The sequence below is a fragment of the Mustela erminea genome, chromosome 7 (assembly GCF_009829155.1).
Source record: "Mustela erminea isolate mMusErm1 chromosome 7, mMusErm1.Pri, whole genome shotgun sequence".
Classification (NCBI taxonomy): domain Eukaryota; kingdom Metazoa; phylum Chordata; class Mammalia; order Carnivora; family Mustelidae; genus Mustela; species Mustela erminea.
The window spans coordinates 92,469,956-92,758,313 of record NC_045620.1 but is presented as its reverse complement, the minus strand read 5'-3'; the positions used below and the strand labels follow the sequence as shown (position 1 = coordinate 92,758,313).

Here is a 288,358-nt window from a genome sequence, read left to right as displayed (position 1 = left end):
TCTGGGCCCTGACACAGGGCTCCTGAAACCCTTATAAATTCCTAAGTGATAGGATCACTATAAGCATCTTTGTTCTAATGAGGTGACTCTGGGTGGGCTCCTGGATGTCTCCTGGATGGAACTGATCACCAGAAAAACAAAGCCAGGTTTAGAAGTTTGGAATTTTCAGCTATAAGCTTATCCCACCATCTTCCTTCTGGGGAGGCTGGAAATAGAGTTAATAATCGATCAGGTCTACATGGGGAAGCCTCCATAAAGTCCCAATAGCATGGGGTTTGGAGAGCTTCCAGGTGGGAATACATCCCCGTACAGGAGGGTGACACACCCCCAACTGCCCGAGTATGGAGCTCCTGCACTTGAGACCGTCCCTGATCTTGTTCTATCTTGTTCTTCTTCTCCATCTGGCTGTTGATCTGGATCCTCTTTCAGATCCTTTAAATGATAAATATAGTGGTAAATATAATGGTAAATAAACTGGTAAATACACATGTTTCCCTGAGTTCTGTGAGCTGCTCTAGCAAATTTATCAGACCCAAGGAGAGGGTCATTGGAATCCCTGATTTGTAGTCAAACTGGACACAAGTTGTGGGTAACACTGTGGCAGGGCACCTACTACTTGTAACTGGCATCTGAACTGGGTGCACTCTTGTGGGCCTGAGTCCATAACCCATGTGATCTGATGCTATCTCCAGGTAGATGGTGTCATCTATTGAGTCATGTATTGAGTTAAAGCATAGAACTCCCAGCTGGTATTGGAGAATTGCTTGATGAGGGAAATCCTCCCCACATCTGGTGGCAGAAGTACAGGGTGTGTGGTACTGTGTGAGTGAAGGAGATGCATTAGAGGAGGACTGAGATTTCCCATTTTGGCTAACTTTTGTCCCAATTCTTCCTTCCTTTTATTCATCTCCTTCTGTCCCAATTCTACTCAGTTTAAAAAGCTTAGATCCCATTCTTGGAGTGCCTTCTCACTTCTGGGTCATGGTTTAGTTCCCCACACCTCTAGCAAGCAGTTGGACTCGTTAACCCAATGGCCTACTTGCTGCTTCCTGAAGCACTCTGTGGCAGGTAGATGGGAGGGAGAAACAAGAGGGGAAGAAAAAGAAACTTTGAACACAAGTCTCTTGTGTCTCTGAGGAGGTCTATGATGCAAGAGACTGGGGTATTTGGGAGATGAGGGTAAGGGTTTCATTAATGATTTATTATTATGATGTTTTATTTATTTAATTAAGCTTTTTCTGCCCTCATTATGTTATATCAGTTGCCTATAAGGATGGGACGGGAGCAGAGACTTCCTGCAAAGGTCCATCAAAGAGAGTTTCTGGTGTCTCTGTGATTGGGCAGCAGTTAAGTACAAACCTCTAAAATGTTAAGACCCCGATATATCTCTGGCCAAAGATTACAGACTGCAACTGCCCCTTGGAACAATGTGTTACTTAAACTATAACCCCTGGAGGATTTTACTAGTTACCAAGCACATTTAGATATGGCCTTATGAAAAACATATACTGGCAACAGGTCTTTGGGGAGAAGGACGATATGCCACCATGAAGCTGGGCAGCTGGGGATGCCCTGCTCGCTCAGGGCAGAACGCCACCTGCTTCCAGGAAGCAGAGCAGCTGGGAACGCCCCCTCAGCTCAGGGCGGAACAAGATACCGCCTGCTTCCCTTTTCCGTTATGGCTCCTTTCTCTTCCCAGAAGCTCCCGTTGTTCGTTAGATGAGTCCTTTGAATGTGCTTGGTTAACTGTAAACTTTATCCTCCTTCTTGTTTGTCCACAAGACATGGGACTAATGTTTGACCTTCATCGGTTCCGAGGTTGGCTATTGTTTTTATCTAATAGAAGTGAGACTGTGGAGTTGTTCCACAGTCTTTTTGACTGTTGTCCCCTGTTCCAATCTCCTGCAGCTGACTTGTTTGTGCCTAATTCTTCTCCAATTCGTGGAATGGAAGGGGCAACAGACTTCTTGTCTGCCATCTTCAGACGCAGTCATAGACTATCGCGTGCATGTTTGTTATACTGCAAGCATGTTTCTAAGCATGTCTGTGCACCTTTTGAATTTTTGAGACCCCATTTTTAAAAAGTGCTGATTCATTGTGGAACTTTATTTTTAGATTTTGATTACTCTTTCATATAGGAAATAACATTCAAGATAAAGCTGTTGTCTTCATTTTCCTGTAACTTCCAGCTGCTTGGTATTTGTGCTATTTTTTATGGAGGTTTGCAAGCATTTTCAGTAGACTAATTTTTCAACCTTAAGAAGAGCCACCAATAGTAATAAAGCTTGATACTTAGACTTTCCTCAGGAATTTAAAAATGGATTCCAAATTTGTGCTTTGGTTCTTTGCTCTCAGTTGTCCAGATGGGACCAATTATTCCCTCTAGCCATGGAGAGAAGCAAATTTTCTTTTATTCCCCAAACACTTCTCATTTAAGTTAGGTTTGAAATTGCCGATTCTGCCAGCTGCTCTAACTTCCAGGCCACTTTTCCACTGACACAGGAAAATATAGGAAGTAGAAATCACATAAAAAGCAACCTAAATCCATGTGTCCATTTGTTCAGTATAAAGGATTAGCTCAAAACAAAATGGTTATTTGTGTTTGTATTTGTGGTCCTTTCCAATCACTTGCCTCTTTCCTAGAAATCTACTACTTGGTGATGTCCTCAGGCCACTTCTGTTCAGGCTAAGGATCCTGCCCAAATCTGCTTCTTCAGCCAGCTCTCCATGTGTTGATCCCAGTTCTCCTACTCTTTGTGGGGAGAAAAATATTCCTAAAAGAAAGTTATCTGATATAGTGATTGTTTTTAAAAACTGATGCCTGAAGTCTCCCAGCAGATTTCAATTTTAACAAAAGTATGCTTATCCCAGAGGAGTTTAAGGCCATTTGAGGAAATACTCTTTTCAGGGAGTGGGGGGACCCTTTATGATACCTTCCAATAATTTCCCACAATTACAAGTGCATTCTACCTAACCAATTCCTTGGTCAGTGCCCTTTCATCTAGAGTAGATATAAACCCTCCCTGTACATCCCAGGCTTCCTACTCTAACCCTCTCTACCTGCAACCCATGGGGCCACTCCTCCAGTCCAGAGGTGGCCCTGTTTCATGCTCACCAACTCATACGCTCATTCCCATGTCCTGAGCACCCACCTAGTGTTGGGACCATGTAAGACACTAGGAATGGAATATCATAAGAATAGTTCCTGTTCCCAAGGAGCTCACCATCTTGTGAATGAAGCAAGTGTGCAGATGAAGAAACATTGTCATGTATTGGACAGGACTTCATTCTGCTAAGAGAGGTCAGAGAAATGTTCCCTGAGGAACCTTCACTGCCTGCTTCCTCATTGTTGGTTTTTATGTCAGTGTTGTCTTCCCAAGTATATTATAGGCTGTCCTTTTGTCCCTCATAGTCCCTAGCACAACACTTTGTATGCGTTAGGCACCCAGTAAGTTTTTGTCAACTTACTGAATAACCATAAATAAATATAACTTTGCCCAACTTTCATTAACCATCTCATGAGGATCAGGTACCGCAATGGGGGCATCATTCAGTGGGCAGTCTAGCTATTACTTTCAGCCCAGCCTTTACTTGTTTAATGCCTTGATATTGTCAACTCTGCAAACTGTCCCCCATATGCCAGCCATGCTACCTACCATACACATCCACAGACAATGTACATACATTGTTCTGACATGCTGGAATTTTGAACAATCTGAATATGAGGAAATTGCATCTCAATACTAAACAGAAAAGGCTCTCATCAGCTCATCTGCCCCCCTGCAATTCCCCCAGGGGGTGGCTCTCCAGCATTTGTCATAAACAGAATGGAGGTCATTAAAGCCTAGCAAAACCCAACAACATATCTAATTAGAGGACTGAAATCATACAGCCAAGCAGAAATGACAGGGCATGCTGAGTTTAGTTACTTCTGAACATACTTTATTGCTTTCCCTGGGTAAATCATTCCCCATACTTAAAAAGAAGTGAAGATTTATAGCATCATCTCCAAAGGGGCAGTCAGTAGGGCAGCATCCTCAGGCAGAAATAAAGAGTTTTTTAAATTTTCTAAATGGACTTTTTCACACAATTGAATGGAAAGTATAACTCTTAGCAGCAGGCAAAACGAACCTTTAGGTCATCTGGAAAGCATATTTGATGACTTACATTTATCTCCTAAATATGTCCCTCTCAAGTTCTTACTAGCCATGAGAGAGTTGCCAATATTTCTTTTAATTGCAGGCGGAAACTAGATAATTTGGTCAACACAATAGAAAATGAACAAAATCATGGTTGTGGTTTGTTTATACTTTGCTTCTGGGAAAAAACTTACATAATATATGTGTGTACACATATGCATATATATTATGTATTTTTTTCTAAGCCTTTTAAAGTAGTTCAGAAATAATATGCATATATATAAACATAATGTTTTGTTCTATGCCTCTTTTTATTTTAAAGATTTTTATTTATTTATTTTAGAGATAGTGTGCGCATGTGAGTGGAGGGAGGAGCAGAGAAAGAGGGAGAGAGAGAATCTCAAGCAGACTCTCTACTGTGTGCAGAGCCCAATATGGGGGTTCTATCTCAGGACCCATGAGATCATGACCTGAGCCAAAATCACAGGTCTGTCACTTAACTGACTGAGCCACCCAGATGCCCCTGTTCTATGCCTTTTAAAAGTAGTAGGAATACAATGTATATACATTTCTATATGTGTGTATACATGTATATATTTTGTATCTACATTTTGTGCTATCCTTTTTAAAGTAATCCACAATATGAAAATCTTATAACAATGCTTATGTTTCTGTTATGCAATATAAAATATGAAGGTTTAAGCATATTTTCAAGACTTACTGATTGGCATTTTTTATTAATAAAATAAGAACATGTCACTTAAAGCAATCATACTGATATAAATATAAAAATAAAAAATATATAAAATATATAAAAATATAAATATAAAAATAAAAAAATAAAAAATACAAAAATGTCTAATAAGTTTTTTGTATCATAATAGGATTGGATGATCTTTCCTATAGTGCATATAGGTTATTGGTAATTTTTTAAAGAATATATATATATTTTTTTTAATTTATTTTTTATTTTTTATTTTTTAACAGTATTCATTATTTTTTAAAGATTTTATTAACCATCTTGACAGAGAGAGCGATCACAAGTAGGCAGAGAGGCAGGCAGAAAGAGAGGGGGGAAGCAGACTCCCTGCTGAGCAGAGAGCCCGATGCAGGGCTTGATCCCAGGACCCTGAGATCATGACCTGAGCTGAACGCAGAGGCTTAACCCACTGAGCCACCCAGGCGTCCCTTAAAGAATATTTTTAAATACATGAATAAAAATAATTATTTTCAAAAAGATTTTTATTACTTTGTAAAGCAAATCATTGTATTAGTCTTCTTTTTAAAATGTTATTGGATAGTCTTGCCCTTTTATTCCTCCAGAAAAATCTAAGTATGTATGTCCAATTCCTGAAATTTCCCTTTAGAATTTTGACTGAAAAATATTAGAGGGATGTTAATTTGGGAGACATTGTCAACCTTATAAAATCAAATCTTTTTTATCTACTTCTCTGCTGCACTGTTAATTCCAAGTCCTTTTGCACTTTTATTTCTAGTTTTATTCATATAGGGTCTGCACAACCCTATGTTTATTTCTCAGCATTGTGACTATATTTGAATTACTCTTTTATCTTAATAAACAATCTACTGTATTGTTTATTGGTATTATACTGTTAGCATTGCTTAGGAAAAACATTAATCATGGTGAATGAATCTTGCTGCCCCTCACACTTCATCACTGTATAAGATAACAAGTAAGAAGCAGTTTGAGCACAAATTAGGGACTGCAGTTTGGAGAGTTTTCCCTATATGTTCTGATAAAGAGTATTTATTTTAAACCACCATTTGATTGTTTCCGTGTGTGTGTGTGTGTGTGTGTGCGCGCGCGCACTTTGCTCCTCTTTCCCTGTCACTTTATTATCCATATATTTTTCTCCTCCTTGACATTCACATATGCCTCCCATGCCTCTCTTTGGGCAGAAAGTACTGCCCATCTCTTCAAGAGGCCTCCTGGGAAACCCAAACAAAAGTTTATGCCTCTCAGCCTGTTCAAACCAGGCCTCCCAAACATAGCTTACCAATTTGTGGAAATCCATCCATCCATCCATCCGTCCATCCATTTTCATGAGATACAATCATAAGATACTACATTTATATGGTTTATTTAATATATATTCATAAGCCAGATTTGTTCCTGATTTTCTTTTTCACAGCCTATCGATTTTGTTCTTGGATAATACTTGTTTCTTTTTTTTTTTTTTTAAGATTTTTTTTATATATTTGACAGACAGAGATCGTAAGTAGGCAGAGAGGCAGGCAGAGAGAGGGGGAAGCAGGCTCCCTTCTGAGCAGAGAGCCCAATGCGGGACTCCATCCCAAGACCCTGGGATCATGACCCGAGCCGAAGGCAGCGGCTTAACCACTGAGCCACCCAGGCGCCCCGGATAATACTTGTTTCTTAATATCAACTGCACATATTGCTATCATTTTCTGAACTGTGAAATAATTTCCATAGTGTGGCCAAAATTAAGTCTTTGCGAGTTTGAAATGATGCTTATGAAATGTGCTTTGACACCTGTTCCAAGTCTTCTCTTTCCATTCATTCAATTTATTGAATGTCTATTCTTTGCCAAAAACTGTATTAGGTATATTTGGGTTTCTACTTACTCTTGATTCAACTTGGAGTAATTATTTTGTCCTGGAGATTCATCCATTTCATTGAATTATTTAAATTAGTTGAATGGCATCATGTACTTTTATCATTTTTTAATCTTCTTTAACTTCAATTTTATAATTGTGTTTTCTTTCTTTTCGTTTTGATTAAACTTGTCACATTTGTGTCCTCAATTGTTTATATTTAAAGAATTCATTCTGAATATCTCAATTCTGCTTTTCCCCTTACTTTTAAATATATTAGCTTCTGATCTCATTATTTAAATTTTTATAACTTTAGACTTTTCTTTTTAAAACTTATTAATCCATATTAGTTCTTATCTTTAATAATAGAAGTACAGTGATGAATTTATCTTTGATAATGGCTCTGGATGCCTTCCCATACATTTTTATATGTATTATTTTCTGTTTTCTGTATATATACTATTTTGTATATACTATGTTCATTTTTAAAAAAGATTTTATTTATTTATTTGACAGACAGAGATAACAAGTAGTCAGGGAGGGAAGCAGGGGCGGGGGGAAGCAGGCTCTCTGCTGAGCAGAGAGCCCGATGTGGGCTCAATCCAAGGACCCTGGGATCATGATCTGAGCCGAAGGTAGAGGCTTAACCCACTGAGCCACCCAGGTGCCCCTACTTACTCATTTTTTTAAATGAAAATGAGAATAAACTAATTTGTTGCTTATAAATATTTTATACTCCACATTTATTTTTAGAATAAAGAATTTTCTACATGTCATTTTTTCAAACCATGCAATTCCTAGGTGAAACATATTAGGCCAGTTAAGAGTTTAGTTTAAAAAGAAGAAGAATTTAGCTAATACAACCTATCACCTTTGTCAGGTAACTAGCCATTTGTTATGCATCACTTAGTTTCAGAATGGTAGCTCACCTGACTTCTAGCTTTGCTGGTCTCAGAGTTCACGGTCCAGCCTTGGGTTGCTCCATGCAATGTGCATACCTGTGTTATAGAAATAGATAAGGAAAAAAAGAGAGAGAGAGAGAGAGAGAGAGAGAGAGAGAGAAGATGCTGCTGAGGAATGCTTTTCCAAGGCTTTCCATAAAGGTTGATGAAGAGAAATTCCAATTTATATTTCACTACTTGGGAAAATTAATTAGTACCATTATTCAGGTTTGCATCAGTGATTTTTTTAAAAAGATATTATCTGTCAAAGTACTACTTAAGTGAAACAACCACTTTGGCCAAAATATCAATTTTAATCAAGTGTTTTACCAAAAAATATTAGTCTCATTAAGCCTTTCAAGTCTTACAGTCCCTTTTGCTTGACTCTGATTCTGAAATAGTAGAAATCTTCATCTATATTTTTCCATTTTGTTTTATTTTACTTCTTTTCAGTGTTCCAGCATTCACTGTTTATGCACCACACCCAGTGCTCCGTGCAATACGTGCCCTCCATCATACCCACCACCAGGCTCACCCAACACCCACCCTTCTCCCCTCCAAAACCCTCAATTTGTTTCTCAGAGTCCACAGTCGCTCATGGTTTGTCTCCCCCTCCAATTTCCCCCATAAGGAATAACATGGAGGACATTGGGAGATGGAGAGGAGGAGTTGGGGGAATCTTCAGCAATTTTAACGTCCTTTGTAGAAAGATTTTGTTAAAATATTTAAGAATTTCTCTACTCTTCCTTTCTGATTTCCCAACAACTTCCCAATCCTGACCCAAATGTGAGTCCAGGGATTCGAAATAAAGCTTTTTTCCTTTACCCAACAAAGAATTAGAAACTGCTGATTCTGCATCTATTTTAAATTAAAATTAAGATACAAACAATTTGGCTACCTCAATGAGTGCTGAAGAGACTAGTCATTTTCCAATCCCATACTTTCTGCTATAAACATTGCCTAACTACTGGGATTTCTTAATTAAAGAGGACAAAAGGGAAAGAAAAGAGAGATTGTGCTCATCATTGAAAAGTAGACTATGAATGGATCTTGTTGCCATCTTTGTTTTCTGGTGACATATTGAGCAAGATTGAGGTCCACTATGAAAATGATCAACTAGGGGCACCTGGGTGGCTCAGTGGGTTAAAGCCTCTGCCTTTGTCTCAGGTCATGATCCCAGGGTCCTGGGATGGAGCCCTGCATGGGGCTCTCTGCTCAGCAGGGAGCCTGCTTCCACCTCTCTTCCTGTCTGCCTCTTTGCCTACTTGTGATCTCTCTCTGTCAAATAAATAAATAAAATCTTAAAAAATTTTTTAAAAAAGAAGATGATCAACTATGGATGGAGATGGGGTTGGGTGTGGTTGATGTGGTCCTATTCTTGGTGTGTATTTGTTTGGGGGAACATACTGATGCTCCCAGCAAGAACTGGATCCTGTGCTAACATTTTGTTTACAAGTAATGCTATAATGCCAAGGTTGCAAACTTGGCTTGGGTCTGTGTCCTGCCCATCAGACTTATTTGTTTGATCTTCACAATCTTAAAAAAAAAAAAAAAAAAAAAAAAATGGAGCCAACTTTTAATGATCAGGTGATTTCACATAAACACTCTCAGTTCCGGCTTTCTTGAAAAATCAGAATAAGATAAAATCAGGTGATACAACAAGCGTTTCCCACAAGCTCCAATTACCTAGAACTGATTAGCAGCTGTCCACCACCTCTCCCCCCACCCCCCCCCCGCCTATCCATCATTTACAGCTCTCTCCTTGACACTGAGTTTCATTTGCCATTTAGCATCATGCTGGAGCTGTTTTTCTTAATAATAGCGAAATATTATATCTTGAAAGTAAAAAAAATGAAAGGCAAGCTGAGAACGTTCTTCTCCCAAGATAAAATGACAGACCACATTTATTTATGTAAGTGAAAAAATCCGTATGTTTAATAAGCAAACAAGTTGGGTCTGTGTCACAAGAACACAACTCAAGGCATCCAGCCATCCTACTATTTGATGTTACCCTCACGGCCCATGTAGGTGTTGAAATTTACAGTCTCAAATTATTACATTCTCTGAATCAGTGATTCTCAACAAAACAGTATAGAGGAATATCAGAAACATCAAATGGTTTTTTTCAAAGTACACTTCCTTCCACATGGACATTTTTGGGATACATGCCCCTCTGGAGTCTTTATCTGATTGTGGAAGCTGTCTAGGAGATTCCGATATAATTAACTGCTGGAGAATTCTATACCCAATCGTTAAGTGAGACCTATTGAAAGGCATCCTGATGTCGTTTTTCCAATTTTTCTCCCCTGTCCCATCCCAAAATAAAATGGCCAACAGCCCAAGAACTCAGGCATCAGGCCCACCACCCATAATGGAGCTACAGTTAGGTGTCTAGATGGTGAGAAGCTGCCAACAAGCCCCTTCTGACTGAAGTTCTTGCTTAAGATGGTGTTTGGGGGTCAGAGTTGGGATAAAATCTACCTGACACCTTTGAAAATGTGTTAAGACAGTTGGCTGGAAATCAGGATGTCTCCAGACGGGTGGTTCACAAATTTGAGAAGCTGGAGCATTTATTAAAATATCAATATCCAGGGGCGCCTGAGTGATTCACTGGGTTAGGCTTCTGCCTTCGGCTCAGGTCATGATCTCAGGGTCCTGGGATCGAGCCCCACATCGGGCTCTCTGCTTAGCAGGGAGCCTCCTTCCCCCTCTCTCTCTGCCTCTCTGCCTACCTGTGGTCTCTGTCTGTCAAATAAATGAATAAAATCTTAAAATAAATAAATAAAATAAAATACCAATGACCAGGCCATGCCATTGCTCGATTTAGTAATTCTGCTGTAGGTATTGAAAGACTCAAACCAACAAACTGAACATGGCCAGAGTGTGTGTGTGTGTATATAAATATATATATATATATATGAATAGAACTCTGACCACAGCCACTGCAGAAACAGTCCGTGGAGCCAAACCACAGCCTCCATAGCAATCAGCCCCAAACACTCATGATCTGATTAATTAACTGCCAGCTTCCCTAATTTTTGTCCCTGCTCCCAATTTAGCACTAACCAGAGAAATCTAAATGTGTTCTCCTAACCAACCACATATGACGCCCCACTTCAAGTTAGTTTCTCCTGCTTTCCCATGCCAACACTGCCAATCAAGGCATACCATAATCCTTCCCTTTTTCACTGTCACCTTTTACACTGCCCTGCCCACCTCTGAGTTTCTGCCAAATGCCAGTGATTGCGGCTGACTCACTTGTAATAGCAAGTTCTGAATAAATAGGCTTTGCTTGTTCTCATTTGGGTGGTCTTTATTTGTTTTCACAAATAACTTTATTTCACAAAAAAACTTTGTTTTCACAGGTTCCAGGAAACAATATTTTCAGCAGGCTCTCCAGATAATTTTGCAGCATACTAACATTTAAGAGCCATTGCTAGAAACCACTCGTATGTTCCCCCAATTTTGCAAGAATCACTTGTGTGCATATGTGTATAGGGCAAGGACACAGATGCTCATGCACCACCCCAAACCCCAACTGAAACACAGTGTCTGGGAAATGGGTTTGGATTTTTTTTTTTAATAAGCCTCTTCCTCCAGGTGATGCTTATTGTCCATCAAAGGCATTTGGGAGCCACTGGACTATGCTACTATTCACAGGCTTGTGCCAGGTTGGCAGAATACAAAGTGCCTAGAAAGCTTATTATAAATCAAGATTTCCAGGCTCCAGCCCTGGAGATTCTGATGTGGTTAGTCAGGCTCTCCCAGTGATTCTGATGGGTAGCATGTTTTGGGAAGCAGTGCTCTACCTATATGATTCTCAAACAGCCACATGCATACAAAGTCCCCAGAGATCTTCTGAAAGTGCTAGTTCTGAGTCAGTGGCCTGGAGCAGGTCTGAGATTCTGCATATCTAACAAGCTCCCATATGATGTTTCTGTGGCTGGTCTGCTAACAATGCTTGGAGCAGTCAGTTAAAACCAAATAGGAAAACAGCCTCAGGGGTGAGACTCGGGCACCAGGAGATCACATCACACAGCCAAGTTCAGTCTTCATCTGCCTACTGCTTAGCCCCATGATGGGAGCAGTGTTTTTACAGGAATGGTACACAAGCCTGCTCAGGGATTGGCCCTGACATGTCACTTACTCCTCAACATGGCTTTGTGGCTTTTGCTCTTTCCCGTGGGCCTGAGAATGCCCGGAGGCACACCGAATGCACTGAAGACAGCGTGTTCCGTGGAATTCCTGTTGAACCACCTGTTGCCAGCTTTCAGGGGCTTCCCGCTGAAGGAGAGAGGTAATGATAACCCAGAATCCCCTGTGCCCAACAGTTGGGCAAGTGAATGTGGAGAGAAAATAGTCTTCAATGACTGAGAGAATTTCCATAAGGTAAATTTGTTTTTAACTCAGAGGTGAATGTGATCGGATTCTACCAGCTAAGGGGGAAAAAAAAGAAAAAGACACCCAAACCCCCTTGGTGGCCAGATTTACTTATTTTTCATCTTTCTTTGCTAGGGTTTCATGACTGATTATAAGGGTAAGGGAGATGATAGTGTCACTGATGAGAAGGCAGATTTGGATGGGTTATAATTACAATTTACCCTTCACCAGATGGCTTCATCCTGTTGCCAGGCATTTGATGAGCTATTTTGTGAGGACTGTGTGAGGATGGGTTAAAGCCTGAAAGCCTGTGGATTTGAATGGACCAATGTGAAGGTGCTTTACAGATCCTCAGATGATTGACTCGCTTTTGCTTAGTGGATAAATAACCTTGTGCAAAATAAAATCTAAGAGAGCTATTCCAGAAGAAAATTACCTCATACTCAAGAACTATGTGGGCTGCAGGCAAGCAAGGATGATAGCAGAATTGAGCAAATTTGTAATACAGGCCTAGAACCATTTTTGTCATGAGGTCATGGACACAAGTTTTTAAAAGCCATCTATCCAAAATGCATCATAATAAATCAGTCATAAAATTCTCCTGGCTGATAAACATTTCATTCTGCCTATGCTCTGTAATTATCCATAGCAAAACATCCTCTGTATTATGAATGGCTGTTGTTTTCAACCATGTCTTAATATATGAACAAAAGGTATTTCTAAGAAATATTCATACATCTAAAGCTTGGGTCATGTTAACAGCAGAGGCTCTATGGTGAGACGGAGCCTCCTTGTAATTGCCATGACACATGGCCTTAATGCCTGGATAGAGGTTTTCAGGTTAGCAGAGAGAGGCAGCAGAATGCCCACAGGAAAAAAAAAATTCTTCATCATCTACAGATGAATGCACATCTGGTTTCAGAGGAACAAGATAGCTCTCAATAATTCTGATAGGCAGTGGTGGGCCTAATGGACATGCATCACAAACACATATACACACACACATACACACATGTATCTTTGTAAAATTATAATGTCATATAATATTATATAATATATATAATTTATACATTTGTAACATATATATAATATACCATGCACCTTTACTTAAACAACAAATTTGATGTGAGTTCAAAAGTTTTTGAACAGAGGTCTAAAAATAAAATGGATAACCGAGCAGCTAAACTTTATTTTTTTATTTTTTTAAAAGATTTTATTTATTTATTCAACAGAGAGAGATCACAAGTAAGCAGAGAGGTAGGCAGCTGAGCAGACAGCCCAATACGGGGCTCGATCCCAGGACCTAAGCTGAAGGCAGAGGCTTTAACCCACTGAGCCACCCAGGTGCGCCTCAAGTGGCTAAACTTTAAATAAATGTTTAGCAGATGGTGATAGAGACAGCCTAGACTAACCAAAGAAAACAAATGTTAAATGAAGGTCTTACATTATCACATAATGTCTTGTCTCACCTTATATTATAATACCCTAGGAGATATTGAATAAGGGAAAAACCTAGCAAAGACACTGAATGAAGAGATAAAAAAAACCAGTCTGGGGAATTTCCAATAACTACTTTATCAGTGGGTATTAGATAAAGAAACACAATACTGGACTGCACACACCTTGTCCTACCTCATTCCCACCATCTGCCTCTATGGGCAGATACCCCAGGAAACCAACACCGACCTCATGATGTAAAATTCTTTTTGAGTGGTACCCACCACACAGCAGCATGTCTCTTTCCATTCATACCCAACTTTGAGAAAAGGCACAGCTGTGAGGGAGAACTGGCTGGGCCACACTGTGTTCAGGGATATGTGGGCACCCTTGAAAAAGCCTGGGAACTGTGAAGGCTCGGGTTCCACATATATAAACACGAGAGCTGCAGATTAGAGTTGACTCCCTTTTACCCTCAGAGAATAGATGAGAAGTCTCATCTCAATCCAGCAACTTCTTCAGATTTCTGGCCATGCCAAAGAACTTGGGGCAGAAGCAGTCAGAAATGCTTTTAAGCTCAAGTTGGAAGAGGGGAGCTGGCTATGTACTCCCTAAGTGATACCTCTTAAAATTCTGTGCATAGATATCAGGCCCGGATAGCTCTTCTCTAAAGTATCAGTTAAAATAATAACAATAAATAATAAAAATAATAATATAATAAAATTCACAAAGGCCCTAAGGAAAAATTCAAGTAAAAGAAATTATTTGAAGACTCAGAAAGAGTATATATTTGCAAATTAGTTGCTATAGGAAATAGAATTAAAAAAATAAACGACACCTGTTAGAGTGTTCACTGATAAACCAAAAGCTCTCAGGCGTCAGAACACTGTGCTCCCTCCCTTAACATCACATCGATTTAACACTCTGAGTACCCAGAGGCCCCTGCTGAGCTCCTGTGAGTGGACCTGTCTACTCCAGAGACCGGTAGACAGAAGGCAGCAGCCAGCAGAGAAATCAGATGCAGCTGTGGGAAGCCAGAACAGTAAAAGCAGAGGGAGAGAGCCCGAGATGTTAATCCAGGAAGCAATTTTTTTTCTTATCTCCTCTCACTTGTCATACTCTTTGTCACATTTCTATTGACCTTGGACCACATAGGATATTAAGCTTCCTGAATTTATTTTTTAATGGTTTCGTATCTGGAGATTCCTTATTCTATTACATTGGTATGTAGTGTAGCATTTCCTCAATCCTTTTCTCGGGCATAGATTTTATAATAAATTAAATGTGTTAGTAAATTAATAAAGTAGCAACTCATTTCTGACATTGAGGGTGAAACAATAGTATTACTGTTTCTTTATGATTTAAGCATTGCACTGCCTTTTAAAAATAAGGATTCCCTTATAAGTCTCACAACAACCCACAAGTAGGTTGGAAATTCCTGCTTTGTGGCTTGGGCAACTGACTCTCAGGAGGCTTATGTACTTTGCTCAAAGTCACATGGAGAAGTCAGGATTTGAACTCTCGTCTACTTTACTCCAAAGCCCTTTCTGCCATAACCATGCTCTCTTGAAACAACACACTGCCAGGAGCTGATGGTTTTTCTCTACAGCTTCCCTATCTTCTGGTTAAATTGGTCTGTTAGGCAGAATTACAGTTCTCAGTTATTTCCCCTAATGACTCTCTTCTCTAACTCCCCTGGGTCAGTTTGCTGTGCCTATTTGAGCCTGGACTCTGAAATTTACTTTTCCCTTGGCACACATTCTCTCTCATTCTTTCTTTTGAGCAAGTAACAATTGGCTGACGATTGTCAGCCAATTATTAGCTAATTACTGCCTAGCAATTCACTAGGTAAGGATAGGAAGAAACTTAGGTAATATTAAGGAGAGAATAATTTGCCCCTACTTTTCCGTCTGTGTCACAAAAGAAACTTAAAAAAAAAGAAAAAAAGAAAAAAAAAAGAAATCATTACCCAAACCAGTAATACCCACCTTGATAAGTCACCTCCTTCACTAGATGTGATTTCAAATGATTTTCTGAGAAAATCAAATCTACTTTCAAAGGGCAAAAATTTGGCATAATTCAGATATTCAAAAGAATGAGCTGTGGTTTCTGAAGGCAATTCAGAGTTAGTCCAAAAATAAAGTTTGAGATGGTTGAAAGAAATATAAAGTTTTTCAGAGTGAACACTTTGAAAGTGAACATTCTTTTGCATACAGATTTTCTATATGTTATTAAACACCGAGAGTCATTTTCTTTCCAATGAATACTGTTTTATGCCTAAGTTGGACAGAGTTGACTTATGTTACTTACAATCACAAATACTAATTAATACAAAATTTCAAACCTAAAGTGAGGTGTTCAAATAATAGAACTTGAAATATGATCTTAAATATAAACCTTGGTTTACTCAAGGTATGGAAGGAAGCCTGTACGGTGGTTCATTCCATCCTGGCTCAGACCCATTTAAAGCATTACAGGAGGGGTGCCTGGGTGGCTCAGTGTGTTAAAGCCTCTGCCTTCGGCTCAGGTCATGATCCTCAGGTCATGATCCCAGAGTTCTGGGATCCCAGAGTTCTGCATCAGGCTCTTTGCTCAGCAGGGAACCTGCTTGCCTGTCTCTCTACCTACTTGTGATCTCTGTCTGCCAAATAAATAAATAAAGTTTTTTTTTTTTTTTTAAAAAGCATTATAGGGAAAAAAAAGTTAAACTGTTAACTGTTTATTGGGATTGAGATTATATGCCTCAAATGGATCTTCAGGGAACTTAGAAAATGTCATATTATTCAAGGATATTGGTTATTTCTTGAGGCTGTCGGCAAGGGTGATGCTCAAAATATGGCTAACAACTGGTACATCCCCGGGTCCCCCCAATAAGAATGGATGCCAGGTGTGGAGCTGGGCCCTGAGACTCTGCTAGGCCCCATGCTGAACCTTTAGTTAGTTGTTGGTTGTGATGTCCTCTACGATGCCCTGGGGAGGAGCCAGCGCACCAGGGAAGGGAGGAGGGTAGTGAAGGGACTGGAAAGAGGTATGAGGTGGTCGCTCTTGCAGTTCTGGTCTTACAGTGAACTGGTTAAATATCACTCTGGCTTTCAGGAAGATCCTCCAAAAATGAGCTCTTGTCCAAGTTGACTCATGTGATAGAAGCAGAAAGGGAGTCGAGTCCAGGACCGTAATCCAAGACCCGTAATGCAGGACCTTGAATTCTCAGTGTGAGTAAAAGCAGGATGATGATGGAAACAGAGTGAGCATGAAGGAGAGCCTAGGACTGTCCTCACAAATGGGTAGAATCTGCTCCCTGGCCCTTTTCCCACCACATAGGGCTCCTCTGTGCCTTTCCTGTTTGCTACCTCTTATAAGACTAGAATCTGGCTGCTCTGCAGAAAAGAGCGAGCTTAACTCCAGTGCCTTAAGCGTGTCCTGCTGTGTATGTTGTGCCTATCAGAGGTAATAATTTTCCCACTGTTAAACACTCGCCAGTGGCTTACAGGCTGGGATGGGGAAGAGATGGCTCTGCCTCCCTGCCTGGTCTATTGCTTTAGGCTGTGCCATGCCAGTGCAGGATGAAGTCTGGTCAGGTGGGCAGAGCCCCCAGGCCTCTTGCAAAGAGATGGAAATGCAAGGGAATGAGGTATGCCCCAGAGTTAAGGATCATGATTTTTTTTTTCAAAGATTTTATTTATTTATTTGACAGACAGAGATCACAAGTAGGCAGAGACACAGGCAGAGAGAGAGGAGGAAGCAGGCTTCCTGCTGAGCAGAGAGCCCGATGTGGGACTCGATCCCAGGACCCTGAGATCATGACCTGAGCCGAAGGCAGCGGCTTAACCCACTGAGCCACCCAGGTGCCCCAAGAATCATGATTTTTAAATTTGTTGCTTTGGCTATAAATTTCCCCAGATTGAACAGACTGGCAACTTACTAGGGTTTGAAGGAAGTTAAACTAACAAAGAAAATCCAGCTTAGCAAAAAACCTATGATACTGAACTTCTAAAACAATTCCCAGGCTCCAAAATCACCAGGAAGGGGGAAAGAGGAGTCATCCTTGCATGTTTCTTAGCCATGGTCCTGGAGGTCAAACAGATACAGGGAATCTCACCAGGAGGAGACTTAGGAAGCCAACCAGGCGCAGAAGCAGAGGACATGCTAGGGACCAGGATGGTGAGTATCCTGCATTTTCAGCTTCTCCCTTTATAGATGGGCGTTCCTATTGTGGTTTTCCTCTACTACCGATTATTCAGCATGTTGGGGGTGCTTAAATTTATCAATTAGCTATAAAGTGACAGACTAAAAGAAGCCATAACCAGATTATACCCATCATCCAGGGGTTGAGGCTAGATTGGATATGACTTGGGGTGATCTTTCTTTCAGAGGATGGAGGTGATTTCACACGGGATGATTGTCTTACACTAGGAATTCTGGAATTATAACTATCGGGATACAGGTTAGTGTAATCCCTGGGCAGCCACAGGGTGGAATGTAATAGACTGTGGTAGTTATATTTATCAGCCCAGGAAACTTTCCCTCCCCCTTTTTTTGTATTAAGAGCTTCTGCTCTGCTAGCTAACAAAATGACCAGTGAAACATCTGTCCTTGATGGTCCCCAGTCCAGTGTGGCTGTGCTATCCTGTGCTACCACTCCTGCTCCAGGCCTGGCCAATCATAAGCTCCCTTGCCCTGTGAAGTGATTTGTTCTAGTGTGGTCACATGACCCAAGCAAACACAGAGAGAAATATGCTTTCCCTGCTAATGGTGGTTTGCTGACCATGGTCCCCACTACATGGAGAAGAGATAAAAACTGGATAATGACAATATTAGTGCTACTGAGTACCCAGTTTCAGATCCTTAGTTCTTGGTTCTTAGTCTTCATAACTTTTCCAAATGTTTTGTGAGCTATCTCTGTATCTTCATATATATATATATATATTCTATGTATTTGAATATCCATAATTATACAACTTTTATACATATAATTCTCTATATAACAATATAATATTGATGAGGTTAGTTTCCTTCATTTTGCAACCAAATGGTACCATGTAATATAAACTTGAATTCTGTAACTAGCAATAAAATGATCAAAACGACCCCCCAAATGTGCAACCCTCCTGTAACATGTGTTAGTTAAACAAATCTGCCATTATGTTCAGAAAAGCTATACACAAAATGCCATGAGAGAGTGAAAGCTGCCATAATGCATGTGACATTTCTACATGTCAAAAGCAGGAAAATATTTTCGAATTGATTTAGCAATTTTTTCCAACCACTTTCACACCTCAATTAATTTTCATGAAAAAAGGAACATAATACAAGTCAGCTAGTGGTAATAATAGCAATTATTTATTAAGCACTTACTAAATGGTAGCTGTTACTAGACACTGCGCTGTAAGCATTGGTGTCCTGGTTTACAAATGGGGAACTGAGGTTCAGAGAGTTTCAGTAATGTTACCAGTTCACAGTCAGTGGGTGGCAGGGCGAGGTCTGAAGTCTACATTGGATGCTTCTAAAATCCGTGTGCTTTACCCCACACCGCATGGCATTTCCTCTCTACATACTGGGATCCCATCTTTCCAATAAGAAGCAAGAGTGACAACTTGGCTTAGACAACCGTTACCTTAGAAATGGAGAGGTGTGGAAAGAGAGGGCGGCTGAGACAGAATGCAGGACAGTAGAAAGTATCGCTTGTTGTCAGGTCAAGTTCATTGATCCCTATAGTAGTGCAGCTTTTCAGTTGACAAAGCTTTTCTCTGCTGCTTCAGTACAAAGCCTTCGGAGAAAATAGGTTGTGAACAGCAAAGAGAGCTTTCTCTAGAAATCGGGAAAAAGGAAAACTAAAGAGTGGTGAGGGCCAGGAAGGGGGCAGAGCATCATCACAAGTGTGCCCTGTCTATGAGCAGCTGCTTCCCGGGGCAGGAGTGGCAGGACAGGACACACGGCTACCCTGGACCAGGACGATCAAGGACAGATGCCTCCCGTCGTTAGCGGGAGCACTGCCCTGATTGGTGCTACCAAAAGCTCACCGGGCCTGGAGGACCACCCGCGAGGCCTGCTGGCTGCTACTGATTATCTGCTGAGTGGTTTTCCCTGCCGCAGAGCAAAGGAAGGCCGCAGGGAGGCTGAGAGAGGAAGGCAGCTTTCCCCTTCCACTCACGGCAGGCACAGCAGTTTAACCAGAAATGCAAATGCTTTAGACTAAGGGGAGCTGCAAATTCTTTGCTAATTTCCTTACTGGCACTGCTCTGCTCTCTGTTCCTGCTCAAAACTATTCTGAAAAGTAGCATATACTTTTATTTACATATTTACCAGCCTGATCATACCCCAAAGGCTGGAGACATCAAGGCCCCCCAAATAAAAAGGCTTCCTCCTTTCTTCTGGATTATATCCAGAGTGTTATTAAGAAACTTGGCATCTCTGCCAAATCTTGCTTTTAGAAACAAGATGCACTTCGGCTAATTAGTTTTATCTAATGAAAAATGTCTGCTTGAACTGGACTCATTTCCCCCAGGGGTTCTGGTCTTTCTAGGAAATAAAGGAAAACCTGACATTTTTTTTTTTCCTTTCACAGGCTGGAGACATATATATTTTGCAGTTGACACAAAAGGATCCTTTGTGATATCCTTGCCTGAGGGCACATATCCAGCTCTAACCGTGTGATTAGCCATACCCTTTGGAAAATTAAAAGCACATAGCTAGGAAGGGAATAAAAACACTGATTCAATAAGTTGAGCTCAGGAAACATGACCGAGTCAGAAATAAGAAGGAATGTGCAATGTCAGGCTTTGGACAAGATTAGGTGAGAAACTGGTAAGCCAGAGGGAACTCACACTCTGTCAGATCCAGCCAACTATCTCATGTCCCTTTTGTAGCCTCTGAGGTCAGCACTGAGCCCCAAGAAATGAGTGGCTTTGATGAGTAGTGGTGAATCAGTTCAGTTAAAGAATCCAGTGGCCTAGACTTCTCGTTCAAAATGGCAGTCAACAGCAGTTTATGACTCTTTCAAACTTTGCATTAAAAGACCCAAGAAAGAAACATAGAGAAATACACAACACCAGAAAATTCAAAGCAACAAGCAAATTAGTACCAGAGTCTTAGAGGAATTTTTACAAATAACAAGGCAAATTACAGTAAGTTAGTTTTGAAAACAAAGCAAAAACAAGGACTTCATTTCATCATACAGACACATCCTGAATATAGGTAAGCAGATGCTCTGTACCACACCCGTTCTCAATCTCTTGTCTCAGAACAAGAGTTTGTAACCCATGGATGTGGATTTTGAGGTAGCTTGAGCACTCTTGTCCTTTCCACCCTTCAGCCTCCCATCATGATACTCAACTTTCCATAATCAGCAACTTGTTGTCTCCCCAGTCTCTAAACATCGAAGTGCCCCAGGCTTCAGTGCTCTGTTTCCTACTTACACTCACTCCCTAGGTGATCTCATTCAGACCCATGGCTTAAGTGCCATTTATACAACAGTGATTCTCAAATTTTTACCTCTCTTCTTTATAATCATACCTCTTACGCCCAACTACTTTCTTGACCTCTTCACTTTGATATCTAATAGACATCTCAAAATATGTCCCAAACTGAACTTCTTTTTCCAGTTTTATTAGGGGCATGGGACTCTGGTGCAGTTGAAATTCCATACATGACTTTTGACTCCTCCAAAACTTAACTACTAATGGCTTACTGTTGACTGGAAGTCTCAACAATAACATAAACAATTAACACATAATTTGTATATTATATGTATTATATACTGTATCCTTACAAGAAAGTAAGCTAGAGAGAAAAAATGTTATTGAGAAAAATCATAAGGAAGAGAAAATAGACTTATAGTACTGTACCATACTTAAATCCACATATAAGTGGACCTGCACAGTTCAAACCCATGTTGATCAAGGGTCAACCATAGATACAAAGAGAGAGGGAGAAAGAGAGAGAGAGAGACGGGGGAGAAGGAAAAGAAAAAATTTTTTTTCCTTGTGAGGAGAGCTCTTAGGATTTACTCTCTTAACTTTTATATGCACATTCAGCAGCGTTGACAATAGTCACCATGTTGTAAATTACAACTCTAGTAATTATTTCTCTTACAATTGGAAGTTTTTGCCTTTGACCATCTTCCTCCAACTGAACTCCTGATATCCTTGCCCCAAGTCTCCCACTCCTTGAGTTTTCCCTACCTCAGTAAATAAATGGAACTCCATTTTAAGAATTTTTCAGGACAAAATCTTGGAGTTATCCTTAACTCAGCTCTGTGTCTCATGCAGATACCCAGTGCATTGGTAAATCCAGTTGGCTCTTCCTTCATGACATACCCAGAATAAGACCATTTCTCGCTACCTGTATGTGGTGGCTCAAGCTGACATTATTTTTTAGATTATTGCAGTAATCTCCTGACAGGTCTCCTTGCTTCCACCCTGCCTTCTTCTCAATCAATTTTCCACATAACAGCTAGAGGGATTAATTTTAAAACAAAGTCTGATGAAATCATTCCTCTGCCCCAAACCCACCAGCGGCTTCTCATCTCACTGAGAGTAAAATCCAGAGTCCTTGCCAGGCCCCCTGCAGCCCAGACTCTGGTCACATGTACGAATTCCTTCCTGCAGCCTCACTGGTTTCCTTCCCATGCCTCACGCAACCAACCAGACTCCTATCGAGGGCATTCACACTTGTTGTTCCACCTGTTTGGGAAGTTCTTCTATTATATCCCTCCTGGGTGACTTTTTCATTCCTTTACATAGCTTCATGTTCAGTTCTGGTGGAAGGGTTTTCTCAAACCCTTTGTGTGAAGTAGCACCCTCTCCAGGTCATCTTGCGCTCTCTCCTTTCTCTGCCTTATTTTCCTGCATACCACCTCACCCCAAGATGTTTTACTTTACTTGGATATTGTCTCTCGCTGAGGGACTTCACAAGAGCAGGGACTTTGTTGTGTCACTCCTACATTTTCAGCACTATACTCATAGAAAGCTTCCAGTAAATATTTGTTGAATGAATGAGGATCTACAACCAGTTCTGTGCTCCGGCCCTCATCCTACAATGAGGAAGGCAGGCTCCTGGGTCAATTTGGGATATCCGGAGCAGCTGGCCCCATATCTGGCCCTCTCCAACTTCCTTCCTTTATTCAAATACACCCTACCTGCTAGTTCTCAGTGTTTCTCACTAAAGAGAACCCTACTATGCAATTTGAGAGTTTATCCCTCCTTTTATTTTTGTCCTTCTCCTTGGGAAAATGTTGGGAGTGGTGAGGTTGAGATATCTCTAGACACAGGGGTGAGGAGGGAAATTCTGCTTTACAAGCCATCATCTCTCCTTGCTGACCCATGCTCATTTCTACACATTCTGACCTTGGCCTCAGGCCACAGGTACAGTGCACGCTGCACCTTCCTCAGCCTGAGCACAGATCCCTTTGGAATGCAGCTGTCTCGGAATTTCCGCAGACTCTTTGGGGGCTCAAGAACACTAGGCTGGAAAAAGATGTATCCTGATTTTATGGGGCCTACACTTTATGTAATTTTGGAGGGGTGGCTTGTAAGAAAAAAACATACAAAATTGGAAACAAGTGACTTTTTACTTAGAATGGATAATCACAATTTGTACATTTAGAAAGCAGATGTACCATAGCCATCAAAATCTAGAAAAATATTTTTAATTAGTTACTGTCAGTTCGGCAATAACTTTATTTTTTGGCATATTCTTCAATTGCCTCTTACATGACAACAATTTTAGAATATTGTTTATTTGAGTATAATAGTAGGATAATTCAGCCTTTCCTTTCATGTGGTAGATAAAACATGTGGCTTCACACATAGACTGTTGGTAGTATCATTACAAGCTCGTGCCTTACCAACAAAGAAATTCTTTTTAGAAAAGTATTTTATTTATTTGTTTGAGAGAGAGACAGAGAGCACACGCAGGAACAGGGGGAGGGGGCAGACAGAGAGAGAGGAGCAGGCTCCCCACTGAGCAGGGAGCCTGACACGGCACTCAATCCCAGGACCCTGGCATCATGACCTGAGCCAAAGGCAGATGCTTAGCTGACTAAGCCACACATGCGCCCCACCAACAGAGAAATTCTGATAAACTATATTTTGTATGATTCCCATTTAAAGACAAACAAACAAGCTGAGTTTGTTTCCAACAGTCGGGATCTTCCATGTTGACAAAATGACAATGAGAACTAAATCCTCAGTTTACAATTTTACTGATCTGTTGGTTGGCAGAATTTCCCACAGATGAGTTTCTGGTGCCATACATTTCAGATGTGGTTTCCTTTCCACTACCTGCATTTTTCCAATAGTTCTGGGCACCAGAGGGCTTATTCATCCTACAATAAATAGAGATTCTGCATCTTCCTATCATGATGCCAGATGAGATAGTATAGTTTGAAGGAATAGGTGTATTCCTGGAAATTATTCCTATACAAGAATGAGTATATAAGAAGGTGCTTGCAAACCACAAAAGTATATCCTGACATAAGCAGCTGGAATGTACCCTTAATACACTTTTCTTTTACACAGATCTTGGTCTGTGGTCATCCCGTATGAGGGAATAATGATGGAGGGGCATGTGGAGAAGACAGAGACAGTGGTCTTAACTGATTGCAGCTAAGATATCCTACTTGTGAACATATTGCTGAGCTTGTCCCAGGCTTTGTGAATGGGAGGGCCCTGAACCTGAGCTTCCTTTGCTTTATGGTAAATACCCTCTGCTGGGAAATTCTGATTGTGTGAGGCTGTCCATAGGCAGACACATCTATCCCAATCCCTCCCTGAAATACTGTCTTTCTGCAGGAGCAATATGGGATGAAGTTTGCATCTCCTGGGCTAGACTTACAAGTGTTCCCAAGTGTTCCCAAGGGAGCATATTCTGCTCTCATACTGGTCCTAACTGTACATCTTAGTTTCCCATCACATGTGCAGTATCTGAAACTTGAGACAAGGTCCCGAGCCCATTCTTAGGGATCCTGACAACATCCAGGTTCTCATCAAATCCCCTCTAGCTTTCCCTTCCTGCTGACTGGTTGAACTCTCGCTTCATTTAGAGAAGAAAAATCTTATTACATCTTACTTTTTTTTTTCAAATTCTGTATTTTATAGTATAAAGTCTATATCTTTGGTTCTCCAGGCATATTCCTTTTGAACCAAGCCTTTTTTTTTAAAAATTCAAAATAAATACTATTTTTCTCTCAGGTACCCAGTCCTTATAAATCAATAATTCATTGGCTTTTAAGACTATGCTCTTAACCAAGATTTGCAAGTCTGTTTAAGACACCGAAAGTCAAAAAAGTGACTCTTCTTTGTGTATATGTTTGCTTCCTCTGAGTGTTGTCTGAGAAAAAGGCTCCCTTTGAAGCCTGAAGCAGGTATGGTGGAGTATGGAACAGGAAAAGGCAACCCATTAATATCTCAACATGTTTCTGTTCTAGGAACTATTGGTTTGGGCATCTAAGCATCAGAAAGATTATCCAGAAAAACTGGTCAAACAAAAGGGCTGTGATATCAGTGAGGGTCCCACTGTACATACATAGAAAAGAATGTACTAGAAGAACTAAGGTGCTTCTAAGTTTTTGGAAAAGTCAAAACAGCAGGCTCTAGGGTAGGTCTTTAGGAATGGCTTTCTGAGCAGTATTGATCAAAAGAACTGCTACTCATGCTATAATTAGATAGTTGGTGGTTCATGAAGCCACTTTACCCTGATGCCAGCTCCAGGATCACATAGCATTCTGTTTTCTACCTGGGGATCCAAAGGCTGCCAGCAGGTTTATATGCTGTTTGTATCTAGAGCTACACCAGCAATATGAATGCTTCATATGCTGCCACCTCCCTCCCAAAGAGCTCAGCTCCAAATTCAGGTCTCACATGAGTACACCTGACCATCCTAGCTCATGGAAATTTGGGAGATAGTTTTAGCTTCTCAGCCTCTGTGACAGAGGAAGGCCTAGCAGGAGGACATTGGAAGAGTTGCGAGTGCCCCAATCTGCTCTCCATCCATTGGAGCTTGTACAATAACCCCACCTCTGGGAACCCAAGACCAGCCGCTTAGGACTAGGAGCTCCTTAGGACGAGCTCCCAGGACTGGCTCTCAGATCAGCTCCTGTTCCAGCAAGATGCTGGCCACACATGAAAGAAAAATCCACCACAGCGCAGTGTCTGTGAATTTAGATCCTGAGCTACCTGACTCAACCATGAAATCCTACAGAAGACACTTCTTAAAGACACAACAGGAGAGATTCAGTCCTATTGGTGATGCACGCTGAGACTCACTTTTCTCAATAAATATGCATCTTGGCTACAAAATATTGTGTGGGGTCATGACCCCATTAATTTCTGTAAACAAATTTAAATTTGATGTATTATAATATACTAAATGATGTCAGACCAATATTAAATAACCCTGTGGAAGCAATCTTTCTTCAATCATGGAGAAACTGAAAGCTGCATTATATTCATGACTGAGCATAAATAACACGTTAGACTTCATTGTTCAGTAAAAATTGAAGCATAAATGAGCTCTTCCCTAATTTTAGTTTCACTTGTCATGCCATTTTAATTCCTCTTAATTTACTCATTCATAGAGTCAGTACAGAAAGGTATGAAAAACATTAATCTTCATCTCCTTATAATTTTAGCAAAGGTCTCTCTGCATTCACATCTCTAGGTGGTATTTTCCTTTCTTCTATTGTGACATAAATTAAACTCAGTATGTTGGTTAGACATGTGGTGGATGAAATAGACAAAGGTCATTCCAATGCACGTGGTTACCTGGGATCCTCCAACAGTGTCATTAAGTGTCCTTTTTGGAACATGATCTTGTTTCTGCCACTCTTCACCATCTGGCTCCGGTACTCTGGGAGAGGGCCACACTTACATGAACACATTCCACAACCCCCTTCTGACCTCCACATTGACCACACAGGGAACGCTTGCAGCTGTGCCTAGCTATTGCATGCTGCTGCCTCCTGCTTCTGCCTAGATCAATCTGCCACCAGCTCCCTTACTCTTGAGAGTGTCCTTGCACAGGGTGCACCTGAGAAACTGTAGCAGTGTTCCTTAGAACGAGAGCACTTTACTTGGTATAGATCAGGACTCTTGCCCACTTCTGTCCCCTCCGGCAGAGTGTCCAAATCCTCACTGTGTCTTTCTCTCTTTATTGTCCATGTCCACATGTCCCTTGTGTGTTCACAAGGACATGGAGCCAAGGTGTTAAAGGGCAAGGAAATGCTAAACAGATCTGTCTCCCATACCAGGAGTAAAGACTAGCAATCAAACATTCATCCACTTATTTACTTAGGAGTCTGTGCTCTTCTGAACCCTCACCAGCCTTCTAATATGCACACACACACACACAGCCTGTGCAATGGCTGGAAATTCACAGAAGGATACATATAAGCTCTGGGAGCAAATAGTTTTGTGATCTTGTATACCACCAACCCCAGGGCAGAAGTGTTGTGTGACAGTGGGAGGTGCTGCCTCTGCCATTGGGGCACAGATAGCTTCAAATCTGCTATTTTAAAACAGTCTATTCCCTGCTTCCAGTGAACCCATGCTGATATTTATGGATGGCCCACCATTGCTCTCTTGCTACCTTACTTTTGTATAGTTTTGTTTTGAAGTTGTGTTTTTGTTTCACATGAAAGATAATTCTTAAAAACACACAAAAAGAAATATGTCCACATTTCTCATTTCTATCTCTGGAGCCCAAGATGTCATAGCCCTTACAAGGCTTATCTCTTTAGGCCAGCAGAGTAACAGATGTCTTTTAACAAATATAGTATGGGATATTCCAGACACATAGAGAGGTATAAAGAATGATATAACAAACAGATAAGTACCTGCCATCTATCTGACTTCAGAGTAAAATATTATCAACACATTTGCAGACCCCTGTATCCTTCCTGATTCAATTTTCCTCTCTCCCAAAGGTAACTACTATTCTGATTTTAGCGATGCATGTTTCTTAACTTTCCTTATACTCCTTGAGCTACTTACTTCCAGATAAACTCAGTTAAAGCTGGGATTGTTCCCTGGGCCTCCTTTTTGCTGTGGTACCTGGTTTTAATGTAGATCTGTATAATGTCAGGGAATGAGGTGTATGACTGATTTACAATGAAACACCTGGCTTCAAGGTGCCTTACCTGATGCTCACACCTGGCCACCTCCGTGATGGATCTCCTTGAGATGTCCATATCCTCTACCAGCCCCAGGCAGGTTTTGGTGTGCCCTCTGCTGGCCATGAGTCTCTGCAGGCCCCGGGGCTTCCCACCATTCCTCACTGAAAACAAGACCTTCTCTTGGGGATGAACAAGACTCTGCTGGGAGGCTGCTACTCCAATTCAACCAGAGTTTCGCAAGCTGTGCTTTGCAATTTCATATGGATACAAATATGACAAAGATACTGATTTATTTAACTTAACCCCCATTCTTGGACATGTATATACTTCAGTGGCCATCTCTGTACATACAACTTGGTTCACAGTATAAATTCCTACTTATAAAACTTCAAGATTAAAGAAGATACATATTCCAAGGATGCCTGGGTGGCTCAGCCAGTTGAGCCACTGCCTCCGGCTCAGGTCGTGGTATCTGGGTGCTGGGATCGAGACCCGACTGGGCTTCTTGCTCAGCAGGGAACCTGCTTCTCTCTCCACCTCTGCCTGCACTCTGCCTGCTTGTGTGCTCTCTCTCCCTGACAAATAAATAAATAAATTTATTTTAAAGAAGATACACATTCCAAAGAATTTTGGTATGTATTATCAAAATGCTTCCTGGAAAAATTGTATTTATACCTATAATCAATGTTTAAGGGCATCCAATTTTTTTTTTTTTTTTTTAGATTATACACTTCGCTATGCATCTATTAACTTCAACTTATTGGTCACATTATTAAAATTCCCTAACACTAAGTTTTGTCTATTTGGTTTACTAGATTAATTGGTGGTATGTTAAAATATCTCACTATTGTCTTTCACCTTATGTTTATCTTACTAACAGTGTATGCTCTTTGCATAGAAAGTATAACGATTATCACAACTTCATTTGGCCTATATGCGTTATTCATTTTAAATGTCTTTAAATTATGTATTTCATTAAATGTGTTTGGACTTGAATTCTTGTCGTATATATGTAATATGTATACACACACATAAATTCAGTAAATGTTGTTGAGGAAATTAATAAACAGTGACTAGCTGAACTCCTGGCATCAGACACATTAAAATAAATCCTGCCTGTCTTTCAGGAAGCTCTTTCTATCATGAGACTGGGTTGTTTCCTTTCATAATTGGCTCTTTGAAAGAAATCACCCTCGTTTCATATGTGATTTCCTAATCTTCAAATGCATGATTCCTCTTCCCTCATATTCTTTTATTCTAGTCATGGGTCCCTTTTACCTGATCAGAGGGCGAGACAAGGCTGATCTCCCCCTGCTTTCCTAGCTTAAAATCTGAGCACTTGGTGGCTGCAGAGAAAGCAGGAAGAAAGGCCCTGGGACGGTGGGTTTTAGAATTTACTGTGCCTAAGAATGGCCCGAGGAGCTTGTTAGAGCTCAGAATCGTGGGCCTCTCAGCTGTAGAATCTATAGGGTAGGTTGAGAGTTGGGCTCTGAAATCTGTATTTTAAAAGACCTCCAGGTGATTTTGATACCTGTGGTCTTCAGAAGACACATCCTGAAGCACTGTCTGTAGGCCCCAGTGTCTCCCACTATTTGGGGATTTGGAGGCTGCCTGGCGTGGTAGTGCAGGGTAACTTTCCCTGCACTGGTATTTCAGAAAGCTTATATTTATGAATTTATAGGGGCAATCTTAATCTGTAAAAAAAAAAAATTAATTTCTGAAGTGTTAATTAGGAGTACCTAGCTAATTCTGAGATGCTAATTCGGAGTCCTGTGTCAGACACCAATAGCCATAGGGGTCTGCTCTTCCCCAGCAGCCGGCTCTGGCCCAGGATGTTTCCCTTCAGTGTGTCTGCATGGAATATGGGTTTCAAAGGCCACAAGGAGCCCAGGGAATTTGACTCTGTTGCAGACATTTCTAAAAATTCAAGATACTGAAAACCAACTCCAAAGTTGGGGCTTTCTAGTTGCTCTAAAGCCATGTGCACCTAAGAGAGGGGTGGTCATTTGAACATTCAAACCTGGTTGGGGGAGTGGGGAAATGGGGGGGGGCAAAGAAAGACATCGGGGAAGTCTCCTCATTGCCTGTGTCTGGGTGGAGGGAGGGGTTACCTGCACATCTGGAGAAGAGAGAGAGAAAGAGATCTGTAATTACAGAGCAGTTAAGGCTGACGGGTGAATGCTGTGGAAGTTCTCTGATGCCTTCCAGGCGTCCTCCGTACGTACCACACGGTGAACGTTTAATTACTGTCACAGAGACATATGTCTTACTTTTATAGAGATCAGACATCATACCTCCTCACAAACATGAGTTCTGAAAGATCACAGTGTTTACACGTTTTTGGAATTAGTTGTCCACATTGAAAGGTTGAGATATCACAAAAAAAATTTTTTTCACAGGTTTCTGGCTTTCTCTGAAAAACAGGAAGATCTGACCACATTGAGTCTTAATCTTCCCCTGGCAACCTCAAAGGGGCTAAGGAAGCTAAGGGAAGCAAGAGAGGCTTGCCAGGGTGCCAGGTCCCCACCACTCCATGTGGATTCCCAGAACCACTGCTTTACCAACAAGTCCCCCACGGCTTTTGGCCTTACACATGCTACTTAAAAGCTGCCCCTTGCTTATCTTGATTTCTTCCTCACAAGTCATCTGAGGGGATATGATTTTGCATTCTCTTATGATGAGGTTCCTGTCTTCTAGCCACCATCCCTGTGGAAAAGGCCAGGGGACTAAGGGTATTCCCAGGTCAGCCCTTGCCATCTGTGCCCTCCCTCATTGTTCCAGTAATGATTTACAGCGAGACCTCCAGCAAGGGTGACCAACTCATCCTGGTTAGCATAAGACATTCCCCATTTTTGCATTGAAAGTACTGTTTACTGAAAAACTCCTCAGTCCTGGACAAACTGGAATAGGTGGCCAACTTATCTCCAGCAGACCAAAGGGACTTTGGAATTTGGGTCTGTAGGCACCAGCGCACGCCCTTGGGATCCTCTTGCACTAACTTTGGAAATCTCAAAGAGCTGTTAGAGAAGAAGTAAGAAGTCTATCATAAGAACTCATGTATGCTGGCAAGAGAGGAGCAGTTTAGGATGTACTGTGTCTTTCTCTAGAAGGAAAATTAGACAAATCAGACCACTTCCTATCCCTTCTCCATATATTTAATGCAGCTGGACAAGGCATTAATGGCTGGGATGACCAACCATTTAACTTGGCCTGGGAATGTCTGTGCCTGCCTCCTGCCTAGCTGGACAATTGCTTACTACCCAGCCTCCTGGACCCAAGGGAGGTAGCTTCTCTGTAATTATAGGGTGGTAAAGGGAGATTTTTAAATAGTTTAAATTTTCTGGGATCAAGACTTTCTTTTTCACACACATCTGCCTTTGAAAGGGTTTCGAAGTCTATAGTTTATGAAAGTGGAGAACAGCCTGTCCCAGCTTATATGATCCAGACATGGAGCTAGGCATAATACAAACCCAGCCTGTGCCCATCTATGGCTTTTATTTTATTCATGTTCTTATATTTTTTGTCTGTCAATAACTAATATTCTTTTCATGGAAAGTATGAAATATCCAGACAAGTATAATGAGAAAAATAATCCATTATTCCCCAATAGATAAACTCATTTTTACTGATTTTATAGACATATAATTTATATTGTTCTTCTTTCATTTAATGGCACTTGATAAGCAAGGATGACATTAAAAAGTATTTAACAACTGAAAGGACATAGGCACAGACCCAGTGCAGGTGATGCCAATGCTTAGCTGGCTGTGGGCTGGAAGTTGTGTCCTGAAGCTCCCTGCTCTGCCATGCCTTTGCCCTTAGTTGATTCACTGTAGGGATGTCCGGGGGATTTGGGGAGGTTCCAGAGTAGGCAGGAGAATAAAGGTGCACTTGGGCTCTGGAGAGCAACTATTAACAAATATGTAAGTATTTCTTGTGTGCACAGGCTATTTATTGACCATGACCAATACCTTTAAAAATCTTTACCAGCATCAAATATACATAGAAATATATTACCACAGATATAGATGTGTGTGTGCATGTAATCCATGTAGATAGTTTTAAATTAAAAATTAAATGCTACTAAAGGACTTCTAGAAGCTATCACTCAACTGTTAGTTCTTTTTCCTCCAAGTATTTCTCTATATATATATTTCAGTTTCTTTAATGAGTGTTCTGTAGTTCCTCGAGTACAGATCCTTTACCTCTTTGGTTAGGTTTATTCCCAGGTATCTTACGGTTTTTGGTGCTATAGTAAATGGAATTGATTCTCTAATTTCCCTTTCTGTATTTTCATTGTTAGTGTATAAGAAAGCCACTGATTTCTGTACATTGACTTTGTATCCTGCCATGTTACTGAATTGCTGTATGAGTTCTAGTAGTTTGGGGGTGGAGTCTTTCGGGTTTTCCATTTAAAGAATCATGTCATCTGAGAAGAGAGAGAGTTTGACTTCTTCGTTATCAATCTGGATACCTTTTATTTCTCTTTGTTGTCTGATTGCTGTTGCTAGGACTTCTAATACTATGTTGAACAAGAGTGGTGAGGGTGGGCATCCTTGTCGTGTTCCTGATCTCAACAGGAAGGCTGCGAGCTTTTTTCCCATTGAGGATGACATTTGCTGTGGGTCTTTCACAGATTTTATGAAGTTCAGGAATGTTCCCTCTATCCCTATACTTTGAAGCATTTTAATCAGGAATGGATGCTGGATTTTGTCAAATGCTTTTTCTGCATCAATTGAGAGGACCATGTGGTTCTCTTCTCTTATTGATTTGTTCTATCACATTGATTGATTTGCAAATGCTGAACCATCCTTATAACCCAAGGATGAATCCCACCTGGTCATGGTGGATAATCTTTTCAATGTGCTTGGATCCTGTTTGCTAGGATCTTGTTGAGAATCTTAGCATCCATATTCATCAGTGATATTGGCCTGAAATTCTCCTTTTTGGTGGGGTCTTTGCCTGGTTTGGAGATCAGGGTAATGCTGGCTTCATAAAAAGAGTCTGGAAGTTTTCCTTCTGCTTCAATTTTCTGAAACAGCTTCAGGAGAATAGGTGTTATTTCTTCTTTGAAGGTTTGATAGAATTCCCCAGGGAATCCATCAGGTCCTGGGCTCTTGTTTTTTGGGAGGTTTTTGATCACTGCTTCAATCTCGTTACTAGATATCGGGCTATTCCGGTTGTCAGTTTCTTCCTGGTTCAATTTTGGGAGTTTATAGTTTTCCAGGAATGCATCCATTTCATCTAGGTTGCTTAACTTATTGGCATATAACTGTTGATAATAACTTCTGATGATTGTTTCTACTTCCTTGGTGTTAGTTGTGATCTCTCCGTTTTCATTCATAATTTTATTAATTTGAGCTTTCTCTCTTTTCTTTTGGATTAGTGTGGCCAATGGTTTATTGATCTTATTGATTCTTTCAAAAAACCAGTTTCTAGTTTCATTGATACATTCTACTGTATCTCTAGTTTCTACCTCATTGATCTCTGCTCTAATCTCAATTATTTCCCTTCTTATGTGTGGAGTTGGTTTGATTTGTTGTTGATTCTCCAGTTCTTTAAGGTGTAGAGATAGATGGTGTATTCTGGATTTTTCCATTTTTTTGAGGGAGGCTTGGATGGCTATGTATTTCCCCCCTAGGACCGCCTTTGCTGTATCCCATAGGTTTTAGACCGAAGTGTCTTCATTCTTATTGGTTTCCATGAATTGTTTAAGTTCTTCTTTGATCTCCTGGTTGATCCAAGCATTCTTAAGCAAGGTGGTCTTTTCTATATATATTTCAAACACACACACATCTATATATATAGATATATATGTGATATATATATATAGGTAGATAGATATACGCATATATATGTGTATATATATGTACATATATACAGACACATATATACATACATACACACATCTATATATAGATATGTGTGTGTGTGTAGAAATTAATGACTTTATTGTTGCAGGTGAAGTTATTCGTTATCCTTTGGTTATTTGTACATTCCTTTTTATTCTCACTCTTCCATCCTGTCCTCTCAATACAGTTATATGACAGTTCTGGGGTCAACCTACATTCTGTGGCTTTATCATATCAACTATGTATATATTGTTCACTGTTGAGCCAAATGAAATGCTGTGATTTCACTTCTTTTCTTAGAGAGGTAGGTTAGAGCCTGGCAGGAAGAGTTTGAACCCCACTCTGACACCATAAACAAATCACTGCTCTATTTCCCACTCAGTTTACAATGGAAATATTAATGGTACCAACTTGCTACGGTGCTTGTAAAAATTAAAGGAGTTAACATGTGTAAAAGGGCTCAGAATATTAAGTGACATATCAGGAGTACTCAATAAAGTTCAGCTATAATTATTGCTCAACTTTTTCTTTAAGTCAGAGTTAATATTGTCTCATTAAAAATTTTGCTTAATTTTCTTTGATTCTCAGTTTTTTCAAACATTCAATAGTTCTATAAATCACTTTTTAATAAATTTTCACACATTCTACCCCATCAGGGTAGAATGGGCTGGGGGATTTATGAGGAGTGGTGGAGATTAAGGTAAACTGAAGGAGATATCCATCAACTGCTCCTCTGTCCACCTGCTTTTGTTAAGACGGACTTCTTTTTAGACTTCCTGCACAGTTGTCTCCAGAGCTTTCCTTGAGCTTTTCTATCTTGGGTTTCTCTTGCTTCCTTCTTCTTTGAGATGCTTGCTTAGTGAGCTTTATTCTTTCCTCTTTCTCGCTGTAACTTCTCACTTTGGTAGAAAACATACTCCTTCAGTTTCTTAAAATTTGAGCAAGGCTATATGTGGGCATATTTTTTGAGATTTTTTTTTAAAGATTTTTATTTATTTATTTGACAGAGATCACAAGCAGGCAGAGAGAGAGGAGGAAGCAGGCTCTCTGCTGAGCATAGAGCCCAATGCAGGGCTCAATCCCAGGATCCCGGGATCATGACCTGAGCTGAAGGTCAAGGCTTTAACCCACTGAGCCACCCAGGCGCCCCACTTTTTTAGATTTTTTGATTGCCAAAACATGCCCTTAGTTTATTCCTTTACTTGATTGATAGTTGGCTTGATATGGAACTCTTAAGTTGAAAATAATTTTCTTTAGATTTTTAAAGGCATTTTGTTTTCTAGCTTCCACTGCTGCTCTTGAGAGTCTGCTGCCATTCCCCTTTCAGTCCTTTGTCTGAGACCTGAGTCCCTTTCTGGAAGCATTATAACTTACTTTTGATCTACAGAGTGTTCTAGAATTTCATGATATATTGATGTGTTTTTCTCCATGTTCATCGTTCTGGACACTTATTGGACTGTGCACTCTAGAATCAAATGTCTTTCAGTTCTGGAAATGTCCCTGCATTTCTTTTTCTCCTGATCATCTCCTTTTCCACTAATTTACTTACTTATTCTCCCTTTTGGAAACACCTGTTAGTTGGAAGTTGGCCTTCCCAAACAGACTCTCTGATCTTATCATTCTCATTTTTGTCTTTTCTTCTGCTTTCCAAGAAATAGCCTCATTTTGTCTTCTGAAGCTTTTATTGAATTTTTTTTCTATAGCTATCAGTTTTAATACCCAGGATGATAGCACCACTCATTAGCAGCATGATATTTCACCTTATGAACAGAACATAATTTACTTAAATGTTCTGATATTGGACACTTATGTTGTTTACAAATTTTTTTTTATTGATAATGATGTAATAAATATACCTGTACCGCCATCTATAACCACATCTCTACTGGAGTCAATATAATTTTCCAAGAGTGGACTTACTATAACAAATAATAAGAATATTTTAAAGTTCCTAATATATAGGATATTACCAAATTGCTTTCCAGCTGATAGCAGTATTATCATTTAATATTCTCTAGTATGACAGATAAAATTTAAACACTGATGTTTTATTTCAATTCATTTTATTGCTGGTGAAATTAAACTGTTTCTTGGGTTTATTGTGTGTTTTTGTCCTTTTGTTTATTGCATTTTTAGATTTTTTTCAATGGATTCTTTTAGCTGTCAAATGTTAAGCATATTAATATTTTGTTGGAAATATTTTTTAGGTAATGCATTTAATTTTTAAATTGTTATAACACGCCAAAAATTTAATTTTATACAATCAAATTTATCAACATTTTTCTCAGCTATATAAAAACAGTAAATAAAACCAAAGAACAAAGACAATGAGGAAAGATTGGTTACCATAAGAATGTACTAAATATTAAAAAGGAATACTCTTAATGTCTTGAAAGCATGTTCAAAGAAATGAGGGAAATTTTGCAACACTAGTGGAAAATCAAGTAGAATATAAGAAATCCCAACTTACAGGAAAGACAAGTAGTTAATAAGCATCTCAAATACATGTTCAACCTCATTAGTCATCTAAGAAGAGCAAATTAAAACACAATAGTAATTTTTGCATGAAATTAGGAAAGATTAAAAAAACAACAATATTGGCTGAAAGTGAGCTGAGATTGGCATTCTTATGCTAATGGATATGTAAACGAGTTTAACCTTCCTGAAATTAATTTTGTAATATGCACCAAAAATCTTAAAAATTCCCATAGCTTCCTGCATGTAATTACACTGTCAGAACTCTATCCTAAGTAAATAGTCAGATACAAGCACACATAGCACAAAGATACTCACCACAGAATCATTTATGACCAAAAAGAAAAAGAGAAAAAGGAAATACCCGTAGCTTCCAGTATCAGAGGAATGGTTCAAAAGTCATGGCACATCCATATAATAAGATATTGTCTCACTAGTAAAAAGGCATATAAAGCTATATTACAATTAAGATCTTAACCCTTTAATATGTAAATAGGATTAGTGCTGTGTGTGTGTGTGTGTGTGTGTGTGTGTGTGTGTGTGTAAGGACATAAAGGGATACATAATACCTAGAGAAAGGGGATATAACAAGTTATTAAGGGCAATTTCTCCTTCTTTTTTTTTTCACCCTATCTTTCCCATTTTCTGGAATGTGCACATAAAATGCCTTTAAAGAACTGAATGCATAACTTTCTATTCGTCTTAATGATTCTAGTAACAAGAGAACTTGCTAATGTCAGGACAATTTGTCCTTCTCAAAAAGCTGTTAATTTTTTTTTATTTTAATTTTTTTTAAGGTTTCCTTATGCTCCTAATCATTATAACTTCTGCTCCTGTGGGTCATTCAGAATGTGTTTTATATCTCTTCTAGATGACGGTTGTCAGCTATTACTCCTTTCTGGAGTCACATCCTCTTAGGATTTAGGATTTATTTCCTACTCTACCTCCAGAGCCTATGACAGTGCCTGATACATACTAATTATAGGGTAAATCTGTGTTGAATAAATGAAACATAACCCAGGTCTTCCATTTCTTAAATGTGCTTTTTTTAGTCTCTCTCATGGTTAAACTCTTTTCATTATGTTTTTCAATATCCATTAAGTTGTGGCTTCTAAGAGACCAAATGTGGTCTAATATCTCTTTCTGGATAATATATCATGAATACCCTTGCAATTGCATTAATTTCTTTGGCAGTCACATCACACTGAGGGCTAGTATTGATTTTACTGCATGCTAAAACCTCAATGTCTTTTTATAAATGTGTCTGCCCATTCCTTACTCTCCACACAGCTTTTGTTCACTTGTTCTTTTTGGACCCATGTGTAAGATGTTACATGAACCTTCAATATATGGACCTTGTTAGATATAGATGCAAATGGTTTTGGATCCTGATTCTGTCTTTTATGTATTCAGGTCTCTCTGCAGCTTTATGTTGTACACAAGTTCAATCAGCAAACCCTGTATTTCTTTATCTTAGCTATGGGCAGATTATTATGGTTATTAAGAAACAGCACTCCAAGCTGAAGTTGAGCCATTTGACATTAGGGCCAAATTCTCTCAATAAATTACAAATCCTTTTATTATCTACCCCATACTTTTCCATTTAATCAATAGTTATCACAGGAGATCATGTTATATGCCTTGCTAAGGCTTAAATATACAATTGCTGTAGAGCTATGGAGGATGTAATCCAATTTATCCCCGTAGTCAGTCTCCCCCTCTCCATGAATAACATATAATAGGAAAATCACACTCTAATTCCATACTGAAAAAGAGGACTATTTTCCTAATTGCTCCACAATCTGCCTAGTGGCCATGGTCTTCAGGCCTGTCTTCAGAGGAGATGGCATTCTGCCGTATTATCTCCTTTTGGCATTGTTTGCCTAATTATCTCTCAAAAAGCTAGGGTTTTCTAGAAGGCTTTCCACAAGCTTGATACCTTTTTCTTCTTCACATCCCAAATCCACTATAGAAGTAAGCCTCATCAAGATAGTTTTCCAAAATACATCACGAATATGACTATTACTCCTGCTCTGCTATGACTTTGGTCCAAACCATCTCTTCTCCCATCTGTCATGTTCTTGTAATCCCTGATAATAGGTACTTACATTTTGGGGAAAAGCTCCCACTGTAACTTTCAAACTTGGATTCTATGTGGAATTTTAAAATTATTAAACATAAATTATATTTATGGTATTAAACATAAAACTTTATACAATGAAGCCAGCCTGTTCCCATTGGAGGAAGCACTGATCATAGCTTGATCTACCATCTATAAAATCCTGTTAGCAGCTTGAGTCCCACTCAAATAAATCATGGCACCTTGAAGCCAAACCCATTAGGACTGTGAACAGACATACTGGACTGTTCTGAGATGTACCTGGCATCTGCCCTCCTTTATCATTTTTAGTCCAGGTTAGCCCTAGGCAAATGTTCAGTGGCCCAGCTATGCATGGGGAGATTACTGGTTGGTTTGGAGCTATGTCACCTTCTAACCATTTGTTCTGTTTGGGGGGCCATCTTTTCCAACCCCACATCAACAACATTGTTATCTGATATATATTTTAAGCACCAGATGTCCTCTCTGGGGTATTTTTCTTATCTGGCATACTCTGATGCCTGGCTAAAATTCTTGTCACCAATTGCAGTGTGATTTTGTGTATTGTGGGGAGCAGGGGTTCCTCACACCAATAAGAAATTCTCTGATACATGTTCTACAATTCAACTCAGTTTGGATAATGTCTCCCTGGAGACAGCATCAGATCCCCCAGGTTAAGGGCTCAGTCCTACATGATGGGCCTCTTTCTTCAGATGCCAATGGCAAGTCCAGATTATTACCTGTGCTTCTTATCTATCGGCTGTAGATCAGAGGTCCCAACAACCACCTCTTTGGTTTCAATGAATTTGTTGGGTGGCTCACAAAACTCAAAGTAAGATTTTACTTACTAGATCACCAGTTTATTTTAAATGGGTATAACTTAGGAAGACCCAGATGGAAGAGATGTATAGGACAAGGTGTGTGGGAAGGGGCATGGAGCTTCTGGGCCCTCCCCAAGCTCACCATTCTCCCCGAATCTCCACATGTTTACCAACCTAGAAGTTCTCTGAACCCTGTCATTCTGGAGTTTTTGTGGAAGCTTCACTGCATTCACAGAACTGATGGACTCACTGGCCTTTGGTGATCCATTCAAACTCCCCCAGGCTGAGGGGTGGGACTGAAAGTCCTAACCCTCCAATCACTGAGTTGTTTCCCTTGGCAACCAGCCCCTTTACATGGGTAACCTAGGGGCCTGCCAGAAGGCACTTGATTAAGATAACAAAAGACACTTTCACCACACCTTCAGAACAAATTCCAAAGACTATGGCCTACAAGGTTTTCCAGTGTATGTTTTCAGCCTCCCTCCTATGGAACTTTCTGCTGGACTTCAAACATGTCAGGTTGTTCTCTGCCTTTGTTTTTATCCACATACCTCATGATATTACTAAGGTATATTACTAGTCACAAGTAACTAATGATAGTTACTAAGGCTAGTCACAAATATTCTGACTCCCACTCTCCGGGAATATGGAAAAATGACTTTCCTGCCCACTTGTAAGCAGGGACACATGACTTGTATTATCTGGTGAAAGTTGAGTGGAGGTGCCACATCACTTTCAGAGCCAGTTTGTTTTGGTGGGTTTACTTTTCTTGCCTGCAGGTCAACAAGCCACTTTGGAGCCTGATTCCTGGACGACTACCATGAGCAGTGTGCTTACCAACACATAATCAGCACACAGTATGAACAAGAACTAGACTTTGCCATTCTAAGCTATTAATGTCTGTTGGTTGTTTATTACAGAAACAGCTCTTGTGTCCCGTTATTCCTGCTATGTTTAGGAAAGTTCTATTTTCTCCAGCATTCATTGACCAGGTAGTGACCCCTCTATGAAACCTTTTCTGACTTCACTTTGTAAGCAGGCACTTTCTTTTCTGAACACCTATAGCTGTTTGTCTTTCCAAGATCAATTAATATACCTAGATAGTTGATGGTTTAGGTCCGTTTGAGTGTTCCAAAAGAAAGTAAAAATAGCTGTTGCTTTTTTTCTATTTACTCTAGAGTCAGAAAATGCTTTCTACCTTTGTTTTTACCTCACGTAAGAGAATGAAGTGGCAGCTTCTTAGACAATTTCTCTTCACTGTATAGGAAAACAAAGTTTGCTGAGATGCTGAGGGTTGTCTGAAGTCCTGTTTTCAACTCAAAAAACTAGCTTACTGCTTTCTGTCACAATACTAGGTTGCCTGAATGTCTTCCTAAAAATGTCATAAGAGAAGGCAACACAGCAATAAGGAGTAACAACATTAGGAGAAAGAAAACTTTGCCCCCATCATCATCTGAGACCCCCCCCTGGCACCCAGCAGAGTCTAGGGCAGGGAATCAGAACCACCATGGATAAAACTGCTATGAAAAAGAGGTGGGTTCTGGTGCGGATTACTGCATCCGACTCCCCTCAGTGGGAGATGCACTTTCTCAATACATCAAAATACATCTCCTTACCAGTATGAATTGGTGAATGGAAACAAGTATTGTCAAGAAAGAAGAAATAGAGATAGAAAAAGAGGCAGTTTCATGACCAATTTAGTGGTCAAGCAATAGTATCATTATTCATTTATAGATATGGTATGAGTTTTAGGGGCATTTAGAGGTTTTCCCTGTCCCCGTTGCCTTTGTAGTGCCTCAAATCCTACGCCCAAAGAGTTATTTTCTTTGAATTATAAAGCCTTTCTGAATTTTAGCGTCCTCTATTATCATGGAACTTCTCTGGGAGGAGGTAAAATTTCCTCCACCAACTACATGACAGTACTGAAAACAAGCAGAAATCAAGTCTCCGTGGGGAGGGACAAGGTTTGCCATCTGTTGGGAGGGTAAGAACACGACCCATGTTCTACTTTAAAATTTAGCTTCTAGAATATTTAGATTCAACTTTCAGCCTCCAGAACTAGGATCAAAGTGTGTTATTGAGCCAGATTCAGGCAGGTTGAAGGGAAGAGCTAACCTAGGAAGAAAGAAGCAACAACTAGATATGTAAAATAGTTGATCAGAAATTAATTAGCCACTAACTCAAATTAAGGTGCATTAATTTCTTCGGAGGCTGGCAAGATGTTTTATCTAGGTGGGGTGAGCTAAATGAAGCTGTTCTGTAATTCATCACTGAAGACATTGCCTATCACTTTCATTTCTCATGTGGGTTTAGCTGTAAGTAAGCAGATTATGCTACTTTCTACCCGGAGGGTTGAGGTGTGCTTGTTTTATTTCTATTTAAATGCAGAGCTGAATCCAAGTCTTGTGGTGATATGATTGTCAGGGTCCTCAGTGGGAGATTTAATTCCTCAATACACTGGAATACATCCAAATTGTCCTAGTGGTGCTGAGCATAGATGGATGTGAATGGCATGACTAATTAAGGAAATCATCTATCAACTAATCAATTAATAAGCACTAATTGAATAGCTATAGTACTTTGTGTTAGCATTATGGGGAATATAAGCGTGCCTAAGAACTGGACCCTGTCCTTAAATTATGTAGGAAATACTGAACTGCGATTTTCAGTTCACCTCACTACCAGTATTTACCGCCATCTATAGCTTCATTCCAGGTCCATGATGGGCATAGTAGGCACTCTTTTTCCTGAGAGTGCTTTGGGAATTATATGTTACAGCCAGACTACCATGAGTGATAGCTGCATGAGATTAAATTGGCATTACACAACCTTCCCTTTTACCATTGCTTGTGGACAATTCATCCAATTGGTCTTCTGCCCTAGTTCCTAGGTTTTTGTTTTGTTTGTTTCTTCCTGTTTATATTATTAATGGATCCCAGCCCTGAACCCCCCTGAGTGCAGTTAGTGAGAGACCTGATGCCCTTAGCCCCTTTCTCCCTTGACACTATCAACATTTAAAACAGCATAATTCTTTTTTTGTGGGTGGCTCCCTGTGCATTGCAGGATGCTTTAGCAGGATCCCGGCCTCTATTCACCAGACCCCATTAGAATCCACCCACTCCCCTCCCAGTGATAACAACCAAAATCATCTCCTCTAGCATTACCAGATGTCCCTGGAGGACAAAAATCACCCTTAGCTGAGAACCTCTGCTCTAGAACCTCCCTTATTTCTCTCCATTAACTCAGAAAGACTTCCTTGAGATTTAAGTTCATGACTGTAATCATTAACTTCTGACCCTTTACTTTTCTTTCTCCCATCAGTAAAATAGGCATGCAACATTTGCTATCGGAGTGCCTGAAAATGCAATCCTTGAGTCAAGAACCCCTGGTGATAGGTGCTGGCTGGAATCAGACTCAGATTGGTAACATCTATTAGAGTTAATCATTTGAATAGCTAAGCTGGTCATGCCTGTTCCTTTGGTTGGCCATTCCATCCTAACTTTTCTACCCCAACCCCATAGGACAGACTTGTGTGCCCCCTCCTGACAACTGAGAACTCTCAGTAAGCCTTGAGATAGGGGCATGCTGTTAATGACAGAAATAAAATCACGGGAAGGTTTCTAACATTATATGTCAATATGTAATAAATTCGGACTGAAAGATGACTGCCATTAACTGGGATAATTGTGGAGCATTTGAAACTTGAACTGGGTTTTAAAGAAAGGGGTGATTTGAAGAAGTAAAAGTGGGAGAGAGAGAGGGAGCTGTTAATTCCAAATGTTTAATGTGGGAAAAATAATACAAGCAGTGCAGAAAGTTGAAGGAAAAAACATGGAGGGCCAATTTTTTAAAAATATCTTTTTAAAAAATTTTTATTTTTTATTAACATATAATGTATTATTAGCCCCAGGGGTACAGGTCTGTGAATCACCAGGTTTACACACTTTATTCACCATAGCACATACTTTCTGGAGGGCTAATGTTATAAGGAAATGACCCAAACAGGAAGAAACCATGAAGACACACAGGTATGAAAATACACGAAGCATTTTCCAACAGCAGTTTGAAGATCTGCCTATATGGAGTGACTGTTATGTAAAAAAATTTAAGTGTCTCTTAGAAGATGTGTCTCCTTTGCCAGAGAGAACCTGGGAAAAGGGTGTACTTGATCAGGCACATTTCTGGTTTGACAAAAATACATGGGCAAAATTAATCTAGGTTCACAGAGAGAAATGAACAGACAAGAATACCTATGAAGTTTTTGACAAAAGATGAATGAGGGGCATGTCTCCAATGTCAGGAGTGAATGTCTGGAATCTGAGAGCCACATAATAGTTTTGTGACCTACAGCAAATTCCTAAAATAAGAAAAACAGTCATCCTTTGCATGCTTGCCGTGAGGGTTAGGGACTGCATGGTGGAACCTCACCAAACAGGAACTATTTTTTTCATACACCAAATATTTTAAAATTTGCTTACAGTTACAATGTATATCACAGTCTACTCTTGGCACATGGATGTAGAGATAGATAATAGGACATAAATGAAAACCCACAAATAAACAATAATATTTTTATATATAACTGAACGGGACTAAGTGGGTGTAAACAGAATGGTCGTGTGTGTTTTTCTTGTTGCCTGTGGAAAACTGGCTCTCTCTGATCTTCCTTCTATTACGCTGGATGGAATCTCAGGCAAATTGCAGAACTTTTCTATGTATTCAGAGGTCCAAAACTTTAATATCAAATACTGAAACTTCAATTTTTTTTATCTAATCTAAAACTTCCCTTCTTTCTAAGCAGTCTGAATCAGTTTCTGACATTGGCCATAGGGAAAGGGATTGTGGAGTCTCCTTCATTATTATGCTCTATCTTGGTTTTCTGTCCATCTTCCCGATGGACTCTGAATTTGGTTCCTCCATAGTTACAAATCCCCCAATTAGTCCGCTCCTACTGCAGTTCCCTGTTAGGCACAATGCCTCCTCCATAGGCCACTTGTGACTCCCCCATGAACTGCTGGCTTCTAGGAAAACTCAGCGTCCCCATCTGTACCCCAGAAAACACACACTCTTATCCAGTGGGAGTCAGGAGGATTCTCTCCCTTCTCTGTGCTGTCAGAGCACTTGGACAGCTTCTTATCTTTGGACTTTGTGCAGAGCTCTCATCTTCCTCTGTGGGTGGCGGATAGCCTAGTACACTGACTCCCTCTCCACCTTTTGGTGAATTCTTGGTTTGCCCTTAGATAGCCTGGAGGTGACAGGTGCCAATGACGGCAAAATTAGTTTTGTGTCTTCCTAGTGCAAGTCCTGTAGAGATATTTGAGCAACAGGCTTTCTAATGAGGGGGTAAATAATATCTATTTTTCCCAGCCTTTAGAGTTAAAACTCTAAAATAAGGAAAAGTCTCATTTTAACATCCTATTACATGTAGAGTTAATGACAGTTGAGACAAAAATGAAAACATAATGATGTGGTGACATTTATTGATAGATTATTTCTTGCCAGTCACTGTGCAAAGAATAAGACAGTATTAACTCACTAAATCTCCACAACAGCCCTGTAAGAAAGAACAGTTATGAGGGAACTCTGACTCAGAGAGGTTATATAATTTGGTTTGGTTACGATCACACAGCTGGTAGTCAGGAAAAGAAACAAAGATTTACAAAATGGGGCAAATGATTATTTCTATAGGAAAAAAGGAATTTCAGGTCCTTGTCATCCACTGAACTTCAGAGTAAACTTCAGATTTTTAAAGTACTCCTATGTCAATGAATAAAAAAGAAAGGCAAAAATGAAATAGAAATGAATTGTATTGCATCTCTAAATGGAGAGGATTATTAGCATAATATTTGATATAGAAAAAAGAACAAAAGAAAAAAAATGAAAATACAACAAGTTTAAAATTTCTATGTCATTATACATAAAATTAAAAGACAAAACACAACTAAACAAAACATTTTCAAAATACATACCAGAGGGGTGCCTGGGTGGCTCAATCAGTTAAGTACCCTCAGGGTCATGAGATTGAGCCCCAGGTTGGGCTTTAAGCTGGGCATGGAGTCTGCTTAGGATTCTCTTCTCCCTCTTTCTGCCCCTCCCCCACCTCTCTCTCTCTAAACAAAACAAACTCTCTCCTTCTCTCCTTCTCTAAAGAAAACAAAACAAAACAAACAACAAAATATTTAACAGAGACACATCAGGTTAAATACAGTGGCTTGACCACATGCATTTATCCTTCCTCCTCTTGGAAACCCATTTTTGAGCAGCACTTTAGAAGCACATGCATGTTTTATAAAGCCACGAAGACAAAGCAAACAGGAGAGGAAACAATGTAATTTCAACATAATTTTAAAAGAAAGTAGATAGATGTACAATAGTGTGAATATATTTCATATCAAAGACATGCACACTTAAAAATAGGTAAAATTGTAAATTTTGTGTTATGTATATTTTGCCATAATAAAAAAAATAGTAAAAGTTAAATAATTTTGAAAAAACCCACAAGGCAATATTGAGGTCTAATTTTCACCCAAAAGATACACAAAGAGTAAAAAAGACTCCAGCAATTCCACTTTTGGACATACACCTCAAAGAATTGAAAACAGAGATTCAAACAGATATTTGCACACCATTTTCATTGCAGCACTGTTCACAAATACCAGAATGTGGAAACAACCCAAATGTCCATGAAGAGATGAATGGATAAACAATGTGTGGGATACACATACAATGAAATCCTATTCTGCCTTTAAAAGGAAGGAAACTCTGACACATGCTATCACATGGACGAAACTTAAAGACAGAGAGCTAAGTGAAATAAGTCAGTCACACAGGGACAAATACTGCATGATTCCACTTATATAAGGGACCTGCAACAGTCAAAATTATAGACAGAAAATGAAAAGGTGGCTGCCAGGCGAGGGTGTACCAGAACAAGGGGAGTTATTGCTTAAAGGGGACAGAGTTTCAGATGGGAATGATGTGAAAAAGTTCTGGTTATGGCCCACAGGTGTTGGTGATTGTTGCACAACAATGTGAATATACTTAATGCCACCAAACAGTACACTTAAAAATGATTAAAGTGGTAAACAATATGGTATATATATACACTACAAATTCAAAAATTAGTAAGAAAAAGTAGTTGGAAGAGTGGCCAGAAAATGTGAATGCCGGGAGAAGGAGAGCCCAGAGCAGCAGGCTGCTTATCTCACAGGGCTCTGAAAGGCCCAGACACAACAATCAGAAGTGAAGCTTGGGGCTGAAAACAGAAGGAATGGATTAAAGTCAAGGTCATAGCACCCTAGACCACTAGTGGCCCATGCTTTGGATTTTGCAGATGGCTTTTCCTAATAGAGTGACATTCCTCTCTGCCTGAGACTGAGGGCATGGGACTTCAGCATTAAACCAGGGACCTGGGACTTTTCAGCATTAAGCCAGGGACAACTGGCCATATGAAATTTAATGTGCTCCCCTGTTCTGTATATTTCCTTTAAAATGAGAGTTGGATTTACGGTTGATCAGATTCAGGTCTGTTTTTATGCCAAGATGATTTCATAGGAGGTATTAGGTTCTTTCATCAGGAGAAATACTGTGTGTGTGTTTTTTTGAATGATGTGAGCAGTCACTGATATTCAATTCCTAAATTCATTAATTTTATAATAGTGCTATATTGTAATTCTATTATTCTGTATTTATTAAGTAAAATACTTCTATAAAGAGAAACTTCCCCCATCAATTGGTTGATGATGTTTTATTTATCACTTTTCGAAATAATAAGTCGATTCCCCACTATTCTCTAATGTTGACCAATGAGATTTCTTTTATATGCTTATGAGCATGTGATTTTAAAAGTATTTAATGTGTTTTAATCCATTGCAGTTATTTTCCATTTGAGGCTCAATTTACCCTATCTTTAGCTATAAGGACCTTTTAAAGTGGACTCTTGAGTCCTTTTGACATGATACCATTAGTCATTCATAATTTTCCTTGCTGTCTGTTTAACAATTTGTTCCAGCCAGGACTGAGCTATTTCTCTAAGTAACTCTGGGAATGGGAAATGATATTACAAGACTATAATGTGACTGCTAGGGATACTTATTGCTACTGGGTTGGTCATTATTTCTGGATCTTTACAGTAGACAGGGCTATGCTTAAAAAAATAATAAAATACATGATGAATTTAAAAAACGATATTTTCAGTTCAAACTCAGACAGAGCTTTTACTAAATATTTTCTTTCTTGTGCTTTATCCCATGCTGATAATCCTGATTTCAATAGTACTGAGGATGATAGAATTTCACATAATTAATCATTTGCTTTATATTTATTCTTTTTAAAACAAAAATATCAATTTCTACAAACAATATGATACCTGAAAACAGTTCAAACATATTTCATATTATGTTTTTGTCTTCAGACTATAACCCATTAGAGTTGTATAGTCAAATTATTGTATTTAAAAGTCATTTGGAATAGTTGTCTCCTAATTAGGTTTTTCAATACTTATTCTTAAATAAGAAGGGATAACATAAGATCATCAGTTATTTAAAAAAATTAAAAAAGCTTTCAAAATGGGGGCAGCTGGGTGAATCAGTCAGTTAAGCATCCAACTCTTGCTCTGGTCTTCATCTCAGGGTTGTGAGATCAAGCCCCATGCTGGACTCCACACCAGGCATGGAGCCTTCTTGAAAACAACAACAACAACAAAACCCCAAACTTTCAAAATGAAAAAAAAAAAAACCAAAAACCCACAAAAACCCACAGACAGCCATATTTGTGAAAAGCAATAAAAGAGTTTGAAGATAAAATTGAGAAAGTGTCTCAGAATGTGAACAACAACAAAAAAAACCTCAAAAGATATAAGAGAGGAGTAAAAAGAAAGGAAAGAAGGTCAATTCAGGAGACTCAATTAGTAGGAATTCTGGAGATCAGAGAAAATTATTAAAGAACTTTCCAGAACCAAAGGGCATCTCTCTCTCTAGGTTGAGAGGTCTCATTAAAATGCCCAGAAGAAAGAATGAAAAAAAGAAATCCTACATCAAGATACATCATGGTAAAATTTTATTACTTCTGAGATAAAGAGAAGACTCTAGAAACTTGAAGAGAAGACAAACAGGTCCATAAGAATATGTAATCACAATATATCAGACTATTTAATGATTACAGTAGAAGCTAGAGGACTATAGAATAATGCCTTCTAAATCCTGAGGAAAAATTACTTCCAACAATTATTCTATATCTTTAAAATTATAAATAAGTGTAAGAGTAGAATAAGGATGTTATTAGACATAACTCAAATACTTATCCTTTATCTACTCCTTCTTAGAAAACTATTGAAAAATGTGTTTTAGAAAAATGAAGGAATAAACTAAGAATAAGTAAAACAGGAAATTCAACATAGGGAAGAGAAAGAGGAAAATCCTAGATCCATCAAACTAGATTAGAGAAGTAGGATGATGGATTTAGGAAGGGAGATACCCAGGGAAAAACACATTTAACTGTTAGATTATCAGATGTATTTGAGCAGTTAGATAATAATATTGATAGACATTTGTCATATTTGTTAAGCAGGCTTACTGGATAATTTGGAAAACAGAGGATTTGAAAAATAGTTATATATGCAAATTTAAAATGAGAAAAGTATTAACTCCAGAAAAAAATTTAAATGTTGTATTCCAAAGGAAACATAATCATGGCATACTATTTCGTTCCATAGCAAATATTTGTATATAATAATGTAAGCACTGACTTTCTTTTTGAAACTTTAAAGACTATTTTTAAGAGAAATTTTAGTTTTACAACAAAATTAAGAAGATATAAAGTTTTCCTGTAAATCCCCTGCCAATACACATGCATAGCTCTCCCCATTATCAATATCACTCACCAGAATGATAAGTTTTTTATGAGACTGACGTGCTTCCTACTGCGCTAAGAGGGCGGCTTAGAATGATAAGTTTTTTAACAAGGATTAACTTACATTGACATATCATTATCACACAAAATCTAAAGTTTACCTTAAGATTCACTCTGTGTTGTACATTCTGAGTTTTGACAAAAGTATAATGACATACCCATCATTATAATATATGAAGTATTTTCATTGTCCTAAAAATTCTCTGTTCTCTGCTTATTCATTTTCCCCCTTCACAACCCCATTCTTTATAACTACTGACCTTTTATCTCCATAGTTTTGCCTTCTCACAATGTGTTATAGTTGGAATCATACAGTATGTAGCCTTTCCAGTTTTGTTTCTTTTACTTAATCATATGTACTTAAGCTCTGTGTTTTTATACCTCATTTCTTTTTTTAGCATTGAGTAATATTCCACTGTCTGGAAGTACCACCATTTATTTATCCATTCACATACTGGAGGACATCTTGGTTGCATTTCAAGTTTGGGCAGTTATAAGTGAAAATGCTATCAACAACTGTGTTCAGGTTTTTGTGTGGACAACTCTTTTGGGGTAAATACCAAGGAGAACAATAGTTGGATCATGTAATGAGAGCATGTTCAGTTTTATAACACACCACCGAACTGTGCCTGAACCATTTTGCATTCCCACCAGCACTGAAAGAGACTTCCCACTGCTCCATTTGGGCCATTCTAAGTGGTGTGTCATGTATCTTGTTGCTTTAATTTAATAAACATTTTACTTTGGAATAATTTTAGATTTACAGAAAAGTTGCAAAGTTGAAAAGTACAGAGATCTTATGTACCTTTTACCCTACCTCCTTCAGGTTAACACTTGATATAACCATGGGACTTCATCACTATGTTAAAGTACACACCTCATTTGCATTTTGCTAGTTTGTCCACTGATGTCTTCCCCCCCCCCCCCCCCGTTCTGGGATCTGACACAGGATTCCACATTGCACTCAGAAATACTGATTTTTGATTTAAATAATTTCTGATTTAAGTAAAAATTGCACTTTAATTACATCAAGGGGATGGAAGAGGAAGGAGTGGGAAATTTTTATGTAAGGAGAGTAAAACCTTTGTTTTCCATATCAAATCCTGTCTAAAACTCAGACATCAAAAAATGGCCAGATAAGAATAATATTTTTAAAAACAGAAGTAAGTACAGAAGAAACACCTAAAAACATTTGAAAGTGGTTGCCTCTAACACCTGAAACTAGAGCCTGAGGAGGAACTGGGGAAAGGGACCACTGTTCTTTTGTGATAAAGCTTTTAGTACCCAGATGTTTCTAGCTATATGCAGGTGTTATTTTATAAATATGAATTCAAATACATAACAGGCAAAAAGGTCTAATATTCTTAAAACCAGCTAATTAGAAAATATTTAATTTCAGTAGATTAAAGATTATGAACCAACCATTTTCTCAAGAAAATAAGAATACCTAATAAATGTCCGAAAATAAATTAAACCATAATAATCCAAAAGGCAAACTTAGAAAGAGTAGGATAAAATTTTGCCAATCAAGTTATGAAAGAATGGTAAAATAATAATATTCAACATTAATTTTACATGATGAGACAGGCACTCACATCGTTAGAAATGGGGGAAGTGTGCCATGGTACTACTTTTTTATAAGGTACTGTATAAATGTGTATCAAGAACCTGAAAAATGTGCTCTTTGACCCAGTTAAAATTATTTTTTGGATATTACCTCTGGGAAGGTATCTTAAGGAAATAACCCATAATACAGATGGACTCTGAAAAACAATCTGAGGGGTTTGAAGTGGCGGGGGGGGGGGGTGGGAGGTTGGGGTACCAGGTGGTGGGTATTATAGAGGGCACAGATTGCATGGAGCACTAGGTGTGGTGAAAAAATAATGAATACTGTTAAGCTGAAAATAAATTAAAAAAAAATTTTTAAAAACCCTTCTCCATTAAAAAAAAGTGATATTTAGGAAATACCTGCACCAACATTAGAAAATGCTAATATAATAATGTTAAGATTTTGAAAAAAAAATGTTGTGTATATGGCATGATTTCAACTGTGTAAAAGAAACATTGTGGGTGAAACTTCAAGGAAATTCACCAATATTAAAGTTAATGGCTATTATCAAAAATGAGGCAAGATTATGAGTGGCTTGGATTTTATTCTTTATATATACTGAACTTTCTACATTATTTTATAGTAAGAATGCATTTGCTACCTGGAAGAGTCTTAAGTATTATTTATAGATTGTGGGGTGCTTGCAGGTGATACATGGCAGGAATAGTCAGGCTGCAAACATTGATTTTGATTCCACATCTCCTACGGTGCTCCTGTCCCCAACTTGTTCCCTTTCTAGCACTCTGTCTCTAGTCTGTGGGGCCTGATTTCAGATTGTTTCTCTTATTTTTTCATTCATCAAATAGTTATTGAATTTCTACTTGTTCCAATTCCTATACAGTGTTATATACTAGTCACGTTGATCTAGAGTAGAAGAAAGTATGGTTTCCTCAATCAAAGAGCTTTGAGCCTCATAGGGAAACACAGATATATAAATAATTATAGTACAAGGTAACAAGTACTATTAAGCTGAACCGTGTGAAACTGCTCCTTTTGTGGGTCAGAAAAAGTCAACAAATGGCAATTTCATAAGTTATAAATGCCAGGAGAACAGAGGAAGAGGTAGGATTAAAGACTTTGGATATAATATACTTTCCAGTGGTATTATTTTTGTAAGAGGAAGCTTCTTTTGATGGATTTTCAAGCATTGGAATAGTTGCTAGGTGACATGAAATGATAAGATGCTAGTAAGAACAGCCTGATTCTCTGGGTTGTTATTTGCGAGGAACAAATCACTGAGTTACATTACTGGAAATTATAGTGAGCTTTCTTACAGCCAGAGATGTAAGTTGAATGAGAGTCATCTGCAGAGAGATGGTAATGGAAACTATGAGAGTGGGTGGGCTTGGGAAGGGAGATGCCAAGCAAGAGAAGCAAATGGACTGTGTTGTGGGGGGGAAGGGCTGGGTAGAGGAGTGGCAGAAAAAGTGACAGCACAGGACCTGCAGAATCAAAAGTGAAAAGAGTCTCAAGGATGCAGCTTGCAATAGTGTTAGGGTAGGTAGAAATGCTGACAATTGACAAAGGCTATTGGATCTGTCCATAGGAGGGTGTCGATTAACCAGAGAAGAGCTCAGGCTAAGGGTGGAAGGAGGAGTAAAGCAGCATGCACAATGGTTAACAGCCATGGGCCCTGGAATTAGAGTGCAATATTTACTTCCTGGTTCTACTGCTAACTAGCTAGGTGTGGTACTTAGCATCTCTGTTTCTGTATCCTAATTTATAAAATGAGTAGAATGACAATAGCCATCGCTGTGACAGCTTGCTCTCATGGACCCAATTCTTCCCCCTCCTGGTATCCAAACCACCCTTTACCAGGTAACCCTGTAGTACCTTCCCACTCTGCTTCTGGGCTCAGCCTTTTTTGCTTTCTTTGGCCAACAGAATGAGGTAGAAGTGATAATGGGCCAGTTTTGACGTCAAGAGAACTTGCATGTTTCTTTCTGCTTATTTTCTTGCCCCTCTGTCAACACCTGGAGAATATACTCAGAAAAGTCTGCTGGAAGAAGAAAGGTGAGTTGGCGAGAAGCTGAATCTCCCTGGTAGTCCCAGCTGAGGCCAGCCTTGACCAGCTTGCATGTGAGTGAACCAGTCACCATCAGCAGAGCCATATGGTCACCACCATACACATCCCCTGCCACCCAGCTGACCCCAGACAAGTGGGCAATATATACTTACTGTTGAATGCACTGAGATTTGGTTGTTGCTTGTTGGGTTGCATTATTGTGAAAAAAAGTAACTGATATGCTTACCTGATGGGGTTGTTGCAAGATTAAATGAGATAATGCATATAGACCACTTTGAAATGGAGCACTGTGGCATCTCATGTCAATGTCTTGCTTTACAGTTGTAAGAGATTTTCTAGCTGTAATATGAGGTGTAAAAACATGCTCTGTCAAACCAAAGGCCAAGAAGCATTTAAAATCCAGCCCCACTTCTATACCTGCCTTTTCCTCCATGATTAATTGAAACAAAGTACAATGAGGCTATTAACTGTTCCTTGAGCAATGAATGTTAAATGCAAGCAACAAATTACAGTTCAGGAGTTTATATGTCAACAGAGTCAGGCTAATTATCCAGCAAACTTCCCTCCCGTTCAAGTGTCCTTACAAGGATGAGGGCCCTACTGGCAAGGTTCCTGGAAGTTGCAGCTCATTGCAGTTGTCCCAGTTTCGGGAGTGGAGAGTCTCTTCAATAAGTCTCTCACCCTGTTTCCCTGGGCTTGAATCCCAGGTCTGCCACATGTTAGCTTTGTGACTTTGGGCAAGTTGCTTACCCTACTATGTGTGTTTTCTCATCAATAAAATGAGAATGTTCATGATGTTCTGTGAAGATTCAATTCCATAATTTGCATAAAGTGGTTAATACAGTACCACTCATATAGTCAGAACTCATTTATTTAGTAAACAAATACTTATTGAGCCTCCTGTGTACCAGGCACTATTCTAGATATTCAACAAAACACAGCAAGAAGGACACGAATCTTATATACTAATGAGAGAAACAGACAATTAACTATGAAGAGACCGAGGGGGTAAGTGTTAGAGTGTGTTAGACAATGACAGCTGGTATGGAACAAAAAGTAAAAGTAAAGCAGGGTGAGGTAATGAGAGGACTGAGCAGGAAGTAGGGAAAGTTGCAGTACTGAGGCACTATTGAGTAGGAATCAAGAAGCCTCACCAAGATGGAATTGGAACAAAGACTCAAAGGAGGTGAAACAGTGAACTGAATGGAAAGCCAGGAAGAGAGAGCACTCCAACCTCAAGCCAAGGCCTAATGGTAAGGAGCTAGCATGATCAGAAAGAGCCAGGGGAGAGGGGCAGGAGATGAGGACAAACCAATAAGAGGCTCTGATCACTTGGAGCCATGAAGGTCAGTCTCAGTGTTGACCTTCTCTGAGCTACATCCTACAGGATTCTGAGAGAAGGAGTGGCATGATCTGACTTGTATTTTAAAGGACTCAACTCTGGTCTTTGCTAAGAATAGGTTGTAAGAGAGAAAAGTAAAGTCAGGGAGACCTGTTGCTACTGCTGTATTTCAAGTGAGAGGTGGTAGAGGCTCAGGCTAGGGCTTGGGGTGCAGAGTGGGGGAGGGAAGACAAGAGGGGGCTAGCCAGGGAGGTGGTAGGAAGTGATTGGATTTGGGATATAATTGAAAGGCAAAGCTCACTGCCTTCCCAAAGAAATTAGATATGGAGTATGAGAGAAATAGTCAAGGCATCCAATATGAGCATCTGGAAAGATGTCACCTATTGGAATGTGGAAGGCTGTTGGGTGGGTGGGGGGAAGAGGCCAGCTCAGTTCAGTCTTGTTGCTCAAGAAACCTTCACTACTTTTGTTAGTATCACATGCTGCTCTGTACTGTTGCAAATGCATGTGCTGTTTTATCTCTTTCCCCAGATGGCAAACTGCTTTATGCTAGGGACCATATCATGTTCCTGTTTGAAACTGACCACAGTGCTTGGCTAAATGCCAAGTCTGCAGCACACACTAGCTATACTTCTGGTACTTGCCAAGTAAGCAAACCATCTATTTTTTAAAGTTCTATCAGAGAAAGAAAGAAAGAAAGAAAGAAAGAAAGAAAGAAAGAGGAAGGAAGGAAGGAAGATTGGTAGGTATGTAGGTGGAGAATGACCTAAATGTGTAGAGGACATTCCTTCCCACATACATAAATACCGCCCCTGGTTTACCTAAGGTACTGGGAAGCCACGTCCCTGAATTGCAGTACACTGGCACCCTTTAAATATTTCTACTAACAGTATTTTAAAATGTTGCCTTTGGCTGATTTAAGAAACAACCTTTTATTATTTTATTTTATTTTGTTTTAATCCCAGTTAGTTAACATACAGTATAATACTAGTTTCAGGTTTACAATATAATGATTCAACATTTCCATACAAAATGCAGTGCTCATCATGACAAGTACACTCCCTAATCTCCATCATCTATTAACCCGTCCCCCCCTTTCCCCCCCGCACCACCCCCCCCGTTTCCCCCCCACACCCCCCCCCCCCCCCCCCCCCGGCTCTGGTAGCCATCAGTTTGTTCTCAATAGTTAAGTTTTTTACTTGGCTTGTATTCCTCTCTCTCTGTCTTTTTTATCATTGTTTGTTTGTTTTGTTTCTTAATTCCACATATGAGTGAAATAATATAGAATTTGTCTTTCTTTTTTTTTTTTTTTTTTTTTTTTAAAGATTTTATTTTATTTATTTGTCAGAGAGAGAGCGAGCGAGAGCGAGCACAGGCAGACAGAGTGGAAGGCAGAGTCAGAGGGAGAAGCAGGCTCCCTGCGGAGCAAGGAGCCCGATGCGGGACTCGATCCCAGGACGCTGGGATCATGACCTGAGCCGAAGGCAGCTGCTTAACCAACTGAGCCACCCAGGCGTCCCTAGAATTTGTCTTTCTGACTGACTTAATTCACTTCGCTTTATACTCTCTGGCTCCACCCATTCATTGCAAATGGCAAGATTTCATTCTTTTTTATGGCTGAGTAATATTCAATGGTATATATAGACCAATTCTTCTTTATCTATTCATCTATCAATGGACTCATGGGCTGCTTCCATAATTTTGCTATTGTAAATAATTCTTCTATAAACATAGAGCTGCATGTATCCATTTGAATTAATGTTCTTGTATTTTTTTGGTAAATGGTATCATAATTACTGGACTGTAGGGTAGTTCTATTTTAAAATTTTTTAAGGAAGCTCCATACTGTTTTCCACAGTGGCTGCACCAGTTTGCATTCCCACCAACAGTATAAGAGGGTTCCTTTTTCTCCACATCCTCACCAACACTTGTTTCCTGTATACTTGATTTTAGCCATTCTGACAGGTGTGAAGTGACATCTCATTGTAGTTTTGATTTGTAGTTCCCTGATGATGGGTGATGCTGAGCATCTTTTCATGTGTCTGTTGACCATCTGCATGTCCTCTATGGAGAAATGTCTGTTCATGTCTTCTGTCCATTTTTTAATTTGGATTATTTATTTTGGGGTTGTTGGTTTATATAAGTTCTTTATATATTTTGGATACTATCATTTGCAAATATCTTCTCCCATTCAGCAGGTTGTCTTGTAGTTTTGTTGTTGTTTCTTTTGCAGTGCAGAAGCTTTTTTTTTTGATGTAGTCCCAGTAATTTAATTTTGCTTTTATTTCCTTTGTCTCAGGAGACATATCTAGGAAATACTGCTACAGCTGATGTCAGAGACATTACTGCCTATACTCTTTTCTAGAATTTTTATAGTTTCAGGTCTCACATTTAGGTCTTTAATCCACTTTGAATTTATTTTTGTGTATGGTGTAAAAAGGTCCAGCTCCATTCTTTTGCATGTAGCTGGCCAGTTTTCCCACCATTTGTTTAAGAGACTGTCCTTTTCCCATTTGACTTTTTTTCCTGCTGTGTAGATTAATTGACCATTTAATTATAGGTTTATTTCTGGGTTTCCATTCTGTTCTATTGATCTATGTGTCTATTTTTGTGCCTATACCATAATGTTTTGATTACTACAGCTTTGTAATATAACTTGAACTCTGGAGTTGTGGTACCTCCAGCTTTACTTTTCTTTTTCAATACTGTTATGGCAATTTGGAGTCTTTTGTGGTTCCACATAAATTTTAGGATTTTTGCTCTAGTTCTATGAAAAATGCTGTTGGTACTTTGATAGGGATTGCATTAAATCCATAGATTTCTTTGTGTAGTATAGACATTTTAAAAATATTTATTCTTCCCATAGATGAGCATAAATGTCTTTCCATTTCTTTGTGTCATCTTCAATTACTTTCATAAGTGTTTTATAGTTTTCAGAGTAGTTGTCTTTCACTTCTTTGGTTAAGTTTATTCCTAGGTATCCTGTTATTTTTGGTGGAATTGTAAATTGGACTGCTTTCTTAATTTCTCTTTCTGTTGCTTCATTATTAGTGTATGAAATGCAACATATTTCTACATATTGTTTTTATATCCTGTGGCATTACTGAATTCATTTATTAGTACTAGTAGTTTTTGTTGGCATCTTTAGGGTTTTCTATATACAGTATTATGTCATCTGCAAATAGTGAAAGTCTTACTTCCTAATTTGGATGCCTTTTATTTCTTCTTCTTGTCTGATTGCTGTGACTAGGACTTCTAGTACTATGTTGAATAAAAGTGGTGAGAGTGGACATCCTTGTCTTGTTCCTTGTTCCTTCTCCTTAGGGAGAAAGTACTGTTTTTCCCCATTGAGTATGGTGTTTGTTGTGGGTTCTTCATATATGACCTTTATGATGTTGAGATGTGTTACCACTAAACCTACTTTGTTCAGAGTTTTTATCACGGATGGATGTTGTCAAATGCACTTTTTTTTCTTTTTAAGATTTTATTTATTTATTTGACAGAGAGAGATCACAAGTAGGCAGAGAGGCAGGCAGAGAGAGAGGGCGAAGCAGGTTCCCCACTGAGCAGAGAGCCGGATGCGGGTCTCAGTCCCAGGATCCTGAGATCATGACCTGAGCTGAAGGTAGAGCCTTAACCCACTGAGCTGCCTAGGCACCCCTGTCAAATGCATTTTCTACATCTATTGAAATGATCATATGGATTTTATCGTTTCTCTTATTGATTTTATGTATCATGTTGATTGACTTGTGAATATTGAACCACTCTTGCATACTGGGAATAAATTTCTCTTGATCATGGTAAATGATTTCTTAAGGTATTGTTTGATTTGGTTTGCTAATATTTTGTTGAGAATTTTTGCATCTATGTTCATCAAAGATATTGGCCTACAGTCCTCTTTTTTTGTGGTGTCTTTATCTGTTTTTTTGTTTTGTTTTGTTTTTTTGTTTTTTTTTAATCAGGGTAATGCTGGCCACATAGAATGAATTTGGAAGTTTTCCTTCCTCTTCTATTTTTTTGAATAGTTTGGAAGAATAGGTATTAACTCTTTTTAAAAAAAATTTTATTTATTTTTTAATTTCTTTTCAGTGTTCCAGAATTCACTGTTTATGCACCACACCCAGTGCTCCATCCAATATGTGCCCTCCATAATACCCACCACCAGGCTCACCCAACCTCCCACCCCCCACCCCTCCAAAACCCTCATATTGTTTTTCAGAGTCCACAGTCTCTCACAGTTTGTCTCCCCCTCCAATTTCCCCCAACTCCCTTCTCCTTTCCATCTCCCCATGTCCTCCGTGTTGTTTCTTATGCTCCACAACTCTTTTTTAATTGATTGGTAGAATTTCCCTGTGAAGCCACCTGGTCCTGGACTTTTGTTTGTTGGGAGTTTTCTGGCTACTGGTTTAATCTCCTTGCTGATAATCAGTCTATTCAAATTTCTTATTTCTTCTTGTTTCAGTTTTGTAGGTTATATGTTTCTAGGAATTTATCCATTTCTTTTAGGTTGTCCAATTTGTTGCATATAGTCTTTCATAATATTCTCTTATAATTGTATTTCTGTGGTGTTGGTTATAAGAAACAGCCCTTTAAAACTCAGTGCTGTGTTTCTCCTATAGTTGAAGCTAAAGATGTAGTTCAGGACATTATAGTCTTTCTCTTTAGGACAAATTCCTCTCTTGAGTCCACTTTATTTCCCTAATATAACCTAATTTCTGTCCCCTATCAAAATAAAACTCAAGATTATTGTCTATAGCATATGTTAGAAAATGTTTTCTTTAAATTCCAGAGAGTAAAGTATTTTATTTTATTTTATTTTATTTTGAGAGTAAGTATTTTAGGTTTTGCAGGCCAATGGGCTCTTTAACTGTACCATTGTTATGCAAAAACAGCCAGAGACATAAGTGAATAGGCTTGGCTGTATTCAATAAAACTTTATTTACAAAGTCAGATGGCAGGCCAGATTTAGACCACAGTTTGTTGAATCCTGGTCTATACTATTATCTCCATTTAATTACCATTTAATTTCTTAATGTATTGTTTGATTTGGTTTGCTAATGAGAAGATTACCAATGACCCACACGTTACTAATTCCAATAGTTAATTCTCAATCCCTATTCTAATCTTTCTAGTAGTAGTATTTGACAAAGTTAATTTCAAGTCCCTTCCTTGAAACTGTTATTTCCTGTGGCCTTCAAAGCCCCTTGTCCAGCTTGGTGTCCTACATCACTGCCTACTCCTTCTTTGTCTTTTTTATTGGATCCTCATATTCTCCCTGATTCTTAATATTGGATGGCTCAAGGACTCAGGTCCACTTTTCTTTTATATTTTACCTCATTTCCTATTGATCTCACTGAGTTTCATGGTTTTAAATATAATTTTTATGTCGGTGATTCTTATATTTTTATTTCTAGCCCAAACCTCTCAATTCCAGAATCACCTTTCCAATGGCTTATCAAGCACCTCCAGCTGGAATCTAGCAAATACCGCAAACTCAAATTGTCCAGAATTGAATTTCTGCTCTTTGTCTATAAAACCTGACTCCCTGGCCCTTTCAGGTTTCCTCAACTCAGTTAGGGGTTATCCTTTCAGTTATCCCCAAACCTTGAAGTCTTCCTTGCCCCATCTTTCCATACCCTACATCCAGTCCATCAACAAATCCTATTGACTTTAATCTCAAAAATTATATTGGCAAAACAAGTTCTCATCACACCTGTTACCTCACCGGTCCAAGCCTTCATCTCTCACCTGGCTGACTGATGGGGCCTTCTTCCTAATGTTCCTGATTCCCCATTTCTTCCTATATCAATTCACAATACAGCAATTAGAGATATCCCTTAAAAATATAAGCCAGGTCACATCAGTTCTCTGTCAAACCCCCATTTCATTCACAGTAAATGCCAGAGTCTGTACAATGCCTGACAAAGACTTGCCTTATCTCATGTCCTCTCTAATTTCATATCTTACTCTTCTTCCTTTGACTTACTCTGCTCTAAGTGCCTCAGACTCACCAAGGCCTTTTGAGAGATCACTGAGAGAAGGCCCTTGTCCCTGTTGTTTCCTCCACCTAAAACAAAACGCTCTCTTTCAAGATTTTTTTCAAGTATCATCTTCTCATTGAGTTCTACCCTTACCATCCTGTCTAAAATTGTAGCCTCCTCACTCCTCAGAAGCTCCCATCTTCCTCCTGCTTTCTTCTTTCAATGACATCCATATCCTTCTAATGGGTATCTCTTTGGCCTGTCAGGTCCATAAAGACAGGTTCAATTTGTGTTATCCACCACTGTATCTCCAGCACCTACAATAATGTCTGCTCATAGTAAGCACTTGGTAATTATTTACTGAGCAAATGGATGGTCTTAGCACTAGAGATACTGTGCTCCTAGAAACGGTTTATTTTATGGACTATGTAAATTTTGTAACTAATCACATTTTCCTCTTCACTTTGACTGCTAAGCAACGTAGAGTCAAATATATAACACTTATAGAGGGCCTCAAATGTACTTTATAGCCTGTGGTAAGGAACTTCAGTTCTGGAATTCAGGGTTCCTAGCTTTGAATCCCAGCCCCACCACTAAATATATGTGTAACTTTGGACAGATTATTTAACATTTTTGTGATTCAATTTCCTTTTATAAAATGGGCATGAAAATAATAATTTCCATCAAACAGTCGTTTTGAGGATAAAATGAGATAGTAAATGTGAAGTGCTTAGAACAGGGTTCAGTATACTGAAAAAGCCAAATAATGGTTTGCTGATATTTTTAAGATGACCAACTATTTTGGTTTGCCTGGGACTCAGGGGTTTCCCTGAAGATAGGCTTTTCAATGCTACAACCAGGCACACTATCTTACTTTTTCACACTGATATTTACCTTCATCTCTTTTAATTTATTTTATCTTACTGTATAGATTTTTTAAAGTTGTCTTACATTCTTGATGAAAGAAAGCTCACTATGAATAAATCATACATAAATTTACATACAATGGTATGTATATTATGTACTCCTAACAAATACCAATAAACCATATGCTTTAGAAAGGAAAAATAAATGACTAAAGGAAGCTATAGCCATTTCTTCTCTAACAGGGTTTAAATTCACTCTTCTCAGTACTATATGCAAAGCAGAGGCAGAAAAAGTTAAGGCAGAGATGACAATGCCTGAAAGACTCCATCATGAGCAAGTTTAGTATCATACAGCAGCCATAAGATTATGTTAATGAAAAGACTAACACTGTTAAGTGCCACACAAATGTTGTTTGATGTTATTTCAACAATCTGGTCTTATGATACCCTAAGGCTTCTTGAATAACAGAGGAGTGCTAATAAAATGATGCTACACATTTAGAAATACAATCTAAAGTGTATGTCTGTAATCCTCTGCGTATCTGCCATGGAATTAGCTTCTCCTCTGATTGTCTTTGTGCATTTCCGTCCTCCTATCATTTTTTGAATATGTGAAATTTGAAACAGGTATCAACATATTTCCTAAAACATAGTTATTAGGATCTCTGGAATGGCAATGTGAGTTGTTCTGCAGACTCTCTTCTCAGCAAAACAACTGTAACTGGTGAAAACTAATAAAAAAAAATCTTTTTCAAGTCTCTGGAAATTTTTCTAAGGACATATGACAAATGGAGAAACATTCATTCAAGAAAACCTGGCATCTTGATAAGAAGAGTGAGAGCCTATGGCATTGAGCCATGACCTGCTCCCTCTTCTATCCCCCAGGTTGGCATGATGGAAGCTCTAATATGAGTAGATGAAGCCAGGAGCACAGGGCTGCTTCTTCCTTAGCTCCCAGTCCATGACCATATCATCCCAGGAGAAACAGGCCACCAAAAATCTCTACCCCCAACTCCAGGCTTCCTGTTGTAGAAGAACAATGAGAACAACCAGCTCAATTCTAGAGCAGCTATAAATTTAACTAGAAAACCAATGAAAGAGATAGCTAGGAAGAGCCCTGCTGGAGTTGAAACAAGCCTCAAAGACTGTCTCCAAAACAGTTGCTTCAAAGTCTGATCTATAACATTGCCAAAACAACAGAGCAATCAGCTGGCAATCAGTGGGAGTTAACAGCTGGGAGTGATACCAACAGAAGCAGACACCTTAACAGAGAGATCAGGGAAGTAAACTGTCAAAAAGAACCACATTAAAACCAACATCATCCTGGGATGACAAGACTACACCCCTTGAGGAGCAACATCAGAGGCTGCACACAGAGGGAAATAGGTTGAAATAGCCCAGATAAATCATTAAACAAATAAACAAACAAGAAAAAAACACCACCAAGCCCCTGTGTTGGGGGGAGTTAGGGAGATGGTAAATTAGTACTCAGAATTGCTACAATATATCATCTAAATGTCTACCTTTCAACAAAAAAATTATGACAAGTGAGAAGAAACAAGAAAGTGTGACCTATACACAGGTAAAGGCAGGCAATAGAAACAACTTTTGAGAGGGCCCAGATGTTGGACTTATCAGAAAAAGACTGCAAAGCAGGTATTATAGGTGTGTTCAAAGAACTGAAGGAAATATTGCTTAAAGAATCAGGAGAAGGGTGATGATAATGTTTCATGAAATAGATAATGCCAATAAAAGGACAGAAAATATAAAACAAAAACAATGGAGGTTTTAGAATTGAAAAGTACAATAACAAATATGAAAAATTCACTAGATGGCTTAACAGTAGATTTGGATTGGCAGAAAAAAGAATCAGGAAAGTTGGACATAGAAGAATAGAGATTGTGCAATTAGAACTGAATAGAGAAATGATGGAGATAAATAAGCAGAGTCTCAGAGAAATATGAAACATCATTAAGCACAAAAACATATTCATAATAGAAGAAAGAAGAGGAAAAAATGAGCAGAAAAAATATTCAAAGCAAAAATGGCTGAAAACTTCCCAAATTGAAAAAAGAAACCCACATTAATCTACCTATGCAAAAAACTCAACACACTCCATAGCATAAATATGGGAGATCTAGACTCAAACACATCAGAGTAAAAAAGCCAAAGACAAAAAGAAAATCTTGAAAGCAGCAAATGAAAAAATAATTTATCTATACAAGGACACTACTATATCATCCAGCAATCACTCTTTTGGGTATATACACAAGGGGGATAAAGTCACTGTCTCAAAGAGATCTCTGCACTCCCATGTTCATAGCAGTATTATTCACAGTTTTCAAGGCATGGAGGAAAACCCAAGTGTCCACAGATGGTTGAGTGGATAAAGAAAACATTATATGTATAAATATATTATATTATATTATATTATATTATATTATATTATATTATATATAGATAGATAGATAGATAGATATTCCATCTATCTATCTATCTATCTATATCTATATATATATATAGATAGATATTCCACATTGTACCTACCTACACACACACACACACACACACACACAAAAGTGACAGTATCAGCCATAAAAAAGATGAAGGACACCCTGCCATTTGCAACAATATGGATGAAACTCGAGGACATTTTGTTAGGTGAAATAAGTCAGTCAGAGAAAGACAAAACTATAATCTCACTTACATGTGGAATCTAAAAACATAAAACTCATAGAAACAGTAGAATTGTGATTGTCAGAGGGTGAGAGGTGGGGGAAATGAGGAGATGCTGGTCAGAGGTACAAACTTTTGATTACAGTATGAATAAATCCTAGGGATCTAATGTACAGCATGGTGACTCTAAAATACTGTATTATATATTTGAAAGTTGCTATGTTATGTTCTTAACATAACAATATGAAAAAACCCAAAATAGTAATTATGTGAGGTAATGAATGTATTAGCTAACTTTGCTATAGTAAGTATTTCACATTATATCATGTATTAAAATCATCACTTTGTATACCTTGAACTTACACAATGTTATATGTCAATTATTTTTAATTACACTGAAAAAGTATATGGAAACAACCCAAATATTCCATCAAAGAAAGGACAGATAAACAAAATGTGGTATATTCACACAATGTGATATTATTCAGCTAAAAAAAGAATGAAGTACTAATACATGCTATAACATGGATGAACCTTGAAAACTTTATGTTAAGTTAAGGAAGCCAGTCGCAAAGTTCCCATATTAAGATTCCATTTATATGAAATACATAGAAAAAAGAAGGCAAATTAGTGGTTTCCAGGGACTAGAGAAAAGGAATAATGAATTAACTGCTAATGGGTAAGGGTTTCCTTTGAGGCTGATGAAAATATTCTAAAATTGATTGTAGTGATGGTTGCTCAAGTCTATAAATATATTAAAGCCTTTGAATTGTATATTTTCAGTGGGTGAATTTTGTTATGTGAATTACATACCAGTAAAGCTCTTTAAAAAGCTATTTCACTAAATGTCAAAAAGTTACTAACTAAATGTAAAGCTAACGACATATTGTAAGTTAGTTCATTGAACTTAAATTTAAAAAATGAAAAAAGTTATTGGAAAATTGTTTTAATTGGCAAAGAACATATAGCAAAGTGTCATTCATTCAACAAACATGTATTAAGCCTCTCCTACATAGCAGACACTAAAGCACAGTTGATATAGTAGTGAACAAAACAGACTTGGATCTCTGCCCACCTAGAGTTGACATTCTAATAGAGGACATAGACACCACACAGACATGGAAAATGCATTTTTTTAAACATGGCTGCAGATTTTTCAGTGACTAACATCCCTGCCCTCATGGATTTTGTCATCATGTATTTTCATGTTTGTATCTCTGATGCCTAGAAGTCCTTACAAAAATGAGTTTATAGATACTAAATATTCCCATTCTACCCAAATTGTTCATTTTGGAAGTCCTTATTCATTTCACGTGCCTGGTAACTAAAGAGAGAGAGATTTCCTGGTAAAGCAGGAGACTCCCCTGTTTCATCTGTTCTAGGGTATCAGGACGCAGAGCCAACATTTTCAAGATGGATATCCTTAACCATGTGGTCAGTACCTTGGACTTTCCTGAAATTTGCCACATCTCTGTGGGCAGAAGGGAAGCCATTACTACAATTTCTCTCTGGATTACCATCATTTACCTAATGCTGAAACCTTGACATAATTTTGTGACTTCTATTATTTCATCAATGAATATACCCTAATGTACCTAACTAATTTCCTATTGTGGAACATATCATTCTCCCCCACAAGATATTGGACTATTTTAAATAATGTGAGGACACCTCTCACCATAAGGTTTTTCATTTCACCTTTGCCTACCAGTGAGGGACCCTTTTAGGTTGCTTTCCCAGAGCTGAGGAATGATTTGCCCAAAGGTCTTCAGTCTATATTCCTGTAAATCAGAGAGTTAGTGGAACCTTTGAAACTATATATTTTTTCTGCATTTAAGACTCCCTATGTCAGACAGAGTTCTGGCAGAAAATAGGAGCAAACTCAAATTGGGTAAACTGAGGAGTTTTAAAAAAAGACTATTTAAACATTTAAGGAAATCTGTCCAAAGGATAGGATAGTAACCTGGGATAGTAATAAAGAAGAGCTATTACCAGCCCTCCACATGAAGAGGCAAGAAGAAGAAGCAGCAGTTATTAGAGTCCTTTCACTCAACAAATATTTACTGAATACAACATACTATGTTCCATGGGGTATGAAGATAGAGCAAATGAGATGTTTAGGAAGATGGCAGTTACATTGCTCTTAACATATGCATATGTAACACATGTGCCATGTATATGATCAATATAGGACTAAAGACATACACATTATCTCTTTTACCCCTCCAAAATGCCCTTGAGGAAGGTAATACTAATATCATTCCCAATTTACAGATAAGTAAATCAAGGCTTGGAGTGGTTAAATAACTTGCATGTGTTTATAGAGCTTGTGTTTGGCAGAGCTAAAATATAAGTGTAGGTGTACCTGGCTCTAAAACTTTTAGCCCTTGTATATATTTGTTCTTCCACATGAACCACTGTGAAGAAAGCAAGAGTGTGGGGCACCTGGATGGCTCAGTTGGTTAAGCATCTGCCTTCAGCTTAGGTCATGATCTCAGGATCATGGCTCAGGACAGAGCCCCAAGTTGGGCTCCCTGCTCAGCAGGGAGTCTGCTTCTCCCACTCCCTCTGATACTTTCCTTCCTTGGGCTCTCTCTCTGTCAAATAAATAAATAAAATCGGAAAGAAAGGAAGAAAGAAAGAAAGAAAGAATGAACGGAAGGAAGAAAGAAAGAAAAAGAGAGGGGAAAGAAAGAAAGAGAAAGAACAGAAAGCAAGCAAGCAAGCAAACAGGCAAGATCGTGGTGATCCCTACCATTGAGAACTAAATGTGGTGTTCGAAAGGGAAGGCCTGTTTAAAATCTTTATAGTGTAATCAGATTAGCTGTACCTTATTTATCAGGGGTGGAACTGGTTTTTAATCCTTTGCTGATAAGCACACAAGTACTCTACCTGTAGTTGACTTTTCTTGATCTTCTCAGTTGTTTATTTACTTAAAAAAAAAAAAAAAAACAACAAAAAAAACCCAAAACTGACCTGTCCCAGCAAATGCAGCCATCCTGCATTCTCTTAAATTTGGAAATACACAGGTTAAAGGGTCAACTAAGTCCATGTAAAATTCAGCTATCATTATATTCCAGCGTCCCTGAAAATAATACCAGCCATTAATTAGCAATCCCAGAGGCACCAGATATCCCATGCAAACCATACTTCCGTAATTCTAAAATACTAAAGTAAGGGGTATAAATTAGATTCAGCCCATTAAACCATGGGTGTTCACCTTAATCCCAAATATTACAAATAGAACATTGTCTCAAGACGGTAATTCTCTGTGATCCCTGCAATTGTTAAATAACTGTTACTGAAAACATTCACATAATTCCTTTCTGAAGTCAGCTAGGATGATTTAAGTGGCAAGATGGTATCTGGGAAATAGGAAATTTTCAAAAGTGTGCTGCTTTTTTCACAGGGTTTTACGGTTTTGAGAATAATATGCAAGTTAATTTATAAATTATAGAATTTTATTATGTTTTAACTGTATTTGGGAGAGGAAAAAAAGAACAAAATAAGTTACTCAAGGTTACATAGCTTGATATTGGAAGAGTTGGTGTAGAGCCCACTGCCTTTGGTCCTTGGAACAATCATCTTTCCAGGCTATTACAAACCTAAAAAGCAGACTGGGCCCATTCTGCATTTCATTTGCGGCTAATGAATCTGTTAATACAAAGACTTTAAAGCTACAGCAACTCATCAGATGCTGATATCCTCCCCTTAGGATAGATAGAGAGATACAATAAGGGCCAAGAAGACCAAGCAATGGGTTGATGAATTTGCTAGTAGTTACCTAACTCTATTAGCCAAACACACTTTATCAATCTTTTGAATTCTGAAATTAATTTAATTATTTTATGTTATATTGACAATATTGCTAGATATAGAATTCTAGGTTGGAGGGGAATATATTTGTTAATATTACTTTAATACTCTGAACTTTAATTTAACATTTATAAATAATGTTTATTGTGATTATTTTATATAATAAATTTTATTTTCATAATTGAAGAGAAGCATGTTCATTGTAGAAAATTTAAACACTATAGAAATGTGTCAAGAAAAAATTAAAATTACCCAATCTACCATTTAGACAGCCACTATTAATTTTTAGTATATCTCCCCTATCTTTTTTCCTATGTATCAATATTCCTCACATCACTTGTTGAAAAATCCATTTATTCTTTTATCATTAGTTTGCGATTTTCCCTTCATCATAAAGTATTTTGTGTTCTGGTGTCTATTTTTGTGTCTATTATCATTAATTAAATAATTATTGTAGTAGTTTCACCCTAATCATTACAGTTTAATATGTTTTACTACTTGGTGTCACCAACCACCCTTCCACACATTCCCATTCTTTTTCATTGCTGTATTTTTCCTCTGAAGATTTCTCACTTAGCATTTTTATACTAAGGTTAGCTATAGAACTATTTTGACAAGTGTCAAAAAAACCCATCTCTCATTGTAAATATGATTATCATTACTATAATTTCAGAATAAAATTACATTGTTATATTTAGTTTTCCATTTAATAACACTGTAATAATCAGTAAAATTATAAAGTTTTTTTAGTAGTTTCAACAATTTTTATGAAAGTTATTCCTAATTAATGTCTCTGTGTGTATGTTCACTGCCATTGCTATGAAGAGTGGCACCTTTTTCCATTATATATTTAAATTACTGCTGATTTATAGGAAAGCAATTGATTTTTTAAAGTATTTATCTTATATCTGGCTATCTTACTCAACTCATATTAATTCTAGCCATGCTTCTATTTTTTGTTTTCACAATTTATAGTGAACTTGTTTTGTCAATTTTTTTTTCATATTTTGTCTTTCCTTTTCCAATGTTCAGCTTAAGGTCCATCACAGCTTATTGACAAGTGTTTTGTAGAACAACATTTAGTAAGAATAGAATTGGCTCCATTCTTATTTTTTTTCTTGCTTTTAATAGAAATTTTTCAATTGGAAGTTCTTTTTCACACTTAATTGTTTAATACTTTTGGGGATTTGTCTTGTAATATAAGGTAAATGTATAAATTGACTTTCTGCTAATAGTTAATCTATTGTTCTAGAGCCATTTATTAAATTATCTTTCTTTTCTTCACTGATTTGTGATTCAACCTGTGTCATTATCTTGTCTCATAGACTATAAAAATGATCAAGTAACTCTTATCTTTATTGAACCCTCCTCAATTACCTTTTACCTAATGTTATAAAACTTTCTTTCATAATAAACTGAAAAAAAGAAGGACAAATTAATCAAAGTTAGAAGAAAAAAGGGAATAATATATATTAGGGCAGAAATAAATGAAATAGAGAATATAAAAACAATGGGAAAATCAGTAAGATGAAAAGTTGATTTTTTGAAAAGATAAACAAAATCAATAAATCCTCAGCTAGACTAAGGGAAAAAGAGGAAATAATTAAATAACAAAAACTAGAAATGAAGGAGGAAACATTATAATTAATGCCATAGAAATTAAAAGGATCACAGCAGTCAACTATCAGCAATTATGTGTCAATAAATTTGACAGCCTAAGAAAAAAATTTCTAGAAACATACAACCTATCAAGAATGAATTGTTAAGAAATAGAAAAATTTGAACACACTTCTACTTTTTCTTAGAGTTAGAGATAATGGGTATTAATTCCTCCTCAAATATTTGATAGTATTTGATATTTGATAGTATTCTCCAGCGAAGACATCATCTCAAATTTTCAAAAAATTATAGAGGAGATGTCAATTCCATACTCAGTAGATGAGGCCAGTATTGCCCTGATACTAAAATCAGATAGATACTACCAAAACAAACAAGCAAATCTGTAGGCCAATATCTCTGATGAATATTGATAAAAATATCTTCAACAAAATATTTGCAACTGAATTCAACAACATTTTAAAAGGATTGTACATCATGACCAAGTGGTTTGTATTCCTGAAGTACAAGGAAGATTCAACAAAAATCCATCAGTGTAATATACCAAATTAGCAGAATGAAGAAAAAACTACATGATCATCTCAATTGATACAGAAAAAGCATTTAGCAAAATTCAACATTCTTTAGTAATAAAAGCACTCAACAAAGTGTTCCCTGGGTAGCTCAGTTGGTTAAATGTCTGCCTTCAGCTCAGGTCATGATCCCAGGGTCCTTAGGATTGGGCTGCATCAGGATCTCTGCTGAGCAGGGAGCCTGCTTTTCCCACTCCCACTCCCCCTGCTTGTGCTAGCTCTCTCCCTGTCAAAATAAAATAAAATAAAATAAAAATGAACAATCAAACAACAAAAAAAAAACTAAGAATACAAGGTAATCACTGTATCATAATGAAGTCATATTTGAAAAGTCCACAACTAATACCATACTTAATGGTGAAAAATTGAAAGCTTTTTCTTTAAGATCACAAACAATGGATACCCATTCTTACTACTTCCATTCAACATCCTACTGGAAGACCTAACCAAAGCAATCAGCCAAGAAAAAGAAAAAAAAGAAAAAGGAATCAAAATAGGAAAGGAAGAAGTAATACTGCCTCTGTTCACAGGAGACATGATCTTGTATGTATGTAGAAAATCCTAAATATTCCACAAAAGAAACCAGTTAGGTTGATTAAAAAAAAAAAAATCAACAAAGTTGTAGGATACAAAATCAACACACAAAAATCAGTTGCATTTCTACAAACTAACAATGAATAATCTGAAAAATTTTAAAAATTAAGAAAAAAATTTATAGCATTAAAAAGAATAAAATATTCAGGAGAAATCAAAGAGGCAAAAATATGTGCTCTGAAACTACAAAATATTGCTGAAAGAAATTAAAGAAGACACAAATAAATGGAAAGACACCCTATATTCATAGATTGTATGACTTAATATTGTTAAAGTATCCATATTACCTAAAGTGATCTATAGATTTAATGTAATTCCTACCAAAATCCCAATGATATTTTGTATGGAAACAGAAAAAAAATTATGAAATTCACATGGAATCTCAGAGGACCCTAAACAGTCAAAACAATCTTAAGAAAGAAAAAACTGGAGGCCTCATATTTCTCAATTTCAAAACATAAGAGAATCTTAATCTCATGAAACAAACTGAGGGTTGCTGGGGCGTGAGGGGGTAGGGATAGGGTTAAGGACATTGGAGAGGGTATGTGCTATGGTGAGTGCTGGGAATGTGTAAGCCTGATGATTCACAGACCTGTCCCCCTGGGGCAAATAATACATTATATATTAATAAAAAAAATCACAAAAATAGTAATCAAGAAAATATGGTACTGGCATAAAGACAGACATAAAGACCAACATAACAGAGTAGAGAAGCTGAAAATAAACCCTCACATATATAGTCAACTGATCTTTGGCAGAGCTGCTAGGGCTACCCAATGGGGAAAAGAGAGTCTTTCCAACAAATTAGTTTGGGAAAACTGGATATCCAAATGCAAAATAATAAAGTTGGACCCTTACTTTATACCAAATACAAAAATTAAAACAAAATAGATTAAAGATCCAAATATAGGACCAAAAACTATAATACTCTTAAAAGGAAACACAAGGGGAGCTTCATGACATTGGATTTGACAATGATTTCTTGGATATGACATCAAAAGCACAAACAAAAAATAAAAGCACAAATAGACAAATGAGACCATATCAAACTTAACTTCTGTGCAACAAAGGATACAATAAGCAGAGTAAAAAGGCAACCTATGTAATGGAAGAAAATATTTGCAAACCATATACCTGATAAGAGGTTAACATCCAGAATATAAAGAACTTCTACAATTTAAAAAAAATTCCATTGAAAAAACAGGCAAAGGACTCAAACAGACATTTCCCCAAAGATACACAAGTGACCAACAACCATATGTATAGATTCTCAATATCACTAATTGTTAGAGAAATGCAAAGCAAAACCACAATGAGATATCACCTCACACCCATGAAGATAACCACTATTAAAAAATTCTAAAATCACAAGTGTAGATGAGGATGCGGAGAAATTGAAACCCTGGTGCATGATCAGTGGGAAAGTAAAATGATGCAGCTGCTACAGAAAGCAATAAGGACATTCCTCAAAAAACTAAAAATAGAATTAATGTATAATTCAACAATCCCATTTCTCAATATTTAGCAAAAGGAGTTGAAACAGAATCATAAAGGCATATCTGCACAACAATGTTTACTGCAGCATTATTCACAATAGTTAAGAAGTGGAAGCAACCTAAATGTCACTAACAGGTGAATGGATAAAGAAAATGTGGTATATATATGATGGAACAAGATTCAGACTTAGCAAAGAAGGAAAGCTTATCATTCTATAACACAGATGAACCTTGAGAATATTAAATGAAATAAGCCAGTCACAAAAAGACAAAGACTGTATAACTCTACTTACATGAAATATCTAAAACACTCAAACTCCTAGAAACAGAAAGTAGAATGGTAGTTGCCAGGGACTTGGGAGAGGGGAAAATGGGAGCTGTTTAATGGATATAGAGTTTCAGTTTAGAAAGATGAAAAGGTTCCAGAGATCTGTTGCACAACAATGTGCATATAGTTAACCCTACTATACTATACAGTTCAAGAAGGCTAAGATTTTAAACTTTATGTTAATGTGTTTTTAACTATGATAATAAAATGATGTTATCTATCTATCTTTCTATAAAAAAGGCTATATCTAGCTAACTATGTATTTATATCATATCTATCTAGCTATAATAAGCTAACATAAAGGAACAAGGAAAACACGAAAGTGCTAACAGAATATAGGTAAGTGACATGAACTAGCATTTTAACTCCCCAAGTGGTCGAAACACATATGGGAAATAATTTGTCTTACTTATAACCAGTAAATACAAATTAAAACTATTTTAAAATTCAGAAATCCTGGAGTAAACTTAGACTTTGCCTTCTACTTTTACCATTCTCTCCCATGGTTAATTACTGTAGACATATACATATATAACATATAATATATAATGCATATCATACATATATAGTACATGATTATATATACAAAGTGAGTATATATAAATTATTATAATTTTTTATTATATTGTTATGGTATAATTCCTCTCAGAAATAAAAAGCAAAGGCTGTAAGGATCACTGGGTCAAAGAACATCACTTTCACTTTGGTTTATTTCAGTGTGATGAAGAAATGATGCTTTGTCACAGTCATTTACCACTGAGCTTCAATTCTCCAGGAAATTTGTGCCTGCACCCCAACTTTATCCCTTATCCCTCCCTCATCCCAACCACAGTATCTTTTAAATATATCTAAGAATCCTCATGTTTGTTCACTGGAGGAAATATTTTATCAGCAATAAACAATCTTATCACTTTTGTTCTGCTTAGTAATTCAGGATAACATAGCTTCGACCTGGGATCACTGTAGAATGAAAAGCTGGTTGTTTCCAAAAGGTTTAACCTTATGAGGCTTATTACTAGTTGTAAATATTAATATAGTGTGTCCTTGGTGAACACGGGCAGGGCGGGGAATGCTTTCATGATGAAAATTCCACTGAAAGCAAATTCAAAAATATTCTCAGAAAGGGATTCCAGTGGTAAGGCTGTGACTTAAGCATTAATCAGTTTGTGGGCATGTGTGTGACAAAGTCAGTTCTCCACTGTGCTCTCTTACATCGCCTCAGACTCTTCCTTCAAAGCAGTTATCAAGATTCACAATTATGAATCTATTTATGGGATCATTTGTTTAATGCTTGTCTTGTCCACTAGCTTCCTTGAAGGCAGGCATCATGCTTGTTTTGCTCAGCACCATGTTTTCATTTCCTAAGTGATTGCTGGGAATAGAGCAAATTCTCAGTAAGTGCTTGTTGAACAAATAAATAAAAATTCTGTAAACAGGGAGATTTGAAAATAATCTCCTTTCCTTCCCAATTTCCAATTCTAAGCTATTTGCTTCTCTTAAGCCAAAGGACTTCTCAGGCCTATGGGCCCTAAGTATAATGATTTAGGTTTTTGTGGAGTCTCAGCAAAGAGAACTGCCCTGAGTCTTCTCCTCATGCGAAGGACATGTATCAGGAGAAGCCATCACAGCCTAGAGATGAGAATTAGGAAGCGGGGAATCTTGGGAAGAACTTGATGCTCAGAAATCTCGAGTAAGGAGAGATATTTGACATCATCCTTACACGAGTATACAGGTCACTTGACTCAGAAAACGTGAAGGCGTATCTGAAGGGACTGAATTTTCTTGCCTGAGAAACTTCAAGAGTACACAGACCCAGGGTTGAGGAGAGTTTCCTCAGCAGAAGTCTGACAGTTGGTCTGCTTCTACAGACTAGGCCTCCTTCTGGCTGCAGGATTCTTGCTGAGCCCAAGTGAGTCAACAGAAAATAACAACCCACTTAATGGGATAGAGGAGTCAAAGAGAGGAAAACAGAAGGGCGGGGGGGTGCGGGGGGGGGGGGGGGAGATATGCCCAGTGAAATGTTCACGTTCAACTTCAAAAAATTCAACTTCAAAAAACTTCAAAAAAGCAGTCACACTATAGAGCAGGGTTTGGCAAAGTTTTTCCATAAAGGATCTGGTAGCAAATATTTTAGCCTTTGAGGGTCAAACATTCTCTGCTGCAACTACTCAAATTGTAGTGCCAAAGGAGGTAAATAGCTATGAAGAAAATAGAGCCATGTTTCAACAAATTTTATTTACAAAATATGTGGTGGACCAGATTTGGCCAATTGGCCATATTTCACTGATGCCTGCTCTAGAATAGGACCATAAATCACTATCCATCCTTCTCCCTTTCCCCTCCTTCCCTCTCCCCCCCGCATCTACCTAATCTCATCTTATCATCTTATCTCACTGGAGGATGGACATATGTAGTACTATTGCTAATTAAGGACTTAAATCAATAGGGAAATCTACTAAAATAAATACTAAATGATATCAGCAAAAGTTGAATGATAGGGTTTGAGGTAGAGGGAGAATAGGAGTAGTGAAAGCAGAAGTAGCAGGGTAAGAAACAATATTATTTAAAATAATGATGTTTGAGTTTTATGGACGATAGTGAACATCTTGATAGGAGAAAAAGGCCCCCAGGTGGAGGGAACACAGTAAGTCTGACTGCTGTTCTTTGAAAGGCATGCTTACAAAAGGTGGCCCTGGTGGGCATCTGGTATCATGGATTTCGGAAGGTTTCCCACTCTTAACTAATATGAGTATCTCACTCTTCATAAACTGTACAATCTGGGTAAAGCTGATCATCTGCTTTTTCTTCGAGAAGTCTGAAATTTTGGTATGTGCTAGGCGGAGGGTGCTTACATTATCAGCCCCCAATAAAAACACCTGGATGCTGAGTCTTTGAGCCTCTTTGGTAGATATTTTATATGTGTTGTCAAAACCTGTTGTTGGGGAATTAAACTCATCCTGCATGAATGCATTGGGAGAGAGTTCTGGAAATTGATATGAGGATTCTCCTTATCTCCACCACATGCACCTTACCCCTTTTCTGAGTTTGGTTTGTATCCTTTTGCTACACTAATAGTCATAAGTGTTACTAAATGCTGATTTTATGTGACCATAAACAGATCACTGAACCTGAGGGTAGTCTTAGGGACCTCCAACTCAGTTGCTATCTCTTTTTTCACTCTTCTAGACTGTATGAAAATATGGGAAATGCTGAATTTTACATTTTGAGACCAACATAATTTTAAAGATAAACTTAATTGTAAAACAGTAACAAAAAGGAAAAAGAGACCAATATAAATGAAATAAAAACAGTTCATTTCAAAGATGATGAAGTCAGTCTTAAACAGGATAGTTCACTTCTTTCTCATAAGAAAAATCAGAACCAAGGAATTATAAACAGAGAACTTTGTATTTTTATATTATAGAATAATACAAGCAGTATACATATGTTCATGAGGCAAAATTTATGAAGATCTTTAACTTAATCACATTTGCAAAATCTTTTTGGCATATAAAGTAACATATTCACATGTTCCAGGGATTTGGACAGGGACACCTTTGGGGGCCAAGATTCAGCCTGCCACACTGACCTTTCCTCCTGCTTCCAAGGCAGAATGCAGGCACAAGGCAGGAGTTTCCGCAACATCCATCCCTAGTCCTCTGGAGACACATTTATTTATACTCACTCATCCTGACCTCTCTTCCCAGTTTCAGTGGAGAAGATGTTCTTCCCATCAAAGGCTAACCTCCCCCCACTCCGGTCTTCTCCTGTAACCTGGATTTATTTACTCTATTAATATTTTTTCCCTTAAATTCTTCTTTGTCTGGTATTAAGCTTGCTACCTCAGCTTTCTTTTGGTTTATTTTTGCTAGTATAGCTCATTCCTTTAATATTATGCTTTTTATGTTATTATACTATAGTGGTTAATTCTGTAGATACCTGGATGTTTAAAAATGTAGTAGGTTCTGCTATGACAATGATATATACATTCTTCAAAATCACCACATTGTGAACAGTAAAAATCTGTGATAGCAGTAAAAAATCATAGGGCTTTTGAGAAAATTGGGTTTAGAAGCACAATACTCAAAAACTTCATGAGTGGCATATTTTTTAAAGATAGGAAAAACAGGGGCACTTGGGTGGTACCGTCAGTTAAGCGACGAACTGGTTTCGACTCAGGTGGTGATCTCAGGGTCATGGTCTCAGGGTAGTGAGATGGAACCTTGAGTTGGGCTCCACACTCGGAGCAGATTCTGCTTAAAACTCTCTTGCCCTCTCCCTCTGCCTCTCCCCCACCCCGTTCTCTGTCCTTCTCTCTAAAATAAATGAACGAATCTCTCTCTCTTTTTTTAAGATTTTATTTATTTATTTGACAGAGATCACAAGTAGGCAGAGAGGCAGGCAGAGAGACCGGGGTGGGGCGGGGGGGTGGGGGAGGAAGCAAGCTCCCTGCTGAGCAGACAGCCCAATGTGAGGCTCGGTCCCAGAACCCCGGGACCATGACCTGAGCCGAAGGCAGCGGCTTTAACTCACTGAGCCACCCAGAAGCCCACAAATCTCTTTTTTAAATAGATTTATTTATTTATTTATTTGACAGAGGGAGAGAGAGAGAGATCATAAGTAGGCAGAGAGAGAGGAGGAAGCAAGCTCTCCGCTGAGCAGAGAGCCCAATGTGGGGCTCGATCCCATGACCCCAGGATCATGACCTGAGCTGAAGGCAGAGGCTCAACCACTGAGCTACCCAGGTGCCCCTGAATAAATCTTTTTTTTTTTTTTTAAGGTAGAAAAACCTAGTACCACAGTTTTATGCATTTTATACAGTTAAGAAATACAGAAATACTGTAATACATTTGACATTTTACCTTGAAAACTTCTGAAGTTTGCTTGTGGAAGTAGCTGTCTGGAAGGTTCCTGACACCCTGGAAGGAGGGCCATCTAGAAGTAGGTGTGGATGGGTGTGGCTCACAGTACCTGGGGTAAACCAAGATGCTGACCGATGTTTTTAACACTTGCATCCTGTACTTCTACACAGCTTGATCCTGTTTTCATGATCCATCCAGCGTTGCTTGCAGACAAAAATCACACAAAAGTAAATGTAAAATTTCTGTTATGTTCCAAATGCCCCCAATACATCAATCATGTTGGAATAAATTCCCATTTCTAAAACAAGCACTATAGCAAAGTTAACTGCAGTTTCTAAATACCTCTGTATTTAAACAGGCATGTTTAAATTTACATTTATTATAATTACTGGTATATTTAAACTTATTGTGACCACTTTATGTTATGCTATATTTTTTCCTTCTCTCCCTGTCATCTGTTGAATTTATTGAATTCCTTTTTCTGTTTACTTTTTTTTTTCCTTTACTGTTATGGAAATTATTTTTGTTTATATTCTTTTTGTTGCCATCCTTAAACTTTATGTTAATCTCTTTTAAAAAAAATTTTATTTGAGTATATTTGATACACAATGTTACATTAGTTTCTAGTTTGAGGTATTCAATATAGTGATTCAACTTCCTTCTATATTATGCTATGGCCACAAGAAGTATGGCTAACATCTATCACCATACAACACTGTTACAATATCATTGACTATATTCCCAATATATGTGCCTTCTATTCCTATGATTTACTCATTCCATAACTGGAAGCCTGTATCACCCAATCCCCTTCACCCATTTTGCCCATCATCCATCTCACTCCCCTCTGATAACCATCAGTTTTTTTTCTCTGTATTTAGAGTTCTGACTCTGCTTTTGTTTACTTATTTGTTTTGGCTTTTATATTTATCACATATGAATGAAATCATGCGGTATTTGTCTTTGTCAGTCTGATTTACTTCAGTTAGCATAATATTCTGTAGTTCCATTCGCATTGTCACAAATGGCAGGATCTCATCTTTTTGTGGCTGTGTGATACTCCATTGTGTGTGTTGATCTATCAATGGACACTTAGGTTGCTTCCACGCCATCCTTAAAGTTTAAAGTGTATTATTAGTCAAATATAGTCAATTAGTCCAAAATTAGTCAATAAACCTACCTGCCACTCTCCTGCATAAGTACCTTACAACATTTCAACAACCTATAAGAAAATTTTTCCCACAGTCCACATTATTGTTGAAAATAGAATTTTACCTTGTTTTTAAACACAGTTTTAAAAAAATATTTTCTAGTCAATCATTATTAGATTTACCACCGCATTTTATAAATGTCCTTTTTCAACTATTACTCTTCTTTCTACTTTCCCTGAGTTCAATTTACTTTTTACCAAGGTGAAATTACTTGAGAATGTGCCTGTGGGCAATAAAGTTCATTATGAAAATATTCTTATTCAGCCCTTCCTCTTGAGTGATCATTTAATCTGATATAGATTTCTGGGTTTTCTCCCCCGCCCCCCACCCCCCCAAGGACTGGAAAGAAGTCTTTTCTTGGTCTCTGGCATCTTTTGTTAATGAGAAATCTGCTGTCAATCCGTCATTTATTTATAAAATAATCTGTGTTTTCTCTTTGGTAGCTTTTAAGGTTTTCTTAATATCCATTATGTCTGCAATTTTATTGCAAGTTGTCTAAGTATAGATTTCTCAGACTTATCCTGCTGAGGATGTGGCATATCATTTTTCTCTAAAGACTTGCAAGATTTTTTAATATTGGAAAATTGTTCACTACTATTCCTTTCAGAATTCTTTTTCCCTTATCCTCTTTAGCCCCTCTTTGAATTCCCTTTAGATGTATATTGAAACTTCTCATTAAGCTCTAAATATCTTATTTCTTTTCCATATTTTCCATTTCTTTATCCCTCTGTGCTACAATCTCAGTCATTTCTTCAGATAGTTCAGTTTGATAATTCTCTAATTATCTAGTCTTATGTTTAACTAACTTATTCAGATTTTTTATTTCAAATATCTTTTGTTCTGAATATCTTGTCTACTTGTTCTTTATTCATAATGACCTTCCATAGTCTTATTTTATTTCTCCTCTTATATCTGTAAATTTCTAAAAAAAAAAAAAAAAAGAAAACAAAAACCAACTTTATGTTAAAGTTTCTTCCAGAATGCTTGATTAGCTGTGAATTCTATCCTTTTTTGTGCTTCCTGAATCTCTCATGGTAGGGACTGTCTACCCTTACGTGGTTGCCCCATGTGCTTTGTTTTTTCAGGAGGAATGTTTTCCACAGGACATCAATCACAAGGAAATTTATGCAGCATTAGCCTGAGGTTATGATTTCTCAGGAATTACTCTTTTCCCAGAATGGTTCAGAGCAGGTGGCCTGCTTCATGCTCATTCAGAGACATAACCTCTTCCTAACTTCATAAGAGGTTCCTGCTTCAGTTTAGAACCTTGACTTTAGACCTTACATAAAAAATTTGTCTCCACAGGATTCCCTATTCCTCTCTTGGCTCTTTGGTTTCAATGTTAGCTCAGCACAATGGTTTAGGATTTTCTCTTCATCTGATCCCTAAAAATTTACCTTTCCTATTTTACCTTTCTTATTTTAAAGATTGACTATGTGTTTAAAGTAAATTTATTTCAATTTCAGCTCTCTAGCAGATAGACAGATGGGTGAGTACAGAGGTTTTCCTGTGTCTGTTTTGTTTGCCATATTGACCAGAAGTCTTTTCAAATACTATTTATCTGTGGCTGACTACCAAGTCTTTATTTGCAACATGGCTCTAATGGCTGAGATCTAGAACCATGCTCTACCAATTATAAATCTCCAATGGATATAGCATAATCATCTAAAGCCAGCATTTCAAAATTACTTTTTTATATTCCCCAGATCCCAACTCTGCAACTTTTCTCTCCATTTCCCTATCTTAATAAATGGTGCCACTATTGGCCAAGATGCCCAACCCTAAAACCCTAATACCATTGTGCTGAGCTAACATTGAAACCAAAGAGCCAAGAGAGGAATAGGGAATCCTGTGGAGACAAATTTTTTATGTAAGGTCTAAAGTCAAGGTTCTAAACTGAAGCAGGAACCTCTTATGAAGTTAGGAAGAGGTTGCCATGTCTCTGAATGAGCATGAAGCAGGCCACCTGCTCTGAACCATTCTGGGAAAAGAATAATTCCTGAGAAACCATAACCTCAGGCTAATGCTGCATAAATTTCCTTGTGATTGATGTCCTGTGGAAAAAAAGTCACCTTTGACTTTTCCTTCTACCTATCCCCCTCCCTACAGGGTTAATTTCAAGGAGAATGATAAACCATCCTAGTTTTCCCAGGACTGAGCGGTTCTAGCATTTGGGACTCTCACTGCTAAAGCCATGAGGATCTAAGGCAAATCAGAACCTTAATTTGACTCCTAAGTATTTCTCAAAATCCTCCACCTCCCTTCATTCAGACTACTTTACTTAACCACAAACACAAGGATTCGTTTGATGACTTTTTCTCTCATCTCCTGCCTTAATCTAACCCTTCCCCACACATTCTCCGTATTATTGATAAAGTGTTCTTCAAGGATATAAATCTGGTTTGTCTCAAATTAGGTCATCCACCAACTCCCATTGTCTCAAGGATAATCTTTAACTTTTTAACATAACCTACTGCAAATCCCTCGATAATGTGGCTTCTGCCTGCTTCTCCAGTGTCATTTCCTGATCTCCTTCCCTTTCCCACACACCTGCTCCAATCATATTGAATGTCTCATAATTGACATTGCCAAGGGATTGGGTGTTTCTGAGCCTTCCAAATAGGCTGCCACTTCTACCTGGACTGCTCTCCTCAGACCCTTTACAGGTGATTGTCTAATTTTCATCTGAATTCAGCTCCAAAGTCACCTGATTCCTCTTCCTGACCATAGCCAGAGTGAAATGTTACCTTCACACATATCATAAATTCTCTCTGCTTGAAGGTACCAAAACATTTATCTCATCATGTTGTAATCCTAGCTCTCCCCTTAATTTCTTGAGACTCAGTTTCCCGCCCTCAGTTTGCCTGGCTGCTCCTTCTCATTCTTCAGGTCCCAGCTCATCTGTCATTGGCTCTAGGAAGATTTCCTTGATCCCCCAGGGCAAGGATAGGGGTTGCTCTGATGGGATTCCATCACACCCGACTTTGCCCCTGTCTGTCCATCTGTAAATACCATCAATGGAAGAGTCACTTCTGTCTTGTTCATCTCTGTAGCTTCAGCATCTAGGACGGGGGATCATCAATAAATAACTGTTGACTTAATAAACTATAAACTACAAGTTATCACATGGGAGAAGCTGATCTCCAAGATAACTTCAGACTCTAACCTTCTGTCAAGCAGCAACAAAAGCTCTATATTTCTATAGTGACCAAGAGGCATTAGTGATGATTGTTACTTTGGAAACTATTCTGAATGTTACAGTGTCAGCCATTGCTGAGGCAAATGCATATTCCATGAGATTTTGGCCCAAAGTAGGGTTTTCATGAAGCAGAAACTGGTATAAAGAGAATAATTGTGAAGTTAGAAAGAGAAGGGACTCAAAAGTTCCTATGTATTCCTCGTGAGTATGGGGCGTGATGCATCCTCACTAGGAAACCTGCTTGTAGCCCACGGCAGGCCATGTGGTTTTCTGATAACCTAAGTACCGGAAGATTTTCTGTCTCCTAGGTCTGCAGACTTGCAGACCTAGAAAGCCAAAGTTACACTAATTTCAACTTATCCGCTGTAACTACCCTGCCACAGGTGACAGGCAAGCCCACAGGGGCTTTGTGTGCTCAGCCCTTGTTCCTATCACTGCTGACCTGGAGAACTATAACTGTTCCACTCCACAGGCATCCCCACCACCCACCCTGGCTGTCTAGACTTCAGTTTCTTTACTCACTTCTCACTTTCCAGAAATTCTCATAGTTTGTGCCTCTCTTGTCTACTTTCCCTCTGACAACACACTCTTCAATAATGGCCAATAGAATTTATTTTATAAACACTGGCAGCACCATCTTGTTTTTTCTATTCCTATATCACTTTTATCTTTCACCAGAGAGTTACTTTCTGTGCCCTCCAATTACCACCAGAGTTTCTTGCCCTTTATCCTCCAGAATACAGAATAGAGTACTTTTATATCTAAAGAGAATATGATGATTAAGACTTGTCAGTCTTTTTAAATTATTCACTAAGAATCACTCTCAAGCCAGAACTCAAACTTTCAAATGGCCAGACAAGATTAATACATTTCTTTGGGGAAGGATTACATGGTTCCTAAAGATTTTTCTACTTCTTTCTATTATTGCCATGGTTTTTCAATTTCTTCTACTTACGAAGAAGCAACTTAATGCAGAAAAACTTTTAAAGTAAAATGTAAGTCTTATGTCAAAAAGGCTGATTTTAGAACTCCTGGAGGCATGTAAATGACGGAATAGAAGGCATCATTGGGGAAGAATGGAAATTACTTCTGTGAAGGCTTATGTGTGTGTCCTGAGAGAAGAGTAGCTGCAAACAAAATGGGATGAACTATTTCACTGAAACACTGTAAGGCACTGAGGTACAAAGAGTCTTTCAAAAGGGGCATGGACAACACCCTAACTTCTACTCATACTGACTTCGATGAGGCCTGTTGGAGTTAGAGACCCTGGAGGTTGGCTGCTCACAGGTGGGCAGGCCAAATAGAAGGATGATGGCAGGCTCATGAAAGAAAGCTAGGGCAGGAGCTAAGAAGAGGCAAGAACTATGTGGTAGCTGACAGGATTTTTTCCCTCTCCACTTCACCCATTTTGCCCAATCTCCCACTTTCTTCCCTTCTGGCAACCATCAGTTTGTTCTCTGTATTTATAGTTCTGATTTTGTTTTTTGTTTATTTATTCGGTTTTCTAAGATTCCACTTATAAAATCCTATCATATGGTATTTGTCTTCCTCAGTCTGACTTATTTCATTTAGCGTCATACTCTCTAGATCCATCCATATTGTCTCAGATGGAATGATCTTGTCCTTTTTATGGCTGTGTCGTATTTTCTCTGTGTGGGGTGTGTGTGTGTGTGTGTGTGTGTGTGTGTGTGTCTACTACATTTTCCTTATCCATTCATCTATTGATGGACTTAGGTTGTTTCCATGTCTTAGCTATTATAATAATGCTTCAACAAACACAGGAGTGCATACATCTTTTTGAGTTAGTGTTTTCATATTCTCTGGGTAAATACCCAATAGCACAATTATTGGATCATGTGCTATTTCTACTTTTAATGTTTTGAGGAATCTCAAAGCTGTTTTTCACAGTGGCTGTACCAATTTACACTCCCACCAAGAGTGCACAGTGTTCCTTTTTTCTACATCCTCACTAATACCTGTTATTTCTTTTGTTGTTGATTTTAGCCATTCTGACAGGTGAGGTAATATCTCATTGTAGTTTTGATTTGCATTTCCCTGATGGTTAGTAATGGTGAGCATCTTTCCATATGTCTGCTGGCCATCTGCATTTCTTCTTTGGAAAAATGACTGCCCATTTTTAAATCAGATTGGTTGGTATTGAGTTGTATAAGTTCTTCACTTATTTTGGATATTAACCCTTCATTGGATATATCATTTGCAGTGGTATCTTCACCCATTTGATAGGTTGTCTTTTTGTTTTCTTTTGCTGTACAGAAGCTTTTCATTTTGATGTAGTTCCAATAGTTTATTTTTGCCTTTGTTGTCACTGTATTTGGAGACATATCTAGAAAAATTTTCCTGTGACAGATGTCAAAGAAATTACTGCCTGTGTTCTCTTTTAGAATTTTTATGGTTTCAGTTCTCATATTGTGACCATTCGGGTCACAAAATGGTCGTTAATCCATTTTGAGTTTATTTTTGTGTATGGTGTTAGAAAGTAGTCCAGTTTCATTCTTTTACATATTTCTGTCAGTTTTCCCAGCATCATTTATTGAAAACACTATCTTCCCCCCGTTGTATATCCTGCCTCCTTTGTCATAGTTTAATTGACCATATAAGCATGGGTTTATTTCTGGGGTGTCTATTCTGTTCTATCAATCTATGCATCTATTTTTGTGCCAGTTCCACATTGTTTTGATTATTACAGCTTTGTAGTATAGCTTGAAATCTGGAATTGTGATACCTCCAGCTTTGCTCTTCTTTTTTAAACATTGCTTGGTTATTTTGGTCTTCTTTGGCTCCATACAAATTTTAGTATTATTTGCTCTAGCTTTGTGAAAAATGTTGGTATTTTGAAAAGAGTTGCATTCAATCTGTAAATTGCCTTAGGTGATATGGACATTTTAACAATATTTGTTCTTCCAACCCATGAGCATGGAATATTTTTCCACTTATTTATATCATCTTCAACTTCTTTCATTAGTATTTTATAATTTTTAGAATGCAGGTCTTTCACCTCTTTGGTTAGGTTTATTCCTAGGTATTTATTCTTTTCAATATAATTGTAAATGGGATCATTTTCTTAATTTCTCCTTCTGCTACTCCATTTTTAGTGTATAGAAATGTAATGGTTTCTTATATATTGATTTTATATCCTGTGACATTACTAAATTCATTTATCAGTTCTAGTAGTTTTTTGGTGGTCTTTAGGGTTGTCTATAGATAGTATCATGTAATCTGCAAATAGCGAAAGTTCTACTTCTTTATCAATTTGGATGGCTTTTATTTCTTTATGTTAACTAACTGCTATGACTAGACGTCAGTACTATGTTGAATAAAAGTGGTGAGTGGACATCTTTTGTCTTATTCTTGACCTAAGGGAGAATACTCAGTTTTTCCCCATTGAATAGGTGTTAGCTGTGAGTTTTTCAAATATGGCCTTTATTGGGGTGCCTGGGTGGCTCAGTGGGTTAAAGCCTCTGCCTTTGGCTCGGGTCATGGTCCCAGAGTTCTGGGATCGAGCCCCACTTCGGGCTCTCTGCTCAGCAGGTTCCTCTTCTCTCTCTGCCTGCCTCTCTACCTACTTGTGATCTCTGTCAAATTAATAAATAAAATCTTAAAAAAATATATATGGCCTTTATCACGTTGAGCTTTTTTCCCTCTAAACCAACTTTGTTCAGAGTTTGTATCACAAATTGATGTTGAATCTTGTCAAATGCTTTTTCTGAATCAATTGAGATGATCATAAGATTTTTGTCCTTCATTTTGTTGATGTGGTTTGATGTGTTCTGTCACTGATTGATTTGTAAAAACTGAACCATCCTTGCAATCTAGGAATAAATCTCACCTGATTGTGGTGAATAATCTTTTTAAGGTATTGTTGGATTAGGTTTGTTAATATCTTATTAAGGATTTTTGCGTTGAAGTTCATCAGGAATATTGCCCTCTATTGTGTGTGTGTGTGTGTGTGTGTGTGTGTGTGTGTGGTGTTTTTGTCTGGTTTTGGTAATAAGGTAACGCTGGCCTCATAGAATGTATTTGGAAGCTTTCCTTCTATTTTTTGGAACAGTTTGAAAAGAATAGGTATTAACTCTTCTTTAAATGTCTGGCAGAGTTCAGTTGTTAACCCATCTGGTCCTACTTTTTTTTCATAGATTTTAAATTACCAATTCAATTTTGGTACTTGTAATCAGTCTGTTAAGATTTTCTATTCCTTCCTGGTTCAGTTTTGGATGACTGTATGTTCCTCGAAATTTATTCGTTTCTTCTAAGTTGTCCAGTTTGTTGGCATATAATTTTTAATAATATTCTCTTATAATTCTTTGTATTTCTGTGATGTCAGTTGTTCTTTCTCATTTCTGATTTATTTATTTAGGTCCTTTTTTTCTTGGTGAGCCTGGCTAAAGGTTTGTCAATTTTGTTGATCATTTCAAAGAACTGGCTCTTGGTTTCATTGATTTTTTCTTTTCTTTTCTTTTCTTTTTTTTTTTTTTTTTTTTTTTTTGGTCTCTGTATCACTTATTTTTACTCTGATCTTTATTTTTTTCCTTTCATTTCTTCACCCTGGGCTTGGTTCTTTATTTCATTGTTCCTTTAGATATCAGGTTAGATTGTTTGATTTTTTTTTTCCTGTTTCTTGAGGTAGGCCTGTGTTGTTATATATTTCCCACTTAGAGCTGCTTTCACTGTATCCCAGAGATTTGGGACTATCATATTTTCATTTTCATTTGTCTCCATGTATTTTTAAATTTTATCTTTGATTGCCTCATCAATCCATTTGTTGTTTAGTATTATGTTGTTTAGTCTCCACGTTTGTGGTTTGTTTTCCAATTTTCTTTTTATGATTTATTTCTAGCTACATACTGTTGTGTTCTGCAAAGATATATGGTAAGATTTCGATTTTCTTAAATTTACTGAGGCTTATTTTATGGCCTAATATCTGATCTATACTGGAGAATATTCCATGTTCACTTGAAAAGAATGTTTATTCTGTTGTTTTTGGATGGAATTTTCTGTATATATTCGTAATGTCCATCTGGTCCAATATGTCATTCAAAGACAGTGTTTTCTTTGCTCTTATTTTCTTTTTCCATAGGTTTATTTTCTTTGTGTTCTACAAACATAATACATTGACCACTGCCCATTGGACCAAGAACACTGCCATAACACAGAATACAATCTGAGTTGCTAAGGCTTGCTAAGAATCTTCAGTTTGGTTGGTTCTGTTTTATGTCAAACCGGGATCCTAAGCTTTACCCAAGGAAGTACAACTGCTTATGAGATGGACTGATGAAAGAACCCCACCCAATTGCAGTGTTCAATATTAGATGGTGACTAAGTAACCCAATCATATCTTCCTTTGAGATATTTTGAATGCAAGGCACACAACAGAAACAGAGGTAGCAGAGGGAATCAAAGGTTAAAAAAAAAAAAAAAAAAAGGGCACCTGGGTGGCTCAGTGGGTTAACCCCTGCCTTCTGCCCAGGTCTGGTCTCAGGGTCCTGGGATCGAGCCCCGAATTGGGCTCTCTACTCAGCAGGGAGCCTGCTTCCCCCCTCTCTCTCTGCCTGCCTCTCTGCCTATGTGTGATCTCTCTCTCTCTCTGTCAAATAAATAAATAAAATCTTAAAAAAAAAAAAAAACCCTAAGTCCAAAAATTGCAATAGCATCATTTTCAGGCAAGAGATCAAGGCCACAGTCTACTAAGAGGAAGTAGATACTGGAGTTCTGGAACTGCTCTTGAATCATGAATTGTACAATGGATGCTCTGAGTTCCAGAGGCCTGATCACATCACTATTTTTACTGTTCCTTACTTATCATACATTCTTAGCTTCAGTTTTTTTTTTCTTTTTCTTTTTCTTAGCTTTGCTTTTATAAATAAAGGTTTCCCGGCAATTGGAGAGTACATACAGACAGAAGTTTCTTGGAATTAAAAAGTAAAACTCAAAAGAACACACTTCTAATATAATACCTAAGAAAGCTTTGTCATATTAAAATATAGCAGTAAGTGTACGAGACAATAAAATAATATATTCCTTGTTATGCAAAGCAATAGTTTAACTTTTTAAAAACATAATTTCGAACTTAAAAGAAAAATTGCAAGAATAGTACAAAGAGCCCCATAGACCCTTTTTCTAGATTCCACCATTATTAACATTTTACAATTGCCTTATTCTTTCTTTAATTGAATATATATGCATACATATTTTTTCTGAACCACCTGAGAGCAAGTTGCCTGTATCACTCCCTATTTCTCCTTAATATTCACTATGTATTTCTTAAGCAGCATATTATCTCACATACCACAATGCAGTTACTGTATTGGTGAAATTTAAGATTGATAAAATATTATCACCTAATGCACAGTCAATATCCCAATTGCACCATGTATCCCAGTAATGCCCTTTATAGCAACATTTTCTGCTTCAGTATCTGATCCAAAATCACACATTTTATTTCATTGTCATGCATTTTAGGGCTCCTGATCTGTAACAGTTCCTCAGTCCTTTTGTTTTATGATATGAACATTTTAGGATTACATAACATTTCTTTACTAGAATATCCTCAGTTTTAGCTTGTTTGATGTTTTTTCATGATTAAATTCATGAATTTTTGCGTTTTTGGAAGGAATACTACATAAATGATAATTTGTCCTTAATGCATCACATAAGGGGCATGTGATGTGAGTTTGAAAATCATCACTTCCAGATTGCTGATACATTCTTCTGCATCCTTTAATCTAATGTTGATTCCCTCTGGCATGTTTCTTTCTTTCAATTATTGTATTCTTCAACTTTGCTTGGTTCTTTTTAGTATTTTCTATCTCTTTATTGAAGGTCTCACTGGGTTCTTCCATTCATTTCTCCAATCCTGTGAACATATTTACAATCATTACTTTAAATTACTTATCAGGCATACTGCTTATTTCTGCTTCATTTAGTCCTTTTTGAGGTTTTTTCTTGTTCTTTCTTTTGGAGCATCATCCTCTGTCTATCCATTTTGCTTGACTTTCTGTGTTTGTTCCTAAAGATTAGGTGAAATGGCTACTTCTGAAGGTGAAGATGTGGTCTTGTGTATGCTGTTCCCTGTGCAGACTGTGTGTGCTTGGTGACTTTTGTTAATTGGTTGGAACTGTAGTTATATATGCTAGTTACTCTTTTAAACAATGGTATTTTACAGAAAGAATAAAGAAAACAATAATAATAATAATAATAATAATAATAAAAGTGAATTAAGTAAAGGAAAAGAAAAAAAGAACAAAACCAAAAAGAAAAAGAAAAAAAACTAAAGAATACAAAAATTTTAAACAGTTAAAAACAAAAAAACAAAACCAAAAAAAATCCCACAAAACCCTGGCATGATTTCTGTGCCTCAGTACCACAGGGCCTAGGGTATGGGCCTGTGCACCCTGAGCTCATTGAGATCACAAGCTCACCATGAGCCACAACCCACTCTGGTCTAGGTCTTATAGGTTTGTTTGTGTTTTACTTGTCTTCTGTAAACTTTGAATTTTTTCTTTTAGTTAGTTTTTTATTTAAATTCAATTATTTATTATTATTATTATTATTTGTTCAGGGGAAGGGGAGAGAAAAGTCCCGCAATTCCTTGGCACTTTTAAACTGTGGTTTGTTTTTTTTTTTTTTTTCTCCCTGTGTCCCAGCACAAATGGGGCTGGTGTGCGCTTCAGAGGGGGCTTACTGAGGTCACAAGCTCCCTGTGACCCCCAGACCTGCCAGTAATGGCAGCAGGACCCACATATTATGGCATCTGAACTGGCCCCTTAGGATCGAGACCCTGTTCTGGTCTGTGCTTTTGGTGGGAGAGAGTGGGGAGTGTTCCCACAGTTTTCAGCCCTTTCAAACCGCAGCTTTTCTTCTGTGTCCCAGCCAGGCTAGGGCTGGTGTGGGCCCGCAGCCCCTGGGCCTGCTGAGGTGACGAGCCTTCTGTGATGAGCTGACCTGCCAGTCACGGTATCAGGACACACTACCTGTGGCGTGGGCCCCCGCCCCCTGTGGCAGGCAGACCTACTAGGGTCTGGACCTTCGAGGGGGTGAGGAGCATTCCCACAGTTCCTCGGCCCTTTTAGACCACGGCTTTTTGTTTGTTTGTTTCTGTGCACCAGCGCGCCTGGGGCTGGTATGCGCTGGCCGACCCTGGGCCGACAAGGCAGCAAGCTCCCTGGGACGACCGGACGTGCCTGTCATGGCGTCCACCGTGCTCCGCTCCAGATTTTAAGGAAGGGTTGGGCACACAAACCGCGGCGTCCTCCCACCCCTCTGACCTGGAGAGCCTTCTCAGAGCTCTGCCCAGAGTTCTAGCGTTGTCTCTTTTACATATTAGTTGCTCTTAAAAACCGCGGCTTTTTTCCCCCCAGCGCGCAAGGCCCCACGGCTCTGTGAGGGGCTCCTCAGCACTACCCCTCCCCAGGGCCGCTCCCTCTCCCAGCGTCCCTTTCTTACCACGTCTCCCTCTCTCTTGCTGTTATCTTGCCGTTCTGGCTTTGGTTGTTCAACCATCAGTTCTTTTTAGGAGGAACTGGTCTATTACTAGGTATCATTGGTGTATTCTGTGGAGGAGGTGAGTTCAGAGTCTTCCTGTGTGGCCGCCATCTTGAACTGCAGTCCGGCAGCTTTTGTTAATTAGCCCCCATGAAAGAGTCTCTGGAAATTTCTAGAAAAAATTGGAAGAGTGTTTGGAAGGGCCAGTGGTTCTTTTAATAATGGATTCTTTTAATAATGGGTGGGGCCAAGAACCACTGCTACTAGGTTTATTGTACTCAATGCAACCCCACATTTAAATAGAGTCTCTGTAAACAGAGGTTATATTTTGGAGGATCTAGCCCAAGGTTATTGATGAATTCTGAAATAATGTCCATCAGTATAATATAATAGTCATTACCCAGAAAACTGTCAGGAGAGTATCTGCATCATGACTACCCAACTATTGGGAGAGTTATGCCTGAAAATATGTGCCAATTCCCAACAGTTAGGGCAATCCTACCTGAGAAGGAGAACAGTTTGTTGAAGTTAGTTAATCTCATGGGCACAAACACTATTTATGACTTTAGACCAAACACTTTATGGCTAAATATAGCCAGCACAGAGTGAGAAATTCACAAATTTGCATGAATTCCTTTAGGTGTGAGAAGTGTCAAATGAAGAGAGGTCCTAGAAACTATGGGTAAATCAGCATAAAACCAATTTGTTACACGTGTGTGTGTGTGTGTGTGTATGTGTGTGTGTTTATTTATTTATTTAAGTGGAGTATACATATATATATATTTTAGTGGAGTCTTTCCTGTGAAAGCTCATGATAGCAACTAAGTTTGGATTGATCCAAATCTACTGTCCAGCTCTATTTCTCTGGGCAGAATCTCTTGGAATGAACCTTTGTGACAGGCAAAAGGAATAGCAGTAAAGATTCAAGGAAGAAGCAAATAGTACCCCAAATATTCATGCTTGGGACTCTGCATTGCCTAGTTCATGAAGAAGGAGATTTTAAACTTGTGTCTTCAATTGTGGCTACTGAAATGGCATCCTAGTGGCAGGTCCCAGGGGAAGGGAAAAAAAAGAAAAATTATAGAAAGTCAGTGTTTTCTGTACCAGAGGTCATACATAACCTCAAGATTAATGGAGCCTCCTTTGTTGTGACTATTAAGACAACTCATGGGTGTTTAACATTGTACCAAAATGCAGGCAAAACCACCTACCAACTGGAGATATACCAAAAGCGATAATCACAAAAAACAGCAAAGAAAGGCCAGTAATTGGGAGACGGGTCAAAGCAGGCCTATTTGGAACCTGTGACAACAGAGGCCAAACAGTGACTTGCCATTGTGGACACTCAGATTGTATTAAAGTCTCGAGGCTTTTTTAAGATCCCCACTGTCAGTGTTAATTAGAATGAGCAAAGGAGCAGAAGGGAAAGCCTAAAGGCACAGCAGCTCTGCTTCAGGCTGTTGTGGTAGAAATTGAAGTGAATATGGCCCAGCAATTTGAGGTCATCTTGAGGTTTTTAATCCTTTTAGGTGATAAGAGTGACCAGGCCCCATCCCTATTAGCAGGAGCAGGGAGGAGGATGGGCACAACTAATCTGCTCTTGACAGTCAGGATAAATACCCTCTGATTGAAAAAGAATTGGAGGGTATTTCAGAAAAGTAACATAAGTAGGTTTCTTTTTTTTAATTTATTTATTTGACAGAGAGATCACAAGCAGACTGAGAGGCAGGCAGAGAGAGAGGAGGGAAGCAGGCTCCCTGCTGAGCAGAGAGCCCGATGTGGGGCTCGATTCCAGGACCCTGGGATCATGACCTGAGCTGAAGGCAGAGATTTTAACCTTCTGAGCCACCCAGGTGCCCCCATAAGTAGGTTTCTTTCAAAAAAACTGTTGACATTGGGGGAAAAAAATACATAAAAGAACCTTAAACATAAATCAATGGTAATTAAATAATTACAAGTGAAGACTCACATAACTGCGACCCAAGACAAGAAATACAACATTGCCAGGACTCAGAAGTCTCCTATATGTTTCTTTCCATAGCCTCCGAAAATAACTACTCATAGCAAATGTTTTGGTAAAATTGCTTCCTTTTTATTTACTTTATAGTACTACCACTTAAGTGTGCATCCTTAAAATTATAATTCACTTGTTTTTTGTTTTTGAAATTTATACAGAAGTTTATTATATCTAGTTTTCTGTGTCTTGCTTTCTTTCCATTAAATATTATGTTGAGATTCTTTCATGTTTTTGTGTGTGATTTCATTCATTCCTTTCATTCACTGTATATTATTCCATTGCATGCCCATAGCACAATCTGTCTATATGTCCTACTATTGTACATTTATGCAGTTATAGTTTGGAACAACTGTAAACAATGTTACTATTAACATTCTTATATGTACACAAGAATGGTACTCATCTGCTTGACTTTATCCAAGGTAGAGTTTGCATGGTTAGTATATGTATTAATATGGGCTTTCCAGAGAAATAGAACCAATAGGATGTTTATACACATATATAAATCAATATATATAGATAGACTATCTTTCATCTATCTATTGAAAGATTTTAAAGGACTGGCTCACATGATCATGGAGGCTGACAAGTCCAAAATCTGTAAGGCGTTCCCCTAGACTAAAGACTGAGTTAATAAGCAGATGTTTCATTCAAGTCCAAAAGCCATTAGCTGCAGAATTCCCTCTTACTTGGGGGAGATCTTGGGGGAGAAGTCTTTTATTCCACTTAGGCCTTCCACTGACTGGATGAGGCCTACCCACATTATAGAAGTCAATCTGCTTTACTCAAAGCCCCTGATTTAAATGGAAATCTCTTCCAAAAACAGCTTCACAGAAACATCCAGAGTAATGTTTGACCACATATCTGGGTACCATGGCCCAGCCAAATTGGCACATAAAATTAACCATCACAGTATATATTTAACTTTTGCAGGTAATACTAAGCTGTTTTCCGAAGTGGCTATTCTAACACAGGGCTATTAGTGAGCATTCAGCTTCTTGTTAGGAGAGAGTTGATATTGAAGGGCAGCCTGGTTGGTTTTTTTTTCTCTCCAGCAGCCCCCAACCCAAGAAAAAATAAAATACAAAAGAAACAAAAGCTAGGTTGAAAGAAGGCTTTGCCTCCTCTTGATGTTCAAGTGGGCTAATGTAATTTTCAAGTCTTTCAGCAGTCAACATCAGACCAGGTTTCCACTATGAAACATGACAGGCTGGGGTATCTGTGTCTGAGGGCTGGGGCTTCTGCCTCTGTTCCCCATCAGTGAATGATGCCATAGTCCGATCAAAATCTTGTGTTTTATCCCGGACTTCTCCACCTGTTTATAGCTAATTAACCAACAATCCCTGTTGACTCCACCTCCTATGACTCTCTCAAATGTATCTGTGTGACACATCCTGTCTGAGACTACTCAACTTCAGGTAATCTCTTGCCTGGACTGCTGCAAGAATGTCCTAAGTGGACCACATCTCAGGTCTTACCCACTCCAATTCATTCTGGACTTTGATTTTCTAATAAGTATCTCTGAAATTATCACTCCCTTCCTTACAATCACTTTGTCATGGAACCAAGTCCTTCCCCTTAATATGGTTTACAAGGCTTCCAGTGACGGCAGCCCCGAACTGGTTTTTCTTTACTCCCTTCTGCCTCCTTCATCCCATATTGCCCTCACAAAAGTTCAACCACAGGACACTTCTGTCAATTCCCCAAATGATTCACTTTCTTTCTAGCCTCCAGGCTTTCACACGATTTCCTCTGCTTAGAATACTCCACGTGTCCCACCCCACTCATCTGGATCTGATTTGACTCCTTCCAATCCTTCAAGTTCTCAGCAAAGCAGAGACAAAACTCAGTGATCATCAAGTCCAATTTCATGTTCCCTCTTCTGGGGCACATAGGGAATTACACTTCTCAGCCCTAGTGATCAACAGATGAAGCCATATTACCAGCTTTTACCAATGAAATATTATCAGAAGTGATATGTGCCATGTCCAGCATGAGGCATTTGAAGCTTCTTCCTGGTTCTCGTGTCTCTTGGCTTCTCTCCTGGCAAACTCAGAGCCGCAATTTGAGAAGGCAGAGCCATAAGTTGAAGAATCAGGATCTCTGAGTGGCCAGAAGGGAGAGAGTCCCCCAAGCTCACAGCAGGCTCTGTGAGGAAAAAACCAGAAGGTATTTTGTTAACCCACTAGGTTCTGAAAATGTTGCCATAACATGGTCTATGGCATCCTCTGGGTAATACAGAAAGTGATATTAGGAGTTGGGTACTACCACAGAAAAAACCTACTATATGTCACATTGACTTAGCAGATGGGTGGCAAAGGTATGAAAGTCAACATTCAAGGCTAGGAAATTTAATTCATGTTATAAAAAGGAAAAAAAAAACAGTAAATTTTTTTTCCCTGTGACTAATGGAGTTTTGGTTCTCCTGGGAAACACTGAAAGGAAGAAGCTTAGTAATGTGTGTTGTAAATTATTTGGCTGTGTTTGGCAAGGAATTACAAGAGGAGGTGAAATCAGGAAGGAATTAAACAGAAATGAAAGGGAATAAATAGATAGTTCAAAAATTCATGACTTAGAAGAACTGGAAAATCCAATTTCTTTTACACCCCAAACAGGAATAGATGATGTTAAGAAAGTCTTTGAATAGCAAAGGCCCATCACAATTCAGTCTTGTCAGAGAGCAGATTAACTGTGAAGCCTCTCCACAGAAGTTCAAAAGAGTCTCCATTAAGAGAGTTTGGGGAATAATAAAGCAAAGAAAAAAGCAGATATGTCTTGTAAAGAACTGTAGGTATAGGTACAGACACAAGGACCTGATTAGAATCAAATAGGTATGTTTTTGAAAGAGCTGAACTGTCCAAGAAACTAACAATTGAGGGGGGAAAAAAAGAAATTGTGATTTTTCAAGACATAAAAGGACACTTGAGTGCCCATCTCAGGAGTGACAACTGTGCAGTACTCAGGGAGGGTATACTCCTCAATGCTCAATTCAGATGTAGCCACAAAGGAAGATAGAAAACAGAGAAAGACCTAAGAAGGCAGGGACTAGGAGCCACAGGGCACATGGAACCTGGGGGTAGGATCAGGGCCTCACCAAGGACTCCTCCTTATCCTCAGGTCAGGTTTCCCAGCATTGCCACTATTGACTTTTAGGTCAGGTAGGTTTTTGTTGTGGATGACTGTCCTATGCATTTTAGGATGTTAACAGCCTCCCTGACTTCTACGCACTAAATGACGGTTATCTCTTCCCCCGTTGTGACAACCAAAAATGTCTTCAAACATTGCCATGTGTCCTCTGCTGCAAAATTGCTCCTGGTTGGAACCACTGCCCTAAGTTGAGGGAACTCCATAAGGTCTGCCAAGCAGGATTTCATAGTTGCCATGGACTAGTGATGGCTGTGTTTTTCTCATTCTACTCCTTTCCAAATGAGAGAGTTGTCACTGTGGTTCCTCCTATCCTATTTTATGATTATATGTTGGGTGTAGGGTGGAAACACAGATATTCGTCTCTTTTTAGTTCATATGTCTCTAGACCAATGAAGTCCACATTCATACCTGATTTATCCAGAGATCCTGGACTCTTGGATTTGATGCTCTAAGTGGATGAGATACTGAATTAACTCCCTTGGGGAGTACATTCTGTGTGTGGAAGGAAGAATACAATGAATATATGATGACCAGAAGGATCGGTTCTGGCAGAGATAATACTATGCATTCAGAAATTCTGTTTCACATTTCTCCTTTTGGGCATGATAACTACCTTTCTCAACCTCCTTACTTGGTGCAGCTATGTGAATAGTTTTGACCTAGGAAATTCTTCTTGCAAAAGCAAGAAATAAAATTTTATTGGGTTAATCCACTTGGGTGTGAGGGCTGTTTATTACTGTAGCATGGCCTAGATAGCTCAGATGTCATTCCCCTTGTGACACCTGCTCTGACTTGCCAGCTCTGGGCCAGGTCCCCTTTTTATATGCTCCCTGCTTCCTCTAATGTCACACTTATCATGCTGTATTGTCTTTGCCTATCTGTCTCCCTTGTTGATGACAGGGATCATACTTATTTACCGTATACATTGTAGAGTCTGATACTCAAATATTTACTGAGTGAACCAAGAATGATTACCGATCTTAGGTGAGGTTGAAATTCAATGAACAGATTATACAGCCAACTGTTATATATGTTCATATTCCATGTAAATAGTAGGAGAGAAAAAGCCTTTATTAGAGCAAACACTAATGCCTTTAAAGGTTGTGGCAGATGAGGTATTTCGTTATGTTCTTCATTGATCACATTAGTCTTCATATCAGATCATGGAGGCAAGCAGGAAATAAAACAGCTCTCAAAATGCTTTGTTCTAGAAAATTCCATGATCTGAATTCAGACAGATTTAACTTTGATGACCTTTCAGTTTCTGAGATGTGAAGGAGAAATGAAAACAAAGTGCTTGGAGCAGTAGCAAGACAATTTTCTCTGCAAGAATGTGATACAAGGTGTGTTCAAGTCAACCTGCACACCATAAAACTAAATGACTTGAGCATTCAAGGGAAGATCTATTGACAGTTAATGATCTGAGGAACCATATTAAAGAACTGGTATTTAACTGGATCATTACCAAAACCCACAGACCATGTGCTTTCTCAATTGCGGTTGTGAGAAAAAAGAAACATTTGGTTATGTATGGAATACCATATTCTTAATTATGTGATTAATGTTGATGATTACACAGCACCCTGTAGTACAAGATGTACTAGATTATTTGATAAGGAGCAAGCAGTTCACTGTGGTACTATTTTTGGAGTAGATATACCAGATGCAGATGGGTCTTGAAGATAAGGAAAAAATAGCCTTCATTCATAAAGCTTTTATCCATTTAGGAAGGTGTCTGAAGAGTTCGAGAGTCCCTCTCAGTTTTAACGCTTAATGAAGATGGTGATAGATTAAAAAAAAACTGCTTGAAGACAAATAAAAGGACATTAGACAAGCAAACGTCCCAAATCACCTGGTTGAAACCTCTTTGAAATTATCATTGACCAATGCCAGTTTTATCTAGACTTTATGAAATATATTAAGTATATAGTAGTCCAGATGAGAGTGGGAATTGGTCCAGGAAAGATTTCTCCTATTACCTCTGTCCATGTCACAACTACGATTGATAGTTAAAGGCCTCTGTAAAATTCTATGGGAGAATTAAAGAACTTCATAGAATTTCTACCCTAAGAAAATTTGTGAGGCAATATTTCAATAATATAAAGTTCTTTTCATTTTTTAATTTTAATTTAATTTTTTAATTTAAATTTTACTTAGTTAATATCTTGTGTAATATTGGTTTCTGAAGTAGATTCAGTGATTCATCACTTACATACAACATGCAGTGCTCATCACAAAAAGAACAAACAACCCTCAGTTTGTTCTCTATAGTTAAGAATCTCCTATGGTTTATTTTCCTCTCTCTCTTCTCTCCTTCCCATCTGTTCATCTGTTTCTTTCTTAAATTCCATGTATGAGTGAGATCATACGATATTCATTTTACTCTGACTTATTTCACTTAGCGTAATATACTCTAGCTCCACCCATCATTGTAAATGCAAGATTTCATTCTTTTTAATGACTGAATAATATTCCATTTTACACACACACACACACACACACACACACACACTCCCTTTTCTTTATCCATTCATCAGTTGAGGGACATCTGGGCTCTTTCCTTAATTTGGCTATTGTTGATAATGCAACTATAAACATTGGGGTGCGTATGTTCCTTCAAATCAGTATTTTTGTATCCTGTGGGTAAATAGCTATGAGAGCAATTGCTGGATAGCAGGGTAGTTCTATTTTTAACTTTCTGAGAAACCTCCATACTGTTTTACACAGTGGCTGCACCAGTTTGCATTCCCACCAACAGTGCAAGAGGGCTCCCCTTTCCCTGCATCCTTACCAACACTTCCTGAGTGGTTAATTTTAGCCATTCTGAAAGGTGTGAGTTGGTATCTCATCATGGTTTTGATTTGTGTTTCGCTGATGATGGGTAATGTTGAGCATCTTCTCATGTGTCTGTTAGCCATCTGGATGTCTTCCTTGGAAAAATGTCTATTCATGCCTTCTGTCCATTTCTTAACTGGATTATGTGTTTTTTGGAGGGGGGGTGTTGAGTTTGATAAGCTCTTTATAGATTTTAGGGACTAACCCACATAATTCCTTTTATATCTGACACAGATAACAGGTCCAAGCGGATCAATAGTTAGGAAATGAAGTCAGAAATGTTTTCCCTTTTTGGAGACTGGTAGGAAAAGGAATCTGAGGGCTTTTCATGCTTTGCTGTCCTGCTTAGTTCAGGCTCCCGTGAAGGCATTAGCTGATTCTCACAAACCTCTCCTTTTTATTTTTTTTAAACTATTGTCAGTAACACCATATAAGGAAGATGAAAGGAGTAAATGCCAATGGTTTTGCGGGCAGGCATCTGTCAGTGTGATTTGACACCTTGTCTATAGGATAGAATTTTGGCTGTAAAATGGGGGATCAATTCTATTCATAGATATGCACTGACAAAATACCCCTTACGTATGTGCTTACTAGTGACAGCTTGTCATCTCAGTCAGGCAGATAGAAACCAAGAGTCATCAGTGTGGGAGCAGATCAGGACCCTAAAACTTTAAGCTTCTTTGGGCTCCTCTCCTGTGAGACAGGAGGACTGGCAGTAAATCAGGGCAGTTATTCATTTGGTATGCACTATTAAGGCTAATAAAACTGGTGGTAGGAGGGAGTATATGGGTACCTTCTGTACATGCTGTTCATTTTTTAAATAAAGGACCTAAAACATCTCTAAAATATAAAGTCTATTAATTTAAAAAATTGAAACACTGCCATACTTGTTAAATAGGCACTGCTCACTGCCTAGTAGCTGCCTCCCTCTCCTGCCAATCACTTTGAACCCTCTTCCTCAAAGCTTTTGCCTTTTCTTAAGCAGTGTCTAAGTGGCTGAGGAACTGAATAGAGGTGTTAATAGTTTCATGGGGTTGACAAGACAAAAAATGGGTGAAGGGAGTGGGAGATACAGGCTTCCAATTATGAAATGAGTAGGTCCTAGAAATAAAAGTCACCGTATAAGAAATACAGTCAATGATATAGTAATAGTGACATAACAGGACAGAGGGTAGCTATATTTGTGATGAACATAATGTATAAACTTGTCAAATCACTATATTGTACATCTGAAACTAATATAACATTGTACATCAATTATACTAAAAAAAGAATATTTTTAAAAAAAGGAAATCCCAACATTTGCACACACACACACACACACACACACACACATGCATACAAATGGACTTCAGTGCTCACAAAGAAGGAAGGGTCCTTGTAGGTGTCCAAGGATTCAGTGTGGACTCCCAAAAAACCCCACTACCCTAGGAGTGGTGGTGAACTGAGAATAGACCAGACCTCACAAAGACTAAACTATCACTTCATAAAAGCACAAGCCCTGATTGGATTAAAATCATTCTAACCACATGCCAGGAGCAGAAGTAACTCCTCTCCTGGGGAATATAATATCATCTAATGGCCAAAAACATCTCTGTAATTTTTCAGACACCTTTTCTGTCATACAATGAAAATAATTAAGCATGCAGGAATATAAGAATTGGCCAAAAACCAAGGCGAAAATAGACAGTACAAACTCCCAGGATATCCAGATATTGTAATTACCAACCATGGACATTAAAGAGATTGTGGTAACATGTTTAAGAAATTAAATAACAAGATGGAAAATTGTAGTAGAGAACTGGAAACCATAAAGGAAAGAAATGAAGATTCTGCAACTAAATAATAAAATATACTTTGGAAATACTAACCAAAATAAAGGTGGAGTAGCAACACCAATTTCAGTAGGCTCAAAGGTAAGAAATATTTCTGGAGATGAAGAGGTCTATTTCATAAGGTTAAAAGGGTAAAGTCATACACACACACACACACACACTCTCACACACACACACACACATACACACACATATATAAGTCATATATATATATATTTTTAAAGATTTTTAAAATTTATTTGACAAACAGAGATCACAAGTAGGCAGAGAAGCAGGCAGAGAGAGAAAGGGAAGGAGGAGGGAGGAGGAAGCAGGCTCCTCGCTGAGCAGAGAGCCTGATGTGGGGCTCAATCCCAGGACCCTGAGATCATGACCTGAGCCAAAGGCAGAGGCTTTAACCCACTGAGCCACCCAGGGATGTATGTATGTATGTATGTATATATATATATATATATATATATATATATATATATCTCTTAAATCTGTATGCACCTAATAATGTAGCCACATCAAAATATATGAAGCAAAATCTTGTAGAATGAAAACTCTTTATTCCTTCCAGTGATTCTACAGATAGAAATTCCAGAGGAATCCAATGAAGTTGAAAAGAAGAGGGAAGGAAAAATATTAGATCATGAATGTAGACTTAGAGAACTCAGAAACTCGACAGAGCGTAATAACATTTGTATCATAGGAGTCCCAGAAGAATAAGAAAGGGAAAAGGGCAGAAGGTTTATTTGAAGAAATTATAGCTGAAAACTTCCCTAATTGGGGGAAGGCAACAAAACATCCTAATCTAGGAGGCACAGAGAACTCCCATCAAAATAAACAAAAACAGGCCAATATCAAGATATATAGTAGTAAAATTTGCAAAATACAGAGCTAAGGAAAGAATCCTGAAAGCAACAAGGGAAAACAAATCCCTAACCTTCAAGGGAAGATAAATAAGGTTAGGAGCAGATCTCTCCACAGAAATTTGGCAGGCCAGAAGAGAATAGCATGCTATATTGAACATGCTGAGTGGGGAAAATATGCAGCCAAAAATACTTTATCCAGCAATTGTCATTTAACATAGTATTGGAGGTCCTAGCCTCAGTAATCAGACAACAAAAAGAAATAAAATACATCCAAATCAGCAAGGAAGAAGGCAAACTTTTACTTTTCACAAATGACATGATACTCTATGGAGAAAACCCAAAAGATTCTACTGAAAAATTGCTAGAACTGATATATGAATTCAGCAAAATTGTAGGATACAAAATCAGTGTACAGAAATCTGTTACATTTCTATACACCAATAATGAAGCAGCAGAAAGAGAAATCAGGGAATCAGTCCCATTTACAACTGCTCCCCAAACCATAGATTCTAAGAATGAACCTAATCAAACAGGTAAAAGATTTGTACTCTGAAAACTATACAACACTTGTGAAAGAAATTGAAGATGACACACCTATTGACTGGAAGAAAAAAAACATTGTTAAAATGTCTATACTAGGGGGGCCTGGGTGGCTCAGTGGGTTAAGCCTCTGCCTTCCACTCAGGTCATGATCCCAGGGTCTTGGGATTGAGCCCCACATCAGGCTCTCTGCTCAGTGGGGAGCCTGCTTCCCCCCCTCTCTCTGCCTGCTTCTCTGCCTACTTGTAATCTCTCTCTCTCTGTGTCAAATAAATAAATCAATCAAATCTTTAAAAAATGTCTATATTACCCAAAGAAATCTTCAGATTTAATGAAATCCCTATGAAAATACGACTAGCATTTTTCACAGAGATAAAACAAACAATCCTAAAATTTGTACGGAACCACAAAAAATCCCCAATAGCCAAAGCAATCTTGAAAAAGAAAAGCAAATCTGGAAACATCACAATTCTGGACTTCACGCTATATTACAAAACTGTAGTTGTCAAGACAATATGATACTGGCACAAAAACAGACACATAGATCTGTGGAATAGGGTAGAAAACCCGGAAATGGACCCACAACTATAAGGTCAACTAATCATTAACAAAGCAGAAAATAATATCCAATGGAAAAAAAATAGTCTCTCAACAAATGGTATTGTATAGCAACATGAAGAAGAATGAAACTGACCACTGTATTAGACCATACACAAAAATCAATTCAAAATAGATGAAAGACCTATATGTGAAACAGAAAGCCATTAAAATCCTAGAGGAGAACACCAACAACAACCTCTTTGACATTGTCCATAGCAAATTCTTGCTAGACAAGTCTCTGGAGTCAAAGGAAACAAAAGCAAAGATGAACTATTGGGATATTATCAAGATAAAAATTTTCTGCATATCTAAGGAAACAAGCAACAAAACTAAAAGGTAACCTACAGAAGGGGAGAAGATATTTGCAAATGATATATCTGATAAAGGGTTAATATCCAAAATCTATAAAGAACTTATCAGACTCAACACCCAAAAAACAAATTACCCAGTTAAGAAATGAGCAGAAGACATGAACAAGAAGAAGACAAGAAGACTCCAGATAGCTAACAGACACATGAGAAGATGCTCAACATCATTCATCATCAGGGAAGCACAAATCAAAACCATGATGAGATACCAACTCACACCTGTCAGACTGACTAAAATCAACCACTCAGGGAATGACAGATGTTGGTGAGGAGGTGGGAAAAGGGAAACCCTCTTATACTGTTGGTGGGAATGCAAACTGGTGCAGCCACTGTGTAAAACAGTATGGAGGTTTCTCAGAAAGTTAAAAATAGTACTACCCTACAATCCAGTAATTGCACTCCTAGGTATTTACCCAAAGGATACAAAAATACTGATTTGAAGGCACATGCACCCTGATGTTTATAGCCACATTATCAACAATAGCCAAATTATGGAAAAAGCCCAAATGTCTATCAGTCCATTGACTAAAGAATGGATAAAATAGAGGTGGTATATATTTGTAATGGAATATTACTCAATCATCAAAAAGAATAAAATCTTGCCATTTGCAATGATGTGGATGGAGCTAAAGTGTATTATGCTAAATGAAATATGTCAGAGAAAGCCAACTATCACACGATTTCACTCATATTTGGAATTTAAGAAACATAACAAATGAACATGGGGAAGGGGAAAAAAGGAAAGGGATGCAAAGCATAAGAGACTCTAAACTATAGAGAACAAACTGACGATTGCTGAAGGAAAGGTATGTGGGGGATGGGCTAGATGGCTGGTGAGTATTAAGGATGGCCCTTGTTGAGCTGAGCACTGGGTATTATATGTAAGTGATGAATCACTAAATTCTACTCCTGAAACTAATATTACATTATGTGCTAACTAGAATTTAAATAAAAACTTTAAAAAGTAAAGGCAATGTGTAAAATAAAAAAAAAATTCCAGGGAAATCTAAATTTATTTATTTATTTTTAAAGATTTTATTTATTTATTTGACAGAGAGAAATCACAAGTAGATGGAGAGGCAGGCAGAGAGAGAGAGAGGGAAGCAGGCTCTCCGCTGAGCAGAGAGCCCGATGCGGGACTCGATCCCAGGACTCTGAGATCATGACCTGAGCCGAAGGCAGCGGCTTAACCCACTGAGCCACCCAGGCGCCCCGGAAATCTAAATTTAAACCATGAGAATTATTGAGTGAATTTACCAGAGTTATAAATATAAAATCAAAATACAAAGGTCAATTGTATATCTATATATAGCAACATTTAGAAAGTAAAATTTGAAAAACTATCACAACAGCATCAAAGTATCAAAGTGATTGAACATCTAGCAATACATCTAAGATGTGTAAGACCTCCATATTGGAAATTATAAAACTTAATTGAGAAGCATTAAGAAGATCTAAATAAGTATGGTAAAGATATAGACCCTTTCCAAATAAATCTAGAGATTCAAAACAGTCCCAGTTTAAATTGCCACAGAGTTTGGCTTTTTGGTAAAAACTGATAAATTCTAAAATTTGTATGGAAATACAAAGGGCTAAGAATAGCTAAGGCTATTTCAAGAAAAAAAAATGAGAACTTATACTGCTAGATTATATGACAGCTTATTATAGAGTTGTAATAATACTAGGGCAAGGGTATTCAAAAGGCCAATGAAACAAAATAGAGATTCCAAAAATAGACCTTCTCATACAGAATTACTTGATTTATGGCAGAGGTGGCATTGAAGACAGTAGAAAAAGAACATTCTTTTAAGTAAACTGTTGTAGGACAATTGAATATCAATAAAGATGAACATGAATCTTAACCCTCTAGTTCATACCATACACATTAATCAATTCCAATTAGATTATAGAGATAGATATAAAAGTTAAAGGAATCAAGTTAATGGAAGATAACATAACATCTTCATGATCTTGGGATAAACAAAGATTTCTTAAAGCACAAAAAGCATTGACTGTAAAGTTGGGGGGAAAGGTGATACATTAAAAATGGGAATTTCTGGCCATCAAAAGACAAAGGCAAACTACAGAATAACTGACAAAGGACCTATTTCATCTAAGGAACTCTTACAAATCAATAAAAGAGAAAACCAATTAAAAAAATCAAACAACTAAAATAGACACTTTCCAAAAATTATATGAAAAGGTGCTCCACCACATTCTTTCATTCATCAGTAAAACACAAACCAAAATGAAAGTGGGATATCCCACCCATCAGAATGGCAGAGATAAAGAAAACTGACAATCCTATTTATTTGCAAGGATGTGAAGCACCTGGAAAACTTATGTGTGTTGCTATGGGGATTGTAATTGTCGCAAGGAATTATGTGTTTGTAAATATCTACTAAAGCTGAGCATACGCAAACTCATGACCCAGTAATTGTATTCCTGGGCATATTTCCAACAAAACTGGGTAAACATGTGCTTAAGAAATAGTGACATTGTTCTTATTGCGAAATACAAAAAACAATCAAGTGTCCATCAACAGTAAATGAGTACACTAGTATTTTCAAACAATAGAATGCTATATGGCAATGAGAATGAACTCATATGTGGAATTCAAGAAGCAGAACAGATGAACATAGGGGAAGGGAGGAGAAAATAAAACAAGATGAAATAAGAGAGGGAAACTACGAGAGATTTAACTATAGGAAACAAACAGGGTTGCTGAAGGGGAAGTGGATGGAGAGATGGGATAATTGGATGATGGGAATTAAGGAGGAGGGCACTTGATGGAATGAGCACTAGGTGTTACATACAACTGATGAGTCACTAAACTCTACCTCTGAAACTAATAATACACTGAATGTTCATTAATTTATTTTAAATTAAATAAACTTTTAAAAAAGAGTGAACTCGTTACAAACAACATAAATGAATCTCACCATTGTAATATGGGGTAAAAGAAGCTCTACAGGCGTAATTCCATTAACTTAAAATTCAAAAAACATGCAAATTGAATCTGCATTTTTAGAAGCTAAGGTAGGGTTATCTTTGGAGATGGCTGAGAGAGGGTCTCTATCATTCTGGTAATAGTCTTTTTCCTCTAGGATGTGTTTACACAGATATGTTTATTTCCTGTGATTTATTGAGTTCTGCACTTAGGATACGTGTCCTTTTCTGTGTCAGTTCATATTTCAATGAAATTTTATTTGAAATATAAATATAGATATACATTTTCATTTCAAATATAAATGGTCTTTAACTTTTCTCTAAAATATTCTCCAGTAATAGAACAGAAATATTTAAGTAGTTACACAACTTAACAGATCTGAAAACTTTCTCCAGTAATAGAAAATAGTGATTTTCTTTAAGAATTGAGAGATGGGGTGCCTGGGTGGCTCAGTCAGTTAGCGTCTGCTCAGGTCACGATCCCAAGGTCCTAGAACCGAGCTCACTGCTCCTTGGGGAGTCTGCTTCTACCTCTCTCTCTTCCCCCCACCCCAGCTCTCTCGCACCATCTCTCTCTCTCTCTCTCTCTCTCTCTTAAATAAATTAAAAATCTTAACAAAAAACAAAATGAGAGGTATGCAAAGCCCCAAAATTTTATGTCCATAAAATCATAGAAGTCCGTAAAACATGCCAATTAGTATGTGTAGTTTTTAGTGTTTATTTTTAAAGTGAAAGAATATATGATGAAACTAAACTTCTAGTGTGAGAGCAACAGAAAGCAGTCTTAAAAATGCAAGGCTCTACTTATGAGGTCTTTCTGAAGAGCTAACTGCAGAAGAACTTCTTTCAGCCTAAAGATCGATGCAGAAATTTTAGCAAAAGGGCTGATGATGACCATTGGATGTATTTCATTACAGGTCTAAGACCAAAACAAAAACAAAGATACATGTGAAAGAAAAAATATTTTGTCAAAATAGAAATAACACATCTTTTAAAATGGGAAGAGAAAAGAAATAAAAGGGAAAAGTATTACCAAATTAAGCCATATGACATGCTGATCAACAGGCATTTTTGACCTGCAAAGACAGCAGGTTTGTTTGGCTCAGTTGAATGGGAAAGGCTCATATATCACAACGTGGGTAATATGTGGAAGATTTACAATATCATTTGAAGCTGATAAGCCAAATAACAGAAGTCTATATGATAAAAAGAGACTAACAGCATTATAAAAGATATGAGTATAAAATTACCTACTAGGAAAAAAAACCACACAAGTCTTTCTAAATAACACAATCATTTTTTGAAGCAAACAGGCCATGTATATAACACCATATACATTTGCCCATAAATGTAAAAAAATACCTTCGGGAATATAACATAAAATAACATAACAGACTTAAAGCCAAATGTATCAGTCATATCATTAAATATGAATTTTAACTCAAAGGAAAATGATTTTTACATTAGCTCATGAAAAGAAACTCAAAATCTATGCTATATGCTATAGTATATATAGAAACGCACATAAAACAAAGTGTTTCAGGGACGCCTGGGTGGCTCAGTTGGTTAGGCGGCTGCCTTCGGCTCAGGTCATGATCCCAGAGTCCTGGGATTGAGTCCCACATCGGGCTCCTTGCTCGGCAGGGAGCCTGCTTCTCCCTCTGCCTCTAGCCTGCCACTCTGTCTGCCTGTCTTGCGCTCTGTATCTCTCTCTCTCTCTCTAACAAATAAATAAAAATCTTTAAAAAAAAAAAAAAAGTGTTTCAGAAAGCTAAAGCTAAAAGCACAGGCAAATAGTGACTACCTGTAAAGCAGGTAGAGAACAGTTGTTCCAGAAAGCATTGTTGAAGAGCCGTATACCCTCTCCGTCCTCCCCTTACTTCCTGTCATTTTTATTAATGTTATTGTTGTTTTTGTATTTGGGAAGATTTGCAGTTTGATGAATTCTGTTCTGGTGCGGCCTCCCTGTCTGACACCACCTTTCTAAATTCAACCATTATCAAGCAATTCAATCCAACCCAATACATATGTATTAATCGTGCCATGTAGGGAAGGGACTGCTAGCAAACCAATAGTTGAATAACATGGTTCTTACCTTCAGAGGAGTAACAGTGTAATTTCCAAGAGATATAACGTATACCAGTTTGTCTTATGAAAGGATGGCTTAGAAAGGAAGCCAGTGACTAATAGTAGTAACATCCACACTGAAGGGGGAAGGTGATGTTTCCACACCAGTGGCTTCAGGAGATCAGAGTGTATGGGGACCTGAACACAGCTGCGTTCCTTTTCCCAGCAACTCCAATGTTCTCTCCTATCAGCCACGTGGCTTCAGGCCTTAAGGGCAGCTGGATATAAATGAGCCCTGGGGCTCTGGTGGGAGTTAAGCTGAGAAGAAAGTAGAACCAGGCAGGCTGGGCTGTGCTGGGAGATCAACAGAACTTGGAGAAAGTACCAAAACAGAAGAGCCTGGATACTGAGATCTGAGAATGAGAGCAGGAATCGTTTGTAAACATCCAGAGGATGGTTCTAGAAAACCTACCATGACAATAATGAGAGTCTCAAAAGGAGAAGACAGGGCTAATAGAGAAGACATAATAATTAAAAAAAAAAATACTAGCTGAAAATTTCCTTGAGATGAAGAAGGAACTCATCTGGTTTTGTGCTGTTTAAAGTAAAAGGTCCACATATTTTCAAAACTTGCTTGAAGAGAAAACTGACCCAGCGTACTTGGTAAAAACACAGACCACTGAACCCCAATCAGATTCACCAAATCAGAGTTTTCCTTGGAACTGGATAATGTTTATTAACAACCAACTCAAGAGTTTCTTATCATTAAGAAACTTAGAAAACACTGGATCTATTTTAAACTCCTGAAACCTTACAAAGTGCTTAAGTGGCTCAGTCATTAAGCATCTGCTTTCAGCTCAGGTCATGATCCCAGGGTCCTTGGATCAAGCCCTGCGAGAGGCTCTCTGTTCAATGAGAAGCCTGCTTCTCCTTCTCCCATTTCCCCGGCTTGTATTCCCTCTCTCACTGTCTCTCTCTCTCTCTCTCTGTCAAATAAGTAAATAAAAATCTTAAAAAAAAAAAAACCAAACCCTTCAAACTTTAATGTGCATACAAATAACCTAAGTTCTTACTAAAATGCAGATTCTAATTTAGTAGTACTGTGATGGCCCAGGGACTTACATTTCTCACTAGTTCTTGGGTAGTTCAGGGACCAAGACTAGTATTTCTTGCCATAGTTAGAGATGAGATGCTTCTCATTTCACTTTTTGGTGCATAATATTAATATATGAAAAAGAAAAGGAAAAAAATCTCTACATCAGTTTCACTTAGAAAAATGGATGTAAAAATGTTAAATAAATCATTAGCAAGTTGAATCCATCAATATATCAAAGAAATAATATAGCCTTTGCCCAAGCAGATATTGTGCCAGGAATGCTAGGTTGGGTCGAGTGTTGGGAAATCTATTCATTTAATCCATTATGTCAACAAATTAGTGAAAAAAAAATTACACAATCATATCAACAGATCCTGAAAAACGCATTTAAAAGTAAAAGAAATTTATAAGACATTCGTTTAAAATTTTCTAGGTAAAATAAAGTAGAAGGAAACTATTTAAACATAAGAGCCTATTTAGCAAATTTAACAACAAATATTCTCCTAAATAGTAAAAATTCAAAGTCATCTTAATTTAAATTCAGAAACTATACAGAAATACCTCTTATCACCAATTTTAATTAAACATTGTCCTAGAAGGTAAAGGAAATTCAGTGAAACAAAAATATGCTAATGATGTGATTGAAAATGCAAAGAAAAGCAAATAAAAAGCAGAATAAATACAAAATTCAGTAAAATGATGAGGATACATACAAAGAAAGACACTCATACACATAAACACAAATACATATACACAGAAGACAATGGGTTTTCTTTGATCTAAAATAAAAAAAGAAAAGTATTTCATTTAAAATATAAACAAAACCTACAAAATATATGGAAATTATGTACCAAAAGACTGGATCTATTTTAATCAAAATTATAAAATCTTTTTGAGAGGTATAAATAAGACTTGAATAAATGGAAAGGCATACCATGTTCTTAGATTAAAAAATATATATCAAAAATGTCAATTTTGTCAAAATTCAGTAAGTTTCACACAGTTCTAATTAAAATACTACTGCAGTTTGTTTTGTTTAATTTTTAAATTGAATTTAAAATTTAAATGTGATGTCTAAAAATGGATTTTAAAAAGCATGAAATGAGCATCCAGATGAACTTGCCTTACCAGATATCGGAATATTTATTCCTGTATTAGTCAGGATAAGCTATAACATGGTGAGTAACAAATTAATCCCCAAACCTAGTGCCTTAATACAACAAAAATTCATTTCCTACTTATACTACATGTCCAAAATGGCCAGCAGCCTAGCTTATACAGTCACTTGGGTACTCAAGGTAATTAAGGCCTGTCTTCTTGTGGCTGCATCATTTGGGACTTGGTGGAGAGAATCCATGGGGAAGTCTCTCTCTTTCTCTCTCTCTCTCTCATACACATACATACACACACACACTCTTCTGTGCTTCAGCCTAGTAGTGACACACATCATTTCCACTCACAACCTATTGGCTAAATTAGTCTCTTCCTAATTGCAAGGAGGCTAAGCAAAGTAGAAGATGATATTAATCAAATACATATATACATATATACCTGGTATTGCTGTAGGAATAGACAAATGGATCAGTAGGAAAGACTGGAGAATATAACTATTAAATCACATGTATTTGTAAATTTAATCTACGACATGAATAATGGTTTAATTAATATGAAAAAATAATTTATATAATACACAATAACAAACTGCAGGTGAACTAAAGACCTTATTGGAAAGAAAGGAAGGAAGGTAGGATGGATGGATGGTTGGATGGATGAATTGATGGATGGAAAGAAAAAAAGAAAAGAAAGAGAAAAGAGAAATAGGAGAAAGAGAAAGGAAGAAAGAAAAGGAGAAGGAAGAGGAAGGAAGGCAAGCAGGAAGGAAAAAGATAGGAAAGAAGAAAAGAAAGAACTGCCAAGAAAACCCACGATGGAAAAAAGCCAGGATTTTGTAACACTTTTTTTAAACCAAGACTTGAAAACTCAAGTGCTACTAAAGTAAATACAGACTACATAAAAAATTGTTTAAGTTTTTATGACAAATACATTAATTCAAGAGATAAATAATAGCATTAGAGAAATACTTGAAATATTAATAATAGGCAGTGTTTATATCTATAATATACAAAGAACTCTGAGAAAAAAGTGACTGGAAAGCAGTCTAACAGAAAAAGGGACAAAACATGTGAATAGACAATTTATGGAAAGGAAAAATCCATACAGCCCCCCCCCAAAAAAAAAACAACTTAGAAATTCAAATTTTCTAATAGGAAAATAAACACTATGTATTAGCAGTGTTATAACATTTTACATATTTTAGAATGGAAAAGCTTAAAAGAGCTCTAATACCCACTACTGGAAGCAGTTATGAGACATCCAGGGTGGAAGAGGACTTCCCTTCGAGAAGGTTCCTTCTTTGCAACCTGTCTAAATAAGTGCGTGCTTTGCTCCCCCAGACATCACTGGAGTTTTCTCTTCAGGTTTAGGGGTGCCTGTAGTACCAGGCAGTGCAAGGTGAGGTTCATGCTGAAATTCCAGGCTTCAACAAAACTAAAATGAACTGGCAGATTTTAGCCTGGCATCAATCGGTACAATAAATTTGTAAACCTTAAAGCGTTTCCTGCCAGATGTTTTGCTTGCTCCCCTAAGAGGCGCATAACCAGACAGGACTAGTGCGTAAACGCAGCTCCCGGGAGAAGGCGGGCTTGCGCCAACAGCGAGCCTCAGCGCTGGGCTATGGTAACCATTCCTATTCATGTCGCACAGTTCTGAGTTCCCGCAGTGAAAAGAGGGGAGGGCGCGAGGGAGACAGAGGAATAGATGGCCTCCGAAGGTTCGAACCGTATCTCCTGGGCACTCTGGGCGGGAAAGCCTCCAAACTTCAGCCCATCTCGGCTTCTCCAAAACGGTTCGCACCCACCGACAAGCATTTCCCACCTCCTCCCAGCGTCCGACACCAGCTCCGCGGTTTGAAATGGCCTTGGACTTACATACGAGGCCTTGAAGTCCGCCGGGGGCGGAGGAGGTGGCTAGAAAAGGGGGACAATACTGCCCTCCAGTCCCTATGCAAACCCGCGAGAGAGTAGGGGAAGGAACCCCCCACGCCGCCCAGCCTGGCAGTAGCCCGCAGGCCCCCCAGGCGCAGAGGCAGAAGCTCCTAGGTCCTCGGGCGGTAAACTCGAGGCCGCAGTGGGTACTGGCAGAGGGCCCAGAGAGGCGCGTCTGAGCGACACACTGCTGATAGGTGGCTGCTGCGCTCACCAAGCTTCCTAGGGAGCCCAGCCCAGTCTCGGCTGTCTGCGCAGGGGGCTCAGCTGGAGAGCTCAGCTGGAGCTTTTCATGGACCTAGGGGCCAAGTCACCGAGGAACCTGAGGAAGGTATCCCCAAAGCTTAGAGTCTATCATTGCCTCCCCAGGGGAATCGGTCAACCCAGAGAAAGGACCTGGGTGTTTGGGGGTATTTCCTAAACACGATCTCAGCAAAGTAGTTTTCCGGACACCTGGAACTGGGCATCGTCACCTCCTCTCGGTAGCAGCCAGGGCGAGCCCGTGGTACACTCGGGCTGCAGAGAGGCCCGGAGCGCAGCGCTGGCACGTCGCCCCCACGTTTGCCCGACTCCCACAGCCACAGGCAGGCGCCTTTGCAGAGCTGTCGCAGCGCTCCGGGCTGCTCTCGCTGGAAGTTCTGTGTCTATCATCGGTACAGCTCTTTCGCAAATCCTTCGGTTCCGTGGTTCATTCAGCCGGCAGACGCCGTCCGGCTCAGTTACTCCGAGGCCACCTGGCGCCCCCTCGCGGAGTGTGTGGGGCGCCCGGCTTGAGGATTCCCACAGCAGGTAGCCGCAAAAGGCGAGGTGGCTGCGTTGGTGGAATGAGACAGTTGCCAACAGCTGGTTCAGCTGCGGCGCTGCGCACCAGGACTGGCGGGTGCGCAGCCCAGGTACTGCCCCTTCGCGGTGACGTCTCTGCAGAGGGTTATAAAAGCCTCGCGCGCAGCCTGCCGAGGTTCTGCTAACTCCCGAGCCAAGCAGGACCCGAGCCAGACAGGCGCCTGCGAAGCTGCAGGCGACGGCGGCGGCGGCGACAGCGCAGCAAAAGCAAAGGAAGAAAATCACCAGACGGACCAGGGGCCCCAGAATCCCCGCCATAGACTCAGAACTTTTCAGGTCGCGCTGTGACGAACACTCTCCCCTTCGCTCCCAAGTCCTCCTGCAGAACAGGGTTTTGCATTTCCCGCTGCAAGCAGAGGGAACAGCAGTTGCAAGCAGCAGCAGGTGCAGATAAGCGGGGGTCTCCTGCTTCTCGGAACCGTGACCCGTGGAATTCCTTTCCTTTTTCCAGTCCCACGCAATAGAGACGCTGTCTCCGGATTTCTGAACTCAAATGCTTCCTGACGCTTGAAAGTGGAGGAATTCGGAACCACAAGAGGCAGACCGCGCATCTAGAAGCATTTATCTTTTGAGCGCCAACTCTCCTGCTTGCAAGGAAAGAGTTCTGCCCAGAAAGAGCCTGTAGCCCTCCTGCTTGGTTAAGCACGACCCCGATCCCCGGGGCGGCTTAACCACTTAGTGAAGAATGGATAACGTCCTCCAGGTAGACTCAGACCTCTTCCCAAATATCTCCACCAACACCTCGGAGCCCAACCAGTTCGTGCAGCCGGCCTGGCAAATAGTCCTTTGGGCAGCTGCCTACACGGTCATCGTGGTGACCTCTGTGGTGGGCAATGTGGTGGTGATGTGGATCATCCTGGCCCACAAGAGAATGAGGACAGTGACTAACTATTTCCTGGTGAATCTGGCTTTCGCAGAGGCATCCATGGCCGCGTTCAACACAGTGGTGAACTTCACCTATGCTGTCCACAACGAGTGGTACTATGGCCTGTTCTACTGCAAGTTCCACAACTTCTTCCCCATCGCTGCTGTCTTCGCCAGCATCTACTCCATGACTGCTGTGGCCTTCGACAGGTGAGCCTGCCCTTTGTGGAGAAGGGAGAAGGTGTCCATAGAGGACCATAGCATTGCTGGGAGCTTCCGGGTTGCACTGTGCCTGGATCAAGGTGGTGATTGGTCACCTGTACCCTGGGGTTTTCCTGACACCTAACTGAGTCGTTTGTGCATGCGGGACTTCATCTTATCTCACCATTTCCTTATCCATTTCCTTTTTCCTTTTCTCCTTTTTGTTCATAGCCAGTCTCCCTTTCTTCACACACCTCCTTCATCCTTCATTTAGTCCTTTTTTCTTCACCCCTCCTGCGCTCATCTCTTTGACACTTTCCTTTCCACTCCTGCTTTGCTTCTTTCCATATATTCATCCTCTCATTTACCATGGAGGCCTGAAGGGGATCCCAGGTGTTGGCCAGGGGGCTAGCCCTTGGCTGGGGCTTCATTAATCCTTGCAAGCCTACTATTTTGCTGGGAAGCCTCTTGGTGCTTTCCAGTTTTAAGTATGTCTAAGCAAAATTTCTCATTTTTCACTTTTTCCTGGACATCCAGAGATTTTTCTGCTCCCACCTCAACTCTCCAATATTATTCGTATGTAAAGAGCATTTCATTAGAATCATAAAATACTCAGGATTCTAATTTGGCTCTGTCTATGCTGCTAGGAGCTCTCATTCAGGCATGAGAGGCAGCGAGGCTATTCTTCAGGAACTCCACAGATAGGGACCCAGGGAGCTGACCCAGGAGCTTTTCTAAATTTCTTTTGTCATGTAAGGTCAATGCTTTTAACCTGCCTGTATCCACAGAGAAACGTGCTTGGCAAAGGCAATTGAAAGCTCTTTCTTTCCTACAACTAACTAAGGGTTTCTAAAGCTGATTGAAAATGAAAATGTTGGCATTTTCAAATACTGGGGCTAGCATTCTGGAATGAATGGCTCCTCAGGTGGCAGGATGGAAAATTGATTATTAGAGCACAGCTTTATCTGCATTGACATTTTTGTGGGTGCTATAGATCTCTAATGTATATATCTATGTGTACACAAGTATTAAATGCTTGCCTGGGATATAAAGGTATGTTGAAAACACCTGCCCCTGTGATTCTGAAATGGGTTCTTTCAGTGGCCTTGCTGAAATCAATGAATTATGAGAAAACCAAAGAAGGACCTAGAAGAAATGTTCCCCCCTCCAAAAAAAAAAAAAATCCCAAACTACTAAACTCTTTTGGCATAAAGATTATCTATCATTTGATTTGAGGTCTTTTTCACCTTCTGTAGTCAATCAGAGAAATGTTTCCAGCTTTTGCAGTGGTGTCCAAATGCTGATTTCTAAGTTCCGTAGACATCTCCTTTATGCAACTCTATGTGCTTGATTGATATGTTGTGTGTAAAACAGGTTGTGGTGAGCCGATTTACGTTTTAGAAGTAGAAGGTAAACCAATTACTCAAAATGGTAATGAAATGAATTCTTTTGTAAATTTATCTTTTATGGTACTTTAATTTTCAGATATTAAGTTTGTTGAAAGTGAAGTATGCCTATAAATCTTTCTGCACTGACTTGCTCCTTGACTGCACAGCAAACCCTTACATTTAGAAAATCCAGAGCATGATATATGACTGAATACAGGTGCAGTGAAACCTGCTGTGATTTCAGTCTTGATGAACTTTAAATTAGAGGGAAAGTTGGTATTTTAAATGCACTTGGGCCTTGTGTGAGTTCAAGGGAGCCCTGTCAGTCCGTGTACACCTGAGCATTCAGTAGCTGATGGAGCACCAGCAGGCAGCCCTCTTGCTTCAGCTTATACAGAATTGCCATGTTCCACAGCCATGGGCTTTCTCTTTGAACTTAGAAGGCAAGAGTCAGAAGTCAGGGTCAAAGTCTTCACACCAGAATAGATAGGGAGCCAGATTTTGGCTGCCTTGACCCTGACATCTCAGGCACCGTTGTTCTTTCTCTCTAGGCAAACCCAAGACAAAGCAGGACCCTGACCCTGCATGACACCTGCTCAATGAGGAAATGACAGCAGTGAGAAATGTCCCCAGGTCCCTAATATACAGACACACCTCAGGGAGATTATCAATATCATGCTCAAGGTTAGATTCAAGGTAGAGTTTGGGATTAGGCTCCAGGGCTCTGTCTCCAAGTCCTCCAAGTGCTCCTTCTATTTTGCCTTGCTCAGCCTCATGAGCACAGTGAATTAATTTCCCCAGTCCCTGTGATGGGGGTAGCTCTACTGCATTTGTGGTCATCCACTCTCTCCCAAGAATGTTTTAGAAAGGAAAGGGGCTGTGGGCTCTCTCTGTATGAGTTTTCTCTCCTTTTTTCACCAAGTCAGGGCAAACTTTAAGGAAATGGTAAATTGTCTTTTTGTATGCTCCTTGAATTTTTAACAGATAATGTCTGAGTCAAGTCTTTAAAAACAAAAGCAGCATGGTTTTCCTGATTATAATATTAAACCTGTTCATTGCAAAAACTCGGGAAATATGAAGAATATAGGCACAAAAGTACAAATCAATTATTACTTCACCATGCAAAAATAACACTTGTTAACATCCGAATTTCTTTTTTATGACTAATTACACTACATAATTGAGGTCAGATTCTGTATAATTTTGCAGTGTACTTTTTTCCTGTTGATAGTAGTGGAAAACATGAATAATGTTTTCCCATGTTATTAACTACTGTTAATAACTGTTGGGCATTTATGTGGTTTCTAATTTTTTTTTGCCTAATGGTTAATGCACTAATAAACATTTCTATATGATAATTTTTTTGTTATCTTGATTATTTCCTTAGGGTAGATTCCCAAAAGTGGAATTACTGAGTCAAATGAAATGAATTAAGGAAAAAACCTTTTTTCTCCCAATTTTAAGGAATTGTAAACTCTGAGCAAAGTGAAGAACAAATCCGCTGTCTTATTTACTTTATCTCCTCAACATAAGGCAGAGTGCCTGACACCTAACAGTCACTACACATTTATTAAATAAGTGAATGAATGAATAAAATAATACATCTTCCCAGAAGAACATTTGGAAAATACATTAAGTTGTAAAGGAAACATAAAAAGTATCTACAATCCCGCTACTGACAAATAACCAGTTAAAATTCTGGAAAGCTAGCTTTTTCTTTTTTCCTTTTTTTAAAATCTTACTATTTATATTTATTTATTTTAAGATTTTATTTATTTATTTGACAAACAGAAATCACAAGTAGGCAGAGAGGCAGGCACAGAGAGAGGGGAGGCAGGCTCCCTACCAAGCAGAGAGCCCGATGCCCAGCAGGATCATGACCTGATCCCAGGGTCCTGGGCCCACCCTGGGACCATGACTTGAGCCGAAGGCAGAGGCTTTAACCCACCGAGCCACCGAGGCGCCTCTATACTGGCTTTTTCTATCTGTGATATTTATGCCACATACAGTTACTCATGCTTTTAAGGATGAATTTTAAATCATAATAAAGCAGTTTCAATAGCTGCTTTTTGGTTTTTGTTTTATTCCTTAATATCATATCATGGGTATTTTTCATGTCATAAAATACTTTGCAAAATGGGATTTTTAATGGGTGCATTATACTGCAGAGCTATACTCATTTATTTTACCATTCCTCTATTTATAAATATAAATTATTTCCATTTTTAATAATTACAAGTATCCTAGACATACATCTTCAAGAGCATCCCTTGTTCTTTGTTTGGAATAAACTTCTTTTTTTTTTTTTTAAGATTTTATTTATTTATTTGACAGGCAGACATCACAAGTACGTGGAGAGGCAGGCAGAGAGAGAGGAGGAAGCAGGCTCTCTGCTCAGCAGAGAGCCTGATGCGGGGCTCGATCCCAGGACCCTGGGATCATGACCTGAGCCGAAAGCAGAGGCTTTAACCCACTGAGCCACCCAGGTGCCCCTGGAATAAACTTCTTGATGTGGAATTGCTAGGTCAAACTGTCTTGGTAAACTGTGTCAGATTTCCTTCTAGAACCAAAATGTATACATAGAAAAAAGACCTTTAACTGTAGATTGTAGTACTAATTTAATTCTTTTCTGTTATCTTTCCATAGAATGGGGAACAAGATGGGGAGGGGTCTTCTTCTGACAAAAAAATACTCATTTACTGAAGGCAATGGATACCTAGAATTAAAAGTTGCAGAGACAGGGGTATTCGGATGGCTCATTCAGTTGAGTATCTGACTCATGATTTTGGTCAGTCGTGATCTCAGAGTTGTGATTTCCGGGTCATGATCTTAGAGTCGTAAGATCGAGATGGAGCTCTGTGTGGAGCCCCAAACTCAGTGTGGAGTCTGCTTGAGATTCTCTCCTTCTCCCTCTGCCCATCGATGCTCTGCTTGCAGGTTCTCTCTCTCTCTCTCTTTCAAATAAATAAATAAATCTTTTTAAAAAATGGTTGCAGAGACAAATATACCTAAACAAGAGCAGGTCTAGCTCTAATTAAACTCCAAAAAACACCAGGGATTTCACTTTTTGAAACTCTGTAATTTCTCCCATTTAAAATGAAATATAAAAATTTTTCCCTATTAGAATAATTAAAAAGCACGTGTGATGTTTCAAAAAATTGGGAGTTGGAGGACACTGAGGTGACAACTCCCCTTTGCAGGGACCCATGATGGTTGCCGGCTCTAGTACTGCAAAACAGCCTCTAAAAAGGTAGGAGGGAGGCCAGTTCCAAAGCTCCACAAGAGAGACGGAAGAGGCAAAGGCAGCCTGATTGGGAAACAAACACACAACAACAGGAGGCTCGGAAAGCACTGGAGTGATGACACTGCTTTTCCACCTGGAAGGGGCAGGTGTAATTTCAGCGATTTGAAAGGAAAGGATTGCTTACTCCTCAGACTTACGTTTGAGTGAAAGGAGACATCTAAATTATGATTGTCTCTGAACAATGTGAAATATGGTAAGGACCAAAAATACAGTTGCCCAGATAGGTAATGGTGAAGACAAAAGGAGTAAACTCTCTGAGAGAGTAAAAGAAGATCCAAGAGCAAAGACATACATAAGTAACAGAAACTTCCCACGGTTCTGTGGTATCTATCCCACTCTCCCAGTCACACTCAGCTACAAGTTCAAATAGCCTGCTTTCCAGGTCTCCACGAGACCTGCAGTTTGTCCTTGAACCCCACCTTGTTGGTTAGACTTGGATCCCATTGTATATCTCAGATTAGTTCTTCACTACCGAGAGGTCAGAAGGATTTTAGAATCCTTTGCACATATTTAGACGAACCTTACAACCCATGACCAAGCATCTCTGTGACACTGAAAATGGTCATTCACTAGAAACGTGTCCACCACAACTGACCCTGTCTTTTCAAATCCAGAACATCAAATGTCTTGGGTTGACATGAATTGAACTTGAGCTTGTTATATCTTGGATGGGTCAGTTACGCTGGAGGACCTTTCCTGGAGGGAGTCAATGCCCTCTTACTCTCTGGAGCTGTCCCACTGTACTTGTCACATCCTGTCATTACTCATGGGTACTCCCAGTGTCCTGGAAGGTCAAGGACCTTGGTTTTTCCAAAAGCTGGCAGAAATATAGGTTCAATTGAAGGAAAATGCAGAGTAATTCTCAAGGTATAGGTAAAATTTTTTAGAGAGGATGATAAAGAAAGGTGACATTCCAGATAAAAGAAACTGTTTGGCAAAATCATGGAAGTAAAACAAACAAACAAACAAAAAAACTTTGTAAAAAGTTGCAAAACGTTTGGGAATAACTGGCTGACTCCATTGAAGTGAGTTCACAAGTAAATCAGGGAATGAATGGAGAGATTGGTAGGAAGAAGATGGGTCCAGGTTTTGTTGGATTTGTTGTGAAAATACAACAATTAGTTGGAAATGCCCAACAAGCCACTTGAGATTTGTGGTTAGAGACTGAGAAGCCAGGAATGAAAATGTAGATTTAGGAGTTTTCCAACCTAATGGCTTACTGGAGTTTCAAAGTGAAGAACATCTGGGCACCTGGGTGGCTCAGTGGGTTAAGCCTTTGCCTTCAGCTCAGGTCATGGTCTCAGGGTTCTGGGATCGAGGCCCGTGTTGGGCTCTCTGCTCAGCAGGGAGCTTGCTTCCTCCTCTCTCTCTACCTGCCTCTCCGCCTACTTGTGATATCTCTCTGTCAAATAAATAAATAAAATCTTTAAAAAAGAATGAAAGAAAGAAAGAAAGAAAGAAAGAAAGAAAGAAAGGAAGAAAGAAAGAAAGAAAGAAAGTGAAAAACATCTCTTTTACCTAACATTTTTCCAGAGAAGGGGCGAAGAGGCCAAATATTCATGATAATGTCCTATCAAGCAATAAGAGGGGAAAAAAGAAGCAAAGGGATAGTGGAGGAATTGGGATATGTGGAGTGGCAAAGTGACTTGTTGGTTCTATTCATAGTGTCATTAGAATCCAAAAAATACCAGGGATTTCACTTTTTGAAACTTATCAGAGGAAAGTGGATTTGGTAATTAGAGAACATTGGTGAGCTGTGATAGGTCATACCAACCGAGTATAGTAGAGAGGGATAAAATTAGATGGCAGTGAGGGGAATGGCCCCCTCCTCATCCATCCATCCATCCGTCCATCCATCCATCCATTACTGAGGACCTACCATATGCCAAATGCTGGTGCAGTAAAACATTGCCTTTGCCCTTGTACTCTCAACTTTGGGGATTGATAAAACTCATGAGTGCCATTATAACCCAATGTAATTAATACCATGCTGAGAAAGTTTGGACACAGAGGGAAGAACTGTCCTTGGGAATCTGGGAAAGACTTACTGGTAAAATAAAGAAAAGGAAGAGAAGGAGGGAGAAGAAGAGGCAGAGGAGGAGGAGAAAAAGTAAAGCATAGAGAAAACAATGTGGAGTTTGTATTTTTTTAATTAACTTCAAGAACACTGGACTGGGAATTTTAATGATTTATTAGTGTTTGTCACTTGGAAACTAGAAAAGAGATCTCATGTTGGTAGAACTGATAATGATACCTCATATTTGCATGCTCTCTAATCTGTTTTCTCATTGAATCCTAAATAGCAATGGGGATTCTGTTTCTGCCTTGGAAAGACTATTAGAAACAATTTCTTTTAGCATTGTCCTCCTACTCTACTCCCTCATAGTTTAGAGACTCATGCAATTTGTATTCTTGTGCCTTAGACATCTGCCTACATATTCCTACTCAAGGTGGCTCTTGAGTGCTATCATCTAAGGAAAGCTGTCACTGAAGGCAGAAAAGTGATGTAAGGGTCCTACTGTGCCAGAGAGGATGTTAGAGACTCTTTAGATCATTTTCCACCCAAACAAAAATTCACACCCACAACCTTCTAGACTGGGCCATTGTAAGAATATCGAATTCTGATTAAATATTATACTCAACCTGTCTCATTTGTTAAACTCATTCCATTTTGAATCATTATAAAGTTATTCCTTTTGTTGAACTGAAATCTGCCTCTGATTATGTGCTATTCCTTTTAATATAATGCCTCTTCTATGTGGCAGTCTTTTAATTATATCCCTTCTGAAGCTTCTCTAACCCTGGTTAACTATTCCTGGTTCCTTCATTTTTCATTCTCCTTAGGCTCTACTAGCTATTCCTATTTGTTAATAGTCCTCTTCACTGAGGTTAACTAATGCCCAGAACTGAACATTACCCCATTACCATTACTCTGTCCAGCTTCATCTGCTATAGGACTGGCATCCTAAACCTGATGACTTTGTTCTCTTAGGCTCAGCACAAGTACCATCTCCACTAAGCCTTCAAATCTCAATGAAGTATCCTTCCTACCTATTTTCATATTATTCATACAATTGTCTATAACTTGTTGGTCTCTCCCACACCTACCTGCCCACTAGATTACTTTATAAGCACCATGAAAACAGGGATGCTTTATCCCTGTTCCCAGCAGCTATCCAGCTGCCTAACAGAGTAGGTATTCATTACAATGTGTGGATAATGGTTGACTTGACTGTACCTCTGTTCTACACACATCAACCAAAATCTGAAAACCAGACCCAGTGCATCAGGCAGACATCAGAGCACACCTATGATGCTATGCCTTGAAGCAAAGGAAAATTTGGGCCAAATATATGCCTATCATAGAGTTCTGCTACACTATAGAACATTTGGTTCAGAACTTCCTGTTCTAGAGTAACTATGTGTTCTAATTCATACTTATATTTTCCACACTCCACTTAACTGGAAGCCACTGAACCCGCACTCCACTGAACCCACTGGTTTCCTGACCCACACTCTGTCCCCAACAGATATTGCATCCCAGGAGAACAACTTCTCATCAAGAGAGGTGTTATCATTTCTACCTTACCTCCAGTCGTTCCAGGAATACTGGAAACTCAGTTATTTTCGGACCCTTCTATGGTTGTTGTCAACAGCCTGGCTTTCTCTCCAACACCCCTGCTAGCAACAGGAAACGAACTTTCTGTTTTACTTGTCCTTCCTGAGTCAAGAAAAGCAGAAGCCTACCCTCCACCCAGCACTCCAAGTCCTGTCACAGTAGCTGTCTGAACATATAGCACATACTATATTAAAATACTGCAGACAGAAAAATTCCAGCAGACCACCCAAGAAAGTCATTGACATGGAATACAGACTGAGGAACTGTCTTCCACTACCCAATCCTCCTCTCTTGTCACCTTGAGAAGCTATGATTCCAACTCATGAAAGGGGAAATATGAGGGTCTCTGGATGAGGAGTCCCCAGGCATGAAGAGATGCTTTAATAAATCTCAGCTTGAGTATTAATGCAATACATGAAGCTCTAGGAAATTTGTCTAAGCAGCCCTGAGCCTGATGTCTTGTTACTCTCTTTTGTAATTCTGTACTTGATCTACTTTCCAATTCAGTATTATCACTATATTTAATATTTGGGACTCTTTATGGAGTGACTTTCTTGTCTTTTATATAAGAATGTCTTTTAATGACTTTACATCTAACCTCTGATAATGGAGTTTAGTGTAGAAAAGAGCACAGGCAGTGGTCCTAGCAGTTCTTCTGCCATGTACTAGCTATGCAAATGGAGGTAAGACACTTACCTCTCTGACCTCAGTTTCCCTATCTGATAAAAGGGTTATAATAAAATACTCATAGACTATTGTTGCAAAGAGAGAGGGAAAGGGAGAAGTATGGCAATGTATGGGAAATTGCTGATTCATTGAAACTCAGTAAGAGCTCAGTTAATGGCTATATTATGATCTATAATTAACACTGGCACACTATATATGTAGAATATACCTACTCTACATACCCATTCCTGTCTCAGTGACTCTTTAATTCCTTGTACATCAAGTATAACAGGGTGAAACATTTGTATCCCTGCCCCCCCCCAAATTATAATTCAAAATCCTCCTAATTGAGAAAGCAAACCTGTTGCCAAATGTTTTCTAGCACCCTTACCTTCTGTGGAGATACACACTCTACCAGAAGCCTGGATCTAGTGCATTACAGTCCAGAAAAACTAAGTCGTTTTCATTTATACCACCTCCAAAACCACCCATTCACTTCCCACATCCTGTATGTTGTAAAATTACCACTGTCCCATGGATATCATTCGAGTATTTAATGTCTGAGGGAGAAATGTCTGAAGGTCATAGCAAAACTGTGTAAGGGAGAAATGCCTAAGGATAATAGCAAAACACTCTTACAGCTGTACATGCTTTTAGTTGATATTCAGTTTGTTAAAGTTGTTTCTTTTGCCTTTGAACACATCTTATAAATCTTGGAAGTTTTGTTTTAAGCCTAGTTAAAGTGTTAAACTTTCACTTTCTCTTGTCCTTTGACTAATACTCAATTAGCTCTTAAACATAAGAGGAAGTACTTCCTCCTAAATATTTTAACATTTTCAAACTTAATCAGATGATCTTACATATTTCTAATTAGCCACAGTTTTTTACAAACTTAAAAATCAAATAATCTTAAAAATGTAAACAGTACTTACAAAGATGATTATTAAAGTCCCTTAAATATTTCAAATCTAATACACAAATTTACTACATCTGGTTTTCTTAAAACTCCAAAATCCCTTAAAACGACTTAAAAATAGAAGAAACAAAATCTTTCTCAGGACTCACATAGTTCTGGTAAACTTAATAAATCAAGACTTCTAAATTTGGCATATTAAATTCTCTTATAGCATTTCAACCTCCTAAGAATTAAACTCACAAATAAATGAGGTTCTTATGAGCCTCTCAATATTGACTACAAAATTAATTCGTTAAATCCTCCTAAGTATTTCAATTAAAATTACAAATCTGGTAAGTCAAATTCTGTAATCTATCAGATTCTCACTTCCAATATATTAAAAAAAAGTCACCCACAAATAATATATACTGATCATAAAACTCACTACTTCACACATACTTCTTACAGAGAAGCACCATTTCTTTATTGTCAATTGAATTTTACAAAATGCCTTTCCAGGATTATAAAGTGATATAAGCAGTGATGGCAAAATCATGGGGGCCAAAGGAGCTCCTGAGGTTCCGGAATCAGGGTTGTGTTGGAGATCTGAATCGGTGTGTATCTTTCAGGAGTCCAAACTCCTGAGCCCTTCTCATAGTGGACCTCTGCCTTCGTAGCGCCCCCAGGATCCACCCACATCTTGCCAGTGGAATTGAGTAGTCCAATGTACCCTACATCTCCTTGCTTCCTTCAAGTGTGACCCTTCTCCAACTTTCATCTTAACATTTTATCATCTGAATTATGTCAATAGAATCATGCAGAGCCTCATTCCAACCCAGACTGCATTCAATCACTTTGCTACCCGAGTAGCATTAGCTGCATTCCACACCCTCTTATGTTTTTACCTTCTTATAGACTTCCATTCCAGACTGGCTCATTGCCATGGATAAAGTGACCAAAAAAAAAAAAAAAAAAAAATCATCATCTCTCCTGCGTGCTTCAATTCCTTCTTTTTTTTGAGACTTTGAGGTCATGAAAAATATGTGCCTGAACTTTTCTGGGTGTATCCTTCTTCTTCATACAAATCATCAAAAATGGAAGAGTAGTACCTGTTGGTTTTGACAAATTCAGGCTCTCAGCATGTTTCAGATCTATGCCCAGAGACGTGTGTGCATCTTATATGGAAGGTCTACATAGAAGCTTCCATTCCTCTTTGCATGAAGTCTTCAGTGACAGGACTTTTCTTCTTGGAGCCTGGAAGGTATCCGGCACCCTTGAGTCCTCCAATTGGGTCATGAGATGGTTTTTCTTCAGATCATCTTGGTTTTTCCTATGAGGACAGACTGTCATGACTTTTTTATAGCTCTGTGAGTGCTGAGTTCCCTTCTGTTCCCTTCCTTCTCAGCATCCTAGATATCAGATCATAAAAAACAAGTGATGCTCTGTTCTTATAGCATAACTCAGTGTCCTAAGCCATATATGGACTGACAAGCAACTACCTTCACAAAACACACTACTGCCTGAGCTCCAAGAGGAAGGGTCAACAGTCGAGCTACCCCTCTGCTCTGTCACAGGGTATAACTGAGACACTAACTTTGAGAAGTCTCCTGTGCACATTTGGTGGTATGTGGAGAGATTAGGAGCATAAGCTTAAATACTCACCTTGTATGATTTATTAATTAATTTTATTTTACTGTGGAGCAATGTCCTCTTGAATAATTAATATGCTCTCATAAGAGGATTTGTCTGACTCTGAAAATCTTTAAACAAAAGAAAACCCCAGAAACAGCTGAAATATTCTCCCCAGTAGTCCCAGGGAGTCAGAGGGGGCGTAAAAATGCCCGCAGGCATGATGGGAGCTAAAAGAGGAGCAGTCATGAGGAAGAAATGTAACTAGTTAGCTCAACAACTTAACGGGGCTCTTCAAAGAGAAACTTAGACAATAACCTAGAAACCCTGTGGCCGAATCCTTAACCAGCAGCCTCACTTAAATTTGTTTCCAAAGACCAATTCCTTTCTCTTTCTGCATGGCATGAAGGGTCTAGAAGTTAATATATTAAAGGCTCATCTAGAATATGAGCTGGATCACAGCCATCATGGGCTTCAGTGGGTCCAATTAAGGCACGACCAGCCTAAAACTAAGCCAAATGCAGAGAAGATATCCTCTCCCCTTTCTGGCCATTTCCCTCATCAATGCTCTAACCAGCCCAAGTCTGCATTAGAGCACTCCCCGATCCTGCCTCGTAAGTGAATGGTCCCACATTACTGCTCTGTTCTCATCACAGCCCAATCCAATTTAGTAAATTGAGTAGAGTAGCCAATTAAAATCACATCTAAGGTGAGAATGATCTGGGCTTCTACCTTCCAAGTCCCATTTGCTTTTGAAAATGGAAATGTGTCCATTCTGATTATCTACTCCTTTCAGTTACCTCTTCATGAGTAGGAAAGAGTATAGAGAACCAAGACAAACAGTCTTGAGGACTGATCCAATATGGGGTGCAAAGGGTGTTGGGATTTAGGTACTTGAGGGTGTAGAGTTTGGCTTTTACAACATGGCCCCATGTATCTACCAAGGAGAGTGTGGAAGCACAAGGGGCTATTATCATGAGCCCAGATCACTGCTGAAAGACTTTCTTCTGCCGTAATCAGAACTGCCTCAGTCCCGAGTGCCCATGAACTCTCCGTTTGTGTCTCACATTTCTCCATTGTGAAACGTGGGTGAATTTGTTTCTGTTCTTCATACTTCTTTGTAAGACACTAATTGATAAATAAGACACTTTGATAAATATGTAGTAGTTTTATAGCTTGGATATTGTAATCAGAAGGGAATTTTGGTCACAGTCCCAGCTGGTTCTATGGATCTGGTAGGTTAGGTTAAGGGCAGCAGTGCAATGAAGTCCTATTTAGGTGGTCAAGGCTGATTCTTTACCTCTCCAGCATCTTCAGCAATGGATTTGTGCTGTTCATAAACCCGGGGGTGAGGGCCAGGTTTCCAAGAGCTGAGCTTTCTGCTAGTGTCTGTCTGGACCCACACTTCATCTAGAATCTTGCATCTCTTTTTCTTTGTTTGTCTTTCCTTTCTCCCTTTCTGTCTACAACTGGATCAAAAATTCCTTGTTTGATCCCTCTACCCCTGCCCATCTCCTCCTCAGCATTTTGAAAATAGCATGACTTCAATAAATCCTATTGCCTGTAAAATGGAGTTGGATCAGACAAAACCAAAAACTGTTGTATATAAAGCAACCAAAGAGTAGATTTACAGAGCAATATTAAAAATTCGAAGTACTATGATTCTGATTCCAGAGGGGTCCTGAATATATTCTTTAAGACTATTTATGTAGGTTTAAATGTAAGCTACTTTTAAAAAATGGAATATATTTGACATATAACATCATGTAAATTTTGGATAAACTTATACTACTTTTTTTTAAGATTTTATTTATTTATTTGATAGAGAGAGAGATCACAAGTAGGCAGAGAGGCAGGCAGAGAGAGAAACAGGTAGAGAGAGAGAGACAGACTCCCCATTGAGCAGAGAGCCTGATGCGGGGCTCAATCCCAGGACCCTGAGACCATGACCTGAGCCGAAGGCAGAGGCTTAACCCACTGAGCCACCCAGGCGCCCCCTTATACTACTTTTTTAAGAAAAATAACTTACTGTTTAATATTATCTGCATAACTCCAAATTCCCTTCTGATTACATTTAATATATATATATATATATATATATATATATATATACACATATATGTGTGTATATATATATATACTTCTAAAACTATAAAGTATTATGTATTTGTTAAGGAGGATTAACACCTTATGGAAAATAAAGCATGCTGAAGAACAGAAGGAAAATCAACCCTCATTGCACCGCCCAAACACCACTATTGCCAATTCTTAAGAATTATTTCAGTACAGGAATTTTCCCCTATGCATAGGATATTTTATATAGTTGTAATCCTATGGAATATACAACTTTAATTCTTTTTTTAGGAATTTATGTATTTGAGGGAGAGAGTGAGTAAAAGAGAGAGAGCATGAGGGAAGAAAGCAGCAGAGGGAGAAGAAGCAGCAGAGAAGCCAACTCTCTGCTGAGCAGAGAGCCCAACTGGATCTGGAAACCAGGACTGGGGAATCATGACCTGAGCAGAAGGTGGATGCTTAACCAACTGAGCCACCCAGGCACAAGGGATATACAATTTTAAAAATTTAACATAATAAACATTTCATGTAATTAAATGTTATTCTGAAAGATCTCGCTTCATGGTTACAAAGTATCATAATTTAAATAACATCTCATCCTGAGACCTTGTAATTGTTTCTAGCTTTTGCTGTAATGTATCATTTGTGTGATAAGTATGTTCTAGCTACACTTGTATTTGTACATGTGTGTGACTATGAGGATGACTTCTTAAAAGAAAAGTCTATTCAGAGCACTGGACATTTAAAGACTTTGGCTTCATTCTGGTTACTTGGTCTTCAGAAAGCTTTAGCAATTTAGCAGCATGAATCAGAATGTATACACCCATTGTATGAAAGCGTTCCTTCATATTCCTAACAATTTCAGAAACATCTTTTTCAATTTAAAAGATTTAAAATGTTATTTATGTTTGCATTTCTTACTGGTGAGATTGAATATTTTGTATATTTATTATTCCTTTACATTTTGCTTTTTCATGAAAACACTTTTTTTTTTCTACTCATGACCCTAGGACATTTTTAAATTTAAATCTTTATTTTTAAGTTTCGTATTGCATTGCAAGAGCTGTGTTAAAGATACAAACTTTTGACTGTCATATGCTGCAAATAGTTTTCTATGTTTCTAGTACAATTTTACTTTCCTTTTCAGTAATTACTGTAAGTTTTTTTTTTTTTTTGTAGTTACATCCATCTGCCGTTTCTTTTATGGTTTTCCCTTGATGTCATGCCTAAAGAAGAATTTTCTCAATTCAAAAGTAAATAAATATGGGCGCTTGGGTGGCTCAGTTGGTTAAGCGACTGCCTTCGGCTCAGGTCATAATCCTAGAGTCCTGGAATCGAGTCCCACATCAGGCTCTCTGCTTGGCAGGAAGTCTGCTTCTCCCTCTGACCCTCCACCTTCTCATGCTCTTTCTCTTTCAAATAAATAAATAAAATCTTTATTTATTTTTAAGTAAATAAATGTGCATAGACAATTTCATTTGCTTTTATAGTTAGGAGATTTTTTCTTAAGTCTTGAACCCATCAGTAATTTAATTTAGATTATATCTAATATTTTAAATGACATGTATGTTTATCCTGCTGTCTAAACACCATTATCCATCCAGATAAAGTCTGGACTTATTATTTAAAATCCCCCTATTGAAAAGTCCTGTAAGAATTTTTATTGGAGATGTATTAAATGTGTAAAATTTAGAAATAAACTTTAGGAAGAATTGTTAGCATATCATGTTTTCTTTCAATGTATGACATGGTGTATATTCTATGCATTCATGCCTATATATTTTCTTATATAATTTTTTATATTATTCCTCATAGTATCCTTCAGATTTCTTTAAACTTTTAAAAATGAATGTTTTTGCTTGCTAATGGAAATGCAATAATTTTCCTGTAGTTTTTTCTAATGGGTTATTGTCAGTGTATTCTAAAGCTTTGATTTTTTTTTATAGTCCCTTTGAAGCCAGCTATCTTAATGAACCCTGTACAGCAGAAGTTCTAATGTTTTTCTTATCACTTTTCTCAGATATCCCCAATAGTCATATAAATCTATGAACCTTTATGTTTTTAAATTTTGTATGCAGTGTCTCTATGTCCTTTTTCATTAGATCTTTCAGAACAATTTTAAGTAAAACTGGTAAAAGTAACATCTTTTCTTACACCTGATTTTAAGAAAGTTTTCTCTTAATAATACTGTTGAATACATTGACTGTTGATTTAAGTCAGAAGTACAAAAATTATATCATTCAATTCTTACTTTACCAAGAAAGTTAATCAGATCTAGATATTAATTTATCAATTGTCCTTTCGGCATCCAGCAATACTTTTTTTCTATTGATTAATTGCTTAGTTTTCAATTGATGTAGAACTCTCTTAGAATAGACAGTACTCGGTACTGGACTTTGTATACTATTTGCACACTGCTAGATTGACTTGCTAATATTTTATTTATATTTTTGCATCTTTGCTGTAATGTACAACTGTCATTTCATATTTTTAGTGTTGCCTTTTCAACTTTTGGTTTCAGGGCTATAATGAAATAAGCATTTTCTGAAATTTATTATACTTTCTGAAGTAAATAAACTTTGGTGAGAAACTTTTCTTCCAGGCAACTACCTGGAAGATACTGCTTCCCTCTCTTTCTCTATTTAGCCATTATGCAGTAGTGCAGGGCATTTCCCAGGCCCTCCAGGTGAAGCAAAAGAAAAAAGAAATAACACAATAGGTTATTGATTCAGAAAAATAGTGAGAGTGAGGTCTACACAGTAGTTTGCAGGTTTTACCTTTTCAGTTTGGGAGTCTTGCCAGCCAATGCTAAATCACAGGGAAAGAACCCCAGCCACACAGTCCTTTTGAGGATGAGCAATGTAATAGCCAGCCCCAAGGAGCAGGAAGAGCCCTGCAGTGGTTCTCTGTGCACCGAAGCTCCTTAGTCAGAGGAAGAGGCTAAGCTTCAATGTTCATCTTTTTTTCTGGCACAATAAACAGTATCCCAGGGAAGACATAGCCTTGTGGGTAGACAAAGATTTTTAAAAACCCAAGAAGATGTACAGATAAGCAAAATTTAGCAAGCACGGATTTTTTTTCAGCTTGGGTATGCATTTTATAAGACTTTTAAGAAGACCATGATTAATAAAATTGCTTATTTCAGGACCTTGATAATTAGCGTTTTAGAGGGGAAAACTTAAATTGCAATTTAAAAAAAAATTAAACTTTACTTTAGAAATATCAAGTTTTATTTTTTCCAGATTCTCCCTTCCCCAAGCAATATGAATTAGACAAGCAAGGAAATACTATTGAAGAAGTATAAATAAACCTTATTTTGTGGCTTAAAAAATCATTATACACACACACACACATAATTTATTGGCTTCTGATATGTTATTATTAATATAAATTTATTTTGGCACATTTTATTTTCATCATCACTTTGCTTTTAAAACAGTCATTGTTTTGTTCCAGTAATATGAATTCTCTTATGCTATGTAGATGGAGATCTAGATATTTATAGAGAGTCAAAACCATACATACTTTTTTTAAGTTTTTATTTAAATTCCATTTAGTTAATGTATAGTGTAATATTAGTTTCTGATGTACAATATAATGATTCAGTACTTCCATACAGAACCCAGTGCTCATCATGACAAGTGCACTCCTTAATCCCTATCACTTATTAACCAACCCCCCCCCAACATCCTCTCTGGTAACAGTTTGTTCTCTATAATTAAGAGTCTGTTTCTTGGTTTGCCTCTCCCTCTCTCTCTCTTTTTTTTCCCTTTGGCTTGTTTGTTCTGTTTCTTAAATTACACATATAAGCGAAATCATATGGTATTTGTCATTCTCTGGCTGACTTATTTTGCTTAGTATAATACTCTCAAAATTAAAAACTTCTGCACAGAGAAGAAAACAACAAAACTAAAAGGCAACCTGTGGGATGAGAGAAGATATTTGCAAATGACATATATGATAAAAGGTTAGTATCCAAAATATATAAAGAACTTATAAAACAACACCCAGAAACCAAACAATCCAATTAAAAAATGGGCAGAAGACACAAATAGACATTTTTCCAAAGAAGACATACAGATGGTCAACAGACATGAAAAAATGCTCAACATCACTGATCATCAAGGAAATGCAAATCAAAATCACAATGAGATATCACCTCACACTAGTCAGAATGACTAAATTCAATAGCACAAGAAACAACAGGTATTGGTGAGGATGTGGAGAAAGGGGAACCCTCTTGCACTTTTGTAGGGAATGCAAACTTGTATAGCCACTCTGGGAAACAATATGGAGGTTCCTCAAAAAGCTAAAAACAGAACTACCCTATGATCCAGCAACTGCACTACTAGGTATTTATCCAAAGTGTACAAAAATACTAATTTAAAGGGATACATACACCACAGTGTTTATAGCAGTATTATCTATAATAGCCAAGTTATGGAAATAATACCAGTGTCAAAGGACTGCTGAATGGATATAGGAGATATGGTGCATAAATATAAATATAACTGGAATATTAGCCATTAAAAAAGAATGAAATCTTGCCATTTGCAATGACATGGATGGAGCTAAAGAGTATTATGCTAAGTGAAATACCATACATACTTTGGTCCAGGGATATAATAGTCAGCAAGAACCAAGCCTGATCTCTGCCCTCAAATAGATATTAATAAGACATTAATCCAATGATTATTCAAATCAGTGTACACTTAAAAACTGTCTTAAGAGGTATTAAATAATAATGTTATGAGACTCTGAATGGTTTTGGGCTGAGAGCTAAAGAATGAGTAGGAATTAGGAAGAGCAGAGTGACAGACAATGGTTCGTTACACATAACCCAAATACAAACTCTTGTCCTTCCCCATCCTCTACTAGAGATATTATTGATGTCCCAGTCTCCCTTGCAGGGAGTGTTGGCCATATGGCGAAGTTGTGGCCAGAGGTGTACAGGAGAATGGCTCTAGATTAAGCTGCTCTTCTGGAAAAAAAAAGACAATGTCTTCAAGAAAAATACTTTCTTTATTCTTTTCTTTTCCCCCTTCTTCCTCTCTAAAATAAGGTTAAGACACATGGATGGTAGCAGCACATTTTACCTGTAAGAACAACTTCTACCCACTAAGTTTTAAGGATCAGAAGGTTAGAAAGAGCCTGGAGCCCTGAGATTCACTGACCCACGTACCAGCCCTAAACTACCCTACCTGGCATTGGTCTTCTTGTTATGAAAACAATGAAACCTCTATTTCTTTAAACTTACAATAAACAAATTTTCTGTTATTTGCAACCAAATGTAATCCTAACTAACTAAAAGGGAAGTTGGGTGGAGAGGAAAGAGTTGAGAAAAGTTGGCTGCATTTATGAAAACCCTGGGCAGGAGGAAGTATGATGCATTGGAGGAACCAATGCTTTCCACTTACACTCGCTATTTTTCACATTAAAAATTTATCCATGGATAAAATTAAAAGAAAATGGAAGAAACATAAAATCACAATTCATAAACGCTATGGTAATTTATTACCACCCTAACTATTAATGGAGTCTGAGTAATAAAAGCAGCTCACTGCAGGCTGTGAGGCAGACAAGATCAGCAGAGAGTTGTTGGAAATACTCACTGGGAGTCCACCTTTTGTTTCTTACTCAGCAGAGCAAGTGCGGAATGCATGACCATAGGGATAATGTTGCATCCACTTCCATTTACTTTCCATAATGTTAATATTTGGTATTATATGAGGAATAATAAGTTATTCAGACAGTTAAAAAACAATGTTCTGGAATATGTTTGTCTTTATTGTTTTTACATTCTTCCACTATTGAACTTGCTCAGTTTATATTTATTTCTTTTGTATTTTTAAAAATTATTTCCTAGGTGTTTTTTCTAAGGAATTTGGAAAAGAAATATTTCAAAGTGACCCCTCAATCTTATATAAAACTATAAATCCATATTTGGTTTTGAAGTTGATAAAATTAGTGGCAGTGTGGAGGACGTTCTAGATATAAATTAGTGGCAGTGTGGAGGACGTTCTAGAGTGGGGGGAACTATCAGTAGAGATTGCAAATAGGAAGTTATTATAATAATGAGGTAAAATATTACTGAATTATGGAGCTGGAGAGACCAGATTCCATAGATTTTAGGGCAAAGTTATAAAATGTAGCAGGCTGTTTAACATTTGGAAGGCTGTAAGAGTTGGAAATGAAGAAGAGGAAGGAGCAAAGGCTTCTCTCAGTTTACTGACATGGGAATATGGATAGATGGATAGTCAAATCAGGAACACAGGAGGCAGAGCACATTAGGAAAGAACATCTACATACCCACTGTGGATTATCTACATATCCACTGTAGACATGCAATAGCATTTATTGAATCTAGCATCTATTGAACCTGTTATCCATTGCCAAAGTAATGCTGTATAACCAATAGCTATAAGATGTCATGGATATAAAAGAATAAATAGGAATGCCTGGGTGGCTCAGTTGGTTAAGCCTCCGCCTTCAGCTCAGGTCCTGATCCCAGGGTTCTGGGATTGAGTCCCGCATCAGGCTCCTTACTCAGCGGGGAGCCTGCTTCTCTCTCTACCTCTACCTGACACCCTTCCTGCTTGTGTTGTCTCTCTCTGACAAATAAATAAAATCTTTAAAAAAAACAATAAATAATTGTTTCATTTATTGGTCTGCAATGTTCAGCTGATTCGGCCTACGCTTGTCTGAATTTTGGCTGGGCTCATTCACATTTCTGAAGCCAGTGAACTGCCAACTGATCAAGCTGCCCTTGGCAGAGATGATGGGCAACTCAGCTCTGCTCATATGTCTTTCATCCTTCCATAGGCTAGACAAGGTAGGTCTTCCTGGCACTGGCAGAAGTGCAAAAGACAAACAGACACAAGCAAACACTTTTTCCATTCTATATTTTTGTCATACCTACTAATGCCCCAATGGCCAAAACAAGCCCTCAGAATGGACTTGATTCACACTGAGGGAACAGGATTCCATCCCTTTAGGATAAGGATACAGAGAAGGATAAATGATTGATATCATTAGTGCAATTAATATACATGTGAACTCTGTGCCAGGCACTGTTCTAGACCCTGAGGATACAACAGAGAACAACAACAAAAACAAAAAGTCCTTATTTTCTATTTAGAGGTATAAACAATAAACAAACTAAAAATTATGTAATTTTGAATACAATTAAGTGCTGCAATGAAAATGGTAAAAAGATGGAGAGTGGTGAAAAGTAGTGTGATATAATGATCTTGGAAGTGGACTTTCTACCTTTCTACCTACAAGTACAGCTAGAATAAAAAGCCCTGAGTCAAGAATGGGTTTGGTAATAAAACGTGGGTGTGATTGGATGGCAGTGAGGTAGGGGGAGAAAGTCCAGTGAAATTAGAGAAGAAAGCCATGTATATCACAAGTATTAGTCAGGGTAGGCTAGGATGTGCTGCAGTAATAAGTAAAGCCCTAAATCATAATGACTTAATACACAGAAGTTTATTCATCACTCACTCTGACTGTGCTACAAGTTCAATTTCTTTCTTGGGCAGCTCCCTGAAAACATCACTTGTTCACAGGCTCTTCCCATCTTGTGGCTTAGCCATTACAACCTGAGCAGCTTGGTTACTACATTAAAGGAAAAAAGAACTTAGAATCACTTGGGAGCTTTGACCGGCCCTGGTTCAGAGGTGATATGTATTACTTCTCCTCAAAATCCATTAGCATTGGGGCGCCTGGGTGGCTCAGTGGGTTAAAGCCTCTGCCTTTGGCTCAGGTCATGATCCCAGGGTCCTGGGATCGAGTCCCACATCGGGCTCTTCACTCAGTGGGGAGCCTGCTTCCCTCCCAACTCTGCCCACCTCTCTGCCTACTTGTAATCTATCTGTCTGTCAAATAAATAAATAAAATCTTTTTAAAAAATTCATTAGCATTAACAAGTCATATGGTCTGGTCCAACTGCATGGACTCTGGAAAAGTGAAAATGTGCAAATGAGTGTTCAGTGAGCATTAAAAGTTTCTGCCACAGTGAGATAAGTTTGGTTTCATTCTGTGTGTGATGATAAACCACTAGAAGATAATAAGCAGGGAAGGAGCATGATCTTACCTATACTTTCAAAATTATCAGCTGGCAGTTGTGTGGAGAATAGAGTGTAAGGAAGCAAAAGTGGAAGCAAGGTGACCAGTTAGGAGCTCCCCATTGGTGATCCCAGTAGAGAAATGATGGTGACTTAACCCAGGGTATAACGGTAGGGGTGCTAAGTGACCAGATTTGGCATTTGTTCTGAAAGTAAAAAAAAAAAAAAAAAAAAAAAAATTTACTAGTTCAGTAGATACAGGGTAAAAGAGAAGAGGAGCAATCAAGAATCACTCCTGGGTGTGAGACTAAGCAACTGGGAGAACTGGGATTCCATTTACCAAGATGGTGAAGAACGGAGAAGTAAGTTCAGGAGCAGACACCAGGAGTGATTTTGGTCCTGACAAGTTTGAGAAAGGTAGCAGACAGACAAATGGAGATACTGAAGTGAACTGATAGTTGATTTTGTTTTGTTTTTACTGAGGTATAACTGACACATAACATTATATTAGTTTTGGATGTACAACATAACGATTCAATATTTCTATATATTGCAAAATGATCACCACAATAAATCTAGTTAACATCTGTTGCCATACGTAATTACAAGAATTTTTTTTTCTGGTGGTGAGGCCTTTTAAGATCTACTCTCTAAGCAACTTTCAGATATGTAACACAGTGTTTTTAACTATAGTCACCATCCTGCATATTACATCCTTGTGACTTATTTATTTTCTGACTGGATGTTTGTACCTTTTGACTCCTTTCACCTATTTTACCCATCCCTCACACCCCACCTCTGGCAACCATCAACCTGTTCTCTGGATCTATGAGTTGGGGTGTTTTTGTTTTTGTTTTAATTCCACATATAAGTGAGAACATATGGTATTGGTCTTTGTCTGTCTGACTTATTTCACCTAGTATAATGCCCTTGAGGTCTGCCCATGTTGTCGCAAATAGCAATATTTCATTTTTTTTTATTGTTGAATAATATGTGTACATGTGTGCCCATGTATGTGTGCGTGTACATATGTGTGCCTTCTTCACCCATTCATCCACTGATGGACACTTAGGTTGTTTCCATATTTTGGCTACATAAGCTTGCAATGAATATGTAGGTGAATGTATCTTTTCAAATTAGCATGTTCATTTTCTTTGGATAAATACCCAAAAGAAGCTGGGTCATATGTAGTTCTATTTTTAATTTTTTTGAGGAACCTCCATGCTCTTTTCCATAGTGGCTGCACCAATTTACAGTTTGACCAACAGTGCATGAGGGTTCCCTTTTCTCCATATCCTCACCAACATTTGTTGTGTATTGTCTTTTCAAAAATAGCCATTCTAAGGGGTGTATGGTGAAATCTCATGGTAGTTTTGATTTACATTTTCCTGACGATTAGTAATGTTGAGCATCTTTTCATGTACTTGTTGGCCACCTGTATGTCTTCTTTGGACTGACAGTTGATTTTTTAAAATTATGTCCAGTTAGCCAACATATAGTAGATCATTAGTTTTTGAGGTAGTGTTCAATGATTCATTAATTGCATATAATATCCAGTCTGACAGTTGATTTTTAAATCTGAAGTTCAAGAAGAGAGGTAAATGCAGGCATACATATGTGAGAGTCACAGCATATACTGGGGTTTATATTACGACCAGCTAGTGGAAAGAGTGACAGAGAAGGTTGTCACTGATTGAGCCTGAGGGAACTCTAAATTTATAAAAGCAAGAAAGAAGAGTAGGAAGAAGCAAATATAACCAAGAACGAATAGTCAATAAGTGAAGAGAACTAGTAGGTGATGTATTTTGGAAGATATAAGAAAGTTTTTCAGGAAGGAAGAAGTACCTCCTGTGTCATAAATTGCTGAGAGGTTAAGCAAGGTGATGGTCAAGGATTTGATAAGATGGGACCATCATTGACCTTGACAAAAGTAGCTTTAGTAGACTGGTAGACACTGACTGGGATAGGCTGACAGAAGACTATGAGGGGAAAATGGAATTATAAATAGGAGAAGAGGAAAAGTGTCATAGGCACAAGGGACCTATGTTTAAGGAAGGATTTTTTTTAAGGGGGATGAAATTACAGCATTACATTGTGATAAGAATGGTACAGGGACACCTGGGTGCTCAGTCAGTTAAGCATCTGCCTTAGGCTCCAATCATGATCCCAGGGTCCTGGGATCCCATCAGGGTCCTTGCTCAGCAGGGAGCCTGCTTCTCCCTCTATCTCCTGCTCCCCCTGCTTTCTCTCTTTCTCTGTGTCAAATAAATAAAATCTTTAAAAAAAAAAAAGAATGGGACAATTGAAAGAAATTTATGATGCTGGTGAGTGGAGAACATAGGAGCAAAGTTTTTGAGTATGCATATGGGGATAGATCCAGGTTTGCCTTCAAAGGGAGGGGTGAGCATACATGATGGCCAGAAGAACTATGGACATATGGGTAGAGGAAAAGATAGGCTGGTAGATCTGATCATAAAATTACATAGTTCATTTTTATTGCTTCTATGTTTCCTGGGAAATAAAAATCAAGTCCTCAAAAGAGGTGTTAGAGGTGGAGAAGAGGAAAGAAGTTGTGAAATAGTCATGTTTCAGAGCTAGGGAGTGAAGTGACTAGAAAATACTTTATGACTGTTGAGTGATACAGAAGACCGCTTGAGATTTGTGAACTGACGAAGTTTAGAGATCAGTCAACATAATATGTGTTTTTCTATAACATAGGCTTAGAGATTATTAGCATTGGGTTTTGTCAGAGGAGCGAAATGGAGAGAGGGAGGAAAGCAGAATAAACTGTATGTGCAAGGAGGGACCACAGGGATGGACCATGGAGTCCTAGCTGGAGGAACAGAGAAGCAAGAACATGAGACGTGATAGATAATAAAAAGTAAGTTTGAGGGACTGGGGATCCTGGTGAGTACTGAGAATTGTTGGACTTGGAGTACCAGAGGGCATGAACTGAAAAAATAGGAGGTGGTAGAGAGTAAGAGAGCTGAAGTAGAAATTTTGGAAATTATGTAGTTAGTGGTGATGACAAAGTCCAGGTAATGATTCACCATGACAGTGGAAGGTTGGAAGCAAATGGAGAAAAATACAATCAGAAGTGAGGAAGTCAAGGAAGTGAGTCAGGGAGTTGGACTGATCTGCATGTGTATACTTTAGTCACCGAAAGCAAAGACACGGATAGTGATGGGAACACAGTGAGCTCAAATCTCCAATGGATGAGAGGGAATAAGCAGTAGATGAGTCAGGGGGTGGCTGCAACAAGTGTAACAGATGGTGTAGTCTGCTACATGTGTCAAAGTTTCTGGGATCGGAAAGATAAAGAAGGAATAATGGTCTGGAAGTGGGGTGAGGACAGTGAGTACATCTACCCCTGGTCTGGCTGTGCAATGCATGGACAGTGAATTCATCTACCCCTGGTCTGGCTGTGCGATGCATAGACAGTAGGGGAAGTACAACCACCTGAGACTACTGTGGTGGTAGAAGTGATATCCTGAAACAACCAAGTTGCAGGTAGCAAAAGGTGAAGGGAGCCTTCAAAGAAGAGGTGAGGATTTTGCTGATGATAAGACTATGTGTTCCATGGGGATGGCAGGGTGGGAGGGTGCATGAGACTAGGGAAATGTTTTGAGCCTATTGGAGATAAGAGCTAAGGTGGTAGCTCTTGACTAGAGAAGCTCAGACTTCTGGTGGTGGTCAGACACACAGAAGGGACCGATGGGATTGGTCATGGTGATTATGAAGAGGAAGGCCCATAATGTTCCTAATTAGAGATTCCCCTTGGTACTAGACACTGAGATGACTTGTTGTGGGCTCTTGAAGGTTTTCCTGAAATTTCATGATGTTGGCAGTAAATTATTTACCAGGACTATAGAATACGTCAAGAGGGGCTTGCTCAATGCCTTTAGCAAGCATAGGTCCAGTAGGGTTTTGAAGAAGATTGTAGGAAGAGAAAACCAATTCATACACAATAGCATTGTCCTGGAGAAAAGAGACTTCGTCAATCAAGAGGGGCAGCAGAATCTGAGATGCACACATCAGACTCAATGTCTTACTTTTTTAGAACATATGTCCCCTTTACTATTTATAAATAAAATTCATAGATATTACAATCTATCTTTATACATGTTTTCAAGGGAAAAAAAGTATAATGTCCTAGGTTTTTTATAAAAGAAAAATAAGAAAACAAGTAGTTCATAATAAATTAATGTGTATTTCAATATGAAAATGCTCAGGCATACAACATGAGGATACAAGACGAGTGTGTCAAACTTAAATCTTTATTTCAAATAAAGAGACTGTGATAGTAACGGAAGCAGGCAGACACAGCAGTGGGGTCTTTTTCTTTGTTTGTTTGTTTGTTTGTTTTGGCAATTCAAGTACTGTGAACCACTCTGTCTCAGGGACATGAGGCTCTGATACGGGAAATGGGGATCAATTCTTGGTAACAAACAAAACAAAAGACAGTCTTCCCTTGTTTATATGGCAGTTAGTTTCCTAAAAAATTCAGGATATTTTTTTTTAAGTCCAAAAATACTTTTTTATGTTGTCGGCAGAATAAAAGGCCCCAAAGATGTCCACATCTTAATCCCTGGAACCCAGGAATATGTTACCTTATGTGGCACAGGGGACTCTGCTGTTGTGATTAAGTTGGGGATCTTGAGAAGGGGAGTTTGTCCTGGGCAATATGGTGGGGGCCAATGTAAACAGAGAGATCTTAATAAAGCAAGTGGGAGACAGGAGGGCCAAAGTTGGAGAGAGAGCTCAAGGTGCTATGCTACTGGGTTTGAAACTGGAGGAAGAGGCCATGAGGCGAGGAAAGCAGGCAGCCTCTAGAAGCTGGACAAGACGCGGGAATGGATCCTCTCTGAGAGGCCCTGGGAGAAAGACAGCTCTGCCAACACCTTGATTTTAGCACAGCAAGACCCATTTCAGACTTCTGGTCTCTAGAATTATGAAATAATGAATTTGTGTTGCTTTGAATAATAAGAAATTAATTCACTTTATTTATATAGAAATCAAAGCTGGTTTCTGGATTTGGGTAATTATAAGCAGGTTTTTCACCTCCATGACTATCTAGAGGGGCATTTAAAACTCATTTGGAGTGTGGGACAGTATTTTTTTGTGTAGGGCCATACCATGCCCTGTAGGACAAGCCAGCATTCTTGGCCCCCAATAGCATCCCTGAGTCATTGTCACAACCAAAATGTGCCTCTGCAAATTCTCAATTTGCAGAAGAAAGTACCTATCATCTAGAAGCAAGGAGTGTGGAGGCATTCACAGCTGAGGACTTCTTTGAACTAGAAACTGAGTTTCAAAGATACTTTCATGGATTTTTAGTTACTTGGCACTCAGTAGCCTCAAAGTGGACACTGTTACAAAGTAAAGGTCAATAAACTTTCAGTACTCTGATCGATTAATAAAGACTCCTTATTGATTTCAAGACTGTATTGAGCCTTTCCTCATCCGTTGCCCCTGAAACTGAGTCTGAGAACAGAACTTCCACTGGATAATACAACCCAACCCAGTCCAGAACTTTCAAGTTTCCCACGGAAGCATCTTTAATGGGGCGCCTGGGTGGCTCAGTGGGTTAAGCTTCTGCCTTGGGCTCAGGTCATGATCTCAGGGTCCTGGGATCCAAGCCCTGCATTGAGCTTTCTGCTCAGCAGGGAGCCTGCTTCCCCTTCTCTCTCAGCCTGCCTCTCTGCCTACCTGTGATCTCTCTCTCTCTGTCAAATTAATAAATAAAATCTTTAAAAAGAAGAAGAAGAAGAAGAAGCATCTTTAATGAAATCTCCAACCGTTTATAAAAATTCACAAGTGGGGAGGATGAATTCAGTTAAAATGGAAAAATGCGTCATTCTCCTTTCAGTCTCCATGGCTATGGATTATGGAGAAAAAAAAGAATCTTCTTTTGTATGATGACTCTTCTTCAGCACCTATTTGTTATTATCTGCAAAGGTGATGCATACTTAGCAACTGTTTTCAGAAGAGAAGTGTTAGAAGTTAATATATAATAGACCTCTGTGTTATATAGATGCAGTAACATCAATGCTACTCAAGGTTCCATTGGGGGATTCTCAGCGTCACATGCAAAGAAAGGGCTACAGCATTCAGAGGGGGTAATGTACACATTGAGAGCCAAGACTCAGAAGTCTTTGGGTTGGTAGTACAGCATGAGAGTTTGTGAGGCGTCAAGAGAGTGATTGCTTCCTTCCTGAGTTCCTGAGCCCTAGTGCTGTATTTAGCCCTCACCAGAGAGACTAGCACCAGCATATTGTTTAACACATCAGGCGTCTGTCCTCTGGAGAGGCCGTGTGGCTCCAAAGAATGAAGCAGGTTAAGACAGCTAATTACAGAACTGTTCTTTGTGTAAGAACAGAAAGGTCTAATTTCTGCCTTTCTCTCTACTTAAGAATACAGTTTGATCGTTACCAAGTCAGAGGGATGTTCCTTTTGATGAGGGAGAAGTATGATGAATGTTCTTTCAAATTAAAAGAGTAGATAATTACTGCATAATTAGACAAGACTTCACCTTATGATTTGCTCCATGCTCACCCCTATGTGAAGGTTTTTCCTGGCTCGTTATGGTGAGTGAACTCAGCTGCTAAATACCTCCATATCGTCCCATCCCTCCTCCATTCTTCAGAATCCTTCTTTAGTTCAACCAGATCAAAAGCCAGTTTCCTAAGTGGAAAGTGACCTTTACCTATTATGCATGGTTAGATAATAACCCAAAGAGAGCAGCAAAGCAATTCAGAACAATAAAATGTAGTAGAGAGCAAGAAAAGCAAAACTGAACAAGTGGGACTAGATCATACTAAAAAGCTTTTGTACCAAAAGGAAACCATCAAAAAATGGAAAGGCAGCCTCCTGGATGGGAGAAACTATATAAAATGCAAGCCATATGACCTAATATCCAAAATATATTTTAAAAATTCATGCAACCCAATAGCAAAAACAAAAGCAATCTGATTTTAAAATGAACAGAAAATCTGAATAGGCATTCCTCCAAAGAAGACATTCAGATGGTTAATAGCCACATGAAAAGATGCTCATCATCACTCATCATCAGGGAAATACAAATCAAAATAAACAGGAGATGTCATCTTACACCTTTCAGAATAGCTAGTATCAAAAAGACAAAAAACAACAAGTATTGGTGAAGATGTGGAAAAAATAGAACTCCATGCACTATTGGTGGAAATGTAAATTGGTGCAGCCACTTTGCAAAACAGTATGGAGATTCCTTAAAAAGGAACTAACATATGATCCAGCAATTCCACTTCCAGGTATTTATATGAAGGAAATAAAAACACTAATTTGAAAAGACATAAGCAGCCCCATCTTCACTGTAGCTTTATTGCAGTAATCAAAATTGGGAAACAATCTAAGTGTCCAAGTGTCCATCAGCCGATGAATGGATATATTACTTAGTCATAAAAAAAGAATGAAATCTTGCCATTTGCAACAATATGGATGGACCTTGTGGGCATAAGTCTGAGTGAAATAAGTCCAATAGGGAAAGACAAATACCATATGATCTCTTTTATATGTGGAATCTAAAAAACAAACAGAAAAACTCAAGCTCACAGGTACAGAGAATAGATTTTGGTTGCCAGAAGCTAGGGGTGGGGAGTGGGAAAAATGGGTGATCTGTTTGATTTATTTTAGTTTAAATAAATTATGCAAATTTTTTAAAATGTGCTGATTGATTAAAGACAGATTTCATTTGCCAGATTTCTTCTTATCAAGAAATTTCAAAAAGATCCATGCTCTTGGATTGGAAGAATAAACATTGTTAAAATGTCTATACTGCCTGGAACAATCTATACTTTTAATGACATTCTGATCAAAATTCCACCAGTATTTTTCAAAGAGCTGGAGCAAATAATCCTAAAATTTGTATGGAATCAGAAGAGACCCCGAATCGCTAAGGAAATGTTGAAAAACAAAAATAAAACTGGGGGCATCGGGGCGCCTGGTTGGCTCAGTGGGTTAAGCCTCTGCCTTCAGCTCAGGTCATGATCTCAGGGTCCTGAGATCGAGCCCCAAGTCAGGCTCTCTGCTCAGTGGGGAGCCTGCTTCCCCCTCTCTCTCTGACTGCTTCTCTGCCTACTTCTGATCTCTCTCTGTCAAATAAGTAAATAAAATATTTAAAAAAAAACTGGGGGCATCACGTTACCTGATTTCAAGCTTTACTACAAAGCTGTGATCACCAAGACAGCATGGTACTGGCATAAAAACAGACACATAGACCAGTGGAACAGAGTAGAGAGCCCAGATATGGACCCTCAACTCTATGGTCAAATAATCTTCGACAAAACAGGAAAAAATATACAGTGGAAAAAAAAAACCAGTCTCTTCAATAAATGGTGCTGGGAAAACTGGACAGCTATATTCAGAAGAATGAAACTCGACCGTTCTCTTACACCGTACACAAAGATAAACTCAAAATGGATGAAAGACCTCAACATGAGATAGGAATCCATCAGAATCCTAGAGGAGAACATAGGCAGTAACCTCTTCAGTATCAGCCACAGCAACTTCTTTCAAGATATGTCTCCAAAGGCAAAGGAAACAAAAGCGAAGATGAACTTTTGGGACTTCATCAAGATCAAAAGCTTTTGGGACTTCATCAAGATCAAAAGCTTCTGCACAGCAAAGGAAACAGTCAACAAAACAAAGAGGCAACCCATGCAATGGGAGAAGATATTTGCAAATGATAGTACAGACAAAAAGGTTGATATCCAGGATCTATAAAGAACTCCTGAAACTCAACACACACAAAACAGACAATCATATAAAAAAACGGGCAGAAGATATGAACAGACACTTCTCCAATGAAGACATACAAATGGCTATCAGACACATGAAAGCCATCAGGGAGATTCAAATTAAAACCACATTGAGATACCACCTTACACCAGTTAAAATGCCAAAATTAGCAAGACAGGAAACAACATGTGTTGGAGAGGATGTGGAGAAAGGGGACCCCTCTTACACTGTTGGTGGGAATGCAAGTTGGTGCAGCCACTTTGGAAAACAGTGTGGAGATACCTCAAGAAATTAAAAATAGAGCTTCCCTATGACCCTGCAATTGCACTACTGGATATTTACCCCAAAGATACAGATGTAGTGAAAAGAAGGGCCATCTGTACCCCAATGTTTATAGCAGCAATGGCCACAGTCACCAAACTGTGGAAAGAACCAAGATGCCCTTCAGTGGTCGAATGGATAAGGAAGATGTGGTCCATATACACTATGGAGTATTATGCCTCCATCAGAAAGGATGAATACCCAACTTTTGTAGCAACATGGACGGAACTGGAAGAGATTATGCTGAGTGAAATAAGTCAAGCAGAGAGAGTCAATTATCATATGGTTTCACTTATTTGTGGAGCATAACAAATAGCATGGAGGACAAGGGGAGATGGAGAGGAGAAGGGAGTTGAGGTAAATTGGAAGGGGAGGTGAACCATGAGAGACTATGGACTCTGAAAAACAATTTGAGGGTTTTGAAGGGGCGGGGGTGGGAGGTTGGGGGAACCAGGTGGTGGGTATTGGAGAGGGCATGGATTGCATGGAGCACTGGGTGTGGTGCAAAAACAGTGAATACTGTTACACTGAAAAAAAAAAATAATAAAAAAAATAAAAATAAATCACACACACACACACAAAAGAAATTTCAAGAAAGCAAAAATGGAAGAGGGGTGTTATTTTAAATGGGCTCTACATCAAACCTGAGGGTATAGAAGCAGAATTTTTTTTCCACACAAGCAAAGCTGTTACCTTTTAGTTGTGACTGGTTTATTGATTGCTAGTTCTTTAAAAATGAGCTTAAATCAGACCCACGGTCTTTATTATGAGGAAGATACATGCCCCTTGTGAAGCCCAATGGTTTGGCAATCTTAAAAACATAATTTTTAAAAATTTTCATAAAGTAATAAATTTTTTTAAATGGAAGCATGGAAGAGGTCAGTGGGACAGACTCCAGAATCACACATTATCAACACTATCAACAAATATTTGGGGACACCTGGATGGCTCAGTTGGTTAAGTGTCTGCCTTTGGCTCAGGTCATGATCCCTGGGGTCCTGGGATCAAGTCCCACATCAGACTCCTCACTGGGATCCTACTTCTCCCTCTGCCTCCTTGCCTCTCTCTCCCTCTCTCTCTGACAAATAAGTAAAATCTTAAAAAAACAAAACAACAACAACAACAAAAAACACAAATATTTGGTGACTATCACTTCACAGTTAATCTAGCAGTCAGTTAATAAATCACCCCATGACAAAGCCTCTTTAGACTTTATGCTTGCAATGCAGTATTCAGCAAAGTAGAAAAAGTTATGGAAATGTGCAAAAGCATCAGATACTAAGGTTAAAAACAAGATAATCAGGAAGACAAGTTCAGCACAGTGTTATTTTGGGAGAAGAGAAGTGAATCCCATTCTGCTATGTTTCTACAGAAATAAGTTAAAGGCTAGGATTTAGGTAGGGTGGGAAGGTACTGTTGAAGTAAAGCCATCGTAAATTAATTATTGTTGATTAACTAATTAGACTAATATAAGTTAAAGTGCATTTTACTTAACACTTACATTTTTTTTTTCTGATTACAAAGAAGATCTATTTTAGAAAATCTGGAAAATATATAATCAAGGAAAAGCCTCAAAATTACAGCACCCAGAAATAATCATGCTACTGTATTTACATTTCATCATTGGAACTTGGCTATCATACTTACAGTTTTATAATCAGCTTTTTACTTTAAATAAATTCTTAACCAATATGATTTTTGGCTACTGACCACAAAGTATCCCATTTGTATTAGTTTTCTACTGCTGCAGCAACAAATTACCCCAAACTTAATGGCTTGAAACAATACAAAGGTATTCTCTTATAGCTCTGTAGGTTAGAAATCGGATAGATGCTAAAATCAAGGTGTTGGCAGGGCTCTGTTCTTTTCTGGCATGCTGGAGAAGAATGTTTCCTTGCCTTTTCCAGCTCCTACATGTCAACGGCATTCCTTGGCTTATTGTCTCTCCTCCATCTTCAGAGTCAGAATCATTGAGTCTGATTGCCTGGTTGTCATGCCTCCCCAGGGACCAGAGTTGAGAAGGATTCTTTGCTTTTAAGAACCCACGTGAATAAATTAGGCCCATCTGATAATCCAGGATAATCCCCTATTTTAATGTCCTTAATTTAATCACATCTGCAAAGTCCCTTTACCATGTAAGATTGTGTATTTATTTACAGGCTCCTGGGATTACAACTTCGACATTTTATGGGTAGAGAGAGTATTTTTCTGCCTGCCACACTATTTGTGGTAATAATTCATTTAACCAATTACCTTTCATTGGACATCCATTTCAAGATTTTAAAAAATAATGAGTGACAAACATTTTTCCACATAAGTCTAAGCAAACTTGAGTATTTCCATAAGACAAATTTCTAAAATTGGAATTTCAAGTCAAAGATTGTTTTTCCAAATGCCAAAACTCTTGACATGTTATTGAATTTACTTCTTGAAAGGTCTGAACTCATCTCTCCAGTAGTCTATGAAAATGCCTGATTTTGCACCTTGGCAATTGGGAACTATGCACCTTGTCATTAATATTTGACAAACTGATGAGTGAAAAATTGATATCGTGCTATTGTACCAACTGCATTTCTTTGCTTACTAATAAGCCTAACCTTCCCCCCCCCCGATATTTCTGTTGGCCATTTGTATTTCTTACATTTTGAAACTGGTTTATTTAACTCTTTTGCCCATTTTTATATTGGGATTTATTTGCTTATTTCTCAGATTGGTTTCTGAGAGTTACCTCTACATTAATGGTATTAATTCTTCTTAATATAAGATGCAAACATTATTTCAACTTTGTTATTCACTTCTTAAATTTTTAAAGATATTTTTTGACATTCAGAAGTTTTGCATAGTTACATTATTGAGCATTGTTTGTTACTAGTTTTAAGGTTAGAAAGTTCTCTATCATGCCAAGATTAGGTATGGCCCAAGTCATGGTCCAAGAAAACACACTCTAATTTTTATTGGAATTGTATTAAAATATAAAATCATGGACAGTCAATTCACTCCCTCAATGTTATAAGCCTTTCATTTTTAAGTTTTCCATTTTACCTCTGTTAAGTATTCAATGTATTCATCATACAAATGTCCTGTACTTTTTAATTAGATTGCTCCTATAGTTTATCTTTTTGTTGCTACTGTGGGGAAGTATGTTTTGTCATATATATTCACTTATTAACATGAATATGTATGGTATTAATGTGAATACATGAAAAATCTATCACTTTATATCTATTTTGTAACAAGCTCCCTCCTTGCATTAGCTCAACTTAAACTACCACAAGCAAAAGGCATATTTTATAATAAGAACACCAAGACATCTTACATAACCCAAAGGGAGGGCTGCAGCTGCATCTCAGAATGAACTAAAACTGGGCTTTCCTCTCTCTTGGTTCTGGAACTCTCCGAATGCTTGTTCCATCCTTCATTCTGTCTCCCAGCAAATAGCATATCTCGGATAGCTTGAACCAAATAAGAAAGGATATAACCTCCAATGGCATTCAAATTTTACATTTTGCAATTGCAGCTGCCCATCTCTAGCTCACTACCTTGCTGTGATCTCATTACTTTACTCTTGCTCTGTCTCTTGCAAAAGGGCTTGGGAAGAAACTATTGGTCAGATCAATTGCATCCTCTACTTCTGGAAAAGTCAGTAATGGGCCAGAGGCCAAAGGCCAATAATAGCATATGTTGGAGTAGGGGAGAGATGGGGAGGGAGAAAAGGGTGCTGATTATTTGGCCAGTAGTCAAGTACGTGTTCATTACAATCCTCTTGAATTTTCAAGTTAAATAATCATGTTATTGTACTGAATTGCTCAAAGCACCTATATTAAACCATAGGAGTAAGAGTGGACATCTGAACCAAAATAAAAATACTTTTTGTAACTTCCTAATTTTATATTTTGCTTGTTGTTTTGTGGTGCTTTTTATCATCCAGAGGAAAGATCTGCCCTTGTTTCTAAGATTGCATCAAAAATGGATGTTGAGGGACACATGGCTGGCTCAGTCGGTAGAGCACATGACTCTTGATCTTGGCGTTGTGAGTTCGAGCCCCACACTGAGTGCGGAGACTACTTTTTAAAAAATGGATATTGAATTTTACTCAATCTATTTCTCGTCTTTATCCTGATGGCTGCGTGTTTTTCTCCTATGACCTAAGGATGTGACATTTTTCTTATTAATGAAGGTCTTAATATTAAGTCATTCTTATTTTAATAGAGCCTTGTGCTTATGATTACATGTTTTGAATTGGCCAAGAGTCTGTACTCACAGTGTTGGGAAAAGCGTTCCTTTAAGGAATGCTCATTTGTATGACTTTTTTAATTAAGGGGTAAAGGTGAAAGGGATATTTGTGTGCTCCATAATAGATGTTAACTGTTTGAACGGACTCATTACAGTATGGAGTTTTTTTTTTTTTTTAAAGATTTTATTTATTTATTTGACAGACAGAAATCGTAAGTAGGCAGAGAGGCAGGCAGAGAGAGAGAGGAGGAAGCAGGCTCCCTGCTGAGCAGAGAGCCCGATGCGGGGCTCGATCCCAGGACCCTGGGATCACGACCCGAGCCGAAGGCAGCGGCTTAACCACTGAGCCACCCAGGCGCCCCAGTATGGAGTTTTTGTTCTTGTTAAAAAGTCATTCTGAAAGGTATAAGCTTGATGGGAGAGTTCACTGTGTGACAGAGGGGAGGAAAGTATGAGCTGGGGAGAAGACCCTGACAGAATGTGGGCTATCTTCCTAACTCCACTGGTGGTCACTTGTTGTATCAGGAACAGAGGACTAAAGGACAGAGACCTGGAGCTAAAGGAATGTCAGTGTCTGATATTCTTTTTTTTTTTTTTTTTTTTTTAAATATTTTATTTATTTATTTGAAAGAGAGAAATCACAAGTAGATGGAGAGGCAGGCAGAGAGAGAGAGAGGGAAGCAGGCTCCCCGCCGAGGAGAGAGCCCGATGCGGGACTCGATCCCAGGACCCTGAGATCATGACCTGAGCCGAAGGCAGCGGCTTAACCCACTGAGCCACCCAGGCGCCCTCAGTGTCTGATATTCTGATCCAGAGGATAGAAGTTAGGACACCAGCCTCCAGTGAGCATCATCTCTTGGTTCTCTATCTATAAATAGTTTGTTGTGAGCAGATAGACCTTTATGCCCCTTACTCTTTCATGAGCTTATACTTGAAAAGGGATAGAAGTGAAGCTGTGGCCAATTTATGTTGAGGCATTTTCTTAGTGGCTTTCTTTATGGCAGTAGGGCATCTGAACCCTAATCTAACTTCTGACAGGCCCCTTTGGGAAGATAGTAAGATTAGCCATGCTCATGCAGTTCATCCAATGTTCCTGCTGATGTGAGGTGTAGTGCATTTGTGCCTCTAATTCAACACAAACACTGTAATAGGAAGAGCCTTGAAATCCTGGAGCAGAGTCGGGGCTAGTTCAGTATCAGGTTGTCATGCACCTAACCTCGTGCCTTGGCTTTATTCTACCCAATAATTAGTTTTGTAAAGTGTTGAAGGAGCCTAGGACTAAGCATTGTCAAGAGTCTCTACAGAGACCAAGTCTAGGCTTGAGCTGGGCCAATGGGAGTGGGTCTTGTGGAACAAGAGCCCAACAGAGAAGACCTTCTTGCAACCCTAAGAGCCACATTAACTATAGTCATGGATAATTCTGCTTAGACCATGGTGTGTTATCTGGATTGTGCTTGTGAATTGGTATTGCAGATATTTTATTTAGCTCTTTTGAGTTGAAGGAAGACCTATGAGGGCAGGCTGATGATTCATTAAGATTATACTTCATGAAATGAATTTGGAGGCTTTACCTCTTTCTCCTTATGGTTATAAATCATAGGAATCATATAATCTCTTTTAAAAAAAAAGTTTACTTATTAAACTGCCCAATCTTTCCACAAATAATTTCCAAGATTATTGCTCTTTTTAAATCACCAGTTTATGCCTGATCTGCCTTTGTATGTGCATTTATTTTTTAAGGGTATGTGTTTTTACTGAAAGATTAGAATGACAGTGTTTGCACCACTTCATGAAAGCACTTCTTTCTTCAAAGAAATAGAAGAACAATCATTTTGTACAAAATTATATAAACTGATTAACCTACATGGAGAAACTTAAATGATTCTATTTTCAATTTCATTGAATACAGTAAGTAAGGTCATGAAGAGTAATAGTGCAATACTGGGATAAGAATTAATCTCTCTTTATCTGTCTCCCCTCTCTTGCTATTAAGACATCTACATATTTATGTTGAATAAACACTCTTCTTCAAAATAAACCATAGAATACTTTAAGTGTTGAATGTCATATTTTTAACATACCTGTGCACCAGCTATCTGAGAATAAGTCATTAGGCAGTTCAGAGTTCAGTGTTCCTATCTCAACTTTTTTATCCTGGTTATCTGATAAAGATTTAAGTAAAAGCATAATAATAATAATAAATCTGGCAGTATTTGCCCTAGCACACAATCAGTGTAGAATTATATTTAATAGAATACCATGTAGGGGCACCTGGGTGACTCAGTGGGTTAAAGCCTCTGCCTTCAGCTCAGGTCATGATCCCAGGGTCCTGGGATGGAGCCCCGCATCGGGCTCTCTGCTCAGCGGGGAGCCTGGTTCCTCCTCTCTCTGCCTGCCTCTCTGCCTACTTGTGATCTGTCTGTCAAATAAATAGAATATTTTTTTAAAAAGTGTTTAGAATAGAATACCATGTAAATGAGACAATAAATTGATTATTAGTGATTATATAACAGCCTTGAGTTTGTACATTTTACCTGCTATCAGCTGATTCACATTTTCATTCAAATAAAATATTTATAGATCCTAAGGAACTTGACCCCAAAGGAAGCACAAAAAAATCTCACATTAGGACAAGTAATCAATAGCAGCTATAATAGAGAAACCCTGAATTCTCAGTAGTTTACCACAAACGTTTATTGCTTGCTCTCCCAAAGTCTGGTGGGGAGTCTGCAGAAGCTTTCCTCCATCTGATGACTCAGGAATCAAATCTTTCTCCATCTTGTGACACTGCCATTTTAGCACATGATTTCCATGGTTACCATGGCAGGATAAGATGGAAAGTGGAGTGGTATATTAGCAATCAACCATCTTAAAGTTTATTTTTTTAAGATTTTATTTATTTATTTGAGAGAGAGAGAAAGAGCACAAGTGCAGGAGTTGGGGGAGAAGCAGAGGCAGAGGGAGAAGCAGGCTCCCCACTAAGCAGGACCCTGAGATCATGACCTGAGCTGAAGGCAGATGCTTAACGAACTGAGCCACCCAGGTACCCCAGCAAGCAACCATCCTAGCTTGGAAATAACACATGTGGCTTCCATTCACATTTTGTTGGCTATACTTAGTCACACCATCTTGTCTAGCTGCAACGGGACTGAGAATTGTAATCTCTAACAGGACTGGGACAGAGAAAATAACTGGATATGGGAGAGCACCAGCAGTGTCTCCCATAAGTGAAAAATAGCACTTCATATTCAGTATAGCTAATTATAAATGGAATCCTAGAATGGAATTTTAACAACCTTGAAATATCAACAAAATTTATCTGCGTCATCCATCTTTAAAGGAAAGGGTAACATAAAATTAAGGCCCCAAAAGATGTTAAGTTAAAAAAAGTCAATACCCTGAGTGTCACCCAGACATAAATAGTGCACACACAAAAATATGCTAAAAATATAATCATATTGACCTTCAATTACAGGAAACTGTCTCCTCAACCAAGAAAGTCATGAAATATAATTAAATATGTCTGAGATAAAACAGACCTCAAACAAACCTACTCCCTTTGATATATCTTTCATTTCCAGCTGAAGTTCTCCTTTCCACTGGTATGTTTTGTTGTTCTAGTCCCATGTCTTTCTTCCCTAAAATAACTTAATATTGCAAAGTTTCCTATGAAGATAGTGGTTTTCTACTGCTATTATTTGGAAATCTAGGACCATTGGCCATTGACTTGAATTGGTTGAAGTATGCTAAGCTGTGTACCTCTACCACATTTTTTAAAAAAATTCTGTCAGTTTTTCTGAAAGACATTTATGTGGGGTCATGAAAACATACAATATTTTGAGATACGTTTGACCTTCATAAATCTGGTAATTTAAATTTTTTATTGCATGGCTATCTTCTGAGTTTGTACAAGTCACAAAGGAACAGTAGTTTATTATAAAAGGCACTTTCAGAATATTCTTTGGCTCATGTTCTGCAAATAGATTTCCAATATGCTCCTGAGTGATGTTCATGGGAAGGTTTCCAACATTTCCTTTTATTTCTTTTTTTTTTTTTTTTTAAGGATAGTCTACACTTATTAGAGCCTTGGTGGGGCTTCTCTGCTTTAGTTTTGATAAATCCATCAAATATTCACTCTGGATTAGTGATTACCTTATTCATCCACTTGTTCTTGACCCAACACTGCCCATGTTTTCCCCAATAGCTGATGAGAAGATATGACTCAAGTCCATAAGCTGAATTTATACACAGAGTGTCCATCTTTTTATTTGAAACCTTTCCTAGGTAATAGGATTTTAGGAAGTTTATACAGTTTTTACATGCTGCTGATCTTTTAGTTCTTCTTTTTTTTTTTTTTTTTTTTTTTAGTAAACATGTTTTATCCATTAACACTTCTTGTCCTAATAAATATGCCTGGTCTGCTTCCGCTTCTGTTTTACATGATTTTTTTGTTGTCTCTTTAGTGTTTTAGTAGTTTTCTTTTTTTTAACCCCCCTTCACATATGGACTATGTTTCCTTTAACTTTGTTTTCTCTAGTAATTTGAAAGTTTTGCGCTCTACTGTTATTTTTCTAGGGATTAATTTTATATTTAAGAAAAAAAATGCTTGAAACTATTTATATCAATGTCAATGCCAAGACTATGTATTGGCTAAGTCTATGAAAGATTTTTAGCATGTATTTTTAATTCTCTTTTGTCTTTCTCCCACCCTCTCAGTTTTTGTTATCATCATCATCATCATCATCATTATTATTATTATTACTATATAGCATTTTTTTTCTAGGTTCAAACCATGTTATTGAAGGGCTTCAAGGTCAAAGCAGGGAGGAATCAAAGGGCGGGGAGGACACTGAGATCCGATATCCTCAGCCTGGTTGGGATCTATCCAGCCCTGTCACAGTAGCCAAGAGCTATTTATGGAATTTTAATTCATAGTTTTCTGTTGTACTTTATGCTGTATATATTGTCCTTCCATGGCTATTTTTAACATTTGTATTAAGCCTTATAATAGTATTATAACTATTATTAAGCCTTAATTTTCAATTTAAATTGTTGTAATTGTAGCCATAACAGTTTTAGTGAACAGCTTCTCTCTTCTTACGCTATTCTGAGCTGTTTCTCTCCAACTGAATAATATGTTTAAGTGGTTTGGGGGGATTTGTTGTTGCTGTTATTTGGGGGATGGTATGGCTGGTAGACTTTCCGAGCTTTTATGTTCCTGAGTTTTTTCTGTTGGCTTAACTCATAGATAACAACTCAGGTAGACAATTCTCAGACTGTAAGATTTCGCCTCCTGTAATTTTATAAACGTGGCTCCTTTATTTTCTGGCATTATAGTAGGAGGGAATTATGAGGCCAGCATGATTTTTTTCCCTACAGGCAAAATATGTATCTTCTTGATTGGTAAACTTCTTCCTTACTCTTGAAATAAGAAAAAAAATTGTACCAGAATATCTCTAGGTGTGTATCACTTTCCCACATACATTGATTTTCCTTAGCATAACCAGTCCCAGATCTTTACTCAATTCAGAAATATTTTTCTTCTTTTACATCTCAAACATTATTTCTGTTCAAATTATTTAATTCTCCTGTTCAAAATTTCCAATTTCTTCATTCTTCTAATCTTCTTCTCCTTTTCCTTTTCGTCCTGGAACAACTTCTAAAGCTGGTTTATTTATTGCTAATTTACTTTCTCCAATGTATTTATTCTAATGCTGAATTTAATTCTGTAGCTGCCATTTTAATTCCTTCGAAATTGTTCTCGTGTCAATCAGTGTTTTTTTTCCATTCCATCCTAAGTTTGATTTCTCCCCCCAGTTAGATCTTCTCTTATTTCAACTTTAATTTCTTTGATCTCATCCTACATCTGCCTCATAGACTTCGCGTTATCTTGAATAGTTTTTAAAGCCCAAAGCAATTGTACTATAAAACTTATTTCTGGAACCTGTAGCAAATTGTTTTTTGAAAATTATGCTCTCCCCTGCCTTTTGAGTGTTATGTTCTCCCCTTCTATAATACACACTCCTACTTCATCGGTTCTAAGTTTGGGTTTTTTTTTTCCTATTTATTCATCCTTTATTCTAGAGAGGTCCTCTCAGACTAGGTTTTCCTATAAACTCCATATGTATGTATGTTGTTGTTGTTTAACTTGATTCCCCTCACTGTCCACAATGAGGGGACAGAATTCTCATATCAGATCATAAGATCAAGTTCATTTGATATTCATATTTTCTAGCTAGTTTTTTGCTATTTGAATTATTTTATTTATACAAATGTATTGCCAGGAGGAAACATTGAGTATCACTGCCTGTTTATCTTTTCATGAGCAGCAATGATTCCTGCATAGTCAGATATTCTTTTTAGTATTTTATCTAAGTAAGTGAATGGTACGTTTGCTTGGCAAATAGTAAATGCTCAGTAAATAGTTCTTCTAGTATTCAGCAGAACTCTGAGAATGCACCACAACTCTGTCAGGCTTAGCTCCTTCCAGTTGCCAACCTGACCCTCTTAGTTATAAGCACTCCTAGTCACACAGCTTTGTGAGTAATTATAGTCCCAGAATTGATGCAAGAAAACAGTAATTAATGCCAAGGAAAATGTACCAAAAACGGCTCCAATTGTTCCAGAAGTCAAATCTAGTTTAGCTCCACTTTCTCTGGTGGGAAGACTCCATGTTTTGAAAGAAAAGATCTGTGGTAGACATAGCTTTAGAGAATGCCCTACCACCCTTTTCCTTTCTCCGGCCAGTAAGCTTCCTCAGAACTTTGATTAATAGAAATTCTGTTTCCTGGCATTGAGGAATATTCAGAATTTCCAGTTTTATAGGAAATAGTTTCTTTTTTTTTTCCTGAATTATTTCTCAGTAAGTTGGACGAGAGAAAAATCACAATTTATTGGATTTTTTTAAACAAAAAGATATTGTAACAATTAATAATTCTTTTAATTTGGGTGCCTGGGTGGCTCAGTTGGTTAAGCGACTGCCTTATCAGGTCATGATCCCAGAATTCCCGGATCAAGTCCCGCATCAGGTTCCCTGCTTAGCAGGGAGTCTGCTTCTCCCTCTTACTCTCTCCCCTCTTATGCTCTCTCTCACTCTCTCTCAAATAAATAAGTAAAATCTTAAAAAAAGAATTCTTTTCATTTAACTGGGTTCAGTACTTACCAGTTGACCTTTTATAACATGCCTTCCCCATTTGAATTCTTTACTTTGCTGTGGGCCTGAGTACTTAATACTTAAAATAATGTGAATGGGGGAGGCACGTTATTTGGGATCTGCTCTCTCAACCCTTACAGATCTGGAATTAGTTAATAATCACCAAGCTGGACGAGAAATCAGGTCTCTTATTCCTTGGCCTTTCTGACCAAATTAGTTACTTTACTTATCCTACAGGCCCGCTCTCTGAAATAAAAGTACCAATAAAAAGTTATTTTACCAGCTGGTGGTTCTAAGAATTAAATAAAGCATCTGAAGCACTTACTACACCACCCTTAGAAACCGATGCAATGATTGTCTCAGTTTTATGAATGAGGAGGCTGAAGCTCAGAGATTGAGGTAACTTGTTGGAAGCCCCACAGCTGATCTGAAGCAGAGCCACTGCTGGGACACCAGACCATCTGCGCTCACAGCAGAGCCTCAGTTCTCACTGATAGCCACAGAGCCAGCCTCTCTGTGACCAGTCTCCTCTCTACAATTCTACTTCCTCTGCTATCCTGGGCATGTTAATTTGAGTAATACTCAGTATTCAGGGCCCAGCTGCCAAATTAGATTACGGTGCAAACAGTCAGCTGACTCCCTGTGCTACACCACACACGCGGCAGGCATCTCAATAAAAATTAATTGAGGAAAATATATGGCAATCGCCCAAAGCTGACAAAAACAACTTCTAACCCTGCTGTTAAAAACTAACAAATTCTAAGGTTTGAATTTTGCTTGAGGCGGGGGGTAGAGCCCCCTGTCAGGGCCATTTCTATTTTTGCTATTGATCTAACTAGTATGTATCTTATCTTGGAAAATAGCTGTCTTGCTGCTGCCTCTCATAGCAGTCCCTTTTATTAAATCAGACCCTGGAAATACACAATTTGCATGTTCTGCCTAGGAAGAAGGCAGAGAGCAAGAGAGAGTTAGTAGATCTTGGAAACCTCATGTCCCCTTTGCTTAATAGAAACTATATAGATCAGGTAGTTACTCGGAATAATGCTTTTCCAAGAAAAGCCCAGGCCTTTGCCCATCTGAAGCTCTCAGAGACATTAACCTGAAATGAATTAGACCCTAAAGCGGTAAAGAGTGTTGGAAAACCAACTCAGGACATAGTTAGAGTCTCATATTCTCTCCATCCTCAGCTGTCTCTGCAATCTTAAATAAATTCTCACCAGAGCTAGGCTCCATTCTCTCAGACATCAAATAAGGTTTAGAGCTAACCTATGAGATTATAATGAGAATTGCACAAATCCATGAGTCTATATGCAAGTTCTTTGAGAAACAAGCTCTGAACTAAAGATCATTTCCATGGGGACTTGGACTCAGAATATTCTTTCCTCCCTGTCTCTAGGTAGAAAGGCTGTAAATTGCTTCACTGCTGTGAATTTTTTTTCTGAATAATGAGAAGATTTTCATTCAGGCTTCTTCCCCCCGTCTTCCTAATAATGGCCAGTAGCCAGAACTGAAAGAACAAAATGAAATATTTAAATTTCTTAAGACCAACCTCTTCCTGAGGAAAAGAAATATGTTTATAATTTTTTCCTTTTTTTTTTTTTTTTTTTTGGGACAATTTCAAGTTGTGAGGGCGGTGCATACCTGTGCCTGGTCTCTGCCCTGGGACAGGGATGGTGGGGCTCCCACTGAGGTCTGTTGTCATGACCCTGGCCCTGGGCTATCTGGGCACTGCCTGGGCTGCTCATCCGCCCTTCCTTGGCACATTGTATCTAAACAGTGGGGAACCAGGTGGATACAGTCCTCCTTTTTCAGTTCTTTTCAGTGCATTCTCTGATCCCACTAAGTCAAATCCCTGTCTTTTAGGTCCTTACCTTGCTAATGAAAGGTTTATCCATGGGACCTGAGCCTCTGGTTTGGGAGTATAGGACAAGCAGTCTTTCACATTTTCTTTTTCATCTTAAGTTAATAGAAACACAGTGTATCCTCTGACTCCTTTGGGAAAAAACAAACTTGAATGAGCATAACAAAATATAATGTAGAAATACAGGTAAGCACAGAGGTTGGCAAAAATCTGGAAAAGGTCAGTGTGTCAGTTTCCTAGGGCTTTTTTAACAAGTCAGCACAAACTGGCTGGCTTAAAACAACAGACCATTTTTTTCCCCCAGGCCTAGAGGTCAAAAGTCTAAAATTGAAGTGTTAGCAGGGCTGCATTCCCTGCAAAGACTCTAGAAGAGAACCCTTATTTGCCCCTTCCAGGTTTGGGTGATGCCAGGGGCTCCTTGGCTTTCGGGCTTCATAATGTCAGTCCCTGCCTCCTTGAGATATGGCCTTCTCCTCCGTGTCTGTGTCTTCCTCTCTTCTGTCTCTTGTAGGAACACTTGAAATTGGATTTTGTACCCACCCCAGTAAACCAGGATGAGCTCATCTTTAATATCGTTAATTTCCTCTGCAAAGACTCTTTTTCCAAACAAAGTGCACTGGATCCGGATACCAGGGCATAGACCTGCTGTTTTCGGGGGCCACCATTCAACCTATTACAGTCAGAGAATAAATATTTCAGGCTTTATGGGCCATAAATGTTGTAACTACTTTATGTCCCAACATTATCAGACTAAAGTTGGCCCACTTCTTGGTGAGTTACAGACAGAGACTGGATAGGTGGACTTGAAAACACAAAGATATCTTTATTTGTACAAATAAGGAGGTCATGAGGAAGAGTGTCCAAAGCCCAGAGTCGTGACTCCCCAGAAAGGGGCAAGCAGACTGCTCTTATTAGGGCTTGGAATGAATAATCAGAGGGGGTTGCAACATTGTAATGAAGTTGAGGTAACTGTCAGGCACTTTCTGATTAATTCCTCTGCACCGCCTCATCCTTCAATGTTTCTTCTCCTCTTCCAGCAATTTTCTTAGTTCCTAAAAGATGAAATTGGCAGTTGGGCAGATGCCTCTAGAAATCTCATGAGTTCACGGGGTCAATCCTGAGCACAGGGGGTCCAGGGGTCTCACCAGTGACACTAACTACTGGGCTCTGCCATTGTAGCTAGCATGAAAGAAGCCATGGATCATACATCAGTCAACGAGTGTGGCTGTGTTACAGTAAAATCTAGTTTATGGACACTGAAATTTGCATTTCATAGAATTCTCACATATTATGAAATGTCTCCCTTTTTATTTTTTAATTAATCATTTAAAAATGTGAAAAGTATTTCTGAACCTTAGGCCATACAGAAAACAGCCCAGATTTGGCCCATGAACTAGAATTCGCCCAGCCTGGGTTCAAGTTAATAGAATGTATTTTAAATCTTCCTGACTTCTTTTAAGAGTTTTTGAATGAGCTTCTACCAAGGCCAACTACCTCTTCCATCTTCCTTATTCTAGAGGTTTCTGTGCTTTTTGACACATGTTGTGTCCCTTCTCCTTTCCAAAACTCTCCCTCCAGCCATGTGGATATGATAAAACATCAATGTGGTTTCACAAGGAATACGGTGAGGAGAGTAATATGGCAGACTTCCCACGGCAGAAAGATGATGTTCTTGACCTTGTCGACGTGTACGTGAGCTCTGTGGCCTTTCAAAACAGGGTATGGTGATCTCTGTGGAAGGAATAGATCCTTCTGCAAATGAGCAGGGCTAGATGAACTGGAGATGGGGTGAGATGAATGGGATGGTTGATAGTGAGGGAGATGGAGATGGAGAGAAGGGGAAGGGCTATGCAAGCAAAGAGCAGGGGACATGAGAAAAGGAAGAGAGACAGGATAGAAAGGGGTTGCTTAAGGCAGGGGAGGAAATTAAATGCAGAGGATGCTAAGTGAGCTTGAGGCTTACTAGGCCATACCAGGAAAGAGGGTAATTAGACCTGAGAATTCGGATTATGTCAGGAGCTGAAATCTCAAGAAGGGAAAGAGCATTCCTCAGAATGAAGGGGAGATAGGCATGGATGCCGGGACTTGGGGAAAGTTCCTAAATATTTTGGGTTTTGTTTTCATTATTTTCAAAATAGAAGTCGAGGTGGACCAACCTTCTGAAATAAATGAAGCTGTATTTACCGTGTGTATTGCTTTGGTATGGAGAAGTGGGGTCAAGATGAATCTGGGTGAGCCAAGGACCATGGTGAGAACCCGGGGCCCTGAGAAGGCAGGCTTCCCCAGGCCTGCAGCCGTGAGTGAGGCGGGAAGTGGACTGGATGCAGCTTCTGAAGCTAGCAGCCCACAGTGAGCCAGAAGGAATGACGGGGACCTAACAGGAGCTGAGCATGCTCTGGAGAGTGAGTTAAGGGACGCCCCTGACAGCAGCCGAATTGCAGGGTGGATGGACAGGGAGAGACTAGGGCAAGAAGACCAGAGAACACAGGGCAATTAAGAGCCTCTGGTCACGGTTCAGGCAGGAGTGCCCGTCCTACAGTGGTGATAAAAGGGCAGGGACAGATGGGAAACACTTGTCAGAGAGAGGCACCATGGCGGGGTGGCTGACAGGCTGGCATTTCTCACTCAGCTGTGCTGGGTTTGGTCCTGAATCCCCAGCGTTTTTTGCTTGGCTGATTATCTCCCTGGGGCCAAGCTTCCAATTAGAAATCTCCTAGAGCGAGCAGCTTCAGTAATGCAGTCCTCCCTTGTGACATGCTCAGTCTTAAAGGTCTAACTACTCCCTGGTGGTCCCCTCAGGGATGTTGTTACTTGGAGGTTTTCAGCAACACGATGTTCATGCCTCAGCAGCAGTAGCATGACCCTGATCATTGGGATCTCAGGGGAAGCCAGGAGCCTGGGAGATAGACAGCGTGGGGCTCAGCCTTCCCATGGGGCCAGGCACTGCTTAGGGCACTAGCAGGGGACACCTGAGGAAACTCGTGTCCTGCCCAGCAAGGCTCCCACCCCTGCCTTTCAATTAATCCATTAGCCAGCAGGCTCAGGCTTTCTTGAAATCTTACAGGGAGGCCAGCCCCTCACCGAGGCTGATAATGTCCTTATACCGCAGGGACACCCCAGTGGTTTTCTCGGTAGACAACCTGAATGCAGCTGAACAGTGCTGTCCACAGCCAGTATCTCCAGTAAAAAGTTAAATGAGTCTGGTTAAACGATTTACATGATGCTAATGACTTGGAATTAGCATGAGGAGGAAGAAAGGATGTGTGAGAAGTCAAACTCTTGCGCGTGGGAGTTAAAACTGACTCCTCTGTTTTGTTTGCTGGGTTGTCCTACCTGACAAGTGAAAAGGGTTAGCAGTCACATGGAAGGAAATGGGGAATGTGTTGGGTGAATTTCAGAATCTTGCTACTCTTGTTTCTTCCCCAGTGATACTCAACCACTCTAAGAACTAAGAGATTCATTTTAAAATTTTTTTCCTGATTCAAAAATGAAACAAGATGAGATCGGGAAGGAGATAAACTGTAAGAGTCTCTCAATCTCACAAAACAGAGGGTTGCTGGGGGGCGGGGGGTAAGGAGAGAGTGGTCGGGTTATGGACATGGGGGAGGGTATGGGCTATGGTGAGTGCTGCGAATTGCGAAAGTCTGATAATTCACAGACCTGTACCCCTGGGGCAAATAATACATTATATGTTAATAAAATAATGAATGAAAAATGTTAAAAAAAATTTTTTTTCCTGATTCAAAAAACAAATCCTAGTTTCTTAGATTTGGAAGAGACATCTGAGTACAGCCAGAGAGCACCGGTATTTGACAAATGGGGTCAGTGACCTTCAGTGGGTGAGTGGTTTGTCCTCAGTGAGTTACCCCATTTTGGTGTCAGGACTGTCTTCCTAGCAGCAATCTTTCATAATGTCCCACTGAGGTCTGGATGACTTTGGAAGATTCCCGTTGACCCCTGCATCCATCCTGTGCCATGATGTCTTGAGAGATTCAATTAGGGTGACTGTGACCACAGTGCCATTCCTGGCAAGCTTACCCACTGAGCTTTTGCCTATAACAAGTCTTACAAGAGGTTTTGACCCAGGGTGCCTGGGTGGCTCAGTGGTTAAGTGTCTGCCTTTGGCTCAGGTCATGATCTCAAGGGTCCTGAGATCAAGCACCACATCAGGCTCCCTGCTCAGCGGGGAGTCTGCTTCTCCCTCTCCTTCTGCCCCTTCCCTGCTTGTGCTCTTTCTCTCATTCTCATTCTCTCTCTCTCTCAAATAAATAAATAAAACCTTTAAAAAGAGAGAGAGAAAGAGATATTGGCCCCATCTTTCTTTGGGATTAATGGTCATTGGTCCACCTGCTAAGGATGCTAGAATGCCGTGTATATTCCATCCTCCAAGGGAGAACTTTTCACTATCCCCTTAGAAATCAACTACCCTAATGGGAATAGAAGTGAGGTGATTAGGAGAGCTGTGGTCTATAGGCATGTTTGGTGGTATTCATCAATCATTTATTGAGCATTAATTGAGCACCTGCTGTGTACCAACTGCTAAGCTTGCTATTCTCAGAATTAGAAGGAGTTAGACCTCTGACACTTCAACTCTTGGTCTTCTGTGTGAACTGGCAGGCTGGATGCCCTTTTCAAGGTTCCTGTAGCACTTTGGACACACATTTATTAAAGTTTTTATTTCATTGTATTGTAATGAAGTGCTACCATGCTTCTCTTTTTCACTAAACAACGAGCTCTTCAGGGGCAACTCAGTATCGTTCATCTTTGTGAACCTTATCCCTGGTGAAGCGCCTGGCATTTCATAGATGCTTAGCAAATGTAGTTTGTAGGGATGGATGAAGAAAGGAAGGAACGTGAGTCTAAGCCCATTATGTTATGATCACTTGATAGTTGTCACTGAAATGTTCCCACTGAGGGTCTAGAGAAATGTCATCCCTGTGGCCATTTGAGATCCGAACAATGGGGGAATGACAATTGAAATGTCAGCAGGTTTGGGCAATGTGCCAAGCATCTCAGGGTTATGTTTGGTGGGAGTGCTTTCCAGCTAAGTTCTGGGAAGGAACATGGTATTTATTTAAGTGCTGGCATCTACTTAGGCAAACAGGAACATATTCTGCCACCTCACTTCATTGGGGCTGGAATTCTGTCCTCTTCGTTCGCTGAAACAATGCGTGGCATTGCAAAACCTTTCAGATCAGTTGGCTTCCCCAAGAGCTTCGTCTGCGTCAGCGCAGAAGCTCATGGCAGATCATGTTTCTGTGTTAACAAGCCTGCAGAACCTGCCTTGGGATGAGAAATTGGGACTACAGAGGAAGTGATGGAGCAGTTTCTCAGGGCCATTATCTCAGTGCCATCACCTGTAACACATTTCATGTGAAAATATTGCCTGGAAGATGGTCAGAACTAAAAATAACACCATCTCTTTGTAGGGTGGTTTATAGTTTATAAAATATTTTACAGTCATGGTCTCACTTTCTTTTTCTGTAACACCCCTCCACTTTATAGATGAGGAAATTGAGACTTGTCAGGGTTTAGTGACTTCACACATTAACCAGTAGATTCCGTGTGGCTATTAGCATCATAAGAAATTCAACAATCCTCGCCTCAACTTTGGCACCCCCTAATTCCTCTGAAACTGCTGAATTGCCACGGTGACCAGAAATCCCATAGAAGTCAAATAAAATCCCATAGAAGTCAAATATCACAGATTCTCCATTTTTATCTTGCCCTTTACCCCTTTGTAACAAATGACCATGTAGACACTCTTTTTCTTAAGGCTGGCTCCTTTGGTTTCTGTGACGATGCTCCCTACTGGTTTTTCTCCTCCGTCTTAACACCCACCATCTTAGTCTCATTTACTGGCTTCTCTGCCCCTGTACACCCTATGAATGTTGGTGTTCTCCAAAATTTGGTCTTTGGTCCCTCTCTCTTTGTACTCCATGTGCTCCTACAGGATTCATCCATGTTCGTGGCTGCAACCGTTCACTCTACAGTGGTAGCTCCCAGATATCTCTTGCCAGCTCAGATCTCCATCTGAATTCAGAACATATATCCTGTGTTTTCTGCATCTCTCCACCTGGGCATGCAAGAAGAACTTGAAATTTCACAAACTAGATTGATATAATGTTGCTGCTGGATAGGATCTGCCAGTTCAGGAGGACATGGTTCTTTGCTTACTCAAGTTTCCATTATTTCTTTCAGTAAAGGAATATTTAGTGGTTTTCTTCACATTGGTCCCATATATTTCAATAAGTGTTTATTTCTAAGTGTTGTATATTTTCATGACCCTTCTGATATGATCTTGTTCCCACTATGGTTTATAAGTGGCTAGGCTGGTACATAGTTTGAAAGCTTTTGACTTTTACACATTTGCTTTGAAACTATCTTCTGAAATCTCTAACTTACCTATTTTTCAGCTGATTTTCTTTGGTTTTATAGATAGGCTGTCATCTGCAAATCATGATAATTTCCCCTTATTTTCCATTATTTATGCTGCTTATTCCTTTTTCTTAGCTTAATTACATTGAGTAGCATGCCTAGAACAATGTTACTGCTGGTAATAATGACCATTTGTGGGGTTTCTGACTTTAATAAGAACACCACTTCCATTTTTCATCATTTAGCTTAAAATCCTATCATCATTAAATATATACACTTTTTCTTATTAATGGCATGGTATTCTATCTCTATTTTACATTAGCAAATGATGTTAAATTTTTATTATTGAATGTCTTTTAGTTATCCGAAGAAACGATTATAAGTTTTTTCTCCTTTGATCTAGTTATATGATAAGGGATATTAATAGAGTTCTTAATATTGAATTATCTTTGTAGTTTTTTTTTCTAGAAAGAGTACATTTAATTTAAGAACTTAAAATTTTATTCGGCTCAGGGGACTACATTATAAATTTATTAACTACTGCTTCTCCTTCAAGAATTGCTATTATACCATATTTTATCTTCTAAACCTACACCCTCACCTCTCTTACATTTAATATATTATATGCATCTCTGTATTTTCCTTCTGTGTTTTTGGAGAATTTCTCAAACCGGACTTTTGAATCAGTGATGTGATTTTCAGTACTAATCTGTTATTCGCAGCTACCATTTATAAATAAAAATTTGAAACTCAAAGTCTGAATTTAAAAATCTATAAGATAAATTTGCATTTAAATTTTTTTAAATGTTTAAGAGCAATATTTCTCACTAAGAATATAAATCCATTTTGCTTTGCTTCTGGTTCTCTCACTTTTTGGAGTAAGCTTCCTTCCAAAGAGAACATTTGCCTGATTTCTCAGATTAATTTCCTTCTTTCTTTTTTTTTTTTCTTTTAAGATTTATTTATTTATTTATTTGACAGAGAGAGAGATCACAAGTAGGCAGAGGGGCAAGCAGAGAGAGGCGGCGGGGAAGCAGGCTCCCTGCTGAGCAGACAGCTCAGTGTGGGGCTTGATGCCAGGACCCTGAGATCATGACCTGAGCCGAAGGCAGAGGCTTCACCCACTGAGCCACCCAGGCGCCCCTGAATAATTTCCTTCTTTCAAACTGCAGAACTATTTCATATATCTGCTGATATTTCTGTTTGCCCAACTTTCTTGAGAAAGTACTATTTAGAGTTGTGAGTTGCAGTGGTTTTGTCAAAGGTCATGGGAATGCTTACTTAAATCTCAAGTCCATTGCTACTATAAACATTGGGGTGCAGGTGCCTTTTCGGAAAGAGAGTAAATAAAATGTCTTTAAAAAATCTCTAGTCCAAGGAGAAGTCTGCAGCTTTAGTTGGCCATGAAGAGTGGGAAAAAGCTACAGCAAGAGACATCTGCACAAGAGAAGCTCATTTGGTGTTGAGGGATTCCTTCCAGTGCATGGCAAAGTCTGTGGTTTTCTCGGAACACCACAGGCTATGCCCACACTTTAATAATTATCTCACCTCCTAAGACTCCCAAGACCGTCTTTCAGTGCCCACTATATTTTCTGAATGCTATGAAGGACCATGCCTTTTGTCCCAGTAACTGTACTATGAAGTCCTGGCCCTGCTTCTCAAAGTTAGAAGCATTTGTGCCAAGTAAGAATTCCCCTTGGCCGTGGAAATGAAGAATGTAATGATGATGAAAGGCAGACCCCTGACGGGGTGCTTCATTGTTGAGTGGATGCGGAATGCTTCTCTTCCCTTGTTGTCATAGGTTCTGGCCTTATAATACTTCCTCTGCAGCCAGCTCATGGCCTGCCCAGGGTGAAGGCCTTCCAAGTTTAGAAATTAGTGGGATTGCACTCTACCACATGCACCCACCACTAGATCAACCTCTCCATCACGTGTGCAGAACTGGGGATGTTGTTCCACAAGTCCAAGCAGACTACTGGCACAATATTTTTCCAATATATTAGGCAGTATAATGTTCTAAGTGTTTGGTCTCCAGAGCCAGACTCCTTGAGTTCAAATATCAGCTGCGCCATGAGCTATGGGACTGATGGACTTAGTTACCTTCCCTGTGCTATGGTTTCTTTATCTGTAATAGAAGAAAATAATAACCCAAAGTGTGGATAATGAATAATAGCACCTCCCTCATGGAGTACTATGATGCCAAATATTCCAGACAATGCCTCAGTCAATGTTAACTATTACAATAAGTGTCAACACTTGAGATTTGAGGAAGGCATCCTTCCCTGATCTTTCTCCTTTTTATATTTGTTTTGGATATTTCCATGAAAATTCTAGAAAGAGATGAGTTAAATGTGTGGGTTCAAATTTCCATCTTGTTCCAGAAATTCTAAAGTAATTGTTCTGAAATGACAGCTGATCAATTCACTCCCTGATTTAAATCTTTGAATGGTCATCTAAATAAAAGAGGGTAGAATTCAAGTTTGTTGGCGGGATTAACAAGGCTACCTGAAACGGAGCCCACCTTCTGGCCTTTTCTCTAACCTGGTCCTCTCCTGCAGTCCAGACTCCAGCCAGATCAGACCTTTTGGCTCATTGCGGTAATTCATACCACAGGGCCTTGGCTCATACCAAGCTTTCCACCTGAAAGCCCTCGGCCTTTGCCCTTCTCAACAACCCTGTGCAGTTTATTTTCTCTATTGCAATTCTGAAGTCTTGCTTCAGAGATCCTCTCCTCTAAGAAGCCCAGAATTGTACCAATGGACATTCCCCTTGATATCCACATTGCTCCCAGTTCAGTCTTCTCTACAATGTGCCTGGAAGGCTTTACTCCCAACTGCCATGATTACCACAATCAACTCAGGAACTTATTCAAAAATACAAATGATGGTTGTGGAAGATTCTAATTCATTAGCTAGGAAGATCCAGGAATCTATATATTTATAAAACAAGTGAAGTGATTCTGAGGACCAGCCAGCTTTGGGTTAATAATATATCCTCTCTGGTTAACCTGTCCTCTTTTGTGGTTAGCGTACCCTCTTGTCTGGTTTACTCACCTTCCCCTCTGGTTAGCATGCCCTCCTCTCTCTAATAGGCCAGGAATTCCATTAGAGCAGACCCTACGTCTTACCTGTCTTGTGTCCCTGGCACCTTGTCCACAGACCCTGTCTTCTGTCTATAGCTCCAGGCAGGGAGAAATGTGTTATGAAAATGAATGAACGACTGAATAATCTCTTCCCTAAATGCAGGAGCCGCCAGCCTCTTAGGTGTCTTTGTCCTTTCTCATTCATTTTTTTTACCCACCCCCATTTGACTTTCAGGGACTTACATGAAGAGCTTAAATCATTGAGACAGAAGCCATTGTTCTTAGTTTGGCAACATATACCACATTCATTCACCAAGCTTACTTCTGTCTTCTTGAGAAAAGAGGCCCAGGAGATCAGAGGAACTATATTGTAAAGCATTCTCCTAACACCTAAATATTTGGCAACTTCAAGGTTGGTGTGAGGATTGGCATGAAGAATGAAAAAACTGAAAGTCCAGAAAGCAATAGTGTGCTAGACAGGACATGGGAATAAGGTTGAGGATGCTAGAACTGAGCCCATCTCCCCTCCACAAGCCTCCACCTGCTGTGTTTCTTTAGGCAAGTCATTAAGCACTCAGAACCTCAGGGTCCTTATCCCTAAAAGAGAGATAAAAGAGGGTCACCACATGTTGTTATGAGAATAAAATGGAAGAGTATATATGAAGCACCAAGTAGACTACACCAAATGTTGCCGCAGAATGGTAGAGAGCAACCACAAGCCTGGGCTCATACTTGTGGTGGGACACAGCAGGCAGTGGGGTCTGGAACTGCAGGAAACTTCAGAGTCCAATCTAGCAAACACAACACAGTTCCAGGAGGTATGACCCCAGACCATTGAGATAGACCAAGCAAGCTACCTTCTAGGATATCCAAGAATCCTCATGGGGAGAGTGTAACACATTTCCAGCACCTAGAAGTGCTCTTCAGGAAAAGGCTCATCTCTCATTCATCTGTAGTCTTGATGCCTAGTGGAGTGCCTGAGAGAGGACCCGTGAGTATCTGTACACTGAACAGTGGGAAGGCAAAGGCACAGCTTGACAGCATTCTCTCTTGTTCTTTCCTAATTCCTTAGTCCTCCAGACTGTGTGTGATGGGAATAAGTTGATATTTACTGAGGATAGTACAAAACATTTTGTCCAGGCCCCTGCCTCCACACCTGGATGTGGTTAAGCCTTTCCAAACACAGCTCTGTCTCCTGAGTCCACACAGTTACCCACCACCCCACAACAACCCTCCTACCACCCCCCCACGCCCCCCCCATCCCTCTGTAGGGAGACTTTGAGCTTCCTGCTCTCAGGTAAAGTCATCAGTTGTTGCAAAACACCTCTATTAAGGAGGGATTCTTGTTGGAGAGGCAAGTCCTATTTAATGTAGCAAGGAAAGGTTATCCTGTAAAGCTCTGTTTTCTGAGGAGGGTGGGTTCCCTGTTCTGAGTTAGCTTTGTTCTGCTGAAACCCAGTAGATGTGGATTTGCAAGCTGGGGGAGCTGGGGGGATTCCATATTCTAAAAGGAGAACGACTTGAGATTTCTGGGGCAATCAAAATGGAGATGAAAGAAGAAAAGAGGGCCAACAAGACCGTGTGAGTTACCCAGGACCCCTCCTGTGATCTCTAAATCCCCAGTTCTTACTAGACTCAGCAAACAAAGTTAAGAGAGAAGTTTGCATCCAGGCGACTAAGGAGGAAAAAGAGATAATGTATGCATTTAAGAACTAGCCACAACAGGAACCACGAGAAGAGAGACCTTGAGGATCTCCACACATCATGGGAAAGGCTGAGATGATAAAACTGAGAATTCATCCAGATCAATCTGGAGCACGAAGGGCAGAGCAGAGTCTTCTCAAATGACTCCCACATCCTCAGAATTTGCTGTTCTTCTTGCCAACACCACAAAGAATGCACAATTAACATGCGACTTGGCCTTGTCCTCCAGGAGTTGATGGTCTTGTTGTGCAGACAACATATAAAGCCGTTGGGCACCAGGCTTTCAGGCTGCGCTTGACTTCCGGTAAAAAATTATATAGGAGATTAGAGAAAGGCCTTGGGAAGGTGAGAGTCACCCTGAGTTGCAGTTTACAAGGCAGACGCAGGATTGGTTTGGCAGAATATGGGCACGGCCTTTTCAAGAGCTCCCTGTCGGAACCCTCTCAAACAGACCAGCCAGAGAGTTCCCAAGCAGACAAAAGCAGCTCTGTCCCCAGCTGGGGAAAGCACAGGCCTCACAGGATCTGCCTGTCAACTTCGCAAGCTAATCTGCTTCCTTTTTCCTTGTGATGACTTTGAAATTCATTCTCCGGACCAACATTTCTCTGCCTCTGCCTCTATTTCCAAAACAAAACAAAAACAAACAACAATAAAACACAATGGAACCCGTCATTGCACTTCCTGCACCCCACTGTCATCTACATTTGCCCTTGGCCTTTCAAATCACCTTGAGTAGGAGGAAGGCAGGCCCAGACCACCCCCACCCCAACCCTGCTCTTGATCAACAGATGTCTACACACAATACTGTGGGAAGTAGGCTACTTTAGAAATTCGAAGTCGCAGACTTCCAAAGGCTAATGGGTGAAATTCAGTATTTCTCTTTCCACTGTGGCCTGCAAAGGTAGAGATAATCTTACAGAATCCAGAAAATGACTGCTCCATATCACAGAACTTCAATTTTCTTTTTAATGGAAATATGTTGATTTAAAAGGAACAAAACAGACTTCTGAATTATAGGTTTTCTCTCCCCATTAACAACCCTGGATGTGCCTTTAGAATTAAGAGGCCACATTTTTATTCTCGCTTGGGGGGGTTGGAGGCGTTGACCAGGGCTGTTGTTACCTAATGTCCAAAAGAATTTACCTCTTGGCCTCACTGTTTTCCCTTTCCAAATGAGATGTTAGTATCTTGGCTGTGTCTCAAATAAACGTACAATTCAGGTTCTTATTTCTCCCCCAGCGGAGCCTCTCAAATCCCTTATCATCAGCTCAACAGGAAGGAGATTACTTCGTTACCAGAATATTGAACACTGATGATTTACTTGTTTATACACAGGAGGAAGAAAGCTCTGAAATATTCGGTTTCGTGTACAATAGTTCCCGATTCTCGGGGCCGGGGTGGCGAGAGGGAGACCCAGTGTGGCCGAGGTGCACTGGACGATTTTACACAACTTTCCCCAAGCAGGGAGGAAAGGACCTAAGCCTCCGGGTCAGACAGAGGTAACCAGACCCATAGTTACGCCTTCGTGGCCACAGCCGGGAGGCGCCCAGCACAGACTCTCGCTTACTGCTCTCATTTTAACAGAAAAACTGCAGATCCTGGAGTCCGGCAACCCCGGGCTCAACATCCCCCCAGATCCCTGCCTCCAGCTAATACCTATTGGAGACACCCCCTGTGCCCCAACTCCTCACTCCCAATGTGACCTTGGGCAAATCTTTAATTGCTTTGTACCTCTGTTTCCTAAGGAGTAAAATACAGACAATAATACTGGGCGACAGCGCCATTCAGAAGACATAAAAGCCATGAAGGGTCCAGCATGAAGCCTGAGCAGCCCAGTTTTCAGACATCCCCTATTGCATGTTTAAACAAACGTTCATTTCACTTCCCTTTCCTTTAGAAGGCTGAACTAGCACTGTGTAGCGCAGGGGTGGGCAAACTGCGGCTGAAGCGCCAAATCCGCCCAGCCATCTGCTTTTGTATATGCAGTGTCACCGGGTCTCGTGGCCTGTGGCTGCTTTCACTCTGTGACAGTGAGCTGGGTAGCTGCAATAACACTATATGGCCCACAAACTCAACGATATTGACTCAACGAAATTGACCTTGAAGGAAACGTTTGCCCCCCACACTCCCCAGGCCAGTGGAAGGAGACTGGGCTTTAGAGAAACAGCAGCTCCCATGTTCATCAAGTGTGAGGCATAGAGTGGGAAGTAAACGTCCGGAACCAGCCTCCCCACCCATCCAGTGAGGATGGTATTCCTAGCCTCAGGGGCCCGGGGTGAGCAGTCGGCAATAGAAAATGAATAAAGTGTCCTGGCATTGTGGCTTGTTCTTCCTGTTTTTCTTTCATTTCATAAATGGAGGGGAAGATAAAAATATCATTTGGGAGCCAGAAGAGGACTCAGAAGGGGTCTGCTTCAGCCTGGAAGCTCTTGGAAGTACTGATTTCTCCTCCTCCTCCTAGAAATTCTGATTTGGTAGATCTAAAGAAGGGTGATGGCATCAAGCTTCTGTTTGCAGTCTCTCGGCTAACTGATGAGCTGTCTGATGTGGGAGGCAGTGATCTAGTCCACCAGACCCTCTGCGGAGGCGGAGGGCGGGGTGCAGTCAGCAAGCACGGAGCCATGGCAGCCTCCAAGGCCCCTGGTCCCAGGTGCAAGGCTGTCACCGTGGCTCAGAGAGAAGGGACAGACTACCTTCTGCTCATTCCTCCCATCGGAGCAAGGAGGCACAGCAGATGAACTTAATGCCTGCAGACACTTCATTCAGACTCCTGGCGGTCTGTCCTTTCTGCAGTTTTCTTGAGGCCTTAATGACAGAACCCTGAGGACATAGGATGTAGGGGACTGTGGCATTATCACAGAGCATCATTCTTCTGCCTGTTACTATTGAGTCCATGTCCTGGGAGGTTGTGAAGATGGGAGGCAGGTCTAAGATGACCCCAGAATTGTCATGCACCATGAGTGGTCTCTTCAAGGTACAAAGCTGACTGCCTTACTTCTCACCTTAACAACATACAATGGCTTCTGGTTCCCATCTGGGTAGAGACCCCTCCCCACCCTGCCACTGCTCTGGAACTAGGCTACCCAGATATTCACACTGCTTAGGAGCGATATGACCCTGGGTGCATTACTTAATCTCTCTGTGACTCAGTTTCTTCATATGTGAAATGTAGGTCATAACACATTCTTCTTTAGGTTGTTATGAAGGTTGAAGAGTTCATATATGTAAAGCCCTTAACAATAGCACCTGGTACAGAGTAAGCACCCAGTGGTACTAACTATTATCATATTTCGCACCATTCTTCCTCTCACTCCCTGTGCTCCTGTACCTGGAACATACCAGTCTCTCTCCCACCCCAGGACCTATGCACATGCTATTCCCTATCCTTTCTCTGAAATGACTCCATCCCATGTCAGTCTTCACCCACCTGCTCCAACTCACCTTGTAGGTCTCAGCCGAGATATCACTTCCTCAGAAATTTTTCCTGACCCTCAAGGCTATCCAGATACCCCTTTTTACATAATGTTATGGCCCTTCTTACTACAGCTATAACTGGACATTTATTTGTAGGTTTAGTCGATTACCATCTTTCACCCTCGTAAGACTAGAGCTTCCTAAGGTCAGGGGTGGTATTTATGACCCCAGCCTCTGCATGCCCAGCCCCTGCCATAGTGCTTGGCCTATTCTAGTTTCTGTTATTTACAAATGCTAAATTCTGGTGTCAGTTGGAATTCACATCAGCTAAGAGTAACTGAGGCCTGGTTACTATTTTTAAACACACAAAGGTTGATTCTATTACATAAAATGCTCCCAGAGAGAGGCAGGTTGACATTGTAAGGATGCCAGAGGCCTACAAATGCCAGACTTACCTGAAAGGAAGCAGCCAGAGAAGAACAGGTATGACCGCTCTGTGAAACCATCAGACACCTGGACTCCTCCTCCTTTTGCTCTCCCGTGCGTGGCTTCCATTCTCATATTACCTCACGGTCCAAAGTGACCACTGAAATTCCAATCGTTGCACCCATGTCTTAAGCAGCAAAAAGGGCTTGAGAGAAGGGAGAAAAGTACTCTCTTCTAGAACTCTTACACAACCTTCCACTTATATCTGTTTGGCCAGAACTTACATGACTCAGATTAAGGTTTTGTTACTGAAGAGGGAGAGAACCAAAGTTTGGGTGGGTCCACCAGCTGGCTCTGCTCTAGACAGTGATTAGGTGTCATATTCCAGTGGATGATGCACTGCATATCTGATATAAAAGATACTGTGCTGAGAGATTCTGAAGGGGGCACTGCTTTCCCAGAGGAGGAATGGGTGTTGTCTGACCCACTGGAAGTAAACAGTTGTAAATGGATGGGACTTGACAGCAAAGACATGTTGGCATGAGTAGAAATCAAACCATTATTATCCCAGGTGTTTTAATGGGTTCCACCATACCCTGCCTGGAACTTACCCCATCTGTCATCCTCACATCATCACCCTCCCCCACTTAAAGATGAAGCCAGAGAGAGATACGTAAGAGTTGAGTGAGGGGAGAAGGTTTGGGGATGGAGAAGTAATTTTCTATACGCTGCTTGATATCAGAACAACCTTTCTGCATTTTGGCCCCACCATGTTAAAAAAGAAAAAGAAAAAAAAAATCAAATCTATTGAAGCAAAGTGTCCCGTTTCATTTCAGGTGGGGAACCAGCCTTGGTAACAGGGCTGCAGTGAGATTCCAGGAGCCACTTAGAATATAAACCATCCAGATCCTTTTAAGACACTAGCTCCTGAAGTGACCCATGGCCAACTTGGTCAGTCAGCCAATCACCCAGGGAACTGCAACAACTCAGAGTAAATAGAAAAAATAAAGAAAGAAAGAAAAAGAAAAGAAGAAGGCAAGCAAGCAAACGTTGAGAAGAGAGACCTCAGAGCTGGCTGGGTAGTCATGAAACAAACAGCCATTGAAGCTGTTCAAACAAATATCTTTAATCTGTTTGTGACACCTGTCGCCTAGGCGCGGAGAAGGTCCCAGAAGGTCAGAGCCCTTCAAGTCTCAGTGGGAGAGTGAGAGAATCCTTTCACACAGACCCTCTCCCAGGGCATTGCAAAGCTGGGCATAAATCTTGTCTCTTCTGTTTACAGTTACCATTATCAGGAAAAATTCCATTTTAATGAATTTCATCAGCATTCCAAAATTGTTTTTTGTTTTTGTTTGTTTTGGTAATAGAGGTCGGTAACTAATGAGTTTTTTACTAGAAATCACTCTCCTGATCTTCTAAATCTGGGCACGAGATTGAAGAGCAGGTGTCCTTTCTACAGTGAGCGTCCATTGCCAAGGCTGGATTCCATCCTGCTCCTCGCAAGTGCTTTCCTGTGACCCCAGAAGGGGCAAGGGGTGGGCCTGCCTAGTCCAGAGGGTGGCTCTTTGCTCTGGACACAGGAGGACCTGTCCTCTTTCCTCCAACACCTAAAAATTTTCAGGTAGCCACATTTAGTGGAGAACAGAGTTCTTGGGCAAGAAGTCGTGTGGGCACCCAAGAGTGGCTTTAGTTCTCTCCCAGCTACACAAACTCTTCTCTCCTATTTGCTGATCTAACAGGTGACACTTATTCAATTTTATCTAAAATCCCCCTGCCTTCCCTCAACCCAATTTCTTCCCCCAGCCCATCCAATATAGAAATTCCAGAGCCATCACTGGTTTTAACCACAACCTGGCCTTAAGCTTGATCTTGATTTTTCATGCCTGGTGTCCTCCTATGTGTAGTGAAGGGACTGGACTAATCAACCTCTAATCCCCCTCCCCACCCTAACAGCTGACATGGTCACTGAGGTCCCGTGTGCTATTAGTGTGCAAGCATCACGGACAGACTTACCTGATCCATGGCCCAGGTAGCTTCTAGTCATGAGTTATGGTTGACCTATCAATTTCCCCTGAGGGACTATATAAACTGGCAGTTAGGACATCCTTATCTGCTGAGGTCCCTGCCTGAGCCAGTGTGTGCACCACAGGTTCTCTAGAGAGACAGGCATTCTGCTTATGCTGTCATTCACCCCACCCACCCAACCCCCTGTTGTCCACGATCTATCAAAAGCTCCAGAGGTGGCAGAACACACAGGAATGAATTACCTTTTTGCCTGTCTTTCCAGGGCCCGTCTGGGGAGTTACTCCTAACAATGCTTCTCTAGTAATTATAAAGCCCTTTAATTTATACTTTCTTATTTGATCCTCACAATGATCACACAAGATGGAAAAAACAAAAAGCCCTATTATGACTGTGACCCTTTCTGATGGGAGTGAGGGGACTTTAAGAGCCACTGGCTAAGAGTCTTATGAGGCAGGAGCAGGGGTGAAAGAGGGTCAGCCTTCGGGAGCTTGGGAGCCACGGCAGCTCTGGGCTAAGACTCACAAACACAAACCTGCACTCAGACCTCAGGGAACATCTGTAGAAACTGCTTGCCAATACGAACACTAAGTGTCGGAGAGGAGAAAGGTTTCCCAGAAGCTCACACCTGTCATGCCGAAAAAATTTTTAAAAAACTGGAACTCCGTTCTCTCTCACTTCTAGTCAAGGGAATTTGGGTTTTGTTAGTGTGCACCACCAGTAAGGGTCAATGCCAAGGCCTCTGGGCTCTATGGGAAGGAAGTGAGAACCAAACCCATGGAGCTCAGACCCACATGTCCCAAGGGGAACAACCACCCCCTCAGAAGGCCAGAGAGGAAGGCATGGACAGAGAACTGGGAAATGAGAGGTGGTGGGCTGTGGCCAGTCGATGATGTGCCTCGGCCCTCTCCGCAAACCCCTGTCTTGCCAACCCCTGCCGTCTCCACATGCCTCCTTCTCCCTTGCGAAGGTGCTTTATCCCCTGCAGCCCCCACGTTCACAGTTCGTGTGCCCTGTCCTCTGACAACACCCCGCTAGATCCTGGCATCACAGTAGCTCTGTAGTGGGCCTCTAATGATTGTCAGAAATGAGATTTGCAAAAACAGCAGTGAAACGGGATGCCGAGTGCAGGGGGAGGCCTGGGGGGAGCATGGGACAGGGAGAGGTTGAATCGGGCTCCTCTTCCCAGGAAAGTAGGGTCTTGGGGTCTGGTGCAGGGAGACCATTCATTCCAGCAAACCCTAAGACTGTCTGCTGTGTAGTTGGCCAAAGATCAGGGCCCCTTCACCGGTCTGTGACATCACGTTCAGCAACAGCCACGCTTAAAATGTCTCAGTGGAATTCACGCATGGGAGCTGTGGGGAATGAACGCTACTGCTCCGGTTTGTGTTTTTCCCGGGAAATACTATTTAAGTTGTAAACTGAGCTCTTCCGTTTGAGATGACAGCTGCTGAGCTGACGCCTCGACCTCATTGGCCTTTTGCCATGTGAGTCCCTCTGAGCACCTGACCACGGATCCAGGCAGTCGCACCCACGGCTTAGGCCACTGAAGGGTGTGTTGCTCCGGGTCCCAGGGTATAAGCTAGGCGCTGGGCCTCCAAGAAGACACCGCGTGGCCTATGGTCATGTGAATTACAAAGATGTCCTTCCTTCACTAGGAGAAAACGGACACTCTGAGAAATCACTCTGAGAGAGATTGAGGAGCTGAAAAAGCAGGAAGAGCAAGTGGGGGAGAGGAGATGAGGTATGTTCTGTGTAGAGAACTCCCTGGGAAGAGGCAAGTCCTAATTCAGGCAGCAAAGTCTCCAGCTCTGACAGTGTGAACTGGGGAAGCCCAACATCACCAGCAGGACAGGCCACCGGGTGGTCTGTAAACACAGGCCCGAGGAATGTTTACTTTCTGGAAAGCATGTTTGTCTCTCCTGGGCTCTGGCTCTGTTGGGGAGATCTGGTCCCAGCATCTTCCATATGTTCCCTTGGAGGCTAGCGTTCCCTCTGGGCACTGTCATCAACAGAGACCACGGGACCCTGTCGTTCCTCACTCAATCCTCTATCCTTGTTTTCCCGTCAACATCTGCAAGGAGCAAACTCAGAGGCCAACATCTTCTTGCTTACTAGAGGGGGACATTAAGTCAGTGAGTGGGTGGTCCCCACAGTGCTATGTTGGGCCAGGCCAGTCAGGGATTCCAAAGAATAGAAGATGCATTACTGGCTTCTTCCTGAGAAGCATCTTATAAAATGTTAGAAGTGATTATAAACAAGCCATTTCTTTTTAGGTCACCAGACCTTTGTATCTGCTGTTGCCTCCTTCGAGAAAGTATGTGGCATACTGCTGTGTATAGATGTGCACACCAACTTATCCTTCAGGGTCACATTTAAATACCACCTCCACTGGGGAACTTCCCTGGCCTCCATGCCAGAGCCAGAATGGCCTCCTGGCCACTCCCTACCCCCTGCACATTTTGACTTTTCTGCAGCACACAGCACATTTCATCTCACTACAAGACAGGTATGAGCCTCTCCCTCTAGACAGACTCCTTCACAGTAGGGAGATAGAGCCCTTCCCTGATATATCAGAGGAGATCACATGTTTATTGAATGAATGAATTTAAAAATCAATTTAAAAAAAGGCATGAATATACAGGTTTATACGTGTAGAACCACACCCATTGCTGGCAGTAGGTCTGAGTCCTGGAGAGTGCCATGATAGAAAAGCAAAGCAAAAGGTAGGGGAGATGGTGGCCAGGGGAAGCAATGCAGAGACTCTGTAGCCAGACTGCCAAGTTCAAACCCAGCCCCACCACTTGGTGGATGAGTTACTTGACCTCTGTGAGTCTGTTTCCTCATTTGGAAATTGGGGGTCATGAAAGCAACCTTCCTCAAAGAGTTGGTGAAAGGTAAAATGAGTTCATACACAGAAAGCACATAGAATGGAACCTGGCACTTCTCAAATACTCAGTACGTTAGCTAGGTGTTTTTCTAAGGGAACAGAAGTAGGAGAGAGCCGTTCCCTTTATCCCCTCCGTATTCTTTGAATGCTTACACCAAATAATTCAACAATAAAACTAACAAACAAACAAAAAGTAAGTTCAGAACTTCTGCTTTCAGTCATATGGCAGACTAGATATCCTGATTGACAATCTTGAAGTTAATTAACAAATTCTGGATACGATACTACACACGCATGCAAACATTGTAAATGCATTCATTTTCTTGCAAGAAAGTCAGGAAGACTAATGTCAAAATTTAAATGAGGGCAGAAATTCTAATTATTGGACTGGAGGTTTGTCTGGAGGGTATTTGATCTCGACTTTGACTCACAAGGTAAGGTATGGAACAAGATTCAAAGCCTAAGACCTTCCTGTCATGTGTTGTCCAACAGAGTAAGTTTTCTTAAAGTTGAGAAGCAAAGAGCTACTTACTCAGTATGAAAACAGACCTGTAAATAAAATGCCTACCTTCCAGGGGCCATAAGGAAAATTGCTCATCTCTAACCTTAGTACAGAGTAAACAGAAAAAATATATATATTCTGAAAGTTTGCAGCAGAAAAGGAGCACACACATGGGTGTGCAGACCAAATTCATATCAGTTGATTCATCTAAAAAAAAAAAAAACTCTCACAGAAATCTAGCTCACAGTGGTCCCAGCCTGGAAGTGTTCCCAGGTTCTTGGCAGAAACTACTGCAAATCTCAGAAGGAACCTAACTTCCACCCAGACATCAGTGAATTCTCACAGATAAAGTTCCAAAGTAAATCAGCAGGATGAAGTCAAAATGAACAGATAATGAAACAGATCAATGTGAGTGAGAACCTGCTGAAGCAGACCCAAGGAGACTTCAGCTATTGGAGTTATTAGAGACTGAATATAAACTATGTGTGTTATATTATGTATACAGAATTTAAAAAGCTATAAATAAGAAGCTTGAAAATATGAGGACCAAGTGAAACATATAAAGAATGACCAAGCATGTTGAAAAATAAGTAAATCAAAATTATAAAAATGAAAAATAGTAAGAGTTGAAATGTAAGAGGCAGGTCTAACGGTAGATTAGATTTGCTGGAGAAAGTCCATGAACTGGAAGACTGATCCAAACTCAGTATCCAGAATGTAGCACAAAGACACAAAAAGATAGATTTAAGAGAAAAAGCTAAGTTGTCTAAGTTAGTCAATAAGTAGTCTCTGTTTCTTTTTAATGTTTTACCCAATTTAGATACAGTGAGATTATAGTCCACCCCAGTTTCACACCAGTCCATTCTCAGAGAGAGTACAAATTATTTACTGAAAAATACAGATCCATCAAAAGATTTTTCCCACAAGTGAAATATTCTTAAGAGCAATTCAAGAATTCCAAAAATTAAATTGTGCACGACCTTAAAAGCTTTCATCATTTACTTTGTGCAGTACCTCTCTTGTCTTTATAGGGATAAATTTCTATCATTTTTTGTTTACCAGATTTGTACTCAAAAATTTTAACTTTCTAAAAGCTTCAGAAGAACATATTTTGGGACTCTCCATTAAAAAGATTTGCATTAAAGGGGCACCTGGGTGGCTCAGGTGGTTAAGCTTCTGACTTTGGCTCAGGTCATGATGTCAGGGTCTTGGATCGAGCCCCACATCAGGCCTCCACACTCAGCAGGGAGTCTGCTTGTCTCTCTGCCCCTCCCCTTGCTCATGCTTCCTCTCTCTCAAATAAATAAATAAAATCTTTTAAAAAAGATATTTGCATCAAAGATATTCAACTAAACAAAATGCAACCAAGACTTAGAAGACTCAGGTGCAAAAAATTTAGTGCTGTCCCATAAAAACACTTCCAAAATCCTATTACATCGTATTCAACATCAACTTTACTACCAAAGTAGAAGAAAACTAGTTTAGTTACTCTGCATCTACAAAAATTTTTGTAAATTTCAATGACTTCAGCTTCTATTTTATAATTGGTAAAATACCAGAACTTGTTTGGCAAGTTATATGTCTCTTAACCTATTCCAAATATATCTCTGTTCCATAGGTTTCTTAATTTAGTAAGGACATTATTTTTATCACATTGTATTCACATTAATATCAAAACAAAACAATTTATCTTCACTGTTGAAGTTTGAAATGAATTCATGGTAATATTCACAATGCCAATTTTTTTCTACTCCCCCAAACTTTGATTCCATGAATTAGGTTACGAAAGAATTGAACCATTATTGAAACTACCTGATTTCCTATTTGAAAATCTGATGACAGTGATATAAAAATAGAATCATTTAGCTGCTTGCCAAGTTCCTCTGCTAACCGAGACAAGATTCTCATAGTATCCCTTGAACTTTTGCATATGCACGAGAAAAATTAGAACTGAAAATTAGTGAAATTAATATAGAATGGTCATTTAATCTAAATGAAAAAGTCATGCTTCCCAACGTAATGGGCAAACACACTATTTTCACTGTATATGTCCACAGCTCTGAACACATTTGGCTTAAACTAACTACTAAATTTTTTGGTGTGGATGCTGCTCCCTCTATCATCCGATTGGTATCTTCTGGTTTTCACATGTTCAGTGGTAACACTGAAGCTCCGTAGAAGGTAAATGTCTGCAAACCCTTTGTGTAGGTCACACATTCATCATTGATTTTAATGAAAAGCAGAAATCAGACCTGCAATTTTCATTAAACATATACTTCTGTTTGCTTATAACTCATTGCTGTCAAAGAAGATTTTTAACTAAGAAAGCACTGTCACCAGCCAATCAGTCAATACAATAAATAGTTGTGGATTCGCATGTACAATAAAAGGCAAAATCACAGTAGCAAGGGTGTCCAAATTACTCTAGACAGTAATCTGCTCATTTTATTTGATAGTTTTCCAGGCTTCACATCAACCCTGCCACCCATGCTCTGGTGACCTGGGCATTACAAGGCTGCAGGCAGAGGACACAGAATAACTGACTGTTTATCAGGTGGTTGCCAGGACCAGCAGCACTGAACCACAGTCCCACCACTCTCTAAGTCCAAGCACACTTCATTTCATCAGTGATTGTCCTGCCTGATGCACTTGAGTGGGCAACGTAATCAGGGCTGGGACTAGGGTGGGACAAGTGAGACATTCACCTTGGGTGCAAAATGTAAGGTGGCACAAATAATTCAGCAATTAAAATTCTAAAAGTATGCTAATGCAATATTTTAAAATAGAAAAAAACTAATGCAAAAAATCTACGCTAAGCAGAATATCAAAATTTTCAATAAAGACAGGGTCCAACTTTGCATTTGTACAACCCTGTGAGTGCCTCGCTCACGAGATCCCACCCTTATCTGGTGAATAAAGGAGGTCTGTAGGAGAAGAGAGGCTGCCCTGGAGGACAAGAAGAAGAAGGTGGGAACGTGCCATTCTCTGAATCCCTCTAACCCAATTCTTCTGTCCCTGTTGCCCCTGCTTTAAGTTTTCAAATCCGACCCCACCTCTGCAGGCAAAAGCCTTCAGAATATTGCACTTGGTTTGGATCTTTACTATTTTTCCCCCATAGTTCATTTCAGGCCTTAGTCATGTGTATTTTGATGGCACCCTGCCTGTAGACTCTATAATCTGAAATCACCTTTGAACCACATGGATCCTTTGATCACACATGGGGCAGGACAGCTCAGACATCAGTTAGCTACATCTCTCCTTCTATTAACTCTAAATTGTCCCAGGCTCTCAGTTCCATCTGTCTTTGAATCTATTTCTTAACGATGTTATTGCCTATGCCATTGTTGTCAGCTGGTTCTTTTTAAATTGAATCCGACAGTGCTGTGAATCTATGGTGGGCTTAGAGGCCATTCATAGAATTGTGTGTAGCATAGCAGTGAGGACTCAAGGGGCTTTGCCATTCAGAAAAAGCTTTGGTAATATGTGAGCTTCAGGTCATCTCTGTTGGCTACTCAAAGACCTTTTTGGTTATAGTTATGTGATGCTTGAGCTTAGTTGAGTGGACAAAGTTATTGGTCAAGTGATATGGCTAAACAAGGATTTTGATGATTAAAGAAATGTCTTAGAAGAGAACCTCACCTGATGCCCCAACAGGTGTTCTTTGAGCTGGAATGGGGCGGGGAGGAGGAGGGGAAAGGATGGTGCAACCTCTTGTTCAGAGGAAGAGCTGGAGGGGTGATATCATGAAGCAAGACTGAATTCTCTAATGGCGGTCGGTGTTGAAGTCAGTCAACAAACACTTATTGAGAATTTATGTAAGGGTTTAATGTAAAGAGATGGGAAATTCTGAAGACCCAGGTCCAGTGAAGTCCTTCCTGTGGGACCCGGATGTCTGTATGACAGAAAACACTGAGCAATAATTATTCCTACATCCTAATCTCACATATGTTCAGATTGGGAAGAATGAAGGTGTAGTAAGTATGTAGGTCTCCTACTGCATGTATTTTTATTCAACAACCGTTTATGGAGCCCCTGCTATGTGCTGACAGAGTTCATATTCATTTATTCAATTAAGCTTTCGCTGAGTTTTTACTCTGTCCTCAGCACTGAGAGAAGCCAAGCTTGAGTAAGTCACAGCAACTGCCACCTGCAAAGAATCTGTCCAGGTTGAATTAAGACAATGTAGACAGGCAAATAAACCGAAATGGGATCCACACAAGGTTAGAGATCCTCAGCAGGAAAGGCAAGGCACCGAAACCCAGTCACAGGACATGATAAATGGGCCAAAACATGAAAATAAGTAGGAGTCCACTAGAAGGAGATTAAGGAGTAAAAACATCATGGCTTAGTGACCACTGTACTCAAACTAGGGCTAGATTCTGGGGTCACGGATGGCTGCTGATCGCTTCACTAACTCCTTGTGGGCTGTAAGCTTTATCCACCCAATGAGTTTCAGTCAGAGTCCTCCGTCTGCCAAGCCGAAGAAGAGTGTTTCTGAAGAGAACACCGTGTCCTCCTTTGGTTCTAATTCCTCCTGCTCTTCCCTTCTTATCAATTAGACCAGAGATCAAGAAACCGTGGGGCCCCAGCCAAGCCCAGTCCCCACCAGTTTTGTAAAATTGCCTTATGGGCACACAATCACACTCAGCAGTTGCCTTGTCCGCTTTCCCACTACAAAGACAAAGTTGAGTAGTTATGACAGAAATTCTGTGGGCCACAAAACTTAGAATATTTCCCATCTGGCCCTTTACAGAAAAAGCTCTCTGACCTTTGAGCAAGACTATAGCAGCTATGCTCTCAGCTGTCACTATTCCTCATCATTTGAACCTGGATGCCGCCCGTTGAGGGAAACCACCCTGGGAGGAAGTGAGTGGAGCTGAGGGAGGGCAGGGACAGGAACTGGAGACAGAGCCTGGGAGGTGAGATCTCTCGGCAGAGGAAAGACATCCTCTCTGCCCAGCGACGTAGGGCTGGTATAAGAGGACATTATGAGGATACTGGGGCCGATCAGAAGATTGGAGTTCTTTTTCACAATAAGATTGTTTCACTGTGCCTTTAAAAAAAAAATGTGTAGCCTTATACTTTGCCAGATTTCAGAGACTCTGTGGAGAGTTCTTTTTATAAAGCACGATCGTGCAAGAGGAAGATAGCGCCTCAGGTGTTTGAGCTGGGAGGCCACATACAATTCAAATCAAAGCGGACGACCGACCCTCCGTGGGACTGCAGCAACCTGAGGAGGAGAACGTAATCCACATCCCACACAGCCCCCCGGACCCCTGTCTCTGGCAGCCTGATGATTAATGCGTAAACCAGGAAGACATTTCATTGACTGCCTTCTGGTCTCTTAAGCACAATGCAGTCAATAAATATTTATTGAATGCATTTTCCTAAGGCTTGCAGCACTTGCTCCATGATAAGTCATAACTGAATAAGCAAGAATCGTTCAGGGCTGTTACAAATAAATATATAAATGTATGTTAATGGAATCCAAGCTAGGAATGGTCAGCAGGAAAGAAAATATGCATCCGTCTACGGACAGGACATGCTTCTTGGGGTGAATAAGAAAGAAGCATGTCACGTAAGCTCTAGAAGTGAGAATTGCCAAAGAAAGAAGGGAGAAAGGTTAAAAAAAAAAAAAAGAAGAAGAAGAAGAAAGGCATAGCAAGAGATTTATAAATGGCTCTATTTTGAACAAATGAAAATACATACTTTCCTTTAGGGCCAAGCTTTTGTATTCTCTCTGGCTTTATGTGGGTAACATTTTCATCTGTCACTGAAATGGCTCCTCTGCTCAAGAAATGGCAGAGTTAACTGAAATGAGCTCCCAAATTGTAATTTTTGCAATAAAGGTAAAATATGGCTATCTGCAGCCCACTTGAAGCTATAGTACCAATATGCCGATGCAGTTCCCCCTTAAGCTCCAGTCACATTAGATTCTGAATGGCGTATCACCAATTGGGGCACAGGCATGGGAGGTAAGGTACGTTTATTTAAGACTGAATGCTTATCCTGAGTTAAAAGCAAATTAAAATCTTGCATTTGAGATAATGTTAAAAGGGGACAATGTAATTAGCCCATTCTCCTCTGTGCAGTCTTGTCACGCTCCTGTAGAGCCTGAGAATGCACAACTACGGTGAAAGCAGAAGCCTGGATGGTGCTGGAAAGGAAAGGCATCTGCATAGCTAGGTGTCTAGCTTTGTAGGGGAAGGATCTTGCCTCTGGGAAGTGATCCAGTAAGCCAGCCTACAATTAATGCAAACATCATTAATGACCATCTAGATCCAGCCCTTCACCAGATTGGAAAGGACTCTAGTGACTGCACAGTTCACCCCCATTGGCTCTGCTTCTGGGTTCCCTGTCCACAGCCACTCCACGACGGAAGAGGGAACCAGTCTTCATTGGCTTTAGGCAGCAAGAAAGAGGCAGAATCAGGAAGGAAATCAAGACATCTCAGGGTTCTTTTCAGGAGACCCCCGCAAGGGTGGAAGGAAGGTCATCAGGTCTACGGCATAGCAGACCTTCCTTGGAAGCAGCTGTGGCCCCTTGGGGTAATCTAAAGAAGACACACAGGCTTGATTCATGGCATTTTGAGAGTTGTCTTTGCCCCTCTGGTGCTGGCTTTGCCCTGTCAGGTGCTCTAGACAACAACTGAATGATAGGTTTTATGGTCACCAACTCAACCGAGGAAACCTGCCAGAAGATTTATGGCTTACCGCTCACCCTCACCAAAATATCTGTTCCAAGTCTCTTCTGAATTCCACTCTCTCCTGAATTCTAGACCACCTGTCCATTTTTCCAAAAGAGAGAGAAGGAAAAGATTCTGTGGGGTTTCTTCCTGAAGGTTATCACTTCTGATCATGTATCTGAAGACTGACCTGACATACATAGGCTTACCTTGAGAAGAAAGCCTAGATGGCTAGGAAGAAAATGTGGAGAAAAGTGTTTTAAAGTTTAGAATTATAAAACATCACTTAAAGAAGGCTTTACGAAAACTGAGCCAAAAAGCTCCTGGGCAGGGAGTCAGATCTAATCACAGCACAGGGAAGAGAGGAAGGCTTTGAACGCTTCCTGCCCTTTAAGTAGGATGCCCAGCAGACTTGTCCCAAAACCAGCTAAGCTCACCTCTTCAAGCGCCTCCAACAGGCCCCCTGCCATTCCAAGACTTGATTTCCGCTGCTGCCTCCGTAGGGCTCTAAGGCGTTTATCAGATTACCACTTGAGGTCACATATCCTACTGTCGTGTTTTGTGGTTGCTTATTTATGCGCCTGCTCTCCCCAGAGAAATGAGGAGCTTGGAGCCGAGAAGGAAAAGCTGTGTTCTGTGTGCGGCAGGTGCCCGGTGCGAATTTGTAGTGCACATGCTGAATGAAATTGCTTTACTTGTAAAGCAATTTACAAGTAAATTGTAACCGTGGTCCCAGTTCTGGCCTACAGATCCTGGGAGTCCAAAGGGTGTAGAAAAAGAATTATGCGGAATTATGTGCAGCCAGCTGACAGCTGGGCTGCTATTTGTCTGCTCTTTTCCCAAGATTCCATTGGCCATTCTGTCCCATAGAAGCCAGAAATACCTGCATATCAGAGAACCAATGTAAGGTTTTGTCCAATAATATTTAAACCCCAAAGGCAGTGTGAGACATAATTTCTGCTTTGATAAAGAATGCGTATTTTAAGGGATGGATCCATAAACTTTACAAGAAAAAATAAACAGAGCAAGATGCCTTTTAAAATGGAGGATGCAGAATTGATGTGATTATAATTGATAGCAAATGCTGATTGGAATATTTATTATTCCTAAGATCTCTGCTACATTTCAGAGGCGGCACAAATTCAAACGTGTGGACACATTCATTCGGGGCTCCATTCCAGATGAGAGGACATGGGGGAGTGGCTCCGAGTCCTGAGCCATCACTCACGTTGCTTCCCTCTTCCTATGAATGAGGTTTCACCCCCACCCCAGACTTTAATATACCCAAGTGTGTCTGTCTCAGCAGGAGGAGACTGTCTTTCTCCCCATGAGGCATGCATTGTTAGCCACACACTGACTTCTAGATGTTCAAAGAACAGATGAAGATTTCACCAGGAGCTGGTATTTTCTGTTAGGCTACTATTTCTCATATTTCATTACCCCTCAAATGGTAGAGGCTGACATAAGATTGCTAGCCTTTTAAATGGCCACATAAAAACTTTAAAAAGCCAATATTTTTATCAACAGTATTCCTTAATTCAAGAAGGATAAAGATAGTCTTTATATTGAATAAATTGACAACATTGTTCTTGTCCTTCTAATTCTACCGTATGCCTCTGATGTACATTTGGTTATCATGTCCCCAGCATGAGCATCCTAACAACGAAAATGTCTCTCTTAGAATGTTGCTTGATGGGTTCTAGATATTTGAAAACCTGGTTGTCTTTTCTTACGGATTTTAGGGTTTTATGTCCTAACAGTCATAACATTTAAGGATAGAATATGCAAAAGTGATCAGAAAATAGTCGTAAAAGTCATCAGAAGTCAAATGTTTCCCTGGAATTTTTCAATGCTAATCCCCAATGCAAATTTTGGTGACCAAATCAGAAATTTGTCCTTTCTTCTCTGTTCCAGGTACATGGCCATCATCCATCCCCTCCAGCCCCGGCTCTCAGCCACGGCCACCAAGGTGGTCATCCTTGTCATCTGGGTCCTGGCTCTTCTACTGGCCTTCCCCCAGGGCTACTACTCAACCACAGAGACCATGCCCAACAGAGTCGTGTGCATGATTGAATGGCCTGAACATCCCGACAAGATCTACGAGAAAGTGTGAGTAGGGATGATTCCCGGGTGACGCCTTCTTTGTCTTTTCTTCTTCTTTCTTTCCATGTTCTTTTGTTGGTTACAATTTAGCGTCTGTCTAGAAGCATTTCTCATAACCAGTTTGATGTTAGGCTGATGTGTCCATCATTATCAAGGAACTCTTTGTGTCCCAAATACTACTCTGGACTTTGAGTGAAAATTTTAATATATGTAAGACCTGGATCTTGTTATAGCCTGCCATCCAAGCGTTCTTCCATATCCTCCTGCGGGTTACCGCGACTCTGCCCCACCAGTGTCTGCATTGCTTTGCCTGGGAGTTTGTCTCTCCAGAACGCTGCTCTGCCCTCTTGTTCAGCATGCCAGAAGGTGGGAGAATTATCCTTGCTCCCAGCAGCTCTCAACAGCAGATATCAGTTGGAGTATGAACACCAGCTCCCTCAGCCCACAGGTGGGATGTCTCTGAGGTGTATGTTTTACACTGCATCCAAGGTTTTGTCTCAGGGTGAAGCTCCAGTCACCCCCGCTGACACCCCCTTCTCTGTGGCACGGCTCTTCTCCCTACTGGCATTTCTTTCTCCTTCTAACGAACTCACTTGTGCTTGAATCTTGATTTCAGGGTGTGCCTCTGGGGGAAGCCAAGCCATAGCACGTATCTTCCAGGGTTTTCTAGGTGGAGAAATAAGATACACATTCAAAATGGATGGGAAGGCAGGGCCAGTACAATGAGACCTTAAGAGTTACAGGTTTCCCTACAAGACATGCCAGCTTTTATCTTCAGGGGCCTGACTGATCGCATTAAAGGGATTTCAAAGAAATCCTGGCAGTTTTCTCCAGGACTTCTCCTAGAGGCTACACTGAAATGGCTTATTCTTTGTTTTGTTCTGCTCAGGTGAGTGGCAATGTGACATTTCTATCACTGTCAGTTTCCTGGGCTCAGAGCACATTGATCTGTGGGTTCTTTGACAGTTCTCTGTAATTCTCCAATCTCGGGTTTATTATGTGAATCATAAGAGAACACTGGCGTTAATAATCAGATGATCTATGTTTTAATAACAAGATTGCCATTACTACTTCTATGACTCCGGGCAAGGATCACAGTCCCCCCTCATTGTTAAATTGAAAGTGATAAGCACTGCTTCCCATAAACAACTGCTGTGAAGTGCAAACGAGATAATGTATCCTCGCCTTGTAAGCTATTAAATGCCATACGAAAGGTAAGATATTGTTATCGAACCAAATTCATCAGATAGCGGTAGAATCATTACAGGCCTTTAAACTCATTAGGCGGTAACATGAGACACTACCTGTTGGCCCCCAAGATCTGAGGGTCTGAAAGCCTGCTGCAGAGAGTTCCACGGAGCATGGAAATGGGGCTTGCCAGAAAGCAATACATAAAGTCCAGGCTTTGCCTCCCAGACACACAGGCAGTGGGATTTAATCGATCAAGCAGTGGGGGGATTAATGCTCAGCCTAGAAGGAGACATTGAAAATTATTCTTCCAAATGAAACTACAAGCCTGAGTGGGGTCTCAGCGGGGGAAAAAACAGAGCTTTCCAAGCTGTACAGGGCCGTGAACGTGTTCAAGCCAGAAGGTTCCCTCAGAAGGGAAAAATGAAAGACCCTGAATTAAAGCCCATTCTGTAAGCTGCTTAGAAACTGCCTTTGACTTGGTTCACGTGATTTTTTTTCCAAGTCTGCTCACCTTCCTACAGTTTTGTTTCAAAATACAGTCCATTTATCTTCCAGCAAATTCCAAGTTTAACATGGAAACAAAGGTATTTACACAGATCTCTGGAGTCTTGCCCAAGAAATAGTAGTTTTTAAAGTTTTACTCTGAAACATTTTTCTGTCTTTTGCTTGTTAATGATGAAGAAAGCCCTTTGAGACTCGATACAGTATGCTGATTGTCTTCTTTCCTTGCAATGAGAATTTAGGGTAGCTGGACTAGAAGCATGCTTAGGTTTGCCATCATTGTTTATTTCATGATTTTTTGAACTTCTTCCTTCTTTTTATTTGTTCATTTTTACAATTTTATTATTTCTATTAAGTTTTTAATTTTAATTCTGGTATAGTTAACATACCATCTTAAATTAATTTCAGGTGTACGGTAGAGTGATTCCACCGTTCTATCCACTGCTCAGTGCTCACCATGCTAAAGGCTCACTTATTCACTCATCTCTCCACCTTCCTCTGCTCTGGGAACCATCATTTTGTTTGCTATAGTTAAGGGTCTGTTTCTGGGCTTGTCTCTCTCTTTTTCCCTTTGCTCATTTGTTTTGTTTCTTAAATTCCACACATGAGTGAAGACAAATGGATAAAGAAGATATGAGATACACACACACAAACACACACACACACACCGAGGAGTTTTATTTGGCCATAAAAAAGAAGGAAATCTTGCCAGTTGCAACAACACGGTTGGAGTCAAAAGTGTAATGCTAAGCAAAATAAGTCAATCAGAGAAAGGCAATACCATATGTTTATTTCATGATTTTAATCTTAAAAAATGAGTCTGGAGAACAGCATCTGATTTTATCTACTCAAGATGTGTAAAATGTTTACGGATACAGTAGTAAGTTGAAAGAATATGTATTTGTCATCCACATACGATGTCTGTGAAGCAAACTTAAGTCGAGTGCGTAGTAAGCTTTATGTAAGCCTATTTCCTTTTTGTCAATATCCTTCATAATGCCTTATGATATACTTTTAGAGAATTTAAGTTTTACTAGCTCTAACCTAAGTACTTCTGCTTCTGCTGGGACTGATTGCCATTGTCTTCTGCTGGGACTGATTGCCATTTCCACAGCAGACAATAATCCCAAATTTGAAACCAGAAGGAAACTTTATTTAAGGCAGTATAATAATTAGGTTAAGAACATGGGGTCTGGAGTTAAATGAGGGCTCAACTCCCAGCCACATCACTGTCTAGTTGAGTCATCATGGTCAAGTTATTTAAGCCTCTAAGCTGAATGGAACATTCCACATAGAGGTATCGAGAAAAGTAAATAAGGCACATGCTTAGCCCAGTGCCAAGCACATGGGAAGAGTCTGGCGCATCACTCGTAGATCTAGCTACATGGGTAGATGACTGGCAGGAGACAGTGTGGTGGGCAAACGCTTAGGCCCAATTTTCCTGATGAATAATTTGTGCCAGCTAATTATATAAAAAGGTTTTGTGAAAAATCTTAGATCGCTGCATTCACCTTCTGGCTACACGCTGAACCTCCAGCCCTGATCATTCATCATTCAGGCTCTTTATTAATACATGGATTAAATTAAGCACTATTAAAGAAAGGCAATCCAATAAAAGAGCAGGCAAAAGTTTTGCATATGCACTTCGCAAAAGGAAATGTCCAAATGACCAGTTAATATGTGAGGAGGCACACAACTTCATTCATCACCAGTGAAATACAAATGAAAACCATAATGACATCTTTCTGCCCACCCATTAGACGGGCAAATGTTAAGAAGCCTGACTCAACTAAGCATTTAGAACTTTCGGTGAAATTAAGAAACAATGAGAACCTTTGTAGACTGCTAGAAGAAGCATACATCGATAAAACCATATTGGAAAACATTTTGTAGTATCCAGAAAAGCAGAAGCTATCCACACACTACCACCCCACAGTTTTGCCCAGGGGTAACTTCCCTAGAAAAATGCATGCACATGTGCATCCAAACACAGCTAGGGTATGGTTCATATCAGCATTGTTCTTAATGCCCCAAACTGGAGGTATTCCAGATGTCCATCATCAGTTGGATGGGTAAAAAACTGTGGCACAAGCATGTAACAGAATACTATGTAATTAACACAACGAACAGAATGTAGCTCCATGCAACATGGCTGGTTCTTACAAAGTCTTAAAACAAAATGAGGAAAATGGAAGTACATCTTTAAGAGCACATTAGTACGTGGTCGAACTATAAATGCAAACAAAGTAGTAGTCACCATGAAAGTGAAGACATGATTCTCTCTCATGGGAAGGAAAGGTGTGTGGCCAAGAAGAGACACTTAGAGATGCTTTTGAGGGGCTGACAAAATTATATTTCTTGAGCTCTGTGGTAGTAGCGTGAGTGCTTGCTTAAAAACCATTCATAATACCAGGTGATTTTGCTCATCCATTTTTTCTGGAAAGTATGCTTCATATTTTTTAACTGTAAATTAAATGCTATTCAAAGGATTTTGCTTTTACAAGCTTTCAAGAAACTGCTTGCCTTGGGATAACCCCAGAAGTTCGTTCCTTAAGAATTATCTTCTGAGGCACGGAGCTTTGCCTAGAATGATATTATTCATAAGTTTTTACTTTTGAATAAGCCAAAGCATGGATGGACCCCACTGCATTCTCATGCTTACTTAACCTCGTTCATTTTGCCTTGCTGACTCCTACCTTTCAGCCCACCTGGAATTTGCCCAACTGGTCTAAGAGCATATGGGACAAATGCTGTCCCTGAAAGGAGTGGCAAACGTTGAGTAGAGCATAAGGCCCAGACAGTCTCCACAACCTCCACCCCTTACTGCTATATTCATAAGCATGTACCTCTGGGCAATAAAATGCTACCGACAGACTTGGTCAGTTTCCTGGAAAATCATTTCAAACTTTATTTTGCATTTTTAAAAATGAGCAAATTTTGAAGTATACTGAAAATTCCTATAATTTCTTTAATCATCTGTATGCTCATCTTTCATGAAAGGCTCTAACATTTTGATGAATATTCTTCCAGTCTCTTACTCCCTCTCTAGGGAGATACTGTTCTTAGTTTGTTTTGAAGTGTCTTACAAGCACACAGGTCAACACAAATACAGATTGCTTCCCTCTCTGTAACACAAAATGTAGCTCATATTTATGCACATCACTCTGTATCTTATTTTTAAAATTTAATGTGTCTTAGAGATATTTCCATATCAGTTCATGAAGAGCATCTCTATTCTTTGTCTCAGCTACACACAGTACTCCAGGCTACAAATGTACAATGTTATTTAGCCAATCACACTTTGGGTGGACTTTGGATTATCTCCAGCCTTTTGCTATTCCGGAGCACAGCCATGCACATTTATCATGCAAGGCTATCTATAGCAAAAAATTTCCAAAAATGAAATTGCTGAGTCAAAGACATATAATATTTTAATTTTGATATTTGCCCTCCATATCGAATGGTGCTAATTTACATTCTGAACCAGCAGTGTATGGAAGTCCTGGTTCCTCTACAGCCTTCCCAACAGAGTAGTGTATTGTCAGGCTTTGAGATTTTTGCCCATTATAGTTAAAATTTGCGTTTCTCTTTTTACAAGTAGGGTTGAATATCTTTTCATAATAGGAATAATTTGTATATACATCTTACTATCTGTTAATTTCATTTACCATGTCATGAATGATTTCCTATGTCATTAAACATGTTTCTACAACCTGTTATGAGTATATACATAAACACATACATATATGTTTATATGTGTGCATAAATAATAATTTGGGGGGCACTTGGGTGACTCAGACAGTTGAGTGTCCGGCTCTTGATTTCTGCTCGGGTCATGGTCTCGGGGTCATGAGATCTAGTTCTGTGTCAGGCTCCTCACTCAGCGGGGTGTCTGCTTGAGATTCTTTCCCTCTCCCTCTGCTCCTATACTCTCTCTCTCAAATAAATAAGTAGATCTTTCAAAAATGAATGATAGGGCACCTGGGTGGCTCAGTGGGTTAAAGTCTCTGCCTTTGGCTCAGGTCATGATCCCAGCGTCCTGGGATCGAGCCCCGCGTCAGGCTCTCTGCTCAGCAGGGAGCCTGCTTCCTCCTCTCTCTCTGCCTGCTTCTCTGCCTACTTGTGATCTCCATCTGTCAGATAAATAAAATCTTTAAAAAAATGAATGATAATTTTGTTAACGAATCTGTTCTTTGAAAACTGACTACTCTTTGAAAATTGAGCTCTTTCAGCTGACTTAAGATAAGAGACTAAGCTTTAAAACAAGCTGCTTCTAGCTCCATCCCCAGATCCCTCCGAGGACTACTTCAGTGTCCTCTGCCATCCCCAGCTTATGTTTACAGCACACGATTAGAGGAAAATATCCTAATGTTGTAACAGTCATGAAAATGAGGACGTAGGCTCATTATTAATGTAATAATATCATCATCTGTAATTGAATGCTGCCACCATGTGCAAGCTGGCTTGGCTTTGGCTGCTCTGGTGAACTGTGACACTGCCCAGGGAGTCCTATGAAGAGGGAATGGATGGACTGGTTTCATGGGTGACCAAAAGGGACTCCTCCTGGCACAGAAAAATGCAAGGGAAAGGATGAAGTATAAAAAAGAAATACATCGACCTCCCTGTTCTACTAAAATGAGGAGGAATGCACCGTAGCTTTCAAAGTTAATCAGAGCCAAGCCCACTCTTGAGGATGCTGTACAAGCTGTCAGGTTGCAGTGGTCCCAGAAGGTTCCACAACAATACCCCCGAGGACAAGTAAGATGAATGAGTCCACACTTCTTCATCAGAGGGCCTACCACCAAGGCCAAGAAAAAGCCTGTAATGAGGATGAAAAATGAAAAAGACATCCAAATGAATGAGATTTAGACAGTGGGGGAGTTCAGTTTCCTGAATCATTTATTAACATTGGTCATATATCATTTTCTATTAATTAGACCTCCATGTACCTAACTTTGCAGTAGAACTGTGGCAAGAAGTAAGATATGCCTATTCTGAATTCCAAATATTACCAATAGTACTGGGAAAGGAGGCAATGCAAGAAAATAGCATCATTCATGACTTTAATTACCTGGAAATTTCGTGGATGGGAACTTGAGTGTATATATTAACTCTAATATAATTCTCTATAAATACTAGTCTTAAGAAAGACTATAAAAATGTGCTGGTTTTTTTGCAGCATTTTGTCTTTTATACATTACAGCCCATCATCAGAAGTTAGCTGAAATTTTTATATTGATACATATTTTTTCTCTCATTAATAATAATGAAAATTGAAAATCAACTAACTGAAAGCGTATGAGGGGAAAAGGGAGTATCAGAAAATGTACCTGAAGCATTACTTCTCAAATGTTCCACCTTCTTGATTATTTCACAAATAAACGAAGGAAAAGAAATGTGAATCCTTTGCCAAGCTGCTCCAGGCCTTGGCCAAAGGGGTGTCAGCGTATTTGCGTTTCCAGGACTGATTGTTTATGCTAGCTGTTATGATTAATCTCCTCCCCTGACACCTGCTACATTTATAGATACAGCCCAGGGCCCCTGGTATTGTCTCGGCTGTTGATGAAAAGCAGTTAAGCCAAGAATGAAAAGTACATCGACACTTCAGCGAAAGATGGTTGCATAAAAACAATCCCTTAACCTTGACTCCCAAAAAGAAATTAAGAGTGAGCAAAGGAGGAGGAGGAGGAAACTTTAAAAAAAAAAAAAAGAAGAAGAAGAAGAAAAAAGAAAAGAAAAGTCAAAAAAAAAGAAAAAAGAAAGGAAAAGCCTACATTAATACAGAGACTAGGAAGTTTGCCATACAAATGCCAGAAATTTCACTCCGTTTCTGGTAGATACTGTGCAGACAGAGCCAAGGACTAGCATGGGCAAGACATAAAAGAGCAGCCCCTAATTTGGAGGGCACAGTGTAAGCCTGAGGAAGATGGGACCCCGTAGTTTGAGATTCCTTTGAACTGCCACTATCAGCTTCCAGAGACAGCTGCTCTTAGACTGGGCACAAGGCGCACCCAGGCTAGACAGCATAATTGATAGTAAGATAAAAATGGATGATTTCCTACAAAACTGTAAATATCAAATTGATGCAGCTTGAGGGGAAAGGAATGAAAATACTGTTCAACAACAACATTTATGAAAGGCACCGGGATCAAAATTTGTGCAGAGAAATTCTTTCAAACATAAGAATTAAATATAAGCTCTCCTAGAGTTCAAAACCATATGGAGTACTTCCTAAGTTATATACACACTTGGCACAATGTGATTGTGAAAAACTAACAAAGAGAACTCCAGAAACCTTCAGGCCAATACCATTTATAAATATATATGCAAACATCCTAATTAAAAGTCACGAAAAAAGTCAAAATGATATTAAAATAGCACTGGCTTGTTTTTGAGCATGACTTTTTCCAGCAAATAAGGTTAGTAAGTTATCAAGAAATCTGTTGTATTTCTTTTAATTAATTGGTCAAAGGAAAGCATCATTATTTGTTTCAACAAATGTCAAGATAAATTTATTAAAATATAGTATCTATTAAAGGAAAAAGTAGCTTTTATCAGCAAAAATCCTTGAGAAAATAAATGTATAAGATCTCCTTTACAGCAGAAACAAAATTAAAACACTTTGAATATTTAAGAAATAAGAGCTATATGAAGAAAATTAAAACATTGTGCTATTTTAGGGGTGCCCGGGTGGCTCAGTCAGTTGAGCATCTGCCTTCAGCTTAGGTCATTACCCCAAGGTCCTGGGATCGAGTCCTGCATCAGGCTCCCTACTTCTCCCTCTCCCACTCCCTCTGCTTGTGTTCCCTCTCTATCAAATAAATTCTCAGACAGAGATCACAAGTAGACAGAAAAGCAGGCAGAGAGAGAGAGAAGGAAGCAGGCTCCCTGCTAAGCAGAGAGCCCGATGCAGGGCTTGATCCCAGGACACTGGGATCATGACCTGAGCCGAAGGCAGAGGCTTTAACCCACTGAGCCACCCAGGTGCCCCAATAAAATCTTTTTTAAAAAATCATGCTATTAGACTTTACTGAATAGCAGAAGAGAATATTTGAGAAACATTTCACCTGATTCAAATGCTGGAAATATCTAAGAGCATATAGGAAACAGTTTCCTTTCTATCTCTTTTTTCCCATTTGTAAACTGGCCATTTGTAAAGCAGCGTTATTCACAGGAGTCAAAATGTGGAAACACCCTTCTATCTTTACATGATTTCATAAAGCTATCAGTTCTCCACAAACTTCCCACAAGTATGTTTAGGTAACCGAGAAAGCAAGTCATTTAAAAAGAATAAATAGATAAAAATAGTTCAAGAAAAGATGGAACAAGAAGAATTAATTTTGATGTCAGCAAAATACTGAAAAACAATGATAAGAAGAGACTCGCTCTTCCAGATATGAAAATATCATTTCTGGGGATAGAATTAATTAAAAAAAAAAAAAAATCACACACCCATACACACACACAGAAACCCAAGACTATAAAATATTGTATTTAGTGTATGCTACAGATGGCATGTCAAAATCTGTAAATTTGGAGGGGACCCCGATCAACCAAAATTTTGTAGAATTCTCTAACTCAAATGATTTTATAGGTAACTGCATAAGCCACCACCGCCTGCAGCTTGGAGAGTAGCAACATATGTTAACACGCTGAAGCCTCCGAGAGGCTTTCCATTCAAAAATGTTTTATTTATTTTTATAGGAAATATATTCATGTGGTTTAAAAGTACAGCTATTGTAAAAGGGTAATCAGGAAAAGATTTCTCCCCTCTAGCCACTGCTCTTATTTTCTTGTGAGCTTTCTAAAGTTTCCTTGTGCTTATCTTAAAAAAGTTTGTGTATATGGTCTTGCTGTTCTCTTTCTTACATAGAATAGATAATACAACCTATTCTTGCTTTTTCCTTTAACAACTCATCTCAGAAGTCCTTTCTCGCCATATGGAGCAAGCAGTCTCATTTTCTTCTTCTTCTTTTTTTTTTTTAATAGCTGCATAGTATTCTTCCTTATGGGAAAACATCATTTATTTTTCTGGTATGATTTTCATGTATATTTGAACTCTTCCTACTGTTTACTAGTTCAAATTATATTGCAATGAATAGACTCCCCCCTGATTAAGTATTGCAATAAAAAGACCTGAAAGTTTTGCTTAAACCTTATGTTTCCCAAGCTTATTTGATCATAAAATCCTTCTTTTGATGAATCCCATTAATATCCCACAGAACTATTGCCCATAAAACATGTTCTGGGGAAAACTCCAGGCTAATCCTTTCTCACAACTTAAGACCAATATAAATTCCATGTATAGATGAGATGGAGAAGAGACTTTTCCTAACACCAAAGTCAAGGCCAAAATGAAAGAAATTGCTGGTTTGAATACAGATATAGAGATAAAGATATATTTCCTAAATTCTGTATATCAAAGAAACTCCATGAAAATACACTGTATGAGACAAACCATCAATAAAATTAACAGAGAAGCCCTAAATAATCAGTAAGAATAAGGTGTGGTTTTTTTTTTAATCAAAAAACTAACAGAGCATAAAAGAATACGAAAAGGTATATTCCCCTAAGGGATACAATTTTCTCTTTATTTGATTGGCCCAGATTAAAGTTAATGAAAATGCTAAGTATTAACAAGGTTACGGGGAAGATGGGCACTGTGTTCAGGAAGGCAGTTTGACAATATCAATCAAGATTTTAAATATACACTTGATTGTTTTATTTCTTAAATTCCACGTATGAGTGAAATCATATGGCATTTCTCTGTCTCTGACTTATTTCACTTAGCATTATACTCTCTAACTCTACCCATGTTGTTGCCAATGGCAAGATTCCATTCTTTTTTATAGCCGAATAGTATTCATTGTATATATATTTATATATACCACATCTTCTTTATCCATTGATCAATTGGTGGACACTTGGGAGCAAAGGGAAAAAGAGAGAGACAGAGACAGAGAGATTGAGAGAGAAAGAGAAAGAGAGATAAACCAAGAAACAGATTCTTAACTAACATACTGATGGTTTGTTCTCTGTAGTTAAATGGTTAAATAGGTGATGGGGATCAAGGAGTGTGTTGTGATGAATGCAGGATGATGTGTGGGATTGTGGAATCACCCTACTGTATACCTGAAACTAACCTAACACTGTCGTTTAACTAACTGGAATTAAAATTAAAGCTTTAAAAGATTAAATAGACACTTGATTTGGATCAGCAGTTATACTCTTAGAAAGTCAGGAGGGCTAGTGTAAGAAAGTCAGGATGTATGTGCAAGATATTGATATCCACATGATTAATAAGTTTGTAAAATTAGAAATAAATCCCCAATCATAGGGGACTGAATAATAAATCATTAATAGATCATTCACACAAAGAAAAACTATGCAGCCATTGAAAATAACATTGCACAAGCATGTTAATTAACATGAAAATATATTCATGATACTCTGATCAGTAAATAAAATGGGTTTCAGGGGCGCCTGGGTGGCTCAGTGGGGTAAGCCTCTGCCATTGGCTCAGGTCATGATTTCAGGGTCCTGCGTCAGTCTCTCTGCTCTGTGGGGAGCCTGCTTCCCCCCTCTCTCCGCCTGCCTCTCTGCCTACTTGTGATCTCTCTCTGTGTGTCAAATAAATAAATATAATCTTTTTAAAAATGGGTTTCAAAGTAATGTGTATAGTATAGTGGCGTTTCTGTGATTTTTTAAATAAAATGATTATATGCATTTATGGTTAGATATACAGCATTTACATGAAAGATATACAGCAAAGTTTAATGCTCAATTATTTTTTATTTTCTTGGAGGCAGGGCTATGGATCATTTAAATTTCTTGGTTTTTGCTTATCTGAAATTTAAGTTTCTTCAAACTAAATATAAATTATAAACTACACTGCATTTTAAGATTTAAGAATGGGGAATTTTTAAGGCATCCACTTCTAGAATAAAAATATGATCACTCGAAAAATATCACTAGGGTAACTAAAAATGAAAAAAAAAATGGTTCAGCTAATTATATACTTATTAGACCAGAATCATCTTCTTCCAAATTCTTCAGACATTATTCTGTGGTCTTCTGGCATGTAGTTTTGCAAAGAAATCTGATGCCATCTGATTTTTTTCCATTTTAGATAATTGGTGTTTTTTGCCTGTAAACATTTGAGATTTTTCTTTATGTATGCCAAAAAAACACACCAGAAAAATAGGTAAATTTAGAGGTTTGTATTGTATTTACCTATCATTATTGAGAGCTTCCATCTTAAGTCAAAGCTCAAGTTTAGGGATATTTTCTTCATTAAGAAATTTTTAAATTTCCTATTCTCTGCTCTGTTCTCCTTTTCTATTTGTTCCTGGTTCAGTTTTGGGAGGTTATATGTTTCTAGGAACTTAACCATTTCTTCAAGGTTGTCTGATTTCTTGGCATACAATTTTTCATAACATTCCCTTATAATCCTTTGTATCTCTGTAGTGTTGGTTGTTATTTCTCTTCTTTCATTTCTGATTTTGAGTTCTCTCTCTTCTTTTTTCCTTAATGTAAACTAGCTAAGGGTTTATCAATTTTATTGATCTTTTCAAAGAACCAGCTCCTGGTTTCATTAATCTGGGTTTTTTTGTTTTGTTTTGTTTTTTAGTTTCTATTTCATTTATTTTGCTATAATCTTTATTATTTCCTTCCTGCTATGCTAGTTTTGGGTTTTGTTCTTTTTCTAGCTCCTTTAGGTGTAAAGTTAGGTTGTTTATTTGATATTTTTTCTTGCTTCTTGAGGTAGGCCTGTTTTGCTATAAACTTCCTTCTTAGAATAGCTTTTGCTGCATCTCAAAGATTTTGGACCTTTGTATTTTCATTTGCATTTGTCTCCATAGATTTTTGGATTTCCTCTTTGATTTCTTGGTTGACCTATTCATTGTTTAGTAGCATGCTAGTTAACCTCCCTGTATTTCCATATTTCCTTGTGTTCTTTCCAGATTTTTTCTTAGAGTTGATTTCCAGTTTCATAGTGTTGTGTCTGGAAAAGATGCATGATATGACTTCATTCTTTTTGAATTTGTTGACACTTGTTTTGTTGCCTAATATATGATATATTCTGGAGAATGTTCCATGTGCACTTGAAAAAAAACATGTATTCTGCTGTTTCAGGATGTTCTGAATATATATGTATTCTGCTGTTTCAGGAATGTTCTCAATATGTATGTTAGATCCAACTGGTCCAATGTGTCATTTAAAAGTACTGTTTTCTTGAAGATTTTCTGCTTGGATGATCTATCCATTGATGTAAATTGAGTGTTAAAGTCCCCTATTATTGTATTATTACCAATTACTTCCTTTACGTTTGTTATTAGCTGCTTTGTGTATTTGGGTGCTCCCATGTTGGGTGCATAAATATTTACAATTGTTACATATTCTTGTTGAATTATTCCCTTATAGTGTCCTTCTTTGTCTCTTGTTTTAAAGTCTATTTTGTTCAGTATAAGAATTGGTACCGTGGCTTTCTTTTCACCTCCATTTTCATGATAAATGCTTTTCCATCCCTTCATTTTCAATCTGCATGGGTCCTTAGGTTTGAAATGAATCTCTTGTAGGCATCATATAGATAGACCTTGGATTTTTATCTCTCCCATCACCCTATGTCTTTTGATTGGAATATTTAGTCCATTAACATGAGAAGTAACTCTTGATAAGTCTATACTTATTGCCATATTATTAACTTTTTTATTTCTTTAGTGATATACTCGGTTTCCTTTCTCTTTATTTTTTGCATATCTATTACTGATTTTTGATTTGTGATTACCATTAAGTTTGTAAATAACGTCTTGTGCATATACTTAGCCATATAAGTTGATGGCCACTTAAATCTGAACCTATTCTTACTCCTCCCCCATATTTTAGGTATGTGGTGTCATACTTTGTATCCTTTTACTCTGTGAATCCCTTGACTGATTTTTGTAGATGTACTTAATTTTACTGCTTTTGTGCTTCCTACTTTTCTTACTCCTATCTCTGGTCTTTCCTTTCCGCTCAGAGAGCCCCCTTTAACGTTTTTGTAAGTTTGATTTAGTGGTCATGAATTCCTTTAAGTTTTGTCTGGGAAACTCTCCTTCCATTCTGAATGACAACCTTGCTGGATAGGGTGTTTTGGGGTTGTAGGTTTTTTTCTTTCAGCACTTTGAGTATATCATGCCACACCCTCTGACCTGTAAAGTTTCTGCTGAAAAATCCACAGATAGCCTTATGGGGTTTCTGCTGTACATAACTCTTTTCTTTTATCTTGATACTTTTAAAATTCTTTATCATTATTTTTTGTCACTTTTATTACTATGTATCTTGATGTGGACTTCCTTGGTTGACTTTGTTGGGGGAATCTCCGTGTCTCCTGGATTTGGATTTCTGTTTCGTTCCTCAGATTTGGGAAGTTTTCAACTCTTATTCTTCAAATAAATTTTCTGCCCCCTTTTCTCTTTTTTCTCCTGTGGAATCCCTATAATGTTAATGTTATCATGCCTCATGGTATGGCTGAGTGCCTTAAGTCTATTTTCTTTTTTTTTTTTTTAAGATTTTATTTATTTATTTGACAGACAGAGATCACAAGTAGGCAGAGAGACAAGCAGAGAGAGAGAGAGGACGGGAAACAGGCTCCCTGCCGAGCAGAGAGCCCAATGCAGGCTTGATCCCAGGACCCTGGGATCATGACCTGAGCTGAAGGCAGAGGCTTTAACCCACTGAGCCACCCACGCACCCCATATTTTCATTTATTATTATTTTTTTTTCTTCTCCTGTTCAGCTTGATTGTTTTCCATGACTCTGTCTTCTAGGTTGCTTATCTGTTCTTCTGCTTCCTCTAGTCTATTATTTATTCCATCTAGTGTATTTTTAATTTCAGTTACTGAATTCATCATCTCTGATTGGTTCTTTTTTATGTTTTCTGTCTCTTTGTTGAGGGCCTCACTGAGGTCCTCCACTCTTTTTTTCAAGTCCAGGGAGTATCTTTACAAACATTACTTTAAATTCTCTGTCAGATATACTACTTATCTCCATTTCACTTAGGTGTCTTGCTGTGATTTTTGTCCTGTTCTTGCTTTCATTTGGTTATATTCCTCTGTTTCCTCATTTTGTCTAACTCTCTGTCTGTTTCTTTTTTTTTTTTAAGATTTTATTTATTTATTTGGCAGAGAGAGAGAGAGAAAGAGAGCACAATCAGGGGGAGCAGCAGACAGAAAGAGAGGGAGAAGCAGTTCCCCACTGAGCAGAAAGCCCAACATGGGACTCGATCCTAGAACCCTGGGATCATGACCTGAGCCAAAGGCAGATGCTTAACGGCCTGAGCCACCCAAGCACCCCTCTGTGTTAGGAAAGTCAGCTCCATCTTCTGCTCCTGAAAGCAGTGACCTTATAAAGAAGAGAACCTGTAGTGCTCTGCAGCACAATGGCCCCAGTTCACCTGAACATGGCACTTCATAAATGTCTCCCATGTATTGCATCTGCCCTACTGTCATGGCTGAGCTGCTTTTGCCTTCAGTCCAGTCATCTGCAATGGCTCTCTTTGTCTATTGTGGGCAGGGTCCGGTCGCTGTGCTGTTTGTGGGCTAGTCTGTGGCTGCCTTGGGCTTGAGTCAGACCAGGCATTTGCCAGAGATGCAAGAGCACTGAACTGCAGTGTGTTTTCCCTGTGTTGTGCTCCGAGAAGCTTTTGTTGGTGGGTGGGACCTGCAGTCAGACCAGATGTCTGCCCCCAGTCCACAGCTAAGGCAGGAGTTAGACTGGTATGCATGGTTATCTTCCCCTCTCCCCGGGGCAGTCCTGACAGTGACAGGACAGTCACTTTGGGGTTTGCTAGCCCCTGTCAGGACTGCTTGCACACTACCAAGCTTGTGGCACCATTTTGGATGGGCTTTTCCAGGTTGGAAGGGGCATATTGGGAGGACATATTGGAAGGACATATTGGAAGGAGGGGGCAGGACCCACTATTAGCAAGCTAGGAGGAGAGTGTTGACACTGTGCTGGTTCCTGCAGGTGTCTGTGTATCTGGCTGGGGAGGGAGGCGGGGGAAGGAAATGGTCCCCACTAGCTCTTTTGTTCTTGGAGAAGTCTCCCAATACACACACTGCGATTAATAAACAAATCTCCTTCCCCTATAACCCAGGTGTTTTTCAAACTGCTGCTTCTATGCTTATATCTCCATGGGGCTGTTTGTTATGCTGTCTCTAAGGGTAGGGATTCAGTTTCCTATCACCCTCCTGGTTCTCCCAGAGCCAAGCCCAGTGATTTTTAAGTTCCAGGTGTTAACCTCTGCTGATTGTAAGAATTCACAAAATCACCTCCTCTGTTCTCAACGCCAAATGTTATGGGGATTTGTCCTCCCAGTGTGGATTCCCTGTGCCTGGTGGTGCCTGGGGTGGGAGTCTGCTCCTCTCTCCATTCATGTCTACAGTCTCCCTCCCTCCTGCAGACAGACCTGCAGGTCCATTTGGTCCCGACCACATTTCTGCCCTTCCCACACTCTTTGATGTGGCCTGTTCTACAGTTAGTTGTGGAGGGTATGTTCTGCCAGTCTTCTGGTCATTTTCTAGGTTATTTACCCTAATGTGGGTGATATCTAGTTGTATCAATGGAGTGAGGTGAGCCTAGGACCCTCCAATTTTTGCAGTTTTGATTCTGTAATCATGTTTTCCTTAAGAAGTATTTCCTGCCTTTTTCACAGATACAACAGCCTCCAAAATCTTGTTTTAAAAATAAGGGATTGCAGGTTTTTCCTGCTATCCAAAAGTAGAGCATTTCTGTGAAATCCTTTGTAAACTGAAATGGCATAAAGCAAAGAAGCAATTACCATTAATTTACTTGGAAAATTTTTTTTGAGCATCCCCAGACCCAAAAATGACCTCCCTTAGACTCACTGATACCTTAGGACACATCTGGCTAACTGATGCACAAAATAGATTGAGATAAAACACACTGCTCACAGACAAATTTTGAAGCTATGGAGACTTGAGGCTGAGACGCTGAGTAGTTCCTAGGGAAGGAGCTTGGCACGTCTGCTCTTGCTGCTGAGAGTAAGTACTGCTATCAGTTCACTGCAAAACAAGCAGGGGAAGCTATTTTTGCTTTTTGCCTTTTTTCGTAACAGTGAACATCCTCTTCAAATTTCTTTCAGTTACTGAAAACAGGTAATGACCTCTGTCTTCTAGAAAAGTGGGAGATACATGTACCTCAAGTTTTCATCTGTTCTTGAAGCAAGATCTTTCACAAAGAGATCTTTTCTTCTCTACCAGATTGGTTCCCTTTGTCGGTTCTATCAAATATCAAATCATTTTCTCTTTTTGCTCATCCTTAGAAAGTGTAGCCCAATGAGGGGAGTTTAAATGGGTTTGGAGTTGTATGGATCCCTCCTCAATCTTTCAATGACAGATAGAGGAGAAGGAGGTATGGGTTTGCTCTGATTTTTCTCTTCCCTGCTTCTTCTCCACTGTAGGGGGCAGCCCAGAGATACTCAGAGCTGGGCTCCCCCTTCTCTAGTCATAAGCTCATCTGGACCCAGCTGTTCAAATCATTGGGAAGCTGGGCTCAGAGGACCTGGCAGTTTCTTACCTGGGACCTACTGTGCATTCTAGAACTAAAAGCAGGTTCAAAGTCTAGCCTTACCCATTTCCTCAAGCTCTCCCTCAGCATCACCCTGCAGTCTTCTGCACTGGGACAGCTTCCTGACACTTGTTTTCTCAAGTGGGTCATTTTTCCTCCATCTGGCTGCACCCTCCCTCCGTCAGGTGCTTAGCAACTGGAAAATCTTTGCCCTGTCCAGTAGGTGACACCCTGCCCTCATTTCCACAGCTGAAATGGGTTTTTACATTTCTTTGACAATTTCAAGTACTTTTCCAGAAGGAGAAGTAATTAACTATATTGGGCTTAAACTAAAATATTACATCCAAAATTCGAAATGATTCCCTTTATATTTTTCAACTAGTACCTTAGCAAAGTAATTTGTTTTTTAAGTTCCAGTTACTTTTATCTTTTATCTTTACTGATTCTAATAGTGTTTAAGCTGACTTTTTTTCCTAAAAGTGCAAACATATCATGGGTAAATAAATTTTTTTCTCCATCTTTCTCGTAGTTACATCCCTTATTTCTGCTTCATGTTGTATTGTAATGACCAGAACTTTTACAGCATTAAATAATAAGGACTTTGTTAACTTACTTACTTTTCTGAGCATGCCTCCAGAACTTTACTATTACGTAGGATTTGGGTTATTAGTTTCACAATTAAGTTTAATATTGGGAATTTTATTGAGAAGATTGTCTCAACATTCATACATTTTATTATTTTAAGAATTTTATTCCTAGCTTGGTCAAGAGTTTTATCAAAATTTATCAGCACATGTTGAGAAAAGTATTTTTTAATGTCTACCCTATGGATATAAATTATTGTAATTCTAGTCCTGTGTCTCTTAGATAAATCAGGTTTTGGTACCCAGCTTTGGGACACTTTTGAAAACAATACTTGTTTTTGAGATAGTGTTGGAATAAGCAAAGGAACTCACCCATAAAAGCAGCCTAGCTCTGGAGTTCTTTATGGGACGATTCTCTAGAACACTCTTTAATTCCATCACTGCTACATTGAGTATTTTTGCTTTTAAATTTGTAAACATACATTTTATGAAAAAAAAAATCTATTTCATAGTGAGTTTCAACTTAATAATATACAATTACACACTGTCTTAAAATTTCTTATTTCTGCTTCCTCTATTTTTATTACAAAATACCTGCCAAAAGAGATTACTTATCCATTTTTGCTTTCATTTATTTACCTCTGCTTTCATTTTTATTTTCTTCCTCCTGCTCCTTTTTAAACTTATTTAAATGTACATTTTCTGAATTTCTGAGTTGAATAATTAGTCCACTCATTTTCATTTCTCAAATAGTAAAGCCATCTACCACACAGATCACTTTGTCTCCATTCCAGTAGTACTGATACACAATGCTGTCATATTCTTTATTTTTTAAGTAATCTACCATTATATCTTTTTTTCCTTCACCCAGCAGGTATTTAGAAAAGTTTTACTTTTTAAAGTCCAAGATATATGGAGCCATTCCCTCTCTCTCTCTTTCTCTATCTCCCTCCCTTTCTTTCTTTCTTTCTTATAAAAAAACAAAACAAAACAAAAAAAAACAAAGATAAGGACATATAACAAAGTTTACCTTTTGGAAGTTATCAAATGCTTTTTATGGCCTGAAATATAGACACTTGAGAGGATGGTACATTCTCTACATGCAAGATTCAAAGTTTGATAGTGAATCATCTAATTGTTCTGTTTAAATCATTCTTAATGTATTTTTGATAAGTTATCCTATCATAGAGTAACCGTGATACCTTAAAATCTTCCATTATAATTGTAATTCTGCTCAGTTCTCCTTATGTTTATAAAAGCCTTTTGCCCTGCATGTGTGGAAGCTACTGGATTTGTATTTGCTATATTTTCAGCAATAGAAAACATCCTTCTTGTGTGTGTTTGGAGATTGGTAAAGACGATCTCTTCAGTTGGGAGGCATTTGAATTATTGTTTTACTTTCTATACTTTACATGCACTTTAAATACTCATTTATATGTATTCAAATTTTAACAAAAATGTTAAAGAGAAAGTCAAGCAAATGCGCCCATAATAAAACATTTATGTAAAATTTTAAAAAGAGAGAAGAAATTATCCTTCTTTCTCTGTTTAGGGCTTTTGGCCATCAACACTACTTTCTGTGGTATTCACAGTGCAACTCCTGTTTTGCTTGCTTGATGTAAGCACTCCCAGCATTTTTAGTTTCCGTTTTTCTGCATAATTTAGTTTTTCCTCTTATCATCTGGTTGTGAGAATGCCTCTTATACACAGCATACTTTTCTCTTTTGAGAGAGAGAGAGCATAAGTCGGGGAAAGGGCAGACAGAGAGAGAGAATCTTAAGCAAACTCTGCACTGAGCACAGAGCCTGAAGCGGGACTGATCTCACGACCTTGAGATCATGACCTGAGCTGAAATCAAGAGGTGGAAGCTTAACTGACTGTGCCACCCAGGTGCCCCAGTACTCAACATACATTTGATATTGGCTTACAGCTTCGCGTAAGAGTCTTCTTGTTTTTGACAATTTAACATCTCATTGTCATTCATCCATACATATCACATTTAGTATTATTTCATCATTTGCTTTCACACTTTCAGTTTTTTAATGTTTCCTCCTTGTTGTGATTTTACCTTTTAGATGGTTTCCTTGGCTGTTACCTTTGGTAGTTTATAAGATAAAGATCTTTTATTTCATTCTATAAATAACCATCTTAAAATTTTTAAAAGCCATTCCTTACTGTTTTTAGCTATTGACATTTATCATGTCAATTGACATTATATTGGCATTTATTGCCAAAAAGTCAATACAGAATTCATTTTTACTTCCATTTATAGGAAGAAGAACCTTGCCATAGTCTATATTCACCTTTCCTTGATATCTTTTCTGTTAGTAATCTTGGGTTTCTAATGCATACTTTTTATAATATAGTCATGTTCAAAGTGTGGCCAAGGGACTCCTGGAGGTCCCCAAGACACTTTCAAGGGGTCCATGAGGTCAAAATTATTTATATAGAAATACGAAGATGCTATTTGTCTTTTACTCTCATCCTCTCCTGAGTGTAGAGGAAGTTTTCCAGAGGTTCCATAACATGTGATGTCACAGCAGACTGAATGTGAAGGCAGCTCTGAGACTCCAAATGTCTATTCTTAACTCAGATATTCAAGGGGTTTATAAAAATACAAGACAATGCCACTCTCTTTACTATTTTTTAAATTAATATAGATAGTTTAATAAATATTTCATTTATATTAACTTTTAATGAGTTTACTAGTGCTATTTGTAAAAAATATTTAATTTAGAACATTTTGTTTTATAGAAAAGTTGCATGGATAATACAAACAGTTCCCAAATACCCCACCTTGAACATGAATTCAACGTTGAAATATTATTATTAACTAAAGTCCATAGATTTCCTCAGTTTTCCCCTAATATCCTTTTCCTATTTCCAGAATCCAACCCAGGACATGGCATTACACCTAGTCATCATGTCTCCTTAAGGTTCTCTTTGTTGTGAAGATTTCTCAGACTTTCCTTGTTTTTGATGACCTTGTCTGTTTAGAGGTGTACTGGCCAGGTATTTCATGGACTGTCCCTCAACTGGGATTTGTCTTGTGTTTTTCTCATGATTAGGCCAGGACTGTTAGTTTAGGGGAGGAAGACCACAGAGGTAAAGCGCCTCTCTCATCACATCAAGGGTACATGCTCTCAACATGACTGATGTTAATCTAGATCACTTGACTTGAGGCAGTGTTTGTCAGGTTTCTTTACTCTAAACTACCCTTTTGTCCCCTGTCCCATGCTGTACTCTTCAGAAGGAACTTAACAATGTGCATCCCACACTTAAGGAGTAGGGAGCACAGCTCTCCTAGAGGGCAGAGGATCTACGTAAATTGTTTGGAATTCTTCTGCACTACAGATTTGTCTTTTCTCCCCTTTTATTTATTTATTTAACCGTTTATGAATATCAGTATGGACTCATGAATATTTATTTTGTAGTTACCTTTATAGTGCCTTTGGGTTGCTATATTTAATTCATTGCTCAAATTGTTCCAGCTTTGGCCATTGGGAGCTCTTTTAGTTGGTTCTTGTATTCCTTTGACATGTCTCATTGTGTCACATGCCATGCACTATTGTGACTTGGGGTTTTATTCATTTTGTTTTATTTTTAATTTTTGTTTCCATTGTGTTGGGTTTTAAGCACGTTTATACTTTGCGGCCCTACAAGATGCTCCAGGCTCATCCCGTATACTTCCTGCTCCAGTCCTACAATCAGCCACTGGAGAATGGTATTCGAAACCAATATCTGGGCTTTAGATGTGTTATTGTTATTTTTGAGTGACTAAACAAACACCAAAATTTTCTCAGCTTTTGTTTCTCGTGTCGTAACTATTGGTAGGTAGAATCCATGTGAACAAAACCTCTTTGGGATGCTCAGTAATTTTTATGAGTGTAAAAAGTGCCAAAGGCCAAAAAGATTGAGAACAACTAACATAGACCCGCCTTCTTAAAAGTGTTTTCTATTCTATTTTATAATTACGGTTTATAAACAGATTTATGGTCATCTCTATATTGTGTTTTAGTAATAGTCACCAGTTACTATTAGATAAGTAACATCTATATATATACTAGCCCTAGAGGGCTTCCTGGTTTTGAATATTCATCATTTCGATTCATTGTCCTAGGACATGTCTTTTGGTAGTTTCTTTGCAGAAAAGAATACTTTCATGCATATTTGAACATACTTTTCTCTTGTATATACATACAAATAGCAGCTTGATTAGATATATATTGGTGGAGTATCCTGTGTCTTTTTAGGTTTTGCAAAGGTTGCTCTTTTGTTGTTTGAAGTCAAAATGGTTTCTTCTTTGGGGACTAGCCTGAAATGTATTCCAAGACACTTACAAATTATATATTAATCTAGGAAATCAAAAAAGATTAAAAATATTATTTTTGCCCATAATAGAATTGTCACTGTCAAGTTTCTGGCCAATATATATTTTAGATATTTAAAAAAATTTACCAGTGGCGCAATCGGTTAGCGCGTGGTACTTATAAAAAAATTTTAACCTTATTATAATGAGTATTCTTTTGACTGCATATAACGGAAACTGACTTTGCATACTGTATCAATTAGCACCTGCTCAGTAACAAACCATTCCAAAACTTTGTGATTTAAAGTGATTTAATAATAACAACTATTCATGTAGGTCACGATTTTGTGAATTATTTGCCTGATCTGGTTTGTGTCAACTCAGTTGAACTCTGTGTGACTTTCTCATAGATCTTCAGTCAGCTCTGGGGTCATCTGGCTGCCGGATAACCTCTAGCAACCCTCCTTACTCGCATATATGGCACTTAGAAGATTGCCAGCCAAGGTGACAGGGGTGACTGAAGCATGAGTTTCTCATCATCCAGCAGGAACACTCAGGCTTCTTCACATGGTGGCTGGATTCCAAACGAAGCAAGAGAGGACAAACCCACGGCATCAGGGCTTTTCAAGTCTCTGCTCACCCTGCATTTGCTAACATGTTGTTGCCCAAACCATATGGCAGAAAATATGTACAGGTCTTTATTTCCAGGTACTGAAGAGAGCTTAGCATTTATTTCTTAGGTGAAGTTCCAGAATTAAGATGATGATTTACCCAACATGGGTCAAGAGCTCCCTCCCAAAGTAATCCACAATAGGACCACCATTTACCAGCCATGTGAGGTGAACGTGATAACCACTACACTACGGAAACCATTTACCAGCCATGTGACTTTGGGAAAGTTGCTTACCCATGCTTCCGAAAACAGGGGGTAATAATAATACCTACATCATGAGTTACTGGAGGATTAGATGACATAGTCCTGCATGGAAAGCCTCTAGAACCATGTCTGGTACATGGTATTCATACAATAAATGCAGATGGTCCCTAATTCTTAATTTGTTTTATTTAATTATTATTACAAATATGATAGATCTTACAGCACTACTGCTGGGAAGACTTATAAAAAAAAGATAAAGCATCTTTGTTTATTCTTTCATCTCTATCATTCTGATCTCTTTCATCCTAAAAATCTTTTTTCTTAGTAGCTAGGATCTCTTGTAATCTCACTTCTATTCCTATTATGTACCACACCTATATTTTCACCTTGTTTTCATTTTCTAAGTTATTCTCAGAGAATAATCAAGTTGTCCTCTGCCTAATTCAATTTTCTGCCTTGTCCAATATGTTATTTACTGTTCTTTTTTTTTTTTTTAATTCAGCAACCATGATTTTCATCATGGTTGGCTGGATTTAGATGTTGGAATTCAATTAATGAGTGTTTCCTTTTGTTCCTTAAAGACAGCATCTTATTATTTCTGAGTACATAAATTAGCTGTTTCACCAATGTTATTTTTTTTTCTTGTAGTTGTCTATTTCAAGGAGCACGTATTCATATTGCTAAGGATGTTTAGTGAATTGGGGGTTGCATCTCTAAATCACAAAATTACTTCATAGTTCCCACAAATGTTCCTTTTATTGATTTATTCTTCTTGAAAGAGGAGAACTATGGTTATTCAGTGTGCTTATCATTTCATTCATTCACTTAGCAAATATTTATGAACACTTACTTTATGGCAGGTACTACGCTGGAAATACAACAATGACCGAGATTCATTCCCCACTCTCCATCCTCTTAGAGCCTATTGGGCAATCAGAGAGGTAAAGGATATACCTCTTGTAAAGACAGTGGTAAGTGGTAGGTGTTACAGGATGAAAAGTCTACAGTGCCGGGAGACCATAAAGAAGGGTGTCTTTAACCTGAGATCATGAAATGTTCAACAGACCAAGTAGGTAATTGGCTGAGTCCTGGGAAGTTGAGTCTGAGTTAGACAGACAGGATGCGGTGGGGATGGGTTGGGGGTGGGGGTATGCAGGGTTCAGTGGAAGAAAGAATTCCAGGTCGAGGCAAGATCATATTATAAAAAAGAAATCACATGTTATGCTTAAGAAACTGAATTTTAGAAATGATAATTGCTAACATTCATTAAGCACCTATGGTGTTCTGGGCTCTCTGCCAAGAACTTTACATGCCTCATCTCATTTCATCCTCACAACAGCTCAGAAAGATAGGTAAAATAGCCAAGATTTGCCAGGTGGTGGGTGGCATAACCAGAATTTGAACCAAGGAATTCTAGATGTGGGGCTACTCATTAGCTATTATGTCATCCTGCCTCTCTGGAGAAATTCAGAGTATTTGAGTGAAATGGAGGGAGGCGGGGCAGGGTAGGGTAGGGAGTAAGTGAAGAAATAGCAGGCTAGAGATCCCATAAACCCATTGAGGAGTTTAGAATTTACCCTGACAACAGTGGAGAGTAGATGCTGGAACTGGAAAGCCTGAAACAAAAGTGGTTATGAGGCACCTCATGACATGCATCCCAGTGGACATATAAGTCCAGCTCATGAGTGAGGTCTGAAATAGAGAAATAAAAATATGAACCATGAGCTCATAGATGGATCTACAACCTTTGGGACAGATGAGTCACTGGGGAAAGCTAACCAGAGAAGAAGGTCTGGACAAAGGTCTGAGAAAGTCAGCAGAATAGGAGGACTTAGCCAAGGGGACTGTGAATTAGTGGCCAGCAGAAAGAGAAAGAAGTAGGGGTGTAGAGTCATGGAATCATAAAATGAAAGGCCCCGGGAATTGAAAATCAAGTCAGTGTGGTTCAGCTAACCTCTCCCAGTGTTAGCATTTGGGGCAGCATCAGACAAGAATATGAGTGTTGGGGTTCATCTAGGGATGATGAGGTGCTGTCTCATATAATACAGGGTGGAAAGGGTAAGGGAATTGGCAGCAGCTGCAAAGGGTATTTTATTGATGGACAAGGAAGGAAATAAAACCTGAAGAGGCTGAGAGATAAGACGAAAGTGGCAGGCTCAGTTGATCTGAGTTCCCACTGAGACAGAACTGTGACAGTTCTGGCAGGTGACCCAGGAGGATGGACGTGGTACGCATGGAGGGGATGTTTGAAATCCACATCTCAAAAGTGGTGCACAGTCCAGATGTGACCAGGAAGCAGAAAACTGAGACTGAGGAGACAGAGGAGGAGTCTGAGAGCTGAGATACCAGAGTCCTGGGTAGTCTTCCTCAGGAGAATGAAGTCAGCATGATAAGATAGAGGCCAGATGGAGGAGAAAGCTTCCCCCCCCCCCCCCCCCCCCCCCGCAGAGCCAAAGTCCTCAGTGATGAGGGAAGGATGACCTGGAGGCTGGAGGGTGACAGCAGTGAGGGAGAGAGGTTTGTGGCTGGAGGACAGAGGGAACGGTGGTCTGGAAGTGGTGACAAGGAGACAAAGGACCCTCACCCCACCTCCTGGTTCTGAGAAGAATAAGTGTGAGAATGAGAAGAAAAATAGAGAGCAGAAGTACAGAGAGCACATGTTCTCCGTGGCCAGCGAGGGTTCCAGTAGGGCTGGAAGTGAAGGAACCTCTCTTAATCTTCAAGGATAGATGGGAGTTTACTTGCCCCAAAGGAGAAGTTCAAAGACAGAGCAGGAGAGTTCAAGAGGGAAGTGAGAGAGATTAGATTAGCTAATGGGATGAACCCAGAAGTAAGGAGATGAGATAGAGTCAAATCATAGAGTGACCTTGACAGTTGGGAGCAAGGTTGACAGGAATGTGGGTTTCAGAGATGATGCCTGGAAATCTCTGAGCAGACAAGTCACTCTGTTAAGACCCTGTGGTCCCAAAGTTTGGCCAACATGAAGGCAGCTATTCCCAGAGGTTTCCCTTCTTCGGACTCACAGGAGAGCTGCTCTCTTTGCTTCCTCAAAAGTATCTCTGGAAGTTTTAAGGGTGTTTATTATGGTAAACAAGATCATTTTTTTTTAAATCACAAATCAGAAACTACCTTAATTTTCCGTGATAAGTACTGGCTTGCTTATACATTAGATTAAACAGCCACTGAATTGTTTGGGACAAATTTGTAAGAACATGGGGAAATGCTTATGTTGGGGTAGATAAAAAAAAGAAACCAAACTGCAGGATGATGATGACAGCTACACAAGACTAAACATTGGAAGCAATCTATGCATAGCTTTCTTTCTTTTTTGGGAAATGGAATATGTCAAATTACATTTTTTTTGGAAAATAATGCCCCTAGTAAGTACTCTTATCTCTCTGCGATCTGCCCTACATTTCAGTGATTTGCAGATTTTCTGTGGTGTGTTTACTACTTAGTTAACAGAATATGTGACGTATTCAGTAGCATGCTGGAGCCAGCTTCCAACTCTGCACATCTCTTCCCAATTCCTTGTTTGGTGATTCCATGGTGTGGCTTGAAATTGGCCAGAGCAAATGTATTTACACCACAGAACGCGACCAATTAGGGATTTTTCTTTACAGAGAGCTAAGTGTTACCAACATACCACTAGCTGTTGCCACCACCAGGGACCCCTGAGCAGGCCAAGATTTGAGAGACTGAAGGCTCCATGTCTCTACCTGAGGCAGATCCCTAGAGAGGAGAGCAACAACTTGTTCCTGTATTAGCTGAGCAATAGGAAAAAACAAAATCTGTCTCTCAGATTTAGTGGGTAAATAATGGCCATTTCGGGTGGTCCCCCAGGGAACAGATAGCAGTTGCTGGCTCATAGCAAAATGGGAGTGAGATGGGTACCCGAGACTGGCTTGGCATCCCCACAGTCTTGACTCTTGCCCCTGTGGAATGATCTGTCATTGCTTTTCCCTTGTTGAGTTCCATGGTTTTGTTATTTATTTTAAAAGATCCAGCCTACCTCTTTCCCTGAATGTGCTACTTACGAGGAGAGGGGATGTTTGTTTCAAGTCTCCAAATACTCACATACTCACACACTTCAAAGAACAGACAGTTTCATCACCGACAAAAAACAAAACAATGCTGCCGGGGTGTTGCTGAAAACCCAAAATGCAAAAGGATCAAAGACAAGTTAGTGAGTTATTTCATCTAGTTCTCTGGTTATCAAAAACATTTTGTTGTTGTTGACCCTGTGTACCTACTCAGAACAAAAGATTCTGAAGAACCAACTCCCTTTCTTAACTTGCCCACACTCATCACACCTATGAAAAGTAAAGTTAGCTAGCTCTTTGATTATGGTCAGAAAGTATCTATTTCCATTCTCTCCCCTCCAAGTGAGCATGGAAATGGCAGTGTAGAACTTGGGCAGTTCTTTCAGAAGTTATGTGGTAGTTTACATGTGGTAAAGAAAAGGAGAGAAGATAAGACTTAGTCTTCTGAGTCAATACGGTAAGGGAATTTTTTTTTTTTTTTTTTTTTAGCATACAAGACTTGAACACATTATCAGACTGAGAGGACAAAAATATTCTAAGATAGGGATAGATGTTGATGGATGAAACAGTTTTGAAGGAGATGTGCTAGAATGGGACTGCGAGCCCCAGTGGAGGGTTTGGCCCTGGAGCAGAGAGGAACACCATCTTCCCCTGAAACAAGAGAGAAGAATGAGAGGATGTAGAAAAGCATAGAAGTTGAGATACCATGTTGGAAGTTCTTGATAATTCTCCATGAAGTGGGAAGCAACGTCCTCTACAGAGAGAAGTGAAAACCTTCTGGAATATACAACATAAGCAATGTGAGCCCCAACTGAAACAGCTTTGCAGCCATGCATGCACAGTAATGAAGAACCCACACCTATTCGTGGAGTCCTATGTAATTCACAAAGTATCATTCACACCTTCTGTCTCATTTGCACAGTAGCCTATAAGGAGGAGACACAATTCTTGTATCCATCTTCACACAGAGAATACAGCCCAGAGAGATTAAGAAATTTACCCATGTTCACACGGTTAGTAACTGGTGGAGTCAGAAGTCAAATCCAGATCTTCTAAATCCAGTTCCTGTGCACTTTCATGCTATCAAGGTATTTTTTTTAAGATTTTATTTATTTGACAGAGATCACAAGTAGGCAGAGAGGCAGGCGGGGGGGGGGGGGGAGGCAGGCTCCCTGCTGAGCAGAGAGCCCAATGCAGGGTTCGATCCCCAGACCCTGAGATCATGACCTGTACCAAAGACAGAGGCTTAACCCACTGAGCCACCCAGGCGCCCCTATCAAGGTATTTTCAACCTGGATTCTGTGGTGCATCAGGAGTTCTGAAGAGCATCCTTTGGCCAGCTGATGTTTGGAGAACAAAGGGTCTTGCTTCCTAATGCTCTACTTCAACTAGAGTATCACGCTTCCTTTCAAGCATTTCACTCTCCTGTCAAACCTCCTGCTCCATGGTGTTCAAAGAGCAGTGCACGGAAGGAGACAGTGCCTAGTGAAAAGGAGAGGCATTTGTAGATTTTATAATGAACTGCTCTCCCCAGGGCCCTGAAGAGTACTCTTCCATTTGATTACCGATGAGAGAAACCTTCACAGCTAAAGAGAATGTGACCTTATACGTATCCTTCCACCCACCCCAACTCCCAATTCTGCTTGACCCAAGCCTTAGAAGCTGTCAGGATAACAGACCCACAAAATTATCCCCAAACTTGAGACCTTTATCCCAACAAAATCTTATTTCTCATGCACAGCCTTTGTGCTGGGTCCTCCTCCTCGCAATCCTGGGTCCTGAGTAATGAAGGTTCTGCCATCTCACATTGCTTATGTTGTATATTCCAGAAGCTTTTCACTTCTTTCTGTAGACGACGTTGCCTCCCACCTCATGGAGAATTATCAAGAACTTCCAACATCCTGGGTAATGAAGGTAATGAAGGTAGTTGCACCACCTGGAAAATTTTCAAAGGCACCAAAGAAGAGGGAACGGGCAAGGTGCCCTGAGTGGAAGTGATGTATCACTTCTGCTCATATTTCTGTTTGGCGGAGCTCACTCACAGGGCCCCAGGTGACTACAGGGAGGTCAACATGAAGGGAAACACACAGATACTGGATGAGGATGGATTGTCCTGACTCAGAAGCCCTGCCCTTAGAGGGAGCCCAACTTTTTTACCTGAGCACTCAAGGCTTTCCCCAGTGTGACCAGAGTGAGTCTATCCAACAGACCGCATGGACCTCCACTTCTGCAAAACCGATCCACTCATTCCAATGCCTAAACCTCAGCCGCTACTTTCTTCCCCACAAACACCCTCCCTCTCTGTGTTCAAACTCTATCCTCTCTCAAAATTCAGGTCAAATATGCCCTCTTCCATGAAGTTATCCCAAACTCCCCACTTTTTAATAAGTTCCCTCCTCAAGCAGCCTGTGTGGTATGTTGCTGAGGTGTTAGCAATCAAACAGAAAGTGGCAGCCATAACTGCACAAAGAATTTCTGCCCTACCAAATGCGAGGCAGAGACAGACTCTGCAGGGACTACAGATGGGCAGGCTGAATGCTGCAAGACTCCTGTCTATTCCTCCTGGACATTGAAGCCTTTCATCTCCAACACCTGCCCCACAGCCCTTTGTCAGTGCCTTCCACCAGCTCAGTTTTGTGTTTGTTGAGAATTCCACAGGGTGATTAAGAGTAGATCAGATTCATCCTGCTCCAAGTTTAACGATGGAGAAAATCTAGCTAAGAGAGCAAAACTTACAGCTGTCGCCGACAAACCTTGTAGTCCCTTCCACTTCCTAGTCTCTAACTCTTAGTTAGAGACTTAGATCTGTGAGATCTATGCTGCGTAGATACTGTGCAAAGATGAAAAATGAAACTCTTCAATATTCACATAAATCTGTTCTCTGCTCTGTAGAGAGTCATGTAGGAGGAAATGGAAGATTAATTTGTGAGGAAGAAAAAAGTCAGAATAACATCCCTAGGCTGTTATAAATTGTTAATATGAACCTGCAACGCATTCACCCTTTCTCCCGTCCTCTCCTCCTCTGCACTTTTAAAGGCCCCCATGCCCAGTTAGACAGTCTGCTTTCTGTTGCATGCCACCCATTGGTGGTGGGCTTTATTGCTCACTAAGGTCTTAGAAACAAATTTACCTTCCTACACAAAAAAATAACTTGGCCTGTAGATGACAAGAACTACTTGAAGACTCTTGATCATGAATTTTCTTATTTTGAGAGCTTTAATTCCATTCCTCCATTCTTTAGCAATTCCAGGTAGCTTTCATGTTACCCCTTCCAGATAAATTCGATTTCCACTTAATCCTTGGAAAGAACCCTCCAGACAGAGGTAATCACACTGACATGGTAGATTCTGGCGGACAGTCCAGGATACGGAGTGTTGATCTGTGAGATTGGTGTCATGAACCAGGTAATGGAGGACCCTCCCCGCCATGTCAGTCCAGGGAGGAGGGCTCCAATCCTCCGAGTCAGACCGTTCTGAGTGGTCTTTGAAGACCTCTTCACCCCCACTCAGGAATTGTCACAGGTGGAGTAGACATGGGCATTGGGTGGGCCTGTGGGTCTCCAGGCTATACTCAACCAGTGTGGAGTGATAGATGAGCTTCAGCTGTTGGATGTAGTTGGTTCCATTTTTCTGTACTTAGGAGGCTGAGTCCCAGGGCTACTTTATCCACATTGGATTCTCTTGATCTGTTTATCTATAACTCTTTTTAATTGATTAAATTCATTAAACTGTCCATTCTCTATGCCTTTCTCTTTCTGCATCATTCTTCCAAGTTACCAACAAAAGTTGTTGATGATGAAGATGATGATGGTAATGTATAAGGAGAATAATCTTTTTTATTTAGAACCCCAGTTACTGTCCGCAGAGAGTGAATCCTGTTAATTGGCAGGGACTTTGTTTTCTGAGCACAATAATGAGTTGAAAACAGGAGTTTGGAGGTCAAAGCTGGTGGGGAGAGGTATTTGAAGTTGGGGGAGGGATGGAAGACAGGAACCAGTGGTACTTTGGGAAAGGTAATGCAGAATGTAGACATTGAGTTGTTTGCTACCATGTGTGTGATTTAAACACTCTTCTACCACTTTGTATGATCGTCAGGGAGGGGTGTGTGTGTGTGTGTGTGTGTGTGTGTGTGTGTGTGTGTGTGTGTGTGTTTTCTCTTGAGAGAACTGGAAAGTCTGCTACGTTCTGCATCAAAGTTGCATTGGAACAAAAACAAACACCCTGTACAAAGTTTCAGTTTTGCAAGACGAGAAGAGTTCTGAAAATAGATGGTGGTGATGGTTGCAGAGCAGAATGAATGTATTTATTACCACTGAATTGTGGGCTTAAAAATGGTTAAGATGATAAAGCTTATGCTATGTGTATTTTACTACAATTTAAAAAAATTTTTTTAAAACACCACACGCTGGTGCTACCCTCATCTCCTTATTTAAATTTCTCCTAATAATCCTTGGAGGTAGATGCTATTGCCCTTATTTAATGGGTGAAAATAATTTGTAAATTGAAGCTTATAGATCTTATGTAACCTTTCCACAATCATACATATTAGTGAGTGGAAGGCTGACTTCTGCCCAACTGCCAGCATCAAGGAGCCCCTGGAGGGTACAGCCCAGCCCACGCAGCAGTCAGGTGTCAGAGTCAAGCAAGAAAATGCACATAGATTCCTCTCATTGAGTTTTGGAATACAACTCAGAGTTCACTTCAGACTATTTATTGTGCCCAGATCTTTCATTCATGTAATAAAAGTAATATAAAAGAAATATAAGACAAAAGACCATGTAGAGTTAGAAAATGGACACAACCTTAGAAACCAGACAGACTCAAGAAAGACTCCCAGCCCTGTCTCATTAGTCACTTAAACAAGTTTCATTGTTTTTTATGTTCTAAGTATTACTTTCCTCATTAATACCTTCTTTATAGGATCATTGAGAGGATTGGAAATGATGTAGATGAAGGGTCCAGCAGATACTTGTGGCTGGGGACTGTTATTATTATTGTTGTTGTTCATGGACCTTCCTATCAAACTACTTATGATCTCTTAAAGGTGAAATCTGGGGAGGACTGGAAGATCATGTAATTCAGCTTCTTCTTATAAAATGGAAAGACTGAGGTTCAGAGTGGTTGGATAATTTCCCAAGGTCACCATTGAGGTTATGGCAGAGTTAGGAGTAGAAGCCCAGTGGGAAATTATTTTTCCACCTCCAAACATGGAAGCAGTGGAAGATTACAGTAAGTTCAGTGTTCTAATCAAACACTGAAATGTATGAGAAATCAGGAGGAGGCAGAATCAATGCAAACCAGGAAGAAGCTTGGGCCAGGACTGGAACTTGAAGGGAGAGTAGAACACTAACAGACAGAGGGGATGCCCATGATGAGCTTACATTCCAGCAGAGGCGAACAAAAGAATAACAATAAATCAGTCATTACAAAACATGTTAGAAGGTAAAAAGTGCTATGGGAAAAACAAAGCAGAGTGCAGGGATGGAATGGGAGTTCAGGGAAAGGAAAAGGAAGATCCCACTGTGCAGTAGGATGGCCGGATCATTGAGAAGGGAACCTTGAGCGGAACTGAAGGACATAGAGAGCACATTTGTTGTAGCAAATGCATGGATGAGTCCTCACACTGTCCTTATGGACAAAATGATTCAATAGAGACAATTAGCTGAACAGTAATGAAGATATGATAGAGGTGAGTGTGGTGAGGAGCTGCCATGTTTAGTGTATTCATCTGAAGCCAGGCAATATACTGTGCTTTCCAGAAACTTACCCTAAGCACTATAGTTGTGGGGGAGGGTAGGATGTGGAGTGGTGTCAACAAAGTCAATACCTAGTCTCCCCTCACTGCTTCCAACCCCTGCGTTAAGAATTTGACCTCTTGGCGCACCTGGGTGGCTCAATTGGTTGAGCGTCTGCCTTCCGCTCGTGTCACAATCTCAGGGTCCTGGGATGGAGCCTCATATCTGTCTCCCTGCTCAGCAAGGAGTCTGCTTCTCCCTCCCCCTCTCCCTCCACGATCTCTCTCGCTCTTTCTAAAATAAATAAAATCTTAAAAAAAAAAAAAAGAATTTCACCTCTTTTGGCCTCACTTTCTTAATTTATCAGCTAAGACAGTGACAGCCTCTGCTCCCAGCAACGTGTTCATGTGTTTCTATAATTCATTTCTCTAAAAATTGCCAAAGTAAGATCTTCTACATATGATTTCATTTTATGAAAGGGTTTCATTTATTTTTTTAAAGTTTGGAACCATTGCCCTAGTGTCTATCATCTCATATAAATCCCCAGATGCCCTCGAGCAGGAGCACTGATTTTCTTAGGAGGGCTCTCAACTGGCCAGTGTTTCACCATAATCTCAACCATGTGCCTGTCTGTTTTCAGAGAGGTAGGGCAAGGGGAGAGGAATAAAAGGTTAGGGCAAAGACACAAGTTCCACACATTGATGAGATCACGTTTGAGCAGAGTCCTGGAGGAGAGGAGGCTAAGCCGTGCGCACACTGGAAAGCTGGCATTCCAGGCAGAGGACACAGCAAATGCATAGGCCCTCAGCTCTGTGTGCTAGGCCAAAGAGAGAGCCATGTGAGGAGCCTCCAAGATAGCTGGACGTTTGGCACAGTCCAGGAACTGGAAGGAAGTTCAGCGTTGCTGGAATAGGATGACCAATAAGAAAGTGGTAAGAGGCAAAGCTGTAGGGAGCAATCGCATGGAGAGGCAAAGCTGTAGGGAGCAATCGCATGGACTTCTCCTTCACTCTGAGTCAATAATCCATTGAAGGATCTGTTTTTCTTCCAATTTTATTGAGATATAATTAACAAGTAACATTATATTAGTTTAAGATGTACAACATAAAGTGGTTTGGCATTTGTTGATATTGCCAACTAATGACCACCACGGTAAGTTTAGTTAACACCACACACAGTTACAAATTTTTCTTCTTGTGAGAACATTTAAGATCTACTCTCTTAGCAACTTTCAAATACACAAAACGGTATTGTTCACCGTAGTCACCATGCTGTACATGACATCCACATCCCCAGGACTAATTTATTCTGTAACAGAAAGTTTATACATTTCGACCACTTTCATCCGTTTTCCACGCTCCCGGGCCCCGACCTGTGGCAACCACTGATCTATAGTCTGTTTCTATGAGTTCTGTTTGTTTAGATTCCACATACAGTGTTTGTCTTTCTCTGTCTGATTTATTTCGCTTGGAATGAGGCCCTCGTGGTCTATCCATGGTGTTTCAAATGGCAGTATTTCCTTCTCTTAGAGGATTGTAGCAGAGAAACGGCACAGTTGAATTACATTTCAACCAGAATGTGCAGAGCGCAGTGCTGAGCTAGGGACTCAAAGGCAGAAGCAAGGAGATTGGGACAGTCACTCTGGACAAAGATGGCAGTGGCTTGGGCCAAGGTGCTGCCATTGGAGGTGGTGAGAGGTGGTCTGATTCCTGGTGTATCTTTGAAGGCAGTACTAGCCTACAAAAAAGTCTTGCATCTATGCAAAAGGCAAGCCATGATGTACCTGCTAGTAAAGTGGTGGCAGATATGATCTCTGGGACTTAAAGAGCTTTGACCAGTGGCCTCATCTGAAACTCTGCATCAGACCCTCAGCTCTGTGTGCTAGGCCAAAGAGAGAGCCATGTGATGAGCCTCCAAGATAGCTCCCTGCGCCCGTGCTGTCTTTCGTGGGTGTGCTAAAACTAGAAACCACTATAATCAGATGGAAAATTGCCGCCATGTGCCCAGAAAGCTTGATGCTCTCCACGGGAGACTGCCAGACTAACAGGAAGATGGGGGCAGCACATGGAGAGGGAAGGAAAAACCCGAAAACAGCTGGAGCAGAACAGCTACAGGGAAAAGGGAGATTTAAAATGCAAAGAGAAGGAAATCCTAGGGACTGAAGAAAAGTAACCCAGACCAAGGGATTGAAAGAAGGAGGCATGGGATGCCTGGATGGCTCAGTTGGTTGGGCCACTGCCTTCGGCTCAGGTCATGATCCCACATTGGGCTCCTTACTCAGCGGGGAGCCTGGTTCTCTCTCTGCCTCCGTCTGCTTGTGTTTGCTCACTCTCTCTCTCTCTCTCTCTTTGACAAGAACTTAAATAAATAAAATCTTTAAAATAAAAAAAGAAAGAAAGAAAAAAAGAAGGAGGCAGTGATTGGAAGTTCGGGAGGGTGGAGGTTGCACTGTAAGTCATATCTTTTCCGTGTGCCTGCTTGGAACTGACCCAGCTACCCCACCGTTTCCCTGCACATGGCAACTACACCTGAAACACAGGCCCTTCCACTAATGGAAGAAGGAAGGGACAGGTTCCCCTCCACCCGCCCTCTATCCCCACCTCATGGTCAGTACTCCCACCAGGGCTATTCAGGCAGCCCAAGGGAGGAGCAGTAGAAACATGTTTATAAATTCATTCAACAAATACATATTAAGTCTCTATCCTAGAGATGTAACAGTGAACAAAACAAAGATTAGCCCCTTCCTCCAGGTCATTAAAAGCATGTGGCTGGGGCGCCTGGGTGGCTCAGTGGGTGAAGCCTCTGCCTTCGTTTCGGGTCATGGTCTCAGGGTCCTGGGATCGAGCCCCACGTTGGGCTCTCTGCTCGGTGGGGAGCCTGCTTCCCCCTTTCTCTCTGCCTGCCTCTCTGCCTACCTGCGATCTCTCTGTGTCTGTCAAATAAATAAATAAACTCTAAAAAAAAAATTAAAAATAAAAATACGTGGCAAAGACATCAAACAATCATACAACCACATCAACCATAGATCAACTGTGATGAGCACTTTGAAAGACAAACCCATCGCCTCCATGAGAGCAAATAAAAAGGTTGGAGGTTTCCAGAAAGATGCCCAGAGGGGGCTGCTTTGGGAAGGAATTGGTACCTGAAGAGGGAGGGAAGAAGGCCTCATTGCAGGCTGGGAGGGAGCCCTGTAGGGAAAGGCTCTGAGGCTGGGAACAGTAGGACAGGGACAAGAACCAGTGCCAGCGAGGGTGACAGCCAGGAGTCGGGTGCGGGGGACAGTGACCCGGAATGTGGCCACAGAAAGGAGCACGTCAGACAAAGCATTGCTGGCCACATTGAGAGTCTGGATTTCACCCATCCGCCTGTCACCAAAGGGGTGGCTTGGAGCCGCGCACTGCAGGACCAGCCGACAAGGCAGAGGTGAGCTAGAGCAGCAAGGACTCAGGCGAGGCAGGACTGCAGATGAGAGAAAACCATTCTTCCACAGAAGAGAGTTTCCCTTGGAAGGATTCCAAAAACAATCCTCGAATGCCTGCCACTGAGGGTCAAGTTCCTTATAGGTCTCCATGTCCACGTAGGGCTTTGCTACATGAAAATACCACAAATAACAACTAGGCGATTCGAATCTTGAACCTGTTAGAACTGTGACTGTGTTTAAGTAACATCCTACAGGGGGATTAAGACTCGTTCGTTTCAAGAATCAGGTCTCTGCAGGGAGAGGGGATAAAGAATGGCAAGGAGGTGAGCCGAAGTCCAACTATTTACTGTTTAAAGTGGCAAGGGCTGGAGGAATCCAGGACAGCCTGGAGACAGCTCTGGGGAAGTGCTAACTAATACAAAAGGGAGTAGAATCACACATCTCTGCTTGAAGTTGTCTGGGACTCCTAGGGCTTCTTTGGGCAAGGGTTTCAATTAGTTTTGATTCAAATATGCGCATCTACAGCTCTTCTCAACAGAAAGCCCTATCAGATGTGTGTGGTGAAGGACGATCGTTCTCTGCAACCCTCTATTAACAGTCTCTTCCAAATACACCAGAGAGAGACACTTTGTTTTGCAGAGAGAGGTTTGCAGAGGCTGGTCCTTGGTAGTCCTTAGGGAGGAGCTACTAGGATCTCTCTCCCTGGATCTGTGACCAAGTTGTCTTACTTCATCCTTCTAGACCAGCACTACCCAACAGAAATATAACGTGAACTCTTAATGCAAGATACATAGGTCCTTTGAAATTTTCTAGTGGCCATATTTTTTTTAAAATGAAAGAAATGGGTGACATTGATTTTAGTAGTATTTTTTTATTGAACCTAGTATATCCATAGTGTTACCATTTCAACATGAGATCAATACAAAATTCTTAATAGGCAATTTTATATCCTTTGATTGTGGGTGTGTGTATGTGGGTGAATATTCTCCTTGAAATCTGGTTTGTATTTTATACAGACAGGACAGCTCAATTCCATGTCCGTGGGGCCAGAGGCTACCATATTGGACCAGATGGGTCTAGACAGTGATGGTCTCTCCTATCAGATTGAAGATTTTCATGTTTTACATGTTACATTGGCAATACTCCTGGCCTGTGGCACGTTGTATGTTGATCTGACAATTTCTTCTGCCTGCAGAAGACCACCCAAGAGTGTCTGAATCTGTCATGGGCATCACAAACTCAAGTGACAAAGTTGAATGAAACACTCCTTCCCTCATGAAACTTCTCCATTTCTGATTATCTTCCTATCATTTAGCTTCCATTTGCAGCCAGTGTGTGAGTCCTGCTTATTTTTCCTTGGAAGCATCTCTCATTTCTGTCCTTCCTTATACTTCCAGCACTCCGACTGGGCCCTTTCCCGCACACGTGGATGATTGAAACAGTGACGTCATCTCCAGCTGCTCCAACCTGGCAGGCTTCCTCCTGGGAGTATAGTGACAGGGTCTGGGGACGTGAGTCTGTCCAGGGTGGTTTGTTCATCTGTTCATTCAGCAAATATTTATTGAATGTCCACCATGTCCACCAAGGGCCATGCTTGACTTGAGAATAATTCACGCTTTATAAAATTGGCATGATGAGTTTTCCAAGAGTCAGTTTTACTTCGTGATAAATAATTTAAAACTCTATCTTAACAAATAAAAAACGTATCATGGAGTAGAATATAAAATCTACCTGAAGTTCTGAGATAAAACAAGAGGCTTCACAGAAATGTCTAGGCTTGACATGCATGGCTTTGGGCTAAGCTCTCAGCTTCCCTAGAGGGTACACATTCCCAGTTGCTGTGCCTCAAGAAGCAACTTTGATAAAAAAAAAAAAAAAAAAATCTAAGGCCAGTAATTGTTCCGCCTTCTCCATTTACCTTCTCCTCAACCCAAACACGCAACTGTCAGAATGAGCTTGCCACAGACCAGTTCTGTAATCACTCTGTGTTTCACCAAAGGGCTCTTGATCTCCAGAAGTTTGAGTTTTAAGGAGACAAAACTAACCCTTCTGAAACTATTAGTTTGCAACTAAATGCTCAGCCGGGTAGTGCCAACTATTCATGCCCACGTACACAGTATGTTCTCTCAAAAAACAAACACAAACAAACAAACAAACAAAAAACGTTGTGTGTAGATGGTGTAGATAAAGTATTCCAAGGGGATCAAAAAAGAGAGGTGATTTTATGGAATGAAAAAATCCGAGAAGGCTTCATGGAAGAGGTAGGGCTTCAGTAAGATACAAAGAAAAGGTCAGGAATTTAACCACATGGGGGAGTGTGGTAGAGGCTGGAAGGAATCAGCAAGGGCTGACTCCAGCCAGGTCTCCACCAAGACTTGCCTCAGTCATGCACATGGCTTGGAGTTCTTTACCAACCTTGATGGATATTTCAAGGCAAAATTCAAATCCCATCTCCTAGAGGAACATCCTCCCCGATGCTTGCAGTTAATTTCAGTGAGAAATAGCTTGCTCCCAAACTTAGTATCCTGAAGTGTAAGTAATAGGCATGTTACAACCTTTTTTGCAAGATTGGAGAGTAATGACTTCCTCCGGTGCTGTGATCTGCAGGCACCGGCTTAATTACTTCAATCCCAGCTTCCAACAATCTTCGCTGCCCCTTGTGATGCGGCAGCCTGCCCGAGGTGATGCAGCTGCTAAGGAAACGCTGGTCTCTGCCTTCTCGAAACTGCTGTGGCACTCAGATCTGCGACAAATGTTCGCAGGCCAGAAGCAAGAATGCAGCCTGAGTATCATGTCTAAATCCTAAAAAGTTACAAATCAAGCTAATAAAACATGGATTAAAATCTCTGCCCTCAAAGCTTCAAAAATTATATCTTAATACTGACCCGGAGGCCAGGTGTGAACCTTTTGCTCTTTGGAGTTCTTTGTGGGAATATGGCCTCACAGGACCACCCAGCCTCTGGCTCTCAGCCTTGCCCCTTTCCCTTTGTACCCCTACCCATGGAACACCCCGATCTCTGCATCCGAGTTCTTTCCACATGAGGCCCCATGAGCAGCTGTTCCTTGGCCACCCCACAACCAGCATTGTCTACCCTTGGGGTGACTGCCCCAATGAAAGGGGCCCACACAGGCCCCAGAAGAAGGCTCTAGGGACTTCCAGGGTCCTAAGTACAAGAGTGTGACAAGGATAGAGGTGTCACCTGGCGGTATGTCTTCTTGAACCCAAGAAAGGCATAGACTCCTCAATCCGTGAGGGTGGGCCTAAGTGGGGGTGGGCATAAGTGGGGCGCTTAACTCCCAGGACACAGGATAATGACCCCCTCTCTTCCCCAGGTCTCATGTGCTTTCCCTTTACACACCATCACACCATTTATTATACAGTCTTATTCTGTTTGCTGAGAGTACATCATGTTTCTCCAATCAATTATAATTTCCCCCAGGGCAGACACGGTGCTTCTTTGGTATTCCTCCCAGCTCCTGGCATGTGCTGAGCTGAGGGACCGATCACTGATTGACGTGCCATTGTTCTCTCAAGCGGTCTGCTGGTGACCCAGAATCACAGCACCTTCCCATTTGGCTTGGTGAAGACGTTCCTCCCTGACTCCTCCTCACTGCTCCGGGCATGCTCCTGCCCGTTTTCTCCCCCAGCCCCTGCCCGTGGCTTCCCTCCTCCAACTTTGCCCATTCAGGTATTACACTTCAGGAAGTACTTCTTCTGTGTGCGCTAATCTGTCAGCCGTTTGGGTTAAGTAAAAATTACATCAACCACAATAATACCCGGGTGCCACATTCTTTTTAACTTTCCTAAGTACTTCACATTGCTTATTTCTACGTCTCCTTCCCAAAGCCCTCAAAAGTAGAGCTGCTCCCGTTAACCCTGTCTGGAGGTATGAAAGGATAAAACACTTCCTCAAGCTCACAGGGTTAATGACTAAAAGATCCAGAGTTGAAGTTCTGGTCTTCCGTCCTCTAGAGTAAAGTATTCTCCCTAAATCCACTGATGGCTCTAGACACCACATCAGCCTCCTGAGCCCCCTAATAATGCTCTTCTGTGGCGGGGAATGCAACGTATTTCCCAAGTTCTGAGGTAGAAAGACTATAAAATGTTACTAAAACTGGCCCAGTTTTAAACTGCAAATATTCAAAGTCCAAAGTAATAGCTCTTTCTGAGCACACCCATGGTGACAGGTGCTCAAGGGAAGAGATGACGGGGTGCGTTCTGCAGTGTGTACTCGTGGATGTGCTCTGTGTGTGTTCGGCCTTCGGGGAACCCTCCCTTTTTCCCAGGATGGAGTGACTGAGCCCTGCATTTTTCTCCCTCAGAACATTCAAAGAGACATTCAGTGTTCCAGCCGTTTGAAACGTGCGTTATACTCTTATAAATATTTATAACAACTTAATTAGGAAGTTCTAATTGCATTTCGATTTCTAATTTCAGTAAGAATTATCTCTGTCCCAATCTTAATATCCTGAAGTGTAAGTAATAGACATGGAGCAATCTTTTGCGAGATTGGAGAGCATCTACTTCCTTCTGTGCTGTGAGCCGTCAGCAGACAGCTAATTACTTCAGACTCAGCTTCTGGCAGCCTTCTCTGCACCTTGTGATGCCAGCAGCCGGCCTGCGATGACACAGCTGCTTAGGAAATGTAGCCATTTCTCCACTTTCAGCCTCCTTCTCTCCAAATCACCCCAAAGACCACCATGGGATCAGTCTTCCAGAATGTTGCTACAACAGGGACATCTCCCTGAAGAATAATCTCTCAGGGGATGGATGGAAATGATTTACTCTATACTGACACGAAAATGTATTAGGTCTAGAAGCAGAGTCTGAACTTCTCCTGAAATACAAATAAATCGCATTTGAACAGAGAGGGTGGGGCGGGAAGAACATTCCAGAGAAAGAGTGAGGATGGATCAAGTGAAAACAGGAGGCAGAAAATCACAAGGCCTTCTTGGCAATGAGTTGCCCGTGGTGACTGGAGATACTACTGGTACCCGTGGTGGAAATGTTCCGTGAGAGACGAGGCAGGAAAGGCAGGCTGGACAGCAGGGGACCAGCAATGGAGGGCAGAAAGGACAGGGGAGCTGGGAGCAGAAGCTCAGGGGCCAAGTTTAACATTTGAACTATAACCAGGAGAAAGTAATCCAGTTTGGGGAAAAGAAATGTGGCACGGATGGGGAGGAAATTTCAGAGGGGAGAGACTAGACCCAAAGAGAAATGCTAAGGAGTTTATGACAATAGCCCCTTCACCTGTAACGGGTCACAGTGCAACAGTGGTCACGTGATGGGACAGAAAGGCATGACTAGGAGAAAGGGAGTAAAAAGCTACCACGTGGAGGTGTGGCACTGACTTTGGGTGGCTCTAGAGAGCAGAATTAGGACCAATGAATGCAAGGGACATGCCATGCGGCTTCCACGGAAATGCAAAGTCAGGAATAATTACTACTGGGAAGTCATGGTCCAGGCTGCCTTGTGAAATGGTCAGCTCTATCATTGGAGGGGTCTCAAGCGCAGACAGGGTTTCAGTGCTTTGACAGGAGCTCGTGGATACTGGCTCAACATCTGTGTTCACTTCCTGTGAACTTTAGAATTAGTTTGTCACCTTTTTTTCCCTATAATTCTGAGGACCTTCAGGATTTATGGTGAAACAGATAAAAAACATGGTGGGAAGGAGAATGAAGGATAAAGAGCCCTCATTTACCCAGAAACTACAAGAGGCAAGTCATGGTGCTAAGCATTTTGTATACAGCATGATTATCAGAAAAGGAGTGAATGAGTTACAATTTGCTTTTTTGATGCCCAAGGAAGATCTTTATTCCCCTGAATACATCCCTTCTGGCGCCCTGTTCACATCTCTGTGCTATTCCTGCAAGTGGTTCTTCCTAATGCTGCAAGTGGTGTGGGTGGTTTGAGTGACACAGGTTGGGTGGGACCTGGGAAAGCAAACTGAGATGCCATTGGGTATTTTGCCTACAAGAAGAGGATCTTAGTAGAAAGGAGAGGGGCACCTGGGTTGGTCGGCTAGTTAAGCGTCTGTCTTCAGCTCAGGTCATGCTCCCAGGGTCTTTTGGGATTGAGCTGCACATCAAGCCCTGTATCAGGCTCCCTGCTCGGTGGAGAGGCTGCTTCTCCCTCTCCCTCTGCTCCTGCCCCCTGCTCATTCTCTCTCGAGCATGCTGTCATTCTTTCTCAAATAAATAAATGAAAATGTTTAAAAAAAAAAAAAACAGTAAAGAGAAACGATAAAACAGAGGCAAGTGGGAATGAACAGAAATTAAATTCTTGGGCGCCTGGGTGGCTCAGTGGGTTAAGTGGCTGCCTTCGGCTCGGGTCATGATCTCAGGGTCCTGGGATCGAGTCCCGCATCGGGCTCTCTGCTCAGCGGGGAGCCTGCTTCCTCCTCTCTCTCTCTCTGCCTGCCTCTCTGCCTACTTGTGATGTCTCTCTGTCAAATAAATAAATAAAATCTTTAAAAAAAAAAAAAAGAAAGAAATTAAATTCTTACTATTATGCTAAGTGAAGTAAGTCAAGCAGAAGAAGCCAATTGTATAGTTTCACTTACTTGTGTAACATAAGGAAGAGCATGGAGGACATTAGAAGAAGGAAGGGAAAAATGAAGTTGGGGGGAAATCAGAGAGGGAGAAAAACCATGAGGGACTATGGACTCCAGGAAACAAACTGAGGGTTTTAGAAGGGGGGCAGTGAGCACTGTGATGGGTATTAAGAAGGGCACGGATTGCATGGGGCAGTGGGTTTTATACGTAAACAATGAATCATGCAACATGACATCAAAAACTAATGATGTACTACTGTATGGTGACTAACATAACATAATAAAATTAAAAAAAATAATATGAATAATACTAGATTTTTGTCAAGCCCTTATAAAAGCCAGATACTATGCTAGGCACTTTTTAAAATTTTTATTTATTTATTTGACAGAGATCACAAGTAGGCAGAGAGGCAGGCAGAGAGAGAGAGAGGAGGAAGCAGGCTTCCCGCTGAGCAGAGAGCCCAATACAAGGCTCGATCCCAGGACTCTGAGATCATGACCTGAGCCAAAGGTGGAGGCTTTAACCCACTGAGCCACCCAGGTGCCCCTATGCTAGGCACTTTAAATGAGCAATCTCATTTCCCTCTCAGAAACTCCCATGAGGAGAACTATAATATAATCTCCACTTTTTAGATACATAAATTGAGATTTAGCAAGTTTAGAGAATCACTCAAGGTCATACCACCCGCAAATTCAGGCAAAATCTGTTACTCCCAACTCAAATGAGATAATAACTAAGAATCCAAATGGAATCCAGACAGGGACACTGCATTTAGCCCTGCGATCCCAATTTAATTATTAGTTTTGGTGTTCATGATCACCACAGCTTGACAGCTGTGAACTACTCTTCTTCCCTCCACGACTCCTCTGAATTCTCAGTAGATTCAGGCAGCTGAAAATTTAACAGGAGAGTGAAGAGACCAGGGCCTGGGTCTGGGCTGCTCCTCGTGGTGCCCCCAGCGTCCCAGACCTGTTCCACAGTAAATACATGGAAAGAGGTTAACGGGTGAAGGAATGAATGCTCGTGTTCCACTGTTGACTACAGTACGGGGCTCTGCCTGGGCGTGACCTCCTCAGACCCCTTGCCAGGGTATCCGTGTATTTATGTTGTTGCCAAGTCAATCATCAGATATTTGTGGATTTTTGTGGCGCCCTGTCAGCCATTTACCAACAACCTCTTCTCCCTTCTAGCCCCTTCTGGAAGTGTTCCATCTGATAGGAAGAAAAATTCATAGCCAAACCTTCTGACCTCTTAAGGCAGATGTGCCAGCCAATGTAGATTGGTTGGCAGAAAAAGCACAGTCTCTGGTCTCAGAAGACCTGAGTGTGAATTCTGTCAGTACTATTGCCCAAAGTCTTCCCTCCCTGAGTCTCAGTAATCAGTAAAATGAAAGTAGTAACACGTGTGTGGTGGGATCCTTGTGAAACTGCTTGTACAAAGCATCTAGAATCCAAGAGACACCTGGTATGTATCAGTTTCCTCCCCTCTTCCTGCGGAGGAAAATACTCAATTAACAAAAGAGTCACCTCTCCAAGACTTGGAGTTGCCAATGTCTGTGAGAGCTGGGGAGCCCGAAGAGGTGAGAACCCAGCCCCCATCACACTGTAGAGATGAGGAAGACATACAGAGACAAGGTTCAGGGAGCCCAGTGTTGCACCGATGACCAGCCAGGCCAGCAAGACCAGCCCCTATGACCACACCAGCCATGCCCCATTAGTCCCCTCACGCTGCCCTTGGAATTGCTACTTAGAGAGGCCAGACTGCCAGCTTTCACAGATGGCCTCTTCCACGTTTGGAGGGGCATTTGCTCTGTATGAATACCAGCCTTCCAGCGGAGTCAGCTTGGACAGCCTTCCTCACTCTATCACCTCCTAATTCACTTTAAGAGGCAAACCAGACGTGGAGCTCCCAGAAGCTGGATCGACCGGGCTGTGCTTCTACTCCATTAGCCCTTCCGCTAACAAAGTGTTTTATCAACTTCTGTATGTGTAAAGCTGCCTGGGATGGGGGTGGGGGAAATTGGGGAGGTGAAACCGTCAGGGAAAAAAAAACAGCAGGTGATAGATTCTCCTGAGACATATGGAGTAAAGGGCACCAGCTGCCCCTGGACTGAGAAGTATCCATCATGTGACGAGGTCTTTTCCCAGATACTGCCTGGCAGGAGAGTATGGGTATTTCATGGAATCCCACCGATACAGTCCGGTCCCTTTTTTTCAGATATGAGAAACTGAAGTCTAGCAAGAGGAAGAGACTTGTTCAAGGTCACAGAGGACGGAAGAGCAGAGACAGATCCAAGCACAAATCTGCATCCACCACTTACTTGCTGTGTTAAAAATCTCCTGCCCAGTGTGGTTGTCCACCTATCCATCTATCCATCTCTCCTAGTAATTATGTCAGGTTTTGCTATACACCCATAGTATAACATAATGAAACTATGTTGTACAGATTCAAATAAGTTCTAACTCCCTGGTGGTTTTATTTCTTTTTAAAGATTTTATTTATTTATTTGACAGACAGAGATCACAAGTAGGCAGAGAGGCAGACAGAGACAGAGAGAGGGGGAAGCAGGCTCTCCACTGAGCAGAGAGCTTTATGCGGGACTCGATTCCAGGAACCTAGGATCATGACCTGAGCTGAAGGCAGAGGCTTTAACCCACTGAGTCACCCAGGTGCCCCTGCCTGGTGGTTTTATAGAGACTCTCTTGATGGCTAACGTTGGACATAGGATATCAAATATTCCTAATTTTTGCCTTAATGTCTATTTGTCTGATGTTCACATAGTGCCTCTTGCTTGGAATGTTTCCTTCTGTTCTTTATCTGTCATCTTTCTGTGTCCTTATGTTTTGTGTGTATCTTTTATAAAGAACATTTAGTTGGATTCATTGTTGTTATAGTTGTTTTTAAAATATAATCGTACCATTCCAGCTTTTTAACCAGTTAATTTAGTCTCTTTATATTTATCATGATCATTGACATATTTTGATTCATTTCTACCTTTTTATTTTCCTAGGACATTTATTATATATATATTTTTTGGTTTTGCCAAAGAATGTATATAACCCATACATAATTCAAGGGACATGTTAATAATTGAACACGAGAATCTGGCACACGTCTTGTGCACTAGAGCATTAGTAAGCCACAGAAACTCTCTTGGCTTCCCTCTCATTCCTAAACAACAGACTGCTTAGTTTTGCTTGATTTTCACCTTTATAGAAATGGTGTCTTACTTCATGTAGTTCTCATGATTAGTTTAAAATTTTTGTTTAATATTTCATCTCTGAGATTCATCTGTTATCATTTGTGGCTGTGGTTCAGCAGTGTTAACCGCTGCATATTATTCCGTGTGTAAGTACTGCATAATTTATTTACCCACTCTCTTACTTGTTGTCACTTTGGAGGCTACTGACGTTTTGCAGCTGAAAACATTTTTATGTATGATTCCCGAGTTCCAAGTGAAGGGTTTCTCTAGGGCACGTATCTTAAAGTGAAATTAACTTGGGTTTGTACATGTTCAACTTTGTAAGATAATGTCTTTAAGATCATCATTTTTCAAAGTGAGTGTAGCAACATCCACACCCACCAGCAGTGAGTAAGAGCTCCTATTGTTCTATGTCCTTGCTAACTCTTGGTGTTGTCAGACTTCTTTATTTTTGCCTCTCTAGAAAATGTGAAATGCTATCTTGTTGTGGTCTTAATTGGCATTTTCCTGAGGAAGGAGATGACTGTTTCAAGAGGAGGGAGAGTTCAGCTGCAGAGAATGCTGTTTCCAGCTGTAATGGTCTATTGAGTCACCCCTCTCCAAAGTGTCTGCCACTTAATATGAGACAATGTCTGCACACAAAGGAATGGATTTTTTTTTAAAGATTTTATTTATTTACCTGACAAACAGAGACCACAAGTAGGCAGAGAGGCAGGCAGAGAGAGAGAAAGGGAAGCAGGCTCGCTGCCGAGCAGAGAGCCCGATGCGCGGCTCAATCCCATGACCCTGAGATCATGACCTGAGCCGAAGGCAGAGGCTTTAACCCACTGAGCCACCCAGGCACCCCAGGAATGGATCTTGAGTAGTGTCTAATCAGACCAGTGAGAGAGGGGACATCTAGGAAAAGGAGTCGGTTCACAGGACCCCGCATGTAGGATGACCAACCATTCTGATTTGTCTGCAACTGATGGGTTTCCTTGGATTCAGGACTTTCTGCTTTAAAACCAGAAAAATCCCAGGCAAACTGAGACAAGCTCCTCACCTACCCACACTACACATACTTATGTCCTCCAATCCTAGTAGTCCTAACACATTTTATTCCATGCAAGAAGCCTAATTCTCATGCATACACACACCTAAATCAGGCCTGGCCTCTCTATGGCAGATGGCGGCAGACAGCCTACAATCTGAAGCCGCCCTCTCACCTAAAAACACGCCCCCAATGGCCCATCCCTGTTCTTAGAGAGTAAGGTGAATAAAAGAATTTTATTTCTCACTTTAAAAGAAAAGTCTGGATCACATTGAATTTTAAGCTATTTTCCCAAAAAAAATCCCTATTTCCCCAGTCTGGGGAAATGTAATGTGTCAAAAAAAGACATGTCAAAAACGATACAGGCCCTGGGGCCAATCTGCTGGGAGAATCAGCCACATGCTATAGAGCCACATTACGTGGACACGCAGTCCACGCTGTGCCTCCCCTACAAGGCCTGGGTACACCCACGAGCTCCTGGTGGCTGCCTGTGTCTCATAGCAGACTGACTAGGGCTCTGGAGGTGGCATTTCAGAGAACAAAGACCACAGGGACCCTCCAATGTCAGTTTTTCCCTCTCGCAGCGAGTTCTGACAGCACTAGTCCACACTGGTATCCATGGTTTCTTACCTTGCAGATAAACATGGTGCCTCTTGTGAGCTGGGCTGCCGTTTAGCAGAAGCTTGGTAAAGAGTGTAACATGATCAATGGTTACCAAAAAATAACTAATTAGTAATATAAATTCTAACAGGTGTGGCTTATCTCAGACACTTAATGTGCCATATTATTCCAGGTCGCTTTCTGTTCGGGCAGGGCCCAGCATGGGGAGAGGCCACAACAGGTGTCCTTTATTTACTTTAGGCATTGTGAAGTTGCCTTCGGGTGCAAAGCCCTTGAGTAGGAAAGGGCTTTCCAGCTGGGCTGAGGGGATGCTGTTCTGTCCGTGTCTCTTGGTCCTATACGAGCCTGTGGTAAAGGAATTTACCCAGAATCCCGTTAAATGACCAGATGAGTGAGTGTCTCAGGAAGTGGCAGGGGATGTCCTTCTCTCTCCTCCTATTTCCCCTCGAGCGGTCTCCAGACACAGGAGCCTATATCAGCCCACCCGCCCCACAGACTGACAGCCCCCTCCTCCCAGATGTTTTGCGGCAGGGACCACAGCCAAGGTCCCTGGCAAATCTGTCTCTGGGGAGGAATTTGGACGACTGCCCTACATGAGACTTCAATTAGGATTGACACAGTTTTAAACTGGTGACTTTGGGTTCCCTCAAAACAGGTGGGCGTCCACCTGACTCTGGGCAAGGAGGGCCCCAGGGGCACCCTCATCTGTGAGCAACCACCACGCCCTCATCCTTCAGTCCATCTTGTCTCTTTCGGCCTCTGTGTCCTTCATCCCACTTAGTAACTGGGCTCACACCAGTTGCCTCTCTGGCCGGCAACAACACCAAGTGCGACCCCTGGTCCCACACACCTCATAGATGGTGGTCAGACAGAAGATGCAGCCACCAAGCCTGGTGACCCACCTCAGCCAGTCACCACCCCCCTCACCCCTCTTTCTCCTTCCCTCAGAAATAAAGTCACCCTCTTAACTTGCCATGGGAGCTTACACACACCGAGGATGCGGGAGCTGTCTGCCAGCTGGGGACCCCCCTCAGCAGCCAGTCGGGGGCACCCGGGAGCAGGGCAGTGCTGCGGTGGGGAGCCAGGAGGTGAAAATGGCATGGACGGGCAGCAGTTCGTCTGGTTGGTGACTGGAGACAATGACACACACAGACGGCCTTGAGCAAAGGCCAGATTCTCAGTGGTTTCCAAACACCCTGTTCGCATGCCATGAACAAGTTGTCTCTGTTGATGTAGTGAGGTTTTTTAACTCAAAGGCCTGCCTTCTATGTTGAAATGATGCCCTTACATCTTTCTATTGTTAAAATATAATTTACTGAATACAATGATGATGACAGTTGTCACTAGCTTAGCTGTGTCTCCTTTGTTTTAGCTTAGGTTAGCTTTCCTTAGGTTAGTATTTGTAATGTCCTTACTTGATACAACGAGACTGAAGGGGAAAAAAACCTACATCAGTCCCCAAGTTTTGTTTACCCCCAAGTTTTCTGTGAAGTGGAGAAGTCCATGACCACAGACTTACCTTACCTTGTGAACCATCTTCAGGGCACCGGCCGTGCTCCAGGCACTCGGAAGCTCGGGGTGAGCGTGTCCCCACCCCCGACACATCCTCACTGTGGTGGGGAGTGCACCCGCCTTTCGGCCTCTCGGGGTCTGCTGTCAGGAGGTCCTGCTCAGCAAGCAGCAACCCCCCCACAACCGGTGTCCTATCAGATGATGTGACCTGCAGTCTGCTAATTTGGCAGCCCTGAAAATCAGTCTGCCTCGAATCTTCTTTCTCCTGGAGAACGGCTTACAGATCAGCATGGTTAGCCTGCACATGCCTCTGAGGCTGTGCCTGCCGACAGAGGAGGGGCCTGGGCCCCACGGGGGCAGCCCCTGCACTGGACAGAGCTCCCTAAGGCGAATGCCCTTTGGGGGTCCCTGGGAGACAGCTGGCCGGCCAGCTGACCCCAGAGACACCTATGTGTGCCACAGACACCCGCTGTCTCTCAAACCACAGCCAAGGTCCCCAGCAAATCTGTCTCTGGGGAGGAATTTGGACGGCTGCCCTACATGAGACTTCAATTAGGATTGACACGGTTTTAAGCCGGTGACTTTGGGTTCCCTCCTAGAGCGCTGTAATCCTCACATGTGGGTGGGGCCACCTGCCTGAGGCACCTGCCTGAGGCACTTGTTCAAATTCACGTCCTAGGCCCTCCCTCTAAATCTCCGGGGGAGGGCCCAGGAATCGTTTTTTGTTTTTTTTTTTTAAAAACATGTCCATGCTGATTTTTTTTTTTTTTTTACACAATCTGAGAATAACCACCAGAGAGATGAAAGACAGCAAATGAGTTTTCATGTGGTGGGCAAAGCCTCTCATCTTTCTCCTTCTAGACCCAGGAAGCCACCTTCTTTCTTATCTTTAAAAATGATTTTTGTTGTTATTGTCCGATTGGCTCTGACTTGTAGTCAGACAGAGTCTAGAATAAACCTGGGTTGTCCTAGTCAGTTTGGGCTTCTGCAACAGAAAACGTCGCATTGGGGTTCTGCAACAAGAAACATTTATTTATCACAGTTCTAAAGCCTGGGAAGTCCAAGATCAAGGTATTGGTCGATCCAGCTGCTGGTGAGAACCTTCATCCTGACTTACGGAGGGCTGCCTTCTTGCTTTATCCACACATGACGGGGACAGTGATCATCTTCTTGTATCTCCTCTTACAAAGTCACTAATCCTGTCACGAGGGCTCCATCCTCATCATCTAATTACCTCAGAAAGGCCCCACCTCGTCGGACCATCCCGTTGGGGGTGAGGGTTTCAACATGTGAACTGGGGGACACGAACATTCAGTGCATGGCAGGGGCCTTGCTGGAGAGTCATAGTGAAAAGCAAAAAGGTTTTGAGGGTGGATCCTTACTGGTCCTCTTCCCACTCCTGATTTTCTGGGACTGCAGAGAGAGGAAAACAAGGAATGACCTCCTCCACCCACCTGCCCATGGTTCCCCAAGGGGACAGTGGTTCCCTCAAGGTTCTGCTTTTTACTGCCATGTTCAGCAGAACACAAAAACCACCCGCGTGACTGGGCCAGCCAGGAGGGGTTAGGTGAGGGTCGTCACAGTGAGGAAGGACATGGAATGGGATAGAAATGCTCAAGAGTCTCTTAACCCTTCAAGGCTTCACTTACTCCCAGTTAGTGTACCCTGTGGTACCCTGGGGCCTCTTGGGACCCCATTTTCACAGTGTGAAAGCAGAACAGTAGAGTGGAAAAAGAAAAAGATTGATTAAAATCCCAGCTCACACCAATGCTAATACTCCGACATCAGTCAACATCAAATCTAATTGCAAACCTGACGGGATAAAACCCCACCTGAAGAGAATCGGTGTGGGCATTAAACAGGGTCATGTGTGATGACTTGCTGGCTTGCAGCTGGGGCTCAGTTAAGGGTAGCTCCAAAAATGTGTGGACCAAGGCTTTGCTCTCAACGTGTTCCGGCCTCCCTGGCCTCCCCTCCCCAGCCTCAGCATTCCCACCTCATATTCTTACATTTCCTCCCCTCCCACACCTGGCATCTCCCAGGAATGGTAGCGAAAGTCAGGGAGCCAGGACACGTATGGCCATCTTCGTTTGTGTGTGGCTGTCTTCACTCATGCCACCAATGACCTTCCAGGGGAGGGGCCTTGAGGAAGGGTAGGACTGCTCTTGGTGCCACCGGGGAGAGCATCCCAGTAGCATAAATAAGACCATGGTGCTGGGCTGCACTGCTTTCCCTGGTGATGGTGGGAACTCAGCCCCTTCTCTTTGCAGTGCAATGATGAAGGAGTCAGCAGATTTTATGAGCCCAGGTAGTAAATATTTCAGGCTTTGCAAGACCTACAGTCTCTGCCACAGCTCTACCCTCTGCTGCCGCAGCCCAAAAGCCGTTGCCGACACACTCAAATGAATGGGCATGGCTGTGTTCCAAGAAAATGTTATTTATGGTCCCTGAAATTTGAATTTCATGTCATTTTCACATGACATGAAATAACCTTCTTTTGATTTTTTTTTAACCATTTATAAAGGTAAAAATGATTCTTAGCTCACAAATCCTGTGCACACAGGTAGTGACCCGACTTGACCTGTGGGCAGTAGCTTGTGGCTCCTGCTGTGAAGGGCTGAAGCGTGGGCCCCGTAGCTTCAGGGGACCCAGGTCCACGTCCGACCATTCCTCCCTACGACCACTACTCTCCAGATGCTCAGCTATACGGGAGCTGCCTCTCTGTGTCTCAGCTTCCCAGCCTGCAGAGTAACGATAAAACTAGGGGCGTGTGTCTCCTCTGGCCGCTGGGAAGAAAGTCTGGAACCCACGAAACTCTTCCAAGGCACAGAGGAGCACCAGAGTGCAGAGCACCGGTGTGGTGGGAAAAAACTTGAGACTCAGGGTCATCAGATTTAGGGTCTAGTTTGAGATCTGCTGCGTGATCTTTGGAGGGAAATTCCTTAGTTTTAAGTAAAGTTGGAATGATTTTGCTCACTCTGGGTGGGGGTGGGGCATTGGCTGAGAGAGGGAGAGGATAGGTGGTGGCGTGAGAAAATGACAAAATAAATACAGCTGCACTTGGAAAAGTGCACTTGCACTTGGAAAAGCTTTGTATCACCCAGGCCCCAGATCTCGGTTTCTAATTTTTTTCTCCAACAAAAGGAACCGACTCACACACATACACACACCAATACTGTTGGAAGCAAGAGACATCGCAGGGGTGGGGGTGGTGGTGCAGGAATTAGAAGAGCTCCCAATGGCTAAAGCTGGGGCAGTTAGAGCAAAAAACTAAAGTAGTATTGGATTATGACTGAAAGTATATGATACATATACGTGGGTCCATATGGACATAAAGGATTGAATAAATTAGTAAATGAGAAAGAAGTAACAAATGTTCTATTTGTCCCATATTATCCCATGCAGAAAAATTCCGAATAAGTAGCTACTCCACTGTTAAGGAGGGAAGTAGAACTCCTTGCTCCTTAAGTGTGGGCAAGTGCCTGGTGACTTTCTTCCGGGGAGCCCAGTGTGGGAAGGGGCGGGGAGGAGCTGTCGCCGGAGGAACCTGACAATGCCTCCTCAGGTGACCCAAGTCAACACCAACAGCCATAAGCCATGTGGAGGGCACGTGCCCTTGATCTTCTGTGATGAGAATGGTACCATCCTTTTTCCCAAGCCAATGCTGCTCTCTACAACATAGAACTCCTGGGCCGCTTGCTCAGACTCTGTCAGGGAGAACCGCCTCACGCACCCCCGAGGGCACCGTTCACACAACTGTCTGCAAATGGCGTCCTGGGGCTGTTCCTGTGCCATGGCACGTAAGTGCTTTGCAGTCTTTGTGCCTGAGTGTTATCATCTGTAAACAAAGATTACTGAACAGTAATTATTATCGCCTGGAGGCCCGTCCGTACTAGCATCTGTCCGGCCCCTGTCAGTACTGAAAGGGGCTGTTCAGTTACACGTACACTCTTTACACCACGTTCTACCTGGGCCCCCTTTGAACAATGATTGTCACATTTTGGAAAACCATTTTTTTTTTAAGATTTTATTTTTATTTATTTGACAGACAGAGATCACGAGCAGGCAGAGAAGCAGGCAGAGAGAGAGAGAGAGAGAGAGAGAGAGAGAGAGAGAGGAGGAAGCAGGCTCCCTGCTGAGCAGAAAGCCCGATGCGGGGCTCGATCCCAGGATGCTGGGATCATGACCTGAGCCGAAGGCAGAGGCTTTAACCCGCTTAGTCACCCAGGCACCCCTGGAAAACCATTTTTAACCAAGATGCCATCTCTCTGGAGCCGCTTTCCATCCCAAACACAGTGAACGCGTGAGGCTGCAGGACTGGGCCAGAGGCAGGGCCCCAGGAATGCCCTTGCCCTCAGCGCCTGCTCCCCTTGCCACCCACCCCACCCCTGCCCCTTCTGTCTGCGGATCACAGCCTGACTGTGCCCGGCCTCTCTATCCAAGCTCTGCCTCCGGACGGCTGACTGGGTGTGTCTGCTGCCTGGGCTGCTTGCCAAACACTAGTTGATTATGCTGCAGTGAAGGTGTTTTGAAGATGTGATTAACACGTACAAGGAGGGGACCTGAAGCAAAGCAGACCATCCTCCACAAGGTGGGTGAGCTTCACGGTCAGGGGCAGGCCTTCAGAGCAAGAGCTCAGGGTTCCTGGAGAGGGAGCGACTCTGCTCCAAGCCTGTGGCATGGACCCTTGCATTCCTAGCCAGAAGGCCTTCGAGTATGGGCCCGGCGCCCTCCAGACGGAGGCCAGGCCCCTGTCTCCCAGCTTTCTCTTGGTTCCTCCAGTGTGCCCAGCTCATTCCAACTCAGGAGCTCGTGCCTGCCCTGGTCTCTGTGTGGACCCTCCAGCCCACACCCTTATATGGCTGCCTCAGCCTTCCGGGCAGCTCACCAGATAGTCCTCGGCGTGTGGGGTCCTCGTGTTCTCCAGCACCACCCCCACTAGTTCCCGTACTCAGCTAACACATGCATGGTTTTATATCTGTTTGTTCGTATATCTGTTTAGCATCTGTCTTCCCCACTCGAAGCTTCTTGAGGGCAGGCACCGTGTCTTTTCCACTCACCAAGTATCCCTAGATTCTAGCACAAAGTCGGGAGCTCGTTACCAGTCGGATGGCTGAGTGAATGGAGCCCAGCAGCAAGGGCACGGCTCCTTCCACATGTTCCTCCCCCATGACTGAAGGTGCTGCCTCAACACAGGGCTGGCCTCCAACCCAAATGGGTGACTTTGTTAACAATATCCATATACGCAACCCTTACGAAGCCGAAGTTGGTATGACCCAGCACCTAAGCAGAGTCAAGTTCAGGAAGCCTCGTTTAATAGGTAAAAGTACTGAAAACAGGAACTCTATTAAAATGTAGCCAAAACAGCTGTCCCCAGCAATAACCACCAACAATTCTTTGTCTTTTCTGACCTCCTGCTCCCATTACCCATCTCTGCTTCCCTCTGGCCCTCCCCAGTCGGAGCCTTCTTCCCATATCTATCCACACAGACTTTCTGTCTCTATGGCATAGCTCAGCTCACCTTTTATTCCAGCAATAAAGACCCCCCCTTTTTGTTTGTAAGAGGAAAAGACTTCATAAAAGATGGTTCGGAAATTACTAGATTCTCTTTGGCCAGCTTGGAGAGGCATGAGAATCTGTCAAAACTCTCACGTTAAAAATGTTTGTCCTCTCACATACGACTCACAGCAGACTTCAAATTGATTAATGTAGTCTCCTTGAATATTTCTTGTGAGACAAATAAATTGCATTGCTCAGTTTGTTAACGGAAACTAGAAGTTGGCGGCCTGCGTAGCTCGTGTTGTGGTGGTCTATTGTCTATGCTAAGAGACTTTTGGCTGAGGAGCAGAAAGTAGGGTGTTTGTCTTTCCCACATATTTCAGCCAACCGTGAGCCTCTTTGGGCTCAGGGGTCAAGACAGGAAAAGGCACTGCAGATGCAAGAATGAATTCAGTTGTACACTGGAAGCTAAGACTTGGCCACATTCCAAGTCACCCATGTAGACGAAACTGAATGCCAGGGCTGATGTTTTAAGCTATGCTATTTTTCAATAAATTACCTGTCATTATGAAACACTGTGGATAATGTTTGTGTTTGATGTATGTGCTGTTCATTCTTAGAAAACTGTGGTTTCCCGCTCTGAGTGACATTTATCCATTCTTCTTCTGAGCTCATCGGAGCAGAAAGAGGAAGAAAAAAAAAAAAATCAAGGACTGAAATGGGAGAACAGATCTGTTTTCTATTCCCATTTCAACCCTGAGTGACTTGAACAAGGCAATTACCTTCCCTGTGTCTTAATTTTTCCATTTAAAATGGGGTTAGCAATCTCAGTCTTTTACCCCAAGTCCCAGAGGTAATGACACGAAGTCAAATCCACTTTGCTGAAACAACTTTACAATGAAACTGCTGCACCCAGGAAACGTGAGACTTCTGCCTCTTTTACAGACAAATAGCTGTTGACACGGTTCCACGCTTGATGCGAGATTTCATCAGAAGATTCCACCCAAAGAAAAGGAAAATGGCCACTAACTGGCCATCTGTTAGGAGGTGTTGTTGCTAAGATTTGCCTTGTGAAGAGGCATTATGTTGCAGGCGCAGCAAGAGAAGTGGGCACTCGGCATGAGGGCCAAGAGTCTGGGAACTTAGTCTAGACAGGGTGGGCAAGCTCTTGTGACTAGGATTGTTTTGATTATTGTTAAGTGTTCTTCAGATCCCACGGACTAGAGGGAGGGTAACCACCAACCAACACCCACATTTCTGGTGCAACTTCTATCAGGAAATGTTTACTGATACCAGTTGGCACCAACGGAAGCAGTTTTTAAACAATGCCCCACCAAAAAAAAAAAAAAAAAAACACAGTATTTTCAAACCTCGACAGAATGATCAAGAACCAGCATCAGTGCTGCTGCGAGAATCTGAGCCCTCCCCACTCAGCATTTGTTACAGGCTCCGCAGCCAGGGCAGAAGCTCATCCCAGATCTGTCCCTGGTGACTCACCCAGCAAGGAGGGTTCTGCTGCAGTGACAGTCTGCCAGCCTCAAGCAGAGCAGAGCACAATAGAGTTAACTATCTGGAGGGGGGTTGCGGGTGGGTGAGTTATATCAACAAAACATTTATCAGTGCTCACTGATCCTCAGAAAAAAAAAAAAAAAAAAACATGTCACAGACAAATGCAGTCTTGTTCTCAGTGCGGTTGTAATAAACCAAGGAGCCTTCCAAAGCTCATGCTACATTGGTAAACACTGGACCAAAGTGCATCCTGGAAAATGGCCTCATGAGGGATTGGGGGTGAGGTGTGCAGGGTGCAATGAATGCAAGCGGATAAAAGGATAAAATGCGTGCCGCGGTAACGCGGTGTTAGGAAAATGCTAGTAACCCAAGTGAGCAGTTGATTGGTCCGTACGCCGGTTGCAGTTTGGCGCCACCTGGCGGTGATTGTCTTCGCAGCCCTACCACGGGGATTCCTGGAAGAGCTCCAGGATTGGGTGGCATCCGCCAGACAGAGAAGATTGAGCAGGGAACAGAGTACTCAGGGGCTTCTTGTCTGTCTCGCTGCCTCCTGAGACAGTCTCCCTCTCCCCCACATCCCCTACGCCACCGAAGCAAGAACCTTCCCCCACCATGAGAACTCTGTGGACACCACGATCTCTGACCAGCCGCCTTGGTCCCACTCTGGAAATCAGCCCTCCTCCTTCATTTCCTCCAAGCCCCACTGACACGGAGCTGTTAGGTGGGGCATATTTTACAGGGCGTTAGAGGAGTGAGCGTAGAAATCAGAGAATTACGGCAGAAGACAGGATTGGACTTCCTTGAATTTACTCACAGCTACCCTAGTCTTTGCCATCTGGTGAGCAGTTCTCACCACAGGCAAATTCTTTCTCAAGTCCCTTGCTTCTGGTCCTGGGGCTCAAGAACACTTCCTCTCTCTCTCTCTCATGCTTCCTTTCTCATCTTTCTCTTGCTTGTTCCTTGTACTTTTGATGTTCTTCCCCTCCTCCCACCAGAGACAGGTTTCGCATTTTTTCTCCCTACCGCAAATAAAGCTTCTAGCCTATCTTTTCTTGTCCCCAACCACAATAAAGTCCTCAGCCAAACCAAGGGCCATTTGATTTAGTCTCTCCTCTCAGCATTGGGAGTGTGCAGAAGCTTTGGAATTCAGGGTTTATTTTTTTCTTTGACATAGAAACTTACGGAAAATTTCAGGTAAGGGTTATTATCTTCCCATCTCTACCCCATCCCCATTCTGCCCCTGAGCAAACTAGGAGGAGAGGTGTGGCTGAGGGAGCTTAGTTTCTTTCTGCTGGCGTCCCTTGTTTACATATCTCTTGTTAGAGCATTTCCAAACTCTGGAGCCATTCCTGGCAACACATCCTCTTTTGTTCCCTTCGTCTGGGAGAGCTGACAAAGAAAAAATCTGAAACCAGGACATCGTGAGAGCCAGTGCAGGGATGGGGCTGGTGAATCTGCCATGTGACATCTTCTGGAAAGCTGAAAGCCTGGCTGCAAATAGCTGAAATTATCCCCTGACCCTCTACTTAAGAAATGTGAAGCTCTGGGGATATTTTATTTTGGAGAACTGAGTAAAAAAGTATGAGAGATGTACTGTCATGGAGAAAAGATATACTACAAAGCCACAAAAAATGAGTGTGGAGAGGGCAGCAGATAGAAGAAAGATAGAGCAAGGAAACAGAGCAAAAGTCTCAAACAGAGCCAATCATTAAAGAAAACAATGTGGAGTTTTTTGGTCATAATACTCGCCCAAATAAATCCCTGATGGACTGAAGAGTTACAATGCAGATAATCAAACAAATGAATTAGAAACAGTGTGAGCAAATACTTTCATGATTTTGGTATTGGAAAGGCAATTCTAAGTATAGTATGATAGAAGCTACAAAGAGTTCTCGCAAATTAGTAAGGACCGTATGAATACGGATTGTGACACAGTGTTATTTTTGAAGTAATATAAAATACACTTGTGTATGCATAAATCTGAGTGTGCCTATGCATATAGGAATAGGAAGACGTTAGTCATTTTTATTTAAATTTATTTCAAGATCATAGATTATAAGGACTTCTAAAGTTTTTCTTTTTTTTTTTTCAAGATTTTTAAATTTTCCGATGGAGAGAGGGCATGCGCACGTGAATGGGGAAGGAGCAGAGGGAGAGAATCCTTGAGCAGACTCCCCACCAAGCACAGACCCCACGAGATCCTAACCTGAGCTGAAACCAAGAGCTGGATGCTTAACCTTAACCGACTGAGCCACTCAGGCACCCCTTAAAGGTTTTCTTTTAACCCTTGCCTGTATATTCAAATCCACAATGAATATAAAGTGCTTGTAACAATGAAACTGTTGATTAAAAAATAAAAATGTAGGAAATGCTCAGGCCTCCAGGCTCGGTGCCTGCAGGACGCACATTCAGGCAGATGCCAGACACACTCCTGAAGAGGGTACCCTCAGGAGAACCTCCCGCTGATGGGGGACGGAGCAGGTGAGGGTTCTAACATCCCTCCAAGCCTGAGATGCTCTCTTTCTATGAAACATTTCCCTGGTGCCACTTCTGCAAGAGTGATTAAAGAGGAACACCGCTGGGCTCTGCCTCCAAGGACCACAGTATCTAATGAAGCAGATAAAATATAAAAAGTTGCCTGGAGAACACATCAAAATTCTGACATGTATGGTTTGGATAGTGACTGCAGAAGAGATGGGCTTGATCTCCTGTCTCGTTCACTGGCAGGAGCTGAGCGACTCTCTCCAGGAGGCAGGCCCATTCCGCGGTAGGAATTTTGTGAATTCAGTGAGTTCACTTGAGCATCTGCTTTGATTGGTCAAAGCACATCCTAAAAGAGGTTGACTTAGGGGCCTTTCTGCCCCGAGCTGATGGCTGGACGCGGTCGATGGAGGTTGGATCCTAGCCCCTCTCTGAAGATCAGGGAGAAGGACATGTGCTCACATGACTGTGACCCAGAGGAGATTGGTCACCAACAGGGGAGGGTTCTCGGGCACTTCAGTATCCCCTGCCTGGCCCAGCAACACACAGATGGCATCTTTTGGCTGCTGCCCTCCCCTCCCTTTCATGACCCAACATTTTAGGAATGGAATCTCCACCTACTGCCCCCACGTCTTCACTCCCATCAGCCAGCCCACCTGCTCTAGCCTTTGGGGACCACCCTGAAAACACCGATTCTGCTCTTGACCTCCTATTTCCAAAACAACAGAGCAAGTTCCAGTCCTCATCCCACCCCCTGCCCTCCCAATGCCCCTCCCCCCAGACAGGCTCCACCAGCAACTGGACTCGCCCCTCCCCCCTCTCCCCTCCCTCCCTCTTCCCTCCTTCCCTGGGCTCACTCCCACTCTCCTCTCCCCCCAGGTTCCCCTCATCTTCTCAGGCTTTTGGGACACCCAAGGGCTCCAAATCGAATCTCCATCCAGGTGCTTCATCCTAGCTCCAGTCAGAGCCAGATGTCCAGCTGCCTGCCTGAAGGTCAGCATGTCCAGGTGTCCACTTGCTGACCTCCCCCAGCGAGCCTGATCCTCCTTCATGGTCCTGGTATGAGGACCTCACTCTCCCCCATTCACCCAGGCCAGAAATTGGCTAAATTGTGCCATTGGCTGCCAAGCCTACGAGCCACAGCACTCTTGGAGCCTTCCCCCACCCCCCAGGCTGCCATGGCTCTAGCTCAGGCCATTGTCACCCTCCAGCCTGGATTCCTGCCCAGCATCCTAAAGGCTGGTGCCTCTAGCCAGGGCTGCCTCCATCAGAGCACAAGCATCTGATCATGTTGTCTAAAACCATCTCGTGGTTTCCCATCACCTTTAGAATACATTATAAACTCTTCAGCCTGTCATAAAATGCCCTTAATGATTTGGCCTCTGTCTACCTTTCTGGACAAGTGTCCTGATATGTCCCCCAAGGGCCACATTCCGTTTGGCTGATCCTCTGTCAGTGCCTTTGCCCTTGCTGCTGTTCTCCCTCCCTGCGGTGCCCACCTCCTGCTGATATATCAGGGCGTGGCCCAGCACACCTCCTCCAGGAAGCTTCCGTGATTGCCTTAGTTGAGAGTCTCACTTCTGCATTCTCATTCCTCTCCAGGCACTTAGTAACAAAATACCTGCAGTATTCCGGGTAATTTTTTAAATTGTTTACGTATGTATCTATTCTTTACATCTCGTATATATTTATAAAGGCCTCTGACACCTCTTTGAGTGTCTCCACTCCACTTGAAGAGGTCATCACACAGGTAACTTCCTGTGTCACATTCCTTGGTGCTTCTCTGTGTCCCCCGCAGGCTGAGCTCCCTGTGATGAGGCCCAAGCCTTGGACACGTCACACAGGCCCAGGCATATAGTAGGTGCAAAATAAACACTTGCAAAATGTATACATTAGTAGATTGTCATTTCCATCTGCCTCTAAGAGGGCTGCGAGGGGCTTTGCATTTGGTCTAGTATCTAGAAGTGAAAGTGAACCAAGACATATATGGCATTTTCTTTCTTTTACTACAAAGAAACCACTTATCTGCAAAGAAGACAATTCTTTGGAAGGACAGAGTCAAGCAGGCATCTTAGCACTGTTGCTAAGAAGCAACAGTCTGAGGGCTGCAGGAGGAAGAACAGGAGGGGATCACTCAGCTTGTGTCCAACGAGGGGTGGCCCCACAAATCCGGGATGCAAAGAGGGCTCTGGGGACAGCCATGCTCCCGGTCACCTCAAGTTTGCAGGACCATCCCAGAAGGCGGACTCAGTGTGTTGCCGGTGACCTGGGATGGAGTAGTGAACGCTACTGGCCCCAGGTTCTCAGTGTGAGGAACTGCATAGGTCCCAGCTGCCAGCAGCAGGAGGCTCAGCGACAATGACTCTCAGCCCCAGCTGCGAGGAGAATCACAGGGGAGCTTCTGAAACTCCCGATGCCCAGGCAGCCCTCAGGCTAGGCTTCAGTCGGAAGCTCTGAGCGTGGGAGCCACACGCTGGAATTTTCCAGCGCTCCCTCGGTGACTCCAATGTGCAGCCACGATGGAGAGCCATGCGCTTCAAACTTGAACTTGCACATGAACCCCCAGGGAGTCTTGTTAAAATACCCATTCTGATTTGACCCTTCCAGGGTGGGGCAGGAGAGTGTGTATCTCTCACAAGCCCCAAGTATCGCTGATGGGGCTGGCTTTACGGCTAGTGAGTGACGCGTCACAGGGGTATTCAAGAAGTCAGTGGCTGATTACCTGGTATGGAAAATGTGGAGAGGGTAATGCATTGGATAGGAGTTAGGATGACAGCAGTGCTCATCAGTCTTTCTGTTACAGCTGAGGTCTCCCACCACCACCTCCAAACAGCACCGTCCACAGAAAGTCACACATAAACCCAGCAAAGCAGAGTTGTTTATTAGAGTGAAAACGCACACCCCAGAGCCTTTCTTCCTCCCGCCTCGGAGTACCTAGAGCCTTCATGAAGTGCGTTAGAAGATGCTCTGGATAGTATTTAATACACCCATGTATCTGATTTCAAATGCTAGGGATTATTTCAGAGACCGGAACTGTTGGTGCTTGAACAACGAGAGGACTCCAGATAGTGAGACATCAGTAGACCTGGATTAGTGAGCAGTAAGGCATTAAGGATGGGCGAATCTGCAGGATTTGGGGTGACACGGTCTGTATTCAGCAAGTTTATACTGTAAAATGTGCTGCTTAGAGGATTGACCAGAAGGGAACGAAGACGTGATGTTTGCGTGCACCTATCTTCTGCATACCAGTGAGGCCACCAGCAGAAAGTAATGATCAGAATCCGTGCACATATCTATCTCATCAAGCAGGAAGGCAGCCAAGCTATCCTTGCTGTCACAGCCTCTTGCTGTCACTCCCAGTCCTCTCTCTGACTCGCCTCTGATGCATCCCTGACCCCTCTTCTCTTCTCCCAAGGCAGATATTAATTCTGAGAGCTGATAAAACCCTGCCTGGCAGGAACCATGGGACTATCGGAGTTGAAAGCCAAGCAATAGCACAGAACCACACATAATAGGATTACACAAGGTTCCATTGGCCCGTTCCCTAAAATAATGATTTTGGGAAAAAAAAAAATTACAAGACAGGATTATCTCCAATTAACTACAAGGATATGATAAAATTTCTCCAAGAAAGTGTCAAGATGGGACAAATGTATTTATTTTCATATTTTCTACTGATGGAGTTTCATTTATTTAACTGAGAGCCATTTAGAAATTTTGATAACTGAGACATTGTTTAAATTGAGTGTTTGCAATTTCTACGTAAAAGTGGTTTATCTTGGGTGCCTGGGTGGCTCAGTCATTAAGCCTCTGCCTTCAGCTCAGGTCATGATCCCAGAGTCCTGGGATCAAGCCCTGTATCAGGCTCCCTGCTCAGTGGGAAGCCTGCTACTCCCTCTCCCACTCCCCCTGTTTGTGTTCCCCCTCTCACTGTGTCTCTTTCTGTCAATTAAATAAATAAAATCTTTAAAAAAAATAAAATAAATACATAAAAGGGGTTTATCTGAGCAAGATTTAGGGGAATGCATTTAACCTCTGATCCTTCCAAGAGTCAAACCTACAGGTTGGTTTGGGGTTTTTTTAATGATTTTGGAGAGGGAGGTTGTTGAGGGGTTCCTGGAGGGAGCAGAAGACTGTGCTTCAGGAGATCTAAGACCCCAGCTCCACTAGAATGTTCTTAACGGACTTTTTAAATTAAATTTATTGTGATAAAATATTTTAACCTAAAACTTACTACTGTACATTCACGGTGTTGTTGCAACCGTCACCACAATCCATTTCCAGAACTTTTCCATTATCCCAGATTCTGTACCTATTATCCCATCCCCTCCTCTGAGCCCCGGGCAACCTCTATTCCACTTTCTGTCTTTATGAATGTGACTATTCTAGATATTTAGTGGAATCATATACTGTTTGTCCTCTTGTGTCCGGCTTACTCACCCATCATGATGTTTGCAAGTTTCATCCATGTTGTAGCAGGTATCAGACGTTCATTCCTTTTTATGGCTGAATAATATTCCACCATCAAGTATATACCACATTTGGTTTATCCATTCAACTTTTGAGGGTCCATTTGGGTTATTTCCACCTTTGGGCTACGGTGAATAGTGCTGCTAGGAACCTTGGTGCACAAGCATCTGTGTGAGTAGATGCTTTCCTGCTTCCAAATCATCTGGGTATACATCTAGAAGTGGAATAGCTGGGTCATATTTCTATGTTATTCTTCATTATTCCTGTTCTAGAATGGACATATTAGTGCTCTACCTGATTATAATACTTTTTAACTGAAATTAAGTCCATAATTTTTGTTGTTTACAAATAAATAAGAAAGCCACTTTTCCTTCTTTAAAAAGAAAGAAAGAAAGAGGAAGGAAGAAAGGGAGGGAGGGAGAGAGAGAGAAAGAAAAAGAGGCTGGGGGCTCCTAGGTGGCTCAGTCAGTTATGGGTCCGACTCTTAATCTCAGCGCAGGGTTGTGAGTTCAAGCCCCGCATTGGGCTCCATGTTGGGCATGGAGCCTACGGGGGGGAAAAAAAGTCTGATAAGTTATGTTTACTGATCCGTTTAGTATTTTCCTAATGGTCTGATCTGATCTTTGATTTTCCAAAGGGCACTTTGTTTTAAAGGGCAAGTTTATTTTCTATTCAGGTATGGCGAGGCCAAAAGATGAGGACACGATTGCTATTGAAAAAGTAATTTATTACTCATAGTTCCCAGGACGCAGGGCCACAGGCAGAGAGAGAGCTTGGGGGGACTTCAGGAAAGACTTAATTGTGTGTTTCAGAGAAGGAATGGGTGAGGCAGGGTAAACAGGCTTAGAATTGGACATTTTGAATCATTTCCATGGTTTGGCGCCCCTCACTGCCCAAGGTGGCCCTGGGGTGATCGTGGCAGCCAGAGAGCATCCCACGGCGTAAGAGCCCCTGAGAAAACAGGTGGGGGGAGGGGGGATGGGCGCTGGGTTGGCTAGGGTGTAGATGAGAGTCACACCAGCCTGAGTTATCTCTGGGAACCAGCTAGCACAAGGAGGGACTGTCCTTTCAGGTCAGCAAGGCCCAGACGTCAAAGCACCAGCTACAGAAACTAAGAAACATGGTTAACTCACACTTCAGTGAAGTCATAAATCTCCAACAATGGGGTTCCAACAGGCTTGCAGACCTTGGACTTGAAACAGTGCTTCTCAGGGATAACCATGTGCCGGAATAACTTGGAGAATTTTCTCCACTCTGGTTTCCTGTTTCTACACTCAAGGCCAATTAAATGTGCGTCTCTGAGCACTGATCATTTTAAAAGCTCCCCTGGGGATACTCATGATTCCAGGCTTGAGAACCGTCGGTTTAGGGCAGTGTTTCTCAAAGTCAGAACCTGGACCAGCAGCAGCAGCGTGGCCTGGGAATTTGTTATAAATGCAGATTCTCAGGGGAAGCCCGGGCGGCTCAGTTGGGGTAAGCGTCTGACTTTGGCTCAGGTCATGTTCTCAGGGTCCTGGGATCAAACCGCATGGCAGCCTCCCTGCTCAGTAGGAAGTCAGTTTGTCCTTCTCTCTCTGCTCCTCCCCCATGCCCATGCACTCTCTCTCTCTCTCAAAATAAATAAACTCTTTAAAAAATAATAAATAAATAATACAATAAATGCAGATTCTCAGGCGCACCCCAGACCTGCCAAGTGGGAAAGTCTAGGCGTGGCGGAGCCCTTTGTGTTCAAACAAGCCATGATTTTGAAGCTGGCTCCAGTTTGGGAACTGGTGGTCCAGGGTAAGGAGCACAGGTGACAACTGCAGGATCCTCCCGTCCTGTCCCTCACCCAGTGCTCTGAGGCGCTGGCCCCACAAAGCTAAGTGTTTTGCATGCCAACCAAGTGTCAGTCTGCAGGAAGGACTAGTGTTCCGGGTAGCAGAAGCAGGTGCCTTCTGGAGGTTCCCAGGGTCTCCACGCCCCCAAATCTCCAAGTGGCCTCTACAGCGAGTGGGAGGAGAGGTCGGGATCAGGTAGGAAACTCAGGGTGCGCTCTCTGCTCTGGTGGCTGGAGAACCCAGAGGCTCCCAGACGAGGTGACAATCGAGGGGCCCCCGAACAGCCTGATGAGACACAAAAGGGACACGCTCAGCACCCTGTGTTGCTGAGTCTATGCTGTGTTACTTAAGAGTTCTCCAAGGGTCCTCAAGTTGCAAATTTTAATACTCAGAGGAGGCTGAATAAGTAGTAAAACTGTGCGGCAAAAAAAGTGATTGAAAACATAGTACTGATAAAGGACAGAAATGAAGTAAATTAAGTGGGTTTTCCTTATTGGGGGGAAAAAATCAGAGAATAAGCATAAACAAGAGTGGAAGAAAATACCATCAGGTGACTTTTCTCTAGTGACAAGAAGCTGGTTCTGGGGTCACAGTCCGGCCTTCTTATCCCAGCTCCTCTTTTCAGCAGCTGGATATTTGGAAAATTTCATTCCTTTCTAAACTTCAGTTTCCTGGTCTACAAAATGGGATTATGATTGTAGCCTCCTAATCATTTGTTTTCGGGATCAAATAGGACAGTGGTGGTTAAGTGCTTGGCATTGTGCTCCTCACTAAATAAAATCTAACTACCTGAATACCATACATTATTATTAGCACAGTGATCTAGAGTGAATGCCCCAAAACAATGACAATTCCCACTGATTATTACTATCAGGAGACTGAGCCTCTGTGTCAGACTCGTGTCAGGAGAAAGGGGTTACAACCAGCCAGACATGTCAAGGACCCCTTGAGAAAAATATCCTTTCTCAAAATTCAAAAAAATATATATATCTATATATATATATGTATACATATGTATATTTTTTATATATATATATATATATATATATATATATATTTATATATATATATTTGAGTCTCCTATTTTGGAAGACGCTGCCTTAAACAGAATAGGATAAGTTATGCTATTGTAACAAACCTCAAAATCTCAATGGTTTAACATGACAAAGGTTTCTTTCCTGCCCTGTTTCAGTCAAACTCAAGTCAGCTGGTGTGTTGGGAAGGGACCTGGGAAGCATTCATCCGGAGATAGGTTTCTAAGGGCCAGGCTTAGAAATGGCTTATACTTTGTGGCTTTCACCCACTGATCCTAGTTGTAAAATAAATTTCATCTCTCTCCTCCAAGCTAATTATTCTTACACCTGGAAAGCCACTGGTCATACAGAATGGGTGAGGAGAGCTCGCCAACCCTCTAGTGATTCTTGTCTGAATGTACAAGTTGGTCCACACTCCTGCACCAAAACTGAACCTAATTGTAATCTGACTGGTATAAACTGAGTGGTACGAACACCTCCTGCATTCCAGAGACTATACTTCTATTAATGCATCCTCAGGTTGCATTTTTTTGGAGGGAGAATGTGGGGAATATTGAACTTGCTATCAACTAAAATTGTCATGGGTATACAATGAATTCAGTTCCCTTTCATCAGTGTTTATTCTTCTCTTCAATCTCAACAGGAATCTCAGTTATGGAGAGAGTTTCCTCTAGTTTACCCATTTTTGTGTCACCCAACCATTCAGTGCAGGTGGCAAGCCTCCCTGGGTGTGCCTTGCCATCCGAATGCTGAGAAAGGGAGCTGCCAAGCCTTGACCGCCCCTGTCATTTCTTAGACTGACGGCTCCCATGCTGCTTGCTGCAGGTACCACATCTGCGTGACTGTGCTGATCTACTTCCTTCCCCTGCTGGTGATCGGCTATGCGTACACCGTGGTGGGCATCACGCTGTGGGCCAGCGAGATCCCTGGAGACTCCTCAGACCGCTACCATGAGCAGGTGTCTGCCAAGCGCAAGGTAAGGGAAGAGCAAGCAGCCCCGACCCACCTTGGCTCGGGCGACAGACTGGCAGGCACTGAGCCCCAGAACCTCCACAGGCATGAGACATCCCTGGGTCTGTGGAACAGTGGAGGGGAGGGCGGGGTGTAGGGAGGCGGCGGGAAGAGGTCATTCTTCATTGTATTTGTAACCTGGGTCTGCCTGTACAGGCAGAAGCTATTTCCCTCTTGCCTTAAGCGTAAATGATGGGACACCTGGGTGGCTCAGTCAGTTAAGCATCTGCCTTCAGCTCACGTCATGATCCCGGGGTCGTGGGATCGAATTCCGCATCTGGCTCCTTGCTCAGCGGGGAGCCTGCTTCTTGCTCTGCCTGCCGCTTCCCCTGCTTGTGCTCTCACTCTCTCTTTTTCTCTTTCTCTCTGGCAAATAAATAAATAAAAATCTTTTAAAAAAAAGAAGAAAAGAAAGAGTAACTGGCAACCTGTCAAGCTAGTAACATGCACACACACACACACACACACACACACTATGGTAACCACTGTTATTTGTTATTAATCCATCCAGATATTACAATGCACCTATAAGCCAAATAAATATATATTCTTTTCTTTGTTACACAATACATATTCTTTTTTATATATTCTTTTCCCCTCACTTCTTTTGTTTAACAGTGTCTATAAGATTTTTGAAAACCTATAAATCAAGGGTTTTCTCATTTTTTTCTCTTTTGTACTTCTTTACATAGTATTTCCTTGTGTGGATGCTAGTTAGTTTTTCTCTGAAGATTTCATGGCCGCTAAAAAGGAACAGGTTACATCCCCCCACTATTCATAAAACCTTCTGAAATCCCCTTTAGCCATCGGGTGCTTCCTAGCTGCAGCTTTCCAGATCCCTCCCTTCCCTCCCTTGCCCAGATACTGTCCTGGCCCTTCGCTCCCCCTCCTGCACCCCTGCTGCCTCCTGCCCCTTCCTGGATCTCTCCCCCAGAACCCCCATTCTCCCGGGTCTGCCCTCCCTCGGCTCCAGTCCCCGCCCAGAAGGATGACATAACACAGAGGTTCTCAAAGGTGAGTGCGTCTCAAAATCATCTGATGAGCTTGTCAGACACAGAAATCTGGCTTTCACCCCCCAGGTTTCTGAGTCTGTGAGTGCGGGATAGGGTCCCAGAATTCCCATTTCTGACAGGTTCCCAAAGCGGGTCCTGGAGTCATACTCTGAGAACTACTGACATAACCCAAGTCCCATGGTCCCATGTAAAAATGGTCCTTGTGGTGAAGGGGTAGGAGGGCAGAGAGCATAGTGTTGAGAAGAGGCAGATGGGCTGCGGGTCTCTCCCATCTCATGCTCTTGCCAGGTGGTCAAGATGATGATCATCGTGGTGTGCACCTTCGCCATCTGCTGGCTGCCCTTCCACGTCTTCTTCCTCCTGCCCTACATCAACCCCGACCTCTACCTGGAGAAGTTCATTCAACAGGTCTACCTGGCGGTCATGTGGCTGGCCATGAGCTCCACCATGTACAACCCCATCATCTACTGCTGCCTCAACGACAGGTGAGGGCCTTGCTCCGCGTTCGCTCAGGGGCAGCAAGATCTGTCTCTGGAGCTCCTGAGCACCCAAGTGCCCAGCCTAACTGAGCAGAACCTCTGAGAGGCAAGAGGGAGCGGGAGGGACTGCGGCAAAAAAATGACCACACTGCCCAATCCCTACTAGTTACCAACCCAGAGTGGGTTTTTTTTTTTTTCCTTTTCCAAGAAGAACCAGAAATCTGTATTTTTGTGTGAGGTCTTCTGACCTTTGAACACTTGCAACTAAGGTTGTGGGGGTTTGGGGTGCACATTAAAACAAACCTCTGTGACGCATGCATATGAAGAGGTCTGTGGGCCGCAGCCAGTTCACAGCCTGGGAGTTTGGCCAGTCAGCCCTATGGACCTGCGCACAGTGTCTGCATGTTCAGAGAGGGGGAGAAAGGGAGGCAGAGAGAGTCAGCACACACAGAGACACTGCTGGCACCAGAGCGCCATTCTCCACAGAGCATCTTTTCCCTTCACTGGTCTCTCACTTCTCTCTTCCCATCCACCCCATCACACAATTTGGGTAGCTTTCCCCAGTTTTTTCTGGTAGTTTCAACAGGACAGGGTAAGCAAAAGGCCCTGATTCAGGACTTGGCCACACCGGCCAGGAGAGCTGTCCTGGCAGAAGCAGCCAACCTTGGACAAGCAAGAGAAGGGGGAGCCCATCGGGAACGGTGGTCAGCAATAGGGAATTCAGGTTGATGTGCAGAGTCCCCAATAGGCAGCTCAGTCCCTCAGATGGGAAGGGAGGAAGGGCCAGGAGGAGGAATGAAATGTTTGTCACAGTCTTTCTAGCTTTCTGTCATCAGCCTACAAAGTGCCTTCTGTGAATGAGACACTCAGGTGCTGTGAATTTGGGGGCAGGATCCTCTTGAATGTGTCCAGATGCGCTCCGTTAAGTTAACGTACAGATTCACCTCCTTCAAAGAGCCTGATGACTTTGCCCAAGTGCTCTTGGGTTAAATATTAAATATCCCAGTATGTCTAAGTAAAGGCTGATTCTCCCAGTTTATCAAACAGGAACACTGAGGCACATGGAAGGGACGTGATTGAAGTAAGCCTCAGTCCACGAGCTCCTTGAGGGAAAGGAGTCCTAACGTATGGGTTTCCTGCCCGCTGATGAGCCCAGCACCGAGCACAGAGCAAACACTTGGGGAGCGCTTTTGTTAGTGTTGAGGAGATCCAGCGTGCGCCGAGGTACGGCGGGCAGCAGCAGAGTTCCGGGGTCATCCTCAGTCAAAACAGGAATTTCACACGAGCCTGGGGTCTGGTCCTGAATTCTGCCTTCATGACTGGCCTTCAAATTGCTTTGGCCTCAATGTCTCCGGCTGTCAATATAAACCCAGTAAAAGAGAGTCATGCTCAGGTATGCACATGTGTGCAAGAGCTGAGACAGTGGTGGGAATGTCCTCTGGGAGCAGGCTGTCCCCAAGGGTCACCTCTCCATCTGCTCTCTTGCCAGGTTCCGTCTGGGCTTCAAGCATGCCTTCCGGTGCTGCCCCTTTATCAGTGCCGGCGACTACGAGGGGCTCGAAATGAAATCCACCCGTTACCTCCAAACCCAGGGCAGCGTGTATAAGGTCAGCCGCCTGGAGACCACCGTCTCCACAGTGGTGGGGGCCCACGAGGAGGAGCTGGAGGATGGTCCAAAGGCCATACCCTCGTCCCAGGACCTGGCCTCCAATGGCTCCTCTCGCAGCGACTCCAAGACCATGACCGAGAGCTTCAGCTTCTACTCCAACATGCTCTCCTAGACCACAGGTCCTCAGCGGGCGCAGCCACCACCATCTGTGTCTTGCTTCAACTTCATGCATGGATAATGCCTTGATCTAGAAACCATCAAAAACACCCTCACACTGGGTCTTGTAAAAAAAAAAAAGTTAGAATGTTTTAGGGAAAATGTCCCATCCTGAGTTAAAAAACAAAACCTGGATTCTTCTATGACTTTGTCATCTCTCACACTGTGTGACCCAAGGCAAATCACTGAACTTCTCTGGGCTTGTAAAATGGCGAGGCTGGGCTTGATTTTCCCTGCAATCCATGCCATAATTCTAAAATTTTGTACGTGGGGCTCATTCCAGGAGGAATCCTGTAGCACCTGGATTTGCCTGGAGCCCCTGTCTTACTTCAGTGAAGCTGTCCACAGCCATGTGCACATTACCCTCCTTTCGCTGGTCTTCACATCAACCTCACATCAACCTTCTCTCGACAGGGTGAACGAAAGAAGGAACTACGTAAAATCCGAAGGAAAGATTTAACTCCGTCTTCTAAGCATCTGTGAAAAGGAAGCATGGATGCCTTCCTTTAGGCACCTCAATCTTTCAGTGCACAGAAACATCCTGAGATTGAAAAGCTCGGCTTCATCTGCATTATGTCCCTACGGGCTGTTCTGGGTGACCAGTATGACAGAATATGTCCACTCATGCTAGCTAATGTCTGCTACAGACCAAGAATCTGGAGGCCTGGGCCACACTTAATCTATCTGAGCCTCTTTTGTTATCTATGAAACCATGGGGCTGAACAAAATAACTTAAGTATCCCTTTTAACATTCAATGGTTCGAGAATTGTACGAGTTTTTTGTTTGCTTCACCAAAAATTGGTGGTCTCAAAAAGAATCGGAATAACAAGTCCAGTAACTTAATACCCAGGTCCTGGAGAGTAGCAACTGCTAACATGTGTCAATATCCATAGCAAACGTTCTCTGATTTATCCTAAAACCACAAGTACTTTCCTTCTTCTGGAACACCTTGGTCTTTGACAGAGCAGAGGACTTCATGTCAAAGCCTGCCTCTCTCCATCAGAGGTTAACAGGCCAAGTCCCCCAGCTGGAGATGCCATCAAGGAAGATAAACATAGGAACTCCCTGTGCTGGCCTTTTGGGGTATTTTAGGGCAGGGACACTAATGTGGTCTGAGCTTTTAGTAGCACAAGCCATGTGCTCAGATGTCCAAAGAACACGGAGGCTGCCCCCAGCAGCCCCACTTGTGGGAAGAGGCCACCTTATATCTTCCCTTCTGATTGTCTGAATTTTCCCTTCCTGCCCCCATGGCTTCACTGGCCACCTATCTGTAAGGGGTGGGATGACCCACCCACCCACAGGACAGTCTACCAAGAGCCATGAATTTAATCCTGCCTGTCCCACTAGAGCTTTGAGGAGTCCAGCAGGTGAGCACGCAGCTTCTTTCTGTCTCCTAGATTTGTGTTTTATCCCCAGATGTGGCTGAAAGCAGAAGTCTAAGGTACCATCCATGAATGTCCTTTTCGTGGTTTGAAGAATGGGTGCACCTGTGTTACATTTGTGGCATTGAGGAAGACCAGTGCTACCCACAGGCCTTATAGCCTTTCCCAGCCATGCAGGCTGGAACCCTCCCAGGGCATTGACAGGCCTGGGGAAGTTGTACAGCAGCAGAATAAGCCAGAACAACCCTAGAGCCGTATTCTGCAAAGCAGCATGGGAATGATGAAATAAACGAAATAAAACCAGCTCAGTGCAGATAGATGAATGGAAGACATAATTTAAGGGCAAAAAAAAAAAAAATTCAATGCCCAAAGCATTAGTCATAATTCCAATAAAGAATTGTACTGTGTGTGGATTATTCACTCCACAGGAGTGTGGAACCAGCATGATTATGAGACATACCTAAGAAGAAAGTGTCAAGGAATTGAAAACATCCTCTCTATTGAAGAGGCAAGTGTTGAATTCAACAAGGATTTGTTGAGTACCTGCTCTGTACTTAGCTCTGAGCTGGGGACACAAAACTCCTCCCACTCTTGAGGAACCTACCAGACTGGCGCTGGCTAACTCACCTGTTCTATTGGGTCCAGACTGCTCATCAGGCATGGAGGCAGCTGAGAAGCACGTTCTCCCTGGGATTCTAAAGACCCACACTCAATACCAGTAATCAAGCCAAAGGCTGGGAACTTCAGAGAGCCTTTTGCAATGACTTCATGGAGATTGATACAAAGGGAGCCACCAGTCAGTTCAGGGTAACTGAAGGGATGTGGTTGGATAGCATCATCACCGCACCATAAGGGAGACTACTGGATGGTCATGACTGGTTCAAATATGGCAGAAGATCCCTGTCAAGGGCCCAGCAAGCCTCCCCCTGACCTACTGGCCGGCACCCACCGAACTTATAAAAATGTTGTCGGCTCCCAGGTATGAGAAACACCATGATTTGCACCGTGCATGGGTCTCATTCTTACAGCAATGTGTCACCCTGGGTTTATCTCTTGAGCTTTTTCCTTGGTATACTGTTCAGTAGTAATAGAATATAAGACATTATGGGGCCATCTTTGTTATGTTACTTCCAAAATGTGGGATCCAGCGGCTGTCAATGTGTTATTTGTATTGTGCCAATGTCTCCTCTACGTTCTGTCACAGAGAGGAGCTGATTCATGTCATGGACTCACAGTCAAACCATAGTACTTGACGGGTGGGAGAACTTTCTGGGAGGGACTGAGGGCAGGAATCCTTGCCCTCCTCACCCCCACCAGAATTCAGAGACACACTGGAATGTCCTTTCTTTTGGAAGGACTAAAAGGACTCCTGGGAAAAGAGGACTCAGGAGCTGACCTCATTGACCTGGTTTTCGAGAAGAGTCCTGTAAGTAAGTGGACAGGGTTCATTCCTGAGGTTTCTATTATCCAGCCTCAAATCCTGGAAAGAATTTTCATTCATAAATAAAGTGTGTGTTTGACTCTCTCCTGACTCTGTCTCATCTCCAGGGAACCTCCAGCCCCTACAAGATGCTGAATGGGTTGGTATCATGAACGCGGCTAACTTGCATAGCCAGAAGGATGGAACCCAACACCCAACAAACTTAACTCTGTGACAAACTGGGATGGCAAGTGGTGATGGATGTTTGCAGGTGGGGATCTGGGAAGGGAAGGTGGGGGACTGTGCCAAGTGACCAGCAATGTCACCTGTGAACAGAGCTGTGTCCATGCAGTTCCTCCCAGACAGACACCAAGAAAGAGTTAGAAGTGCAAGAGATTTATTGGGGAGACACCAGGGAAGGGTCGGGGGAGAGGACGCAGCAGCAGGCACAGATCCTACCCCTGTGATGAAAGGGGGTGGGGAGGATAGGCAGGAAGAGCCTCAGACTTCGGTGCAGCTCGAAGTCGAGCCCTGCAGTGAGTCCTAAGCCACTGCTGCTGAGGGCTATCAACTGGTTCCCCACCTTCCAGTTCTCTTTTGAAGGGACATCAGAGCTGGGACCCCCATGGCTGCCTGTGTTTAAAAACACATGTCAGGAAACCACTGGAAGAATTTGAAATCTTAATGGTAAAGTCTGTGGACCTTGGCAACCTGCCTGCTACTTTCCGGGACCACCCTGTACCCCTCACCTGTCAGGCACGTCCGTCAAAGAGCAGTGGGCAGCCGTCAGCAGACGTGCAATGACAAAGGTTGGAAAGGCATTTGAAACAGGGAGTTTTGAGGAAAATATGAATAGTTACCCAATATGTTGACTATCAGACACAAATAATAAACATGTTTCCATGTAAACTAAAGCATCTTAAACTGATATTCTTGTATAAGCTTCAAGGGACCCAAAGACCCCTTCAAGATTTCCACAAGTGACACGTAAGACATAGCATATGTATGTGCGTGTGTCCATGGGTGTGAATAAGTGGTGCAAAACCTGAACTTTCCCCAAAGAAATCATCCACCCTCTGTTCTTCTGAGAAGGAGAGAAATGAAACTGTTTGTAGGGCAAGGGCGAGCAGCCTTGTGATCCTCAGACACAGTGACCTGTATAGGCAGCCTTGGAGAACCCAGAGCGGCTACTGAAAACCGGGAAACCGCCTGGGAACCCCAGACACCCAAGAGAGTTAAGGCTATAGAACATCATTAAAGATGTCTGTGGCTGTAAAAACACCAAATTCATGATTAAGGGGCGTGTTCACCCTTCTCCATGAAACAGTGAATATTTGTTCACTGAGGAAGGGCTAACCTGAGTGGTGGGTGACCAAGTCATGTCAGGTACGGAGTACGGATTTTCCCTGTGGAGGGAAAGTTGTTTCATTTAGTCCCGTGTGGGCACGCGTGGCCTCCAGACACACTGCAGACACTTAGCCTCTGGAGCCCCGGCTGCTTTGGTAACACGCCCTCCGGCCCTCCCGCGGAGCATCCACGTCCACGAGTGTATGTGAGAGTCCGTGAGGGAACAGGTCTCCTCAGCTCTGGAACCTGAGGGGGGATTTCAGTCAGAACCCAAGCAGAGGGGTGTAGGGTGGGGGACACACCAAACATGTTCCTCTCATCCATCTTCAAATGTGAAGGGGGCACCTGGCTGTAGAAACTGCTTTCCTGACCCCCATAGGCAGTGTTGTGAGAAACACTCATTTATCTGTGCCCAGTTGAAGAAAACAGAGAGGAATGGTTCTGAGGCCGTGGAAGGGCCTATCTCACAAGCACCAAATCCCACATAAAATGGCAGCGACTCTTGCTCCCGGCCTCCCTCTCAAGCAGCGTAGCCAGCGAGGAGAAAGGCTGCTGAGGAGAAGCAAGCGACTACCAGATCTCAGCACTGGCATGACTAGACGGGCGCCTGCCTGGCCCTGTTTCTCTCCCATGGCACGTTGGCCATGTACATGCCCCCAGCTACAGAGATTTCCATGTAGACAGAGTCAAACCCGGGTCCCCTGTACTGTGTGCACACGTGTCCTTTCTCTCTTTCTGCCCTTTTTATTTCCAGTTTCCTTTCTTTTGTTCTCCACTCCGTAGTCCATCCCTGGAAGCCCTCACTTCCTGACGTGGCCCCTGCTGAAATCTCTAGGTTTTAAGGCCTCAACCCCGGATGCCTTCCCAGTGCCCTCATTGTTAAAGAGAGGGTTTGGTGTGACAGAAGGCCCACCCCTAACAAATCCCCCTTCCCATCTCCCCAGATCCCCCCGCTTGCCTGCCCCACATACCCACCCACCCACACTTACCCTTCACCCTCCAACCCTACCTCCCCTCACCCACTTTCCCGGACTGAGCTGCTTTCAGGACAGGACTCCCGAGTCAGTCCCTACACTTATAAGCAGCAGCAGCCCTTGCAGATCCGACCTCCAGGCTGGGAGGGAAGAGCAGCAAACTCCAGAGGGCTGCCGGGTTCCAGTGCCATCCACTCCAAGCCATGTCAACGTATGGATTTGGAGAACAACATTAACGCATGAGGAGACCACCAGAAGAGGAAGGCAGTGTGAATTCTCTGGGGGTTGGGCTGCTCCTTGGCGATCCATACCTATTGCCCTCTTGTTCCCTCACCACCACCTGGAGCAGTACTTGTTCTGGCAGAAGAGTCCCACGGGGTAATCACTGTTGCTCCACGACACCAGCCACCTGAATTGGTCCAGATGGTCAGAAAGAGATGCTGTGACAGCTAATGATGAACGTGTTCAGATATCTGGGGACAACCCAAACACTTTCTCAAAAAGGGAAGCGGGTCTTTTCAGATTACTTTATACCTATAAAGATTTGGCCGCTGATAGTTCAACTTTGTCCACTAAACATTTGCCTGACTACCAGGATGTTGCAGGTGCCCCACTGGGGATTCGAAAATAGAAATTTCCATAGCACTGGGTCCCTGCTCTCAAGTCCAGGATGCTAGAAAGCACACTTGATGCCACACTTCCCCAGATGTCACTAAAAGATCACGAAGTCTTCAGCCCAGTGTTTTTGTCAGTGGCAACACGCAATCACTCACAGGAAACGTTTGCCGGCTGCAACAGCTTACTTCCAAAACCTCCCAAGTTTTCTTGTATCTAATGGACACCCTTACTTTTCAGGGTTGCGAAGTTCCCTAATCCGAGGCATCCCCTTTCTACTGTTAATTTCAAACCCTCCCAAGTCAAAAGGTAGTCCCTTCGCAGTCTGGAATAGGACCGCCACCCTCTCCAAGTTCCACATGGGTGCCCCAGGACTGCTCTCTGCTGCCCTCTGGAGGACTCTATAAAAATGCTCTATTTAAAAAAAAAAAAAAAAAAAAAAAGCGCTCTGCCAGCTGGTAGGATGCTTGCTTTGAGGTGGCCAAGAAGTCAATGCCATGAGTATGATTTTCCTGTGCCTGGGCATAATTTGGGTTATAGATTTGAAGAAAGGAAGACACATAATAGAATACAAGGGGCCTGGAAATACAGACTTTTCATTATGGACATACATTCATTTGTGCTTCTGTTCCCACCAAGAAAACTCCCGATATGATGATGGGAGCCAATCATAGGGCTCCACAATGGTCTCCTTATGCCCTCTCCCTCCTCCCATCTCTGATCTTAAGACCCCACATTCCTTTTTTTTTAAGATTTTATTTATTTATTTGACAGAGTGAAAGATCACAAGTAGGCAGAGAGGCAGGCAGAGAGAGAGGGGGAAGCAGGCTCCCCACTGAGCAGAGAGCCTGATGCAGGGCTCTCTCCCAGGATCCTGATATCATGACCTGAGCCGAAGGCACTGGCTTAACCCACTGAACCACCCAGGTGCCCCTGAAGACCCCATATTCCTAATCATGGCATGCATTCTGCCAACTCTCAAATGCCCCACAATGATCTTAACGCTCCAGTGGGAGCTGTTGTACTGGTAGAATGCAGAGCAGTGGTTGGCATGCCCATCACCCAGGGATACGCAGAGGGCAGGGCCCAGGCTCCCAGCAGACCACCTAGAGATGCCATGCAAGGTCCTCTCTTTAAGAAACAATAAGTTTCTCTGCTTCTGCTGCTGCTGCTGATGCCAGGCTGGGGCTGGGCAGGATAAGTTGTCCGTCTAGAGCAATACCTGTGGGGCAGGAAACATTCCTTTTGTATCAGATACTTGGGCTTATCAGGGCCACTCTTGGCTTCAGTCTACACTGGCCTTGGATTTGGAACTGGGCACCCTGGCTCAGAAGCATCGAGCCCCAGCAGCTTCTTACCCCTACTAGGTGACTGTCATGGATCTTTCCATAGATTTCCAGGGCAGAATTCAGTCTCCATATCTCCTAAGGGATGGTGCGTAAATCCTGGCGACTGGACTAGGCAGAAGAGGATAACCCGCACTCCAGGGGTGTGCTCTGGGAGACCTCTCTTACTGCACTGGCTGCAGGATTCCATGGCCTGAACACGACATGACTCTGTCAGCTAATTTCTCAAAAAGAAGATGGCATTGAGGTTCCATACCTGCATGAATCTATCCCCTAATTACCATCAAGGCAGGGTGAGTGAGCAGCCTTGTTTGATAGAGGAAAAGAGCCCATGAGTGAAAGCAGAAACGTGTGCTCCAGGGAAGTTTGAAGGTTTGAAAAGTAGAAAAACAGAAGAGTTGCTTCCTTCTCTCTCCCACCTCAAATGTCATAACAAAGATGATGACAACCGCGGTAACAAGTATTCTGCTCTGGATCTCCTGTGCTAAATAGTTCAGACACCTTACCAGGTTTCACCTTTACAGGCCATGAAATCAATATTGTTATTGCTCTTAATTTAATAGGAGAACAATGGAGCATACAGAATAACTTGCTGGAGATCCAACCAGAACTGACTCTCAGAGCGGCCTGATCACAAAGCTCCAGGTGGGAGCAAGACCCCCCTGCTGTCTCTTCCATTCCCACATCTCCAGGCCTCTTTCCTCTTAAAGGTGCAGCAGCCCAGGCTGGAGGGACTGCCCCAAAACACACTGCCAAATGTTAATTCAAGACATGGTGCTTCCAGGAGCAGCCAACTTCCACAGCCCCATCAAATCAGCAGAAAAACATTTCAAGGAGGGGACTTGTCCCCCTGTCCTCTGTAGTCACCCCTACAATTAGGCAGGATATGTGGCCAGGTTCTAACTCTGATTTGAAGACTGCTTATCAAGGATTTCCAGCTGTAATTAATCTTGGCACATTTAGCCTGTGCACAGAATTCCCTAGACCTGAATTTCCCTGGAGGACACACCCTTCTTTTAGAAAGATAAATGTGACTGGGAAGGATATCTTCTGTTTAAAACTAACAACTTAAAAAAATCTGTGTCCTGTCTATGAGGCCAGATTCACCTGCGTATTGGAGGTAAGGGTGAGGACCACTGGACTGGCCATGGAAATGGTGCACAAAGGGAGGGTGTCCTGGCCAGCTTGAACCAGATCATTGCCCACAGATCAACTAAGTCATGAAAGAAAGGTGAGTTTAATCCCCCCCCAAAAGAGTAGGAAGTTGAAAATTAGAGGGACTAAGCCAATTGTTTTAAACCCTAATGGCATTTAAAAAAAATCACCTGTGGGCTTATCAAGAGCTAGATTCCTAGCCTCATTCCCAGAGATCCTCACTCAGTAGATGTGCATTTTAACAAACACATCAGTGGCTCTGATGCAGATGGCCCGTGAACCACTGGGCAGGACAGACAATAGATGGGAAAGTTGATGAGGAGGAGTTTTCACTGAAAAGAATGAATTATAATTTGGTGAATGGAAGCAGTTCCTAACACACAGTCTTGCTCACTTAGGGTAGACTCTCAAAGAACTGGGCTTCAGCACATAGTTGGGGGCAAGGCCCCAGGGTCAATGCCACAAAGGGGAGGGCGACAATAGGAGGAGATGGAAGGGGGTTACATCTCAATCCACTTTTCCCCTTTGCCATGTCTGAGCCCTCATTCCCAGTGTTTCCTTCTAGAATTCCAAAACTGTTGCCACAACACGAAGTAACTTACTATCCTCCACCCACCTCCTGCCCCTGTTTTTGTCTTCTTTCATGCAGGTTTGCAAAATCAGAATTAGAATGCAAAATTTTTACTTCCCAGATGTCTAGGGATGTGTCATTGCTTCCAGCCTCTGGAAGGCCCCAGGGTTGAACTGTGTCCAGCTCAGGATGGAACTGTTTTTCCTGAATTCTAAACCAATTCCCAGAGCATTTTATGGGAAAGCACTTTATTTTTATATACCCAACACACATTCCAATTTTATGACTTTTTCAATTATTTACAACTTTCCCCTTATGTTCAACTCAGATTCATATCCAAGCAAAGGAAGAAGTCTATATGTCAGAGCAATGTTGTTTATGTGCACAGTGGCGGGGGGGGGGCGGGGAGGTTGATCTATAAAAGACAAAAGCAGCAGAAGTTGGATGTATTTTCTTTTTACAAGAAAAGAGACTATAAGTCATAGCTATCTCCAATCTGACCCCTTTTCAGGTAACAGACAGCGTGATGGGCTACTAGACATTGCAAAGACAGAGGCAGTACCCGGCATGGGCTTGAGAGCTGGGGTAGACAGTCTCTGGAAGCCCTTTCTTGCTCTCATAACCACAGCAGGGCTAACTGTGAGCTTCCCCGAAACTCACCCTTTCAGCAAACATTTATCGAATTCCTAGAAATGTTCCCTCATAGATGATGAGTCATTTCAAAGAAGCAATGTTGGTGCTTTGGTGCTTGAGAAATACTGTCTGATGGTCCTTGTGACAAGCACTATGAAGCTTCCTTCGGGTCTGGGTGTGCCTAGCTCTTGAGCCATGCCTTCTCCACCCCAGGCCCTGTGCTGGGCATCAGAGAGGTAATGAGAGGGAGAACAGGCATGGGTCCCACTGGCAGGCAGCTTTCAGGCTAATGGAAAGACGTAACATGCTGATCAAATAACCCCACAAAGGAGGGCATAATTAAAAACTGAGAAAAGGACTAGTAGAGAAAGAAAGCTTTGGGTACAGAGGAACTGGACTCAGCATCTGAGGGCAGGGGAGCGTTCGTTCTCCAAGGTGAGGCCTGAGGATTGAGAGTAGCCCAGACAAAGAGGAGGGAAAGAGCATTCCAAGAATGGAAATGGCATGGAGAAAGGTTGGGATGCAAGGGAATATGGCATATCTGAGGGACTGGAAGCACAAGACCAATGTGTCTGGCTTGAAGAGGGAGGAGACATGGTGGAAAGTGAGTCTGGAAGAGAAGGAGGCAGAGGGCCTTGGAGACACTTATGGGCCTCAATAAGCGTTATGGTTTTCAGTCTCAGAGCAAAGCTAGTCAGCAAAAGATTTAGGTTCAATGTGCTTTTGGGAAAGACTGCACCAGCTGTAGGAAGAACAGTTAGGAGGTGACTGCTGTGATCCAAGTAAGAGGACATAAGCACAAGGGGATGGATTTGAGAAGCATCTAGCCTCTCTGAGAAATATCTGTTTGTTGACACACTTCACTGGTTATGGAGAAAGGGGCGGTTTCAAGAGTAAATTTGGTGTTCCTTACTCGGGTGATGGGTTGAATGATAGTGTCATTTACTGCAACAGGGAACACTGGGATAACAGCTTGGAGAGAGAGGAGAGGCAGAAATATTCCAAGTTGAATGCAAGCTAATATTGAGACAGCAAAGGAGATATCCAGGAAACAGTTGGACATGCAGATTTGGATCTCCGGGAGCAGACTAGGCTGAGGAAATCGATTTCCAAGTCAATTACAGATGACAGTTGATCCTGTGGGCATGAAGAAGCTTGCCAAGTGTGATAGCATTGGGTAATCAAATGCGACATCTCATAGCTGGATGGAAGAGTCGAATTGTGCTGAGAGAGAGAGAGAAAAAACAACCAACAACAGGGGAATATGGTGTCTTGGAAGCCAAGAATGAAAGACAACTCTTCAAGGGAAGGATTCTGTGATGTTGAATGGGGCAAACAATTGAGGTAGAGGAGACGTGGAAAATGCCCAGTGGGTTCAGTGATGATAAGATCAGTGGTGGCCTTAGCAAGAGCTGTTGGGAGTGGGGTTCTGGAAGCAGTTCACAGCGAGCTAAGGAAGAAATGGCTGATGAAGAAAGAGAGACCCAAACCTTCAGATCTCCTCCCAAAAGACTAATTTAGATGGAGAGGAAGAGAAGCTTCCTCTGGTAGCTAGAGGGAATGTAGGACCAAGGAAGGTACTTTAAATTTGTGTTTGTTATTTAATAAAAGAGCCTTGGATGTAATCCAGTGCCTAGTGGAATGATCGTTTTGAGCAGGGGCACTAGAGTATATAGGAGAGAGAAGAGAAAACTGGTAGCGAACAATTTCTGGGAAAGCAGGAGGCTGGTCTGCAGAGACTCCAGCTGGATGATGAGAGACAAAGGGTGGGGGTCAGTTAGGAGATTTGAAAGCAGGATATCAGAAAAATTCCTCTAGCTGATTGTTTCAATTATCTCTAAGAAGCAGAAAGCAGGGTCATCACTTGTGATGGGCAGGAAGTTGGGGAACAGGGCTATAAGCTACTGGTTAGGGGAAGCATGTAAGAGATTACAAAGAGTCATTGCAGATGGTCCAGAAACTCTGATTCAGCTGTTCTGGAGTGGGCCTCCTGATCTACATTTGTGACAAACACAGCCAATTCTGAAACACATGGTTCAGGGACCAGGCTTTGAGAAACCCAGCCAATATTTGGGGATATGTACCTTTTTTCATCCCGTGAATCTCACCATGAAGAATGAAAGAAATAAGTGTTTCCAAGAAGATTGTGCTGGTGTACACGATGATCTTTCTAATTCTATGTCCCCAGAAGGCTTCACTCCTTTTGAAGGGCTGTTTGACCAAGGCAGCTCTGAAGCTATTCTTGACTGTATGTGAAATTGAATAAATCTTAATTCAGTTCTGAGGCAACTCAACATTAACCCAAACTTAGTCTTTTATTCTGACATTAGGCCCTAGTTCTAAAAACTAGGGATGTATTTTGTCCCTAAACCAGGCCCCACTCAACTTAATCCTTCTGTTCCAAGAATTACTGTAAGTGACAGTGTTAGTCATTATCTGGTTTATGAGGATTCCAAGGTATGACCCTCATCAAAAGGCAACAATACACAAATATGCACACAATTAATCTAAAATCTGAACATAATACCTAACCATAAAGTTCAAGCAAGATGGATCAGAGCAAGATTTACCCAGTTTAATTTTGGAAGAAGAAGAATGGCACAAATTTTGAAAAAGTGCTTTAACTATGCGAAGATCAACTTGCCACATAAATCATTTCTGTCCATGAATTTGAAGACTGAGAAGGGAAAAGTGAATTCTACAAAGGATTTTTTGTGGTTTTCAGTCATTTTCTTAATGAATTTTTCTTCACTCTTTGGTTGGCCAACACCCATTTACCTTCAAATCTCTTATTAAATGCTACTTCTTCAGAAATGTTCCTCCACACCCCTAACACTAATAGGCCCCCCAGACAGATCCCCATCATTATTTTCTATCATTCCACCCTGTTTTTTTAAAATCTGGATCCCTGTTAGACTGTAAGTCCTATGAGGAGCCCAAGTTAGTATCATGATCCAAGATACATCCATTTCCTAGTACAGAATCAACACAAAGGGCTGATTTTAGATTAATTAGATTAGCTCAATAAATACCTATTGAATAAATAACTGAATATACATTAGGGAGTCAACATTCTCCCGTCCTTGCTGGTTTCTAGAGCAACATGTTGGGAGACCCCCAGCTGACACAGCTACATCCAGGCAAGAGATTCTTTTTTTTTTTTTTTGAAGATTTTATTCATTTATTTATTTGACAGACAGAGATCACAAGTAGGCAGAGAGAAAGAGAGAGAGAGAGAGAGAGAGAGAGAGGAGGAATCAGGCTCCCTGCTGAGCAGAGAGCCTGATGCGGGGCTCGATCCCAGGACCCTGGGATCATAACCTGAGCCGAAGGCAGAGGCTTTAACCCACTGAGCCACCCAGGCACCCCCAGGCAAGAGATTCTGAGGCAGTGGCTCTCAAACCTTTGTGATTGCCACTTAAAGACGCACCAGCGGACAAAAAACCATAAGGATAACACAAGCGCATTTTGAGGGAATCATGCAGACATTAACTTTAGCAATACTTCGATGCAAATGTAAACCATAACACATTGTAGGATTAACCAAACAACCCTCAGAAAAAGAAATTAATACTTTAAAAATCAACAAGAGTTGCCATTCAGTTACCGTCCCAACAAACTTGGGATGCTGCTGACGATGCACGGATAACAAACCATCCCACTCTCTGGTCTTGGCAGCATTACTCGACGCTGTGGATCCCACTCTCTGGTCTTGGCAGCATTACTCGACGCTGTGGAGTGTCCAGGCTTACTGGTAGACTGCTGAATTAGAAACCTCAGGAAATTCTAGTATAGTATTAATGTGAGTTTTTTGAGTACCAAAAAACAGTAGTACACCTAGTAGTTATTAGTAAACAACTTACTAAAAGTCTATGGAATTGCCTGCCTTGCCTATAAGAACTTGGGTTTTTTTATTCATCCCCTGTTCATCTCAAGGACCCTCGTGGGTTATCAGATGACTCAGAATCCTATCTGAGTATTACTGGTCTAGGAGATATGCAATCCAGCCATTTCTCTAGCTCCCCTCCCTTGGATCCAGTGAGGACACTAGGCCGTCCCCACACTTGGACCACATTAGCTGTGGCTCCTGCCAGCCACCTTCCCTAAGTTCTATTAATATCATGTTCTTGGTTAGAGCTGTTTTTAGAAACAACTAAATGAAATCCACTTTTGTAACGTTTGCTACAAAAGTCACTATGAATATTACCAATTTTTTTTTATTATGTAACTTACATATAACTTTTATATAATTATGGTGAGGACGACAGTTCGTGTTTGGGTTTGTTACATGCCCCTCACAGTTCTAAGGGCTCACATGTTTTGTTTCATGGAGTCTTTGCGCCTCTCTAAGGGGGAAGGTACTCGCATTAATCCATTTATCCACAATGTCACACCATACTCCTTAATCTCTGCCTGAGAACTTCTTTTCGAATTTACTGCCAGAAAAATGTTCACTCTATTGGGAAACTGGTGTACTCCCTCCTTCCTGATCATAAGTAGTGTAGTATTTATTGCTTGGCTCTTATCCCTGGATTCCAGGAAATGTGCCAGAGAGTTTGGGTCTTGTATACCGGCTGGTACCGTCTTATCATCAGTACATTATTTCCACTTATTTTTCTGTGTACTGACTTTCTATTTCCATTTTATTTGCCTTTGTCCTCCTTGCTACTAATTACCCTCAGAACTTTTTGGAAACAAGAAAGGCAGAAGTCAATTTAGTTAAACAAACAAAAAACATATACCTTGAGTTTAACCTGAGAGCACTATGTCTGAGAAATCGGTGAATGGAGATTGAGACCACAACCCCACAACTTGGGGATGAGTTTGAAACCATTCCGGAAACCAAATATCTTTTTCTGAAACTTCTAGGATATGGTGACTGTTCATATACTTTTTTTAAAAAAGTACAGTTACTAAATACCATCCAGGGAAAGCCCTGAGTAAAAAAATCCTTTTGTCCAGGACATCAGAGGCCTTTAAAGAGAATGGAAACATGCTGCTATTACAGAAACCAGACTGGAAGCAGGTATCTTTGTCACTGAGCGTCTGTTATATGCCTCTTCCTGTAATATGAATACACCATTAAAAGAACATATTTTATTTATAGAATAACTTGACCTTAAACATGCATGTGTTGCTAGGGGTCAGGGTAATGACCACACTCTGTTTTTTCTCTGGCAAATGAGCACAGCTGTCCATAAGGGTGACCATATGAGAAAATTTAAAAAAAAAAAAATGCATGCAGAACAAACAGGGCATACCACAACTCGTTCTTTTTATCTAAAAAGGGTTTGGGGGACGCCTGGGTGGCTCAGTGGGTTAAGCCACTGCCTTCAGCTCAGTTCATGATCCCAAGGTCCTGGGATCGAGCCCCAAATCGGGCTCTCTGCTCGGCAGGGAGCTTGTTTCCCTTCCTCTCTCTCTGCCTGCCTCTCTGCCTACTTGTGATCTCTGTCAAGTAAATAAATAAAACCTTAAAAAAAATTTTTTAAAGGGTTTGGTATTGCAGTTTCCCTCAAGCAATGGGTCTAGAACTGCCAGCAGCTATTTTGACAGCTAAACGCCAGATAAATTTCAGCAGCTATGACAACCATGAAATATGTCCTACTTCCCCTTAAGACTCTTTAAATTCCTTGGGAGAAGATGGTTTCAAGTTTAATAATAAATGTAGTCACTGTTCAGATTTCATCTGAAAAAAAAAAAATCTGAACACAAAATAATCAAGAGAGAAAGACATCAAAACTTGCTGTATTTCTTTTTGTGTCTCCAGTTAGATTTTCTCAGCCTGTTTATGCTGCTGTTCAGGGCAAACCTTCTAGAATTCTGGACATCAACTCCACAATCACTTCAATGGCTCTGACTGTTCTTAGAAATAGTGCTCACCGTCTGAATGTTGAATGCTCAGAATCTCTAGCCTCATCAGTGTTCCAAAGGAGTTCTGAGTCTTCCCTTTGAAAGTTTATGTCTCAAATGACCGGTCTGGTTTATCATGAATTTGTAATCATTTTTTAAAACCTGATGTGTTCAGTTTACTTTCTCTTAAACATCAGAGTGCTTGGTTAAGATCTGGGAGTATGCATCTGATTTAAAGAATTTCTTATCTAATAAGATAACTCTATCTCCCCACACCCCCCACCACCACCACCAAAGCAAAAACCACACTTACATCCTTGGAATGAAGATGTAACCAATATTTGCATCCAAGAAGAATGACCAAGGCTCTGTTCTTTGCCCCTCTTCCATTTAGACCTGCACTTCTCAACTATAATATGCACATGAATATGTATGTTGTACCTATGCATATGTAAATTTTGCATATGAATATATAATGTGCCAGAAGCGGGGCTGAAATCTGCCATCCTAACAAGCTCCCAGGTGATGCTGGTGGTGCCGTAGCCAAAAGCACAGGGACTGGAGCAGTGTGCCACAGATGTCATTGTAAATGTTCTAGTAGCCACATTAAAAAACTAAAAAGGAACAAGTGGAAACAATTTAACAATATATCTTAACCCCACACATCCAAAAATTATCAGTTCAACAGGTAATCAATACAAATTTTACTGAGATATTTTGCATTCTTTCTTTCATACTAAGTCTTAAAAATCAGGTATGCATTTTACAGGTACAGCACATCTCCAGTTACACTCGCCACATTTCCAGTGTTCAGTGGCCATGCTGCTCCACCGAACAGCATAGGTCCCGAAAGCCTCACTGTCTTCCCAGAAGGAATTCTGGTCAGTAGCTCTTGAGTGTTAGACTGATGGATGTTGGGCTGGGAGATGACTCCCGATGATGTCATCTGGGTAGAGACCGGCAGTTCTAATTTGGAAGATGAGTTTATTCAAAACCAGTAGAGCCTCCCTGGGTGGTAGGAGCCTCTAATGTTTAGGGAACAGATAACCCTCCACATTGTCTCCTGGGTCTTGGCACTTCCTGATTACAAATTAAAAGAGGCCCAGAATGAAAGATGGGGCACATTAAGTTCTGTGAGACAGGAAACATTAAGCCATATGTAAGCAGTGAGGGGTACCACAGAACCTACAGTCCTCACTTAGGAGATTGGAGTTTTATTCTAAGAGCTTTGGGGAACCATTGAAAAATTTTAAACAGAGAAACATGGTATGATCAGGGGTTTTTTTGTTTTGTTTTGTTTTGTTTTTTAGAAAGATCTTTAGCAATAACAAAAAAATTTACTTAGGAAAGTTTTTCAGAAATCCAGGCAAAACATGATAATGATCTAAGTTAGGAAACTGGTTCTGTGGTTGGAGGGGGAAAAAAGAGTAAAATGGATTTTATTGATAGGTCTTGTTGGTTGAGAGAGAAGAATCCAGGATGATGAGTGTATCAGGAAGCACCCCAGGAGGAAAGCATCTTTGAATCAGGAGAACTCAGGGAGGACGGATAAGGGCATTGTTTACGAAAGTGCAGGGGGGCCACCTCTGGCTCTGAAGATATAAGAGAAGGGAGCAATGACTGGACCCAGAAGGAGAGGTTGGTGGACAAGGGCTGTAAGAGAGGAACGGTGACCGCAGTTGGACCCACACAGCCAGGCAGAGACAAGCCAGCAAAGCCAGGCTAGACTGGAAGTTAGGTATATTTTACATTTAAGGGGCAAACTGCCAAACTGCAGTTTCATCTGTTCCAGAAAGTTTGTTCTGTATTCTCCCTACCAAGAGTATACAAGAATTCCTATGTTTCTTACTTCTTATAAACAATGTATATTACCCATCTTTTTTTAAAATGTTGCCTGTTGTGATGGTTAATTGGTTAGACCATGGACCTCAAACATTTGGGCAAACACCAGTCTAGATGTTGCTCTGAATATATTTTTTAGATGAAATTGATATTGAAATCAGTAGAGTCTGAGAAAAGCAGATTACCTTCAATAATATGAGGACTCCCAATCAGTTGGAGACCTTAGGAGAAAAAGACTAAGATCTCCCAAGGAAGAGGGAATTGTGCCTCTAGACCACCTTCAGACTTGAACTGCAACATTAGCTCTCTGGGTTTCCAGCCTGCCTGCGGGCCTTGCAGAAGTCCCTGAAATCAAATCTCTCTCTCTCTCTCTCTCTCTCTCTCTCTCACACACACACACACACACACACACACACACACAACTAGTTCTAGGGTTTTGGTTTTGGTTTGGGTTTTGGTTTGGAAAACCCTGACTAATACACCAATTTAGCCAGAAATTATATCTCAGCTTAGTTTCAATTTGCAATTTTCTGATTATTAGTGAGGTCCACATTGTTTATAGTTGCTTTTTTTTTTTTTTACCATTTTCATTCCTTTTTCTGTACTTTCCTACTGAGCATTTTGATGGTTTCTTATAGAAGTTCTTTATTCATATGTTCATTTGTATCTTTCTTTTGTAAGTTGTAATATTTCTCACCATCTGTCCTCTATCACTGATGTGATGAATTCTGTTGTCTCTAAGCTTAGAAGTGCTCCCAAGTCGATGGGGAAGAGAATCTCTCTTACCTCTCTATCCATTCATGCCCAAGACCATTCAGAGTTGCAGTTTTCTCTAGGCTGGTTTTTCCATCATTTGATTATATCTACCTTCTATTTTTTTTAAATGCTCAAAGTTTACAATTTATAGTGCTTTGTGGATGTATTTCTTATACTTTTTCTGACATTTCAATAGGCTTTGGGGAGGGCAGGGAGATAAAAGTGAGTGCCCAGCCAACCATATTGAATCAAAAAATGGGGGAATCACTTCACAATAAAAGCAGGCGGAGAGTTTTCAAAGTCTCTATGACTCAGCTGGTTATATATTTTTAAACCCACTCAAGTAACAGAAGCCAAAACCATACAATTACCCTTAACTTGCTGTGAGGAAGGAACAAAACAATAGCATGCTCTTTTAAAAGTGCCATTAAGAGCCTGTAAGTGGTATACTATGCAAAGAGAACTACAGGAATATGCCTTTGGAAACCCAAGTTTACCCCAGAGTGGTGGTGACAGAGTCACTGGGAGAGTTAAAATAATATACAATTATGCATACAATTAAGACAATTTTTTTCTTGTGGTTTTCATGAAATAAAGAAGCTATATTTTATTGAGGAAAATACTACTTTTTACATTATATGTAATTTACAAACAAGAATTCAACATACATGAATTCAGGACTCCCTCTCTAAACAACACAGAACAATTGGGAAAACCATTCACAGATACTAGGAGATAAACAGCAGGTATCCAAACCCTGCCTGGACTGAGGAAAACAGCATTTATAGGTGAGAGAGGATACAGGCGTAAGATTTGTCTCCTGAGTTAGAAACAGATAGCCAATTCTACTGCCACCTCGTAACAAACCCAGTATACAGTAGAATTCTAGCATGACTGCTATAAATGCCTGTCTCCCATCCCAATCCAGTAGATCCCCTCCATTTTTCTTTGGGAAAATCTTGGGGGAGCTGTCAGGCATATTGCCCCTGCTTTCCTCTGACAAAGAGGTGGGTACGTGACACAAGTTGACCCCAGGAATGACCGAGCATTTTGCAATGCAAAATGAAAACTCACAAATACAAGGCTAATATATAAAACTTAATCACTTTCCAATATACCAGCAATGAACAAGTGAAATTTGACATTGAAAACATAACTGAAAAGCCCATTCACATTTGCATCCCCTCAAATTAAATACTTACATATAAATCTAACAAAATATGTATAAGATCTGTAGGAGGAAAACTACAAATCTCTAATGACAAAATCAAAGAAGAACTAAATCAATGGAGAGATAGTTCATGTTCATGGCTAGGGAGACTCAATATTGTCAAGATGTCAGTTTTTCCTAACTTGATCTACAGACTTGATGCAATCCCAATCAAAATTCCAGCAAATTATTTTGCAAATACTGTAAATTAATCCTAAAGTTTTTATGAAGAAATAAAAGACCCACAATAGCCAACATGATATTGAAGAACAAAGTTGGAGGACTGACACTACCCAATTTCAAGACTTACTATAAAGCTACAATAATCGAGACAGTGAATTATTGGCGAAAGAATAGACAAATGGATCAATGGAACAGACTGGAGAGTCCAATCTGTTAGATTGGAGAGTCCAATTTGGGGGAACAGACCCCCCAAAATAAAAATCAGCAGCTCTTTGACAAAGGAGCAAAGGCAATACAATGGAGCAAATATAGTCTTGAACAAATAGTACTAGAACAAGTGGATATCACAAGCAAAAAAAAAAAAAATTAATCTAGACAGACTTTACAGTCTTCACAAAAATTAACTCAAAATGGATCACAGATTATCTTTTTATAGTATTTAATTTAAACTTATATTGTAGTTTCTAAAATGCTGATTTACAGACCACTTCCATGTTTACATATGTACACTAATGGAAACAAAAGAAAAAAAGAATCACTACCATCCCTACAAAAAGAATGGCTCCTTTTGTAACAATTTTAAATATAAACCAAAAAACCATAGAACTCCTAGAAGATAAATAAAAGAGAAAATATAGATGACCCTGGATAGGGCAATGACTTTTTAGATGTAACACTAAAGGTTACATCATTAATTATTAATATTATTTATTACTATTTTATTATTAATTATTAAATAATAATCCATGAAAGAAATAATTGATAAGCTGGACTTCATTAAAATTAAAATAGCTGCCCTGCAAAAGGCAATGTCAAAAGATTGAGAAGACAAGCCACAGATAGGGTGAAAATATTTGCAGAAGACATCTAATAAAGGACTGTTATCCCAAGCAGATGATTAAAACTCGACAAGTTGATAAAAACTCAACTCAAACAAAAAACCCTATTTAAAAATGAGCCAAAGACCTGAGCAGACAGACACCCCATCAGAATAGATATATGGATGGCAAATAAGCAAATGAAATCATACTCCACCTCCTACATCAGCAGGGAAATGCAAATGGAAACAAGTGACATACCAGTAGACACCCACTAGGACAGCCACTATCCAGACACCCCCCAGCACCAAATGCTGAGAAGGACATGCAGGAACAGGACCTCTCAACCCTTACCGGTGGGAAGGCAGCACGGCAAACCCACTCTAGAAGACGTCTTGGCAGTTATTTTTACAAAACTAAACACACTCTTCCTGTATCGTTCAATCCTTCCCGAAAGGCATTAAAAACTTATATCCACACAAAAAGCAGCTCATGGATGTTTAGAACGACTTTATTCTTAATTGCCCTAACTTGGAAGTAACCCGGATATCCTTCAGCAGGCGAATAGAAAAATAAATTGTAGTACATCCGGACAATGAACTCATTCAGCATTAAAAAAATAGGGACTCTCAAACCAAGAAAAGATAGGCAAGAAGTTAAAATGCATATTATCCTATGGTGAAAAAAAAAGCAGCTGGAAAAGACTACAGACTGCATGATTTCACTCTATGACTTTCTAGAAAAGGCAAAAGGATGGAGACAGTATACGATCAGTGGTTGCCAGGGCTTGGATGGGGGGAGGTGGGGAGGGATGAATAGGTGGAGCACAGAGGACTTTCACGGCAGCAGAAATCCTCCACAGGATAGTGTGAGGATGGCTACCTGTTGTTGTATGTACATTCATACAGGTTACACAGAACGTACAACATCGAGAGTGAACCCTAATGCACCCCTCGGAATGGGCAGGTTACGACGAATCAGTGTAGGTTCATCAGCTGTAACAAATGTACCGCTCTGATGCTGATGCTGATGCTGATCCTGGGGGTGGTTAGGGACGTGTGGGGTCAGGGGGTGTATGAGAAACCTCTGTGCCTTCTTTTCAATATTGCTGTGAACATAAAACTGCTCTAAACAAATTAAAGTCTTACTGAAATGAAAATGCAGGGTCCCTTTATCCAACAATTATTAAGAATTTCCAGATGGCCAGAGCAGAGCGTTAAGTCAAGCAAGCACTCTTCGAAGCATGGTCGCATGCCCATGAAGCCAACCTCTTTGTCCCATTGGATTCCTGAGATGAGAGTCATGTGGGGAGAAAGTGGGAAGCTGAGTCACGTCCACGGCAGACCTCCATGGGGACACCCATTCATTCCCCCAAGCAGACCCCAGGGACTGCCATGGTTTCTGCCTTTTGCTTTCCAAGACTTCGTTGTTCTGTTCTCCAGCTTTGCCTATAATTCTGTGAACTCCCACTTCCTTCCAATAAATCCCTTTTGATTTTGTTTTGCTCTCTCTTTCCTTGTAAGTTTCTGTGGCTTGCATTAAGAGAGCCTAATTAACCAGCAAGTTAACAAGTCTTCTTTTTTTTTTTTTTTTCCACAAAGCTCAATTCTAAGCACAGGAAATGAAGCAGTGAACAATCTGTAAGATTCTTGCTCTCACAAAGTCTCCTTACCATTACATAAACAAGTAAATAAATAATTTCAAACAGTAGCAGGTGCTATGGAGAAAATAACCAGGACCAGGTGGTAGAGAGCAGGTTAGAGGGGAGGCAGTGCTCCTGCTCAGGCCTTCCCGCTCGCTGGGCCCTCTGCCTGCAACGCTGGTTCCCAGAAGTCCCTTGTGCTTTTATCTCACTTTGTCCAGCTTCTAGTGTCACCTTCTCAAGGAGACCTCCCCCGCATACCCGACCCAAGGTGCCACTTCCTCCCCTCCCTGTTCTCATTTCCTCTCTCCTTGCCCTGTTTTAATTCTCTTCCGAGTATTTGTCAGCACCTGCTACCTGATAACACGTACGTGCTTACTTACTAAGTATTCCACTCTCCCCTGCTAGATCGATGCTCCCTGGGGAGTAGGGCTCCCGTCCGTTCGTCCATGGCTGTATCACCACACACAGAACAGCAGCTGGCAGTGAGCGGGCCTCAGTCATAATCATTGAAAGAATGAATGACTCAGAGTGGTGAGAGGCTTTCTGAAGAAGCAAATTTAAGGCTGAAACCTAAAGGAGGAGGAGACAGCTATGTGTAGAATGTTCCAAACAAATGTAGCAGCAAGTGCAGAAACCTGAGATGCAAACCAACTTCTTGCGTTTAAAGAACAGAAATAAAGTTACCTTGGCACTCACGTCTCCCCAAGCTGAGATGAAAAGAGGCTTAAGGGTTACTACGGCAGACCAGACCATCTGGACTTGGACTACCAGGAGCGATGCCCCCTGTCATCCTCTGGGGTCCCCAGGCAGGGGGAGGACACCCACCACTCTCCCATCGCATTTTCGGGGCCTCGTGGAGCCCAGGCTGAGGTGGCAGCTGGAGGGAAGGCTCAGGGGCTGGCTGGGGCCGCCAGCATGGCAGCTGGCGGTTGGCCAGATGCAAGCAGGATGAAAGAACGAGGGCCTGCTTAGTTAGGGGCTGCTGTCAGAACCCGCCAGCACTTCAACTCCACAGGATGCTGTTTGTGGGGGGCAGGGTTTAAAAAGTGATGGATCATCAAAGAGATCAGAGACACAGAGCACAGAGATCAGTGGAATGTCTGTAGTTCATGGTGGGGCTTCTGAAATATCAGATTACTTCTATGTTGGCATAACTCAGGTCCTGCTTTGTGAGACAGAAATTGGCTAGAACCTGACTGTACCATCATGGGACTGGTTAGTAAGAGGCATACGTGCCGCCAATTCTCTATCCCTCAATCATGACAAAAGTGTCTTCTTGGTCATAGCACTCCATTGCTGCTGAGCCCAGAAAGTGACCCCAAACCCTCAAAGTACTGCCCCAGACAACCACCACTAACTGAATGAAGTTAGCAAATGACATGGCTTTGCCAATCCTGACCTATAGTCTGATGCCCGGAAGTCACCAAGACATGGTTTTAAATCCCTAGGCAGTAATTTTTAAAAGTAAAGTCTTCGGGGGCACTTGGCTGGCTCTTGATCTCCAGGTTGTGAGTTCAGCCCTACACTGAGTGTAGAGATTACTTAAAAATAAAAACGTTTAAAGAGAAAAAAGTGGAGTCTTTCTACCTATAGATCTGAAAGCTGATGATTTTAGACTTCTTTCCTGAAGTATAACAAGCAGAAGGAAAAGTTGCCCAGATTGTAAGGTCACAGCTAGAAATGATTTGTCACTAAGTGAATACACACATGCAACAACCACACAAGTCAAAAAATAGAGTATTGCCAGCACCTAAGAGCTCCCCTACATCCCCCAGTTCCAACCGGCTCAATCACTTCACCATCCCCTCCCGAAGGGACCACTATCCTGAATTCAGGTTCCACAGGTAAGTCCTGTCTGTTTCCAACTTTATATAAATAAAAGTATATAGTATGTATGCTCTTGTGTTTGGCTTCTTTCAGCCATTATTGTTGTGAAACTCATCAATGTGACTTTGGGAGGGTGGGGCGGTGTTAAGTGATAAAACACGTGGGGCCCTAGAGGCCACCCTAAGAACCTGAGCTTTCATTGCAAGCTCAACGGGAAGCCAGGATGTTTGTTTTGAGCAGAGATGGGACACAGAGACTGAAGTTTCCAAAGGATCATTTTGGCTGCAGTGTTAAGAATAGCCAGTAGGGGCGCAATGGCGACCACGAAGAGACCAGTGGGGAGGTCTCAGAGCAATAACCCTGAGAATGAGCAGGGTGGGAGCTGCCGGTTGGGGAAAGAAGTGATCTGCTTCTGGTTATATTTGGAAGGTAGAGTCAAGTCAGTTTGCTGGTGAATTGGAGGTCAGCATGAGAAAGAGAGAGGAGACAGTAATAATAACTGCAAACTTCTTGACCTGAGTTACTGCAGAGTAGAGCTAAGTCCTCTGAGACGCGGAAGGCTGCAGAAGGGGCATATTCGGGGCAGAGAATCAAAAGTTCTGTTTGAGGCGTATCAAATTTGAGATGTCTGATAGTCATCCAAGTGGAAACATCACACAGGCAGTTAGTTATATGAATATGAGGTTCAAGAGAGAAGTCAGAGTAAAGTCACCCTCTTGAAAAGCATCAGCGTAACAGATGGAGTTTAAAGCCACAGGACATCACCAGGGAAGTGAGAAGAGAAGAAACCGTGAGGCTGGCATTTGAGCTGAGTGCAAAGGATGAGTGTGATCTCATAAGGAAAAAAGAAAGAAAAGATATGTCAAATATTAATACTCAAGCATTAATATTTGTTTAAAAATGTTTTAAAACTAAGTGCTTCACATAGATTACTACACTGTAGTGTCTGTACCACACCTATGAACTTTGACCTTTAATGTCCCACGTCACCTGCATATCTTAGCAGCGGAGCTGGCCCAGGTGGTCTTACTAGAGGAAACCAAGGAGCTCTGGCTACCCGATGTATGAAAAATGAGCAGACCCTTCTTCCAGTCCATTCCTCCACTCTTGACTAGAAGCTACCATCACGTGTTTTGAGTAAGCCAAGTCCCTGTCCCCTCATGCCCTTGTCCCACCCTCCTTACCTGCTCAGGAACACAGTACCTCACTACCCAGGAGAAGACCTACACCATGATGGACAGTTCTATATGTTGACTTGACAAGTCCATGGTACCCAGTTCTTCAATCAAGCACTACGTGCTGCCAGGTGTTGCTGTGAAGGTGTTTTTCAGTTGTGGCTAAATCTATAATCATTTGACTTACGGATATCATTCTTGATTATGTGGGTGGGCCTCATCCAATCAGTTGAAAGACCTTAGGAGCAAAAAGACTGAAGAACTGTCTTCTGCCTGAAGACAGCTGCATTGGTTCCTGCCCAAGAGTTTCCACCCCACTGGCCAGCCCCTACCCCAAGTTCAGACTTGTCAGCCCCCACAATAACATAAGCCAATTTCTTGAAATACAGTTCTTTATATATGTGTACGTACCTACACACCCCCCCCCACACACACACACACACAAACACCCTAGTGGCTCTGTTTCTCTGGAGAATCCTGACTGATGCATGTACCCGGCTAGCTCCTGGGTTTGTTGAGAAGAATTAGCCTGAGTTCCTTACCTGTCCTCAGGGTGAGCAGTGGCAGGAACTGCCCACTCCGGGACTAGTTCTTTCAAGTATCCCCCATTAGCAGACAGATGCTTCTGTAATGGGGTGGCTGGATGCAGAGATGCCGGTGCATCTACATCATCATTGCCTGTGAAGTTTCTCCTCCAACTGCTTGAAATCCTTTTGAAATGCGGTCTTAGTGATCCTATGGGACAGCCTGGAGACAGCCCATCATGGTTGGCATAATTTTAAGGTTCCAATTGGTTTAAGGAGGAAAACAATCCTCATTTCCTATTACATGACCTGGGGCTCTATCTTATTATGTAGCTTGCTATTAGAACTCCAAGCATTGAAATTGGTAGATTAGGTTCCAGTATGTACTTTAGGAATTTTCCAGAAGGTCGCAGAGCCTAATGCTTAGCCATTTCTCTCCTAAGACGACACTGCATTCCCAAGGGTGTGTCAACACCCTCCAGCCAAAGATCACCAGGATACGCCCATGGCTGAACACATTGGGTTTTATCACATTGCTGCAAGGGAGAACAACACACGCTGCCGATGACCATGGGGCGTCTCAGTAAGAGGGTGTTAAAAATAACATTATAGACTTGGAGCTTTGGTTTGGTGATTTGGGGGAGGGTTTAAAGAGGCAAATATTCACTCAATGGCAGAGAACTGTCAGAAAGTGTAGGCAATTTTGTGATGGGTATCTCAGTATATCTCATCAATAGGGAGCTCCGGCTGGAGCAGGGACTAAGCTCTCGTCGGGGAGGAAGCAGGTGACATTTATTAGCTGGAATAAGGAGGTGTATCATATTATTTAGGCGGCCCAGTGGCCTTCTCTTTGCCTAAGCTCACATAAAATTATGAAGTGGCCTTGGCGTGTTTCATGCCATCCTGTTCACAGAGAGGCCCTATCTGATGTCGGTGTTTATGTCTGATAGACAAACGTGCCCCAGCCTGGGTGCCTGGTCACCTCCCAGCAATACCAAGGCTAACTGGGCAGGCCAGTTTTCAGATGTCAGGGGTGCTTTTTTCCTTGGATAAGATGAACACCTAAAAAATACTGGGATTCCGTAACTACAGAATCTCTGGTCTTCAGGAGCCCCAAATAGCAGTTTGAGAGGAAGAACTTTGCCTCTGTACAGTGTGAGGAGAAGTAGGGGAGTGACCGCCACTGTCCCCATGATAAACACAGACCACGTGAGCACACTGCTGATGCATCAGGGGCAGCTTGCCTGGGATAAGGACAATCAAATGGTTACCCTCCAAAAAACAATTTTCTTCTCTTTTTTTCAAATCGTGTCCTTTTGTCATTGTTGCCTGAGACTGTTTACCTGATACTAAAGTTCTACAGAATAAATGTCCAATATCACCATCCAGGGCCACATTACTACAGAGGTGTGCATTTCTGTGAAGATGCCCCCGAGTGTTTGTAATTTTGATGAATATATTTTTTCACAAACAGCATGCTGAGGAAGAAGAGTGGCTATCGTGTACTTGCAAGCCTACAACATATGATGCCTCAACATGGGAAGATGAACAGACACAGTGGGTAAAAAGAGAGCCAACGGTTCTGTCATAATGTTTTGCAGAAATATGATACTGAAATTAACAATCACAGCAACAACAGATGAATGGACCAATTTCACCAAAACCTATAATCATTATTCAGCAAATACTTATCAAGGGTCTATTATGAGCTAGTCATTACTCTATATGCTGGAAATACACTAGCGAACCAGACAGGAAACATTTCTCTTCTTGGGCAGCTTCCATATGTGATATATATCATGGACTAAGTGCTGTGAAGGAAAATAAGTTCAGCCAAAGGCATAGAGCTGGGCTCTGGTAGCCCCCAAGGCTAAATCGTGCCAGCCACCCATTTTTGCAAATAAAGTTTTATTGAAACACAATCATGGCTATTTATTTTCTATTGTCTAGGACTGCTTTCACCCTACAGTGGCAGAGCTGAGTAGTTGGAACAGGCAAGATGCATCCCACAAAGCCCCAGTGTTGGCAGCACATGGTCTCTTAGGGCAGGGGAAATCCAAAGTCTCCTGGGGGTGCTGGATTGATTACTATAGGCTAACCCCTGTAACCAGTTAACCCCAAAAAGTATGGCGGCTCAGACATGATAGAAATTTATTTCTTGATCACATAATAGTAGCGCGCATGTGAATAGTTTGCCAGGTCTTTCAGGCACCCAGAATTGATAAGGCTTTCCTTTCCTCAACACATGGCTTCCAAGGTCACTCTGGGGGTTATCTCCATTCTGGACAGCCAGGAAGATCAAAACACATGGTGTATATCTTCATGGGAGGTTTTATGGGCCAGGCTCAGAAAAGGCTTATATCACTTCCACTAACACTTCATTGGCTAGAAGCTAGCCACATGGACGTGTTCGACTGCCTGGGTTACTGGGACATGCAGTCCCTGTCTGTTCTGCACTATGTAGGAAGAAGGGCACAGATTTGGAATGATGGAAGCGATGACAGCTGGCTATCTTTGCCTCAGATGGGATACAGTTCCAACTTCCAGCAAGAGTTAGCAATTCATTATTGTATTATCATGCATTTTTTAACACTGAAGTCAATATGTATCTTTGTTATATGTTTCTTAGCCACTTATAATTTCTCCTATCTGAATTTCCTATCTTTGTGTTCTTTGTTCATTGTTCAATTGAGGGTCTTGGAATTTCTCAATCACTTTTTTGAGTACTTAAATGATTAAAAAATCCTAAGCTCCATTTGGTTGTTTTTGTTGTTGTTGTTGTTTCATTTTTACATAGTTTTTGAAAGGTGGAAGATTTTTAAATTTTATGTAACCAAATCTGTTTTCCCTTTGTTATTTGTTCTATTTTCTACTTGGAAACCTCTTATTTACTCAAAGATTAAATACATATTCACCTGTTTTCTTCAAGTATTGTAAGGCTTTATATGTACTTTTTTCAAGTTTTATTGAGATATGATTGACATACAGCACTGCATAAGTTTAAGGTGTATACATACATATATTTTTAAGTCAGGTTCTAAGTTCACCATTTTTGAAAATAACTAATTTTATCAACACCAGCTGTTAAGTGGTTCATCTATTTCTTATTATGATGCTCTATTTATTACATTTTAAGCTATTTTGTGTTCTAGAGTATGGATGTTTGTTCATGTCTTAAATAAGTACCATAACACTTTAATTGTTTTATTTTTATAGTCTTTTTCTTTTCTTTTTTTAAAAAAGAGTTTATTTTTATTTATTTGACAGACAGAGATCACAAGTAGGCAGAGAGGCAGGTTGGGTGGGAGGCAGGCCCCCTGCTGAGCAGAGAGCCCAAGGTGGAGCTCAATCCTAGAACCCTGGGATCATGACCTGATCCGAAGGCAGAGGCTTTAACCCACTGAGACACCCAGGTGCCCTTTATAGTTTTTTTTTTCTATATTATGTTCGTATCTAGTAAAGTAAGTCCTTGTCATATAACTTCTTTTCCAAGTATTTCTTAGCTGTATTTACTCATTTATTTTTTATAGTTGTATTTTTTCTCATCATAAAAATAATAAATATGGATTTATGTGAAATATGTGAAAATAGAAAATCTTTAAGTGACTTTTATAATTATTGTGTTAAATTGCTTATAAATCCCTATAAATATTCTAATTATGTTTTTATTAAACCATAGGTTAATTTGAGGACCTAACATCTTCAAAACCTTGAAAATACTCCTCATTTGTTCTTTTCTTTTTTTTTAAGATTTTTATTCATTTGACAGAGAGAGACATCACAAGTAGGCAGAGAGGTAAGCAAAGAGAGGGGGAAGCAGGCTCCTGGCCGAGCAGAGAGCCTGATGTGGGGCTTGATCCCAGCACCCTGAGATCATGACCTGAGCCAAAGGCAGAGGCTTAACCCACTGAGCCACCCAGGTGCCCCCATTTGTTCTTTTCTTTTCTTCGGGAATACTTTTTAGTTTTCGTCATATCAATCTAGTACATTTCTTACAATTCCAGTCCTAGGTATTTCAAATGTTTAGTAGTATTTAAATATGATATTTTTACCACTTTATTTTTAACTGGTTTTGTTGATACACTGTAAAGCTATTAATGTTGTAACTAGTCGTATAGTTTTTCAACTGATTTTCTCCAGTTTTGTAGAGAAATCATCATATCAGCTCAAAATAATGATTTATTTTTATAAACAAACTTACAGCTCTTCTTTTTCTATCTTTCTTTTCAGTTCCTGCCTCACTGCATCCCTAGAACAGTGGCATTGTCCGGTCCATGGTCCCCAGAACCCTAGAGTCCCAGGAATTGGAAAATGCTGGGACTTGATCTTCCTCTCATAGGTTCACGATTTACACTTGAGTCATATAGTAAAGAAACCTAGTTAAACTTATTTAACCCAGCATAACCAAGCATAACCCAGCATAACCCAATACCCCAGAAAACTTCCATTAATCTACCTCAGGACAATGGCAATCAAAGTCTCAAATATCCCCAACCTGTCAGCATATGTCCACTTAGCTTTTCCTACCTAGAAATTCTACAATCGCCTCTGCTCGTAAAACCTATGTTCATGGATTGAAGCTAGAATAATTCTGGATAACAACTTCCAAACAATGTTGAAAAATGGCTGTGATTTTAAAAAGGCATCTTTTACTCTATTAATGTGATGTATTGTAATAGTTAACTCTGTTGGTTTATGCTTTCTTTTTTTCTTAAATAGACTTACTAGAGGTTTATGTAATTGATTGTTCTTTTAAAAGAGTCTGCTCTTTGATTTATCAATTCTATGATTTTCGTAGATTTTAATTTACTAATTTCTGCTTTTAGCTTTACTGTGTTTTCTTCCTGCTTTCCTTGAAAGTACTTTGCCATCATTTTTTCTAATTTGGGGAGTTAGGTCCTTAGTTCATCCATTTCCATATTTTCAACTATATATCAAAGTGTATGGGATTTAGCTAAATGCCAAAATGTTTCCACTGCAAGAGAAAAGGGAGAAAAGGATTAACTCATTAAATTTCAGGCTCATTGCTTCTCTCAGAGAATGCAATGCATTAAACTTTATATAAAAAAAAAAGCTAATATAGGTAAGAATAGAGAACAACTGGTTTTGGTTTAAAAAGTTATGAGATATGAGCTCTGGGCAAACCAAAGTCATGAGACACAGAAGCACTCAGCTGACATGAATATGCATCACAAGGGTTCTTTTGGAAATAAAGATTGGCCTTTTATTCAGCTCAAATTTGTCTTGTGATTTTTTTAAAGACTGTTGATTTCTAATTTAGGTTCCTCAAGAAGCCAATCCTGAGGCCGGGAATTCCCAAATGGTTTACTGGCGAAGCAATCTTAGGAAACACTGCTGGAGAGGAGTGGGCAAGTGAGCCCAGGCAGAAAGGAAGCCACCACGAGGAGCATTATCAAGTAAGTTCCATCCGAAGGACACGGGAGCTCCATTCTGCTGTGGAGCTCTGGGGGCCAGTGTACAGCACATGCCTCAGAGCTGTCCTAGCCCCGGGTGATGGAGCTGGGGTATTTATTCAAATATCAGCTCCCATCAGTTGGTTAAGGGCCACTGAGGAGAGGGGCCACTTGTACAGAAAGCCCACAGGTAAGGAAATATTCATGCTGGCAGTCAGAAGTCAGACGGTGGGCATTAAGCGATGAGGGTGAGGGAGATGGTGGGGGTGGCGGTGAGGGGACGGGAGTGTCCTGACAGCTAGGCACACAGGATTTCCTGCCCCTCCGCCTGCAATAACTGTCTCACCAGGCTTGATAACAGTGCTGCAGTCACCGATGGGCAAATTTACTTTCTGGGAGACAGAAGACTTTAAAAGGGATCCGTTCCTAGTCTAGATGAGAGCATGACCTGCTCTCGGCTCATCAGCAGAGAAGCAGCCTCTGAAATGCAACTGAGAAGGAGTAAAGTTGAGCCCATGAATGCTGTCCAGGAGTGGCAAAGCTGCAGGGGTGAGGGGGATGAAGAAAGTCCCTCTTCAAAGTGAGGAGACATCAGAGATCTCTGGAGTTGCTGCTAAAGGGATGCCCACTTCCGGGGGTGGAAGGGACAGGGAAGCAGAAAAGGCAGAGACCAACTGCACTTTAGTGACAAGTGCATTGTCCTAACAAAAGCTTCACTCTTCCAGGCCCGGCTCATGTTGCAAGATCCTAAACCATAGCTTAGGGAAACCATCATCTCTCCTATTTCTAGATCAATATAGATGGACTTCAGTCCATTTCTGCAACTCTAAATAGGGGTGGAAATAAAAACTGCTACTACCCCCAGGGAGTAGTTGTAACAACGGATTAAGTGTAGGGAAAGCCTTTTGATTAACAACCACTTGCTAATAAAAGCAAGTTGTTCTCGCAAGACTTTGTCTGACTTAATTAGTGTGGCCCTCTAGTCTCCAAAGCACAATGCCAATGCAATGCAAATAAAACAGACTTGACCCCCTTTTCATTGCCAGTTTGGAGAAGAATAAAATCTAGGTTCCAGGCAGCTCTGTGACACTGATGAATTTACCCTCCAAAGTGGTATTTTGAACATCGAAATGTGTTCCCATCATCATGCCCTTTTAGTAAAACTAGTTCTCTTCCGTTTGTCAGTGGAGTTTTACAAAGTACCTACTACAGCCACAGTAGAATCGTCACCAATAGCCCGGTCTTTATTTTGCCCCGAGGAACTCTGAATAGTTACCATCAAAATGCTTTTCCTCTGCATAAAGTATTTGACCCGGGGCCATCAGCCCCTGTCTGCTTTTTGATGAATGGCTTCCTCAAGGAATGCCTCACGCACCAATTTGCAATTCTGTATTTTTCTCCTCATTCCTAACAACAAACAAAGATGTTCTCATAGAATTCCTTTCCTGACTTCAGCTGAAATTAAGAGGCCACAGGAACACTGTACCTGTC

At 40.8% G+C, this 288,358-nt stretch overlaps 1 protein-coding gene and 1 long non-coding RNA gene across 6 annotated transcripts; one reads left to right on the top strand and one right to left on the bottom strand.

The window, feature by feature from the left end:
* Positions 1–52,609: 52,609 nt before the first annotated feature.
* On the bottom strand, positions 52,610–89,534 carry LOC116595811. Of its 2 annotated transcripts, none has more exons than XR_004287862.1 (3): positions 89,395–89,534; positions 76,525–76,727; positions 52,610–52,713 (listed from the first exon to the last, which is right to left on the bottom strand). It is a non-coding gene; the product is annotated as an uncharacterized LOC116595811 (long non-coding RNA). The 2 variants fall into 2 exon arrangements; XR_004287863.1 differs by lacking the exon at positions 52,610–52,713 and adding an exon at positions 72,626–73,034.
* A 6,278-nt stretch (positions 89,535–95,812) lies between these two features.
* On the top strand, positions 95,813–259,084 carry TACR1 (tachykinin receptor 1). Of its 4 annotated transcripts, none has more exons than XM_032352586.1 (6): positions 95,813–95,940; positions 112,549–112,705; positions 185,697–185,891; positions 252,674–252,824; positions 254,161–254,357; positions 255,841–256,257. In XM_032352586.1, exons 2-6 carry the CDS (start codon positions 112,557–112,559, stop codon positions 256,130–256,132), a joined length of 984 nt encoding a protein of 327 aa, XP_032208477.1. In that variant the 5' UTR covers positions 95,813–95,940; positions 112,549–112,556; the 3' UTR covers positions 256,133–256,257. The 4 variants fall into 4 exon arrangements, with proteins under 4 accessions (XP_032208477.1, XP_032208475.1, XP_032208476.1 ...); XM_032352584.1 differs by lacking the exon at positions 95,813–95,940 and adding an exon at positions 256,591–259,084 and having other exon boundaries at positions 111,747–112,705; positions 255,841–255,958; XM_032352585.1 differs by lacking the exon at positions 95,813–95,940 and adding an exon at positions 111,748–112,334.
* Positions 259,085–288,358: the final 29,274 nt, after the last annotated feature.

Bases quoted from the DNA above. Each gene is read 5' to 3' on its own strand.
- TACR1 (XM_032352583.1), top strand. From the start codon at position 112,317: ATGGATAACGTCCTCCAGGTAGACTCAGACCTCTTCCCAAATATCTCC. The intron at 252,825-254,160 runs GTAAGGGAAGAG...TGCTCTTGCCAG, and splicing joins AGGTGTCTGCCAAGCGCAAG to GTGGTCAAGATGATGATCAT. The intron at 254,358-255,840 runs GTGAGGGCCTTG...CTCTCTTGCCAG, and splicing joins TACTGCTGCCTCAACGACAG to GTTCCGTCTGGGCTTCAAGC.